Source organism: Embiotoca jacksoni, unplaced genomic scaffold, assembly GCF_022577435.1.
Source record: "Embiotoca jacksoni isolate LCO1_2020_lvr unplaced genomic scaffold, fEmbJac1.0.p SCAF_47, whole genome shotgun sequence".
In the NCBI taxonomy this organism is placed as follows: Eukaryota; Metazoa; Chordata; class Actinopteri; family Embiotocidae; genus Embiotoca; species Embiotoca jacksoni.
Window position 1 is genome coordinate 1,170,072 of NW_027185400.1, and position 252,429 is coordinate 1,422,500.

Below are 252,429 nucleotides of genomic sequence, written 5' to 3' on the forward strand. Positions count from 1 at the left end.
AGACCTCAGGTTAATTGTGAAGCAATCGGAGCAGCCTTTGTATGCGCACCATATGCACTGAGGCTCAACCAGCGCTGCAACTACATTTAAAAAGAAACTTCAACGTCATCGCCCTTCACCTACAACACTGGTCGCTGCGTGGTCCTCCATTCAGAGTGGCTGTGCGAACAGGGTTTCCAGACTGCAATCACCGCAAAGAAAACGGAAGCTCTGATCAATAGTTTAGCGGCGCCAGGTCAGACTCGATGATCAAGAGTTCTCAACCGCACGTGGCCATATTCCGTTTTTAAGCCCATGAAAGGACGTCTTCATGTCATACTGTCATTTGGCTGGTGGATCGATTATAAATGGCCTTTAATCTTCCAAACCAAATGTTCACTTTAAACTTTGTAAATAGAAGGGGACAATCAAGGCTTACAGAAAAAAAATAGAATCAAATGTTCGATGAGAAAAAAAAGCCAATGAAGGTAGATTCAATCCTGTGTTTTCAAAGCTGCCATTTTAGCATTAGTTTACTCTTCTCATTCTTATACAAGTAAAACAAGTTTGTCAAGTATGGAAAAAACAAAAAACATGGGTGTTACATAATATGGCATGTTTTGGGAAAAATATACTTGCGAATGTATGTAGAAAAAAAAAAAAAAAAAAAAAAAAAAAATATATATATATATATATAAATAAAAACAAAAATGTTGACCACATGCTGGTGCTAGAGGAAAACTCAGAGGATCATTAAAGTTTGAAGGATGTATCCTTTGGGCAACATGAATGGCTGTACCAAATTTTATGGCAATTCATAAAATATGGTGGAATGACTCACCAACCCACAATTATAGACAAACCGTCTTTAAAATCATAAAAAATAAAAATAAAAAAAATGCATTACTCAAATTATGTTAGGTAATTAAAATATACTGTATATGGTAATACACAAGTCTCACTCCAATGAATGCATTTAAATACAAGAAAGATACATTTTAAAATTTATTTTGCATGCATGTACTCCTTTAAGGTACACTGGGAAATCCCACTCCATAATCTCTAAAAAGACCAAATTTAAATCTGGAATATTTAAGGATGTACATAGATACGTTAAAAATGTCGAACTGGAGATGACAGAATAAGTTTATGTAAATCATTTAAATAGAAACTCTTCATGTAATCTTCTTCTGGCAAGTCTTTGGATCCCAGCCTGCCTCTGAGAAAGCGCTGTCACGTGACTATGAACTCTGACCCCACTTCATTTCTTTCCATAGTGTTCATTTCCATAGAGTGTCGAGTGAATTTGTGTGAGCTGGAACATCTCTGATTGCCTGTATGATCCGACGTCCCTTCGAACCATCGCTCCCACGACACCCTCACATCCACATCTTGCAGTATTTGACTAGAAGAAAGCTAATTTTTTTCAATTCCATTTAAATGTATAGGTTTGTACATAATGAATTAATAATTAGGTCATTTTCTGATTTCCTGACCTCCATTTCAGGCCTGTCAAAGGAACAGACGCTGCTCAACAATCTATTCATGCAAAGCAGATTAACTTGGGCACTTTGCAAATCACCGGGTTTATCCATGAGTGAAAAATCTCCACAATCAATAAACAAGAGCAGCTGTTATTGCTTTGATTGTGATGTATTAAAATGATGTGGCCACTTTGAGTGTTAGGTTTTTTTATTTTTTAGGAACGTATCTGTCCTTCTCCCCGTTTCCTTTAGACAATGTTTACATTCACACATCCAAGAACACTCCTCTCGTAACAAAACCCAAAAGACACCCACTATATAACTGAATAAAAATCCTGCAGTGCTGGTTTAGGAGGACTCAAACGTAATCCTGCCATTAGGCCAGACAGAATACCAATCAGAACTCGACAACAACCCGTTTCCTCGCTATTCCACTCTTTCATTCACAAAACACGGGACTAAGAGGTGACAGGCAACCTCCTACCCTCCATATGGGATCAGTGAAAAAACACCCGGTGTCAGTGACACCATCAAGTTACCAGCAGTTCAAATGCCGAGAAAAACACTCTTAATATTTGTGGAATAAAGTACATTGAAGAGAAATAGCCTATAAACTCGATGTATCCGCTGAGAATGTGGGCAATATTTTTCTTACCCTGCACACTTAAACCATTTTATTTTGATTTAGAATGACCTCTTTTAAACCTAAAATGCAGGCTGAGTTTTCCCATTAATTTTTTTTGTTTTGTTAGGAAAGGTCTGGAAACATCTCAAATGGGACTGTGGGAGAGAAATGAAAACATCTTTTTTCAATTGTATTTTTCATATTGTTATATGGAAAACAAAGTATGCAGAGAGTGATCAGTGGAGTATAAGAATATGTTTTACAAACTGTTAACATTTAACCTTTCTCATTTTGTATCCTCCATGACAGAAGAAGTTACAGGTGCTCATTTAAGTATGAAGTTTGTTTATAATATGACCTTTATTGAACTGGAATCATAACTTTGCATAATTTCCGACACCACGTTTATTCTCAGTGTGCTGTTGATGCAGTCTCGATGCTAAACCCAGCATCTCTCTCATCTGAAAAGACTATCAGCCAGATTTTTGAAGCCAAACTTGAATATTAAAGAATTCAAGCCAGATTCAAACAGACTTTTATACAACATGTACAAATCTCCTCCTCCTCCTCCTCCTCCTCCTCCTCCTCCTCCTCCCGCTACTTCCACCAGAGTGTGAATCCTCCACCACAACAAGCATCAGCCAAGACACTGTAGTTATATTTGGTCACATGGAGGGTGAGATGCAATTCAGCTATGCTTGCACTACCTTTGTGCCAACCCAAAGCCTAGGTGAGGACTGCAAAGTTATTTATGGATATTTTTGGCACCAACAACTGCAGCACTTTTCATCGCTTACCAATTAGCGGGTTTGTTTGTGCTCCCACTGTGACCTTTGGTGAATAATTGATCTGAACCCACATTTTTGTTCCTTTAAGCGGGTGAGACCGGAGGCTGTTATGATTACAGGCTTGAACACACAACACGGCACGGAGCACAAAGGCGGCTTTTCCATATTGTGTATTTTTGGACACATTTTTATGTTTGGACACATCCACAGAAACTCCCGCTGTGAGGAAAGACTCAAGTCATGTTAAGCTGTTGTGGAAATATGTCAAATATCCATCTTCGCTCAATCTGCTAGTCTTGTTAGCGTTATGAGCACTCACCAGCGTTGTAAACAACACTTGAAAAGACTGGTATCATGCATGCTGGCTTACTGTCACGGCTTTCTGGACACCTAATTAGAAAGGGGCCATTATTAATGTCATTAGGAACGGCTTTGACAAGTCAAAACATCTGAGCACGTCCTCTGCCAGACCCCCGATGTGCTCGGTGTTGTCGGGACTTTCTTTCTCATTTAATTATGACTATATTCTCTTATTATTGACTTTTTCTATAAATGACTTTTCTCTTCGAATTACTTCATTTTATTCATGCTTTTGTGAAGAATATTACCTTTGTACATTGTACTCGGATCCCAGAAGAACGATTTCCTCTTTCCCTGCAATTTTCAACTCATTCACCATCCACCTCTCATGACAGGAATTCCTGTGTGTCCTCACGCACAGCTTCAAATAGATGCATTAGATTATGCGATCGATCTTGTGTTCAACACATGCTGAGATGGCCCTGGCACTGAAAACTGCACCTGATGCTGCCGTGGAGAAGCCCAAACAAGTCCTTGGCATTCATACTGCTGCATATTTCAGAAATAGAAGAGTCTGTAAAACTGCAGCGATGTGGTCGCATTACATGGAAGCTTTAGCTGCACGGTGTCCATGACATCAGGGCTAATTGGCCCTCGTCCTTTGTTGTGTTTTTTCTAAATTTGTATGCCTAGCGAGCCAGTTGAAGCCTTTTTGTGCGAGTGTGAAGGCTAACTCCAACCTCCATTTCCTCCTTAGATCACACTTTGCCAAGATGTTATCCAAAGCGGACAGGCTGCCATCTTTCTTCTGCCTCGTATCCTTAGGATCACAAAAAAAAAAGGATAACGTGCGTGTGACGGGGCTTGAAGTGAAACTCGACTTGTTCATAACCTGAGGAATTGGCACACTAACTTAAACACAACAAAAGGAGTGTGTGTGTGTGTGTGTGTGTGTGTGTGTGTGTGTGTGTGTGTGTGTGTGTGTGTGTGTGTGTGTGTGTGTGTGTGTGTGTGTGTGTGTGTGTGAGAGGCAACCACCAGGAAAGGTAGCATGAATAATGTAGAATGTAGTTTCTCTCCACGATTTAAACTGTCAGGCTGCCAAGTGTCGGGACGGCAGTAAAGACAACGTATCTGCTAATGTGGAAAGAACAGACACCGCTGCCATGTCTGTCTTCAACCGCTTTTCTTTAACTAGCAGCAGAAGACAAACTGGAGTTCAATTTTTAGACCTTGTCATGTTAGTACTTCAATTCAAATGTATCCACAAAGTACCAAATCACAACAGGGCAATTTGCATAGTAAGGTCAAAACGTTACAGTATTTTAAAGAAGAAACCAAATATGTCCTCCTTGTGTGAACACTTATCCTCTTCAGGAAGCCTCAACAACATGGTGAAAATACTTGTGTTGTATTTTGCATTATTTATGTGCAAAATGGCAGCAGAAATAAGGCTGCTTTAACGTGTCATATCCAATAAGGACCAAGTCTTGCATCCTGGAAAAGCAGCCACACGATAACACTGTATTGTGTGCAGAGTGCCCGCAGCATGGAGAGACATGTTTATTAAAATTAAAAAATTAAAAATTAAAAAAGGATGATTAATTAGGAGCAGCACACACATACAACAGGGAGAACGTGACAGTGGCGGTTCAAACAAATGATCCCTAATATATAGAAATCTGTGTCTTCGCAACCCTTGTTATGTTCAGCAAACGTATCTCGTCACATACTTCAAGATTTCAGAGAAGCAATCTTGTGGAAACGGACACTCTGATGTTTGTTAAAAACAAAAACAGCTTGTGAAGCTGGAGAAGTGGAAGGAACAGTCGCCACGGTAATAACAGCAGCGCTGTAGCACTTTGGTTTAACATGCTTCGTGGAGGCATGACGGCAGCATGGTCATAACCCATCATCAAATTAATCTAAGGATGATAGGTAGCCTGCTAACGCTGTGTTCTCGTCTCTTGGGATTAATATGATGTCAGGGCAGGAAATATGAACCTCCATCCGGTGATAATTAGTTATGTCAGCTGCTTCCTAAAGTGTGACAAAGAAAGAAAAGTGTGGAGACTGTCGGTGTCTAAATCTCCTGTCAAACTTAAGACATTAAATATCAACAGACAACCAAGTAATACGCAGTAGCGCACTATTAAATATCAACAAACAACCAAGTAATACGCAGTAGCGCACTATTAAATATCAACAAACAACCAAGTAATACGCAGTAGCGCACTATTAAATATCAACAAACAACCAAGTAATACGCAGTAACACACTATTTTTTGTTTTAGCTAAAAAAAGGTGCTACATCTGAAAATGACACGAATAAGAGCACATGTCGGCCTTAAAGCCAAAACAATTAGATGAAAGATGTTCAAATGCCCTGTAGAGCTGTAATCCTTTCATATTATTGAATTTTTTTTTAAATTTATTGGTGTAACAAATCCTATTGGTTAGGAGTCATATGAGAAAACCTCGAACACCTTTTAGTCATTCCAGCAGGTAGATTCATGTGTGTCGCTCACTGTGGTGCAATTAAAGCAGTCTCATGTGATTTACAGTTGACGTCTCCATCATGGCTTTGAATGCAGGAGAAATAAAACATTAGTGGTTTAGTGAGCGCTAGTAAGTAAGCTGTTTAAAATTGCGACATGCCGTATATCATATATATATATATATATATATATATATATATATTTTTATATATCAATGTATTTCTGCAAACATCTCCGCCACATGTTTGTCTTCTTGGCGTGACGGATGTGGCGACAGAAACCTTCAACATTGGCCAGTTTGAGAGGAAAACCCTTTTCTTCCTGCTTGGAAATTATTTCTGTGTGTGTGTGTGTGTGTGTGTGTGTGTGTGTGTGTGTGTGTGTGTGTGTGTGTGTGTGTGTGTGTGTGTGTGAACAGGTAAGCTGTAGCATTTTACCAATAAACAGAAGAAAGAAAAAGAGGTCCGGAGAGGAAAAAGATCACGCTTGACATCTCTCATCATTTTTCATCCAGCGGTGAAACTGCCGCCTGAGTTTAGATAATGTCAGCTAAACCACAGCTGTAATGAAATCTGTTGACAGAAATAACGAAGGGAAACTGGGCACTAATGTTTTATGTGCTTAAATTTAAAACCTCCATCATTACAGCTGTCATAATTATAAGTGTTCCAGATGGATGGCTAGATATGGGGGTGATGGTGATGGTGTGTGAAAGAGATCATCTTGGTTGCTTATGAGACTGCTGAAAGACGCAATCAAATATTATGAATTCAACTCACGGATCCCCCCCTTCCTCCCCCCCTCACACACAGACACTGCTATGATCGATGTGATCATGTGTTCTGCCTCATAATTACCTTCTACCCATCAGTAAATATTCCCGCCGCCGTCTCCGCTCCGCCGGTTGAAGAGCCTGAAGAGATGAAGTTTCTGAATAATACCGAGTGTCAAAGGTCGCGATAACAGGACTCGCAAGTGGATATCGTTTCCTGCTGCGGGCATCCGAACACCTTCACACCAAATAAATTCAAATTCTAAGTGGAAAAGAAAAAAATGATTACATGAATCAGTTGCATCCCATAACTTTAGCTACCGTCCTGTACGTTTCTGAGAACGCACATTAATTAAAGTCAAGTCTCGGGCTTCTAGGAAACTGTTTGACATGATGTATATCATTTATTGTTCTTGGAAATGTACCACCTTCATCTAGTCCCGGGGTCTTCAACCGTCTTTCCTTTTGAAAGCTACTTTCACAAAATGAAAGTATCCGAGTCCTACTCATGTTTAGTAATATATATTAACATCTATTCACAATAAACTTCTTTTACGGGAGCAACAATGAATTGATACTCGACGCACACGTTTTGTATCACAACAGTTTAAATTCAACAGCGTGAGCAGTACACAGAGAGAAATGATGGCTGGAGGGGGAAAGACGGAGATTAAAAAAAGAGAGTATGAAAGAGAATGTGCTTTGATGTAGCTGCACTTCAAAGATATTCCCGCCTCTCGGGTGCATGTCCCTCCACTGTACCTTGGCTCGCGCTCAAGAATGACAGGAAGTCATCTCCTCTTCATTTTGATTTTATTCTTCATAACTGCCTGCTCTCTTCTGCCTTTTTACCTCGACAAAGCTTTGACAAATTGTCCTTATTCACAGTGTGTGTGTGTGTGTGTGTGTGTAGCGTACAGCAGCTTCAGCAGGAATGAAAGAAATGCGAGTGAAGTATGTCGGAGAGGATTGGGCTCTGATCCCCGGCCCTCCCCTGCTGATCCCGGCTGGTTCTGTTCCATCGGATTTCGTCGGTCCCGTCCCGTCCTGTAATTCACACAACGTTTTCTCTGGGTTGGACACAAAAACCTCAGTGATGGGGAGGGTGTTTTAGTGGATATTAAGTTATGACCCTCTTTGTTATGTAACGTGAGTAACAAGTCGCATTGAAACCGTTTTCTTTTCCTTCGTATTTGTGCGTTGACGAGGATATTTTGTGTTGGAATTTGGGGCGCTGGTGAGCAAATTGCTCCGCCGTTCTCCCCTCGGCGGCTGGAAAAGTGACTCACAAATTGGAAATCTCTTGATTAATAATCGAGCTGCCTGCATGTAGTGATGATGATGTGTGAATGTGTGTGTGGGGCAGAATAATGCATGGCATCCTGTGATTATAAATGATCAAAAGCCTTTTTTATTTTTATTTTTTTATTTCTCATGAGGGATTCGGTGACAAGTTTCCTTCCTGGAACGCTAAAAATTCCCTAAAGGGAAGGCGTGAGGGCTTTGATCGGTTACGCCGCCCTCCAAGAACTGTTAAATAATGGAGGTGTACATCCACAGAGCTCATAAAACTAATATTTCCCTGCACTTTAATGCCTTTTTTTTTTCCCTTCTTCTTTTCCCTCGGTGCCGTCTGAATGACAGGTAATCACTCAAAAGGAAGCGTTTGTGTCCGCTCCACCACGTGAGCGCACATTAACTTGAAATATTTAGAAACCCGGTGGCCTCTTTAAACAAACTACATGATAAAAAAAAAATAACAGCACATCATATACCAGGCAACCTGAGGCGAGGGTTGATTTCCACAGAGGTTGCATAGTCATTACTTGTCATTAAGGCAGCGCCGTCTCAATACCTCACACAGTAGACATCTCAGTTAAAAAGCCTCTAATTAAAGTCCATCTATCAGCATCTGCAGGTGGGTCTGATTCATTGCTGTCAAAGAGCACGACTAAGAGAAGGCAGAGCATCGTTTCCGCTGAGGAGCGGCGGCTTTCACCTCTATTACCGGGACTCCTCGACTTGTTGGCTCACCTGTCTTTGGCGGTCCAAGGCGGGCGGGGACGCACGCATCCTACTGGCTGTCAGACGGAGTGAAGAAGCAGATGGTGCACAAAAACTACAGCAAAAGAAAGGAGGAAACCGTGAAGCCTGGGAAAATGTTTTCTTTTTCTCTTTGAGCTGCCATTAAAGTGGAAGGAGAGCGGGAACGAGAGAAAGTTGAGTGAAGTAGCTTCACTCGGGGGAGAATCTCTTTGGTGGAGAACCAGGGTTTTTTTTTAATTTTTTTTTTTTAAAAGGGCCGTTTGGCTCATTGATGGGCGCTCGTGGGCTGAGTTTAAAATGATGCATCTGAAAAGTGAGGCGTGGAAAGCACTTGGAAGAGTTTGAGAGTGAAGCGATTGGAGCGTCACGGTGAACAGGGAGGACAGAGAGGCGCCGGACGGACGGAGGGGAAAAAAAAAAAGGATAGAAAGAGAGAAGAATGGTCAGGGGAGTGATCGGTGGGAGGCGGCACGGCGAGGGAGCGCTTGTTTCTGTCTTTGTGCTCCCGTTCATTCGAAGCAGGACCACCGGGGCAGAATGCTAAGCTAATGAGCTCCCGCAGGACAGCGCCGGTTCGGCACACTGACAGATTACTCTCGATCAACTCTCTTATTACCCGGCGGCTTAGTGCGGCCCAGTCGAGATTCATCTTTAGCTTAGCTTTCCAAATACCCCGGCAGAGCACAGGCCTTCTAAACTGTTCGTCAACCCCAGTGTTTCTTCTTTGCGATGTAAGAATGACATTGCTCTCATTTAATTTGTTTTAAGTTCAGTTAAACATGTGAACATGAACATGATGATCATGTTTTGCATCCTACGCCAACACTTTATTCAAGTAGCAGGAGGTTTAGCCACGAAAAATCACGAGCGACGCACAAAAATGACCTGGTTAGGTTTTAGTTTTAGTTGTTCAGGTCATTTTTTTTTTCATAATAACAGCAAATTGCCAGTCGTGAGAGTAGAAAGATATGATCACAATTATATCAAATGATAGTATGTAATCAAATATTTTAGGGAAAAGGTTATGGTTTGCATTTACTTTGAAATAAGTAATTCCGCGTACGTTTAATCGTGCATATGTCACATAAGTTTCTTAACACCAAGTTACATATTAAACGCTATGTATAAAACGTACTTACTTTAAAATATCTCCACCACTTTCTCACGAACGGGAACTTTTGTTCTCCCTGAGTGAAGGTCCCGGGTTCGATTCATTCCTTGCCGACTTTATCCCTCATGCTTCGTCACATGACGTCACTTCACTTTGACTCCGGACGTAATGTGAATGTTTGTGATCATCCAGTGTTAAAATGAACTCACTTTAACTCTTGCTTTTGAAGATTTAGTCATACAAAAGGATTTGTTGTTTAATATGCGGGTAATTAATTGAGAGGAAGCGCGTCCTTGCCGTCGGTTCGGGGAAATGTTGCTGCTCCGTTTAGACGGCGGAGGAGACCGAGCGGGGAGCATCTGGAGACAGAAGGACGAGTTATGGAGGAGAATCTCAGGGCTGCTCTGAAACACAGCAAATAAAGACAGATTCCACAGAGACGTGTGTGTGTGTGTGTGTGTGTGTGTGTGTTCACCGCCTTTAAAACACATTTGTGTAAATCAAGAGGATTGAGGTGGTGTCGTACGGCAGGTGGAGAAGTCGGCCGCTGTTTTGACTGACTGAGTCATTTGGGTAGAATTCAGAAGAAGGCCATTGGCGGCTGCTTCAGCCGGTTACCGTGACGACGTATCTTCGGTGGAGAAAGGCATGGTGCCGCAGGTATTCCTCCTAAAAGAAGCCATTGTATATATATATATATATATATATATATATATGTGTGTGTGTGTGTGTGTGTATAGGATTGTGTTTTATGTGTCACTTTTTTCTGTTAGTGATCACTAAGTGTGCACATGTAATTCATACAAGTCCCCCCCCCCCCCCGCACCAGCATACGTATGTCTCCAGCTGATTAGCTTTTTAAATGTTTTCCTAACATCTGGGCCCGCCACTCAAAGCATCTCCTGGGCTTAGGTAACATCTGCGCACGCCACAAGCCACCCCATTGGCTGAACGAACATCTGTCCGTTGTAATGTGCTGCCTGATTGACAGGTGGTGTGAGGGGAGGTCACAGCTTGCATTTGCTTTTTAAATGGCTGCAGCAGAAGCTTTAAAGGTCAGAGGAGCTTGCGACGGGGATGTTGCTCATTCGGCTAGCGGAGAATAATGCGTATGAAAAGCCGCGTGGGAGGAAGCGAAGAAGCATTTACGTGTCATAAATGTGCCCTTGAGCAACGCAAAGGCGGCCGCTCTCACATCGAAGCATGAGACCGCCGGTGAGTATGGAGTGGGAATGTTTGAGGTGAGCTGTATTCATCCTGACCTTGGAGAACAATGGTTCGAGAGAAAAAAAGAAGGCATTCTTCGTTCCTGAAGCGACAGATAATCGCAAACAAAAGGTCGAACTAACCCGTGTCCTCGCTGCCACGTTCAGATCGAAAGTATAACTTTTGAGTGTCTGTGTGCGGTATTATCAAACTTTTCTACCGCTGTGAAGAGTGTCTTTAAAAGACAAGCTGATGGACCGAGAGGAGAAAAAGTCAGATGATCCTCGAGGAGCCAAACAGTCGATTTAAGACCGACAAGTCTGGTTTTTTTTGTCAAATGTCTGATTTGTGCAGATGCATCTCGGTCCGAACACTCTGGTGGCTCAGATCAGATTTCAGACAATGACCGCGTCAAGTTCCTTTCAAGATCGAGAAGCATTTCGTGGGGTAACTGTCAGGTTTAAAAAATACAAATAATAATAAAAAATACCCTGTTACATACCGTTTAAATAGCTTAGCAGCTGAAATTGTTTTTTTCTTTACTTCATGTCTTTTACGTGGTCATTAACTGTTACAGATATACTCCAATATAGATATGGGATTGGATATATTCCATGTTTAAGACATGTTTACAGGGCAGGCTACTTGTTCCGAAATGTTTCAGCTGGAAACGTCCAAAAACTTGAAATATATGACGTATTTAATCCACCTGGGAACTAACGTTCCCTTCATCAGTTAGCGAGCATCTGCTCTGAACGGCGGTAATTTCGGACAGCAAAAATTGAGCGTCGTCATTCATAAACACGAGAGACTGCTTTTCCTTGATTCTTTATGAAATGAAGAACCCTAAATGGTTTAAAAAAAAAAAATGACACCAATCCATTTTCATATTGTAAATTATTTGCCATGCTGCGCACAACAAGCTTTTGTGAGGAAAGCAATTATTTCAGATTTCTTTAATGGGCACTTAGAATTTAAGATTGTTCCTGGTCACATGTAAATCATTTCACCGACGTGTGTGTGCACGTAGCCATCCAACACTAACACACTCTCTCCCCGTCTCCTGGCGCCGTTCCTCTTCATTTTCTTTTTTCTTTTTTTTCATGCTCCGGTAACTTCTGGAGTGTCCTCAAATTAATCAGCGCTTTAATGGAAGCTGGTTAAATATTCAAATTCGATAGCGCGTTGCCCAACATATCTCCAGCTGGCCTCTCTCCTCTGGGCTCAGAGCTCTGCAACACAGCAGCATCCTACTAAACATTTTACAATGCATTAAGGTGGAACAGCTTTTAAATGGTAGATTCATCTAACGAAGAAGTATTTACTAGCTTTAGGTTTCAACTTGAATTAAGTAATTAAATGCTTTAATATAGGATGCTTCTGTATATAAACAACCAAATAAGCCTCATTACTGTGACTCAACCCTATAAAGGAGACTGCTTTAGGTCATGCTTTCTGTATTGTGCAATGCAGTACCAGTTACACATATCTTTTCTTTGCGTCTCATTATATCGGCAGTAGTCATGAAAACATTTGAACAAGGTCAACACGGACGTTTGGACACGATTCACTTCATATTTTCTCTCGAGCTTAAAAAAAAAAACATAAAAAAAAAAAAAAAAAAAAAATCAGCATTTTAATAACTAATATAAAGCTGTTCAGGCATTTCCTGTTTCTAAACGCGGTCCTGAAGAGTTGTCGCAAACTGTCGCACCTGACCAGCTGTTTTGATTGACTTTGGTTATATTAAAGGAGGTTTGTGTCCAAGGGAATCCTTAATTAGTTTGTGCTGTGGGAACAAGCTCAAACATATCTTACAAATGTGCCTGAAAAAGGCCAACGCTTTTGACAAGGATGAATATTGACTGGTGAGAAACACCGAGTTTTTGAACAACAAACTACTGTAACGGGTACCTTTAAGCAACCTTAAGTCTGAACAGTAAGAACTTCCTTTTCCATTTATAGGTGAGAATACTGGATCTCAGCAAATGCAAGTCAACCTCAAAAAGAATTGTTATTCCTCCCCTTCTCCGTCCCCCCCACGACCCATCTGACAACACGCTGTATTATATTTGACGCCACCCGCTGTGGCAGAACAACACAAACCGGATAAAAAACAGCATTTCCTGCACAAATCAGCGAGCGCACCTCTTCGACAACACGTGACCCACCGATCGCCGGCTCCGGCCGACCCTGCCGCTGTCTGAAATCTCCTGAAATGGCAAGCGTTGGCGTCGGCGCCGCGCTGTTTGTTTGATATCTGCAGCCGTCATTCCAGGCACTCAGTCGTTTGACGGGGTGGGGGGTGGGGGTGGGGGTGGGGTTGTTGAGGGGAGCGCCTGTCGAATAAACCACGACCGCTGCAACCTGTCACTGGCCCTCTCCGCTTTTCCCGTTCAACGTTGTGCTGTGTTGAGGAACCCTGTCACTCTCAGACACCTCCACACACACAGTGGAGGGAAAGTACGGCCTCATTTTACAGCACTCTCTCCTTTCTGATTGACGGGGCAATCAGAAAAAGTGTGGCGGTTACAGCGCGGCCCCGCACGAATGTTAGCACGACGATGTACGAGTAATAATAACATATGAATAATAGGTTTTTTTTTGTTTGTTTTAAAGACGCATTTGTGCTCATGCCATCAATACGGCTTTGTAAACAAGCTGAGATTACTAAGTGATCCTTCTCGTGTTACCAGAATGACGCATCGTCGTTACTAATATGGGCTTAGAAATCGTCTCTGTAAAAAAAATTGGCTCCTCCGTGAGACTGGTGAGCTCATGGCTGACTCTAAATGAAGATCTGTAGGGACCTAAAAATAGCTTTGCGATAAATCAAGAGTGTGTGCAGTGAGGTTTCCAGTATCTGATAAAAGATATTACACAAAGCCAAAGACGTGACAACAGGATCTGCGAAGGGAACAAAATGCTCGCGCATGTGACGTTGTTCGTACGTCTTTGATTTTGTGCGTATTTTTTTAATTTGTAAATTTGGTTGCTTGAAGAATCCAAGTTATTTTTAGACTAGCTGTCACAGGAAAAAAAACAGCCTGAAATTGAAGCAGTTAAGACTGCACAATAAAAATGGTCAATACAAACAAATGAGTACAGGTTTTTTTGGTAGTTTTTTGGAATGATGAGGATTATTATGGCTCAAATACTTGACAAACGTAACAATACATTGTAGAGTAATTACAAGTAAAAGTATCTTGAGCCCAAAACACAAAGTACAGCGGAGTATGAAGGCCCTTCATTCTGCAGGTATTTGGTCAAATGTCAAATTTTATGAATAATTTCAAACGTGTAAAATTGCTACAAAATAAGTGATTTTATTTTTTTAAATAAAATTAAAAACAAATTCTCTCTCAGTTGTTTGATATGCAAACAACAGCAACAACTAAGGAACATAGGATACGTCCCATTGTTACGTAATGACGTCTTTAGCGTAATGAAAACTATACGTGAGTTCCAGTCGATCTACGTCCTGAACTTTCACCAACAGTCATGAGCTTTGGGAAGTGACCCGCTGAATTGTGTTTTCTTAGCAGGGTAGCTGGGCTCAGCCTTGGAGATGGGGGAAGGGGTTTGAAGAGGGGGTGGGGTGGGGGGGGGGGGCTTGGACCTCAGCCACTGCTGCTTTGCATTGAAATGAGCCAGTTGGTCCAAGCGCCTGATTAGGATGTGTCCTACTGGACACCTTCCATTGGAGGTTTTCCAAGCACGTCCCAACTGGCAGGAGAAACCGGCGACAGAGCCAGAATACAGTGGAGGGTTTATATATCTCATTTAGGTGAGGAATGCCTTCGGATCTCCCAGGAGGAGGTGAGGAAACGTTGCTAAGGAAGATGGACGCCTGGGCCAACCGGCTCAACCTCCCGACCTTGGATAAGCAGCAGAATATGGGTGGATGGATGGAAAGCGAAACTGATATTATTGTGAACAATACGATGTGGTGTAGCCCCGCTGTCGCTGCTGTTAGTGCGTCTCGTAAAACAACGTCACACGATCATCCAGATGTGACAACATGCATCATTTTCCCAGGACAGTAACTTTTATTTCGGCAGTGCTGCGATTATTGCCTTTTCAGTTTAAAAATTGTGTGCTTTCATAATGGCCCCCCCCCCCCACTCCACCCACCATTGGACCAATTCCTAATCCACCCCAAACGAGAGGTGAACAAATGAGATTTTTACGTTACGAGTAACTTCTCCCTCTCGTCACAGCTAAAACTGAACCGACGTGAACTCACAGTTCAATAAGAATTGAATGAAAAAGAGTGTAAAAAGTGAAGTGACTGCGAAATTGTGGCCAACGCTGCAATCAGCTGTCCAAAAAGCATCCAGTCCTGCTGGGACCAACTAGAGTGCTTTGAGTGCAGACTGGAAGGCTCCAGGATTTAAGGATAATCACGGGCGCAATACATTTTGCATGAAAAGTGCTTACACACATTCACATACGTATGATTCCTCTGTATTTTATGGATAATATTTGGAGGTGTGCCCTCTACTTCCCAGAGGTATTTTCCTGCAGTTTGTCTTCATAACTGGCAACACCCGAGGCACTTAAGCCATTTCCTCCCATTGCCTTTCAGAGAAGTGGGGAGGTGGGGGGGAGGGGGGGGTGTTAAAAAGCTGGGCTCAGGGTGACCGTGTATTGTCTTGGGATAAAGTGTGAAAAATGAAAACAGTCTGTGTATGTTTGCAGAAGGGTTTCGTGTCCATTTTTGGATATTCGGCGGTTACTCCAATGATGGCTACGTTAGTAAAATGCACTGATGTACCTCTCTTTCTTGGTGGGGGTGGGGGTGGGGGGGGACCCTTGTGTTAACCTACCGACTGTGAAAGCATGACAAATGAACAGGCGTATAATATCCATTGTTGTGAGACAAAAAAATGAAAGCGGTATCATTAGAAAACCCTCAGAAAATACCGATTTCTTTTTTTTCCTTTTTATATTGACCTTGGGGGCTATTAACGGCATATCTTTTTTTTTTGTCCTACCCCATTGTGCCACAACTTCTTGTTTTCTAATGATAGCTAAGTCTATTACAAATAGCGCCAAGCTGTCCTGATACTATTATCACTCCCATCAGCTGTCGGGGCTATCGATGTTTCTGTGTTATGGATTGCGCTGAGCCATTGTGCCCGTCTGTATGCGAGTGAAAGAGTGAGATTGACCGGCGTGCACTCCTGCGAGTCGTCTCCGTCCCTGACAAGTGTTTGGAAAGCGTAAACTGGTATTGTTGGTGCTTTCCTTGCTGAAAGAGAGGGTCAGTGAGAAGGCGGGTGTGCGGTCACGATGACTCCCAAATGCGACAGACGGCATCCTTCGGTATTGTGAGATTCCCCTTATTATTCCTCATCGGAGCGCAGAAGCAATTTTCCTCCCTCTTATTAAACAAACTGGTGTTTTATCTAATTGCTTGCATTATAATATTGATGAAGAATCAACTGACGCTGATAATGTGATTTTGCACAGCTCTTTAATTCACAATAATAATGATATCAGAAGGACAGAATTGCTGAAGGGGAAACAAACCTTGCCAGTTATGGCTATTACATGATACAAACCAAGCTGAACATTAATGGGAGGCAAAAGTTTGGCAATGGGCCTAACAACATCCGTGACAATAAAAAGCCTAATAATCCATGCTCTCTCAATGATCATTACATAATTACACGCTACGAGATGGAATTTCGTGCCGATTTCATTCCCAATTTGTCCAGACGAACGGAAACGGCGCAGCAGGAAGCTGCAACTCACCGACACCACTTTTCAGTCCAGACAGCGATATTCTCGATCTCATATAAAATTTAACCAGAGCTGCATTAGGACTTTTTTCCTCTCACTTCTAATGTCAGTGGATTTTCCAGCTGCACTAAGACTGACTCATTTTCAATGTCTTGACGCTGACAGCTCTGACCTTTGGAGGGCATGAAAATCAACCTGCAGCACAACAGTTCCTCTAATGCGAGCAGTAGGGAAGGTGGAGACATTCTTCCTTTTAGTGCTGGCATTAGTATCAATATCATTTTTATTATAGTTTTATTTCTCCCCTTTGATTTCAACCATAACCATAACCACACATAATTGACTGAATCTAGATTTCATTCTACTAAAAGACAAAGGCAATTTTATATCTGCTATCGCTGGCCAGACAATGAAATGAGTTTTTTTTTACTTTAAAACTTGTAATCACTTTCAAATGGTCTTTATGAATGATAACATATGTTTTGTTGACGTTGAAAATCCAAAAAGCACCCGCATTATTTGTTTTAGTCAAATACAAGATTTCAGGCTTTTCTGATGAACAAACATATTCTTAAAAACTTTGCATATTTTTGTTGTTGTTGTTGTTGAGTTTATTTGTACACATTAAACATGATGCGACACATTCATTATCAGACTTATAGTTGCTGGTATGAAGATTTTTTTTAGACTTTCGACAGAGTCAGGCTGGCTGTTTTACGTCATTATGCAAATCTGCCCCTAATTCGTTCACATTAGGGGTGTGTCATACCGTATAGTGAAGGATAACAATGAAATGTATTATTATTATTATAATGTATAATAAATGTATTGGCAATATTCGGACTAGTAATGAATGAATGAAGTAATGATGTCATAGTATTGCAAACAGCAACAACTAGGAGGAGTTCGGTTGTGACTTCAGTGGAGTGATGTGGTTGCAAGAGATCAGATGTACAACAAGTCTTGGTAATATGTTAGTAATATGTTTTTACTTCTTCTTTGGAGGCCGAAAGGTATGGTTGTGCTCACATATAAAACTATTAAAATTTTATCGCTATTATGTATTCTGGAAATATATTTTCTCAAAATTTTTTTGGAACCATACTGCCCACGGCTAATTCGCAGATATATATAATGACGCGTATAGAGACTCGCTGCACAAGAGAACTAAAGGTGGATGTGCTCAAAATTTATGTGTGTGTGTGTGTGTGTGTGTGTGTGTGTGTGTGTGTGTGTGTGTGTGTGTGTCTGGCCCCAGACTCAATTTAAGTCGAGGGAACCCTTCTTAGATCAATGATCAATGATAAAAATCTCTATCTGTCCCTCTCCAGGCCAGAACTTATACACCAAATCCAACACAAAGATGGTCCCCCCGTTTTCCCAAAAACAGACACGTTCACAAACAGACAAAAAATGCATAGAAACCCCCTCAAACGCACACACACACACACACACACACACACACACACACACACACACACACACACACACACACCGACATGCTCGCGCTCTGTCAGCAGTGGGCAGGAGTCCAGCTGCGAGGCGTCCAGCAAATTGCAAGTGATTACAGCGGTTTTACAAAATTCAGTGGAGGGGAAAGAGAGGAAAAAAAGAAAGAGGGCGAAACAGTAAAGGGAGGCAATCAATAAATTCTGAGCGCCGCGTCAAAGAAACCGACTTTGCAATCCATTTCTGTTCATCCGTCTGTGGTTGGTGTTTTGATTAGGCAGGGCTGCGCTGTGCACGGACAGAATCAAAGGTATTTGTTGCTGGATGAAATTTCTGAGACGCCTTTCGGACTGAGAATATCCCAGAAAGGAAGGATAAAGGGGCAATCCGATCAATAATCAATTAAGCATCCATTTGTTACCTCACAAAAAAAAAAAAAAAAATGGAACCTGAATGGAAAGATCAGTTTCAGTTTATAAATCAAATGTTAGATGAGGAAGGTTAAATCTGGACGGTTTAGTTTCGCTGTAAAAGATCGGAAGCGGCTTTTAAAATGGTGAAGCTGCAACATTTGGGTCATGTGACGAGCATCGCCAGCTCGATCGGCAGGAAGGTGTCGGAGACGGCTCATCGCTCGACTGTGAATGCAGTAAAAAGCTGTTTCCTTTGGATCCACTTTGATTCAACGGTGTTATGTGTAGTTATTATTATTTAATGCAGTTTGAAAATTCGAGGGAAGTTTGAGAGCAATATCTGAACCGCAACTACTCAAAATTAAATATAGATTAAGAAATAAACAAAATTGTGGCAAATAGATTTACAATCTTCACGGTATTTTCTGATTTTCCAAAGAGGCACTTTTGACCGACTCTCCTTGAAGTACGAGACAAGTATCAGTTTGAAGCTGCAGCCGGGAGGCCGATAGCTTCCTGGAATTTAACACTACGTTCGACCAAGATACGTTAGAATTGCTGGTCAGGTTGTTGTTTTTTTTAAACCAGTTTGGCCGGTTGTTTCCAGTCTTTAAGTTCAGCTGACGTGACCACCTACCGGCTCTGACTTCAGGACTTCTGGTAACACCTCGCGAGAAACTCTCCTTTTAACCAAAAACGCCTCAACGAAAAGAAAAACGAGGCTTTTTAAAGTTCTCTGCAGGAAACACTCCGAGCGGGACGAAGTCAAAGACAATGTGAAATGCTGAAGTTTTTAATCAAAGTGGAATCACATTTTCATTTCAATTTACACCTCACCAAGACGAGTGGAGCGCGGCGGACGCCCGGAGGGAACCCTCCCTCCCACCTCCCCCCACCCCCCCTCACACCTCTTGATCTCGAGCTAACTTCACACCTTCAGACGGCGACTAATAAAAGAGACTCGTAAAAGTGCACAAACGGAGGAGAGGGAAAGTGCTACGGGGCACGAGGAACTCCGACAGCAAGTAGAAGCTCACCTCCGCGCGCTGTCACAGCGTGAGGGGGGATTTGGCAAATCACAGCTTTTATGACACATTGTCATTTATGCTAAGGCAGGAGAAAGGAGTAAAAAAAAAAAAAAAAAAAAAAAAAAATCAAAGGCCATCAATTCACATTTTTTGCTTGGTCTTTATTTTTCTCCACAGTCTGCGTTTTTTTTTTTTTTTTTTTCTCTTTCTCTCCTGCTTTCTCGGTCTCTTTGTCCTTGTCGCATTCCTTATCTATCATTTCTAATCTCTCGCTCACTGCTTCCCCCCCTCCCCCCCACCGCCTTGTGTACACGGTCACATGACTTAACCAGTTTCTCTCCGGGCGTGCTGTCCGCTGCCTCCCCACCTCATCCCATCCTTGCTTTCTTTCTGTTTTAGCTGTTTGTGCCAGAAGCGAAGATAGACTCATACGCTGTGGTTAAAAGCTGCGAATCTGTCAGACCTGTGTGTTTTCCTCTTTCTTGTGTGTGTGTGTGTGTGTGTGTGTGTGTGTGTGTGTGTGTGTGTTGTGTGTCTTCCTTCCCTGGAGCCCAGGCCCTGAGGCAGGGCGGGGCTGTACTGTCTGTAACTGGGTATTGATCTGACACACACACACACACACACACACACACACACACACACACACTACGAGCAATGGATTGCCGTGGGGAGGCCGGCTGACCTGAGATCAGATCAGACACTGATTCAGCCTCCTTCAGAGATGAACAGAGACGATTTTCTGGGCTCTGTGTGTGTGTGTGTGTGTGTGTGTGTGTGTGTGTGTGTGTGTGTGTGTGTGTGTGTGTGTGTGTGTGTGTGTGTGCGCGCTTACACGCAAACAGGATGCACACCATGGACGAATATCAATCCACTGACCTTTCTGCACTAAACACAGTAACCTATAGCAACATTGGACAAAACCAGTAGCCAATCCAGCGATGGACAACGAGGTCGATAAACTGCAGCCTACATTCACATAGTCACTGTTAATTAGAGAATTCGAGCGATGGGAGGAAACCCAATAACGGTCCGTTCATTCAATATGACATTTGGTAATTTGTGCACAAACAGAGATGGAAAAACAGTTCCATGAAATTTAATCTTCATTTTCACTCAAGGTTTTCATTTTCTCAGATATGCTTCCAGAAAAATCTGCATAAAACGCCTCGTCAATGCAACTAAAACACGAGCTGTTCTTTATGTGGGACCTGATAGTTTTTAAAATGGGTCTCGGTTTTGGCACAATGACCCATCCGTCCACCCCGTCCTCCTCCGTGTTGAAGTTTAGTTGTTTTACAACATCTAGACCTCCAGAGGCAAAATCAAAGCTGCAATAAAACATTCATCAAAATCTAAACTTTTTGATTGTGTACTGTCATAACGGCCTTTCCATAACGACTCGGGACCTTTTGCTCAGTTTGAGCTGTAATTATGCGACTTAGCACACATATCAGCATTTTATAAAAGACCGGAGAGGATAATTGCTGGTTTGTTTCCCTCTGATGTCATACACGGACATGATCTTGATCTCAACATGAGCTGTTTTCGTAATGACATTTCTGTGATCACAAGCATAAATGCATTTATATTAAATATCTTTTAAATATTCATTCTCTGCCTTATTATGATGACAAATTAGCTGTTTGCCAACAATTACAAAATAGTCTCTGAGGGATTTTGAAGAAAAACAAGGTCTTTAATGCCAAGTGGTGAACATTTCCCCTCCCCGTGTGATCTCTGGGATCTAATGACAGTGTTTTTATCAGCTAATTATGTCGACTTGACCATCTGTAAAAGGCTGAATGTATCTGCAGCAGCGGCTCCTCTGGGTCTTCTCCCTCCCTCTTTCCTTCCCTGTCTTAACCTTGGACCGCACTTCCCCGCCACTCGCTTTCCACTCCACCAGCAAAGCCATCATAAACAATCCTCAACTGCTAATTATGCGCTGACAACAGTGCGGCATAAATCAGCGGCCGGCTAATGAATTCCCACAGATTCAGTGTGTGTGAGTGAAAGAGAAGCTAGAAATGGAGAAAGGCGCTCTTGTTTTTGCTTAAGACTCTTCTGATTTTTCTTTCCATTTATTGTGCTCGCCCCCACATTCAGACCGGCGGGGAGCAACTGAGCGGTTACTGCACGGACCGTATACAGGGATTAGTGTCTGGAAACGAGAGAACGAGCAAGCAGCATGAACACAGGGTGATATAGGGCATGAAATAGAGATCATTACGCAATCAGAGAGGATTATCTGGATCGCCACACTTTGAGGATCATGTTTAATATTTAATGTTCAACAGCATCGTTTAAATGTGATAATGAACATCTCAGCGATGATTTGCTTTAAATTGAAACAACAGGACTCCTGATTGACTCCGAGTGTAGAAATAGTCGAACGAGAGCAAATTAGAGCCTGTTAAGTGCTAATATGCCGATGCTAAGCAGGATGCTAAAGAGTTTTTAATGGTTTATAAATGAGATTATTATGTAAAGTTAGTGTTCGTGTAACATCAGTCATTAGTTTTACACATTGATTGTATAAAATGGCTGAATGGTCCGCCCCTTTAGAGTGGCTGAGCAAACCGTCACGCGAACAGGGTTTCCAGACTATCATCACAATGAAGATCAAAATGTCAAGCAACAGGTGGGCGGGGCGCGGCCAAAGACGAGCACCTTAACATGCACCTCCTCACCACTTCTGGCATCATCAGATCCAACATGGCGCCGTTCCATCTCGCATGTTCACGGCTCCTTCCGTTGGAGTATTGTCTTGTAATGAAGGGGTGGTCGGGCGGGTGTTGAGCTGATGGCAGAGAGACTATAAAAATAGAGATGTTAAAGTGCAATGAGTTCTTCAGATTCGATACAGCCGCATATTCAGCGGCTTGCAGGACTTTCCTGTCTTTCTCCCAATGTCAGATATGAGATTTCGCCGTATGCCTTTTGTTTTCCACCGACGTGCAGAGATGAGCTTGAGGACAGCAGTCATCGAATCCTCGCTGGAGCCCCGTTGCTGTGTTGTGTAAATGAACGATTCTCAGAAAGGGCATGTCGCTACCTTCAGTGGTCTGACCACAACGACTGAGTAGCTTCCAGGTTGCACGTCTCTCTCTCTTTTTTTTTCTGTTTTTTTCCCCCCATGAAGGAGCCGCTGACATTTTCAGCAAATGTCATCGACTAGTCGTAACACCGTTTTGTCAGAGGAACGCCGATATTTTTGGCAAAACACCCGTCATTTACATCTTAAAAGCTCCGAACAATCCTCATTTAATGCAACTATTCAAACATCGCTGCCCAAGCAGACGCTCCCGTGCTCTCTTTGTCTCCTTCTTCTGTTCTCCGAGGCCTTTTTGTCTTTTTGTCTTTCTTACTTCTGAGCCGTCTCCCTCTCGCGCTGTTGCTCTATTTTGCTCGAACTGCTTTTTCTTTTCTTAATTTGCCATCTCTTTTTTTGTTTTTTTTGTTTCACTCCCTGACCAACAACCTTGCCTCCATCTCTCTTTCTCCCTCTCTGTTCTTTCCTCTGCTATCGCTGCAGCTCTTGACATGAGTGAAGAGGCCCGCTGAGATAAAGCACAATGTCAGAGCATGCCTCAGCTCTCTCCGCTGAGTGGGAAAATTGACTGGGATTGTCTGTGGCAGTCCCCACTCGCAGCAGTCTGTGGTCCGTGATGCTTAAAGTGCTGTGCTAATTAGTTTTCTCTGTCGCCCCCCTCCTCCCCTCTCGTCCCCCCCAACCCCCTTCCCTCCATCTCAACACACATATACTCTCTCTCTCTCTCACACACAACAGTCTTCCTCCTCCTTTTGTGCTGCGTTGCTTCTTTGCCGTAGCCTATCTGTTATGTAACGGTGTGTGGAAAGTGCGGGCGCACCTTCTCTGGTTGTTTTTTTTCTCCGTGGCTTTTTGCATGTCACACGAGTAATGTCTCTTTCTATATTTGCCTGAGCAGCAGTGGGGGCAGAATGACACAACCAGTTAGCATATGAGGCCTCCCAGATAAAAAAAAAACGTGGATTCACCTGCTACTGGACTCTTATTTTTGGTTCTCGTGTTCAGCGGCTCACTTGCTGCAAAATGGAGCCAAAATGTTCATAATTCATCATAAGGACATATCGTATGGTTTAGTGGTTGCACAAATTAATTCATAATAATAAACCTGTCTCCCGCTGACTCTTGTAAAACCTTTTTTTTTTTTTTTTTTTTAAACATAAAACGTCAGGTAGCTCTCGGGCAAAGTGTTGGCATTGATAAGGTGCTTATAGATTCTCCTTAGAGGAAAAAGTCACAAAGTGGATGTTATCAAGGTCGAAGCGTTGTTGTCACCGTGCGGCTGACCTGATCACTGGAGGAAAAGCAGAAGTACAGAGAGAAATAAATAATCACACTGTTTGCAAAACAGCTCGTAAACACAACCAACTTATGAATGTTACATTGAATCGACGCTGTGCCAAATCCAGTCGTGGCGCGCTTTAAATATTAACAGTAATAGCTACAATTTAACATGGCTGATGCAGTACCTAATACACTTGGTGGTCAAACACATTAATATGCAAGTGTAGTGTTTTGGATCAGTATAAGAAGTTTATAGTACAAATATGTACTCGGTGAACTGTTTTGACCGTTGTACTGCCTTTAAATGGAGTCATATTTACTGTGTTTCCAAAAAGAGTCCATACGAACGCCCGAATCCGAAGGAATTTCACGAATTTCGGAGTTTATTTTCATTTTCATTGGACGATAAACTATAATTTTTAGTCATTTGTTAGTTATTTAGAGCCAGCTATCAAACCGACGACACGCAGCTATGAGCCTTCCAATGACTAGCCGTTACCGTTAGCAACAGATGATTCGAATAATTATCAAATCAGTGTATTCATGAATTTATGTATGCCCACTTGTAACGTACCAGAAGCCAACAATCCTCAATTCCACCGCGTAAATAAACGGTCAAATTCGATGAACAGTGAGCAAACACGGCCAGCGATCACTGCAGTTACTCACCGTTAACCCCTCGTACCCCACGCTTGCTCTGTCCTCTGAAAGCACTTTCCTCCTATAATCACACCCAAACCTCTGAGGAGCAAGCTGACACATTTTCCTAACACTTCCCCCCCTTTTTTCTCATTTGCCGCACACACACACACACACACACACACACACACACACACACACACACACACACACACTTGCCGCTGCGTCAAAGCACTCTGCGTGAACAGGCAGATTGCTGCGAGAGCTAATGAATTGTGCTGTCAGGGAAGTAACAGATTTATTTACATCTAGAAATGGATATCTCTTCCAGCCAATCCTGGAGAGGCTGAGCCGGTGGAAGCTTTACGCTACAGCGCTGCTAATGGATCAGGCAAAAAAAAAAAAAGTAATGAGAGGGAAAAAAAATCCAGGAAGCAGCATGGGGGCCGGAGAGCTCGCTGTTACACTGCAACACTGGAAATTGGGAGAGAAAATAAAATAGCCGGAGGATGTGGGAGAAGTAAGTTGAAGGGTATTAGTTGGAAATCCACTTTAAGAGGTGACGTGCCAGAGACACACATTTATGCACACACACTGGAGCGGGCCTCGGAGGCAGGTAGACACAGCAGGAGGTGGGGGGGGGGGGGGGGAGGGGAGGGAGAGAGGGAGGGAGGGGAGGAAGGTGCTATCGAAAGGAGGGAATATCGCATGAAAACACACAAACTTGTTTAGTGTATCAACTGCATTTCCAAAGTAACGTACAGCACCTGCTTGGAAGAGGGAAGACCGGCAGATAACGGTGGACAAAGAAGGAATCTACTGTGCAGGCGGAGATAGTCTGTAACGCAACACACACACACACACACACACACACACACACACACACACACACACACACACAAAGCCGAGAAAAAAGAGAACAGGTTAAAAAAGAAGAAATGAAACAGCAAGTCAGACGAGAGATAATCTGTTTTTCATCTTCCCTTCTGGAAATCTCAGCCCACCTTTTGATCTGCATCTCACATCCCCGTCTCTCTGCTTTCTCCCCCTCCGTCTCTGTCTCCTGGAGTTTGGCTGTGTGTGTGTGTGTGTGTGTGTGTGTGTGTGTGTGTGTGTGTGTGTGTGTGTGTGTGACACGGTGCAGTGTATTTCAGGCTATTTGTTGTGTGTGACGTGTTGCCGGGTTATTTTGAAGAACCTTCTGCACCGGCTCGCTGCTGGAACCGACAGCCAACGCACTTTTCTTTTCTTCGTTTTGTTCTTTTAATCGGAGGAAGGTGCAGCTCACTGCTAATCAGGGTGCAACGTAGCGTGGTGTAAAATTAAACCCTTCCAACACTGAGAGGACCGTGTTGGAGAGGGCAGGGAAGGACAAGCCTCTGGCGGTGTGTGTGTGTGTGTGTGTGTGAGTGTGAGTGTGTGTGTGTGACTGTGTGTGACTGTGTGTGTGTGTGTTCTTGGATGTTATCAGTCATGTCGGCTGCTGGCCACAGATGAGGTCATTAAGCCCTTTTGCAAGGCAGATTTCTTCCTTCCTGTCTGCTTCTGTTAATACATCTCCTCAGACGCTTGCATGTCGCGGTCGGTCGTCTGCGACTTTGCTGTTTGTATGCGTCGCATTTTTAAATGTCTGCGTGTGTTTTGTGTGTCGGAGCGTGCACGTCCTTAACTGTGCGTCTGGGGAATCCCTCTCTTTGTGTTTCCTGAGTGTGTTTTCACTGTGTGTGTGTGTGTGTGTGTGTGTGTGTGTGTGTGTGTGTGAGGCGACGACGACGACTTTGTCTGGTTGCATTTTAGTGAAGGGCCCGGGGATTCAGTGGAGCCAATCCTGTCTCGCCATGGTGCTTTGTGTGTTTGTTTGTGTGTGTGTGTGTGTGTGTGTGTGTGTGTGTGCGTGCGTGCGTGTGTGTGTGCGTGTGTGTGTGTGCGTGTGTGTCAACCAGCACGGAGTCTTGCATTGTTTGTAAATGGCATAAAACACTTAGTCGGCATCTATGGAGAGAGCAAATTAGCATAGATTATTTACTGCTAACTGCGGCGTTCGCATTCATAATTTGTTGTTTTTGCAACAATTTATTGTGTTTTGTTTTTAAAACCATTTTGAATGTGGTCCTGTGAGCTCGTTTGTGTGCTGACACGTTCATAATATATCTACTGACGGTAAGAAATATTCCACTTTGTACATTTGATGCACGTAACTGTTAAACAAAATCCTGCATTGTGATTACATTACAGCTCCAACATGAATTCCTTGTACTATCAAAAGTGCTCGTTTAATGCCATGTTTCCAGACCACGGTAACGCCTTCCTTTTCTCTGAGTTTTTTTTGTGGTTTTTTTTCCTGCATCAGCCCAGGGTTCCCCGCGTTGAAGGGGGAGAGACCGCCACCGCGTCCCGGGTTGGATGAGTCAACGATGACCGCCGGCGGGATGCAAACTGCATTTGTCTGCTCGTGAGGTCAGTTCAGACCGAAGATTAAGATTCGCAACGAGACAAAAGTGTTATTTAGCAGGGTGACGTTGCAGCAGGGTGACGTGGCCCGTTTCAGCTCCACTCTTAGATTAATATTCATCAAATATTTGGTGTAGATTATTTTATATATTTGGATTATATTTAGTGGAGCTCTTATACATTTTTAGAATTACTCTTAATTACCAGAAGAGAGAAAAAAAAAACACGCCTAATTTAAACCTGCAGCGCAGATTTTTGTCGACCCAAAAAAAATCTGCACTGCCGGTTTAAGTTCGGCGTGTTTCTTTTCTTATCGACGGCTCCGCCAGCGATTTCGGGCTTTGGAGCCAGAAGTCGTGGTGTGCGGGTGAGTTGGGAAGCGAGCGGTGAATCTTTCTACACTCTGAACCTGCGTCCACTTTTATATCCAGTCTCTGGTCTTGTATCGTATATCTTCGACTCCGCCGCTGTCGCTGCAGCGTTGCTGGGTTACCGTTTCAACAGTGACCATTCAGCACTTTGCATTATGGGACACTACTAGGTGGACCGGGTCCCATATATTTTCTTCACTTTTTTCCGGACCCTCCGGTTATTTCTGCCATACTGCAGATTTTTTTTGGTTTTTTTTTGCATACTACATGCAACATTTAGGTCAAATCAGCACATATACTGCTGGCATTGTATAATCGGGGCTTTTTCCAATAGCCATTGTGATTTTATGTGCAGTTATTACTCATCTTGGTAGAAACTCTACTTATCTGCGGTTGTATTGTGCCGACACTGAGACACGTCTAACTTGCCGTGGGAGTTGGGAGAATTAAAGATGAATTAACTCCTCAATAAGGACTAAGTGTTGTATCTACCACCGCTGTCTGGCTTTAAATGCACACCAATGACGAGGCAGCAACACGGGCACCGGGGAGGGAGGAAAAAGAAAGGCGGGGGGGGGGGGGGGGGGGGGGGGGAGGGGGGGTGCTGATAACAGAAAGAATGAGATGAGGAGAAGAGGGAAGCGAGTGTATCGAGAGTGACGGCAAACAGCGTAAAATTCATCCTAAAAGTGGAGCTACGCTCTTTGGCTCCTTGTTAATATGTCACCTCGTGTCTTTTCTCTCCAACTCTCACACTCCGGCTTTCATCTTTCGCACCTTTCACGCCTCTCTCCCACCCTCCCACCTCTCTCCCACCACCCTCCCACCACCCTCCCACCTCTCTCCCATCCTCCCACCACCCTCCCACCTCTCTCCCACCTTCCCCTCCCTATCCTCTCGGCTCATTGTTCCCATCAGCACTTCGCTTTGCTCTCATTTCCTCTCTACTACTTGTTTTCAGAGGGCAGCCGTGTGTGTGTGTGTGTGTGTGTGTGTGTGTGTGTGTGTGTGTGTGTGTGTGTGTGTGTGTGTGTGTGTGTGTGTGTGTTGCTAAAATAACATATGAGGGCGGGCATACGATGGCGTGTTACCCGGGCGTTTTGCTCCGCTCCATTCTCACGATTTCGCCGGCACCTTTAGGACCAAAACGCTCCATTTCTTTGAAAGAGCGGGCAAGAATAGTCAAGACATCAAAGAGTCATAACTGAGGGTGTAAAAGAGGGAACGTAGAGGGGAGGGAAGAGATTAGTGCTTTCAAGTTGACAGGGAGGAAAGGAGACCTGATATTTCTTGGAATATTTGCAACAACAAAAAAAGAACCACAAATACTGTAATTGCACTGATGTGCGATTCACGTGAGCCTGATGTCTTATTTAGACTAGTCTCAAGAATCATTTATTCATAAACTGACATTCATTTTGAAATGATCCCGATGCTGTGTCTGAAGTAGAAGTGAGTTTTCTCACTGCAGCGGGAGGAATGCTTCACGTGTTATGAGCAGGAATAATATCTGCTTAAGATGAACATTTTATTGCAGCGTGGCTTTCGACGGTCGATTCCCTGACAGCGGCACGCAAGGAAAACGCTAACTCCAAATGAGACTGTAATCCTTTGACGCGAAGAGCGGGCGAGCGAGAAATACATTAGTGCTCGGAGACAAGGAAGAGAAGCAGCGACGAACTGTGGCTGGTGGCACGGTGGCTCATTAACCGAGTGCACTGTGTGTGTGTGTGTGTGTGTGTGTGTGTGTGTGTGTGTGTGTGTGTGTGTGTGCGCGCGCTCGTGCACGAGTAAGACTTCTCCCGGATCGCACTTTTTTAATTGGATTTAAAGTAATGTACGAAGCAGCATGCGTGCTCATGTTTAAAACAACATTTGCACACATTTAAATGCGCGGAGGGTATGTTTTCTGCGCGTGAAATGCCGCGTGTCATGTCACTCCGTCTAATGAGCTGCAGGCCGAGTGTGTGTGTGTGTGTGTGTGTGTGTGTGTGTGTGTGTGTGTGTGTGTGTTTCCGGAGGAGGATGCAGACAGGTGATGTCCCTCTGAGTGGCTAAGCGTAACCCCGTTAAGACAAGGAGAACAGGGCTGGTCAGCGCGGAAATTCATTCCACTCGAACGTGCTCCGCTCTCCGACTTTCACTTGCTCCACATGTGCAGCGTTGCTCGGGCTCGCTCGCCGCTCGGCATTAATCTGTTGTCGGGGTTGTCAGCTGTTTACGGGCAGATGCTGACGAGGGCGCGGCTTCGGCAGGAAGGAAGCTAACTCGCAGTTGCTCTGGTTTTTCCAATCAGCCAGCGTGTGGTTTGTTTTGAGGATGAGAGTCTTGAAGAGCTTTGAAGAGCTGTAAATGAGGAGTTATTTGTGTTGATAAAATGTTTATTCATTTATTTTTTGGTAAAATCTTACATTGTGCTGTAAAGACCTTTTTGCAAGCTCATGCAAATTGTGCGGAGATAGCTTGAATTTGAATTGAACCCCTGGAGGGAACGATAATTAAAGGTTAGTGTTGTTAAAAAATAAAATAATCGGTTCATACGAGTTTGAGAAGAATCCATCTCACCCTGAAGGTTTGGTTTCACCACTCACACCTTGAAGCAAACCAGAAGAACCTGACAACAAAAACTCGTATTTATTGTGCTACACAATCCAATTTGATGTAATCCGTCTTTATATATGCAAAAAAAAAAAAAAGACCAGCATGCGGAAGACAATTATATGTTTGCTTTAAATACAAACAACAAACACAGTTATCAAAGATGCTTCACAAAGGCAACACGCACCGCCTACTGCAGGAAGATGGAAGATTGGTTGTCTTCATGCTGTACAACAGTTGAGTCTGAGAAGGTGTTCACTGTGTCAGATCATAGAGTCATATATATATATATATATATATATATATATATGTATATATATATACAGAGTCTTACAACCGGAGCGGTCATCGGGAAGCAGGTCGGTCGGGCCAGGTACCGGAAATGTAAAGAACGGAAAGAAACTGTGGCGTTAATGATCCCGAAAAATAAAAACAACAACGGACCGGAGCATGTATGGGTTTCTATTCTTTGGCCTCTCTTTGTCTTGGCCAAGGCGAGCATTTAAATGTGTTTGGTTTCCTATTGGTCAGCGTGACAGACACTTTGTGGAAGTTTTCACATGAAGACAAAATTCTGGACTTGCTGGTCTTTTTTTTTCCTTTTCTTTCCGTCCGGATGTCTTGAGGCGCGGTCAAACATCCAGTTATCATAACATCTCATCTGAACTGGGCTTTAAATGGTCACTTCGTACTTCAAACACGAGGAAACTTCACTTGAAAAGACACTCGGCGCTCTCGATGAGTTTTTGTCTCGAAGACAATGCCATGAGTACTGCGGAGGAAGTCTGGGATTTCATCATCGCCTCTAATGACCCACACCTGCTAATCAACATTTGTCTTAGGAGCCCTCAAAAAAATACAAAGAAGAGTAGAAGGACGGGCAAAGGTGAGCATCTGTGAAGCCTGCTGCACCTCACACACATATTTCTCTGCAGAATTGTCCCTGGAGGACATTTAAAGACCACCAAGGTGACTGCACCGCCAGCACAACGTCTGGCTCCTGATCTGGAGCTCTCCACCTCCAGGGCACCGTTAGCATGTTTACCCACCTTTTGTTTGCATGCTGTCAATGTGACCAAACCTGTATTATTGTTTGCACCTCCTCCATACGTTACCCTGCCAGGGTGCACCTATGCCGCAGTGAGATGAAAAGTATTGATTGTGATCCTCACTTTTTGAATGGAGTAAAAACGCAGATTAACGACGCCCCCCCGCCCCCTTCACCTCCCCTCAGACAGAAACAGAAAGCAGCTTTTGTTCTTGACCTGCACATCACGCCAGATGGATAAACTCTTCAGAAACTACTGACATGCTCCAAAATGTAAATCGTGACGTCCCATCTCGCTCTAAGTAAGCAGTTTCTCCAAAACCCTTATCTGTCCATCACGTTGTTATTGATGAAGACCTCGTGATGCAGATCTCCTCGTGATTAGACGAAGCAGGTTTGATCATATCAAATAATGACTCATAGACTTCTTACACTGTGCTGATTCCATACTGCAGAGCAAAGTAATAGCACTCAGTATGCACTGCTTAATAATTGTGATTGTTTACTGTTTTTGATTAATAATGATTATTAATACACTACTTTTTCATAGAATGTGATAGATTAAAGTACAAACTGCACTCTGTACAAAAGGTTTTCAATCCAAGAGTCAATCAGATGAAACATGTGAAAATATAAATAATTAGAAAGCAAAAAAAAAAAAATCATTTTTCTTTTCATAAACAGCTCCCCACTCATCATAAGATATCTATACAAAGAAGCCAGTGAATCGCTGACAATCATTTCCTTTCATGTTTGTTGTGCTTTTTTACGAGTGCCTGACTTTCCATTGAAACCGAAATGCAAGGCACACAAACAAAGCCTCGGATTAGATTTATAGTACACACCTAACAAGATAAATGGAAACAATGATTCATGCTGCACAAAGGGAGCACCGTGACCCTCCCTCCACTTTCTTTATTTAGCCACACCGCTGCTTCCTGAATCACAAACAGTCTGCGTGAAACAGACATTCAAACTTTAATGTGGCTCGTATAACAAACTTTCACTCATTGAACCAGAACAGAATATAGAGTGCAGACTCCAAGATTTTGGACAGTGATGGATTTTCTATTGATTTGGCTTTGTCCTCAAGAACAGTTGAATTAAAAAAAAAAAAGATGAAACACTGAGTGTGGTTAAACTACTGAATAAGGCTTTAAATGAATATGGATCTGGTCTATAGCCCATATTTGTAACTACATGGCAGGTCTGTGAAGTTTTGGATCACTCCACATCTGAAAGGGGTTCATATAGGATATCTAACAGGAGCAACAACCAGCAGTTAAAAGTGTTGTTCCTTTCCAGTACGAAAAACACCAGCAGAAGCGTAAGGAATCAATGAAGTAGCGTGTTTGTTTGCACTTATGCCAACTTAAAAATAGTATTTCCAGCTAACACGCTCACTCTTACTTTATTCCTGGAGGGGCCATTGGCTACCTTCATATTTTGTGGGGTGACAAATTCTGAGAAATTGGAGCTCAAATGCAAATGTATGCTGACGGTTAGCGTGTCCAGGAAGGCAGTCGATCTGAGAGAGAAGGCGTTTGGTTTGGGAATATTTGGGGTTCAGAGCCGATCATACAGGTGAGCTGCTGTCTGCTCCACGAAAGGTGTGTGGTGTCGTAGCATCTGAATATATGTCACAATACCTTGGAATACATGATGTGATCGGGTGATGCTTTCACGACAAAACAAAACGTCGCTAACTAGCCGTGCAATATTAATGTTCTGTGTGAAAGTACTAAAAATATACTCGCATGCAAATTAATCGCACGGAAGAATAATAAACATGTATGTAAAGACCTTTAGTCTCAATCTTTCCACTTTATATCCTAAATCCACAAACATGGTTAAAGACGAGCCTCCTTTTACTCGTCCTAATGTTTTAAAAAAAATACAAATGTACATGGATAACTTCAAGAAACAAGCTTAAGTTGTTGGAACCCTTTTTGCACATTTTTTTGAGCAAGTCAGCACTTTAACTGCAAAGTAACTGTAAAATCTAATATCGCTGAGTACTTAAAGGCAACACTGAAAGCCGAAACAGTTCAATCAGTTTCATGAATCATAACCGGTTATATGTCTCCCAACTGGATGCTTAAAAGTGTGAAAAAAACCCACATCACCCCATTGATTTCTGCGCGTAAAGGTTTCACGAGTCTTTTACACCCAGCGAGAAGCATTAGCGGTCACCAAATCGTCCCTCGTGAGATTGATTTGATATCGCGGCGTGTCCATGTTGTCTGCGGCTGGCGCAGACAAAAACATGTCATCCTCAAATCCCCGTTTCGCTGACGGACTTCTCTGGACTGTTCGAGAGGCTCTTGTCAAGATTATTTCCAATCATGGCGGAGCATTTATTATCGGCAACCTCTCATCCCTCCTTCCCCGTCGGGGGACGACGGCCCTGGAGAGACGACGGGTGACCTTCATCTCAACCCTCCACTGGGGGAGAGTCTGACAACTGTCAAGTGCGAGTTCACGGCTTTTCATGGTTGCGCCGTCCGTGATGGACGTCGGTTGTAATGTGCAGGAAATGACAGTGTTTCCCTTTCTGCTTCATTAACTCTTTTCTTTCTCTTGTTTTTTTTTTTTGTGTGACAGTTTCTCAGAGTCAAAGCTTTAGATTATCTCCTATTCATCAACAAATCCAATATTTTCAAGCTGCTTGGATTCCGGTTATTTTTCTCCAGCAGACAGAACTCATGCATTCATTTAATTCCCTCGTGTAGGAAATAATATCCTGCCTAGCGCAGCCGAGCCGTTAATGCTTGTTTTGCTGTGGCATGATAAGTGGATGTATAAGGAACAATGATTAAATGATCTCAGCAGCCTTCCTCCCACTCTCTCATTAAGGAGTTCCCCTCCTCCGTTCCACTAAAATCACACCGAGGACGTTTTGACCACGTCGTAAGTTTGGGATTTTCTATCGATTGTTTTGAAGAGTTAAAAGCTTTTTTCGAACAGCAGTTAAGAATTGACTAAATCAACGGGGCATCCCTGCTGTTTGAAATTGGCCAATAAAACCTTTTGTTCCCCGTCTTCCACTTTACATTTAAAAGCAACGCTGCAACAAGGCAAAAGCAAAGAATATCACATGGGTGGAAATGTTCCGCTGCACGTATTGGATTTTTCACACGGATGGTGGCAGCTGTATTTAACTTGATGTACCACATAAGAACAAATACATCTATATAAACCAGAAAAAAAATCATCTACAAATCAACAATTGGAAAAACAGCCGGAGGTCTAATTTCTATTTCCGTCCCAGTGAGATAGAAGAAGTTCTGTTGGTGCAAATCTGGTCTAAATCGAGTAGGTGGAAAAGATGCCTTGATTGTAAATTGTTCATCAGTTTCCTTTTGTTATTGAAGGACTATTTTTTTTATTGCTGATGATTATTGAGATCGTCCGTTTGCCTCATCCCACTTGTCGTCTCCCTAAAACAGTTGCTAGCACCGGAGGGCTGGTTGGTCTACAAGTCTCTGAATTGCAAAATGTTCTATCAGAGGACACGCTGTGCAGTTTTTAGTCTTCTACCTCTGAAACACTCATTTGTGAAATGGAGTTGGCGTGAACATGGCACCACGTTTTCTATTACAGCCCCCACTGATGCAGGTTTTTTCTCTTTTGTGTTTTTGTCCTTTAATTTGCAGTCAGCAGAGGAGAGACCGATAAAAACCGCATGAGGCCAGAGAGAGAGACACGGGAACACCGGTCATCTGACGGTGACTTGCTGCAACCGCGGACCACCGCGGTGATGCGGCATGTAACCGTTATGCTGGACTTTTAAGGCTGATGCCAATATTGTTGTGTGTATTTCTTTAAATTGTTATTGTATATTCTTTGGCTCTCGGAGAGTTTTCTGACAACCCACCCGCCGTCCTGGAGGCAGTTCTAGCCCACTTTGAGGGAAATTGGCTGACATTGGAAGGTCGTCGGTGAAAGCAGCTCACCTGGACCTTCCGGGCTATAAAAACAGGTCCATGTGTTCCACTGTGGCGTCGCGTACTTTCCTTAGCCTGTAGTACATTTCCCTGTTTGTACTTTACTTGTGTCGTACCTAAGTTTCCGTCTCAATTCATCCGCGCCGTTCTGCACTTACCGTAAATAACCGTAACATTTGAACGCATCGCCCACATATCTGCCGGGTTTGATTATTTTACCTCGAACTTGTTTTCATTTCTTCTGTTTGACACGCAGAATAAACACAATAATGTCTTTTCTCCAGCCGCAGCATGGTGGTAGTTAGTGAAAAATCAAGCTTTCGCTACAGCGGCGGCTTCCCGGGCTGCTGCAGTTGGAAAATACTTGAGGTCAGCGGTCCCTCCTTTTCCGCTTCGTAGCCATAATGGCGACCGTCGAGTGTGAAAAGTGTCCAGCGTTTCACACTCGGTGTGTGGAATAAGTGCACCGGCCTTATAGTGAACTGCCTGTTTCCATACATGACCGTTTGAACGCACCTACGCGAAACAGAAAGTTGAAGTATGTAAGTACGCGACTGGGAACCCGCCTCTCTTTAATCCATCTGGAAACAACTTCTTTTATTGAATGCACCTTCAACAACTCAACACGATTTCCACAATCCATTCTTGGTTTGTGTTATTTTATTTGAAAGAAATTGAATTAGTAAAACTCTTGCATTGACTCCCTACTTGTCACTTCATCTGAGCCAGTTTGTGACGGTTTCATAAAGATATTTGATGGTCAATTTTTTTTTTTCACATCAAATTGTTTTGATCTTTGTTGATGAAAATCCCTTAAGGAGTAAACAGCCCCTGAAAATGTGTCAGCTGGTTATGGTCCTTGACATGTTAAACCAGAGACAGCAGTCGAACGCTGCTTCTCATCCGGGTGCTAAGTTTAAACTCACGTCACATTAATCAGGCTACTGCAGAGTTGAAAATGAAACTTGTCGGGGGATTCCTGACGGACAAACTACATAATGGAGCCATGGTCTCCCTCAGACATGTCTGGATTTCAATTTCTTGTTACTTACTAACTGGCATATGAACCTTCGCTAGACCAATATCGGTCCCTTAATGATGGGATACGGCTTCCAGCGAGAAGCTCTCCATGTCCCAAAGTCCCTCTGCTTCTTTGGTTTTGTTATTAACCTTTAGCACAATTAAAACGTTCAATCTTACAGGGCTAGAGGCGAAGCAAAGCCCGGGACGAGATACGTTTCTCTCGGAGATGCCGATCCACTCCGAACCCTCGAATCAGGCGCTTTGGAGCTCCCATTGATTTTTAAGGAGCCGTTTATTCCACCGACTCGCAGAATAATTTACATTATCTCCTCAATTAGCAAATGAGAATGAAATCTGCTGCATTTTCCTCGTCGCCCATCCTGTCCTGACATCTCTCCCTTGAGTTCGCATTTATGCAGCACTCTAGCACTGTGTGTGTGTGTGTGTGTGTGTGTGCATGTTTTTTCCCCCTCTTCCCCTCCAGTTTTATTCATTTTGTTTTTAATCACTTTCGATTAGATTCTTGCCTATTAGCTTGGGTTTAGATTCAGAGGAATTTCCCTCAATGAGATGCTCATACATCAGTGTCAGACCGGCAGCCATTTTATCTCGTTTCTCTGTGGAAAACATATAACGAGTGGAGGCCCTTCCTGGCTGTCCGCTCTTGACGTCTCGGTACGTCTCGTAGAAAGTAAAATTCCCCCCAAAACTAGAACCACAGGATATGTTGTCGAATAAACTTTCTTCTACAATTATTTTGATCTAATTGAAGAATAAAAAAAAAATAAAAAATTGAAAACGGCTGTAAACGAGTAAATAAACCTAAAAAAAACCAAAAAACAACTCAGACAAAGCCGGACTGTTTTTTCGCTCATCATAGGTCATGGAAGTTTAACTTTTTACTGTGGAAGTCAGGGAAACCCTGCAAAAGTCAAACCCTCGTCTCGCCTAATCTGGTGTGAGCTGTTAACCTATAAACCAGGTCATTTGTGTTTTTGGGCTCGACGGCGCTCTCGCACATGGCTGGATAACCGCCATCGAAGTGATGCGAGCTGACGGATGCAGAGAATATGCTTGAGAAAAAGCAGGTGTGAGGAAGCAGTGGGAGGACTAATCATTTTGGCCGTCATCAAACCAACCTTTTTTTTTTGTTCTCGTTTTTGTTGCAAAACTCAAATGAAGCTTCTCTTAAGGAGCACTTCGCTCACAGAGAGATCAGCTTCCAAAGCGTAAAAAGAAATACCAGAACACAACTGAAGCACAAGGAAATAATTAGATAGTTAGCGGCGTGTTTTTGTGAAATATTCACGTCTTTCAGTGGCTCCCACCTGCCTGACGGGTTGAGAACTGTCGGGAATTATGCGCCGCTAAGGTGAGGTTAGACATCTCTGACTTGACAGGAAGGATAACTGGACCTGTTCGCTAATGAGCAGCTGGACCCAGCCAGCTATATCTGTCTCCTCCGCCGGCTGACTGCATGTCTTCACTCGCTCCGCAGCTCCGGCCTCCGATTATGCTCAGGTATTTATAAGAATAGCCCAGAAAGCACAAAGAGAAGTCGAGCTCGGGGTCTGGAGAACATTGGATACCTTATTAGCGCTCTGAAAGTCAGCCAGGCAGAATTCAACAAGAAATCGAAGGTGGCACAGTTGGATAATAACTACAAAGCACGTGACTGTCCGTCAACCTCGTCTTACGTTTTTTTTATGTGCGCGACCACAAATGGCTTCATTATTTGTTGTTAGAGATGCCAGCGGAAAATTGACTTTTAAGCATTCACATAGATACGTATTGGCTTTTGTGTTTGGGTTTGGCAGAAGGTTAGAATTGATTATGGTAATGTTAAGAGTCGTAGCAGGTGGTAGCCATGTTTCCTATGAGATGAATGCACCTGCAAGACTTCAGTGTGTCTGAGGCGTTTATATCGATCTGTCGGTCACCTCTTCATTGCTGTCAGAGACATTTACTGCGTTTGCATGATTTCACATTTTCCGATGCTATTCACAGAGGGAAAAAAAGGCACGAGCACTGAAGCACAGACGGCATGGAGACACGAGAACATATATATTTTCAAGCCACATCACATCAGTCTCTTGATCGATTTGACATTTTTGGTCCACAGAAATATCTATGATTGCCTTTAAACTTTATACAGACATTCATGGTCATCCTTTTGACTTGTTCTCTCTCATGTCACCGTGAGGTTTGTATTCTGAGTGAAATGTTTCAACGACTTTTGGATTTGGATTCATGTTCCCCTGACTTTTCATCTATTGCAGTCAAGGCAAAATTCAGAGGCAAGGATGCTCCCATCAGCTTCACCTGTACATTGATTGTAGTGCTAATTATAAATGGTTCTATTGTGTTCGAGACTGCACCACAGGACTGTCAAATCAAGCTGACACGCCCCCCAAGAACAGATTTTTGAGGCGAAATTCTGATTAATGACGCTATTATATTCTGATGGACCGCCAGAAAACGAACCAGAAGGAGGGACTTAAGCTGACAACACCGTCATAACGTCAGCATTTTTTAAAATTTACTTTGTGTTTCATGAGAAAAGTTTAATGGGAGTCTATGGAGCCGGAAGCTTTTTGGAGCCGACCAGGCACTTTTGCACTGGTCTCACTTTTCGGGCCCGGAAGCTCCGCCCACTTTCATATAGAGTCTATGCATGAGCCTATAAACCTAAAAATGTTAGCATTGGTGTTGTAAAGCTGTGAGTATGCTGACATTAGCAGTTAACACAAAGCCTCGAAGAGCTGTTAGCGTGGCTCCAGACTATCCAAGTATTAGTTTCACGATTTGTTTTCTGACAGGGAGTCGGATGATCATCTCGAAAGCTCACAGTTACCGCCGTGGCGCCGTATGCGCTCCTCCAGGTGCAGCCATGTTACCGTAGCAGGTGGTTGAGCGCGCCTGTTTCCACTTTGCTCATCAGTATATGGACCGGGAGCGGAGATGCAGCCCGTGTCAGTGGGCCTTTCGGCAGCTTCCAGGGTGTGTGTGTGTGTGTGTGTGTGTGTGTGTGTGTGTGTGTGTGTGTGTGTGTGTGTGTGTGTGTGTGTGTGTGTGTGTGTGTGTGTGTGTGTGTGTGTGTGTGTGTGTGTGTGTGTGCTGCTGCTGCTGTCAGCTCGAGTTAAATTAGTAGTCTTGTTCCCGTTCGGAGGGAGAGTGGTTCTTGTTTGTTTTCCTAACAAGTATGCTGCCCTGCCATACACTGTAACTTGTTTAAAACCCGACATATATCGGCGTTTTTTTTTTTTTCTTTTCTTTTTTGAAGAAGCTGACGTTATGTCTTCTTTAGATGTTCTGTTGTCTTTTAACCTGGGTGGATTGTTGTCAACCTAGCGTCCTCTCGGCCCCGCTGTCGTTCAACGATCCTCGAGACGGAAACCGATACCGTGACTTTGATACCGGTTCCTGAACCTGAAGTCAGTGGAGCAAAATGTATGCGTTTTCAACCCAAAATGATTTATATTAGTGCGGTTGTAGCCCCAGTGATTGAAATCTGGTACTTGATGGCCTTTTTCAACAATATTTAAGTAATTCAATCTGCACTGTTAAGGTATCTCAGTTTGGTGCTCAGGTCTTTTCCTTTCCATCTCATTGACTTCAAGGGACATAACACTCACTAATTGTCTGTTCAAAAATTTTAGTGCAGTTGACTGATATATGATATCATCAGTAGCTCAGTAATCCACAGCAAAACTCAAACATGCAGAAATGTGCAGTCCAGAAGCCGGCTGCCACCAGTGAAGAAGCTGGTGTGAGTTAGAATCAATGATTACTTTGATTAAACCGATTCAAGACAGATTCCTCAATATAACATGTCTGTTTCAATGACCTTCGAAAACAGAAAATTGAGAAGAAACATGATTTATACATCACACAAAAAGTCATCTTAACTTTCATTTAATAAGATGCACACTTTTATACAGTTCCCAACTTCCACAAACTCAAGGACTTTACAAGATTTAAAGCACAATTACCATCAGTCAACTCAAGCAAAGCCAAATAAAATAATCTGCTAATCTTTCACAAAAATAAATCTGGTCACGAGCTGAAGAACTTCTTAGCCGGGACCAGTTACCAGGCAACCGGCAGACATGTTGTGTCCCAGATATATTTCACGCTGTAATTGTGAGAAGGTTTTCAATTTGTAGTTTGTACACACTGTAAAAAAATAAATAAAAAGGAAGTAAACCCCGGGCGGTCAGTGCGCTGTGCTGTTTAACGGGTCTTTGTTGGGTTCAGTCGCACTGTTCTCGTCTTGCATTATTCAGTCGGGACCGTATAATAAAACCATAAATCACCACGCACAAACAGCATGAAGTACTGCGATGCAGCTTTTTGTCCCGTTTAAACGATCGCTTTGGATTCATGCGAAACACTGTTCAAGCAGGTAGAAGCGTTATTTGTTCGCGCCGTCATCACTCACGTCTGCTGCTGACCATGTCTGGCAGGGATGACGAAGACCATTCAACTCTCTTTGTGGATGTCACACAGACACACTTTGGAGCTACGAGGAAAGCCCGATGACATCAAGCGGCTCCTGACTCCTGACAGGAGGATATATATATCAACTTTATTTCATTTCATGTTTCTATTTTTAGATCTCCGCCTTGAATCTGCTGAGCATATTAGAAAGGAAAGGGAAATTGGAATACAGGAAAGAAAAAGAAAAAGGTGGGTGCAAAAAATTCCTAATACGAGCGATGATTAAAAATGCATTTAACTCCATCCAATCGTCGGTCGGCTGCTTCCTAATAACACAATATGAATAGGGCGCTCATGAACCCTTGTAAAGAAGTTCTTATCTGTTCTGTTCCTCCGAGTCGTGTGCGCGAGAAAGTAGCATCATGTTTATAGCGGGAGGATCCTAATTGTGTTTCAACAAGATTGATTGTGTTTGTCCTTTTAGTTCATGACATCACATTTAAATGGAACATTTAACCTCCTCGTCTTAACGCTCCCTCTCATTGGAGCGCACAAACAGGCACACAACCCCCCTCCCCCTCCCCCCCCCCCCCTCCTCCCCCGAGAGCAGCAGCTGGATCTCGCTAATTGCGAGCGCTAAATTCAAAAGCCGCCGTTATCTTAGTTGGCGGGGGCATAAATATTAATACATCATAAAGAGCCATAAAAAGCTCGCCTAGCCTCATTTGGATCCATATATATGCAGCGCTTAGTGTCTATCGGACAGAAAGGGGGCATCATTCATTGAAGGAGGGGGGGGTGGGGGTGGGGGTTGGCACACAAACAAAAAATAGGAGCCCCAGCAAAGACAACAGGAAGTGACTTTCTCTCCAAACACGAGATTGACGGGGGGGGTGTGTGTGTGTGGGGTGGGGTGGGTGGGGTGGGTGGGGTGGGTGGGGGGGGGATGCTGGAAACGGAGCTGATGTCGTCGTCCAGAGGCCCGAAGACATCAAAACGTCTGATTCCGACTGAAGTGTCGCTTCATCCTCTCCGTCTGTAGAGGACACACACACACACACACACACACACACACACACACACACACACACACACACACACACACACACTCTTGACCTGTCCTTGGCACTCAGCTGTCCCGGCCGCACCAGACGGCAGAAGTGCCGTTGCGCTGCACTGCTGTGCTCGCTGTTCCTGTCTCCGCCCGTCCCGTCCCGTCCCGGCCCGTCCCGTCCCGTCCCACCTGCCTGCGACCTGCTGAGAGCAGAGCAGAGATGGCAGGTGTTAACCGAGTTCCACCTGAAGGGATCTTAGCGCTCTCGAACGCTGCCGCTCCCCAGCTGCTTAATCAACGCAGACGTCACAAAGCAAAGAGAAAGATAGCCTTGTAAGGTAAGAACAACAGCTTGTGTGTGTGTGTGTGTGTGTGTGTGTGTGTGTGTGTGTGTGTGTGTGTGTGTGTGTGTTGGGGAGGAAATGGAGGAGTGTTTTGATGAAAGACAGCAAAATAAACACAAATGTAATTAGCCATCAGTCGGCTCATTAGCTGTAACAGAGACTGTAAACAACACGTCGGGCAAATTCACCAACAAACAAACAACGACGACGGAAAGAGAAGAGTTCTGCTAACTTCTGAAGAAGAAGTGAATTCCCCGACACTCGGTCGTGGTTAACTCGCAGTGCCGTTTGCCACGAAAGCTAATTAGCCTAGCAGCAGCCACTTGCTGAGTTGATTGGCGGCGGTGCGTGTCAGACAGCTTTCTCTGACATGTGAACAGGCTGCGTGAAATGGAGACAAATTATTGCGGCGTTTATTGATCGACTGACCGGATGAGGTGGAAAAGGCAGACGGGGAGAAAAAGAGCCGAGTCGGGAGGGAGTCGCAGGTAAAAGAAAAAAAAAAAAGCACAGACGACCTTCGAGTAAAATAAATGCTCATACTTCTTCGTAAGTGTCGTATGTGCTGAATGAGTGTTTGCATCTTAAGAAAATGTCCCATCTTAAGTATGTGATCCAAATGTAAACAAAAAAGTGGACTCGACCGACATTTCGGGTGCCGCTAGGGGTCCGCAGCGTTTTTTTCCTGAGCGTAGCGTATTTAAAAAACAAAAGAGTTAATGCTATATCGTTTTTTTTATGTCTACACATAAATATTTGCATATAAAAGAAGGATCATACCACACCAAGACTGAAGTGTGAAGAATTTAGCCACGTTGCATTTTTGATCAATTCCAACTCCTCGTTTGTGTCGTGTCCTCCTTGTAACACCGTCTCAATCCTAAGTGGCCATAATCAATATTTGATGTCATCAATGGATTATCTAACTACTTAAAAGGGTTCACTCGTACCGTTCAACGTCTCTCTCAGTCCTGCAGGGCTTTTTAGTGTCTTTCAGTTTTGCATGTCATCTGATTAAAACCGAACAAAGAGACACAAGGTAAGTAGTTCATGAAGAAAGTGGAACATCTGGCGGTATTGAGATTGGTATTTCCCTCCGGGGATGTTGTAAAGAAAAGATTCTTTGTTGTCCCATAAACAGTAACCGCTGATGGCTGCAAACAAGGAGCCAATCTGATGTGGTCAGAGATCCACGTAGAGAGGAGGTTGTGGTGGATGACTTGGACAAGGAGGTATTGGACTTTCACACAAAGCCATAGAATATTTATTTTAATCATAACCGTTCTACAACCTCAACCACATGTTTATTTTTTGTAGCCATGACAACACAGGTCCTCTATTTTAACCATTGACACTCCATAAAAGTGGACGTATCTTCCAGGTCTGAAAAATGAGGCAAATGGCGGAAGTGCCTTCAAGTTCAATACCAGCGAGTGGCCACCAGGGGTCGGCTCCAAAAAGCCTCCGGCTCCGTAGACTCCCATTCAACTCCTCTAATTAGCTGGCCTGGTGTCGTAAGGTTTTCCAATCAGATCGAGTCTGAATGCCTGGCGAGCTAGCCGGATGGCGAAGGCCAAAATCACAACGCGAGGCTTCAAAACAGAAGTTCATGAACCACTGGGTGACGTCACTGTCAGTAGCTTCTTGATTTTAAACCAAGCCCCAATATTTTTCTAAACCAAACCAAATTTTTGTGCTTAAATGGAACCAAACAGTGGAAAAAAAAAAAAAGAGGTTATTTTAAGCTCCTGTGGATTGTTAACTTGTCGTTTCCGTAGGTATTTCTGATCATGATCGTACAAGGAAAGGCAGATTGTTCCTCTGTGTGTCAGCCTCCATATCAACGACGCATGTATTTACACGTATGACACACGGGAGCCTGTTTACTGTGTAGCTTTACTTTAAAAGCCACCTTTAATGTGCACAACACGTTACTCTAATTGATTTCTTTGGCACGCGGAGCAGCGTCGCTCCTCGCAGCGAGACTTCTTCATCTTCTTCTCCGGCTTCTCTTTTCTCCTCACCATGGTGATTTATCCGTCCCTGGGTGAGACGCGTCGCTGCCTTCAGAGTCGTATACACTCCCAATCAGTCGCAGAGAGGTCCAAGGCTCTCGGCCGTGTGCCAGGCTTTCTCTTAAGAAAGACCTTGTGTGGGCGTGCATGTGTAAACGAGAGACGCAGAAAAAGTTTAATTAGAAGTATAGAAAACGTGTGTGTGTGTGTGTGTGTGTGTGTGTGTGTGTGTGTGTGTGTGTGTGTGTGTGTGTGTGTGTGTGTGTGTGAGAGAGCAGTAATACATACAGTAGATCCTCAGTTTATCATTGAAGCTGTTTTCCTCTTCTTCCCTGCGCGGGCAGCTTGTTACGACTAATGCGTTTATCTCTCAGCGCCCGCCGCCAGAGAAAACCTTACATCACACAGTCCAAATGCATGCTGGGACGCGGACCACGGAGGAACTGCATGACAGCTAATTCCAAACACTGGCATGGCACACGCTGGCACTCACACGTGGTGATTTTACATTACAGGGGGAAAAAAACAAAAAACTCATTAACATGGCATTTATATCTTAATTAGGTTTCTGAGCGTGTGTGTGTGTGTGTGTGTGTGTGTGTGTGTGCGCGCCCACTACCCGTGCCAGCAACTCAAAAGGAATGAGCAATGAAAGAGGTGGCGAGGGATTTTCTCACTGACAAGCTGTCTAATCCATCCTGTCTCCATGTACATGCACACCGCCGTCATCACCGACACGTACAGTGAATATGCAAAAACTAATTTCTCTCGTCAGAATATTGCTGCAATTCTGTTATTCTGGCTATAGAGAGCCTAATGAGTGAGGCCCTGTCATTGCTGGGCTCCAGCTTCTTTGTCCCCCCCCCACTTCTTTTTTTATGCATAGAGTAGCATTCAGACATAATGACACACACACACACACACACACCCATATAAATGGGAGCCAATAATCTGGTTGCAGCGGAAACAGCGGGCTCATTCTGTTTGAGGTGTTTTGAAGCGCAGGAGACAGAGAAAATAGGGCTAATTTAAATTGCCAGATGTGATTGAGTTCTATTGTGTGGTCCGGGTTGGCTAATGGGTGGTAGTCAAAGGGAAAAGGCAGCCAGGAAGGATGAGAGGGAGGGAGGGGAGGGGAGGACGGGGGGGGGGGGCCTTGATGTGCAGAGCTTATTAGGGGCAGAGCTGCTGAATTGGACTCGATCGCCGGGGATTCTTCCGTAAATCCAATATATCAGCAGACGCTCATGCTGAAATACCATAATGTGACTTTCCGCCATAAACACAAACACACATACATTTACAGAAAGGCATAGATCCTCTCCTGAGTTTATATATATATATATATATATATATATATATATATATATATATACATATATATATATATATATATATAAAAACTAGCTCAGATAATGCTTTTCAAAGGAAGCTCAAAACATATCTCTTTACTTTAGCCTTTAACTAGTTTCTCTTGAACTTGAACTACCGCGCCTTTAAAATGCAAATTGTTTATTTCATATTCTACCTCTATTCATGTTTAATTTTTATGCATTTCGTCTGCATCTCATTTCTTTTCTATATTTTTAGATATTCCTTTATATCTGTTTTTATGTGAAACACTGCATGTCATGTTCTTGCTGTGAAGCACTTTGAGCTGCATTTCTTGTATGAAAGGTGCTATACAAATAAAGTTTATTATTATTATTATTATTATTATTATTATTATTATAATATCTATATATATCCAGCACATTTTAAACAGACAATCACACCACATCCACTCGGTTTCCGCCTGAACTCAGGGCAGAGAGATGATCATCCGAGGGACACTGACTCTAATTTATCCCAGCAGAGCTCTGTCCTCAGCTTACTGAACAGAGACAGAGTACACTGTATGTGCAGCTCTCATATGTCACACCAACTGACATCCAATTAAATTTTGCTGTCTCCGTCTGTTTTGTTTTGATGACCTCGAAAGCTTCTCTGTCAGTTTTTTTTTTTAACACCGTTTCCATTTACAGGAAATGTTGCAAAGACTTGGTGTGTTTGTAAGTGAGTGAAGGCACAAGGAGTCATGTGCGTACTTTAAGGACTTCGCATACACACTACAGCACCAGTTTAACTAAAAGGCTACTTCGAGGGTGATGGAACTCAACGTCCTTCAACAAAAACTGATGTAAACCATGTTCTTGGCTTACGGTGTAATTTCTGTGCTGCATGTTATACAAATTAGCACCACATGAAAATATAGCTGAAGGCTGACGCAGGTCACCAACAGAATTACTGGAAAAATGTTGATATTGAGCTGATTGTGGCCCTAAAGGGCACCAAAATTTGTGACAATACTTTTAACAGCTGTCGAGACGAACGTCAACCTCGTTGTGAGCGTAGCGTGAACTTGAGGATAATGTCAGAAGTTGCTGGGATGCATCATGTTACAGTATTTCCATTCAAAATTCTGTTCATCGCCCATGTAGATGTTGATTTGCTGGGAAATGTTGAAGTCATTCGTTTACATCCGCCACGATTGTCTGTACAGACTTTTACAGCCACCTCCGGGTGTCTGGATAATTTAAGTCGAGCCTCGTATTGCCGTTCGTAACTTTCCATCGTCGGTTATTTCCAGGCGAAGACCTCAAATTCGTTATGACATGATTGGAGCAACCAAATCGTTTTTGACCACCACAAACATTAACCTGCAGAGATCCTCGTCGGTAACCGACCATCGCAGACTTTTTCACAAAAAATGGAGGCATTGCTTTTGCTATGGCTTCAGTTCCTGGATATTTTGCTGGCATTGCTTCGTATCGCTCCATCTCCTGTAGCTCCGCCGCCGTCGGAAATACATTTAGACAAAAAAAAACGATTGACTTTAACGTCACCGCCTTCCGGTTCCTGATCGGTCCTCCTGTCAGTCTGCGACTAATACGGCATCGGTCCTCGCAGCCACATTAACATGACGGATACACATGCAGCCGCCTTCCAAAGATAAAGAAGCAAACAAGGAAGCGAACAAAGCCTTTTGTACCGCAGCGGACACGAACAACTGTTTGATGGTGTTATTTTAACACCCATTAGCTGAACCACCTTGATGTCTAATGAATCAATCAGCATTTAGCTGACAGCCGAGCTTCAAACACCAAATCCAGGCAGCCCGCCGTCCAAATTAGGGACGCTCTGAAGACAGCGTGTTGTTGATGAGCAGGACGTAAGGAGAGGATCTCTTCCTCATTCCCTCCCCACTCACTCGCTCTCCCTTTTATGTGTCCAACAAAGCGTCCTTTAATCACTTTGACTTTGAACACAAGCCCCTAATGGCTCCGAGGGGTTGGTTACGGCAGCCATCTTGACGAATTCCTTCTGTCCGGAAAAGGAGTGATAGAATTTTAATAGGAAATCCTGTTGCTCATATCTCACGTGCGGTGATGGAAGAGTGATGAAAAGCTGCATTGTGGGAAACAATTATGAGGATGAGACTCTTACAGACCGAACATGACGCCCAAGCATAGTTGCAGCACTTTTTTTTCATATAAACCTTGACAAAGGTTCGGCCGGCCATATCTACTAGCTTAGTTATGAGCACAGTACTTGAAATCTATCCTTAAAGGTCCCATGTTGTATAAATTCAGATTTAAAAATAAATTATGAATCAGGTGTAGGTGCTTTATAAATACTGACAGTGTCACTAACGCTCAGTCGATGGAGAATGAACACAGTCCGTATGCAGTAACTCGACTGTTTCGACGAGATGTTGGGACTTCCACGAGTTTGTGATGTCACAAACTTGCGCTCGTGTCATACGTCCGCCAAAATGATTTTGGACAGCTAGATCCATATCGACCAACATGGATGAACACAGACTTTATCTCTGTGCATTAAAAATCAAATTGATGATTTCTGGAAATAGAAAATTGAAATTAGTGACTAATGCAGTAACTGTTTGAGATATCCCGTCAAAGCTGTGAATTAAAAACGTCTCCACATCCTGTGAAATCTCAGTAGGTGCTGTCATACTGTCTTTGGAGTTACTTCCCATCAGTGGAGCAGCTAAATGACATCATCGGTTTCTCAGCTGCTCACATCCATTAAAGGAAAACCAAGCTGTGCAAAATTAGAACCCAGATTAATGTGACCACTATATTATCATGGAAAGAGTTTATATTCTCTCCCTGAGCAAACTGTCAAATATAACAATGTACATAACAAATGCCAAAATGTTTTTTTCACCACTTTTTTTTTGTGTGCATTAATTATCTGCAAATTACACAAATGCCTCTTCTAAAGGAGAAACTAATTTTTTGATCACGTGTTGTAGTTCTAAGTTTTATAGGAGTAGGATCAAATCTGACGTGCAAATGTGCATGCAAATAGGCACAAATATTTACACATGCACACAGTATTTTCAACACACCCTCGCTCGGTCGGGGATTTTAGTCCCTCGCTAGCCGCCACTCGACGGGGTGCCGCCTCTGACGTGTGCCAATCTGACTTGTTTACACTTGTTAATTGCTTAAAGGAACTTCCTCTACATGTGGTGCCGCCGTCATGGCATCAGGACACTATGATTAGATGGTCCTTGTTTGCGCCGCTGGTAATTATACCAGTTTGAAGCACTGGACGTCTGCCCCTGAACCACAAGCATGCACGGTAAAGACATGTTACGTTCCTGGAAAGCAGCATGCGGTGATGTTTCCTCAGTGACAGCGTATACTCGGATGATCAAAAAATATTTTAAATTACAGTTTGGTTGCAGTAGAATACATAAATACACACATAAATCTGAATGATTTATCGATATATAAACTGGTATATTGCTGTCAGCAAGTATGTTGTCGGGTAAAAGTTATTTTTTAGAATAATGCCAAAAAGGATTATAAGCATAGACTGTATATAAAAATGGACATTGTCTTGGGATCTGAAAAGTGAAGCCAATGCAGAAGTGTCTTAAAGTGCAGTAACGCTCATGGCCACCAGGGGCTGCCTCCAAAAAAAACCTCTGACTCCCATTCAAAAGCATCAACCTCTATCATAAAACGACGTGACCTGGTAGCCGCTTGATTGTGAGTTATCTTTTAACAATACAAAATTAAATAAGTATTTTTTTCAGCAGATATTTTCACTTTTTTTTAACACTACATTAATTATTTTTTTTTTAACTCATCCTCTACATTGTTTTGACAGATTACCTTTAAACCCTATTACAAAATTTAATTATTATTGCACACTATGAATTTACTGTGTTTTTAAGCTTGAAATAGATCACTTGTGTATTATCATTTTAATGTTGTCACACATGCACGGCCCACTCGGATGTCTGTGCGTTCCTGCTTATGGTAAACAGACATGAAAAAAATGGCTCTGATGAATAACAATATTGTTTTTTCTATTTTGTCAGGCAGCGACATTATTTATTCATTCTATTTTTCCGGTTAATGAAAGGAATTATTTAGAGTGAGGATCTGATTTCAATATCAAATGAAGAGAACAATCACTTTGGTGCTGGCCTGGCTTGTTAAGGTTCCTGTTTGCTCGCGTCCTCTGGGGAAATATTTCCACTGTGAGCCTCGAGGCCCAGCTGTCATCACAAATAAAGTCTGAGAAGCCCCCATGGGCTTAGTTAAACTCACATTATTTTCCCCAAATGATGCTCAAGCGGTGTAAAATGTCATTCACAATCCAGTGGGGGAAAGGTACAAGTGCGTCAGAGCCTCAATGTTTTTAATGATTCACAAAAAGCTATTGGCAGAAATGCCAGCTAGTTTTTCTATGCTGTCCATGCAGCGTCAACAAAAAGGATTTCATCTGCCATGTATGAACCAGGATAATCATGTGGGGATGCTGGAGTGAAGGTCAACTCAGTTCCTTTGTCAGGCTGTAATATTTGACTGCACTGGCAGTTATTGAATGTCTGACAAGCTCAGTTTCAATTCAGCTAATTCAGAAATGAGTTGCTGCCCAGCAATGTGTTAATTACTTCTTGAACTGTTTTCCAACCAACTTAATGCTCCCAAGTCATGCAACAACACAGCACTTTGTTGTGGCTAATAGCGCAATGCCTCATTGACTGTTTGTTAATCTGCTCATGTAAGAAATCATTGGACAAGCAATTTGTTCAGTTGTAGGAATTAAGTCAGATATTAAACTCTGCAAATGTGAGGGAGCTTTTTTTTCTTCTCAAGGTTCAAACTGGGCTCTTGCATCCACAGTGTTAATTACCATCCCGTATTCATTCTCGTGGCTAAAAGCTAAATGAACCCAACATTGTGAAACAAAATATTTTTATGCTAAGGAGTTCTTTATAACCAATAACACCCCCGACAGACTCTTCACGTTCAGATTAAAGACAGATTATTGGTTCCAAAGTGGTCTGTTGCTTGTTCAAATTTGTCTGTAGCTGGATGTCTTACTAAAGTAAACCCACGTTTTCAGTGCTGAAATGTAGGTAAATTTAATGTGCACCCTATATAGCGAGGACTATAATGTGTATTAAGCTATTATTCTGGGTTTTTACATCAATGTTAATGAGCATCCTGGGCTATTCAGTGCCGGAAGCTAAATGAGCCCAGGAAGCAATTTCTAATGGGTTTTTCAGTATTTAAAAAAATAAAATAAAATCAGTAATATGCAACATCAAAACATTAAGTAGGGGGGATTGTTGATGTTGACAGGCAATTATTTTCACTAAATCAAAGAAGAACATGTCGACATAATGCTACAAAAGGTATGTCAGCCATCCACAGCATCAGTCTGGGCTATGTTTTCTATACAAATCAAATCAATGCTCAAAGAAAGTAATTTACAATTGAAAATAGTTCTGACAACTGTTTTCATTGTCTAATTAAAGAATAATGTGTTTTTAATGGCGCCGTGCTAATCTACTGTGTTTCGGTCATAGCGTAGTCATAGCTTAGTGTAAAATAAGCATGTTTTTTACTTAAGTTAACTTATCGACGTTAAGCCAACATTTTCCAACTACCCCGACCTCCTTACGTGAACTTTGACACTCTTCATATCGCTTTGACACATCCTCCTTCGCGCTCGCAATAATCACGGCCACGAGAGTTTTACATTAAATGTAACTTCCTGGCCGACTTGCAGGTGCAGTTTCCTCAGTCTGAACATTGGATCAATGAAATAACTGGGAGGTGACAACTTCCTGTTCCTACCGGCAGGTTTAGCTCCATATAAATGGGACAGATGTGTGATGATAACCGCCTCATCATTAATGTGATAACGGTCAAATAAGGTGATTCATTATAGGTTATTAATGAGTCATTTGGACGTAGCCCACTCCTTAATGTTAAGCAAACCCACATTTCCAGTGTTAAAACAGTTATTTCATGCGGGGGAGGACATTAAGTGTGTGCCTCGTCATCATAAAAAAAAATATATAGTTGCGCCTTAGGGTGTCATTAAAAATCCTAAATGATGTGCTAATCTGGGGGGGCACTGTGTGTGTTGGGATCGTCCGCATTGAGATGCAAAGCTGCAACGGAAAAGCGCCTATTTGCCTCGGCGGATGACGCTGGAACTTTCCTGTTTGACACAGGATTAATAACAACAATACAGAGATTTATTTGCCTGCGTAAAGCTTGCCGTCTCCCTCCTTCTCTCTCTCTCTCCCTCCTCATGCTCTCTTTACTGGTTTTAATATTTGACTAATTCTGGCACATCGTTCAGGGCTGAAGATGGGATGACGCTGCAGAGTGAGTGCATGGTGTAACCTTTTTTTTTTTTTTTTTTTTTTTGAAGTCATTCTTCGCCTCAAGGTCCTTTGATGTCGGGGTGTTGTGTGCAAAAACGGTCGTCATTTTGAACGTATAAAATAAACGTCTCTCTCCACCGGCGTATGAAACCTCATTGAGATGCATCCTTGTGGACTAATAAAACAACGCTCGGAGAAGCGGCGCCGGCTTTCTCAGAGCTTTTAACAGCAGGCCACCATCTTCTTCTGTTTTTGCCTGTGCAGAACTTAATCGAATTTATGCAAGAAAACAATACATGAAAGCTTGTCTGAGGCTTTTCCTATCTGTGTGTGTGTGTGTGTGTGTGTGTGTGTGTGTGTGTGTGTGTGTGTGTGTGTGTGTGTGGGCGTCGCTGTTTTTTTCCATGTGTGTGTGTGTGTGTGTGTGTGTGTGTGTGGGCGTCGCTGTTTTTTTCCGTGTGTGTGTGTGTGTGTGTGTGTGTGTGTGTGTGTGTGTGTGTGTGTGTGTGTGTGAGCGTGCATCCGTATCAATCCATCCAATCTCCTCGACGACCAGCCTCTTGAGAAGTGCTGTGGTAGCTCAATTAGTAAAGCAGCCAGCAAATTACGGCGTTTTTCTCTCCTTCCTTCTCACTTCCATTTGTTTGTTTTTTCCTCCTCTTACACGCATTGGTTTTCATAGCATTGACCCCTCCCCCCCCTCCCCCCCCACTACCCCACCCCTCCTAAAAAAAATAGTTGAATTAAACAAAAGAAAGTCACATTCACACGCACTTTCTTTCTCTCGTTGACACGCAGCCACACTCAGACCTACTCGCAGATATGAGCTGGCACAAAGGCGCAGAGCGCAGAGAGTACCAGATCACCTTTTGGCCCCGGCCATCCACACCGCTGTACTCCGTGTCTGCTCAGACTCAGTGGTCTGTGAAGGTGAAAGCCAAAGGAGCCAATTAGAGCACACCAAGCCATCCAGAGCCCTTTTCTTTTCTCCTCCACGGCTCTCCCGCTTCAACCACTCGGCAACCTCCCGAGTTCACATTCACAAGAACCTCTTCAAGATTATATTTTGTTTAATATTTGAACGCTGTTGCCAGGATTCTTTTTCTTTTGGACCAACTGTCTTTTGTTTATGAGCTGTTTGTTGGCTCCAGTCCGGCCAGCGGGCCAACGCTTTGACCCAGAAACACGAGACGCTTGGAGTGTCAGCGGTGGCTCACCGGTTCTGTGGAGACAATTTTCAGGTGTAATTACGAGGGCTCGCCGGGAGAGCGCGGGTGCAACGGGTGACACCTGGTCCGCAGTTATTGTGTAATGCAACCGCTGTACAGAACCATCGACAGGTGTCAAAGTTGACTTGGTCTTTGCAATTTCCTTTCAGGTTGTGGAAAGGTGGACATTTCTCGACGTTGCTGTTTTGAAGCCTCGAGTTTGGCGTTTTGGTCGTCACCATCTTGCTTCTTTTGGAGCCAGAAGTGACCATATTTGGACGAGCTGTGGGAGGAGCGATGGGCGGATCTGACTGAGATCTCTCGAGGACACTATGTCCCGCCCATCTATGGTGTCAACCTGACTGAACTCGAGGCATGTCAATCAAACTAGACGCCCCCCCCCCCAAAGATAGCTGTCTTTGAGGCCTAATATCTAATTAATTGGTGTATTTTTTTAGACTTTCCATCAGAAGGAGGGAATTTAGCCAATGACAACATATTGACACGTGAAAAAAATATATTGACTTTGTATTTTATGAGGGAAGTTGACACTTTGTAAATGGGAGTTTATTGGAGCCAAAGGATGTTTGGAACCAGCCCCTAGTGGACATCAGTGGTATTGCACTTTCAGGCTCTTCAGCAGCTGGTTCGATTAACCAACCAGCTTTGGTCTGTCTATCTCACTAACTGTGATTTACAGAGATTTATCATGGATACAGAGTCAATAAATAAGATGTAACCTCTTAATTTGCGAACTTTAATGCTGCTGCTGGTTGTTTCATTCTCAACCCATGCTAAGCTAACCGTCTCCTGACTTTGTATTTACGACAACAGACATGAGGGTATCGATCCTTTCATCCAACTCGAGGCAAGACGGGAAATAAGAGTGTTCCCAACACATCAAACTTTAAAAGAGACGTGAGAAATTGAGTTTCCCTGAAGCTCAGTGGTTGTTATCAGAAGAATCATGTTTCAGACGGGAAGATCTGAAATTACATCTTTCAAAAGAGATCATTAGCCTTTGAATTATTACCTGTAATATGTGGAAGCAATAATCTTCTTAACTTCCAGGCGCTGAAATGTATTGAGCCTCAAATTAAAAAAAAAAAAGCAACAGCTCTGTGGATTTTTCACAGTTATTCTGTTTTGACCCAGTTTGTCTCAACAGTCCAGAAGATAAAGAATACGCAAACAGGAGAATACATATTAATTTAGGCCAATATGTAAATCATTTCTTTTTGTCCTTGGGTTATTCCTTTTGTCTGTATAATGAGTGCGTGAATGTGAACTTGGGAGAGATCTGTCTCTTTTCCTTCCTTGTCTCGGTGAACAATAACAAAGCATGAAAACAAACCAAAAGGTCACGGTTAGTGCAAGAATATTCAGTCAAGTTCACCGCAGCTCCGGGTAACAACCTTCATTTTCATTTCGTTACTTAGTTCGGTGCAAATTTCTCCTATTTTTTGTCTTAGAATTAATCCGGCCGTGTTTCTTCAACCTTTTTTAGAAGTGGAAGTTGACATCTCTTCTCATTGACTTTCCATTTTTAGTGCATAGACCACTACTTTGTGCACATCGTTGCCGTATTCTCCCGAAAGCTGAAAACCATTTACACAGTTTTACGCAGCTTTTTCTCACTCCAGCATTTTGGTCATCAACTGACATGTAATTACATTTATATCCTTCGAATGAACGCGGTTATCAAAGCAATTTAAGGGTTTTGCGTGGCAATTCTTTCTTTTCGCTTTTATCTATTCATTTTTGTAAAAAGATGTATTACTAAAAATGGAAGTGAGTAGCAGAGGCAAAGCAAGAGGTAGCAGGGGAGGAAAGCCAGTTTGACATGGGTGTGATGGTGATGCCGGGCCTGTGTTCTTTCGGTCATTGCACTTTCTCGCTCCGGGTCAGCCTATCTCTTACATGTGCAGTCTGACGCCTGATAACACGAGCCTACAGGCGGCTGCAAGCTGTGCGTCTGTGCCGAGTTTGAAGTTGAGATGTGGGGCGCGTGATTTCTCCCCGTGATCCTTCCGAGGATTTGTTTCGGCTCACGGCGCTCCCACATCGTCGGACAGAACAAATACCCTCCTCCTCCTCCTCCTCTTCCTCCTCCTCCCCCTCCTCCTTCTCCTCCCCATCTCCCCGTTTCCCGCCCCCCGCCGCGGTAGGTCCGGCAATCAGCGCAGGAGTAAACCAGCCGCAATCACAAATGAGAGAAACCGCCCGGCATCCTCATGAGGCATCAGGTCAATCAGGCTCAGCGTGGGCGAGCCGTGCGAGGGCCCCCCGGGCGATGTGGATCGGATCTCAATAAGCGCCTGTTGGTCTCGGGGGCAGCTTAGTAAATGAAAGAGGATATTGGGGAGATTGTTTTGCTACTATCATCGTTCATCATCGTTCCTCGGCTGGAACGTCGACAATATGTTGCTTGGTTATTGCGTTCCCCGTGAGGAAGAGGAGCAGCTGCCATCGATAAAGACGTACGAGCGGATTGGAGGGTGCAGAAATTGGACATGGTAATGAAAGTGAATGGGACAGAGGAGGATTTGTGACAGAAGAGGAAGGGGACGGATCAATGAGAGGATGTGTGTTTGTGTTCTTGCTTCCAATCAGTTCGTTGCGGCTGTTCTTTGCTGGGGAGGCAGCGCTAAAAGGCACGTAGTGTAAACCGAAGGGCTGGTTCTGCCTGGACACCCCGGAGGCAGCAAGAGCAGCAGAGGAGAGGACGGGGATTAAACTGAACTCCATCTTTTTAACAGCACCACCCACCCTCTCTCTTTAGGAAGCTGACAAAGCAGAGCAGCCACTGCCTCATTCTTCAAAAGATGCAACCTCGTGGCATTACGCTGCACAAAGCCTTTTAGTTTCGTCAGCGCCAGTACAGTAAGCTGTTCATGGTCGAGAGGTAGAAACGTGAAAAAGCAGAAAACGAACCTCTTTTTTGTCGATTTTTCACATGCGGACGGTTTTGTTTACCAGTGAAGGGCGAGGAAAAAAACAGATTCAGGCCCATTTTGATTCAAGTCCATGATATCAATAAAATACATAACAAACTGATCCAAACAAACCGCGTCCTGTATAACTGTCTAAAATCCACGATTTAAGCATTTTTAGGGTGGATCAATGTTATTAATAGAACTATAAGTGTTCTGCAGATGAATATTTTACACTGTTCATTTGTTCGTTCATGTGTGTTTAAGCTACTCTCATCTAAAGTAATTATTTTTTAACAACAGTGAGTGACTGCTCTCACGCTAACGCTAATGCATCAGTGTTCTTTCAGCTCACTGTTTTGGTCTCATGTTTGACCGATACACGTTTTTCAGTCTCGTCAACTTTGTTTTCAGGCACCCATTTTTGTTTGTTTGTTGAATAAACAGAATCTGAGAAGTCCAATAAACGCAGCGCCAAACAGCACACGGACAGTTCTGGACAATGCTCATGATTCTAGTCCAGCTTGGGCAGCAATTACCACAATAAACACAAAACGGACACAAAAAAAAAATAAACATTTAACAACGTCGTCGACTTTTTTCTGATCGAAGCAAAAAAATGAAGGAAAAAAATTCGCAAATCAGGAAGTAAACCAAATGCTTTGCTTCTGGAACGTACCAATCGGTGGGGTTAAAGAGCCAGTCGTCTTTTTCAGAAGTTGGTAGAGACCAAAACGGAGCTAAAAGAAGCTTTATGATTGACCTACATTTGTTAAGTGGACACAAACACATGCATGTATCCAAATGATAATACACCCTTAAAACGGCATCAGAAAACATGAAGTTACTTGCTGTCGTCTTAGTCCTCGTGTTATTTGTGGGTTTCAATCTCGTGCTTTAAATTTTTGAAATTAAAAAAAAAAAAAAGAAATCAATGTTTTTCTTCCTCAGTGTTTTTAACTGACGTGTCTCTTTATCAGCTGACCTTCGGGCTGATTCTACATCAGTTTCCGTTTATTCTTCCTTCATTTGTTTTGTTTAGCAGAGCTTCAGAGCTGTAAGTCGGTCTGTTTTTCACCTTGGATGGAGCTCGACCAGCTTCTCCTTCCTTCCACAGTTTCCCCCTAAGCCAGATTAAACGTGACTCCAGCAAGTCATCAACTTCTCCTTATCTCCACTCCCTGAAAGAGTATTTCCCCCCCCAAAAAACGACTCCTTTAATAGATATAACGTGAACTCGAACTTGATGAGTTCAGTGAATCATGGACCTCTACACGTGTTTATAATGATGTGAAGCCGAAGCTGTGAAGGAAAAATGACATCACTGCTGGAGTGGCAGGAGAGCACCCCACGGTCAGTGACATCACCGCGTCCTGTGATGTCACCGGAGCGAGGGCACGTGGTCATCCTTTGCCGTGCTTTAAATAGTCCACTGTCTTCCTTATCTCTTTATTCCCCCCCTCCCCCTCTCCCCTCCCCTCTCTTACTCACCACCTCCTGTCATTCCCTCCTTCACCCATTTGTCCCCTTTGCCTTCTCTCCGCCACATTTCCTCCGCTCATTGAACAATACAGCAGCAGCTTATCTCCGTCTCCTTCTTTCTCCCCCTATTTCTCTCTCTCCCCCTCTCATCTCCCTCCCTCTCTTCCCGAGTCTTTTAGCAGGAGCGTGGATGGTGGAGCGGGGGCAGGATGGGAGGGGGGGTGGGGGTGGGGGTGGTGGTGGAGTTGTAAAGCAGGGGGTTCAGCGCGGCCACATCCCAGCCTCTTTGCTAGATTAATTTGCGGGGGCACTGGGCTGCACTGCGCTGCTTACTGTACGCAGTGAAAGTCACTCAGGGATTAACGGCAGGCAGGACGGCAGCGGCCCCCACCCACTTGCTGCCTCGGCAGAAAACGACCACCCCCCCCCCCCCCACCCCACCTCCTCTCCAAAAACCTAACCTCCAGCTCTCTTTCCTCTCTCACTCAAAAGCACTTTCTGTATCTCTCATACCTCTTTCTTTCTTTCTTTCTTTCTTTCTTTCTTTCTTTCTTTCTTTCTTTCTTTCTTTCTTTCTTTCTTTCTTTCTTTCTTTCTTTCTTTCCATCCCATCAACCCACTCTCTAGTTAATTACTGTAATGGGCTGGGTGTCCTTGGGGGGTAGTTGGAGGGCAGGGGGTGGGGTCCATAGGAGATGCTGTATGGTTCAGCTCTGTCATGCTTCTCGCCTCCAGCACACACACACACACACACACACACACACACACACACACACACACACACACACACACACACACACACACACACACACACACACACACACTCATAAGGCTGTATATTGTATGTATATATATAATATATCTAAAGATATATGTATGTTTATGGAGATAAACAAATCACAGTATCACAATACAAACCGCTTCACATGATAACGCGACTTGATTATTTTGGCTCCGTGTTCAAGTTGTAATCCTGATGATCTCAGTCTCGGTTGATTTGGCAACACCTGTGGTTACCGTGGTAACAGCCAGTGTGGTTCAATACGACAGGTACCCAGAAATCTGGAGGTCACAAAACACTCTGCGAGCGGCTAGTTTGTCGGAAACGCCACAGAAGAGCAACTGGTGTTGGTGTTTACAGCCAAACAAACTGAATATGTTTATTGAAACGTGTGTTTTGGGGCGCTTGCTGAATTGATTGAGCCTAAATACAACTCTGATATGAGGAGAGAATAAATAAGGACACTGATGTCAATGCGATAGAATGGTTGCAGAGGCGAAATCATTTATCTCACAACAACGGTAATGAGCTCGCAACCTAATGAGCTACATTTTCAATGTCGGTCAGTGACCACTAATGCTACCAAACATACACGTTGGTAAAAAGTAGCTCACTAATGTTATAGCTACCTGATATTCCACGACTTGGTCCAAAACATGATGGAATTCCCTGTCTGGAGAAGGTGTTTTAATATTCACTGATGTTATCTGACCAGTGGGAACCCGGGAAGACACTTTGCACTTATCTCCGAGACGCACCCGGACCGCCCACTCACAGAAGGACGTGGAACTCCAGATGCTAATTTTTGATCAAAGGAACGAAATTTGTAACGCCTCCTCACCGGGGTCCCACCGTCCTCCCGCTCCGTGCACGTCACGGTGCTGCGCATCGTTTGTGCGCAACAGGAGCAGTCTCTGAACCTATTTGTCCTCCCGCTCGTGTTCGACACCCCGGGGTTACAAGAACGGTTTGGAGGGAGTGAAGGTGGAGGAAGATGAAGTAGAAAGGACTGAGTGTGGAAAAAGAGGGTTGGTCAGACAGAGTAATGGACGGCAGGAAGGAGAGTGATGTGCTGCGATAGATGCAGCAATAAACCCAAAGTGTCTGTGGGGTGGGGAGGGAGGAGTGGGGGGGGGGATGTGGGGTTGTGGGGTTTCGTGTGGGAACTTATTGGCCCAGTTTAGGGATCAGTCAGATGAAACACTTTGGCTGAAGCTGACAGCTGTTTGAGAAATGCCAAATGGTGCTGGCAGAACTCGGGCACACTCACTCACATCCACGGAAACACACTTTTTTGCTCTCGATCCATCTCTCGTATGTACGCGGACCATCTCTGAAATACTCCACATCGCGCTCACAAATGTGGACAGACACATGCACGCACACACATAACAGTCTGTGTGATTACAAATGCAGTATTTGCAAGCGTACAGTTCAGTGCACATGAGCAAACATGCTGCACAGTAGGCACACACACACACACACACACACACACACACACACACACACACACACACACGCACACACACACACACACACACACACACACACACACACACACACACACATGATAGTTACCACTGCCAATTGCAGATGAGAGAGCATATGTCTGCGCTTACAGGAGACACTAAGCAGACATGACTTTTCTCAATCAAGCCAGTTAACTTGATCATCCGTCTGGCTGACTTCAGGAAGAAATCCTTTTAACTGTTTCAACGTCTAGACTCTTTTAAGGCTTCGCAGCTGTGAGATCGATTGTAGTTTTCATTCAATCACCCTCAGTTCTGCCTGTGCTTCGGTTTACTCCTTTTGTACAGTGCAAAAACACATAAGAGGGAAATGAAAGGAGAGGTTTTTTTGTTTTTTTTTGTTGGAGCTGCTCCATTAACAACTGAGAGACTTGGACGGAAAGAGAGTATTTAGTTGAGAGATTCTGGGGTTATCGAGTGCACTATCGAGCCATAATGGGGACATTTCTGAAGGGTGCTGGGTCCATTTTCTAGGAAAATCTCAGCCTTTTTATGCGTTCAGAACTATTAGTGATACAAAGCTGTGACGCTGAAGAACTATATATCTGGTTAGAGCTTCACGGAAGTGGTCTGTTTTGCTCTATTAGGGAAGTAAAGCTGCGGTAGAGAGGTTTGTACAGTAATCATTTAATGAAACTGAAACCTTTTGTCAAATAAGTGGTTAGTTTATTAACAGAAAAAACGAGAAGTAAAGTGTCTTCGGTTTTGGCACAAAAAACAATGTGGTTAGGGTTGAGAAAAATTCATCGTTTGGGTTAAAATAAGTCATTTTATGTCACATACATTATTACACATACAATACATAAGTAAAATACATTGTTATGTATGTAGTTTACTTATGTTACTTGTGAAAAAAAAACACCAGCCCAAAGACTTCAGACTTCCAGCCCAAATCGATTTTTTTTCTCTCATATCCAGATTGATTTTTCAAGACCAAACACATGAGAGGCAATTTTTTCAAATCAGATCTAAACCACACTTGGAGGGGGTTTGAAATGCAAAGCATCAGTCCGGACGATCTGGTGGCTCTGATGGGATTTCTCGCATCACTCACAGCACGACACACGGTGACGACATTTTTCAGAAAGAGAGCGTGAACAGAATCTGTGCGACCACCAGCGTAGCTCTGGAGGACAACAACTCGACAACAACTTCTCAAAGATGGAGAGATGATGGACCTCCATTTGTCATGCTTCCACCAGCGTACGTCGCTACCACAGCGACCTGTGCAGATAGATTAGTGACGTCAGGACACACCAAGTCCAATCTGCTCTCTTGAAAAACACCAGTGTTGGACAGTCAAGCCATACTTGGCAATATTTTCATGTAAAATCGAACCATGTAATCATCCTGAAAGCCGACCTGCAGCCGTGCTGAAGACCTTTATATCAAACTGTTGCTACTGAATGTTTGCTGGTGTATTGTTGTCGAATTACTGGTCACGTCACGTAATTTGGAAAACAAGAAGATCCAGAATAACGCATTCCTGCCAGCACACACATACAGTACAAAGACAAAAGGAGCTCAAGATTATGATAATGTGGTTTGACCTTGGATCTCAGCGAGCTTCATTTCCTTTCATGTTTACCTGTGATCATCGGCTCGATGCGTGTGGATGTGTGTTTGTGTTCCCATCTGCTTTTTTGGTATTTTCTAAATCATTTTTAAAGGCATGAACAACCATGTTGATACTCTTAAGAGAAGAGAAATGAAAATTCATTGATTTGCAGTATGGCGGAAAAAAAACAACCAAAAATTATAAAAAATATAAAGTGAGCCCTTACAGCACATTGTTGTGGTGCCATTGCTCATTAAGATGATTATGATGTGAATATTTACTGTTGTTCTGCTGCTACTAGTACTATACTCACTGCGTGATAGCCGGCAGCTATTAACATCTCAACGGTGCCATTTAGTCTCATAAAACACACGTTGCTTCACAAATTCTCACATAAACAAGTCAGTTCAGATGTACCACGCATGAGCACACACTGAGTAACAGAGTACATCGATTACAGTGCATATACCCCACGCAGCATTACAGCTCAGTACAAACACCATAACCATTACAGTATCATTTTCATTTCTTCTCGAATTACCACAGTGATTCCTCTTCAGGGTGTTTAGACTGCTGTAACAGAGCTGTTTAATTTAAAAATACATTAATATAAAACCTTGTTTAGTCTGGTCCATCTTATCACATTTCAAATTTGGCTAATTGAATAAAGTTGTATTCACTTTCTTGCCAAGAGTAAAATGAAACCACTCTGGCGTTTGTGTGATACATACAGAACGAGAGTGCTGAGGTAATTAGCTGAGCTTAGCTTTAAGACTGTTAGCCTTGCTGCGTCAAAAGTTTAAAAAGACGATATGAGAAAAAGGACTAGAATAATACAGACATTTTTGTTTCTTGGTATTTCAGTTTATGTTTATGTTTAGCTTTATGTTTTTATTTTATTTTTTGTATTTTTATGTTTATAAAACAATGAGTCTTTGCAACTAAAAATGTTATTTTGTCCAGAATTGACGTGCTTTTATTGGCGGTGTAACCGAGAGGAAAATAGTTCAATATTTAATTTAGTTTTGGAAAGTATTCTTCTTTTGGACTTTGCTGAGAAAATCAAACTCCGATCCTACACACTGGAGGTTGAAGCTCCGCAGTTCAGCTCCACAGACATTAAGGCAGACACACAGAAAGATTCTGTCAAATCAGCGCCGCGTATCGACCGTGCCACACTCGCTGTGAATATTTCCAGACTTGTTTCATCTCTATCTGCAGCCGCTGTGCTGAGCGCCGGTCAGAGGCCGGGGAGAGGTCAGCCAGCCAGCCAGCCTGTTGGCTTTCAGCGAGGCGACTAACAAGATGCTCATGTAATGTAAATGGCGACATGAAACCGGTGCCCTGAGCGGAGTAAACCCAGGATTTTAAATGCACTGCTGCAAGGTGCTAGAATATTATTATCCGCGTAACACTGCTCTGCGTCCCACAGAGTGTGGTATGAGGCTCACCAGGTACATAAATATTGATAATGCATTCAAACACCGTGGTCCCTTTTCGCAGTGCTTTGAGAATATGAGAATATACTGAACATTTATAGCCGTGGTCAAACATTGGTTGTTGTTCGGATATATTGCACTGTGACCAGGAAGCCGTGCTATTGCCTCGAGTCGTCTGAGGGAGAAAAAAAAATACAAAAAAGAAGGAAAAACTGTGAATCATTGTCTGCTGGGAGAAGTGTGTGCATTGTGATGGGGGTTCTCCTTTATCGTTGTCCTCTCTTTTCTCCCCTTGTGATAAGAGGACGTGCATCATAATGCCTTGCGAGCCTCAGGAGTCGGCTTCATAATAAACAGCAAACATACCGAGGAAGGCAGCAGCTTGTAGGACACACATAACTGATTCAGACGTGTGTCCGAACTGGACCTCCAACCCTCCAAAGCAATATCTGCACTGTATTTACAGGCGGCAAAAAAAAAAAAAAAAAATCGGAAATTATTTTTATCCATCTATTTTTACAATGAAACAGCATAATCCTCGAGAAAATATGGCTTTTGGAAATCCAATCTGCTCCCACCTCAGCCCCACTCGAGCGGCCGCATATTGGAGGAAATGGAACCACTTGACTGCGAGGTCATCTGCAGTGCAGCGTCTAACGAGGATTGGTGGAATTAGTAAGGAAAGCAGACAGCTGGTTGTTAAAGAGTGAGAGGGACTTGTGTGACGTCCACGCTGCAAAAAAACATCTGTCATCTAATTTAGCTCTGATGCTTTCAAATCGTATCTTTGGCCGGGAAACATTTCCTCTGAATCCGTTTTACTTTGATAGTTATTTTAAGTCATATTTTCCCTTCAACGAGATTTCAGGAAATTGTTTTCCCAGAAAATGAGAAAGACTATGCGGCTATGTGATTAGCTTGCCCCGGGTCACGGGATGTGACCGAGATATCAGTTCATGATAGACGGGTGAAAGTAGAGGAGACGCTGAGGCAGAGACATTAAGGCCATCAGACGGAGAGTGACATTCAGAGAAGTGTCTTCATTGTCCTGCCAAACTTCTCTCTTTCTCCTTCCTTTGCGCCTGTTGTTCCCCCAGAGACTTTTGTCTTTTTAAAAAGGACTTATGGTTCTTCTCCACACACAGGTTTTTTAAGCTGCTATCATTAATATATTTAGATTAAGAGTTGGTTTAAAAGACCCACAGATCTTTATAATTCCACTGCAGCTCTCCTCAAGTCTATGAAGCGTTTTTTTTTGGCGTCTTTCAGCTCACTGTTTTGGTTTTCAGCTCGCACCTTTAACATTTTGGTTGGCACTCAGAGCTCTCACTGTTTTAACAACAGCAGGTTTAGAGAAGCATGTAGAAAAACGTGTTAAAGGGTCAACTATTTCCCCCTCAGACTTGGTGAAGACCAAAACACAGCTAAAAGAAGAGTTTCTACTAAAACGATCAGGTAGAAACAACACAAGCACTGAAAATAATTTGTGCGTCAAACAGGGCTGAGTTTTCTGTCGCAGCCGGTCTTGAATAAATTTTCCTCACATGATTTTACTTACAGTGGAATGATTTACTTCAAATAAATTGGAGATATTTTTAAATCCTTTGCCAGACTCATCAGCATTCACAACCTTGGTTTCTAAATGCCGGCACTGATGATTGGCACCTAATTATACCAGATTATAATTTGATGGATTTGAAGATGTGATTAATGTAGGGGTGTACCGAATTTTTTTCCAAATGATTGATGTGTTTTTGTTTAATTACATTATAAAAAGGACAATAAGATGTCAATTGCATGTGTCATTGGAGGCTCTGTCACCCAAGAGTTTGATTGCATGATTATTGATTAAAAACATATACCCACTGGGTTGCATGCACTGTGAACGCTTGCAGGCATACAGTAGCTTTAGATTTATGCTTTTAAGGTGATGGGAGTGTTGTTTGTGTTTGGGTGGGTCGTCTCTACATGTTGAATCACGGAGGGCCGAGCAATGCTGCGTTTTTGACCTTCTCACTCGGAGGAGATCCTCTCAGACAAACCAGAAGTGTTTTGAGTGTCCGTGTGTGTGAAGAAGAAATCAAGCCGGGAGTCCGTGACTTTCCCTGTCTTGTGATCTCACACACACACACACACACACACACACACACACACACACACACACACACACACACACACACACACACACTCCCCCTCACATTTCACCAGCTCCCATCACGTCACACCTCCTTCGCTCCTCCATCACTCCTCTGACACCTCCTCACCCCTGCTGCTGCTCTCTCCTTTCCCCTCCTCATCATCCCGACCTTTTTTCACCTTTTTTTTTTCCTCCCAGCTCCGCATCACAACATTTCATCCAATTTTGGAGCATTTCCTCTGCAAACAATATGTATTTCCACCAGGAAATGGCCAACAGGGACAGACAGAGAGAGACACTGCTGGTGTTGCATTTGTTTTTGTGTGCCTTCTCCATCTGAATCGATGCAATAAGGACAAATTCAGCCTTTTTATGTGTTAGAAAAAGAGCACAACACAATACGAACTGCAGTATTGTATTTTTATATTATTAGCGCTGCTAGATTTTGCCAACTTCTTATCAAAAAGAAACTCGGCAGCAACCCAGTATAGAATTTGGCTTGAACGAAATGCCACGGCGGCCAATCAGAAACCCCAAATTTCCTTGAAAAATCCCTGGCTTATGTTTTAAAAACTGCATCCAACAAGCTTGGCATCGCACAAAATCCTCAACTATATTCTTTGTATCTGCGTTCCAAACTTGAATGCTCTGCCTGTTCAGTCTCTGTTGTGCCACTCTGCTGCATGAATACCTTTCAATTGGCCCTGATTTTGGGAAATGAACTGCTGTGCTGTTGATATGTGTCAATCCTCCCAGCTTTTGTGAGACTGGGAGGGGAGGGGGGGGATCTTCAGCAGTGTTTTTTAAATATCATTCCTTTTGCCAGCGTACTTCGCTCAAAGTGGCGAGCTTATAAGAAGTGAGCTTCAATTAGTGCCAGCTATCTGAACATGACCAAACTCTGAAGCACAGATGGAGCGGATAGAAAGCCTCAAAGATCTCCCGCAGCTTTGTGAAATTATTTTTAGGTGCCGGGTAGGTATCGTCTCTGATTGGTTTTTGAAGCTTTTTCAATGACGGGTGACCAAAACAACTAGCTGAAAGACTCTAAAATGAGTCTGATGATAAGTTATGTCACACTACCCACACATCCAGCCATTGTGCTCCGATGTTTATTACTGAAACAGGGATTATAGCCCTGCTGGGGTTGTGAGCTCTTCGGACGGGGACTCGAGTCACGGACACCTCGACCCAGCTGCCCTGTCTGACGCTGAAATGAGAGACAAATGAAGAGTTTGTCACGGACTAGTGAGCATTACACCTGAGAGGTCTCTCTGTCTGTCTATTACTCTCTGCCTCGCTCTCACACACACACACACACACACACACACACACACACACACACACACACACACACACACACACACACACACACACACACACACACACACACACTGTCTATATTCACACTGAGGGATGGAGGCTGTGAGTCAGAGAATCACCCCAGAGACTTGGTCCTTCCGTGTTTTTTTGTATGAGTGGGCAGCCACACTGGAGCTTTCTCCATTTTCCTCTCATCACAAGGTTCGGCTCGGCACGCTGACCCCCCGTCACCTCACTGCCCCTTAGGGTGCTCCAACACTAGTATTTTCCTGAGTACACGATGAAGCGTATGTCCAGACTTTTTTTTTTTTTTTTTTTTTTTTTTTTGTACCCTCTGGCATTTTTGCATTTTTTTAATCGCATTATATGATGTTTTCACGAAGTTAATTCTTTCAGACAGAAAATGGAACTTCACTCGATTTCACTGAGGTGAAAATGATTATTATGTAAATATGTAAAATAGGAAAAGCACCAATGTTTGGCGTATAAGCTTCATTACTTCTACCCAGATAGAAAGGTAGACTCGGGTCATGCAGGCAGGTGCTGATGTGGAGGTGGAGGTGGAGGTGGAGGTCTTTTGAAGTGCTGTCAGCAGCAGTATAGGCCTGTCACAATTATTACATAATTGCCTTACTGCTAATTAAGCAATCACTTTGCATAATCTATGGTTTCTATTCCAACTAGCAGAAATGTCATATTTCTGTCACTATTTCCAGATTTTGTTTTACCTATTTGAGGTTTGAAGCTCTTTTAAAAATGGTATCTCTCCTTCCATCATACCTAAAATGATGAACTTTGTCTTTAATTTCATTGAGTTTTACTTCCAGTGTTTAAAGGAATAAAGGAAGTTTAAGGAGTTCACTTAAAGCATTTGTTGAAGTCTTATTACATTTTCAGATTTAGGCTGAGCTGACCGTGTTGCTTAGAAACTGCAAGCAGGAACCCACAAATTTGATGGTTTTTTTTTTTTTTATTTCCAATATTTCCACATTTATTTTTCATGACGATTTGGTTCATAAAGAATAAATTGTGCTTGTTGTAATGAGTAAATATGAGCCTGTGTGATCAAACCAGCCTGAGAGCCTTCAAGTTTCTCTACTTGATGGCAAACTATTTCTTTGTGTGAGTCTGCGTTTCCTTCCAGATGTGAACGCTACGGTCCGATAACGCTCAGGACGAGCTGTGACAGTGCAGATGTTCATTCACAAACAGGCTGTTTTACCTTGACAGCTACAAAAATTAATAAATAAGGGTGAGAGTGGCAACTGATCAAGGCGGCGAGGATTCCTGGTAAAAAAAAAAAAAAAAGTCAGAGAGCTCCGAACGAAGAGAAGGATGATGAAATGAAATGATGAAACAGATGAGGTTTTTAATCAGAATCTCTTTATGCTGGCACTCCGTGGGAATTCTTCATCACCTCATCAGCCCTCTGTATCCCCCCTCCCTCCCTCCACCCACTCCCCACCCCACTGGATGGCAGGGCAACCTCCCAGAGTGCCTTGCTGCGTGGCCTTTTCAATAATGTAGAGGGGGAGAGAAGAGAGATAAAATGAGAGAGGAAACGATTTCTTGGCGCTGTGGGAGCCCCCTCTGTGACATTTACCTCTAGCGAGGCCCTCAATGGGTGTGTGTGTGTGTGTGTGTGTGTGTGTGTGTGTGTGTGTGTGTGTGTGTGTTTGATGGCCCTGTGCCAGACTAATGATGCCCCCCTCTGGCTCACACGGTCGAAGTGCCAAACTCCTGCTAGTGATGCCACATGTGTCCTTTCGAATCACACCGAAAGGGAGAGAAGGAAGAAGAGTGGCGAGATAACAGCCGAGGAAGGAGCGCGAGGAGTTTGAAAAGGAACCGAGAGAGCAAAAGTGAGGAGTTGAGGAACAATAGAAAAGGGCAGGAAGTAAAAGAGAGGAGAAAAAGGTTAATGAGGGGGAGGATGTGTTTTTTGGGTTGTTTTTTTTTTGTCAGAGCGCGACGGAGAAAGAGCGAGAGCAATCGTCCTGTTTAATTGATCAGCTCCACCTGTTACCGTTTCATACTTCATTAACCGTCCCCTCCTATTTGCAGCGCCGGGTGGTCCCCCTCCGTCTTCGCGGGGACTCCACTGCCCCCCACCTGGACACATGGCACCTATCATTACCTCCCTGCTGCAGCTCAGGGCCTGCAGAATGTCACACAGCTGGAGCATGAGGCTCTGAAGACGGATGAAACGGAAATACCCCCCCCCCCCCCCCGTGGACGTCTTTCAAAAGACGGAGAGCCACTGCTGCTGCCTGCCGTCTTAGTTATTAACAGATTCGTTACAGCGCTATAAAAAGCAACGGAATATAGTTGTTAAGAAAACTATCTCACCACAAGGTCCATCCAGCAGCTGTTTCATATCACACGATCATCAGATGTAATCGTCTTGGAGCTGGATGTTCATATTTTTCTATTTTCGGAGCCCTTGATAGAACGATCATCCATATTTTCTTTAAAACTTGGTGGTTTAAGTTCATTCTTATCATTGGAATCAGCAAGTTAATGAAAGAGTTTTGATCATATTAGATGATGGAAAATGGAAAATCTTTAGATGGTATATAAAAGTGGGCGTACCCTCCGGGTCTCAAAAGTGAGGCTAGTGCCTCAACGTGCAATACCACCGACAGCCACCAGGGGGCTGGCTCCAAAAAGACTCTGGCTCCACAGACTCCCATTCTACTTTTCTTCTGAAATACGAGTCGATAATTTTTTTTCCAAGTCATTATGGTGCAATTCCCTGGTCACTCCTTTTTTTGATTAGTTTTCTGGAGGTCCATCTGAAAATAATTCCATTGTCAATTCGATATTAGACCTCAAAAACTCGACTCTGTTTGATTGACAGGCCTGTGGTGCAGCCAGGTTTCTGCGAGAGGTGTGCGGATGTAGTGTCCTCAGAGATCGACATCTCATTAACTTCATTGCCGTATCTCGACCGAAGCTTTCTCCATGTCTCTGATTTACCGGTCCCACCAACCTACCCACTGTCTGTAGTTTGCTGTCTCTCTATGCTGCTCTTTTCTCTCTCTGCTCTCGGATGGCCGCCCACCTCGGAGCCTGGTTCCTTAGAAGGTTCATTTCTATTAAAAGGGAATTGTTCCTACCAGCTTTCACTGGAAATTGTTGAATTGTTGTTTTCCTCTCTGTAATGTCGTACAGTTTTGTTCTAAGGACTTTATTATGTTCAGTGTCTTGAGACTGAATTGGAAGTGTTTAGCACTTCATATTTTCTTTTTTAATGCTACTTTAATGCTATTAAAGAAATATTTTGTTTGGTAATCACCTGTGGTGACATTAGCTTCTGTAAACTTCCCCCAATCAGCAGAGGGAGGGCAGAGCTGCTTAAACCTTTAGCATCCTGAACAGAAAGGCTGACAAAGACACGATCCTTCAAGCTTGTTTACCAAGAGACCGTTGCTCACTGCATGCGGGAAGGAAATTCAAGTTTTCACACACCTGCCAAGGCATTTTATGAACCGATATTGTTCAAGGTTGAGATTTAGTGACCAGTCGATTCCACGATTACTGAGAAACCTTCATGTGGTGGTAAATAACAGAGCAGAGGAACTACTAAATGGATCACCAGGTGTTTTTGTCAGCCACTCGAACCCCCTGGATCATTTCAAGAATTTGCACACAGACGGGATTTTTTTATTTATGTCATCATTATTTAATGGCATACAGTACATATTCAAAGTAAACACAAATCTTCCAAGATTTTTGTTCCAACTCCGTATCTAAGACAGAAATATATCTGCTGTGCTGAGAAACGAGAACGTTCGTTATGCAATCAGCTATCGTCGACGTACGCCGTCACGTCTCAGAGATGACTGGGTGTCAGGGAGCTGAAAAGAGGTCACAGCTCGGTGTCAGTGTTTGTTTACACGGAGAGAAGAGACGGCTGACTGGTCGGCTGAATCACCCACCTGTCGGCGGAGACAAACTACGAAATGAAGTGACAGAGTGAAGGCTCTGTCAGACTTTAAGACAAATTGGAGACGACACTTACAGTACTAAACACACAAGAGAAAACTACAATATAACTAACTTGGTTTTAAAAATATATACATATATTATTACTACGATTATTTAAGTCTGCGTCAAATTGTCGTCGCAATTAATTCTCTGTGTTTGTTTCTCGTCGAGTTGTTGAGATTTTATTGCATCATAATCCATTATTTGAGGTATATATTTCCTAAATACTTTATTTTGATTGTCTGAATGTCTCACTCCATTGCTTTAATGCCAAACAGAAACATTACCGATATCACTGGTTGCCAACCTGGGGTTCTGGGCCCTCCAAGGGGTCACAACATTAATATATGGAGTCTGTGAGCAGAAAAAAATATATTTTATGAACAATATATATATATAAAAAAAAGATTCTAGATGTTTCCTCCAATTTTTTTATTGTGTTCTTATGGCTAGTTTATATTTCTCGTTTAGACCTTTAAAAATTAGTCTCATAACCACCTCTTTGATTGATTGATGATGGGTTGAGGGTATACTTTGAGTTTAATGGATTACAAGCAAAAATGTTGTGAACCACTGACCAACACTTGAGACCAGAAGACAGCACTGAATCTGGAGGTCTAATGCTGACCTCTAGTGGATGAAACAAAGCACTACCCGTGAACTCATTTGGCCCCTGATTTAAAGCAGCAGTGAAAAAGCCAGCGTGAATTCAACTTTGTGATCTCTCTTCTTTCAGCGAGCTTTGCCTGGTGGCCGCAGCCTGTCGCAGCAGCAGCTCCCTGGCCAGATCCGGCCGCCCGCTCTTGGCCAAGCAGTGAGCGAGCTGCGAGGCCTTGGGTTGGTGTGGGACGGCGGGCTGCCCCCTCCTCCACACGGCCAGGACGTGGAAGGCCCGGGAGGACAGGCTGTGCCCGGCCCGGAGCTTCACCAGCTGAGCGGTGCTGCGACAGAGACGCAGGGAGAGAACCAGCAGAGCGAGTTCCTCCTCCGACAGCTCCCCGGACAGCCAGAGAAGAAGAGAGTCTGCCAGGGGATCTGGAGGAGGAGGAGGAGGAGGAGGAAGAGGAAGGCTGCAGGTAAGAATTTTCCTTTACATTGAAAAATGATGCATTTATATCTTCAACAACAGATTGTTTAAAAATACTCGTTTTTTTTTTTTTAAAGTATCTGGAGCAAAAAAAACAAGTTTCAAACATTTTTTACTCAAGTATAATTACAGCTTACTTTGAATTATGATCTTGAATAAGCTTTATGAAGAATTTGTAATTGACAGATGAGGTGAATATGTGGTTAACTTTTACATAGAAATGAAATACACAAGAACAATGTAATACACCTTTAAGTCCACTAGAGTGTTAATCATTTTGCAGGGAATATGACACTCAAAACAATTTATCAACAATTTACAGCCAGAACAGCAGCAACAGAGTCGACTGCATTGGAACCTGTGAGCACATGACTACACTGTTTTCTGTAATTACACTCGGTGCCAGAAGGGGGAGCCAAAAGTTCCAAAGCTCTGACAGCTATAGTTTCTGGTTACTTCGTATGAAAAATGTGCAAAGTAACCAGAAACTATAGGCGTCAGAGGTTCAATATACAACTATGAAAAACATCCAAGATGTCAGTACAGTCAAATAAAGTTGGATTTTTAGGATGTCTCAGTGGAAACTGCAGTAATTTTGAGAGACAAGGTCGAATGCAGCAAGAAGGACGGGAAGAGACAGACAACAGAACCGAATGAATTAATGATAGATGAGAGACGCATCACCCACCTGTCTCCTCGCATAACTTCACCCTGGCTGTAAAGGGCCGAATAATGTTCCTCACTTTCTGAAATGAAACGAGTAAATCTGTAACGATGCGCAGTTCTTGTGGTGTCACGTATGATATTGAATTCTCTGTAAAAGCTTCGGCACCTTGGGTAAAGTCAGGGACAGCTTACAGACGGGATTTCCCAGGAGCTTCGTGTCCTTCGGGACGGCTTTGTCCCCTCGCCACTCCAGCTGACCTCTGGTGACCTTATAAAACAGGAGCGTGCCCTTGTAGTGAGGAGAGCTGTGGTTTCCGAAGGGGTCCACCTCAGTGAGACGCAGCAGGAGCTGATTCTTGCGCTGACCGTGAAAGGTGAGGCGCTCGTGCAAGGCTTCGTTTTCGTCGTCCTGAGCGCCGACTGCAAAACACCAAATATGACAACTGAGGAACTTAAATGACGCTGATTTCTTTTCTTATGTGATCGCTGAGCATATTTTCTAAAATTAGTTTTTTGTTTTAGTTTAAATGATTTTAAATGAGGTGTTTTTAAAAGGTTGCTTTTCTCATTTTAAAATGTAAAATAACATTAGAGCCTTTCTGCACGGTGTCAATAAAAAATTAAAAAATAGAGTGAAAGTACGATAGTCTGAACAAACATCAAGTGGGAATTACAACATCAGAGAAAACATGACAGTAATCACACAGCGCTGTAATACACCCATCAGTCCACTAGAGGATACCGTGTCATACGAAACCTACGTTAAATAACGTAACTTTATTTATGTAAAGTTACTTATTTGAACCAAAGCATGATTTTTTTTCCCCCTGAAACTTAAACGCGTAGTTTTGGTGCCTAAAACTGACCAAATTGCGATCATGTCGCCTTTAATTCAAACCGTAACTATGACGAAGAGTGTTACATGTACAAAAAGTGACCGAAAAGTGAACATGTTTGATCGTGGCAGTACTTCAAAAGGCATGAAATTGACGTTTTAAAGGCCATTAAAGAGGAATGTGTAGAGAGACGTTGAGATCCTCCGATTAGTCATTTTCTTTTACATTTTGTCACTTTTTGTTCATGCAGTTAATTTGTTTATTTATTTTTTAATCTGAAGAGCCTCGTGTCATCGTGTGGCCATTTTTCCTTTACCTTTCGTGCTCGCCCCGCCTGTGGAGGTGATGTTGCCAGTGAAACGTAGAAGAAGCTGATCTGCTTCACGCATGGAGATCTCTGAGGAGGTCTCCACGAGGCCGCCGCTGCCTTCGGCCTGCAGTCTGCTCAGCTCCCAGCCGAGGTCTCTGCTGGGCACGGCGGCCACCAGGACGCCGTGAGGCTCGCCGTGCCGGCGCTGGAGGACGACGGCGACCGTGTGGCGGCACACCGAGTCCTCCAGCTCCTCCGCCAGCGAGGTGAGATGACCGGGCTGCAGCGGGGAGAGCAGACGAACCACGAGCAGTCTGAGAGGGAGACGCACACAGAAAACTTAAGGAGTTTAGCTCGGGGGAAAGATTAGATCATTGCTGAACAGGGGCGAAGACTCTGTTATCGCAAGCCAGAATACAAAAGTAATATACTTAAAACAGAATTAGGAATTCACAAAACCTACTGCCCATGTATCATTCCCCAGACTAAGCAATTTTAGATAAGAGAGAAGAAGGAATTACAGCTCAGGAAGGAAATAAAAGGAATCCATCCTTATTACAGCTACATCTAATACTTATGATTTAATTTATTTTTTTAAAGCAGGTGACTGGAACAGAAAGGCAATGAGGTGCTTTCATTTTCTCCTTTCAGTTACCTCTCTGGTGGTTTCCAACACGTTTCCTGTGTTCTCATGACATAGATATGGAAAAGTCTGGAATGTAAAGCATTCATTCCCCCTTTATCCATGCTGCCTTTCTTAAACTTCTTATGTAAGAAGAAAAGCTTTGACCCCCCCCCCCCCCCCCGTAAACCTGCCGTTTAGTTGCCGTGGTGCGCAATTCCTTTTCTTTTTCATCCCGTTGCCTCTGAGAATGTCTCAATGAGAGGAAAAGGAAACTCCACAGCCAAAAAAAACCCCCAGAGGACGAACAACAGTCCCTTCAGCGGTGAGATCATTTCTTCTCTGTGTCTCCAGTTTAAACAAGGCGAGGACATCAAATTTGTTTTGCAATTTTTTTTAAGCATTTTGCAACATGTTGCTAATTGAGCCACATTAACTTCAGGAGTTTAGTTTACTTTTACTTTACATAGTGTGGGTGAACTCATTTCCTTCTTATCATTGTCATTATTAACTTTTACTTTTGAAATGTAACAGGTTACTGATTACTAGTTAGCTTGTTCGAAATGTTCGAAAACTATTTTAATTATTTCATCAAAAATAATAATAACTCATTACATTTGATTACTTTTTAATGATCTTTATTCAAGTTATTTAATACAACTTGAGTTACAGTTGGGATGTCTTGGTGTGGTCAGCAGTGTACTTTGATTTAATTGGCGGACGAGAGGCAAATTCAAACAAGAGAACCAATCACAAATACGGGTGAAAATGTAATCGCATTTTAGCTCAATGTTAGATTTGACATATATGCCTTTTACTGAAAAACATATTTGGATATAACTTCTTTGTAATCACCAACATTTTCAATAGTTACTGTAATATAATTACGTATATTTCACTGCAACGGTTTGTGATTACGTTTATTTCCATTTCCATTTTTACATGTAATTAGAGCTGCAAACACACAACCCTTCGAATCAGCAGCAGTGGTTGGTCAGCTTCAGCAGGAAGGTGCAGGCCCAGGGAGACGTGGTCTGAGACTATACATCGCAGCTCATTTGAAGAAGACTACTCTAAGTCTACGCTGAATACAATATGACATATGTTTTTCCGATTTTTCTGCTGCTGGTTGGACAAACTGGGCGAATCAGCGCTGGATCCGACACGGTCGACGCTACGAACGAGACGCGGCCGACACGTTTCACCCTGGGTTTGTCCGCGCTGTGCGTCGTCCCGCTGTGGGTGTTTCTGCCTCGCGGCACAGTTTGCGCTGTGATCTGTTTGGGTTGGACGACACAGCAACAAATCCGCTGAGTCATGCTGTTGTGGAGACACTTGAAATCAAGATTTTGAATCTTAACAGCAGCATAAAATGCATTATATGCTAATGATGTCTGTGTATTATTCATAACGGCCTTGGCTTTATTCCAGTTCTGAGATTTTCTGACCAAAAAAAACAGACTTTTAAATACTTTCAAATCTACCGAACTGTCTTAATATTTTGACCCATGTCTCTTTTTGCTGCCTGCAAATCACCTGAACGCTGCAGCAAGGCTTCGAACAGGACTGGAAAACTGTATTACATTTGCTCTTACCTCCCCCCAGTGGCTCTTTGTTCACTTGAGAACTGAATGTGCCTTTCAAACAATCGTCTACAAAGCACTGTGTGTTTTTTTTTGCCTTAAATACGTTCTGCATATCTGAGCTCGTGTGTCGCTGTAGGACTGCAGTAAAAACCCTGTCACACTCCAGCCAAGCTCCAAAACCAGTCTGTCCACTGTCTGTCTGACACACATTTACTAACTGGCTTCGAAGTGTCTTACTTTGAGAAAAGAAAAATCCTTTGTTTCCCGCTTTATCTTTTCAGACATGCGCATTTCATTTTGGCCCCCCCGTTCCCTTTCACAACCCGTCATTGTGTTGGACATTTCAAACAGAACCACTGAGAGCAGACATGTCCGAAAGACGTCCGTTTAACATCTTCGCTAACGTTTAGATGACAGCCAGAAAGGCTGCGGACGTCCAAACGGGGTCCGACTCAGACCTTCAGATGTTGAACCCACCTTGGACGTCCGCCTCTGATCCGTTATCATCTTCGCTCACAATTCTCTGCAACTATTTAAAATTGCAACCAGTCGTTACGTTAAAGACAGAGAATACCTGGCGTTACAAACCTGTCCCAGTTCTCCGTCAGCTCAAAGGACACCAGTCCGTTCTGCTGGTTCCTGACGGCCACTTGGTCCAGGACGCTCCACTGTTTGTCCCTCGAGCCCAGAAGAATCAGCGCCTCGTTGGACATCTCCTTGGACTTCACAGGGACACTCAGGATCCTGACACAGACAAAAAGAAACTCTCTAGCTCTTCTTTTAGGAAATGTTCCATTTTTGTATTCATTATATATATATTATAATGATAATGATATATATCATTATATATATATATATATATAGATCCACCTCACCTCACTCTGTTGGTGACTGAATGATCCCAAGCCGAAGAGGCGCTGACGGGCCCTGTTTGGAGGTCTTGGTTCTCGGGTTCCCCCCTCGTGCGCCTCTTTTTTTCCAGGTTTGGGGGACACGGCAGCGTGACCGTGAGCGGCCTCCTCAAGGGCTGCGAGGTCGGGTGGGTGAGGTCGAGCAGCGGGCTGGTGGACACCACCGAGTGATAGACGTCCTTTCTGGACTTGACGGCGGCCAGAAGGACGGCGTCGAGCGGTTGGATCTGAAGCGGACGAGCAAACGTCTGTTCTGCGTGATTCAGGCAGCGGTTTGGACAGAGATGCTGTGTGATGTGAAAATAGTTTTTCGTTTCGCCGACAGCTTCTTGTTTTTTATGAAAGAGGGCGGTGCAGAGGGGGAGTTTTTTTGTTTTTGTTTTTACGTAAGATCAAGCAACAGACTGCTGCGGTGAATTTAGTTCACAAATGATTGGGCTCAGAAGTAAATTCAAATATCGGCCGTAGCTGTTAATTTGTTTACCTCACAGCAAGACATCTGCAAAAACTTAACTCTGTAAATCAGAAGCGGTCTGTTTCTCCATCCTTTGCTGGTCTGTTCCAAACAATTTTCATGACCATGTCTGTGTTTTTATCTCTTTTTTTATTTCAATATTTTAATCAGGTTCTATTTCAAATGCTCAATCTCAAGGTGTGTTACACATCTCTCAACCCCAAACCGCCCTCAGCTTTGTAAACCTACGCTTGCAGCTGCATCAAACTAAGTGGGAGAAAGATAGGTAGAGATGGTCATCTCCATACCGTGCTTTGTGCCATTATAGGTGCAGTGAAGGATCCTGGCAGGTAGTTCAGACAGATTCGAGGGTCCATGGAGAGTTTTAGTGACAAACCCCTCCTGGGAACTGTGTAACTTTCTCTCTTTATACACGAAACCACTGCGAATAGACCCAAAGAGTAAACCTTCACCTCCGCAAATGAGCCCTGAAGACGACAGAAACAAAGAGTGAATTGTACATTTATAAACTAAGAAATATAACAGTTTCTAACACAAAGCAATATTCACCCTGATGTTCAATCAGGCTTAGATCGAAATAAAGGACAATTACAGCGATCTTCTTTCGTATTAATAGTGTTCTTTTTTTTCAATTAATAAGATTTAACATTGGCCAGCTGTTTTCATAACCTCATCTCCAACAGATTACGCTTTATAAAACTGAAATATAACAGCTAATGTGTTTTGTAGGAAACTTAACGGAGACCAGGTTATGTTTTCTATCATTGTGATGAAATTACATGAATTAACATATTTAGCTGGTTGCAAATACGTTGATATTGAAACGTACCCGTAATATATTCACTGACAACATCATAGCGAACTCACAAAAGGTGTACCACAAGGCTCTATGTTAGAACCTTTTCTGTTTTCATTCTGCCCATGAAAACACTTCTATGCAGACGATACAATTACCTACCAATATACTTTCTTCAGAATTTATTTCAACAATGTAGATGATATTACTATTTAGAAAGTACAAAGTATATACATACAGTACAAATGTCATGGAACATGGCTGAATGACAAAATAACTCATTAATAACCTTTTAGACAAATTCAACCTCTACATCTTTTAAAGACATTCATCATGAAATCACAGTCTTTCTCTCTAAAATGCTCCCTCTTTCAATCGGCTTGCAGACCCAACAAAATCTATAATTGTCAGTTTCCAGCATCTCTGAACTGAAACTTCATTTTCACCCTTGAGCTCGGAGAAAATTAGAAGAAAATAGAAGATCTTTATTTGGAAAAAGCTGCCTTCATTGGAGGCATACAAACACACATTCAAAGCCCATTTTATGAATAATAGAATTTTTAAAAGAGCTCCTCTGTGGCCAGATCTGTACTGGATATTAAATGATGTATCAGAAGAATTTCAACACAAATTAAACTACAAATATAATGAGTGAAATAAATTAATGATAGACATTATGGAAAGTTAGAGATTATTTCAAAGTAAGAGAACACCTTACCTTCTGCCCTCCGTACACGCCCTCTGTTGTTACAGGAGTGATGTAGCTCGCCCTCCTCTTCCCATCAACTACCTTCACAGCGACATCCCTGTAGCTGCCGCGATGCCGCGCACGGAAAGGCACAACCACAGTTACGGGGAAGTGAAAGGTGGTCCCGTCTTGAACTTTGACCCGGATCACTCTGCTGACCAGCTCCTCCGAGCCGGTGACCATCAGGCAGCTCAGGTCGTCGGCCACCTCACACCTCAGGCCGTCGGCTGCACCCGCGGGTGCTCTGATAAAACATGCGTCCGGTACATCGGCGTGGCGGTCCTCCTGCAGCTGACCTGTCAGCCTAAACGTCATTTCAAAAACACGCGTGTGTGCAAAATTTGAAAGTTTCAGCAGGAAATAAGAGAGAATGGAGACCACAACTCTTTTTCTAAATAAAGCTTCCTGCATCAATTATGCATGTTTATCTTTGCACTTAATATGAATAGTCACATTTTTTCTTTTTAAATATTATCATCTTCAACACATTTCGAGCAGCAAAGCAGCTATTGTAAGACTTCCTGAAATGCTGGAGCGCGCACATTTCCATATCAGCTCTTCGCAGACTTAAACCTCTCCCTCTGATCTGAATTTTCATGATTTGCTTAGCTTTTTGCACAAACGCAGGCGTTGACCGGACGGTGAACTGGATGAAATGGGCGGCTGTGTGGAGGTCAAGATGCCGAACAAGTGTGGAGTTTTTAGGTGGTCAGCAAGTCGTAGAAAGTATGAGCTAACTTTATCCGTGGTTAATTGAAGTGGAAAATAATGATCTTTCTCATCCTGTGCAGAAAATGTTTATGAATATAATGCTTGAGTAGCTATGAATACATAAAGATCAGTTCACTGATTGTAAACTTTATGAATCTTCAACAAAAACAGAGAAAGCGGATAGAGAATGTAAAATACTGGCAGACTGTGAATTAGGACAAAGATTTTAACTACCTCAGAGCTACTTAAAGGGAAACAAAAGGAGACATTGTGTGTTACGAAAGGATGACGTACCCAACTGTAATCCATTCACTCTTTATCTCCTCTTTGCCCTTGTCATGTGTCCTCTCCTGGTCCCTTTCTGTCTCCTCCATTAAATCAGTCGGACAGTGAATGAGTTTCTCACTCACTTGACCTTTGGCTTGTGATTCTTCTCCAGTCTCTTCCACATTTTTGCGATCAGAAGTGTTGAACTTGGCGTCTGGTGTTTGTTCTCTACGTCTTCGATCAGCTCCGTCCTCAACCTCCTCTTTGTACCCAGAGTCAGACTCGAGTCCAGCGTGGGAGTTCAGGTGGTTGTTCACGTCTTCAGGTTGCACCGAGGTCTCTCTTGGTTCCTGAAATGCTGCGCCCACAGTTGGAGCCTCATAATAATAAGATAATTGGAGATCTTCCGCGTCCAGCTTGGCCAAGATTGTGCTCAGTTTTTCCAGGATGTTCTCTATGTCGTCTCCAACGCTCAGAAAAGTGTCACTGAAGGAGTCTGAACAGGGCCGAACTTTACATCCTGTAACATCTGAAACAAAACAGACATTTAGAACATTTTACAACAATAAAACTACAAATTGTATGTGACAAGCAGCTTTTCTTTCCCTGAAGCAGTTTTATTTGACCTCACTCGTCAGCTGCTTTTAGGAGAGTCATTTTTTTTTATGCTCAAATGTCAACTATTTTTTATTCTTCAAACTTCCATAAACACTTGACATGCCTTTATTTCTTAAAGTGAACTGATTTAATAACTATTAAATAGTGCATACATTAATACCTTAACTGTTTAACTTTAACTGTTTCACCTGCATTTAAAAAAACCCAACACATTTCGCCTTTCCTGTTAATTTTTCTTTTTTTTAGGTTCTGAGGATCACATGCACCACTCAGATAAACCCACATGCCTGTTGTGGATGGATGCTGCTGATCACTGCCCTCTGGTGGAGACTTGTTGAGCATGAAGGCACATTTTCTGAGGGCTTCTCTCCAAGCTGCAAGTCTGCATGAATGAAAAACACTCAGCTCCCTCAGCACTTCCAGAGCTTTCTGCTTGCACTCTTTCTCCTCCTGCTCTTCATCGACTCTCCTTCCTCTTCTTTCATCCTCCTCCTCCTCTTCTGCTGGACTGAACATCGTTCCTTCACTCCTCCCAGCCTCTCTTTCACGATGATGATCTCTGCAGCATTTGACACCTTCGAGCTCCTGAACAGTTTCAGTCAACGTAATGAGGAGACTGTCCTCACTCCAAGGAGGCTTTATTTCATCCTTCTGTTTCTTCGGATGCACATTCGTATCCATGCTGAGCTGAAAAATGCATGAAAGATGAGATTCAGAAGAATCTAATCGGTCCTGTTTTCTGGCCCTCTTTCAGTCCATCTTGCACATAGCAAAAGCAATTTGTTCCTTTCACAAAATTTTGGTGAATGATATCAAACGTCGATAAAAAAAACAAAAACATTGCATTCCCTGTGTACCTCCTTTTAGATTTGAAGCCGAAGCCACCCCTAGTTCACTGTGTCCTTGGCATTGACTGTTTCTGTGTACTGCTATCCAAGTTTACAAGAGCCAATGCTGTATTTATAAGGCTGCCAGCAGTAAAACATGTTGCCAAGGCGACCTCTGGGGGCGTGGCAGAGCGGAACAAAAGAGGAGCCACTGAGCAGAAGATTCACAGGAAGAGGAAGCGCTGCCCTACGGACATCTTCTTTTCTTCTGTCACTCATTTTACTGCTTCTATGTCCAGACGGTAAAAGATGTCAGCTCTTCAACTTTACAAGCCTGTAAATCATCATAAAAAAAAAAAAAAAAAAAAAAAAAAAAAAATACAGCTTGGAGTCATTCAATGATGAAGATTGCATGGTATTTTTATTCTCGAAACACTGGGCATGTGCATGTTGAGGTAAATATAAACTTTGACACATTTTATTGAAACAGAGCGTGCAACAACACCAACATGGGTTGTGTGGAGCAGGTTTGTGGGTTTCCTGTGATATTTGTGTGAAAGTCCTCACACATCTGTGGTGAACGAAGCGTCCAGAACTAAAAGTAGAAATACTAAAGTCTAAAAATGTACAATTTTAAAAAAAAAGAAGAAAATGCTACATAACTACATTATTATGCAGGAAAAAAAAAAATCCTCTCATGGTGCTGTCTTATTAATACCTGTTGTATTATTGTATACTATTGAATAATGCAGTAATTTGTTGATTAATAGTCCATTTTAAGTGCTTTACACACTGCATTGCATTTCATAAACTAATCAAATAATTTCAATGTTCCGTATTAATCTGAAAAGTAATGGTTGGCGCTGACAAAGTTTTATTTAGTTTTATGAAGTCAGAAGTTTCCCTCTGAGATGTGAAGGAGTAGAACATTTAAAGTGACTATAAGAACCTCAAAATACTTCGGTGCAGTGTTTGTAGATGTACTTGTTGAATAATGGAAGTAATGCAGGTAAAAAGTGTCCCGTTAATGCTGTTCCACTCGGGTGTTCCCAGGAAGTCATGACAGTGTGTCAGTGAGTCAGCTTGCACAACAGCACTCCCCCCCTCCCCCCAGCAGCTTCATGGAAGTCAGCCATCCATCATTTTATTATTTAAACCAGTGCTTTTCCTATCTTTGTGAGTAGAGTCACAGTTCTGCAGCACTTTGTCTCCATCATGTGGCTGATTCTGCTCACTATCTCCAATTATGTTTTTAAAAAAAAAATTGTATTAAAGAACTATATAAACACTAACAATGTCCATCTGTTAGGCAAGAAGTACACAGTGGGGAAATACATTTTTAAAAATGTTGAAAAAAAAGTCGAATGAAGTTTTTATAGTATTGATAGCAGGGTAGAACTGCTGTAAAAACATTTTGATTTAGGCTATCGGATGTATTGTCCTGAAGATATTGTCTTATTTAACCTATATATATATATATATACGTATATATATATATTTCAAATATTTTTGAAATATTAACAAATAATCGACTGAAATCAGCAACAATATTATATAATTATTACAATCATGATTCGAGTTCCTATATTAAGAAACCTGCTATTTTAAATAGTCTTATTAAAAACAGAAAAAAAACATGTAAATATTTATGACAACAAAGTTAACAATGATATTATATAATTATAACAGTAATAATATAATATTATTCTTATAATTATTATTATAAATTGTGATAGTATTAAGAGGAGTTGTGTTAGGATTAGAAGTATCAATACTATTATTGTTATAGGCAGTATTTGTTGTTGTTCTATAGTATATCACCTGTCATAAAACAATATGCTTTGTATGTTTAGTGAAAACTAATCTTGAAAATGAATAATACTACAAAAGTGTTTTTTCAAACTGCTGCGCCAGCTGCATTCCTGCGTGCATTGGATGTGTGTCCCGGGGCTGCAGGATCAAGCTGGGACACGTTGAGTGTTCCCAGCAAAACATCCCAAACTGCCTCCTCCACTCTGCAGCTCAGCCACATGCACGCACACTTCGTTCATATTGTCTCAGCTCAGAGTGACTTCCCCGTCAGCACACTGTCAGTCAGTCAGTCAGTCAGTCTGTCTGTCCGGGTTCAGCCTCGCAGCCTTCACGGGCGCAGCGGATGGAGGGGAAGGTGACGGACCGCTGCCCGTCAGCTCGTGGAAGGGGGCGTGGACTTCGGCTCAACGACGGAGACAGCCGAGCGCGTTGAAAGGCGGCGAACAGAAAGTCAACGCGGCGCGAAGGGAACAGACAAGTGAGTGGTCACGGCGAGCGCGCGAAGGTGCGCGGATCATACCTGAGGTTCCCGACACTCTCTGACCTGCAGGTAAGCTTTTACAAACACCCCCCCCCCCCCTCCCTCCACACACCCCTGGACACGTCAACAACAAGTGTGGCGCCTGTGTGGCAACTAAAGTGGGCGCGAGACTGAAATAAACAAAGGTAAATAAGCTGTTTGTCAGAGCTGAACGTGCTTGTAGCGATTTATATCACGTGCCGGTAATTAAGTGCAACTGTGGCACACCAGTGCCGAACATGATGTCTGTCCCGGTGTTGGACCATGATGTCGGTCCCGGTGTTGGACCATGATGTCGGTCCCGGTGTTGGACCTTTCCTCAAAGTGGAAATGAGCATATCTGTCTCACGTGCTTGTGTTGCTCCTGTCAATGAAAACAAGAGTCCTGCTCGTGCAACTGAGGACGCGTTACACCAAACGAGTACTTCAGCAAACGCTTTGAAATGACTTTCTTCTGCAAATATGTTCCCGAATCGTCAAAAGACCGCCTAAAGTTGACAAGAGTTACAATACAAATTGTCAAAAATAAATACATGTTGTTTTCTTCTTCAAACCAGGAAGGGCAAATAATGTGGACTTTGTTCAAAGCTGAGGCATGTTCAGAAGTATGAGGTAGGTTTGTGTTGGGCGGGCATGTTCTGACTCACTGCCTCTCCTTTACAACCATCCTTTGCAGTGCTGGAAGAAGGTAGCGACACACCCACCCCCCCCCCCCCCCCACACACACACACACGCACACACAGTTTCATATGTCCCCATGCCCGTTGTAGCATGTGCAAGCTGTTTATCTATTGAAGTTCTCCTTTTGCTATCCGCTATTGATCTGCACACTCTGTGGGTTTCCACACCAGGCAGAAGCTGTGGATCAAAACTCCTATATACAGCCTTTAATAATGTTTGCCGTGTGCTTTAAAGTGTGCAGTTTGTGTGTGTGTGTGTGTGTGTGTGTGTGTGGGTGTGTGTGTGGGTGTGTGTGGGTGTGTTGAGAGTCAGAGATGTGCAGCAGGCCAGGTCAAATGTGGCTGGCAAGCTTTGGCGTGTGCCTGCGCTGGCCCGGAGCCAATACAGGTCCCTGCCTGTTAAAACTGCAAACCTCAGCTGGGGCTGCTCTGATAGGCCTGATAGACTTTTTCTATGATGACGACTTAATAGAGTCATGTGTGGTACAGGAAGGAGGAAGAGGAGGAAGAGGAGGAGGAGGAGGGGGTGGGGGGTAATTTTGTCCTGTGTTGCCAAGAATGCAAAAGCAGTGTGGTGGCTTAGGTGTGATGTGTTGGCAAGTTAATAAAAAAAAGAGAAAGTCTGTTATGAAATAAATAAAAAAAAAAATGGATGCAAATAAGTATCAGAGAGGAAGACATATCATATACGTTCCGTCGGGCTCATAAAAAAATCCGGGCTACAAGCGGGTTTCTATTCTGGTTAATTCTGTGAACTATATATTTGTGTAGGAACACATGCCAAAAGATTGCGTTTACTTGAAAGCAGAAGTAACACTTCAGGTCCCATACGTGCTGCCAGTTTGCTGCTAAACAGAGAAGTGGACAAGAAGTGGATGTTTATGTACCTTCCTGTGAGTTTCAAGTGTGTGTGTGTGTGTGTGTGTGTGTGTGTGTGTGTGTGTGTGTAAAAGAGAATGAGAAAAGCAGTTGAGGCCCACAGCTCATAAATGCTTGAAGATATGCTGGTGTAGAAGCATAAGGAAGTGAGGAGGTTATGATGTGTTGCTCGGCAGTAAGCTGCGATGTAAAGCTTGGATGTTTAAACTCCCCGGTGGTAAGTGCTGCTGCTGCTGCAAAAAGAAAAGGTTTGTCAGCTGGTCTTCCAGAAGAAATATATATATATTTATATTTATATATTTAAAAAATACTGTAAGGTCCCAAAAATGAGGCCAAACTGTGTCATGCTATTTCCTCATAACTATTGCTGTTTCCTGCTGTTTCACAGAAGTTTTGCAAAGTGAAGGTGTGTGATGAGATGTGTTGAAGTTAGAACTTGGCCAATGCTGGATGTTTGGGGTCGGTGCTGATGTCAGGGAATAAAAATATCTGATATCAATATATCGGACGATTTTCCTTTTATAAATATTCAATAATTTATATCTATGTATAAAAACTTTTGAAATGATCCGTCAAATGCGGTTATCAACCGCTTTTGATTCTAATGACAAAGATGCTTTAGAGTTTAGAGCACTAAAATAGTAAACTTCACTGTGAAGTCAATAATTATAAATAACTGTTAAAAAACAGAAAACGACAAATCCTAATTTACATCATGCATCTTTTTTGCGATATTTTGACAGGCCGATATCTGCCCAGAACGTTGGTGGATCTCTAGTTAAAGTGAGCTACGGAGGTTGAGTTCTGCCTGTTTTACAGCACTCTCCTCCTAGTTTTTGCTAAGCTGGGAGATTCATCTCCTACAGCTTCATTTTTACAATGCAGACACGAAAGTGGTTCACTCCGGCAAGAAAGTGAATAATAGCATTCCCCAAAATCGGTCCTGAAATTAAATCATGTTTCTGAAGCCGGAGTCGATTGATGCCATCAAACCGATTCAATTTACAGGTGAAGTTCAACCCTTAAATTTCAACCTGCAGAACTTCCTTCTCAGACAGAATCAATATTTGCTTTGGGTAATTTTTGGCTTGCGGAAAAGTCAAAGTAAAAAAATCTTGTGTGGTTCAATAGTGGCATTTGGATGTCAGGTAAAAGATTAAATTCTGTACGATAACTCATACGGCTCCTTTACAGGGTTTTGCTTCACACATCACTTATTTTTATCTCTTTTTTTTTGTGTGCCTGCAGTGAAAAGCGGGACTACTTCATCTTCTAAAAGTCTTCCTAATGTGGCAGTTGTGTGATTAGAGCACCATGTCGGAGGCTCCGGACCCCAGCCAAGAGGTAGCGGAGTGGCTGTCCACCCTCCGCCTGTCCCGGTACGTCTCTTGCTTCCAGCGGGGAGGCTATCGAACTCTGGGAGACTGCGAGGACCTCACGGATGAGCGTCTCCTGGAGCTTCAGGTGCTGCCGACGGGCCACCGCAGACGCATCCTCCGGAGTTTGGAAGCGCCGGGAGTGAAGCAGCCGGGCGCCGAAGAAGATCAAGATGAAGAGGAAGGTGCGGAGAGCACGAGGGGTCGCGGGGGGCCGGTGCCACACCCGAGACGCATCTTCCTGAAGGATAGAAAGAGGGCGACGTCGTGCCATCACCGCTCAAAGGAGAGGAGGGAGTGTGGTTGGGAGGGGAGTCAGACTTTGCCTCCAGGAGCAGGACTGGGAATAGAAGCTGAGCACCTTCCGGAGAGCAACCTGCCTCAACCGGCCCCACGTAACCCCCAGAACATCCAGACGTCTGCGACAGCGCAGACCTGCACGCCTCCTGCTGTGCACTTCAGCTTCAGCAGCAGTAACAACAACAGCAGCAGCAGCAGCGGCGGCGAGTCTGAAATACCCTCAGATTGGGACATTTCCCCTGAAGACCCTTTCATATCTGGTACCGACTCCATCCCCCACCTGACTGACGACCTCGGGGAGTTTCTTGGTGAAATGGTTGAAAACTCCATTTATGAGGCACAGCCGGGTTTTAAGAGTCCCGTTGGCCCGCGGCTTACTCGCTCCTACCGACTGAGGCACCGGCCTGTTCCTGAAATCCCGATTCAATCCATAGTGGCGCTTCAGGACAGGTACTGTAGTCATAAAAAAATGCCCAAATTGTTGAGCTATTCCTTTTAAGCAGAACATTTGACTTTGTAAAAGTTTATACTGGCAGTGTTTGAAAACAAGTAAGAATAGTAAATACATTACCATGCTGTCACTGCATGATTGAATATGCAACTTCATTTTTTTTCTCTCTTTACTTTCAGATTCGCACGCAGAACTTGAAGCCTGTAATTTTACATTCAATTCTGCAATTTGAACTGTTAAACACTCAGAGTTGCACATCTCTATTCTAGAGGCCTTTAGGGTTACCTATATTTCCCACGCGCTGAAAAAGTGGTTCTAATCCACAGATTTTTTTTTTTACCCCCCCCCCTCCCTTCCTCCTCCTCCTCCCCCCTACACCCCCTACTCTCCCCCTTCCTCCTCAGGAGTGCACCACCAGTGCAAACAAGCAGCCCTGAACACCTCACCGGCTCCGAAGGTCCCACCGGTGCAAACGGCATACAGAAAGGTACACACAAGTCTTTCAGCTGCATCTGCTTCATCTCCGCCATGAATATTTCATTCGGCGGTGCTGTTGTTTTTGCCCCGATGAAAGTAGGGAGAGGGAGATGAGTAGATGGTAGTGCGTGGGTGGGGGTGGTGGGTGGGGGGACTGGCGGTTGTGTCGGAGGCTTGTGTCGTGGGAAACGCTGGCACCCCTGTTTCAAGTGCTCATCTCACAGGGAATCTGCTCTCTCGCATCTTGTCCCTCAGCGAGACCCCGGTGAGTATTCCTGTCGCACCGCTCTCCAAAGTTTTTTTTTTTTTTTTTAAGAAGTTGTTTAACTTTGCTAACAACACACAGACTTGTAGTACAAATATGTTTTTGAATTCTTCCCCAGCTGTATTTATTGGGGTTCGTCAGCCGTCTGAGATAGACGCGATCTCCTAGGATTAGATGATGCCTTTTCCGTGTCAACAGTCTGTATGCATACGTGATAAACACCCGTGAACATGTCAAGTCTTTTTGGGACCATAATTCGACCACGTTGTGACTTTATCGCTTGCAGCGAGTCAACAGATTTCTGTCCATCATCACACTTAATCTCCCCTCACGCTCCTTTTTCTTTTTTACTTTTACTGCAGCAGTCTCTTGATAAGCCTTGTTTTTCTGAACTTTTTCTCTGTACGGAACAAGAACGGGGACCCGAGACTAGAGAGAAAGGCGCGACAGTGAAGTGGGTTGGAGGGAACGAGGTGGAGATGGATGCAAAACAGGCAGAGACGGAGGAAGGAGAGGGAGTCCCAGTGCAGGGAAATGGGGAGCTCGACAAGCAAGGCTAAAACTCCCTTTACAACGAGGTCTAGCAAGGCGTTATTTGACTTTCCATTTTACCCGAGCATATTTGAAGAGTTTATTCCAGAGATGAAATTCAGAACGTACAAAAAAGCGTGCGGTGTTGTCTCAATGAAACTTGCTACTGGAGGCCGAATTTTAATCACTCTTCCTCTCAAAGACACTTTTTGTTTTTACAAGTCAAATCTTATTGAGAAAACAGTTTCCTGTCTCGTGCTTCTTCAGCAGATTTGTTGGAGCACAACAGACAGTACAGATTTTTCAATAATTATAACATGATAAAAATGACAATTGTATTAATAGCCCAATAATATTTGTAGGTGTTGGTCTTTTGATAAAATGACACGAGTACAAGAATCCCACACACACACGGCTCAAGTTAAAGAAATTATTTTTTTTATCAACAATAAACCCCAAAATTGCTTATTTTTGGTGACACTGCTTTGCTGTCGGACAGCTATCACCTCGGTGCGCGCGCACACACACACACACACACACACACACACACACACACACACACACACACACACACACACACACACACACACACACACACACACACACACACACACATCACTGGAGAAATCCCAATAAACACCTTCTCCAGGACTTTGAGAGGAAATTCCCCAAAAACATTTTAGGGATCTCAATTTGTACGCCTGAATTCTTTTCAAGGTTTGATTGAGCCATTCTGTGGAAATCTGACATGCTTGAATAACAACAGCATATATAATGCAAAGTAATATCTTTTGGAAGGAGGAATACCTGCTGTCAACTGTGCAACTAAAGGCCCAAAGTGAGATGTAACATATGATTCAGAAACATATTTTTGCTTTAGATATGCCCTTAATAATATATGACTTGTTCAAACTCCAGTTTCTGTAATGTGAGAATTTTTCTCCGTATAAATAGAAAATGTCTTGTTTTTACAGACAAGCAGGCTCTATAGATTATAGATTAATCAATTATTAAAATGCTGGTGAGACTGTGATTCCGATATGAGGCGTTACCTGAGTGCGGCGGTGCTTTGAGCAAAACATCTGCTGACATAAAGAAACCTACTCACAATGACAAACAGAATATGCTGATATATTGCAGATATAATCATGCGAAGATCTGATAATAAGTTGAATGTTTGCTAAAAAAATGTCCCCTCGGGGATTAATAAAGTATATACCTACCCTACCTACCTACATACTTTCTCTTTTAGTTCTGCTTATTAGCACTAGCTAGCACTAAACACAAAAGTATAGTTGAGGCTGTTGCTTTAGTTACTTTTTATCTTAATATATAGTCAAATAATTGTTTTGATATTTTTATGATAAACAACAACAACAACAACACAAATCTAAACTCAAAGTATTCTCACTAGCACTCCTGAAGAAACCCCCCCCCCAAAAAACCAAAGAGCTATTGTCTCTTTTTTTTCTCGATTTACTCGCTGCTAAATTCAGGGAAGCAGTGACTCAAATAAGAAATAGTTTGGTCACTAATTTGAATTCCCATCATGGCAGTTTTGTTTCCTCCAGAGTGCCACAAACAAGCGAAATTAACAACCCGACCTGCAAGTCCCCCGACTTAAAAGACACGAGGCTACAATCGGAACAAAATCAATCTCCTGGCGAACTCTGAGCCGACGGCTTCGCGTCCAGGTCGCTTCCCAGACTGCGACTTGACGGAGAGACCGGTCAGGAGCAGATAAAGAAGTGACGGGAGAAAACAAAAAGGGGAAGGGGGGAGGGTGGAGGGAATCGGACAGGAATTGAGTACGGTGGCGTCTGGCGGCCCCTCGGAGAGAGTCATGAGTGGCCTGAAGGTCGGCTGATAGATGATGATTGATGGTCTGCCCACTGAGCCTGTCCGCGGAGAGGGAGGCTGAGTTGGAGTGGATTCTATCATCGCGTAAACCCCCCCCCCCTCCCCGCCCCCCCTCCATAAAGCCCACCGTCCTCCGCTCCTCTGTAACGGCCTGCGTCGCCTGGACGCGCGCGTCTGTAAAGCTTTAAAAAGTAGTACATTCGCATCCGTGCGAGAGTCTGCTTATTCGTCTGTCCGTCCTTTTACGTCTTCCAGGCGTCTTCGTGTCTTCTGAGGGGTTGTTTCGATCTTCGTATCTTGCTGCTGCTCCTCCGCCGGTGTCTACGTGGGCGTCTCGCCCCTGTGGCGGCATCTTCTGGCCATCACAATCCTCAGGAGAGGGCGGTGTCATTTTTCACAGTGACAGGCCGCGGCCCACGCAGGGTGGCCCGGGGTCTCCACACTAATAGAGTCTGCCCAGCCGTCTCTCTCTCTCTCTCTCTCTCTGCTCTGCTTCTTCATTTTCTTTTCTCTTCCACCGACCACCGGACCACAGTCCAGACACAGAAATGGTCTTGTCTATTTGAGACAGACTGAGGAGGATCATCCTCCATTTGGGACGTGAATGAAGGCAGAGAGATGGCCGCTAAAACGAAATGTAATCGGTTCATTGGATCAAATGTTGACGCCTTTTATTCAGATCAATAAGTCGGTTTAATCAAAGGGAAATATAACATCTGAGTAAATTTGAAGTTTGATTGGAACAATCCCGTTAACAAAAGCGCTATTGTGTTTGTCTCTTTTTTGTTTTTTTTTGTTTTGTAGCTCCTCTTCAAGGAACCTTGACGGCCATCGCTCCCTACAGAGAAACATTGCTGTACAACACCCTTGACAGTGCTCTGGTAAGACAGCGTACACTCCCACTAGTGGACAGGGAGGAGCAGCTTACCAAAGAGGAACAGACATTTCTCAGATCTTCAGCACTATCTCCCGCATTTCAGCCTGCACACACACAACTTCCCTTCTTAGTGTTAATGTTGTCACCACATAGCTGACTGGAAAATGTGCTTGTTTCAGTTTGCTCCCTGAGGTTAATAGAAATGTCACCTCGCCACTAAAGTTAACATAGTTTAGTGCCCCGACACGATAACGGTGTCTGACTGAAAGATGGACACTTTCTTTTCATCTGATGCTAATCTCCCCGGTGCTCTGTAGGACCGAGGCGCTAAAGAAGGGTTGCAGAAGTGTTTTAAGGACAAGATAAAGCAGAAGAAACAAAGGTATAGTATGTCGATATAAGACCGCTGTCTCACACTGAATATGGGAATAGAAATTCACATGTTCAGAATGAAAACTAGTGACCACCGATTCAGTTATTGTGGACTTCTCAGCATACATTATGGGATACACGGCTGAAAACGTGTGTGGTTGTCGCTGCAGAAAATGTGCGGATGGAAAAGAATTGTGATCACATCTCTAAAAAGTCAGTTCGCGTCACGATTATTTCCTCCTGTAATGAATTCAAATCTAAACTTGGATAACATTATTCGAATCCAAACAATCATTTTTGAAACCTAACAGAATAACAAACGTGTCACACTTCAACCAAACCTTTTCCAAAGTCTTTTCCAAAACATAACTACGTGCTTTTTGGTGCCAAAAGGCACCTTGTGCGTATCATGGCACGCCAGCGGACTGAGACAAAACAACAGTTTCTGACAACCTGAGATGAGAATTTGTCGGGAACCAGGATAGCAGAGCGCAAACACTGCATGGCTCTCTCCGAAAAATGACTTGGGTTGTCATCCGGAGGTCACTAACTGTTTCAAACTGAACAGAAGCCAGCGACAGTAAATCTTCTTGATGTTTGTGTTGTATTTGCTACATATTTTACATAAAAGGTCAATTCATTTGAACATTGTTTCATTCAATATCTATGAAGCTCCTTTAGGATGTCAGACACTAGTTTCTTGACCTTGGACAGAGCTCATAGCTTCAGTCTTCATGCTGAGCAAAGCAAACCATTTCCTCAATTCATATATTCCTCTAACCGAATTTCCGGCAAGAAAACTAAAAGGCCACAAAAAAGCGATCTAAATTCTCTCGTAAATAAGGCTAATTAAATTGTATTTTACATAAAAGCTGTGCTAATCGGAACGTTTCTTTCTTCATAAGTAAATCCTCTTTACGATGTGGGTCACGGGGGCAGAGTCAGTGTTCGAATTACAGGTTCTACGAAAGTGTTATTTCTCTCCGCGACTTACTTTTTTTTCCTTACTGGTAATGTTGCCGTCCTCCTGCAGAAAAAACAAACCGAAACCGAAAGAGTCGAAGGTAAAAGAGTGTCCACCAGCTCCGACCGTCCCACACCTGGAAGGAGACGAGTACTCGACGGTGGACGAGTGTGTCGGCTGTTTGGACCAGAGTTTTTCCGCGACCCCCGACACCGCTGCCGGTGCGCCGGCCTCGGGCCCCGAAGACGGGTCGTTGATCATGGTGGAGTGTGACCTCTACTCGGAGCCCGCGGACGCTCTGGGGGCCGTCACCAAAAACGAACTGCCCGATATTTCTCCCTACGCGTGCTTCTACGGAGCCCCCAAACGGCAGGTGCTCCGAGTGGGCTGGCTGGACAAGCTGTCACCTCAAGGGTAGGTCACGCTGCTTCGTTGTACGCGGCAGGTTTTCCTGCAGCTCAGGGAACGCTACAGATATTTATTTCCTCCCTAAGGGTTTTTTTTTTGCGCTGGTTTAGTTTGCAACCTTTCACCTCTAAAAACTCCAAAGAGTAACTGAGGAAACTCAGCACAACACTTAGTCAGACACTGCTGTCTGTCTTATTTTGTTTTTTTTTGGTCTTTTCTTTTTTTTGTGCAGTTTAATTTTACTCTCCTCTGCCTCCCTGCGTGTCTTCTATCTTTTATGCTGATTTAAAACTGATAAATGGTATTAGACACAGAAGCCCGAAGCAGATCTCTCCATAATGCATGGCGCTATTGAAAGGAAGAGGAAAGAAAGACGGGAGATAACCTTGTAGTATTGAGATGCACAACCTAACTGCTTTTACTTAGTTCAGGTTTTCCTGGCAAAACTACATTTTCGAATCTCTCGGTGCTACATGTTCCACCGGCGCCTCGAAGCAGCAGCTATCAATCATTTACTTCCTTTTTACATTCCCCTTCACCAGCTGATTTGCATAGGTTTGGCAAACTGCCCTCCGGCTGCTGAATATTCAAACTGGAAGTAGCCATTTGTTTTGATTATGCTAATTGACAGCTGTTGATACGACTCTGGCCATTAATGAATCAATGGCACTCTTGATGAAATATGAGTACCTGTGCAGAGCAGATTACTGGCTCAGTGTCTTGACAGTTTGCGATTTTGTTTGTATTTCTGACAGTAACGGTGGCTTAGCTCGGTTGCATCTGCCAGCGTAATAAATCCATTTTTCGCCTCACCGTTTTCAATGTTTCTTTGCAGAAACTGTGTTTTTCAAAGGAGGTGGGTGAGATTTGACGGCAAGAGTCTGGCCTACTACAGCAGTGACAAGGTAGGTGTGAGGCTGACACCCGCACTCGCACACTAATGGCTGCTGAAGCCCAAAAAACGACAGGCATGCACACGTCCAAACTTCCCTTCCATCCTCGGGTTTCCCGCCGACACACCCTCCCGCCTCCGCAATCACAAGTCTGTTAGAGAAATGTTGCACCACGAGCAGCCGAGCCGAGTTCACAAGTTCACGAGCGCCCCTTTCTTTCTCTCCTCCTTCTCACTGTCATCATGAGCTCGGCAGAGTAAAGAATGGGGGCAAGGACAGAGCGACATTACACCATGCATGACGGGCCAGCCATACAGTAAAGTACATTGATGTTGGCACCGGACCAGTTCTCTGGCAAAGAACAACTGAGGAGAAAAAAAAAAAAAAAAAGGGAAGGCAGAGAGAAGACTCTCGTCTCGTTTTGCCTCCCTCAGCATTTATCCGTCTCTGTACCTTTCTCCATTCTCCCTCCGTCTGACAGCCGAGTTTGAAATTTCGCTTAGCATCGCCTGCCTCATCATCAGAGGAAGAGAGCGATAGGTAGCTGTGGGATGTGAGTGTGGGAGCTAGAAACGAAACCGCACAGGATGCAGACACAGATGCCGGCAAGATGGCGGATTAGCCTCCCCCTGTTTAGTCTGGACAGCGTTGGGTTTTTCTTGGGTTACATTTTTCTTGTAATGCGTCGGGCCTCACTGCAAATTTGCATGGAGGTATGAGTTGTATAAGCCACTTGAAAAGTAAACTGGATCCTTAAAACTACAAAAACAATTGAATAGCGTTGAATTTCAACACAGCAGTACATCACAGTAGAGAGTAATTAAAACTGGAGTAAAGTACTGAAGGTAAGCCTGAGTTATGTAAGTTAGTAAAATGTGAGTCAGGTAAACTTGATTAATGTAAGATAAATATGAATGAAGTAGGTGGGATAAACTTGAGCTCAGTAACTAAGGTAAAGCCAAGTTAAGTAAAGTAAACTTGAGTTCAGTAAGATAAACTTGAGTTAAGTGGGAACCAAAGATTTTAATAGGTAAGACTGGTGGCCGAGACTGAAATAACAGCAAAACAAGTCAAGACCGTTCCTTCATGTGTTGATGCTGTGGACACATTTGGATTTTTGAATAATCTACTTCTCAAGCAATCTGCCATTAAATGCCGTTATCATGCAACAAGAAGAAAACATTTCAAATAATACAAATATAAACCCAAGAGATCCCGGAGTAGACGGCGAATACATGAAGAAATCTCCAACTGCGCTACATGCATCTGATAATGCTCACACGACCAGTAAATGAGGAAAGTAGCAAGCACTCACATTGTCCTTTAAAATCATTTTTTATGCTTTCTGTGTTCGCGAGTGAGTCTCAAGTCTGTCTGACAGAACGTGCTTTACCTTTATGTTCTCACTAATGACCGTGGGATGCGTTTTCGAGTAGGAACAAACACATCTCAGTGTGTGTGTGTGTGTGTGTGTGTGTGTGTGTGTGTGTGTGTGTGTGTGTGTGAGAGCAGTGACCTCGTACCCTCCTCCTCGGGCCAGCTTGTTTTCGCTGCAGCAGCACTGCACAACATCACAATCAATGATGTGGGACCTGTCTGATGCCTGCTCGTTAATCACTTACTAATTATAGCCCTCCGTGCTCCCTCGCTCCCTCTGTCTCCCTCTCTTTCCCCTCGTTTTCTCTTTCCATTGCATTTGTTGCTTTATTTATCACGACACGCTCCGTCGACAGCGGGGCGGGAATCGGCGGGGAGGCCAGCGAGTCAGCACTTTATACTCCGTGTCACTGTCGGCATTGGCACGCCAGTCTTTAGAAAGATGAAAGCTTGCTTTTATGCGTGTGTGTGTGTGTGTTTGTGTGTTTGTGAGGGAACGGGGATTGTTGTTTCGACTTTTTAAAGTCTAAAAAGACTCCTAAAGTCCTGCCAATGTGACTCTCCCCTCTGAGACAGCGGAGGGCTTCATCATGTTGCGGGTGAACGGAGAGGTTGAGTACAATCTCTCTGTCATCCCTGCTTTGTGTGACCAGCTGAGGCACTGCACCCAGTCTCCTCCCCCCGCCTCCCCCCCTACCACCTCCACAGGGTGAGCACGCGCAGGGGTGGGGTGGTTCGGGGGGAGGGGGGGATTACAAGGAAGTCTCTCTGCACTGCTTTATGCCAGAGATGGAAGACTATGAGTTGGTGGGATTTGCTTCTCTCAGTGCAGACGTCGATGTTTGTGAGTACAAAAACCCTTTTTGTGTCACGTACTGCGGTGTTGTTGACGTAGGGGTTCAGAACTGGATTATTTTAGACCAGAGCAAAATTACTGCGATATTCACCGAAAAACAGGCAAGCGCTCGCAGAGTGTGTCAGTACTGCGTCACTTCTTCACCAAAACATAAAATCTAATTTAAGTTTAAGATGCTGTGCGCTAATTTGCATGTTTATGACATCAATACCGGCTGATTAACGTCGGTTAGGAAGTAGCCCGTACACAAAAACAAAAATGCCCACTCACTGAAACATTCCCATGCTTGTTCTCTCTCTCTCTCTCTAACTTTCAACACCCCCCTCCCCCCAAAAAAACCCTCTTTTTGTAGTTTGAAATCCTACGGGATCTCTCAGCCTCAGACAGAACTAATCGCACTTAATCACAGTCGCAGCTTGAAGGTCTCTGGCCGCGGTGATGTCATCACAGGGGTAGCGGAGGTGGCGTGGGAGAGTAGTGAGAACCCCGGTCTCACTTCTCCCGCTCTGCTGCATTGTAGTCAATCTGTCTGATCAATCACGCCTTTCGCCTGATTTCGTCAACACCGGGATTGACTTGGGAGAACGCTTTGGGCCTGAGATGTAGTTTTCAGGGTCCTGATGTGGTGGCGTGTGTCTCTGTGTGTGTATGTGTGTGTGTGTGTGTGTGTGTGTGTGTGTGTGTTTGTGTGCGTGTGTGTTTGTGAAAACAGTCCAAAGCCTGGCTTTGGGGGTAGTGAGGGGAGGAAGTGAGGAGGATGGCTGCAAGGGATGAAGGGATGAGAGGATGGGTGGGGGGGGTTGACAGATGAGGCTGGGTAGGAGGCCAAAGGGGAGATGAGGTTTTAGGACCGGAGGATCAGTCTTTCAGTGCATCAGTCTGTCTGATTGTCTGTCTGTCTGTCTGTCTTGACGCTGAAAAGCTCTCCTGCCAAGCCTGAAAAGCTCCTCGTCTTACCTTCTCCGGTATCTTCCTTCACAGGTCGCTGATGCTCCCGTTTTATTTATTTATTTTTTCGTTCTCTTTTATTGATCAGCAGAACGCTGCTCAGGTGGGTGATGTTTGAGAGGATCTTTTCATGGCTTCGACGTACATTTTCACAAGCATGTTCATAAGTTCTGTCTTGTCATAATCGAACTTAAAAATTCTTCGTCATAAAGAGATATAATTGAGTTTTACCTGTCAGGAAGACTTACCACCTTAAATTCATGGTGCTTTCTAGAAAAATATGATTAAAAAAAATATTTACTTCTTCCTTAAAACTGCACTTATTCATATTTTTCAGCACCACACGTCAGACGAAGTTAGTGATCAGCTGGTGCTACTGGCTAACTTTTAGTGAAGCTTTTAGCAAATAAAGAGCAGCATATTTTGTAAAAATAACACGCCTATAAACACAAACCAACATGAATGCTATTGAATGAATGCTGTCATCACTGGAAGATGAGAAATGGTCAAAAGGACAAAGAATGATAATAATCTAAAACCTAAATCTCCAAAAATGAGGACTTAGACTTGGCTCAGACTTTGATTTGACTCTTCAGGGTTTTTTTTACACCTGAAAGTCCAGACCAAGGTTTATGGTTTTGTTACATCGTAAATATCCGATCCGGTTAGTTTTGGTTTCATATTGCAGTTTTCCAAATACACCGAACAACTTTACTGAACATACCTCCGTCCTGCCATCATCGCCTGCCTCCGCCGGACCAAACTACTCAAACTCCTTTTGTAGTCGTCTTCTTTTTCTTCTATTTCTTAATGTGTTACAGTAATCTTTCTCAACCTCCTGTAATTTGTCCAAAAGTGTTCTCACACTGTAAACAAAGCGATTATGCTATTATGGCTCCGACTAAAGTGAAAAGTCTGAAGGTCCGGACCAAACAAGGTGGACATGAAAACTTGACTTCAGACTTCAAAGTTCAATTTTTTTTGACTTTGTCTGATCCTGAAACAACAGAAGATAAATGAGACTGTGACGTGCTGACCTCGCATGATCTCACTCAATTAGACCTCGGATATGTGAAGAAAAAAAACCTGACCCAAGTAAGAAGTGAAAATTTTATTGGTCGACATTCACCTGAAAGAGTTGCTGCTTGACTTCCCCCAGAGAAACCTGCTCTGCCTGGAAGCACAATCTTTAAAACCACTTCAGGCATCCTACTTGATGAGATGCTGCTGGAGGACGCGTCCAGAAGCATTTTCTCTAAAGTGCAGTTTCCTGCAACAGCCAGCTGGTGTCCTCATACCTCCACTGATAAAGCTTCTGAGACACCAGAACCTTAACTCCATGCTGGTGGTAAAAACTCCTTCCACTCTTTTTTTTTTATTATTTTTTTTTTATACCCTCCTCCCTGTTTTCTCCACACAGTGCCTCCATTATTGTAGGCTTTAGCTCCATTGCTCTGCCTTAATTGTTACCAGGTTGTTTTTTGAAAAAGAAAAAGGAGTTCTCCATGCAGCAGTGTGTCGCTACACACACACACACACACACACACACACACACGCACACACACACACACACACACACACACACACACACACACACACACACACACACACACACACACACACACACACACACACACACAAGAAAGGAGGGACACCGCCCTGCAAAATGACACAGGTTGACGAATGTTGGGAGAGTAAAATCAGAGGAATGGCTCGGATGATGTTGGAGAGTCAAACGTTGTGTGTGTGTGTGTGTGTGTGTGTGTGTGTGTGTGTGTGTGTGTGGGAGGAGGTCAGAGCGAGGGGAAATGAGTGAGGAGGAGATCTTTGGCAGAGGGAGGCGAGTCAGGTGTGTCTGTTATTGGAGAAAGAGAGATAGTTAGGCCTCATTGCTTCCATGGCAGCCCGTCCTCTTGAGATTAGTCTATAAACATTACGTGGGCAGCTGCAGTGCGCCGGTGCCGGGTCTGAGTCCACCGTCTCCAACGCTGACCGCTTCCTTTATTTATTTATTTTTATTTCTTTCTTTCCGCACCACGTCTCTGCTGACTCTGCTGTCGGAGTATTTACTGATGCACAACTCGCAATTAAACAACTCCCTCCTGCATGACCCCAAAACTAGAATTAAAACAATTAATTACCGTTAACCCATACCGGGGTATAATTATCACCAGCGCACAGCCACCGGGCTAATTCATCCACACTTAGTTTCTCCTTTCACTCACCTTCCTCTAACTTCTATCTAAATTTAGAGAGAAAAGAGGGAGATATTGGTGTGAAACTCCCGGGGAGAGAAATGGACAAGGCTGGCTGTCGGTAATTAGGTTGAGCCACTTCTCGCCATTGTTAACATCCTGCTTTAATATGAGGAGGACCCCTTCCTGACCCTCTTAGGCATCTTCATTTCGACATGATGTCTCTATCTTTCCCACACGACTCCTTTTTTTATATATATATATTTTTTTTTTATATCCTCCCTCTTCTGCATCTCTTTCTGATTGTTTCCGTCTGTTCTTATCTTTCTTTCTTTCTTTTTTCTCCCATGTTGTATCTCTCTATAAGCTCTTTCCATTTTCTTTTTCTCTCAGTTCTCTCCTTGACCTTTCACACAAACCTAATTTCTCTCTCTTTTTTATTTTTTTTTTATTTCACAGCCCTCCCTCCCTCCCTCCCTCCCTCCCTCACGAACTCCTAACTCACTGTGTCGGCTGGTATATTTTTGGCCGTATGGTCTCTAGAAATAGGCTTTTTTGTGGATGGCAAGGTTACCGGCTTAATTAAGAATGGCAAGCGGGTGTCAGAAGTTCACTTCCTTTCCTCCTCTCCTTCTCTTCCATTCTTCGCTTCGTCATCTCTGCAGGATATTGACATGCAGCAAACCTTGCGGTAGCTGTGTGACACGTCATTGTGAACCATTACATAAAAAAAAAAAAGAATCCAAATTCAGGTCAAAAAACTGCTACAGAAAAAAAAAGAGAGGAAGAGAGAAAATAGGAGTCATGTCTGTATTTTCTCTTACTTTGCAATGATAACGATATTATCGACATGAATAATGCAACGTCTGCTACGACCCTTTTTTTTTGGTTATAACCCAGTGATTTGCACACTGCTGCCGCCCCCCTCCATCCCCCGTTCACTCTAATGCAAGAACATTACAATCTGAGATGATTTTCCGACTCCTTTAAAGGCATTTCTGTGTTATACTTTGCCACATCAGGTTTTGAATACTGATTCGATAGCGGTACCGTTCTGTCCTTGCTTCTTCAGTAGTGGTAATATGAGGGTTTGATTCAGTTTTTTTTTTCCTTTTTTTTTTTGCCCCCTTCTGTCTCTTTCACATTGACAATGACCCAGTACTTTAATTGCCATTGTCAGGGGAGACTGTAAAGAGGGTCATGAAGCCTCCAGTGCAACATCCTCCTTATTTGGATGCCTCCGCTGTCGCTGCTTGGGGAAAAACATAATGAAACAATCCACACACAACCAAATCCCCCTTTACCCGAGCACTTCCTGTTACTCTGCAGAAATTCCCAACGCGTCGTGCATGTCTCTTTTTAAATATTTGAGAAGTTTGTTTTCCGGCTTGTTTTCATGATGTCCCCGTAACACCCGAATGACAGCAGCTGTGTGTGTGTGTGTGTTATTCTTGGGTTTAATATAATGCAGTTCACTTTTTTTTTTGCACCTCTATTTCAAATCAAGTTTCGATTTTAAGCTCAAAGATAACATGGATGCAAATTTGGCTCGTGTAACTACACGCGGCTCATTTTCGAACATATTATGGTATGTTTGTATTCCTGCGGCGGCTGTTCTTTTTTTGTTTTCGTCTTTTTTTTTTTCAAACGCTCCTCGTCCAAGAGCTTTGTGCCATTTTTCAAAGTTATTGCTTGAAAGGGAAACAGTGATAGCTATTTCTGTGAATAAATGTGACTCCGTATTGATGGGATATGGCTCGAGTTTGATGAGGGTGTCTGTCTGTGCCGTCTCAAATTGAATGCCATCCTTCGCCGACTGTAATACAACTCTGAATTACAACATCTATTGATGCAAACAATGCGCTGGAAAATAGTAATTGTGAGCCCACAGATGCAGATAATAGGAATAAGCAAGGATTCAATAACATTATCAGCATGCATGAAGCCGTGCGTGTTTATTTACTTATTTGGAGCGTGTTTCTGGCGCCCTTCATCTGTGTGTTTACGTGCCCCCCCCCCTGTCTGCAGGAGATGTACTCCAAAGGCATGATCCTGGCCAGTGCCGTCAGACAGGTGCGAGGACTCGGCGACAACAAGTTCGAGGTGGTCACCTCCCTCCGGACCTTCGTATTCCGGGCCGAGAGAGAAGGTACCAGTGCATCTTTTCCCTCTTTGATCTGCATCCTGCATCTCTCTGTCTGTCACTGTGCCCGTCTGAGTCTCGCCTCGTTTCCCCACCTCTCTCTGTCCTCTCCAAACCTCCCCTCCACCCCCCCCCTCCCTCGACCCCCCTCTTTCTCCTCTTCTCTCACTCTCTTTAAAAGCCTCTGTGGCTTCTTCTTCTGTTTCACCTCTTTCTCATTTGTTTTCTCTCTCTCTCTCTCTCTCTCTCTCTCTCTCTCTCCTCACATGCAATTTATTTAATTTTTTTTCTCGTGCAATTTCTCCTCTTTTCAGTCTGATAGGAGGTTTTACATGACTCTGAATTGTTTTTGCAAAGTACCCCCCCCGTGTAAAGACGTGGTTCTATTTTGGGGGAAAAATACATTTATCTTCTATCTTTTCAAAGTGCACACATAAAAACGATCAATAGCTATTTCATGCTTGTGCGTTAAGCGCAGCGGTGTTTAGCTTAGCTTCGTATAAACACTGAAGATAGAGGGAAACCAGTTAGCATAGCGTCGCACAAAGGCTGGAAAAAGTATATGTTTATATAAGTATATATAAATATGTTTAATTAGTCATATACAGTAGAGAGATTAAACCAGCTGACCTGAAGTTAAAAAAAAAAATCCACCTCTTTGAATGAGTTATGTAGTTATGTGGTGAGCTAGACTAAGAAGTATCAACCAGGAAGTGTCCTTTAATAACCTCATCCCTCCCTCCATGTCTTCATCCCCCGTGTCAGACAAAGAGTTTGTCTCTGCTTATCGTCTTTCAGGTGGAAGCTCGGTCCGTGTCGGCCTTAATGAGAGGGGAAAGAGACACTTTCCCCTCCTTAGCTCCCGCCTGCTTCATGGCAGTCTATCAGGCGGCTCGGGTCGAACAGCTCATCCGCTAATCACGGGTCTGGTTCTGGGGTCAGATACCGGGCGCCGCTTTGATTCATTGGAACGAGTCAGATTGGAGAAATTGAGATTTGCACGGTTGTGGCAATCGGGAACCTCGGGGCTCATCGGGCAGATAGAGCTGGAAGATCACGATTGATTAAAAGCTCAGTGCAAGTTATTGACTATTGACATCTGTTGAGCAGAGGATGGAAAAGTCGATATTTGACTTGGTCATCGTTGGTATTGAGCATCAGTTTATTGGTCTTGATGAGCTTGACTGGACTTTTCATGCTCAGTGGTTAGCTGGGATGCTAAAGCTGTTTGATTAGACTTTGATGCATCAAATTGAACTCCTCTGTTGGTCTTATGGTTATTGAGCCAAGCTTGTGACCAGAAAAAAACAGTTATAGAAGTCTGAGTTGTTCTTCGTTGAAGCTCTTGACGGTCGAACGCTCTCGCTGCTCTTCTGGAGAAGCTTCAGCGACCAACATGATAGCACTGATTAAACTTGGTATAATTACTCACGAATGGCCATTCACATCTAGTCTTTCAAGGGATAAGGATTTTCGTAAAGGAGCATTCAAGTATCTCAAACTAGAATAGCAGCATGTAGAAATGTTTTAGAAAGCACAGTATTAATGTCAATTAATCAAAACTGAAAAAGTGACATGAAATCTCAGCAAATACATGAAAGCAGAAAAGTGAAGCAAAGTTGCTCTCCACTAACACACATACAAAGCTCTCGGGAGGAGGAGGTGGAGATAATCGTTGAAGGAGTCCATTGCTTTAGAAAATACGTGAAGCTGAAAGGAGGCTTAAACAATGTGAAACCTCGCGACTGTACTTGAGAAAAGTTCTGAGTTTATGAAATCTCACTTGTCAAAGCTGAATTAATCGATGTTTGTCAGTGAACAGTGGATTAAATGAATCATCACCTGATACTGCTGCTCTATTCAGGGCATTTTAGCATCTTTCGGCTATTTGTTTTGGTTTTACAATGTGCTTCTTTACTGTTCGGTTCAGTCTTACTGCTCACATTAACTATATTTCCAGGTGCAGCAGATATCTTTTTTTTTCTTTCTGAAAAAGTAAAAAAAACCTGATAAACATACTGTATGAAAGAAAGAGAGACAAAGTGGCAGGTGAGGATAGTGAAGCATTTAGCAGCTAAAAAAGGCAAATATATTTCTCAGAAGTTGTTAGACACCAAAGTACGTGACATATTTTACAGAAAGCTAACATTTTAAATCTAAAATACAATTTCAGAATAAATAAAAGGCTAATCTTTAAACTGTGTAGTTGTAATTTTATTATTATGCTGAATTTTCTTTTTCAAAAACATTCATTTCGCCAAGTTTTTCCAAAACCTTCTCTTGTCGGTGTGTCAATGCCTTCGATCTTTAATCTTGACTGGCAGCCCAAAGTCAGTGATGTAGGACACAGTAAGAGCAGGGGAGCGTGAGAACACCGTAATTCTTTGCAGATAAGACGTAGGCCAATGTCGTTTAAGAGGCTGGCTGTACATTCCCGTAAAACTCACAATATGTACGGCTCGTAGTCGCCACGGTTAGGATTTTACTGCACTTAAAACAAGGAGTGTAAACATCAGCTTGGACCATGGGCCCCTGCTGTTGATGAAGAGGACTTGGGGCATAAATATGTACAAAAAAAAGCTTAAAAAATGACACATAATACTTTTAGGAAGTAAAAAAAAATGAAATCTTTGAGGAATACACAATGAAGCAGGTGACTACTCTGCATGTGAAAGAGCGTTTTGTAGACGGCAAACTACAAGAAGGGCATTCGTGAATCTCCTTTTCATACATTTTTTGCATTTCTGGTTCATACAAAAAAAATAAAAGCAATATAAGTCGCCCTCCAAACTTATTTCATCTTTTTTTCACCACTCGGAGCAGATCCTGTCAATTCAGCTCATCATCATATCGATGACTGTCAGCTTTTTTTGTCCGTTTATGAGTCGCCGGTCCTCGGCCGCATCATTTATCACGCTGTCTGCCGGCTGATCGTCATACGTCACGCTCAGCCATCCTGACAAGAGCCGGGACGGGCGGAGGGCCTGTCTGATTTGGAGGTGGCCTCTGACTGTGGGAAGCCTCTCGCAGAGGTGGCGGCTGCCATCAGGAGAAGGAGCCGGGTGGAGAAATGGAGAGGGCAAAAGAGAAAGAGATAGAGAGAAGGAGGAGGAGGAGAAAACTTGGCCTCATCACCTCATGCATCTTTAAACAGGCCCACTCGCCTTGTGGCGGAGAGTCATCAATCTTTGGGGAAACACATGAGAAAGAGGGAGACATGAGGAGACCGAGGCAAAGAGAAGGAGTAGGTTAGTGAAGTGGAGTTAAGGAGCTGCTGGGCTGATGCGGTAGGGGTTGGGAGGGTGGAGAAAATGATGGAGTGATGATCGGAGGAGTGTGCGAGAGTGTTAAAAGGCATCCGAGAGGGGATTGGAGGAACAAGGGAAGGAAGGGATTAAGGGAGGGAATAATGGGAGTGGATAGAGCGAGAGAGGCAGACACGCAATCTCGGGGTGAAAAAGCAACACAGAGGTAAAGGCAGAGACGGCGGGGAGAGATGAAAAGGGCAGAGAGAAGATGGAGAGACAGGAAAAAGGAGGAGGGAGAAGTGAGTGAATAATTGAAGGCCACCGGAGAGAGTGTGCACACAGCTGTCGGCTGATTCCCCACTTGGTCCGCAGGTGGCCTCTTCCCTCAGGTACTGTCAGCTTGAGAGAGGAAAGATGGAAGGAGGAAGGAAAGGCAGGCAGGCAGGCAAACAGGCAGGCAGGCAGGGGGAGAAGAAGAAGAAGAAGAAGGAGGAGGGAGGGAGGAGGGAGGAGGGAGGAGGTGACGCGGAGAGCAGTGGCAGCGAGGGAGGGGGGAGAAGAAAGGCGAGAGTGAAGGAGAGTTTGGCAGGAAGAAGGTGATGGAAAACAGACAGGACAGAGAGGGGGAGTGTTGGAGAGGTGCTGCAGACAAACGCTCTGGAAGACAGAAGATGGGATTTATTGTGTTAAAAAAAAAGGTGATGATTTGTATTCTGATGCTTCGGCAATTGGCTTTTCACAAGCTTGCTAGTAACACATGTTGGTTTAGTTTGAGATGATAGGAAAGAGGGTGAGAGAGATGTAGAGAATAAGGAAGAGCAGCGAAATGACTGCCAGCAGGCCAGAGACAAAATAATGGCAGAAATATATATTTGTACATGTTTCACTTCAAATCATTGAATGTTTCAGTGGTCTGTTTTAGTCGTGCTCCTTTTCTGTACCTGTACACCTGCTGTTAGTTCAATATTCAGTCTGTTTACGAAAAGTGCGATAAATAGATGAACTTCCCTGTACTTATTATCACTTCTCTGATCCGTCTGAATATGCTTCTATAATTAATTACATATCAGGCCTCAAAGAGAGCTATGTTTATTGTTTAAAGTTAGCTTCTTGACGGGTAGATAATATATAGTTAGCATCTATTAGTGAGGCAATTAGGTCCATAATGCAAACTTACATAATTCAAAATGTGTAACATCCATTGTTCAGTAAGTTTCCCGTAAATATAAAATATAAAATCATTCTGACAATCAAGACATAAAACGGGTGAAAGACATGTGGCCTTTGTTTCATGTGATATGACAGTGAGTCTAAATTACCTCTAAGATGCGTTTTCTTTTTCTGTATCACAGTTTCTTGTTACCGTCGTGACATCCACATGCAGGTACCAGTAAATCTGCGCTAAACTAAGATTGGCTGATAAAATTGTTCGTGCTGACGCGACAGTAATCCGTTGCAAACATGTAGATTAAAAATGGACCCGTAAAAGTGAATGTTTTATTCAGTGTTGGTGTGTTTTGGGGCGAGGTGATTGAAATGAGAGAAAACAAAGAAAATGGCCGCAATCCTTCTGCTTTGTGTAATTTTTTTTTTTCAATTTTTTTTTTTATTTTGTATTGCCTGTTGATGGAGACTGTGTGGGCGGCTTCTAAGATCTCTGCTGAGCGCTGAGTGGACCTGGCTCTCATCTCATCCACTTTCAACGAGGATTATCTGCCTCTCTCCTCGTCTCTCTCCATGTAAAGTGTCTTCAAATAGACGGCCGCGCATCCATCCCTGAACAAGCTGCGTAGATGGCTGTTGGCTTTGAGTGGTCGAGGGTTCGTGTGCGTTCTCTTCGTGTGCGTGCGTGCGGAGGTGAGGTCATGTTTACGTGTTTGCGCGCCGGGTAAAAAATATTTTTGGCAAGCGTGCTCGGAGATTCGAGACTCAAATGAAAACATCCACTCAAACATATGCAAAATCCGTTCAGGAAGTCAGATGCACACATGCTAACATGGTATGGGCGATGCCGCTGTCGGTTCCTTTCAAGTTCCTCCTGGTCCTCCCACCTTCTTCCTCGCTGCCTCCTCCTTGCGCTCAGATTGACAGCCTGGGCGAAGGGGAGAGCGGAGGGAGGGAGGGAGGGAGGGAGGACGGTAGGAGGCCCTGAATTAATGAACAGGCAAATAAGTGAGAGCAGGGCAGGTAATGGAACTCAGAGAGCCGAGTGGGAACCGAACAGTAAAGGCTCGTGATGTAAAGAGTCGTCAATAATTGAGGAGGTCATTCATTATTGAAACCGGCTCTTTGTGAATTCATAAGAATCTAGGGGGGAGGTTATGGGGGGGGGCAGTCAGACCAGAGCTCAGTTTGGGTCCAAGGCAGCAGGTACAGTATTTTGGAGGTCATCGAGAGGGACGCCCAGAGACGGGGAACGTTTCTTCAGAGGTGGATGTGTTTGCACGCGAGGTCGAGGAAAGTTGGAAAAAAAAAAAAAAAGAAGGCTGCCGCAAAGTTTGTCACTGAAAACGGACGTGTGGAAAACCGACCTGGACTTCACATGCAAAACTTGAACTGTACTTTGTACAAAATGTCTAACGAATGTCTCGGGTGTATTTCCACTCTTTTACAACATTTTAAAAATCCGTTGTTTTCACTATTTTGAAACCAGCATTGTTGATGTTTATGCAGCTCTTCTTCTTCTTCTTCTTCTGCCTCTTCTTCTTCTTCGCTGTCTTTGCAGGTGGATTTGCTGCATTACGTGGCTCATTGCTGCCCCCTGCAGGAAACCCTTGATAGGAATACGTACTGAGTAGGACTCGTATCAACATAACTCAGTCCTATGATAAGTGGGCCTGCAAAGACGACTCAAGGACAGGGTTGAGCAGCTTCTGTCTTTTGAAGAATGCTTTTTATTTCTGTCCAGCAAACATATATGCATAATGTATGCAATAATTTCCCCAAAATTTTGATCTCTTTTAAATTAGATTCTTCTTTCTAGACTTTCCTTGCTTTTGTATTCAAAACTATTTAGCATAATTTCTCGCGCTTCATCCTGCTGACTCGGTTGTTTTCATCGAGCAAGTTATGAAAGTTAAAGAATTGCCCTTTGTACAGACATTTTTTTTTCTCCAGGATGTGAAGCTGATTTCCAACATTTTACTTGATTGCCATCCCACCATCAGCTATTTAGAAAACGAGCATAGTAGGAAGCAGTGGAAGGATGTCATGTTATTATGCAGGCACTCTAAGGCGGACATGTGATCAGCTATCGTGGAAGGAAGCATGCAAAATATGGCTTTTTTTCCCCCCGCTCCTCCTCCTCCTCCTCCTCCGGTCCAGCACACGGTGTTCTTTGAGGAAAACACCGAGTCCCGACCACCTCTAGGCCTTCTGTTGTTTTCATGAGCTGTGGGAAGAAAGTTAAAAGACACATTATTTTTCCATGGAGGAGATCAATAAATTCGCAAAAACAATTATTCTATCTTCTCCTAAATTGGCGCGCTTCAGCGCCATTATTTCTTAACCTCCTACAAACATTTCCCGCCTGCTTCCTTAACCCACGTCGCTAATCGTTCAATTAATTTTTGGTGACATGGTTTGTGTGTTGCCGGGGTTTTTTTTGTGCACAGAAGTAGCCCATAATAAGCGTGTTAATGGGTAGTAAAAGCAAACGACGGTAATTACGCAGCGTCTCCTCTGTACCCCCTGAACATTCTAATAAAATACATTAGAAGCACTTGGAAATGCAGACATCAAGTCCTGTGTTTGGAGATCACTCATAATGTCCTCCATGCTGTTATTTGCTCAAATTGCTTTATATCCAAAAATACATTTCCTGAAGAAACAAAAAAAAAGAAAAAAAAAGGGGTGTGTGATGCCCCTTTGGCGACCACACAAACGTTCATTGTTGTTCTGAGAGCTTCACTTTTTCAGAGAAGTGTCTGTCAGTCTGTCAGCTGAGGTTTTTGTTTTTGGATGATGAGTTTTATAGCCGTGTAGATTTTAAATTGAAGTGCATTTACTTTTCAAAAACGTTCCGCCTTTATATTTTCTATTTTATAAAAAAATATAAATAAAAGGTGCCTTGTTGCCTTTTCAAACATTTGCAGGTCCATCCTGACTGATAGTTTTTGTATCATCTTTTTTTGATTTCTTTCTCTGTGATGTGTGTGTGTGTGTGTGTGTGTGTATGTGTGTGTGTGTGTGTGTGTGTGTGTGTGTGTATGTGTGTGTGTGTGAGAGAGAGAGTGTGTGTTTACAATCCTTTGGTATTTCTTGTGTTTCCACTTTGCCAGCTTTGATAGCACTGTGTCTTGGGCGGTAGGGGAATGGGCTTTACAGCGTCGGCTTCGTGTCTCCTTTCATGTCCGTTTGAAAAGTTGTAGAGGAAGATATCTGAGGGGCCGTTTGAGTGTACATCGTTTGAATGTAAACTCTGGATGGGACATGATCCATCGCGCTACTTTTGAGCCATTTAGCTGTGCAGTAATCCTGGGGGAGGAGGAGAGGGGGGGATTCACAGTAAATTACAGATTCTGTGTCCTGCTCAAGGACAAATAGTTTTTGAAGACACCAAACATGTTGGATGGGACAATGGACTGTTTGCTAAACCCCTCCCTCGAACATTGATCGTCCAATCATAACTTTAGCAACAGTAACGAGGCACGTCAGGCCTGTTCCTCTTTGGGCTTATACTAAGAGATACTCTGTAGATATAAAGTTGGGATGATGGCGTCTTTCCAAGGCTAAAAACAGCTGAAGTTATTTATCTGCTCCAACAAAAGCTCCAATTCTTAGCATTCCTGACCTAGCGGTAGTAACGAGAAGCCTGCTTTGTCTGTCTGACGCAACGACCCACTGTTTTCCAAAAAAAATTTAATAATTCGGAAGTCTTGCAGACAACGTTCACACTGCATGTGCGAAAACGGAAAGCCTGACGGGCACGGCAGCAGCAGGAGATGAAGGGTCGGGGCGTGATAGCGAACAGTTCATGGCTCTAACCAGCAAACAAAGATGATAAAGGAAGTGATACTCCTTCAAAAACCAAGATAAATGCTTCTGTGAAATGTATTCACACCTTTGGGTGACCGAGCTCTGTTGTTTTTCCAGCTCCAGACAAATTAGTGGATTCGCAGAACTGTGGCTGCTCCTCATTAAAAGCTATATTTTTTTTTTAATTGTGTAATTTAATTAGGTGTTGTCTTGGACCGAAAAATGTACCGCCGCCAAAATCTGGCTTGAGGCGTGTGGATCTCAGAGAAGCAGATATCTATATCTTCACTGCTAGACTTTGCACTTTTCAGCGTCGCAGGATTTTCTGTTTCCAGGGGCAAAGTTAATTTTCATCAATTGCAGCTTCATCCTGTTTCATTTACTTCTCTCTTTTTTTTTTTTTTTTTTTTTTTTTTTCAATGGAATTTTCTGTATCAGTATGCGGTGGAGGTTTTTGCAACCAAAGAGCCGATGTAGCTCACTGAAGACATGCAAAAATGATGAATCAACACTATGATGCAAAGACTTTAGGATGCCCTGATCTCTCTTTGTCTAGTTCTCTTTCTTGATTTCCTTCCCTCTTGTATTCACTCACACACACTCACACACACACACACACACACACACACACGTGTGTGCACGCGCACACACACTTGTATCCACATGCACCATCTGCCTCTCTTTTCCTCTGTTTCTGTCTCTCACTCATGCACTTGTCCACAGGGGAGCGCCAGGAGTGGATGGAAACTCTTCAGACGGCCACGCGCCCCCCCGCCTGCGGCTCCCAGAAGCGCTCCGACAGCCTCTCCCGCCCCGGCTCCACAAACAAGCGAGGCTTGCTGGAGCTCCGCGGTTACAAAGGCAGAGTGCTGGTGTCCCTGGCGGGGAGTAAAGTCAGGCTCTGCAAAACAGAACAGGTACTTCCAACACCGCCGGGACTTCCTCTCTATAGAATGACAGCTTCCTGTTTAAAAAGAAGAAAAAAAAAGGGAAGATGATAAGCCAATTTGAAGCAGAGGTGGCAGAACTGGGGATGTTCATGAATGTCTAATGCGGAAAAGTAAATATATATGGGTGTAAAAATGCCCCAGGGTGCGCTGAGAGACGCTGTGCGTTGGGTAACAAGCACGTGCCGGCGCTCAGGGAGGGCTTGTTGTCGCCGAGTTGACCAGAATCACAGACGTGTTGGTCCAGATTGATGTGGAGGACAGGTACAAGAAGTATGTCGGGAATTTACAGTTAGAGGGAGCTTTACCTAGTAGCAGTTGGCATTTAGCCTGTTCTTTACAATAGCCAAACAAATCAGCTGCTTTTTGTGTCATTTTTTTTTCTATTAGATTTATTTAGGAATATAAAATGTGGGATTAACAGAGGTGATGAAATAGAGCTATTTCTTTTATTTACCTTGTTGTTTATTTTGAATTGATATTGTCAGATTTCAACCTTACATCAAACTCGCAATTTCTTGAAGGTGGGGGATATTCGGTGTCGACCAAATTTGACAACTTTGACACAATGAAAAGAAAGACGAGCTAAAATTCATAAAGTTAAGTATTGACCATCTGTCCGTACGCGGGTACTGATGGCTGTCAGCGCTCGGTTATTCTGAGGACGCGAGCTCCAACCCACACTTGTCTCGGAGCAACTGCAGTTTCATCTGACTGACTGTGAGCTGTCAGAAGCAGACAGGTGTCACAATGTTATTGGTTCAATGCCATTAGTATGCAAGGATCCTCCAGCTGCAGCGCCTCGGCCAATCGCATCTTTATGCAAATACTTAGTGCAGAGCAGCGAGACGGGGGAGGGAGAAGTTGAAGAAGTAAAAATCAGAGAGGTTGACACTATTGAAGAAGGACTCAAGATTGTCAAAGTTCAAAATACTGGCAGGACCAAAATATTTCCTGGTGTTTCTCTCAGTGAATTACTGGGAGCTCCAACAGGCTGTTTATGTGACCCTTTAAAAACTGCAGCATTTTCATTTGTTTCGAGTCATCATTACTGAATCTCAGGCCCTGAGAAAAATTAGCATCCAACCTGTTTGTGCTTTAATGAGTGAATACATTATAGGAAGGGAGAAGCAGCTGGATGTGGGAAGACTAAAATGTGCACTTCCCTTTTCAGTGTTTTTAAAAAGGAATTATTGTCTTGATTGAATTTTTGTATATTTTGCTCTGATAAAAAAAACAAAACTGCTCTAATTGAAGACAATAATTATGCATTCATAAAAATAATATTTGTTGAAATACCCCAACCAAAGGTGCACACAATAAGAACAAATTACAAATATATATATATATATATAAATATACAATAATAATAAGATAAAAATATTTTTTCTTAGACAAAGTAAGAACAATGAATAAATACACACACGCACACACACACACACACACACACACGCACACACAAATAAATACAAATAAATACATACAACTTGGGATGAATAAAAGTGTCAGCTGTTGTTTGCCAAGAAATAGTTAGCATGTAGCATGTAGCATGTAACTCCCTTCAAAACAAGCTCGTGCTTCGCTCTATCGACCCACGTCAAGTTCACGGAAAGTGGTTTAGTCCGACTTGTTTTGAAGGCAGCAGTAGTATTTAGGAGTTAAAGGTTCATGGGGAAATCCTTGGTTATGGTGTGCTCATACTTGTGGGGCATGTCAGGGATGATTTAAGAGGACCGTGTCGTGGAAACAAAGGGGCCCAAAATAAAGTTAACGGAGTCCCTGAATTACTTTGTTTATTACTCTTACAGTTTACGTCGCATTAATTGTCACACTGTTTGTGATCAAATGAGCTGACTCATAGTTTCTTTAGAGTCTTTCTTTTTTTGATGCGAGTCTAATTAAGCCCTAATGGTCCCCGCTTATACGCAGCTTCTCTGTTGTCTGCCTCAGCAGCGAGTCGCTATCTGAAATGAAAGGATACCTTATAGCGATGATACTATTTCTTAAGGCATGTATTCGCAGGCATATTTGATAATGCTACATGCATTCAGCTCATTTCCATCCCTCCTTGGCTCTCATTTCTTTTCGCTCGCTCTTGTAGTTTTGTTGTTTGCCTTTCATTATTTTCTTCATTAGCGTGAACAAACATCTTTGTTAGAATTCTCTTTTGGGTATCACTCCATGTCAGCACATTTCCACTTCCTTGATCTGAGACGGCGGGAGAAACGGAGGGAAAGAGAGAATCGGGGAGAGAACAAATTAATTGTATTATTTCAGCTTACAAGCTAAATCCCCGGCATAAATGCGGCGGCGGTGCATTTTGCAGAGAGGAAAGCGGGCGGCAAATGAAAGACAAGAGAGTTTAAGAGACAGAAACAAAGAGATAGAAGAAGTAGGAAGATGAAGTGAGCGGGATGGAGAGACCACTTTGGTACAGGGGGCTTGAGCGAGTGAGAAATTGAACGTTGGTGGTTTTGCAAGAAAAGGAGAGAGTGATGGGGAGCGAGAGCGCGGGGAGGGTGGCGGACCGTTGCCCCGTTCAAGTTCAGTGGAGTGGAGTATTTAATCTAACATGATGAACGAGCTATTGGAAACATCATCCACCCAGCCCCTCCTCCACCACCCCTACCCCGGCTCTCACGGACCGTAAGCCCTGTGATGGAGCCGTGTTTAAGGTCATTTAAACACCAAGGTAAAGAAAGTCAGACACTGCACAAGGTGTGTCACACACACACACACACACACACACACACACACACACACACACACACACACACACACACACACACACACACACGTTAACTCAGAAAATGATCTCCAGGACGTTGACTTCATAGGCAGATGGGTGCACGTCTTATCTTCTAATACATCAGCAGTGGTCTGTTTTCACTCCGGTAGCTGAAGGATTGATTGATCGTTGGATGACCGTATTTCTTGACGTCGTCTGTTTTACACAAAGCAGAATTCCTGCGAGTTGAGACGAGTTTTTACAGCGAAATATTGGTTGAAAGGAGAACGTAAAACACGCAGGAGAGCCTTCTCTGGTGGAGACGGTATTCACAAGGTCCGCTTTGTGACCATTAACATCATCCCAGGACTGCAAGGCCGTCTTGTAGAAATTTGTGATTCTAATTATTTTGCTCGCATCAAGGGCTCTCTTATTTCTTTGTGCTCATACCTGATAAAAATAAAAGCATATTTTGGTGTCGAACAACACGTGAGGCGTTTAGGGAACATTTTTAAGTTGTAAAAGCAGAGAGCACGTCAAAGTTTGCGTCAAAGTTTTGGGAGAACGGAGAAAAAGTCGCGAGGAGCCAAATCCAGTGGGGAGGGATGCTCCTGGGTTTCCGACGCGTTTCAAGATATTGACACAAAACACGGTCGTGTACTCTCGAGTCGATTGTGAATTCGCAATCGGGTCGATGTGCGATGGGTAACGCAACCCGACGACCTCGTTCCGTCGAACCGGCTCACGAGCACAAGTTGAAGCGGACTCACGTTTTTTTACAACCCTGGACGACACGCATCGTAAACCTTCATGAAACACCTTCAACGGAGGGAATTTGAGTGACTTCATTTAAATGAATGTGTCACTTGAAATATTTTCATGAAGGCATATTTGAGTTTTTTTTTTTTTTGAGTGCCTCTTTCAGTTTCTCTTTCTTGTGTCTTGTTCTGCGTCTGTTATACGTGTTTTGTCATCGTCCGTGACTGTTGGCTTCCTTGGCCTCGCTGTCTCCCCGCCTAATGTTTAAAATCATCAAAAGTCTTTTTGTCTCCATTGAGTGTGCGCTCTTTCAGACTCACCTACCCCTCCTCGTGAAACGGTCTTACCCAGCATGCTTTTACACCATCTTAAGTGGCTGAGTGGACATGGAACGACAGATAGAAGCAGAGGCCGCCTCTATTTGTGTGCCGTCTTTCAGAGCGGCTCGATACTGAGAAGTGACTGACTCCCACAATGCGCGGTTGAAAAGCTTTGAAGGGAATTATAATTGGATGTATGACTAGAATATTCAGAGTGGCCTTTGCTCAGAACTCATGAGGTTAAGTCTATTCATTTTAGGTGCGAGAGAAATCCTTTTTCTCTTAGACCTTGCAAGAATTTCCTATGTTTTCTTGATACGTGTTGATTATTAACATTTTTTTTCTGTTTGTTCTTTGGTTTTTGTCGTATGGTATGCGGGCAGAAAGTAGCCAAGTGAGTAAAGTCACGCATGCGCACGATTGCGTTCACCTTAGGGCCGTTTCCCCCTCGCCATTATTGCCACCTACCCCATGGCGATTGTAATTGGGTGAGTTATTTTTACCTCTAATGCCTCTCCTTCCTCTCTCCATCCCTCCCTCCCTTCGTCCTGGGTGAATTAATTGGAGAGGGCAGAAGGCCACGGCACATATTGGGTAGGTAACGAGTGGCGAGGGCTGGACGGCCGCTAACACCCGGCTCTCTAATTGGCTGCCTGAGAGGGATGAGGGTCATTAGGTATAGGTGACTGCTTTGCCCTCGCAGCACAGTCATGCACATACTTTCAGACTGGCGGGAACGATCATGCATGTATGTGTGCACCTGCGCTTCCTCCTCCTCCTCCTCCTCGCAGTCTTAAACTGAGCAATTTTTCCCGGCTTTTCGCGTAAAGCCTTTTCATCCCCGTGTGTTTGAGTGACAGTCGTGTGTGTGTGTGTGTGTGTGTGTGTGTGTGTGTGTTGCCTTGAGATCCTCGACTGAAATGACTGGTCAGCAACAATGAGCTTTGAATGAGTTTGCTTTTATACCCCCCCCCCCAACCCCCTCCACATTCTCATTATCGCGTCATACGGCTTCAAACCTTCGAAGAGCTTAAAAGAGCGATGACTGCACGTCGCTATAATTGATAGGATGGAGAGGGAAGTTTGCGCTGCCCCGGAGCCCTCAAATCGAAAGTTTTAGCTCAATTAGGACTTGGCCATACAGCGAATTCACGCTTCACACTCTCATATTATCTCTGTCTGTCTCTTATGTCATCCTTCTCAGAGATCAGAGTGTCTTAATTACTCATAATGCTTCATAGAATCTGAGTTCTGTTCATGAGTCTCTTTCGCCGTCCTCTGGAAACACCATTGTGCCAGGAAAAAGGAGAATAATTGTTTTTCACCACGGTCTCCTAAATTTGTTTGAAGTAGTTTAATTGGGCCTAATGATAGTGAAATGAGGACCTTGACAGCATTAGCCCCAATTGAACCAGCCCACACAATACCGAAAGATCGGACTGGAGATTCAGCAGCGTGCAAATATTTTAAATGATTTCCATCTTGCGTCGCAATCTGCAAAATTTGGCTGCTCTGAGAAGTTTGTCGCTAATTACTCTGCGAGAGATATGGCAGCTCCACGTACATAAACACACACACACACACACACACTTCTTTGCCAGGCCATGTATTTCCAAAAACATGCCTAATCAACAAAGATGGTGTTGATTGACTTTGCTCTGTGTTTGGTGTAATTAATGTAAATTGTTCTGCCGGTGAGGAACAGTTAGCGCATGAAAACACACGTGATTTATAGCTGGCACAGCGCGGCAGCATTCAGCGCTCCTCACTTAAGTGGTATTTTGTAATCCGCTGTTGAGGAGTGTTGGCGTAGATGCCGCTTCGTTCTGGCTTTTTCCCACACACACACACACACACACACACACACACACACACTTTCTGTCAACTGACCCCTCAACCGTCTCACCCACTCTCGGGGAGGATTACTAAAACCTTATTTCACTTATTCTGCCTCTCTCCTTCCTCTTCCTTTGAGTTCTTGCTCTCTTTGTGTTCCCCATCTTTTGAGTCACATTTGTTGGTTTGCCTCAGTGAGGAAGGAGTATGGTGTATATTCGTCTGTATTGTAATGGTTTTTTTTGTTTGTTTTTTTTTTGCTCTGTTTTTGATGTTGTGCTTATACGTGTGGGTGTAGGTGCACGTCTTCTGTCTCTGTCTGTTTTTCCGTCTCAGCTCGGCGCTCCGGGCTACAGAAAACAGTCTAAACTGCTGTGGAGGTGGGACAGGGGGTGGTGGGGGGGAAGGGAGGGAGGGTGCAATGCAGAGTTACAGTGGAACTTATGAAAACTGTGCCGCTGCATCTAACCCCTATTACTGAAATGGGCCTCAGAAAACATTGAAGCTGAAAGCTGGGGTTGGTTGTTGAATTCCCCAGGTGCACCTTTTGGCTTTCGTGGAGCTTTTGCTGCTGTTCACAGGTGTATTCGCACACGAAACACACACAAGCACACGCTGCAGCCTCTCTATCCCTTTTCTGTCTTTAACACGCACGTCACATACAGGCTCGCTTCGCGTGTCGCCGGTGAGGAGATGAAAAAAAACACACACAAAAAAAAGAAAGCCACTGACTTGTTGGCGTGCCGTCGGTCTGTCACAAACTGTTTTCAGCAGACACGTCTGGCTTTACGTCCGCTGCCATCTCCTAATTAAAAAACAAAACAACAAAAAAACAGCACACCAACAAAAACAAGAGATGCTGAGTGTCCCTGCTGCGACTGTGGGTCTTCCTTAATGTTTGTTAGTTGTCATTATACCAAAATGACATTCAAGCCCCGTCTGAGAAACAAGATGTGACTTTAATGAGACGACCTGTTGATCCCATCTTATTAGTTAGGGTGTCTTTAAATCAGCCAAAAAGGGCTCCAGGTGGTGTCTAATGAAGAGCTCTTCGGGGGAATAAAACTTTCCAACACTTTCTAGATTCATATAGAACTTCTGCATATTCATGCTTCAAAGACCCCCTCCGGTGAAATGTTCAGGAAGCGAAGTGAAGTTTTACCCTTGTTCATAGGCCCATATAGTGTTTTTTTGGGGGGATACTAGAAGACATATCATGCGTAAAATAAGAGGTCAACGCATTTCTGTTTTTGGAACGGCAGTGACAGTCTCAAAAATACAGATGCCGGAGATTTTTATGTCATAAACCCAAGGAACCAATCCCGTCGTCTCGCAGGTGGGTCTGTCCATATCATGAAAATGAAAATGAATATTTCGTCATACATCTCACAAAGAATAGTTGGATATTTTTTGGGGGAAAAAAGCCCAAATGCTTTCTTGTCAATCAGCGTGTGATATTTTGTCGAACATGTCACTCAGAATAGTTTGTTCTTTTGTGAGAAAAGTGTGTTTCTTTAGCGTTTAATGGAGGGTGTCAATATCAACTTTTCGGTGCATGAAGGCCTACTGCTAATCTCTCCAAGATTCAAAGCATTCCTGTTTGTGTGCTTGGCTTTGCTACATAAACATGTAAAACATAAAAGGGGCAATTTTGTGTTTTCATCAACAAATTGAATAAACGTATGTAGTATGGCAAACGATTCCTTTTCGACTTAAAAAAAATATATCACATTACATTTCACTTCTCTCTGATTGTGTTTTCCAGGACTATAAAGCCGGGCTGGCTATCGCTGAAGTGGAACTGACTGCTGCCAATATTCGGGACGTGGACCGCCGGGGATTTGAAATCAACACACCCTTCAAAAATTTCTGGTATGTCTGCTCTTCATTTGCTTTATTTTTTGCATATGTGTGTGTGTGTGTGTGTGCGCGCGCGTGTGTGTGTGTGTGTGTGTGTGTGTACAGTGTGTACCTTGGCATGCGTGCGTATCGCTGTCTGTTTCACCTTGCTCCCTTTTGTCATCACAAAAAGCTCTTCATTCGGTGATGTGCGTGATGTCTTCTTGTGTGTGTGTGTGTGTGTGTGTGTGTGTGTGTTAGAGAGACAAAAGTGCACTGTATCCGTTTGATCTCACAGCTCTTACCTTAACACACACACACACTGCTTCTTATTGCTTTTTCATCATCTCAAAGATGAATGTTAAGTGAAGGAACTTCTGCTTCACTACGGACCCCTTTAGAATAATGTTTTCAACAGGTTGACGCTGTACACCTTCACTTTTCTTTTTCTTTTTTTTTTTTTACATCTGACTGCAGGTAGCAGCTTGATTTCAAGACATTATTAATATTCCTTTTTAAAAAACGAAAATCCTCTTGGATTATCATCTGATTTCATACATATAGTTCAGGTAAAGGTCCTTCACATACACTCAGGCTTTTATTACATTGTGTTTTAATCTCATTCATCATATCTTACAAAGCTACAGCAATAGGTGAGGGCGATTTTTTTTCTTTTGTTTAATCGGCTCTTATACACGTAAGGTATTAAGAGTCTCATACTGCGATAAGAGTTTAGGGCACTTCTGGTAAAAGAACATTCACAGTACGATCAGATTGGCCTTTTTCTTCTTCATAACATTTTTTTTTTTTTTTATGCCTGGAGAGGTTCAGGATTCATTTGACTCGCTGCTATCTAAAGGCCTGAAAATAACTCCTAATGAGACGTAGCGCGTGGGAACTGTTGATGACTTGTTAATTGGTTTGTTACCTATAACTTTTGAGTTAACTTTTTTCTGCGCTTCATTCCTTTGAAATATGAAAATGTTAAAGCGTTACGGCCTTTCGTCTATTAAATCGAAAGTTTAGTTAAGCAGCAAGAGAGTAAATGATCAGCAGGATAAATCGTTCCTGTTTTGACGACGGTAGCCTGACATGTTGCGTATGACACAAACATGGTTGCTTATTTTAGGGTGTTGTGAAAGCTGTGTTATCTAGTTTGGACCAACCAACTGCTTCCGGTGTGACACTGGTGCAGTTTGTTTGGGGCGTGAATGCGAATCAGCCTGACCACAGGATTATGTGGTCACCAACGTGTTATTTCAAGCAGTTAAATGAATGTGAACTGTGAAGACAGACATCTGTCTTAGTTTGCGAGTTCATTTAGTAACTACGGTAATACACTGTAACATGAGTGAGCAATGTGCAGGGGAATTACATGGCTTAATCAGAAAGGGACAATTATTTAAAACAGAAGTGTTGGTGAGAAAGGGAGTGCCGTCCAGGAGGCGCAGCAATTATATTTCCAATTCCAAGTTAATGTTTATTTACACGTGAGGTTCACTTCCTGAACGGATAACTTAAGTACAAAGTCCCTGCTAACATTTTGAGAACATACTGTAAGGAGCAGTGAGAATGAATCTGCAACTATTCTGAGAACTGATGAATCATTTGAAGGTGTTAAGCCAGGGGTGTCAAACATACGGCCCGCGGGCCAAATCCGGCCCGCTAGGGGGTCCAGCTTGGCCCGCCTTTGCTAAGTGTGAAAATTACAGAAAGACATAAATTGCATTTCTATGAGAATATGGAGGTTTATGAGTACAACATTTTTGTACGTTTTTTTTTTTTAATCGATCCAGTAATTGCTTCAAAAACAGCGTAAATGCGACGTCTGCTCCGGAGGAAGAAGCGCTCGCTGCTCGCTTTGTGACGCGTTTGACGTCAAACGCGTCACAAAGCGAGGGAATCTGCAGAGGAGAGCCGGGGCAGAGAAACAGTGGGCTGATGTCTGAGTTTTTGGTCTTTATGTTTCCAGTTTATTGTAGGAAGACCTTAAAATAGGGTTTATCATCCAAAAACCTTCACCAATGATTTAAACATAGAGAAATATTGTCGTTATGTATGCGTTATTATGCTATGATTTTACTGGTCTGGCCCACCTGAGATGAAAGTGGGCAGTATGTGGCCCTTTAACTAAAATGAGTTTGACACCCCTGTGTTGAGCAAATAAATAAATAAATAATTCATGCTATCATCATCATGTTCTACCTATTTGCTTATTATTATAGCCCTCTGTGATACTTCATCAATATATTTTGGTTTTAGAGAGCTGATCAGAGAAAAAACAACAAATTGCAGATCTGCCCTTTGGGATATATCGATGAACATATTTTTATTTGAACATTTTATTGACCAAACATTTAGTCCATTAAAATGATGTAAACAAGTGGCAGGTGATTCGCTAATGACAAGAATCGTTAGTTACAGCCCGGGTAACACAGAAATAGATTGGTAGTAATGATCATGCAGGATTTGATCACCAAAACGTTCCAATGGATTCTGTAACTTTCCATCCAGATGATAGCATTTTTTTTTATCTCTTGTGGTTTGTTTGTGATGAATTTTGAATAAACCATCCGTTATCCATCCAGTATAGTTAACAATGTGAAAGTGACACGCATCGAAAACGTTCTTTAAACAGGAAGAAAGTTGAAACCGTTCACTGACGATCATTTCTGCAGTCAATCACTTCAATTTATGCACTTTTCCTTGTTATAACAGAAAATATAGTAAATGTTTTCCTTTGGGGTGCAACTTGTGAAATTAATGAGCAGACATGCCCCAAAGTTAAGACTCGGCTCTAATGAGACAAAAGAGAATCTAACCGTAAGTTCGCTTTGACTGCATTCAGTAGCTCTCCTGTCAAATCCGCTGCACCCGCCGACACACCGCGTGGACTTTATCGATCGCGGCGCTGCACACGCTACATGAGAACGGGGTCCTGTACAGAAACCGCTAATTATCGATCAGGGTGGCTTTCTTTTATGAAGTCTCCCCCCGGGAGCTTTGTGCAGGTATCTCCGCCTCTGCGGGGCACGAAGCCTTTCAGGCGACTCCGGTCCCTGAGGGCCGACGATCAATGAGGGCGCTGCTTGTTTGTGCCGTAATGGCCCATTTAGAATACAACCGTCACAGCCGCCTGGACAAAGCACGGCTCGTTTGTTTGTGTGCGCTTGTTCACTATTTTCTCTCCTTTCTTTTTGTTTTTCTTTATGCACCGTTTTCTTATTTTTTTGACCGTTGCCTCCCGTGAAGATTATTATTATTATTTTGACCGTCATTCCTCTACCTGTCTCTTGTATGTGCGATCGATCTGTTTGTGCCAGCTCCCTTAACGGTCCCATCGTTTGGCAGCTTCGTTAATACGCCGGGTGTAATGGAACAAAAAAAAACAAAAAAAAAGTGAAATTACAATGAGCTCAGGTCTCCCGAATTGTTTTGACGGGTTGATTGCTGAAAGGGGGTTTCATTGTGTATGTGAGTGTGTGTGGATCAAATCGATTGGCAGCCCTGGGAGCGTTCTCCTACCTGCTCAAGGTGGGGATTAGTGAGAAACGCATCTAATCACTTTAAGCTGTGGAGACTCACTTTGGCTTTTCCATTGTTTTGCTGCCGTTAAATGGACGGAGCGTTCAGTCCGCTGTGGTGGATACAATGGCAAACGTTTCTGAGTAGAGAGAATGACAATGAGGCACAGAGGAGAGGAGATGTTACCAGGCAAAGACGTTCAACTTGGGAAACAAGGAAAACTTTGTGCTGTTGATCAGAAAGCACTTATACGAAAGTAAAGCTGCACATAAATGCCTGTAGCTCAAGGGCGAATTGGAGTAAATCCATGTTCGTCTGGTTTGTTTGGTGTGTATTGAAATCTCTGGACAGTTTCGCAGTTTTTACCTTAGAAAGAAATATGTTTTGGCAGGAAAATAAATCTGAATGAAAACTCTTGACATGCAGGGTTTTGGATTATCTGGACCAGAGGGCATTGGACTTGGGTTTTAGTTTGCAAATAAAATGTTCCAAAGCTTTTAGCTGCACAGACTGCCTGGTTTCTTTCATCACCACTGTATCAAGTGGGCCGATGAAATATCGGAGGGAAATAGTTCAAATATATATAATATGACATTATTTCTGCGTATTTGTCGTCATTTTTCATCATCGTCAGCATTCACGTGTCTTTAAAATAGCTGAAATTATTTTTACAGAAATGTCAGATTTCCATCAACATTTCCTTCATTTCCAACATTTGAAGTTTGATTGATGCGCCCCCTTCTTCTGTTTCGGATTAAAGGCACGTGAATGGAGAATTAGCGCCACCAACTGTTTATCTCGAAGTACTTAGCTTCTAATATTTAACCAATGTACATTTCGACGAGCATCTTTTGACATGAATATTATGGATTCCGATGGGAGGCCAAATACCTCCGCCTATAAAATGACTCCTCTCCTTCATCAGCTGTATTATTCGACTACAATTCAGCTTATACTTTAATAGCAGTATAAAATGACCAGAAAAATAAATTTAATTGTTAATTGCAATTATTTGTATGACAATTAACTGTCAGCTGAATTGGTGGTGACCTCCTTGTGTGGTCGAGGTTGTTGTGGGTTTTATGCTTAGTATTTTCATATTGTCGGTGCTGCTATGCAATGTTTTTCCATCTGTAGTGATCTACTCTGACCTCATTCCATCGCCTAATATATATATGGCAAATATTGAAGACTGTTTAAAAAGAGAACTAATTTCCCCACCGCTTTCCAACACAAAGTGGTGCCCTTGCATTTGAACCACACGAATTTAAATCAACACTGGTCCGACTACACCAAAACCAACCGATGCCGTAAATTATTTGTATACTATTGGAAGCTGCCTTAAATCTGGGTCCAAGTTCAGTGTTGTATTTTCTGCCAGTAAATTGTGGAATGTAAACTTGTATTGTCTGTTTATTTTCTACTAACTACAACTCTCGGCGAAGGGGTAGCAACACCTTGATCTTGAAGGGGCACGGCGGCTTTTAAGTTTTGCATTTCCATGACTTAAGAGAGAATGACTGAAAAAAGCAGCGGTAGAAATAGAAAGAGGACCAGATGCACCTCCGGTTTTAGTCTCTAATAAAGGCCAAGCTATCAAAACATCAGATCATACATTTTCCAACATCTACCAGTAGCATTGTTTAGTTTGGCCCTCTGTGGCTGGTTCAATGTCCTGCGTAAACTGGAGTTCTTGTGTAAAAACAGTGTAATGTCCCTTTAAAGCAGACATAATGTAATTGTAATGCTGGAAAGGATTCCTGTTTGTTTTTTCTGCCGGTGTTTTTATTTTATCTTAACACTGCTTGTACATTTTGGACGTAGTTGTTGATGTAATTGGAAAAACTTTTTCATTTTGTGGCTGTGAAGCCAGAATTTATTTTGAGTTGTCAGTGACTGGCATTTAATTCGTTTTTAGATACATCGACTGCATGAAATTAGCTCTGACTTGTTCTGTGTTTTGTAAAGCAGGGCGCTGTTAGAAGTGCTCTGAAGTTTGTTGATTTCGTGTCAAGGTCAAAGAGGCCATATTGATTATCCACACATTAAAGCTCTTTATTCTCTCGGCACTAAATGCTGTTGTGAATGACTTTGTTTCCACGTCACCTGAACTTTTGAAAGAAATATTGAGCTGTAACTGATGAACTTTCAGTATTATGTCGAACAAAAACTTTTCGTAGTACAAACCGCAGCAACAGAGAAGAACGTCAAGCTTCTGCACATCGGAATTGGATTACAAAATGTAATTGTCATTTTACTTTTGATATAAAATACATTTTCATGAGTGGGGACTGATGCTAAATCCTCGTGTGAACGGGGATCCCTGAAGCTGACTTCAGAGAGAAGACCATGAAGGTCAGCTCGGCCGGTTAACACTGAATGTTCGAGACTTTTCAAACAGGACCGTTAGAGACATTTTGGGAAATTAACTTATTCGCTCTCTTTGTCGAGACAAATCTGTTCGTGGAATATGGAGCTAGAAGGAGGGCAAGAAACCAAGGTGTAAAACCATCAAGCAATGTGCACAGTAAGAGTCCAGGAAGTCACTGTCCCGGGCCAAGAAAGGGTTTTTGAGCCAGGCTTGTTTGCCAGTCTTTATGCTAAGCTAAGCTAAATGTCTCCTGACTTATATTTATTTAATGGACATACAGTGCCAGAGAGTGACATCAATCTGAAACAAGAAAGTAACTCAGTTGTGTGACTTTTGACTCTGACTCTGTATTTTTCATATCTCTGGAGTGTTCGCTGCACTCTTTGATTACTTTCAGCTTTGATAACTTTCCAGATAATGACATGGGAGCAGTGTGGAATAACTTGAGAGCTCTGTGATTGTAGTTTGTGGTGGAGTGGCAGATAATGGAAGCTTTGTAGCCGGTGGTTGTGAAAGCATATTTCAACAATATGAAATGACTTTTAAGTTGTAAAGTTATTGAAAAGGGTACTTGAAGGCAACTTAGCTAAAGCACATTTCACATATACAGCAAAGAGTACACTTTCATGGTTGTTGGCGACTTAACTTCCACAGCATTTTTTCATTGAGACTATTCGGTGTTTGTTTCTAATTTCCGTTCATAGTTCTTCAACACTTGTTGTCCTGCAAGGCTGCAGTTTATTTTGCGGTCTCGTGTGAGACCAGCCTTCACTTCATATCTAAAACTCTGCGTCACCTTCCTGTCCTCCCGTGCTGCCTCCCTCTCTGCTCCTTTGTGGTTTTTCTCTCTGTGTGTGTGTGTGTGTGTGTGTGTGTGTGTGTGTGTGTGTGTGTGTGTGTGTGTGTGTGTGTGTGTGTGTGTGTGTGTGTGTGTCGTAGTTCAGCAGACAGTGTGAGCAGCCGTCTCTTCAGATGGGCCCTGGGCAGAGACCGGTGGGCACAGAACGGCTGAACCCAATCAACCTATCGATCTCTGCTGGGTTACTTGGGCGAGGCTGGCCCCCGCCGTACATCCTCTGCTCCAGGCGAAAGCTCCTTCCAACACCTCCCCCTCCCACTCCTCCACCCCCCCCACCTTTACATCTTCCGTCTTACTTTACACCGGTTGCCAGGTTGCTATGGAGACCAGTGGTCCCATTTCTCCTTTCTAAGTGCTTCTTTCAGTCAAGCAAGGGTGCTCTCCGGCTCTCTTTCCTCTCAATTTTATATCTCCGTTGATCTCGGTCCTCCTCGCTCGCTTTGTCTTTTTTGTCTCTCGCTCGCTCCCACTCAGGCTCCCACAGATCAGCGCAGCAGGTACATTTAGCTAATCCTGAGATATTCATTACTTTCAGGCAACTTCTTCAAAATACATTTACACTTAAACGGCAGCTTCAAGAGAAACCGGCGCTGTCTGTCTCTGAATGTCACTCCGCCGTGTGTGTGCGTGTGTGTGTGTGTGTGTGTGTGTGTGTGCGTGTGCGTGTCCCAAAAAAAAAATCTCTTTCCTTTAGAAGAGACGTGGATGCACGACCAGCGAATGGGAGAAGTCTCATTATAGTAACCAGGTTACCACGCTGCATGTAAAGCTCAGTCTATTTTAATGACATATGCTTGCAAATTAAACTTGGGCTTTATCAAAATCAAAAAATTACCATCATGAGACATACTGTCTCTAGAAGAAGCCTCACCGATCACCCCCCTTTTTCCCCCTCATTTTCTCACTTTCCCATCAACAGATCTCTTGTTCCAAGTCCTGATGGAACAGAAGTGTTAAACAGGAGGTTTTCTTTTTAAAAGCTGTAAATGGGTTATGTTTACACAGTTGTTGTTTTTTCTCCCTCCATCACCGTTTCTCAACTGTCTCTGGCCCTAATGTAGAAATAATATCCCCCAAAAATATCCTGCATTAGAACTTTATAGATTTTAGTGGTGAGACAGATTGATTCACCCGCCCCCCCCCTTCCCCCACCCCTATCAATTTCACCAAATCTATTGCAATCACACATAGGCATACACGTTTAGCACCCCGCCCTCCCAAAACTACTTCAAACACTGCACACCCTCGTAACCCTGCCAAGCGATACTATGCTGTTTAATTGCTCTCTCAAATCAAATCAATAACAGTGAGGTATGTGTTGGGGTGCTGGGGGGGCCAAAAAAAAAAAAAAAAAAAAAAAAAAAAAAAAATCAATTGTTGCAGCTTCACGGCCGACTCAGAGCGGGAGAAGGAGGAGTGGATTGAAGCGGTCCAAGAATCGATCGCTGAGACGCTCTACGACTATGAAGTGGCGGAGAAGATCTGGTTCAACGAGGCCAACAGGAGCTGCGCCGACTGTCGCGCCCCGGAGCCGGAGTGGGTGTCCATCAATCTGGGCGTGGTCATCTGTAAGAAATGTGCAGGTAAGTAGGCACCCGCTCGCTCTGCTTTTACATCCGGTGCAGACACGCATGGACACACACACACACGCACGCACACGCACACACACACACACACACGTGCTGGACGCAGGTGTAAATGCTGATGAACAACATATAACACAAATAACCGCCTCAGGAAAACAATCCTCACATGTAAACATGCCTCCGACAGCTTTGTGCGACTAGAAGCGACCAACCTGTCAAAACACGCTTCATTAGGGGAAAAAAAACAACAGAAAAAAACCTAATCAGGAACTACTCTACACTACATGTAGGTCAGATTTATCTGATTTAATTCATGGTTTATTTGTAGTTGTTTGTTTCCAAGGCAATTAAAGTCAATTTGAAGAAACTCTACTCTCTCTATATGTTTCATTGCATATTTGCCTGTAAACGAATTTCACATGAATGTTGTGCTGACCCGTTGTGCACTGACTAAAGGAGTCCTGAGTACGGTGGCCTAAAGGGGCAAAACACAACCACAATTTACACAATGCAAAAACATTTCTTAAAAGGCAGCAAACTCCCAAAAAATTTCACTGAACACATTTTTTTTTTTTTGTGTGTGTGTAAATTCTAGCTTTGTTTTGACCCTCAGGGCCACCGTACTCAGAAATGCTGCTTTTCAGAAGCATCTTAGAAGTTTCTTTCTGATGAAAATACGCGTGTTGTCTATTTTCGAAGCTGTGTAAAGCTGCACAGAGCAAATTAGGCAGGCAGGAAGTCAGACACAGGAACCGAGTCAATTTTCAAAATAAAACACCCTGGGTTGACTCTTGAGCGTATATCAGTAGACTATATCAACGCTTTCCCTCCTCGTCTTTCAAGTAGGAGAAGAAACACGATCTCCTCGTGCCTACAAGCACCGTGTTTAAAATATAGATATAAAATAATTATGAGGATGAACACAGCAAAGCGTATTAACTTTGTCTGTGGGCTGCAGTACAACGATGCGGGAGACCGTTACAATAAACACAAACCTGACAACAACAAAACAAAAAAAAACCATTTAACAGCGTGATCGACTCTCACGCTGGAAGCACAAAAATCAAGAAAAACACGAGCAAGTAAGTCAAGAAAATCGAGCAGCATGTGATACTTCGCTCTCTAAAACGCTTCCAGTGGGGGGAATGAAGTCGTGCAGAGGACAAAACAAAACATCGTGCCCGGTGGAATCCACAAGTTTGACTCGAAAAGGTCACAAACCGCAAAGGAAACCATCTGGAAATGCCAACAGACATCATTCTCAAGCTCACGTCATGTTTGAAGATTATTTACTCGTCTCTCTCTGAAAAAAAAAAAAAAAAAATGAAACCCGTGCTGCATGTAAAAAGTTCTGACACGCTGAATTCAAAAGACATGCATGTTAGTCCCCCCCCACCCTCCCCCTCCCCTCCCCCGTGTGTGTGCGGTCCGATGTGTGTACCTGTGAGAGTATGTACTCCGACCCAGAGGCGCTTTTGGAATACGATCTCAGGTGATAAGCCACTTATGGGAGTCTTGGCGTCTGGCCTCTGGACTCCCTCTAATCTATTTGGCAATACTGGATGGCTCAGATGAAATGACAACAAAGATTAAGCCACAGGCGAGAACTTGGGGGATCCCGAACTGCTTCTTGACCCGCTAAACATGATTAGAGCGACGCAGCAGCTGTGCTCGGTGTGCAGGATACCTTGTTGGTGTGTACTTTTTTTTTTTCTTCTTCTTTCTCCCATACACTCTCTCTTCCACTTTTTAATGCGATTCTTCACTTCACCTTTGCGAAGCCGGTGTAATTGGTACACATCGGATATCCGACATCTCTTTTCAAACACCCTTAAATGATTTCATTTGCAGGGGTGTTTAATATTACATTTTGTCGACACGCTGGGAGCAAGAGGGTGAATATTTGCAACGTGGAAGCTGTCCTCACTGTGCTCCCCTTAAATTAGGCCGTGGTCCATTTTCAAATACCGATGACTGCTCACGCTTTCAATTAGCGCTCTTATGCTTTATTATTGTGGAAAATAAAGAGAAACGCTGTAGAAGAGGAAAGAAGTAATGAGAAGGAGTCCAGATTGCCTTTCCTCTTTTTGTGCCAAGGCAGAAAGAATATTAATTCTCTGGAACTTCACTCTTTGATATGGAACAGCTTCATACTGCAATATTTTCAAAGATGTAAAGGATTTTAAGTTTTTTATTTTTTATTTTCAGTTGGTTTTTAAAATAATCATGTGAATCTATTTGATGTTTTTTCAATATTACTTCAAAGATCCAATATTACAAAAATCTGAGTGACATTCTTTTTAGAAGAAAGTACTGTATACGTAGCACCGCAACTTCAGAAAATAACCAGGTGTGGTTTTCAAATTCCATTTTTGTTGACTTTTTATTACAAAGTAAGAAAACACAAAGAGAAAGTTTTATTACTGAAACATTATATTTTAAGCCGTTGTTGTCACAATTATACTGCAGTGTCTTCTGGCACCAGGAAACCCGACTGTCCTTCAAAAATTAATCTTATTATTGTTATTGGCCACCAGGGGGCATTTTCAACAAGAGACACAGTAAATGCAAAAGACATGTTGCATTATCTGACTGGAGCTTATTTCCGTTTTCATTAGTTTATTTAAACTATTTTCAGATTATATTTTCAATAGCAAGAAATCTAAATCAAGATGTGATGATGAAAGAAGTTGCAATAAATGCGAGTTCATTATTTACTCTCCTTTTAGTGTTATTTTGGTCTCCAACCTCTGTGGGCTCTGTTATGTTAGCTCATTGCAAACTTGGTCTACCAGGTGATGCTTTGCAGGAAACACACGGTGGGTTTATTACAGTTTATTTCCTGCTGTAGTGGCTGAGAGGTGCCACTGAATTAGCATGTTAAATAAACAGGTTTATAAAAACAGTCCAGATTGCTAAGGGAGAGAGGGTGACGATTCTTAGCAGGTTTGTCAATGTTCCACATTACGTGTAATCATTTGATCTATGGTCAATATAGAAATACTGAATGATTTAAATCTACACATTTTAGAGGGAACATTTTCCATTCTTGACTCATGGTGTTTTTCTGTAACTGTTCACCCGAGTTCTTCACACTTTTCTTGGCCCCATTATCAAACCAATATTTTTCTGTCATTTTTATTTTTTTTACTTCCGCAATAACATCAATCTGTCCCTCCATCTCCAGACTCCTTTTTTTAATTTTGTATTTTTTTTTATAGCCCTTCCTTTCACCTTCCACCACAACCACCAGAGGAAATGACATCTCTTCAAAGACATTAAGGCTGCTCTCCACACATGTAATTGCAATAAACTTCTTTCAACCAGGATGCCACTCGTAGACAGTCTGCTGGCAACAGTCGCCACGATAACACAAAAACACAGCGCTCATTGTCTCGCTCCGTTTCCGTCTGACTCGTCACAAATGCCACACAAGTACAGAAGGGTCGGAAACGTGCTCCATGAACTGTTGCTGGAGTCACCGGGAAGGTTTTTAATAGGGGCTGAAATCCAATTTTATTTAATTTTTTCCGATGGCGGCCATGATGGGAATGCCCTTTCGTGTGCCGTCTTTGCTACCACAGGAAAGATGAAGACATTTACAACAGGCTATTTATGTGGGAAGATCCCACCGTGCACCCGGTGGCACATGCACACTCTTTTCCGCTTCATTACCCTTACACAAGTGAAAATGGTCCTGTGGTGTTGTACGGCTCAGTGGATGGAGCACGGTTGTGGCACTGCAGCGAAATGTTTTCACACCCTCGCTGGCAAAACGTGACAGAATCTTGCTCTCTGGCCTCCATTTGTCGAGCTGGACATGTGATCTCAGAGGCAGTTATCGTCCCTGTCGTTTCAGTGACACAAACCAGATTCCAACAACGGTAAACCTAAAGCACTAAAAGCATCCATACTCGGCACTTTAATATGTACTTCACCAGAAACGTATTTAATCTAATCTTTAGGCAGAAGAAAATCCCTTTTATTTGTGCTCTCGAAGAGCTAAACTGGTTTGCTGTAAACAAAGATTTTGCTAATAACACCAGATTTGTCTTTCATTGAATCGATCGAAACAGATTACTCAACAGCTCAACTCGTCTTTGTTAATGTAAAGATTTTGCAAAATTCTTTATTAGAAATTGTCTAAATTTGATCGTAACAGCATCAAGAACGGCAATACAAGTGTAGTATTGGCCACACGAGTGAAAGCAAGTTAGAAATAACAATGATAAAAGAGAAAGTATGGTGCGCATTTCAACATAATAATTATTTTAATGTATATATTTTTCTTACTACGAAGCCACAGTTGTAGTTATTTGTCCCAATTAAAAATGACAACAACAGCCAAAACAAAACCCCGAAGGAAAACAAAAATAAAATAGAAATCATATTAGTTGCATGATGTATGTAATGCTGCCCGGGCTGAAAACAATCGTCTCGGTTCAGAGCTGTTGTGACGGGGAGGGTGGCGCTGTCCTTTGTGTTCACCGACTGAGCACATCAAGCCTGACCACAACGGGACGTGAGCCGGCATATCAGATTTAAAATCCAATCTGGGAGCAATTAGACCCGTCAGTGAATGCATCCTTGTGTCAGATTCACAAGGCACCACAAGTCCTGATGTTTGCAAATGCCTCAGTTTTAGATAAAAAAAAAACAACAACACATTTGGCATTGAACTTTTTCTAATACCTTCGTTTGGCAAATAGTTCCAAGATTATTCTTCTCGCCTCGGCGTTTTCAAGAACTGTGTCGAGACGGCCTTTCGCAGCTCGCAGCCCCTCGTTCTCACTCACAGCTGCTCTACTTGAGGATTAGAAGACGGTAATGAGATCATGCCCGACTCTAAATCTAAAATTATCCGCCGTTACACACAGGACAATCATTCACATTCGCGCATATACGCCGTGTTTCTGTCTAATGTATTATGCATGTATGCTCCGTCTTTGGCCACGAGCAACCCCAGAAGCCTCTCGTTCACCCAAATAAACAGGCCGACCAACAAACACAATGAATTACTCATGATTCATTAGCAATTAATGGTGCTCGTTCTCTTGCTTTCATTTCCAATTAGAAGAGCTGAGGGGACTAAATACGTCTGTTGAGTGAGCGAACGAGCTCGCTGTCACACTCCGCTTCTCCGTCTCCTAGCCGCGGATTTATTGTTTGTTCCGTCACCCGACGTTCGGCGTGCGTTTGAGCAGGGTTTTTTTCCCCGTGCGTACGTGCAACGTGGTGTAACTTTCTTCGGCCCGGCGGCCGTGCGTTTCATGAAACGTGAATCTTAACTGTGGATGCGTGTTTGTTATTTCTGTACGCTCATATCCACGACCTCCGTGTGTCTCCCAGGACAGCACCGCTCCCTCGGCCCGAGTATCTCCAAAGTGCGCAGCCTGAAGTTGGACAGCAGCATCTGGAGCAATGAACTGGTGGAGGTAATTGCAGATGTGTGCAACTCGGGTATCCCCCCCCCCCCACAGTCAGAGAAACAATATTATTTGCCAGAAGTAATAGCTAATAACTATATTTGACTTGTACTAACTATTTCTTCTCAGTGATAATGATACATTTCATGTTAAGGCAACACATATCTGTAATTTCCTCAGAAAAAAGAAGCACTGTGGTAACTTAGCTGTAGAAATCCAACCGCTTTACTTTGGTTTGGTTGCGAAGCTTGGGAGGTGCTAAACTATAAACCCGTAGCTGCAGAAGTCTCACCTGAACGTGTTTTCTCCTACATTTTATTTACATAACTCCGCAGCTCTTCCTGGAGGTGGGGAACAAGAACGCCAACGATTTCTGGGCCGCTCATCTTCCTCTGGAGGAGGATCTCCACAGCGGGGCTTCGGCGGAGCAGCGCGCCACCTTCCTCCGCAGGAAGTACCGGGAGAGGAAGTACCGACGGGTCCCGGAGGGCGTTCAGGACCCGGAGCAGCTCAACCGGGTGAGACCGAGGAACCGTCACAGGTCTCGTGTTCTGGGTTAGACAGTGGCCACTTGTTTAGGGGCTGTCGCTTTTACAAATTTGAATCAATTGAATGAAAGTTATCACTGTAAGTAAAAAGTAACAAATACTCAGTAGTCAGTAGTCGCTTCGGAGGAAAGAAAATACTTTGCATGTGATTTCTCCGACCACAGATTAGAAATTCTCACCACACGCTAACTTCTTTCAGGTACAGTAGATGTACAGCCGAGTCCCTCCCTGCTCCTCCGCATACGGAGATATCCTCGGCATTAAGGTTTTTTACCGTGGCGACCAGAACACACTAACTTCATCGAGTCGGTCGACTTGTGCCCGAAGCCGGTTTCATTTTAGAGGGCGGCGCTCCCTCGTCCGGCATTTGTTGTGCATTTTCAGCTCTGATGGTGATTTTCACCGGAGTTAGAAACGTTATATGCTGCTAGATGCACACTGTAAAGACAAGTCAGTAAAACATCAAGAAAATCCACAGGTTCTTTTTACATCCAGTTAGCAAATGAATTCTCAGTTGTGATGGAGCAAAGTTTAATGTACGTATACGTCCTACACAGTTAAGTGCTGCAGCTACAACAGCTTCACCACGCTACTCTCCCCTCGCTAAATCCACTGAACCTTAAAAAGCTAATATTTTCTTGCCCTTCTGACCATCAGAAAATCTGCACTTTAAGTCTAAAGATGCCAGTGGGAGAGTCGTATTGATCTCATGTGTTGGTGCTGGAAGGGCTCGACGGTTTTATTGCTGCAGCAAAAAAAAAAAAAAAAAAAAAAAAAAAAAGAAGGGGGGGAGGTGGAGGGGGTGGAGGGGGGCCCTGCTTCTTCTTCTTCTGGCCTCCTTTTTTAAAAAGAGGGTCTTAAAAGCTCAAAGCAGCGAAGAAGTTTTCCACCTGCATCAGCATTTACGCAGATCAGGCCCCCCGCCCCCCTCCGTATTGTTTTCCTGCGCGGAAAAGAGAGGAATGGAAATGGAGACGGAAAGAAGGGGAATGAGGCGAGAAACTAAGGAAGAGATATACCAGCTAGCTAAGTGGAAAAGTGGATTAGGATCCACAACAGAAACGCTTGGGTTGGTTTTATTGCGGCTTTGCCTGGCTTTTTGTGTGTGTGTGGGGGAGTGTGTACATGTGTGTGAACATGTGTGTTGCTCCACTTGAAGACGTGTGAATTTGCTGCTCTAGTGGGGGTATATATATATATATATACATATATATATATATATATATATATATATATATATGTATATATATACACACACACATATATTTTCTTTTTTTTCCCTTTTTTTGCAGGGTGATGTAGAAGGAGGAAGTGTGACACTATAAAGAGTGTGGCTGCCTTAAAATGGGTCTGGCCAGCAGAGGTGTGTGTGTGTGTGTGTGTGTGTGTGTGTGTGTGTGTGTGTGTGTGTGTGTGTGTGTGTGTGTGTGTGTGTGTAGTAGGGGAAGAGGGTGGTTGTGTGTGCTCTTTCGCTGTCTGCTCTTCCTTTATAAATGGGCTCAACAGATTTGATAGGGATCAATGTGTCATAAAGCTATTATACACAGCCGGGCTCCACATACGTGTGCGTATGTGCGCTAAACAATAAACCCTCTTTAAAACAGTTATCTCAACATAAAGTAATAAATCACAAGCAGCACATAAAGAAGTATTTTTACTGCAAACAAGGACACCGAGTCTAATCTCATTGGACACGTCGTTCCAGTTCTGCGTCACATTTACTAACTATAATGCGAGTATGAATATGAACTAATAGAAGCTATATAAAACCTATTCCTTCGGGAGTCCTCTCCGGAACAAAGACAATGATACTCGCAATTTCCTCATTGACATTCATGCGATTTAGAAATCACTCGATGGCATTTTAACAGGTTTTTTTAGGGGCTCAGGGGTCGTGAAACTCACTGGGCGCCGCGACTGCAAGAAATTGCCGTTTAAAGAGTAATTTCAAAGTAATGGGAAAAAAAAAAAAAAAAAAAAAAAATGAGGTCGTGAAGTGATTTATAGGCGACTGCGTCGACATATGTCCTTACATGATCTCCACCGATTGTGCTGATTGTGTTAAGATGCATCTTTTTTTCTTTTTTTTTTTTTCCTGTCTGCGATTCATCCGTCGCCGTTTCTTAGTCCCATGTTCCCCATTAGCAGCTCATATCCCAGTGACCTCCACCGCGGTCTCCGCAGACCACATGACCTAGAGAGGGGTTGAGGTGTCAAAGGACCTTCTTATATCATTACACACACACACACACACACACACACACACACACACACACACACACACACACACACACAAACTCTCTTGTGGCGACGGTAATTGCTATGACACGGAAGGTCATTTCCAGAGATGGTACAGAATAAGGCCAGGTTGCATGGGACTGTTTTGCCGTAATCTGACCCCGTCTCGAGTGTGCCAGACAAAGAAAAAAAAAAAGACTAAACTAATGACATCATTCTGCGTATTTATTTTTCTATTTTTTTTTTCTTACTGATGAAGATAAATCCTCACGGCGATGGGGGAAAAAAAAAAAAAAAAAAAAAAATCCCACATACTTAAGCATCTTTATCCCAGTGCAGGCCCTTTGTGTGGGCGGTCACGGTGCTATTGACAGGCACTTTGTGTGTATATGCACTAGGCTCGACGCGCCTCACTTTCAGACGGATATTGCTTGTTTGCGGCGGATCGATGCGGCCCTACTGACTCGCCCGATGAAAGCGGCGGTTGTTCGCTGAAAACTCCGCTATTTGCCACTCGACTCCTCTGTTGATCCACTTTGTTGCGGGTCGTTGTGCGCGATGGCACATCAATTGACTGGACTGATAGGAGGAGACAGACGGGAGAAAAGAAAATATTTTCCTCGGCTCAGACTGTACTCCTCCGGCTCCTTTATCTCGCTTCTCTTACCTGAATCGCTGTGTTGAACCAGGTAAATACTTCTTGCAAAGTCTGTCTGCATTGCTAGACGTCACAGACACACACACACACACACACACACACACACACACACACACACACACACACACACACACACACACACACACACTGTGGATGTGATTCATTTGCCGCTATTAAAGCACAAATTATAGACTGTAAAGAAGCGAAAATTTACCTTAACAGGTGCTCGTGCCGACCTGAAGCCGGAGCAGCGGCGTCTCACACGGCACTTCTTCTGATATCCTCTGGAAGCTCCTGCTGAAGAACATTCAGTCTGTGTTTGAATCAAGGTCAAAGCTCCTTTTTGAGAGGCTTTACCGAAGGAGACAGACAGAAGAAGTGAGACTCACAAGCGGTTAGCGTCAACTCTGTCTCTGTCTTCGTCTTATCTCTCGGTGGCAGTTTTTCTGAACTATATTCTTCCATTAAAGGCGTCTTCGAAGTTCATGAGAGTCTTTGAGATGTGCTTTGATTGACAGGTGTCTCGGCCTATCACGGTCTGCTGTTGCGGTTGTTGTTTTGCTCGTTCAACTTAACTGATCCCAGGCTCTCCCCCCCCCCCCCCCTCCTGTTAGAGATGGTAGTGAATATGAAAGCCTTGAGTCTCCGTTAAAGGACCAGTGTGTAGGATTTAGGGGGTGATCTACTGCCAGAAATGGATTCTAATATTTGGTTTAGTTTTCGTTTGTATATAATCAGCCGAAGCTAAGAAATGTTCCGTTTTCTTAACTTTGAAATGAGCCCCAAGTATCTACATAGTGAGCGTGTCCATGTTGAACCGCCATGTTTCTACAGTAGCCCTGAAGGGACAAACCAAACAATTCTAGAAAAGGGCCTTTTTGCACTTTTTTGCGGCCATCAGAATTTTTCCTCCACGCTTCGAAGGGTAGCGTGAGGCGAGGAGTATTTAGTCGGTTGCCATCTGCAGCCTCGCCACTAGATGCCAATAATTCCTGCAGACTGCTCATTTAGGGAGTTAAAAAATTACATTTCAATTTCATGTTTTAGTTTTGTTATACGTTTAAAACTGGATGCGACAAAGTTCCTTTAGCGAGTGTTATGATTAATGGTGACATACTGTCACCGTGTTTGCATATAAACATATGATGTGTAGATTATTATTATTATTATAGATACTGTAACATAGTTTTCACACATTCTGATATATATTTTTCACCTGGCAACTTCATACAGTTCAGCTCAATACATTTTGTATGTAATTATTCATTTACAAACTTCCATACTGCTTGAAAGCATGTAAAGCAAAAGTGTTTTTATACATGATATACACTCATATTCCAGACACATATTCTTAAACAAGCATCTTCCTTTAAACTATAATATTGTCGTACTTGTTAGTTTCATATTGTTGTGTATATCTTGTATATTTGGTGTGTTTTCAAACAGCATATTCACTGTAGTTGTCTTTGCTTGCTGCTGTTCTCTTGCTCACTTCAGTGTTTTTCATGTCTTTATTCCCACATTTCTCTTCCTGGAGATTGTTAGTTTCATTATATTTAATATGGCCCATTTGTCCTGTTCTTATTTGCTATATTGCCTTTTTTTTCACAGGGATTAGAGCTTTAATGATTCCCACAGGGAGCATTAAAGTTTGATCATATTTTAACTTCTCTTTGGAGATCAGCGAATGGAACTCAATTCTAAACTTTATATGGTTTTCCGACACCGCTTTATAGACTCTTTGTCCTCTATCAACCTGGCATTCGCACACATAGACGCGCATGTTAACGCCGGGCTGCTCCTCCTGCACCGGGGAAGTGAGCCGGTACTTGCTTTTTTTTTTGGGCTTTTCACTGCTTCATTGTCTGGGAAGTGAAATTTTTTTAGAGTTATAAATCCAGCCATAGAAAAGCTACTTAGAAATTCAATGAGCCGCTGCTCCACTTTCTCAATGTTTCATTAGGCTATCACAGCAGGAAATGTTAAGTGACAGGTCAGCTTTAATAAATAAGATTTGTGACCGATAAAAATCATCCTCAAGAATTTGATACACAGATAACAAATGAAATATCCTACGCATGCATTATCGAAGACTTTTGTGAATGGTGTCGAGGCCCCGAGGGACCCGTCGTAAACCGAGCACAACACAGACTCCTCACGGGCTCTTGTGTCTTCTTTTATATGTTCAGGCGCTGTGCGCAGCTGTGGTGTCGCCTGACATGCTGCAGACCATGGCGCTCGTGTTCAGCGGGGCGGACGTGATGTGTGCCACCGGGGATCCAACCTTCTCCACCCCGTACCTCTTGGCTCAACGGGCTGGACAGAAGCTCCAGATGGAGTTCCTCCACCAGAACAAACTATCCGGTAAGGAACTTTGTGTGTCCCCCCTCCCCCCTCCCTTCAGAGTGCCATATTATTAATTTCAATAATGATAGCAATAAGAGTTATAAATACAGGAAACGTTTCCATGCTCGATGTTCAACCTAGGCGAGCTGCTGCGTCACAAAGAGCAGCCATGAAAAATAATTACTCGTGTATTCTCCTGGCCATAGCTACAAAAAAAAAAAAAAAAAAAAGCTGACAGGCTCTCATAAATCTGTGAAAAGGGCCTTAAACTAGGTGTGCAAGTTGGACTTTTACCACTGTTGGCGCCACATATATTCTGCCCATTATCTTTATACTTTAACAAGCCAATCATGTTTAAAACTAGTACTCACCGCCGTGCAGCCACATTCATAAAAGCACAGTGGGAAGTTTTTTTTTCTTCCCTTTTGCCATGAATAGGAAATGATGGCATAAAAACCCACAAATTTGCAGCCAGCGAGTTTTAAGTTTAAAGTTCTGTCTCTCCGATTTTCTTTTTTTCTATTTCTGTCATACTTTCACCCATTTCTCCTTTGTATTACCCACCTCGTGTTCCTGGCATCGGAGGCAGAGCACAGATGTGCCGTGTCGTGCGGCTTCCTCGTGATGTGCGTGTTTTGTTGGTGCGCCTCCACACAGGGCTGATGACAAGAATGTATTAGATTAAAGGAGCGAGAGAGGCCGTCGGCTGGGGTCGGGAGGGGTGGACTTTCTCAGGGACTGTATTTTACATAATGTATGCGGCGCATCTGTGTACGCTCGCCGGCGCCGAGCCTGTTAGAGACTCACTAATTGCTAGTGTGGGTCACCTGGTCACCATGGTGATGGCCATTACTAGGAGGTGTTGCTGGAAGACACGCATGCAGACAGGCAGACAAAACACACACACACACACACACACACACACACACACACACACACACACACACACACACACACACACACACACACATTCACTGGTGTGGTACTGTCCATGTGAAATGTACATACAGGCATTGTCTGTATGCTCATTATGTGTTGTAGGAAGTTGTAGGGCCTCATCTTTAAAAAACACACAGAAAACCGGAGCAGACTTTTCCTGTTGAGATGGATGTCAAAATAAGCTGACCAACTGTTGTGGACAAGCAGGACCCGGGTCAGAGAGGTACCGAGGAGCCACATGTTACTCTGACAGATTGACTCTGTTCTGTGGCTGCAGTGGAGATTTTGCCGCAGGGACAACAAGTCAGTGCAGCACTTTTCTAGTTGGGACTAAATGACACCAGGAAGCTGCTCCTAACAGTGAGGTTAACTCGGGTTCAGACGCCACCTTAAGGATGGTGTCTTGTTTATGGTTAATTGCGGTCTTACATCCGATTCAAAGCCATGCCAAGACGGAGGTGTCTCAGCTAGTTTGAGACCATTTTTCAGTCCAGTGCTCCCACACTGTTTAAACACCAAATGTACTTGTGTCCATTAATGTGGCATCATAGTGGCGTCTCGGCCTTAAAACGAGGTGTGGCCAGGCTGCATGATTGACCAACAAAGACCTGGTCTTAAGTCAATGATGCAGTATTTTAGGGCTTTTTTAAGGGCACATTATAAAGAAGTATATATAATAATATGTGGTTACATAGGTGAGTACACAACACACATAGGTCACACTCACAGAGGGATGCACGGTAATAGACTGTATATAAAAGTGGACTTAGCTTCCAGGTCTGAAAAAAGTGCCTTAACGTGCAATACCACCAAGGGCCACTAGGGGTTGGCTCCAAAATGACTCTGGCCACATTAACTCCCAATTCAACTTCTCGCATGTAATACAAAGTCAATAAATAGTTTTCCACTATTCATTATGTTGTCATTCACTGAAGTCACAGTTTTTTTATTAGTTGTTTGGTGGTCCATCTGAAAACATTTCCGTTGTTAATTCGATTTTAGACCTCAAAAAGCGGTGTGTTTGAGGGCCTGTGGTGCAGTCAGGAGTCTGCTGTAGGTGGGCGGGCGTCGTGTCCTCAGAGATCGAGTCAGATTCATCGCTCGCTCCCGCCCAACTCGTCCAAATATGGTCACTTCATGCCATTCATGGTAGATTGCTGCTCGACGGCGGCACAAGATACCTATTAAAAAGATACCTATTGACTACATTATTATTGTGTACATCAATCTGCTCACAAACACATCTGTTTTGCCTCCAGAGAAGCGTTTTTGTTTCCTACTACGTGGCAAATCTGCCTTTATACTAGCAATCTGTTGAAGTACAAGCAAACATAGCTCTTATAGAAAACTGGAAATTACACTCTGATTGGTTTATTTCATGTCACGGCCAAAACACACCCATAATTAATTAAGAGCCCTTGAACCTTGTGCTAATTTGCATTCAATTTACCCACCGTTAAACTAGCAGAGGTTGGTTGGCACTTGCACCATGTGCTGTTGCTATTTTAGATTATTAAAATGTAGCCCTAAATATATTTTTATGTGTGAAACTTATAACGCGGAACCACAATCTTTTCTTAATATCCTGAAATACCAGCCCAGTATCCCCTGAAATGACATTTATATGTGACAGTTCTGCAGTCCCATGATTTATGTTCAATACCAGCATTAGGTACCAAAGCAGGAAGCTGTGTGCCTTTTTATTTAGCATGGCAGGAAGTTTGAGTGTGGAAGCTGTGGGGATTGTGTGGCGTGTTGCAGGCGGTCAAAGTGACATACTGTCCCAGTAAAACAGTGGATTTCGTTTAAAAAAAAAAATATATATATATAATCTCACGCTTTCCCACATTAACCAAGTTTAAGCTGCCAATCTTGGTAGAACCAGGATATCTATCCCTGAAGAGCCACAGCTTAACGAAACTATCGTTACCATGTGTGAATAAGGTTCATTATTCTGATGGCATATCCCATAAAAAGACCAAAAAACAATAATAAAACGATCGAATCAACAAGTCTTGCTGCTTTTAGTCCCCAACAAATGCGACATTTTCTTCTGTTTGTGTAACGAAAACTATAGTGACACGACAATATTATTATTATTATTATTTGATATTATTTGCTGATGGATTTTGGGGCTGAGTGCCCCACAGACAGGCTGGAACAAAAAGCACAGACAAGTGACAGACAAATTTATTGCAAATATTGGTCTTGTCAGGGGATTTGTTGAGAACAAAAATAAAGATGATCATAAGCCTTATCTTTTTAATATCTCAAAAAAACGTATCCACAACTCGGGCTTTAACATAACCTGGGAGAAAATCTACAGCCAAGTTCTAATGTGTGTTTTCATCACGACTGTACATAAGACACATGTAGTCAAGAATTAAAGATAAAAGGCAAAGAATCACACTGTGCTGCTGTTTTTATATTGTGGAATCTTTTCATGTTGTTAAAAGACAAAACAGCAGTGTGATGAAAAGATTAAATCTTTTCCAGATGCCTTTTTTTTGTTGTTGACATTTTCCTGCTGTTGGACACTTCGTCACATCACACAAAGCTGTAGAAAAGGGGTGTCTGCGTTGTTTTGGTGCATGCGGCCCCCCGAGGTTTTTGATTAAACAGGAGTTGGACTTTTTCCGTTGTTGTGTGCAGTGTTGTGTCTGGCAGAATCTGGGAACAACTCAATACCCATATGACACCATCCCATCTGTATGGCGTGGTGTTGACAGAAGGAAGAATAAAAGGGGGACACATAGCAGCCAATAGCGAGGACAAAACTAAGTTCAGAGTTGTTTGAAAGACCTCAGCCTGGAGTTACTGTCGAATAATAATGATTGCACTCACGCGCGAGGTGACATGAGGACAGATACACGAGGGTCAATCAACTTCCAAGACTGGAACTTTGGTCGCACATAAAGTTATGCGAATGGAGCACGTTTAAGCTGAGGAAATATTGGAAGCCATGTTGCGTGATCAACAGCAGCACCTGGCATGTGCGCACTTCACCGAGGACACGTCACATTTTGTGTCCAACTCGGGGAAACGGAGACTCTTGAAATGTTTCAGAAAGCCTCCAGTAATGAAGCAATGAGCTGGACGGGGAGTTTAAGACCAAAGTGGGAAGGAATTTTCATTCTTTTTGGGGTCTCCCCCGTCTGAAATAATCAAGCCTCTCTAATCTGCTTTCCCGACCTCATGAGGTCACGATGTCGTCCTGGACTCTGTAGACATTACTTCAGTTTCAAACATTCTGGGGGATAACATTAGCTGGACCGGGCCGGTACGAACTTACAGATGGATTGGCCAGATACTTTTACGCTTGTCACTACGTCTCTCTTCCATCGAGTTCTGTCAATAAACAATCGCTGTTTTCCCACCCGAGGGGGTCTCTTTTGACTTCTTCACGGCAACACCACAAAAAAGGCACATCACACATTCATGTATCTTGTAAAACAAGCAGCCACATTAAGTGGTTCACTCCAACCAGCATATAGTTCTGTAAAACAGACACTATATTGAATCACATGTTCTTTCCTAAATTCACTCTCCCCCTGTTGGGAGACTCGCGAAAAACAATCAGACACCCTGAAGAATTCTCCCCCCTAACAAACAACTAAAATCTAAATTGGACTCCTTCTCGGTGTGCAGAAGAGAACATCGTGGTTGTCTCTCCTCGCAGAGCGAATCGCGCTCCCAGTTTGTAAAAAATAAAACTAGGAAAAACCCTCCTTTTCCCCTGGATATAGAGAATGAAAACAAAGCTGACAGCCGGCTTCTCCCAGATCCCCTCCACAGTCCATTCCCTCCACAGCGGCTCATTTGTTGCTCCAGTGTTAGGACATCCACTGATAGCGGAGCATGGCCACTTCATTAGCTCACCTCCGTCTGCGTATATGTGAGTGCGCTCACGTGGGCCTCGACGGGCCTCGTTCTGTCGCCCACACCTGCTCGCCCCGAAGTACCCTAGGATACTGTAGGAGCGTGTTCATTTGCATATTTCCATGCCAGGTTATACATAACATTTTTTTTAAAAAAAAGCCAATGGCAGCTCTCAGCGGCGGTGTCTCCTCACATTTTAGGGACCCCCGAGGGCACCTTTAATAAAGGCTCTATCCCTTATAGTCAGAGGCTTCCGCCGCGGTGGTGTCTTGTATATTTTTAAGCTCCTTTATTATGTTTTATGTGTATGGCTGTATTCCCATATGCTACATTCAGGCGGCCACATGGACCAAATAAATAAAATTAACTGTCAAAAATTTATGTGGTGTGTTGATACAGCTTTTTAAAAAGCTCATCTACAGCAGCGCCAATTCCCCCAATAATTAGTGTCTCCACAAAACTTCCACTCTAAATAAGAAGTCCTTCTTGATAAACACATCATATGGGGTTGTTGTCATTGCAACATTATCTGCAAATGTGTTGGGAGAGTTGTGAAACTATCTCAGTCGATGTGTTTATAGGCAGATTTGCGAGTTTGTGCAGTACGTAGACTCATTTTGAAATATGCGTGTGAAGATTTACAGTTGTGTGAAGATCCGTAATATGTACACAAAACTGTCGATTCAAATCCGATGTTCAGTATGTGCACTCAGACATGGAGCTTCATGAAAGTTGCGACGATGCCAGCGAGCAAACGCTCCGGATTTGAAGCCGGAGTCGGGGAGGTCTGTTATCGTAAACTCGGCAGGCAACATACAGTGAATCTACAAGATTTCTAAGGTGAAAGCGTAAAAATAAAGTTGTGGGCACTGACCGAAAGAACACGTTCAGAGACTGAAAGGAAAACTGCAGAGTTGGGTGTGAGCAAAACATTTCACCTTAAACATTCATTTCACCAATTTGCGCATATAGACAATTGAAGTAGAGCAGCTGTGTGAATGATTCCATTCACTGGCCACAACTACAGATAGAGTGAAAACAGACTCGGCCATAAAGAGACACCATTTTTTTTTTCTCCACGACTGTTCAACTCCTCTGTGAACAAAAACTGCCAGAGAACAATGTTTGTGCGATGCTAAACTTCTACAAATAGTTTTAAGCCTTCAAATTTTGAGCTCAACAACTTTTGTCTTGTAGAAAGACGACGAACCCCTGCCAGCTGCCTCGCCGACAATACCCGGATCAAAGCATCAGCTGATGCCCTAAACTGTAAACAGAACAATATAAACATGTAAATTGTGTTTCACGGCGGCTCTTCGCTCCACCCAGGAGGCCGCTGCACTGTAAAACCCAAGCCATGCAGCAGCAATGCCTCTTACTGTTGACATCACTCCGCCTCTTCTTAAATGACACACTGCGGATTTGGAGGCAAAGAAGTTTTATTATTGCCACCCGAGCATCCCCGACGCCTCGAATCTTGCGTCACATTAAAAATTTATCCAGCAGGCTTTCTGTGTGGATAATAAAAAGATAGACACACACACACACACACACACACACACACACACTAAATCTAAAGGCCTGTCTCTTTTCCACCGTGTTGTTAGCGACATCGTAACACTTTGGCTGTTTTTTTAATGCGCTTGTTGACGTTGTTTACGTTTGTTACTACCTCACGACTGTACACAGGACCGTTAGATGGTCGGGAGGTCAAACGCAGATTTTTGTGTCTGTTTGCAGATGGTTTTAATTCAAAGACTGTTATTGGGAGAAAACTAAAAAGTGTGTGTGTGTGTGTGTGTGTGTGTGTGTCTGCTCTGGCACAATAGCTCAATAAATAAAAGTAGTTTCTTTTCTATAATCAGGAGAATGACTGTTTTTTTATATTTACACCTGGAAACTTCTGGCCTCTTTTATCTGCAGTGGTTATCTATTTTGTTCTTGCATATGTTCTGTGTGTGTGTGTGTGTGTGTGTGTGTGTGTGTGTGTGTGTGTGTGTGTGTCTGTGTGTCTGTGTGTGTGTGTGTGTGTGTGTCTGTCTGTCTGTGTGTGTGTGTGCGAGCGTGAGCGTGAGTAGGCAGACTCTTCTGATTATCCCACTGTCCACTGCTTGTCGGGGACCACTTTGTGACCGTTGCCGTGGGCGACCAGATGGCTAATTGAGCACTCTGTCATGTCACCTCCCTTCGCTGGGGACTGAGCCAATCAGCACAGGCCAGACTTCTCAACTGCCGCCCCCACAGACATCACACAGTCCCATCTTGACAGAGTCCAGCTTTAGGGGCCCAGAGGGATTGTTTAGAAGGCTCACAGAGAGAGAGCCTTGTTACAAGTGATACAGCATCAAACCACTGGCTTATTTACATTCTGTCAACCTGAGTGCTTGGAGGAGTGTGTGTGTGTGTGTGTGTGTGTTAGACACTTCTCTGCAGTTTAATGGTGAAAATCGATGTCAGGTTCCATATATTTACGACGCTGCTATTGGCAGACAACGTCCGCTGTGTTAGATTCACAGCTAGATTACAGATGTTGCTAACTAACTTGGCTCTGCATCCCTTGGCAGCACATCAAAAATATATTGCACTTGTTACAAATAGCCATAAGCACATAAAAAAATGCCTGCGTGGTGCCAGAAAGGTTGTTGTTTATTGGATTGCTGAATGCTACGAGCTAGATTGCGAATGGACAAAGAGTGATGGTGCATTTTTTTTAAGGGTTCATTTTACTTTAAAGGAGCAGTGTGTAGGATTTAGTGGCATCTGGTGGTGAGGTTGTAGATGGCAACCAAACTCGAATGGCCCTCTCTCGAAACAAGTGTTTGGTTTGTCCCATAAAAGTGGATGTAGCTTCCGGGTCTGAAATATGAGGCCAATGTAAAAGTGCCATGAAGTGCAACACCACCGAGGGCCACCAGGGGTTGGCTCCAAAAAGCCTTCGGCTCCATAAACTTCCATTGAACTTTGCTAATGCAATACAAAAATAAATAAAACATTTTTTATTGTTATTTTGGTGTTGTTAGCTAAAGTCACTCCTTTTCATTAGTTTTATTGCGCCCCATCTAAAAATAATACCGCCACTGATTATAAATTAGGCCTCAAAAAGTTGTATTTTGGGCGCCTGTCTGTTTGATTGACAGGCCTGTTGTCTCGTCAGGTTTCCGCTATCGGTGGGATGGACGCATTGTTGCTGGCTGAGTCAGATCGTCCACATGCCAAATATGGTCACTTCCTGCTCCAAACTTTTCTGAACTGGCAACAAGGCAGTTCACAAACTAGTGGTTGACGTCACTATTGGTGGCCGCTTGGTGATGTTTCTGGGAAACTTAATGAAACTAAGCCGTCATTAATACACCCATGCTGTCCCTGAAAAGACGAGTCAAAATGTCTGCCACGAAAGGAATCCAAAGATACAAAGGGTTCATTTAAAGGTAATGAAAACATGATTCTTCGTTAGAGGTGATTATACACTAATGAAAACATAATCATGATTATTATTTTCAACCTCTGCCAGTAGATCCCCTTTAATCCTGCACACTGGTCCTTTAATCCTTACAGTTCTCATTCATAATTAGTAAGTTGGCAGTTTTAGGCTAATTAAAAGTGGGGATGCTTTAAAAACTAATGCCAAGAAAAGTTTTAATTACTGAGAATCTAATGTTCTCAAGTGCCTGAAACTTGTGCACAGGATTGTACAACAGCACAATAAGAGAGTCATCACATGCAGGAAATTATATTAATTGAAGTATGTTTAGTAATATTATTAAAAATATGAGTAGAAATTGTTACAGCTTCGTACACATCAAATTCGTTAACGTTGATGCTGATTAATGTAATAGCAAAGAACTGTAGTATTTCTGTCTTCTCAACAGTTCATCACAGCTCTAAACCTAAAGATCTAATTTATAACTTGAGTAACTTGAAAAGTGGATCACATAAAACGTGGGATTCGAAAGTATTTGATAAGTATGGACTTGATGCATGAAATTCCTACCGAATTTGGATTCGAGGAAATACTATTTAACCCTCAAACCCAACAAATGAGCATAAAGCAGTCTGACTGCCAACTTGTAGTCTTTGACGTCAGCCTAAAACAGCTGCGATAATACAAAGATGTTCCAGGATTAAACATTGCGGGATGAAAGCTGTCTGGTGTGGTTGACGAATTTATACGATCCTGCAATATAAATTGTCCTAATTGGAGTTTTAAGTCAAAGTAATCGACTCTCAAGAATTTAAATTTATGGAGATGGATTTATAATTTCAACTGTACTTTTTAGATGGTTGTAAAAGTTCCCCATAATGGCCTTTAATTTCACGTTATCATCGTTTTAGAATATGAGGCTTTAAACCACATCCATTTGGTTCATTTTCCAGAATAATAGCGCCATTTATTAATTCTTTACTGTAAAGCAAAGATTATTATTGCACATGTGAACACTATTAATGAGTTTGACATAATGAGTCCACACATAGAGCAAAGACATATTCAGAATTAGCTGTCTTCGTAAATTAACTGATCCCCCCCCCCCCCCCCCCCCATTCTCCGTGGAGTGATACGTGGACCTGAGATGAGGCGTCAGCAAACGGTGGAAATGTCACTTCAATTAAAAGTGGTTTCAATTAAAGTTATTTTACCTTGCTTGATGATGGAGCTTGGAGGTAGTGAAGATAAAATCTTTAAGATATTGCGAAGACTCTGGCAGAAAATTGAACCCCTAGAATTGAAGCTAATTGAATTTGAGGATGATAAGGTTGAATGTGAGACCGAGAGGAGAGGAGGGAAATGAGCGAGGAGGACTTCTAATTTACATGGACAAAGATGAAGCAAGGACAGAGTGTAAAACCCAGTTTGGACAGATACGGTACATGCAGGCCTGAGCCTCTCAGAATACCTTATCTTTGACTTTGCCACCGAGTGACCATGTGACAAAGTCATGACTAAATAAACAGCAGCTTGTATAATCATACTGTTCTGCTTTATTGATGCCCACAGGAAAATACTCTCCACGAGGAGGTCAGAGCAGAGGTTCAAGAGCAGCAATCATGAAGCTGATGGGGCTTCAGTGTCTTGCTTAAGGGTACTTCAGTAGTTTGAAAGCGTACATAATGCAGGTCCAGGAATCCGTGTTTTCAGGCCGAAGGACAGTCTTTTCAGTCATGTGAATAACTGTGGAAGAAAAAGCTCAGATCACATCTGGCGTTCGTGCCATCTTAATCAAAAAACATTTTCACTTTTCAAATCCGAAAATCCAGCATTATGGGATGTCGGCTGGGGATTTGACACTCGATGGAAGCTGGACACCTTTAGGGATAAATTCTACATGCATATGGCAGTAATACAGATGAATGCAAACTTGATTCATTGATTTATTACCAATTATGTGCTGATTAAATAATCTCATTGCTATTCATCTTTATTGTATGAACGTAATTGATTGTTTGAATAAATCTGAGCATTTTAATATACATATAACGAGTTTTGCTTTTGTAATGTTGTAATAACAGTGAAATAGACTCAACATCTTTGGCCCATAGATTATTTTGAATCTGATTTTGCCTATTGTAATATGTTTTAATAGAGCATAACTGACACTGGATTTTCGGGGCCGATATGGAAATAAGGAAGTCCAAAATTAAACTACTAAATCTAAATGACCTAAAGCTTTTTTCTTTGCATTATGTTCTGTTAAAAAGAACATTTCAATATCAGTGCATATCGGACAACATACACGCTGATCGGACAATATTGGCTGATAAAATCAGTTAGGCTCTAATATTCATATTATACTTTAATACTTTGGCATGATTATGAAATAGATTGCATCCTCCATGGTGTCATAAAATGTGTTTATATTTGGCTTGGTGAACCACCGCAGAAACCCCCGAGATACCTGGTTTCCCGTGAATCCGGCTGGAATCCACTGAGGGTTAAAGATAGAAACGAATTATTTAAAGATATTACAGCTGCAGGTGAAAGTGAGATGGTGACGCTGCCACCATTACATTCTTTGGGAAAAACCCATTTCCTCGCTGATCTTCCTGTGTCTCCCTCCCTCCGGTAGATTTCCCTCGACTGGAGCCGTGGTCGGAGAGCGCCTCCCCGTCCGACGCTTCCCTCTTCATGGACGGATTCCTCTACATCTCTACATCTGGCCCTGCCAGGGCCACGTTGGATCGGCGCGGAAGAGACGGTGAGCGTAAATGCCGTTTTGCGAGCCCCCCTCCTCTCTCCCTCCCCCCTCCCTCCCGGGCAAGGCCAATCAATCCATCAATCCATTTGCAAGCAATTTAAACTGCGTGTTTGTCAGAGGTCCACTCCACTAAAGCGCTGATCGATCAATCAGTGTCAGTCTGTCAGCTGTCAAACTGCCAATCGTTTAATCCGTACAGCAAACAGTCCAGTCAAAACGATCAATGAAACTGTCTTTCAAATGTGTTCCGCGTCGGTCCTGCGGGACTTCTTGTCTGAGAGGAGTACGTTAGACGACCCAGCGGTGAACGCTCTGCGGAGGCACGAGGCTCACGGGGGTCAGTCGACAGAAAAAAAATTATCAAATGCAAGAACAACTCCTTTCTAAACATACTTTAGACGCCTCCTCCAAAACTTCTTCCTTTGTCTTCGAAGGCAGTTTGAAACTTTTAATCAGGCTTTATTTCCCACCCAAACTCCTCAGCTGCTGGTGCTGCTGCACCTCCTGCTCTGCAATGGTCCCACTCCTCCAAACAGCTGCAGCGTTCCTGGGGGCCCGCGGGTAATTAGGAGAAGGAGCCAGCTTTGGGGTACTGCCTCCGGGGGATGAGGGTTACTGGGATAATGGAGGAGTGAGTTGAGGGGGATGGCGGAGAAACGCTACCTGCCACCGGATTAAGTCTCCAACTCTGTTTCCATCACTCGGCTCACGCTCCGCTCTCATTGGCGGTCGTACGAACCGGCTCATGAGCACGACTGAAGTCTGGGAAATTGCCCCTTAAGAGGAGATGGGAGAAAAATTCATCTCGTGGAAATCTCATTTTCGGAACAAATGAAATTAATTTTCACTTCATTTGTTAAAGGATAATTCCAAATGTTTTGCGTGTATATCTCGGCTCTTCATTTGATCGTTTTTGGCCATTATTTACTGTATATTGGGTTTGATAAAATTGTACTCACTGGGAACATTGGGATCTCAACAGAATAACGATGGGTTAAGAAACCTGAAACAAGTTTGACATTTTCAAACACTAACCTCTCGCATAATGTCAAAAAAACCATAGAAACTGTTATTTGCAGTTCCTGGTAAATAGTCCCGTGAACTTTACGTCCCGTCGGTGCGCCGTGCTACAATCCTGTGAGACGGCTGATTGGACGGATCAGAAAGGCCCGGGAGCACACAAAGACGTTTTTGGTTACCTGGTAAGCGATTCACTATGTTTACCAGCTGTTTGTTCTTGTGCTAGCAGGTAGGAAACAGGGTTTGGTCAGAGTGTTTTTGCTGTAAACGGCCTGCTTTGCCTGAAAATGCTACGAGAGCCATGGGACTCAACCAAAACAGCGAAGTTTCAGAACCAAAACGCTTCGGAGAGTTGAGGGTATATTCCACGGTAATTTCAGCCAGTGTGATATAAATGATTCATTAGAGCAGCTTTAAGTAAGCATTCTTAGCTTCTAAAAGAAACAGACCTGTTTGTGTATAAACCCTGTCGGAGAGACAGCATGTGATTTGTTCCTCCTCCTACAGTAAATATTTGAAATGGCGTGATGCTTACAGGTGTCCATTTTGTTGAGGGCCATTCAAGTGAGCGTTGTGCATTTTGTACTGCTCACAGACACCACGCCCACCCGAGGCAGTCTCCCTTCACATAAGTGCTCGTAATATTTCGGCCGATAAATACCTTGTTATTTCATCTATTATGGAGAGCCGTACGAGTTTGGCTTTTGTGCTTTAATGGCGCTTTAACTGCAGCTGCAGCTGCTGAAAAATTCAGAGGGGTCGGGTTTAAAAACTCAATGTGCTCCAACTTCTTCAATCACAAGGAAGCGCTGTCAGGACTTTGTGAGCACGGAGGGATGAGGTATTTTTGAATGTACTCCAGGATGCCTTTCGCTTCCAGGCTAATGGTTTGATGGTCTATAGATGTGCCCAAGTTCTTAATAATTCATGGTTGTGCTGAGGGCTTAATAAAAGCACTCTGCCACAGTGTCTTAAACTTCACCTTTTTTTCTATTTTTTTTTTTTTTTACTTTGGTCTGGAGACGACATCCAATCGGCTTTTGTGCTTCATCTAACTAAATTCAGAGTATGACGTAAATTAATTTGGCAAGCAATTCTGGTAATGGCTTTGACAGAGGCGGCGGCATGGAGGATCGTTGTGCCGGTCCTTTGAAATGGAATAAAATATCATCCTATTTAGCATTTACGAGCAACGTGTTCGGTCTCGTAAGAACTGAATTAGAATGAGAAAACAAGTTGTCCTTGTTGCTAAAAATTTGTCAAGCTGTTTGTTGCTGCTGCACTTTATTTACTTGTTTCCTGTCGTGCGTTGTGCTCCTCTCCGTATCGGGTTTATACAGTTGATTCCCGCACAAATGAAGTCTGACTCATGCTTCTCCTACATGTACGAGTGTGTACTCTCTTTGTGTGTCTGTGTGTGTTGGTGCCGGTCTTGTGGAGGACAGTAGGCAGTCACTGTCTGGGATGGTGAGTGGCAGCGGGGAAATGGTCGCCCTAATTTCTGATTAGTTTTGTCTTTTCCTCATCAGCGGCCGCTCGGCTTTGGCCCGGCAACGTAACCGCCAGAGAGAGAGAGGAGGGAGGGAGGGAGGGAGGAGGGGGGAGGGTGTGGATGGACGAGAGAGAAAGAGAGAGAGAGAGAGAGAAGGAAGCAGAATAATGTTAACTCGTTTATTGAGGACACAAATCTGAGGCCATATGAACAATTCAATGAGTTGCAGTCAGGTTTTTGGACAATGAACCAAATCTTCTTCATGGTTTGTATTTAAAAAATGAGTTGTCAGCAAATGTTAAATTTTTCAAGTGGTCACATCTACGCTCTTCTGTTTTATAGTTTAAGAGGAGGACACAAAGCCTATAAAAACAATTTGACTTCATCTAATATTCGGCTTGGAGTGTTTTTGTTGATACTGTGCTCTTGCCTGCCTAAATGAATGAGTAGTGCTGCTGCTCCAGCCAGAAATACATGGCAGATAGTGGTTTTTTTATTTTTTTTACTTTATCTTATGCCATATCTGTCCATTCCTCCCTGTAATGAAGTGGGCTGTAATTCTGGCACAGACAGATCGTTCAGATCCCTTCAGTTTCTCGATTTCCATTTCTAGCCCCCCTGACAAGCTGTCCAGCAGATGTCTTCATCACAGATATTTTAGGCTGATGGCAAGATAGGCAGAAGATTGGTGGACGGGGTAGAGGTGGGAGAGTGAGCGAAGGGAAGAGGGTGATGCGGTGGAAAAGGGGCACAGCCTGCTATTTCGATGGATGCTGAAATGGGTGTCTGTGCGACGGCGATAAAAAAAAAAAAAGAAGAAGAAGTTTAGGGGGACATTGGGTGAATCTGGCGGAGTGCAGCTAGAAATAAAGCTTGATACACAATCAGAGTCAAAACTTTTTAAATAAACATGTTCTACAACTCGGTCCGTTCAGTCGATGCACAATACGACGGTGTAATTGCTCCATTGATGACTTGATCTGTCTCATCAACCTGCTCATCTTGCAAACTTGGAGCATTCAGCTCATTTTACCAATTGGTGAAAAGCAAAAGGAGTTGAGGGGAGAGAAAAACGGAACAAACAAAAAAACACAGCTGAAAAAGCGAGAGAGGAGGTTCCTCATTGTAGATTTGGAGGCTTTTCTGCAAATGGAAAAACAAGCCAGGCGGGGAGCTCTCGGTGTACAAGCTAATTGGCCCAATTTGAGCTGGTGGAGGAACGTACCGCGGTTGGCTTCCGCGAGCGTCGTCTCTGGCGGCTGGTTGGACTCCCGTGGAGAGCGGCTGGGCCACGGGGCCGTCGCTGTGTGTGGGGGAACAGCTGGCAATGGACGCAGCTGCTTGATTGTAAATCAAGCACCATTGTTCCCACTATTGCACTGGTGCTAGTGGTGTCCCACTCGCTAAGGAAACGCCGATCCCCAAACAAAGAAGCGAGAGAGGATGCTCGTGATTGGGTAATGTGCGGAGTTTTGATGAAACCAGTTTCCTGGTGGAATATCTTCGAGCCATCCAAAGGAGCGTTCACTGCTGCGTCAGGAAGCAACTTGTGCCACAGATTTCAACATAGCTGAAGAATTCAAGTGAATCAGACTCGTTGCAGCTCTTCCACATTCACACCAGCAGTAGATGTGGTAATGGAGGCGTCGCACCTGTTGTCTATTCGCTGTCTTGAGACATCGATCTTCCTTCCTGCTGCTGTCTTTTTCTTAATCTGCCAAAATCCCTGACATGTCCATTCACAATTGACAAAATCAGGAACTCCATTTGTCAAATATTTTGTCTCGCTGCACCTTTTGGCTTCTCGTCTTTTCCCTCCCCTCCGTCTTTTGAGGCAAATTACGGCCCGAGCATCTGTGCGTGGTTGTGGTGGTGCCGGCCATTATTAGGATAATTCTTCAAAAAACGGATTATACGAGAAGGGACCCCGTCCATGTGTCCACACTGTCTGGACCCACGGTCCCACAGCAATTTGCTTCCAGGATTCACAGTGGACCTTTTAGTGTCTTTGTCCTTGGAGTGGCACGGAGAGGAAATTAAAACCGCTTTCTCCGTGTGCTCGATGTGGATGGAAAAGTTCGTCGGACGTTGTCTGTTCAAGGAGACGAGATGGAGATGCCACGTAGGCCAACTTCAGAATAAGATCTAATCATATTTCTAATGTCCCTTCATTTACATATTTCTAGGTCTTCACCCATTGGGACTTGACGTGACGTAACCTCGACCGGAGGTTCACAGCCTTTATGGCCCTCGAGACAAACCGATGTCTTGTCACTGGGTGTCGGGCGTCCACTGGTTGATTGTTTCTTCATGATTATTGTTTTATTTGAATCATTTTTAGAGGCCTCATGAGCTAAGAGTACCTTTTGCTTTAATTGGCGCCACTTGGCAGCTACCTGCCAACTACGACTCCTCTTCATAATATAACATATATATATATATATATATATATATAGATGATATATATACAATTTGGGAACCGCTGCCGTACACGTTAGCTGTCTCCACAGTAGCACTTTACTTCAGCTCCCTAAAAACAACCCCAGGAAACCATTAGTTAGCGAAATACTGTGTCATAGTACATTTTAAATGATCAACGAAATTGCAGGTTTTTAGCAGCTCGTGATAGAAACTGACTTCGGTTAGAAAATCAAGTGTGCCTCTTCAGAAAATGATTGTGTGGAGGTTTCACACGGTACAACGGAGACTAATCGGTTATTACCCAATTTGAGGAAGGACAACAGCATTACTGAGAAATGGAGCACAAAACAAGAACTTAACTCTCCTTTGCTGTGCGAATGATGGACATGACATTTTCTGCAAAACCTCGTATTTGAAACAAAAAGTGCTTCACAATCTTTTCCATCACCAAGACGACACTGTGTCCAGTCAGAGACTGGATTGGTAATGGCTTTAAATACCAAAGTCTATCTCGGTCTATCCCACACATACGTGAAAAAACAACAACCTCGCTCAGTTTCAAACACAGGCGATGAATCTTCAGCTGCTCGAATGTTTTTTTGTTTTTTTTTCTTGAATTGAAGTGGGGTCAGAGGGACAGTATTTTTTTAAATGCCACAGTAAACATCATTTTTGCGGTTTTATGGCTGTTTGCCGAATCCCGTCTAAATTGTTTCTTTTAAAAAAAAACAGAAACGAACCAACAGAAAACACAAAGGAGAGTCAGATAGAACCATAAAGAGAGGCAGTGCAAGGGTGAAAAGAGCAAAACTGACATCCTCCTTTCCCATGCTTATCACATCTTTTTTCTTTTAACAGCCAGTTGTAGACACTTCCTTTTTATTGGAACTATATCTGTTCCTTCAGAAACATCACACAGTTGGCAGAGGAATGCAACATTAGCATATTCATGAGATGAATACAGTGGAAACTTTGGAGTCGCAAGCGACAGGGGGTGTTGGGTGGGATGCTGCTGTGTGTGTGTGTGTGTGTGTGTGTGTGTGCGTGTGCGCGCGTGCGTGTGTTTGTTGCGGAACAAAAAAAACAGATGGCACGGTGACTTTGAAAATCCAAAATTAGGTAGGTTTTCATGAACTTCATGCTCATTGGCTATGTAAATTGCACAGTCAGACAGTCATGAAAGACAATGTTGTGTGTTTTCCAGCTTTTCCACCGAGATCATGTTTGTTGATTGAAATCTGCTCGGTACTTGGAGTCTCTTAACAGTTTTAATTTTGTGTGTGTGTGTGTGTGTGTGTGTGTGTGTGTGTGTGTGTGTGTGTGTGTGTGTGTGTGCGCCCTCCCGTACTGTATATATTTACTGAAAAGTGACATCCCGTCGTCTCTTCACACGAGTTGGTCTGATTAGAATCGTAAAGTTTCCAGGCTGACTCGAATCTGTCGTTCAACAGATAAATGTTGTCCTCCCGCATGCCAAAACATCTTTAGATAATTTGGGAACGCTGCCAGTCCCACTTTGGACTCCACTTTCACTAATTAACCCACGGATGCTCTTTTTTTCTTTACGGTTTAATTTTGGGAGGATTTTGGCTTGAAATTCTGGCCTTCAGGTGCCGGTGTTGTCTTTACATCTGATTGGTTTGGCTTTGGATAAAAACAAAAAATTCGGTTTACGACTTCAGTGCGCTCTGAAGAAAAAGAAGAAAAGCTCACTCCTCAGTGTGAGAGAGACCTATGACACTGCCACATGTGTGAAAGTGTCTTATCTCTGAACTTTTAAACGATTTCTCGGTAGCGCTGTCTCAGCTCGCAGAAAGTCATTAGCTGTGTTAAATAGGGTTGGAGTCGGGCTAATTGTTCACAAACCAATCTCTCAAATTGCAGCCTCTAATTAATTGCTGTTTTCTGACTCTCCAAATAATAGCCAGTTTGTTCAATTTTATCAGCATGTACATGTGTGGTTCTGCTGAAGTAATCCAATAAAGGCACTCGACATATTGAGGGGCGCATCGGGAACAAGAGCGACGTCTTGTGTGAAGTTAGCGCGTTGGCGTTATTGGACAGAGGAGGCCGTCTCTTGTGTCCAACTACGTAATGCTTCAAGTGAGAGTCTGGAAATGTCTCCTTCAGCCTAATGTCAGCCAAAGTTAACAAACCGCGCGTTGCAATGACGTACGATGACGCAGCACAAAAATGGGTTCCCTCATATGTAGTCTAAGTGGGCCTCTTTACCATTTTAATTGTTAGGATCATTGGTAATAAAGTCTTTTAAATGCATTTAGGAAAGTTCAGCCCTTGTTTGTTTGTTTTTTTAACATATTGTATTAAGTTTTTCCAACACTATTTTCAATCTTTCTTAGGTTCACTACCTTTAACTGTCCTTTTCGTAGCCTAATCAGCTGGTCTTTGTTTGTCCTACCTATCGGGATGCCAGGTCGGCAAAAGTGTTTGTGATAAATGGCTGATTTTGTTGTTAAAGCTGTATGTCCGTTGAAGTGACTGTTCTCGGGACAGCGCGTTTCTAGCGTGTGGATGATTGTGTTCCAGACATGGCGCGCCGTTGGTGCACGTTGGAGGGCGGCTTCCTGAGTTACTACGACAGCGAGCGAAGCCCTTCAGCCATCGGCAGGGTGGACGTCTCCGAAGTGGTCAGCCTGGCCGTCAGCAACACGGAGACCATGACCGGAGTTGGGTACGAACGCACACACACAACCAGCAGTTAGGGAAAATGAGTTGTTTATTAAAAACACAAACTGTTGAAGCATCAGAAACAACTTTTTCGGAGCTTTTTAGGTGTCCAAGCACCAAGCAGTGCCGAGGCCCTGTCGTATTCATACGCTTCTTTATTCCTATTCATGCTCGTGTTCGTATTCGTGTCCGTTTTTGTATTCGCGTCCATGTTCTTATTCGTATTCGTGTTCGAGTCCATGTTCGTATTCGTTTTTGTGTTCGTATTTGTATTCGTTTTTGTGTCCACGTTCGTATTTGTATTCGTATTTGTGTCTGTATTCGTATTCATGTTCGTGTCTGTTTTTGTAATTGTGTTCTTATTCGTGTTCGAGTCCGTGTTTGTATTCGTTTTTGTGTCCGTGTTCGTATTTGTATTCGTTTTTGTGTCCACGTTCGTATTTGTATTCGTTTTTGTGTCCCTGTTCGTATTTGTATTCGTTTTTGTGTCCACGTTCGTATTTGTATTCATTTTTGTGTCCCTGTTCGTATTTGTATTCGTTTTTGTGTCCACGTTCGTATTTGTATTCGTTTTTGTGTCCGAGTTCGTATTTGTATTCGTTTTTGTGTCCACGTTCGTATTTGTATTCGTTTTTGTGTCCCCGTTCGTATTTGTATTCGTTTTTGTGTCCGTGTTCGTATTTGTATTCGTTTTTGTGTCCACGTTCGTATTTGTATTCGTTTTTGTGTCCACGTTCGTATTTGTATTCGTTTTTGTGTCCACGTTCGTATTTGTATTCGTATTTGTGTCCACGTTCGTATTTGTATTCGTATTTGTGTCCACGTTCGTATTTGTATTCGTATTTGTGTCTGTGTTCTTATTCGTGTTTGTATTCATATTCATATTCATATTTGTGTCCATGTTCTTATTCATATTAGTTTTTGTGTCCACGTTGGTATTTGTATTCGTATTTGTGTCTGTATTCGTATTCATGGTCGTGTTTGTGTCCATATTCTTATTCTTATTCGTGTTCAAGTCCGTGTTTGTATTCGCATTCATATTCGTGTCCATGTTCGTATTTGTATTAGTTTTGTGTCCACGTTCGTATTTGTATTAGTTTTGTGTCCACGTTCGTATTTGTATTAGTTTTTGTGTCCATGTTCGTATTTGTATTCGTATTTGTGTCTGTGTTCTTATTCGTGTTCGTATTCGTATTCGTGTTCGTGTTTGTATTCGTATTCATATTCATATTTGTGTCCATGTTCTTATTTGTATTAGTTTTTGTGTCCATGTTCTTATTTGTATTAGTTTTTGTGTCCACGTTCGTATTTGTATTAGTTTTTGTGTCCCTGTTCGTATTTGTATTAGTTTTTGTGTCCACGTTCGTATTTGTATTAGTTTTAGTGTCCGTGTTCGTATTTGTATTAGTTTTTGTGTCCATGTTAGTATTTGTATTCGTATTTGTGTCTGTATTCGTATTCATGGTCGTGTTTGTGTCCATATTCTTATTCATGTTCATGTTCGTGTCTGTTTTTGTAATTGTGTTCTTATTCGTGTTCGTATTCGTATTCGTGTTCGAGTCCGTGTTTGTATTAGTTTTTCGTATTCGTGTCTGTGTTTGTGTTCGTATTCATATTCGTGTCCATGTTCTTATTCGTATTCGTGTTCGAGTCCGTGTTTGTATTCGTGTTTGTATTCGTGTCCATGTTCTTGTTCGTGTCCGTGTTTGTATTATTCACTGGGGTCTCAACGGTCAGTGGTGCAAAGGTGAACTTTGAAAAGAAGCTGGTGACCCTGCCAAGTGTCTTGTAAAATGCAATGACACATGCCAACCATGAGGGGGCGCTGTAGTAAAGGCCAACACGTTTTGTCGAAAAGCTCCTAAACCCTAAACCGCTTGTCACACATTCAAGTGCTTTAGGCCACGCCCATTTCTTCCCATTATTGCTTTTTTGCGCTAAAACGTTTTCGAACTCGTATTTAGTTTTTCATTTGAGTTCATGGAACAGATTTTGAAACTACATTGTCCACCAAAAGATTTCAAGAATCAAATTCCTTACTATAGAAAATATAAAAATATTTCGAATCACTAAAATCAGATTTAATATGAGTTGAGCACACATAGAAAGTACATATAGAAAGTACACATAGATAGTACATATAGAAAGTACACATAGATAGCACATATAGAAAGTACACATAGATAGCACATATAGAAAGTACACACAGACAGTACATGTACAAAGTACACACAGACAGTACATATACAAAGTACACACAGACAGTACATGTACAAAGTACACCTACGCCATTAAAACCTGTTTGAAATGCTTCATTTGCATCTCCTCCACTAAATCATAGATGTTGTGATGTTGAAGCTGCTTTGAAGACACAAACACAAAAAACCTCTCATGATTTATTTTCTTTTATTGGCTGAAATTACAATTTACTGCACTTGTAATTCATATATTACAGAGCTTCAACCTGGCTTGACATAAACACACACACACACACACGTGCATGTAAACACAGGCTTCTCTGTTATTTCTTCTCCCTCGTCATATTGCTCATTAACATAACCTTAGCTTGAGCATTATTTAACAGAAGCATCAGGGCTTTATAGCTGCGATATTTCCTGTTTACTCCGGCGGAGATGCGGCCGAGCGCTGCAGCTTTAACTGCCGCTTCCTGTGTTGCCCCCCCCACCACCACCACCACCACCACCCACCCACCCCCACCCCCACCCCCTCCTGAATCACTTTTCCTCACTTTTCCTCCGTCAAGATTATGATTCAGTTAAAAAGTTGCTCCCTCTGACAACAAACTTTTTCTTTATTTTCTTCTGGAAGTGGTACAAACACACAAAGAAGAAGCAGATGTCTCCATCCTTTCCCTGCTCACGCATTTCACACTCCCACTGCATCGAGTGTGTGTGTGTGTGTGTGTGTGTGTGTGTGTGTGTGTGTGTGTGTGTGTGTGTGTGTGTGTGCGTGTCTGCGTGCACTACAGCTCCCGAGCAAGAAGTCTGATAATGGTTCATGATTAAAGCATAAGCCAAGTCCCTAATGATAGCAGCAGATGTTATGAAGAGCGAATAATGTTTTTATTTGTAAATGTTATTTATACAGCCATTAGAAACACATCTGGCCGACTGAAACTGTGAACTGTGACACACACGAGCAGCCGCGACGGGTCACGGCGACAATATTTCGCGCCCGCAAAAGCGACGACGTCTCAGTTACAGGTCGCGGCGTCGCCAACGGGAAACGCCATCACTCCTCCGTCGCCGGCGCGTCTCGCCAGACTGAACTCCGCCTCGCTCCCTCTCACTTCTGCAACTCCCGGCGTTCCCAGCGTGGCTGAGGACGTCTCACCTCTCCGCTGTCTGCCGCTCATGAATATTAACGTATGCAGATGACACGCTCCCACCAGCAGCCTATCGCCGCGCCGCAGGAGGCCAGAGGTGTCGTTTCCATTTAGAAAAAAAAATGCAATGAGAGAATGTTGGATGGTGATAAATTTAAGTTTTTTTTTTCTTTTCTTTTAAATATATATTTCCAAGTTAATTCTGACCTTCAAATTTCGCTTAAAGCCTCTGAAACAAACCACCGTTCTGCTCCTTTACCGGCTTTTCTTTTTTCCTCTTTTTGGCTGCAACATTTCAATCTTTTTTACCATCCTGTCCACACACACACACACACACACACACACACACACACACACACACACACACACACCAACAAAAATAGCTGTTTTTAAAGACTTTCAGAGGCACTTAGGTGCCAACTTTGTCAGTGATATATATATATATATATATGTAAGAAGACTGGGGAATTACGACTTTTCCAGAGCACTCAAAATCCTTAAGGAGAAAATAAAAAGCTCCAGAAATACATGGAGATAACTTTGCGCATGTTTAAACCACAGCTGAATCATGTGCGGCACACAAGGACACATGTCTGGAAACTGAAAATGACCATTATGCAAAGTTTACTCGGTAATAACAAATAAAAAAAAACAACCTACTTTTCCAACAGATATTGTATTTACCGTATTTATGTTAGCAACAGTTAAAGGAATATAAAGGATATTTACAAACTAAGTCTGACTGAAGTAACTTGGTTTTGCCAGCTTTAGTGCAGAAATCTGATGGAATATTTCTGAATATTACATCACAGTAGTTTTTTTTTTTTCCATCTCGGTACAGGTGAGCTGTGTGGTGACACTGTGGTAGACTGAAATGAAAGATTACTGCTCCTCTCTGATGCAAAGTAATTCAACTGAAACTCAAGTGAAACAAAAAAAAAGAAATGTTTTAAAGAAGTGATTTTTGATGGATCATTACAGATCTGTTACTGTCTTACTGTCACACGTGATTTGGCATTTATTTTATTAGCAGATGAATAGTATCCTGACTTTCTGTAAAGTCCATTTTGGATGAGTTAAAGATGACGCGTCGGTGTTTCTGCTGTTGTGCTGATTTGTCTTTGTGGGTTGTCCATTATGACCGTGTTTTTCATTTTAATTAAACGTATTAACACCTAACAATTGCAGTTCATCGACAAACTGCTGTGCGGCGTAATGCGAGTCATTTTATTCAACTCATCTGAAAGCTTCAGTCAGAATAGTTCTGGATTTTATGGTGTGCAGACATCAAATACTCCCTTTTTCGTCGGTCGGTTAAACGTAGCTGCGTCGTGTCATCGTTTTCTTAACCATGAAAAGACTCTGAACAAAAACGTATTATCGAGACATAAAAATCTCCGAGTGGGCAGCTGAAAGCTTCCAGGAAGAGCGTTCGACCTCCCACCCAAGTTCACGTTGCGCACACACGATGAATCACATCACCAGGGTCACTTCATAATGCTCTCCTCCACTCTGAGAGCAAATTATCATTAAGAGGTAAATTAATATACACAAATGGTTATGAATACATGATTAGCATATTAATAGTGATAAAGCATAAGCCCATTACTGAGTTAACTTTCACAGTCCTGACGGACTTTTGTTGTTTGTCAACCGAACTACGCCGGCCGAAATCCCAACTCGAGGCTTCGTAACGGCCGTTTGTGAACCGCCGGGTGGCGTTGCCGTCGGTAACTCAAATCTCCTTCCTCCGATCTCGTGCTCTCCTGCACGTCTTTTACTTCAACACCTCCCTCTCCTCTCCTCTCCTCTCCTCTCCTCTCCTCTCCTCTCCTCTCCTCTCCTCTCCTCTCCTCTCCTCTCCTCTCCTCTCGCCGAGCCACTTCCCTCCCTCTGGGACTCTCATGATGCAGCGCTCATCTCTCATACCTCCTTCCCTCTCCCTCTGGGACGCCCTCTAGCACACCTGCCGGCGTGGAGGAGGAAGAGGCGGAGGAGGAGGAGGAGGAGGAAGAAGAGGAGGAAGAAGAGGAGGAGGAGGAGTGATGGCGGGGTCATGCGAGGGCAAGCAAACACCCATGTCTCGCCTGTTCCCTGGACACGTGTGAGAAAGAGAGTGACTCAGCGCTGCCGTACCCCCCCCCCCCCCCATCAACCCATCTCCCCCCCCCTGACACGCCACCTTAAACACCCGTCGCTGCAGCATTTAGAGCCGCCCTCGCTGCGGCGCCCCGACAGAAAGGCAGCGTGTGCTCACCATTAAGGCAGCGACCCTCTAACCTGCGCAGCGACGCGGAGGCGGGAACGACCGGACGAGAGACACCTGCAAAGATTAATAGCTGCCTTCTTTTTTTTTTTTGCTTCCGACAGCGGTGTGGAAGTGCGTGCGTGCCCCTCTGTTTCTTTTGAAGGATTATGTATTTAGTGTGTACATAACTTCACGCGGACACATCTGAATGTCCCTTCACGATCGGCCGATACGCATCGGTGAAGGCATATTCTGAATATTATTACATATAATATAATACGTAAACGCCCGCCAACCTGACTGCACAACAGGACCTGTCAATCAAACAGACACGCCCCAAAATATAATGCTCTTTGAGGCCTAATACCTCAGACGGGGTTATTTTGGGACAAACCTTTAGTTTACGACACCAACAAAGTGGAGTCTATGAAACTTTTTTTTTTTTTTTTTTTTGGCACTCTTGTAGTTTATGGCCTTTCTGCATCGGTCTCACATGTCAGACCTGGAAGTTCTCTCCACTTTAACATACGATCTACGACAAAACCACCAACAAATAATGAATATTAACCTTCAATGATGGCTGCATTCTATCTAGATGATAAGATTATTATGCAGTATAAGTTTTTTCCTCTGTGAAAACGTAGATAGTTTCCTCTACATGTGTGTGAATATTTTCGTGTGTGTGTGTGTGTGTGTGTGTGTGTGTGTGTGTGTGTGTGTGGCAGGGCTGTGTTTACCGTGGAGCTGTACATGCAGACGGAGCGAGTGCTGATTGTCGGAGCTGAAACACAGGAAACGCAACACGATTGGATCCAGGCACTAACAAAGGTGACACACTTTGCACAACACACACACACACACACACACACACACACACACACACACACACACACTGTCCTCTGTTCGCCCCACGATGCTGCCTGTGCTTCTTCCAGGGAGTCGAGTGGTCCTGCTATCTCTTCCCCCACACGCTGACAGGATCTTGTAATAACACCCGACATGAATATGTCCCCTGTTCATCTCTTTTCTGTGTTTGGTCTCAGTCAGAGATCGTGGGAGGTACAGCAGCATTAGTCCATATGTCTCTCCATCTGCACCACGAAGCTCTTCCAGACTTACGTGTTTCAATTAGAAACACAGAACGGCGGGCCAAGAAGATTTATCCGTCTCGAAGAAGGCGGCACACGTTCTGTTCTTACTGACGTGCTTTCTTTTACACGACGTGGGAAAAAGAAGTTTCGCATTGTCAACTGTAAAAGTTCTCAATTCACGAGTTGTTCCTTTTTCCATTTTCCTCTCCGACTCGCAGTGCTTCGTCCCGTCTAAAGTCGAGGGTCTGGTGCGCCGAGACGGCGAACTGATTGGCAGACTGCAGTACAAAGAAGGCCACGACCTGTACCACTGGAGGACGGGCTGGTTCGTGCTGGCAGGATCCGCTCTGCACTTCAGCTCGGGAGACGAGGAGGAAGTCCTTCAGCTCAAACGGCTCCAGGAGCTCAGTAAGCTCGGCAACTTTATTTCCTGTTTATTTTTCGGCTCGTCGCTGGGCGTCGTCGTGCTGGGAGCTCAGCGACGTCGCAACTGCAGGCAGCTCTCAGATAATACGTTATTGGTGTTTTATTAGTGGTGGAATAACGAAGTAATATTTACTGTTGTGGCCCGGATATAAGATAAACTCACCTTTTACCGTGTGACATAAACACTTTATCAGAATCATCCTTTTGGGGAGCTTTGCTTTGTTTAATAGCCCCTCAAAGCTTTTATTTTGAAAGAGCAAATCATCAACACTTGTTTGGCTTCTTTCTCCAGCAACAAATATAACAAAATACATTTACAAAACTACTGTACTTACTCCTACTTTATAGATTCTGAAAACACAATAGTTAACAAAAGATTTTGTTCTATGTGAAAAATACCGGTTTTTTTTATATATTGTTGCAAACGGAGTTCAAATATGTTTTCAATATTTATTTTGTTCCTGTAAACTTACTGAGGCCAAATGCAGGTGGAAATCACACACTTGTCTTGCACATTTGAGTTTGTACATATTTGAAGTGCAATAACTGTCTTATTTATGAATAAGTAAGAAACACTCTGTCACTTAAAAAAAAAAAAAATCACGCCCGATCAAAAGATTCTGAAAAAAAACATTCAAATTCAGATTCAAAACACATTACGTGACCCTGCGGGTTCAGGCTTCCTCAACACTTTTATGGCACTAAAAGCACCATAAACGGATATGAATAAACATGCTTCGTTAACAACATGCAGCCCGCAACAAAATTCATATTACAACATTAAAAGTGAACGCATGCTGTTGTGAAGACGAGGGTCCGGTCGGTGCTCAGTCATTTCACTGCTTCCCGCTGAGCTCAAACTGAGCTGGGCCTTGATTCACTTCTTTCATTAAAATAAACATAAAAAAAAGTTCTTTAGTATACTTCAAGTCTAAACCGCCACAGTTTACATGAGCAAACGGCATTTTAAATAACTTCTCTTGAGCTTCAAATAGGCAATAAATCACTTTTTTTTTTTTTTTTTTTTTTTTAAATCTAAGAGCCTAAAACAAGCGTAGTGTCAGCGGTCAACCGCATTAACTTCCTAATGAATGTGCTGTGACTTGTAGCTTTTTAATATTCACTATATTTTCATATACTCTCAGTAACCCCCCCCCCCCCCCCCCCCCCAAAAAAAAAAAAAAAACTACCAATCCATAACAGTCTCTTACTGCCTGCATTTATAACTTCTTAATGATGTCAGAGGATGCGTGCAAGCGACCGGTGTCAGAAGACATTTGGGCTTCTCACACCATTACACATTTCAGCTGGATCTCTGCGCGAACCGGCGAGTTTACTCTTCCGTTATATAAAAGAAGAAAATCCTGCTTGCAGGGGACTCGACCAGAGCGAAGAAGTGTACGAGAAGATGAGGTCAGTGAAGGTCAAATATTACATCATGCATTGACGAGCTTCCCCAAAGCCGCTCACGAAATCTGGTCCGAAAACATTATTTGAGGAGGAGTCATGTGGTGTGCTTTGCTTTCGCCGTGATGCATAATAATCCCAGTGTGAGGGTGCCATGTTCCCACAGCCCGCTTACAGGAATTTTGCCAACATGTCCACATTTCTGGCAAACAGGCGTTACATAAAGGACAGCCAGTCGAGGGGAAGCTGCCAGCCGGGACGCAAGGCTCAAAAGTTCACACACACTTTGGCAGATAATAAAGATTTTGGAACATTTCAATTGATTGCGCCAAGTGTGATGTGCGAACAGAAGGAGGGGAGAATCAATGGATCTTTTTAATCCACTTACAGCTCGACATGGATCAAATCGCGCAAAGTGCCGCCCCATCTTCTCACCTGGGGCGGGATAAAGAACTGCAGCGGTGCTCATTTTTATTCCCGGCTTTCTCAAACCATATTTGTCACAGCCGGGGAGCCGCTAGCGCCAGAAGGGGACTGTGTTTTGTCAGGGGATGGAAGGTTCTGGAGCATTGAAAGGGATCCCTTTAGGATTCAGTCTGTGAGATGGGATTAACTGTTATTTTCTCCACAGTGACACCACCACATGAAAAGGTGCCCCTGTGTAGAGCCGAGGGATTAAATAAAATACACTTTTCAATTAAAATCACGACATGTTTCCAACATGCTTCACGTCAGACTGCGTCAGGAGTTCAGGGAGTCTGACATCATCTGTTCCTGTTTTTTTTATTCAGCCTCAGGCCGCCGCAGCTTTAATCATTTCAGTCACTTCTAAAACGTGCTCAATGCTGTAAAACACAAACACAAGGCTTTTCATTATTTTATTCTTAATTGCCTTTCTGTCATTTATTTTCTATTTGGCTAAACCGTATGACTGGTTTTTACTGTGTGTAGCTTATTGTCTAAAAAAGGATCATTGTCAGTTGTTTATTATTAATTTATCTGGCTATGAAGCAGTTTGTAACTTTTATTTTGAAAAGCAGTATATGAGGTGCGGTCAAAAGTTTCTGTTTTGCACAAACGCAGGGCAGCACAGTAAAGTGAACAGAGTAGGGAGACGTTTCATGGGTAAGTATTCTGCACCAGAAGCTGTGTTAGTAACGTTTTTGAGATTTCACAATGGATTTCAAACTTAAGCAGAGAGCGCACATGAAAGTTTTGTGTACATTTTTTGGGGGAACCTGAGAGAAGTCGCTGAGAGCCAATCGGGCTCCGCGTTGACATCCGGACCCTCGGGACAAATTCACAATGCACGATGCAGAGAATGTCAAAATAAAACCAAAATGTGCATACACTCATAGAACAGGAGTTATGTCCAGTAACCTCTATTTATTTCCTTCTACCCGATGGAGACGCTGCCCCCTGGTTGTGCTCCTGACCTGATACTCCCTCTTGGTCTGAAACATTGACGTCCTTCCCTTCTTGAAACGTGAATGCTACTCACGACACGTCGCCCGGTTTCATTGCTTCGTTGCTGTCGGTTTTCTGAGGAATTCTCTGTTCCCGGTTGTCCGAGTTTGACATCAAATTGCTGATGTTTCGACGTCATTTCTTGATTCTTCTGCTCATTGTACATTACTGTGCTGCACTACGTTCACCTTGTACATAACTACATAAATTAAAAGTAAAAAACGGAAATAATAATCCCATCTCCAAAGAAGGAGTGTGCAGTCCTTCTCCAAAGGGCTTCGGAGGAGCTCAGCTCTACACTCGAGAGGAGATTGATCTTTTTTGTAATGTCTTGTGTCAAGATATCTACTGCACAAATAACGAGCACCAAAGTAAAATGAGCGGAAAAATGACAGATAGAGCTGGATAAACATGAACCTGTCGCGTTGCACAAATCTGCCTTCCCACCCAGAACTTTCTGAAATGAAGGGCTTTCAAACCAGATAAGCATATTAACTTTAAACTCATACAGTGCAGTTTTATCACTGGGTTTCTCTGATGGCATTTGGCTGAAGAGAAAAAGAAAAAGTTAATCCCATTGCTCTGCTCAATCATCTAGAAATGAAGATAAGCATCAGTACAAGACTGCAGTCCAGCATATTTAGTGGTGAAATATCTGTCCACGCTCGGGTTCATTTAAAGGAAAGATCTGATTTTTTTAAAGCCATTTTAAAATTGTGTAGCAATCACTGTTAACATGTTCGATTAAATCGACCTCAAGGCTGCTCTGAAATACCCATTTAATACAGTATCACATGTTTACATGTCCGACCTGACCAGCAGGAGTTACTACCACAACCTCAAAGAAAAAAACAAAAAAACAACCTCATGATCCTCTTCCTCTTTGTTCGTTGAAAACGTCCGGACGAAGCCCTCAGGGTGATCAGTCTGGAGGCCCTGCAGAGGTAAACTATGATAACACTGTGAGGCAATCACTTAATACTTGGCACAAAAAACAACAACACTCAAAATCAGTCTAATTCTCAAGAAAAACATGATGAAGCTCAGTACGAATGATGGAATTATGAAAAAGGCCGCAGACTTAGTCGCTTATCACAAACATATTAAGTAATAAAAAACGTCCCACTGAGCTGTTAGATGGATAAAAGGGGATTGCTGTGTGTTTGTTCAAACGACTGACAAGTGTTGTGCGTTTACCTGATAACAGTTAACAAACCTCTCTCAAGTCAATATCAATCTCTAAGGTTCTTTCTTCTCCTTGTTTGGATCAGAATGAAATGCTGTGCCCTTGAAAATCCGCCAAAGAAAATTAAAAGCAAATTATTTGTTAAGAGAGACTTTTGGGGATTAATTGTTTTTGCCGTTTAGCTCAACATACAAACGATTTGTTCGCCAAAATAACACTGTGAAGTGGAATGTTTTTACCAATCGTCTTTCTTTCTTGTGCCAATCATCGGCATTTTTATCTTTTGACTCTTTTTTTTGGGGGGGGGGAGTGGGAGGGGGGAGTTAATGCTTTTATTTGACATTAACAGTGGAAATAGACAGGAAATGTGTGGGAAAAAAAAAAAAGAGCAGTGGAACGGCATGCAGCAAAGGAGATTAGCTGCTGAGGGCATTCACCCCCGTGTGAAATGGACCCGAACCACTTGGCTGTCAGGTTGCCCCGATCAAATTTACTCTCATGTCTGACTGGCCTGGATCGCCCTTTCACACAAAATATAGGATTTTGCCATGTTCTCCCACGGGATCACGTGTTTGACACGTCTACAACATGTCGCCACATATGATCACAAACGCATGAGAATGTTCCAGAACCACATGTTTACCATGAGGGTTTTTACACGTGAAATTCAAGTGTTGTTTTCCATCAGTGTTCGCGACTTGGTAGCGGAAATAAAAAAAATAAAATCATCGCATGATTGCGAAATTCTCCATCTAAGATCTACAGTTGAAAAGGGAAAAACGTTCTTATAGTTTTGCCTCTGATGTATACTGCCAGTTATTTGTTGGCAAATCTTTGGTAAGAGTTGAGGGTAATCCCGATTCACAGGCTGTCACATGACGTCATCTTAGCATAAAGTCTGGAAAAGAAAAGGGAAACAACTTGCCTGGCTCTGTTCAAACGTCCAGCTTACCTCCAGCTGGCTGTTGAATCAATTTATTATATTTAGTTTGTTCAAGCCAGACTAAAAACAAAACAAAAGATGCATCAGCAACAATTTACATTGAACCAAATATTCTGATTAAAAATGTTTTAAAAGCCCAAACAATAAAAATGCTCTGTATAAACACTTCAGTCTGAATAAACAGACTCAAGCAGTTGCAGAAGGTTCGTTTTAATCCTTTTCAGAAACCCATTAAAAGAAAGATTTGACCACATAAACAAGGACACTCGACGATTTGTTCTTTCATCTCGTGCCCTTTGTGTTGCTGAGTGGACATTGTGTTTCAAGCTGAACTGGACCACGGCTGAGTTTGGTTCTGATCCAAACTCTGAACTGTAATATATTCAGCAAACTGGTCGAGATCACAAAACAGTTAACCTGCAACCTTCAATGTGGACGATTTCAGAATGAAAAGAAATAAAAGTCTTTACGTAGCTGCTGCTAGTGTTTCGGCTCAGCTACCCACAAAACTCCTCTTCTGTCCTTCTCAGACAAAACTCGGAGTTGTTTAGTAATTGTACAGGTAGTTATTTAGGAAGCAATAAATCTTCAAAAAAAACAGCAACAGTTTGTTAAGGTGACGCCCTGCTTCTTTTGTCGACTTCTTTCTCTCCTTCTTTCCATTACTTGAGCACAGCCAGTGCTCCAGCATGATGAAAGCACCAGATGTTGTTGCTAGGAGATTTGTGCCGAGCCTCGTGTCCTTTTTTTTTTTTTTTTTTTTTTTTTTTGTACTCCCTCTGTTGTGCTGTGTGATTGTTGCCATGATCCAAGCAGCTGTTTGAAGCCCCAGAAGAGATGATGGGCAGAGCCTTTTTATTTTTGTATTTTTTTTATTTTGAGTCCCTTAGCCCAGTTTTCCCACTTTGTGCATTCAGAATTCAAAAGATTGATTGTGCAGATGAAGACTGTCGTTGTTTTGTTGTTGTTGTTGTTTTTTAACGTGGTGAATACGACTTGCAGCTTCTTTGGTTGCATTCAGACCAGCTCCGTGTAAAGCTTGATGACGAATGACGCCGGTGTTTACGCCCCACTTCTCTCTCTTGTTTAAACCGCCGCGAGTCGGACAGCAGCGCAAAACCTGAAGTCGTGTTTGTCATTACAAACAAGGAAACGCTATTAACTCCAGCGGAAAGCATTCTGCGTTTTCCCGCCGCCGTGCTGTTCTTCTCACTTTTCTTCTCACCGCCGTGCGTCCACATCTTCTGAAAGCCCTTCTCAGGATGGTCGAGACGGATTGTGCAGTGTTTCATGTCGTTTGACTCGAAGTGTAAATGAATACTTAAAGAGTAGGGAGAGCTTTTCACATTACTTGAATGTACACAAGCAGCTTTACATGTCGCTCTTTTCTCTCCCCCACTCCCTCCCTCCCCCCCTCCCCTCCACCCAACAGCTGTTTCCACACATACCGAGGGTGAAGACAAGATCCAAGTCCTGCTGATGGTTGAGTGCGGAAGGTACGTCTTTCGGCACCAATTTTTTTTTTTTTTAAAGTGTGCTAATTGGTGACGTATCTGTGATCCCAGCAGCATTATGTAATGCCGTTAGCTTTGACTTTTGTCTTGTTAGTCCGAACGCACTTCACCTACTGTAACCACCCGAGGTAATTAAAGCCCTGCTTGACTGCCCTCCGTTAGAGAGACGGAGCGAGATGGCTGCAGCCCTCGCACCGGCTCAAACACTTTTAGGCTCTCCCTTTTTTTTTTTTTTTTTTTATTTTGTATTTATTTTTTAGAACTAATGCAACACGACTTTGTGCTTACTCCATTAATTGCTGTTCGTTTGTGTGTTTTTTGATGAAACCTTGTGGGAAACCAGCGGTTGTTTACAGATGTGTGTTCTGTTGAATTTCCTTTAATCTTGCTGGTTGTTTATTTAATGACTTAGCGGGTGCCTTTTCCAAACATACCAACATTAAGCCTTCGAATACAAAGCACCGCATTGTTTCCTGAAAGTCATGTAATAGCATTCTGCATTAATAATGACCTTTTTTTGTTGCTTTTGTTTTTTCCCATCTCTTTTTAATAGAACTGTTTACATCCACGGCTTCAACAAGATGGACTTTACATTATGGCACTCTGCTATCACGCTGGCTGCTGGCACAGATGGCAAAGCGCTCAGTGACCAGCAGCTGACTAAAAATGGTGTTCCCATTATAGTCGACAGCTGTATTGCTTTTGTCACTCAGTATGGTGGGTTGCATTATTATATTTATCTGGCGGAAAAAGTTTTGTTTTCTTTTTAAAAAATAAAAAAAGCAAGTTCTGCGTGACTGTTATTATGAATTCCCCTTGAGGAGCTGATTCATCCACGAGAACGGCGTTGTGATGCGAATGTCATGCTTTCTATTGCTGTCTGGCATAATGCTGGGACATTAGCTCTCTTTTCACCATATTTTTAGAAAGGTAGAAAATGTAGTCCAACTTTTCACTGCTGCTGCTGCTGATGTGGAATTGCTCTTTCCAAAGTTATTTGCACAATATAAACATAAAGTCTTTACGACACAGCGTCTGTCGCCTTGGTAATGTATGATAAATACAAAAATGGAGACTTGTGCAATCTCATGGTAAGTAGTGTGCAGTGTAATGAGGGACTGGAGTGAGTTAACTCGGTAAAACGGCAGAGGAGGTTAATGTTCCTCGCACCGACAATTTTATTCTACCTGCAATTTAAATTGAAATGTGCTTATGTAACGTCGGTGAATTGCACAGTTCAAACGGCCCATAATGTCGGTTATTTGTCAGGTCATGTAGAAACCTTCATACGGTCGGTAGTACACAGATGTAATCTCTCATGTAATCCCAGGTTTGTGCCAGGAGGCGGTCTACCAGCGACCCGGCGACCCGGCTCGAGTGTCTCCGCTGCTCGAGGAGTTCACCCGCGACGCCCGTAACGTGAAGCTGAGGGAGAAGGAGCACCGACTCGAGGACGTCACCGACACCCTGAAGAGCTTCCTGTCCGAGGCGGAGGACGCGCTGCTGACCAAGGAGCTCTATCCCTACTGGGTGTCGGCTCTGGGTATGTGAGGTTGCCAAGTAATTAAAAAAAAAATGCCATAAAACCCACGTTTCATTTAGGATATATGTCGAGTTAGAGTTATCGTTAATCAATATCAGTTCATGGCAAAAAGACCACATCAACAAAAGTCCGTGACAAAGATCTGATCAGGTTTAGTCTCTGAACTTACTTTAATCAGCACTTGTACAGTAAATGTCATCAAATGAAGCCCGCTGTCAATATATTCGTGCAGTTTTTTTCTTCCCGTATCATATTATCACTGTCTGCGATCTTGATTATGTCTCTACGTAACTCTTCTGACATGGAAAGTTCTTCCACACAAAAAAAATAAATAATTACAAAAAAAAGGACCTATATTTATTTTCCTTTTTTTTCTTCTCGTCTGTTCGGTTGGATAGATGAAACGGAAGAGAAGCAGCGAGTGAAGAAGTACTCCACTTTCATCGAGAGCTTACCAAAGATAAACAGGTCAACCCTCGCTGCCCTGCTGCAACACCTGTTCAGGTACCGTATACCCACAGCAGCTCCCACAGGCTTCCTGCTGCAGGCGCGGGTTAGAGGTCAGAGGTCAGAGGTTAGAGGTTACTGGTGAGGCCGTTTCAAGGTCAAGGTCAGGAAATGTGTTAAAAACATGAAAATCAGGACGTAAAGATGCAAAAACATGTCTCAACAAATTGTAAAACACGAATCCTTTGTTGTAATATGTATCTTTAATTAGCTTTTTATCGGTTCGTAGCTTTAGTATAAAGTAATTTGGATTGATGAAGTACAAAACCACCCTGATCAGCGCTGCCTCTCACGATCCGGTTATTTCGTCCGGTTCACTTCTATCGCCGGATTAAATCTTTCTAGTTCTTTTGGAGTTGCGGACTCGGTTTGTGTCTCCGTGTTGTTGACCGAGCCTGTTGCTGGCAGAACAAGCGTTGCTCTGCAGACGTTGCATCAGAGACGTAACAAGCTCAGAGACTGAAAGGTCGTGCGCCACGAGGAGCCCTCGAGTTGCTATTTGTCACCTGCTGATTAGCCCGTCGCCCTCTTCTTTTCTCCTCGTGACCCACGCTGTTCTCTGTTGTGTGTAATGATTTTATTTTTTTGTCCTCCTGACCCCTCAGGTTGGATCCTTTCTCAGATTTAGTCATGAATACCGAAAGAGTTTGGAATAAATAATATGTCTTTCATTTTTTTATTTTTATTTTTATTTTTATAAATGCAAGCTTAATAGGAAAAGGCTGTTTGTGTTTGTCGCTGAAGCGATATGTGGCCTCGGGTTGAGAACGATGAATGAATTCTATATAATTTGTACCAATTTGCTGGCATTTTCCAAGCGAGACAGATTGCGCAGATCATTATTAACAAAAAACTGTGGCAATTAGCGAACGCGTAGTTGATGTCCGCAACGTAAGTGGTGCTATTTTTGTCTTCTGAAAATCATATACTTGGAAGTTGTTGAATTTTCGGTCCTTTAACCTTTGGACGCTGTGAACTGTCAAATTTACTAAAGGGGAGGAATTGCTGGTATTGAATGAATGGCTCTGTTAGGGATTGAAATGATAATACTCTGTTTGGACACAAACTCAAAACGCATCACAACTCGATTCCTTTCAGTGGGTCGCTGTGATTTCCGATTTTCTGGACTTGAAGGACTCGGAGCTGAATTCTGACCGAGGCCCGATATTTCTCTCTTTTGTGTTGGTGCCGCTGTGAACAGTGTGAGAGGCTGACTGATCCAGACATTTGAACCGCCGGCGTCGACGTGGTCGGCTGCTGCTGGAAACATTCTCTGCTTTTTCTAAAACGTGTTTCTCTCTCTCTGTCTGTGATTCAGGATTCAGCAGTGCTCCCACCTCAACCGCATGCCCAGTGAAAAGCTGGCCTCCGTCTTCTCCTCCTGTTTGTTCCAGACGCGAGGACAAACCCCGCAGGAAATCAATGTGGTCCACGACCTAATCAACAACTACATTACGCTCTTCAGTGTGAGTCAAAGATGTTCCATTCTTTTCTCTTTTTTTGGTTTTGATTCTTGTTCCTGTTGATAGTGGTGAGGAAGTGATTTGAGGAAGGTGACTAAAGGCTGGTTACTCGATATGGGTCTTCCTCCTGTTGGTTTATATAACATCCATTTTCTTATTGCATAAACACACATTGCATAAGTTGTTAAAAAAAAAAAAAAGAAAAAAAGTGCTGGTATATTTGGTGCTCTTCTGCTCAGGTTTTTGCTGCATTGTGTCGACTGTACTCTGCACACATGTCCAGAAGACAGATTTCTTTTTAAAACGGGTCAACCAGAAAAAAAAAAAAGAGTTGCATTCGAATTTTGTTCCGGACGTCTTTCAGGCTTATGACTCTGCTCTATGTGTGTGCAGCCATTTTGATATCAGAAATGTAGATGGAACTGGGAAAGAAAAGTCAGATTTTCACTCAGTAGTCTCATTTTCTTTGTTGGTTGTTCTTGCTGTTCGGTTGAAATAATTTTAACAGATTAAATACTCAAAACTGATTAAAGAACTCCCAAAAAAATAAAGTGATCCACTTTGAATGTTGAATGCAAAACAAGCCTCGTGTTAAAATGCCCGATGAATGTTTACAGCCTGCTACAAAAGCAGTTTTGTTTTCTTTAGCAAATTTTCCCTATTTTTGACAACTGCACTGGAGGTGAATTTTGGTTCGGTGTAGATTGTATTAAGTCTTCAAGTTGTGCATAATTAATGAGGTGGCTGCTTTAAGTGACAGTAGTTGGCAAAAAAAATGTACTTTCAGTCTGTTTTTTTTTTTTTTATGTAAACCTGGTTGACTTCCCCGTTTAAAGGCTATATTTTTGAACAAATCCTTAATATTTAAAGTGGTTACAAGTGATTGCCTGTGTTCCTGCTCAGTAATGTATATTGGCATGACAATAAAGGCATTTTATACACAGTAATGTATTAAAAATAGGGAATATAGAAAGTTTTATACAAACACTTGTTTACTGACACATTTACTAGTTTTGTGGCTGCGCATCACATCCTCACTGTCAGATCTGTTTATCATTTGTCCCAGTTAGCCAATGATAGAAACTGTGGCCCTTTTTGTAGTGCAGTCGGCCTTCTGTATTTAGAATCCCTCTGAACAACAATCAGTGGTGGAGAGAAGAAAATAAAAAAAGAAGAAGAAATATCCAGATATTACCATATTGCATATCTAAACCGAGCCACAGGCATGACTTTATTTACACTCTCTTACTTCCACCATCTGGGGAGCAGGACTGTCGTTGCCAAATCTCCACAACAGCCTTGACTTTGCTGATGTGCGGATGGGCGGGGGATGCGGGATCAATGTTACCCTTGGAGAGCCCGCCTGGCTTTACGGGATACGCGGCACCGAGCGGCTGCTAATTCCCCGCGGAACGCCCGGGTCCCTCTTGTTCCGACGTTAAAGGAGGAGCGTTCGCTCCAAATCGGTTCGGGACGCCATCATTCCCGTGACAAATAGCCATTAAGCTCAACCAATCATGAGCCCAATAGCGGTGAATACACTCGCTGTGACATAAAACGAGTGAGACGTTTTGCTAATTAAAGCGCCAGTTCTGCGCTGGATGCCGTCGACGGGTCCCATTATCAGGTCCAAACACACACACGATGAGTTTGTGAGGTTTTTTTTTTTGTTTTTTTTTTCCCAATCTTCTCTGCCATTCGTATAACTCCAAACAAAGCAAATTGTTCTCTGAAAATGATGATGATGTTTAAAAAAAGAAAAAAAAAGAAAAGAAGTTGGAATAAAAAAATGTCATTTCTCACACAGAGCTCCGTGAAAGAAAAGAAATATTCACTCGGTGCCGAGCTGTGTCAAACACTCAGCCAACATTCAAATTTAGTATCAAAAGTGTGAGCTGAACGACCCACTTCCACAGTTTTGCATGCGATTCCTTCTTTTTAGTTTTTTTTCTGCTTTAATCTGCTCGTCCAAGTATAATACTTAAATCCTCACGTTAATATGTCTGATAATAATGACTTTATGTTTCCATCCGTTGATGTGTCTCCAGCGAGGTTGACTTGATCTCAAACTTTCTCTCTGGCTGAGTTTCAACTGCCGTCCGTGTGTGTTTGTGATGTTTCCAACAGGTCAACGAAGATCAGGTGCAACAGATGGAGAGAGAGAATAGTTTCATCACACGCTGGAACGACAAGAAGGACACCACAGTGAGTCGATCACCGGAGGGTGGGGGGGGTGTGTGTGTGTGTGTGTGTGTGTGTGTGTGTGTGTGTGTGTGGATTTGCATGCATGCATCAGGGACTCTCAAATGTGGGATTCATTTTTTTTTTCTTTTCGGTCTGGCAGAACTTGGAGGAGGCGGGTGAGGAAAAAAAGGGCTTTGTTCCTGTTAACCTTTACGGCAGGTACTTCATGCCTGGATGCTTCGGCCGAGAAGAAAACATTTGGTTCAGATAACTGTGGGAAAAAAAACAAACAAAAAAACTGCATCTTGTACCGCTGCTGTTGTTGAAATCTGAAATAAGTTGTTTATGCCTCCTTTCTGCCCCCGCCTTCCTGTCGGCACCTCGTCCGCCGGGTCTCAGAACACGTCTGCTGCTGCCGGGCATGAATTCCTCCCTCAGCCGGCTAATACAAAAGCTGTGGGAGGTGAAAATTGGGATGACATTCTGGTTACGGATCCAATTTTTTTGTATTTTAAAATAGGAAAGTTATTCGACTTTGTTTGTTTTTCATTAAGAACAGTTATTACGAGTCAGTGTGGGGACGATTTCTCAGTTGAGGGTGATATGTGCGGTTCTTTTAGGGGTCGATTTTAAATTCGAGCAAAATTAAACATCGCTAAAAGTCGTTTAACGTTACGTTCGTCGTCTCATTTTCGCGATTCACTGTGTCTGCAGGGACCAGGGAACACAAGCTAAAGACCAGCTGTAGCCAGTCATGGCAACGGATTTAGAGGTTGAAGTTCAAAGCTGTAAACTGAAATGTCCACCATTCATCCATTTTATGCAGAGCCCTCAGCTTCTAGAAATATGAAAAACAGAAAAAGAAATTTCCCACCCACAGATTTCTAAAGGCTGCACCTGCAGTGGTTTTATGGATGCAGTTCATTTATAGTGCCTTAGGTTTATATCAGCTATCATGCAAAACAGTACTCCACTGGCATTTTTATTCAATGAGGTATTGGAAAATTGTGAATACAGCTTTTTAGGTCTGGTTTGTTAGAAATAGAGCAAAATTACATCAAATGTTCCTTTCAGCATTCATCCTGTTTTCTATAGCAGCCGGTTGGAAGGACGGTGTTGTGAAAACACGTCCTCAAACCATCAACGTTCATTCTGTCGATATGTGTATCTAAATTACTCAACGAACTCATCAGCTCATGTCAGAGCTATTTCTTCTGGTAACGGCGCTTCTTTCATCGCTGCAAATGTCAAGCAACCTTTTTTTTTTTTTTTTTTCAGTTTTAAAACCTGCGTACAACTGAACCTGATGGGGATGTCATTGTCAAACCAAAATACTGGGAGAGATATAACATTTTTGGCCTGATGATGGCGCTCATCAAAAGTTAGAGGCTCACAAACGTTAGTAGGGTTCATCCCGATGGGGACATGAAGGCCAGTTTCCATGGAAGTCCATCAAAACCACAAATATGAACGTCGTAGTAGTGACGGAGGAGGGACAGGTCTTGGATGGTGGTTCTCAACTGGTGGGTCGTGATCCCAAAAGCGGGTTGCGGGGACATTTCGATAGGGTCACGAATGTGTGCGTGCTAAATACTTGACGGAAAAAAATACCTCAGACTTTTATTTTGAAGTCAACAGAACTTCTACTGAGTCTAAGTTGTACCATGACGCAGCACATATGCAGTAACTGGCGGTCATGTTTGCCTTTTTTATTTATTTCAAGAAGAATCTCCTTCATTTCATGTTTCATACAGTTCAATATAGGTGCTTAAAACTTTGATGAGGGTCTCATCTGTTCCTTTTTGAGGCAGAGACTGGCGAGGAGGATAGGATGGCTAAACTTAGGGAGTGAGTAAATCAGTGATATAATGAGGTGGCGAGGCAATGTCATGCCTCTTAAGTTGGAAGTGGCACTTTAAAATCGATTCTTGCATTTACAGCGGGGGCGAGGAAGGCTGGAAAGATTAGTATTGCCTTAATTCTAATACTCGTAAAACACATTTAAAACTTCCCTTTGGTTTTCTCCATCAAACAGCTTTATTTCCTATTTTTCACAACAGAATTCGTAAAGTGTGTGTGTAAAGAAGGACCTTCTTCGAAGGGGGAAGGAGGAAAAGTGCACAGAGCGAAGCAACTTGGCCTTATGTCTGTGTGGCATTTTCACAATTACAGCTTTCGCTGCATTGGTTTGAATGACTGTAATTTCTGTAATTTTAGGGCTACGGCGGTCAAAAGTGGTTTGCTCCCTCTTATCATGCGATAGTTCTCCTAGCTCAAGCCAATAATGTACCTCAGTTCACCTGCACATTAAAATGACAAAGGAAAAGTAACGGTTATTTCCAGATAGCGGAGGGAAAAGAAACCCTTTTGTGCTCACTTAGTCGTTTCCATTCCTCTGCAGACTGCCAGCAACCCAGATTCTGTTTTAAAAGCGACCCGCTGTCTCTGAAAAGAAAAATAGGAGATACGTGTTTACGCTTTCACTTAAATTCTGTGATTTCACCCACACGCACAAAAAAAAAAAAAAAAAAAAAAAAAAAAAAAATCCTTTTTTTAATTTGATATAGAGAAGATTAAAGTCCCCACACATTGAGAAAGGTGCCGTGATTTCTACTGTCAAGAGCGTTATCACTGGGGACTTAAAGGTCTTGAATGTCAGGTTATATTCAGTTAAAGAAAATGTCTGTCATCTTCTGTTTATTGACCTGCTGGGGAAAAAAAAAATCAAATAGCATTAAAAAAAAGGAGGATTTTATACTTTTCATGACCGTGAATCCAACTTTCTTCTCAAATTCAGTTTATGCTTTAAGAATTTTTTTCTATTCATAATAGCCAGTGTAATTGCTTTTGTACGGCGCTAAATCACGTTTAGCTTCATTTAGATCAGCGTAAGGACTGGAAGGACGAGAAAAAGCCAGCCCGGTTCTGTTAAAATGGTTCGTGAATGGACAACTGGAAACCTGAATGGAAAGTAGGAGGTTTTTTGAAAGCTCTGAGACGTCAGCGTGACGTCACCGTACTGTATATCTTCCTGTAAGTTAGCTTTGATAGCTCCACGCTTTAAAAATGTCCGATTTTATTTCCAAGACAGCAACATTTTGTAAAGGTAGAACCATTAAGTAAACATATTTCCTTTTCTGTTGTGTGCTGTTAAATTCCTCTTACACTGAACCCCATATTTTGCTCTGGTTGCATCTCTGCTTGGTTCATTCTGGATCTAAACTTTTCTTGCTGTAATAACACGTTCAACGTGCATCTTCAAACATTTTTAAACTGTGAATTAACAACCTTTGGAAATAATTTCAATTCTGCTGTAGGTGAAACATTCACTTTGTGCTCCCACCTCACGTTTCGCACGTTCTCTTTATTTAGCCGGATTTTTGCATGCCATTAAACGCTGTTGGGATTTGTTTGCCGTCAGCGCCGAGAACGACCTCTGGTTCTCACAACCTTTCTCTCTCACGTTTTTCAATTTAGATTTACACCACACTGGGGCCGGAATTTAGAAGTACATTTTTCCAATTAATCCAGCTGCATTGGTTTTTTAAATTTTTTTATTTGACTGAGGTGTTTTTTTCTTCTTTTATTTGTGTCTCCCCAGTTCTCTCCAGCTGGGGACCTGATCTTCGAGGTGTACCTGGAAAAGAGAGAGCCAGAGAAATGCTGTTTAATCAAGGTGTGTGTGTGTGTGTGTGTGTGTGTGTGTGTGTGTGTGTGTGTGTGTGTGTGTACACGTACCCTGCTCTCCCACAGGGCCTGATGGCGAGGTGAAATACGAGCGAGGGAGGGGAGATGGAGTTTGGGATGAAGGCAGGTGAAGCAGGGCGGGTAGATTGAGAGGTGGAGAGGTTGATAAAATAGGGCCGAGACATTGGTGGTTTAACCTGATGGGATTAGCGCCACTGAAATAAATCAAAAGTGAACTAATCAAAGAAATGTCTGATTTAATTGTGTGAGTAATTGCATTTTACAAGGCACGTAGGCCACTGTAGGTTGCAGACTTTTTTGTCGCAGGTCGGCAGCAGTGGCAGAGCGGGGTTAAAGAGGAGCTCGGTCTGCCTTTAATTTCTCCGTTTTCCTCCCGGTGGAGGAAGGGAAACACGCGTGTGCTTCGTTCGGCCCCGTGCAGATACAACTCATAACTTCACAAAGAATGAGCCGTTTAATGCGGCGCGCTGCGAGTCGGATGTCTGCGCCATGAATGTTACATGTTAAATATGGTATGGCTCTTCAAAGGGGGAAATGGTTGAAGGCAGTTATATTGATCCAAAGAGCATATGATCTGAGCTTTTATATGCAGGGTGTCCTTGTGTTTGGTTTTGATTTTGATTGTGTGTGCGCCAGGTGTCTCCCAGCATGCGGCCCACGGAGCTCGCAGAAACTGCGCTGAGGATGAGGAACGTCACTGTTAACGCCGACGACTACTGGACCACCTTTGAAGTCATTGAAAATGGAGAGTTAGGTAAGCAGTGGCCTATAATACTAAAACCGCCACACTGCCTTCTCACAAAGTGATAAAAAGTTATTTGCACAAATCCCAATCCTGGTTAATAGAATCTTTAAGGCGAAGCAGAGCTTTGATAGAATTGGCAAATTATTTCCAAGAACTTGCAATAGAATAATGAAGACAGGAAACCAGGAAAAAAAAAAATCTTGCTGCTTCACAAATTATGTTTTTCTGACTTTCCTTTCGGTCCAAATCCACTTTCTTTATTTAGTTTAACGGAGGACAATCTGACCTCAAAGGGGTCACAGGGAGCTACTTTATGTTTTAATCACAGCATTGTTAAAGCTCTCGACATCATGTGAACTTTAAACTTCAGTTCCTTTTAGGCAGGTTTCTATCTGTTAGTGGCAAAGGTCTCTTTACTTATTGATAATTACGGGTATTTGCCTTTTGTTCGTGTAACTCTCCTCTTGTGTAACATGTTTGTGGCTTGACTCACTGCCAACTTGAAACGATCTGCCAAATGATTATTTGGAAAATGTGCACTTCATTTCTTTGCCCAACAGTCTCCGCTCATTGCCGCATAATTACTATTGCTTTTAATGTATTCAGTTCCTGCTGTGTGCAAAAACCTCCTCGGTCAACTTCAACTCAGAAGCTCCTCTCCACTGTCACAGGTTTTAATCAACATTGACTTTTTTTGCAAAATGGCAGCATGTTTGTCTTTGCCTCAGATAATTGAAGAACCACCTTCAGTAATTACCACCTCTTAGAATCCATTTGAACACAGCAAACGGGCATTTTATTTTAATCAAGTAGAAAAGCATCTTTCATAACAAATGCTTCATTCTTCCTTTTTAGTTTGTGTGAAGGGTCAGGAAGTTGTTTCTTCTTTAATTGAAGTGCTGCATTTACAAAAGCCTGACAAATGTTTCTATCCGCTGCTCTTTCTGAGGATGTTTACCATTTGACTCCGTAGTTTCTCATAGTATCTCCATGCTTATGTAAAGTGAATTCACACAGTGTCTTGCACATATTGTGGCTGTTATCATGTAGTTTCCTTCTTTTTTTTTTCCTTTGTTGAAATTAAGTTTTTCTTCCAGCTTCTTCTTTTCCTTCCCGCGTCTTATCATCTGTGACTGCGGTGGAAAATAGCCAGCGTTGTATTGCATGTGGAATACATACGCTGAATATATTTCCTCATCATTACACCTGTTGCATTACAACTAGATGACACAGTTTCGGGAGTAAAAAATACGAGCTTTATTTCACAAGTGAAATTAAAGGCTACCCGGCCGTGAACTCCCACATCTCACAGTCGTAAAAGAAACTTCTCCTCTGTCATCTACTGTATATCCAATTAGCGTCACATCGCCATTTATGTGGCTACTCTCTTTCAGGGCACGAGATCACACTTCCTCTCATCCAAGGGGCCACGTGATGAGAGCATTATGCTATCGCTCTAATGAACCAGTGTCTGTGAACGTGGCAGCACGCTGAGAAATTAGCCAAGCGTCCTCGGTTTGATAATATGCACATTAATTAATCATCTTTACCATCACATGTCACGGATTACCTTCATCTTTCTTGCATGATCGACCCAGAGAACTGAACCACCTCATGTCGCCATTAATATGCACTGACGGCACACTCGCGCCTCGCGCACCTGCATTTGATCGCACCGTGGAAAGCAAGCGGGAGTCGAACTTGAGCTTTTTGTCGCGAAGTTGCTTTGCTTGCGGCCCCCGTGCACTTTTCATCAGTTCACTGAGAGTTTACACCTCTCTCTTGTGTTTGTTTTTCTCCTCGCAAAGTTCTAGAGGACGCGCCGTCCCCTTCGAAAAAATGAAGGTGTGTTGAATACTGAATATATTTGCTGACGGTTCAGCATATTTTCCATGCCAAAAACAATATGTCTGTGGAGGAGTAAACAGTCAAGCTATTTTGAAGGCGTTAGCGTGACAGGTTTTGCTCGTAAAACCATAAAGAAGGAAGGGAACGTGCGTTAATTAGCCATTTTGGAGGATAGCTACAGATAAACAGTGTTATCGAGGACAATAGGCAGAAAAGGGGAGCTAATATTTGTTAGGAAATGAGGAACTAATTCCATGGCCTCGGTCTGCCGAGATTCCAGAGAGAAGATAAGCCCACTGCTATGAATAAGTTATGCCATTGTGGCTGTTTTTACCTCCTTCGGTTATGAAAAACAGGGGAGTGTAAAGATGGAGGCATCAGAGCAGGGGTGGTGGTACACAAATTATCTGCTTTTTTATTTATTTTTTAATTTCGGCTGATAGCATGTACCCTGTTCGCCAATTAGAAAGAGATAATAGGTCTATTTTGCACATGAGTGTGTTTCTATAATCAGGTCCTGATATGCTGTAGATAATTTAAACTGTTTTGTGATGAAAATGGGAAGAACAACAACAACATCATTTTGTAATTTGGTTAACTAGAATTTGTCATGGGCTTTATGATATGACTGAGGTTGTGGTTATGCGTCTACATTTAGAGTTCATGTCAGACCAAATGGCTTCGTTGTTGCTAGTTGACTTTTTCAGACCATTGCCATTTCCTTTTTTAATAATTTCCCTTTCTCTGACTTACAGCTTTTTTATGTTTCAACAGAGCGACCGTTGCACCACAGTGAGAAGATTCTCGAGCAGGTGTTGGAGTGGAGTACCTTGGGCTGCTCCAGCTCGGCTTTTCTTGTCATAAAGAGCTTTGCAGGGGCCAAAAGAGCAGCTATCGATGGTACAAAAATCTCAAAAGTGATTCCTGTTGCTGCCAAATGTTTTATACACGAAGCTATTTCACACATGTACTAGGTGTTGTTTTTCATTGGAGTGCTGGAACTGGTTTTTTTCACTCTGTGTTAATGTATTAATTGCATTTTATTATTACTTGTTTATTCTATACTACTAATACCAAACCAACGTCTACTCCTACTCTTCTACTATTTCTGAAATTGTTTACAAAAAGTAATTGATAAATGGTTCTCGCTAAAAGTAATGTGTAAACATTAGAGTTGCCATAAGATAAAAGTAGTGGATATATAGTTGGCTGAAAATAATGGAAAGTCTGTGTGGAGAAAGCTTCATGTATGAAAAGCTGTTAGCGAAAGGTAACTGCTAAATAATAGGTAAACAATAATTAGCTTATTTTTTAGCCGGAAGTAGTTGATAAATGCTGAAATGGTCGCGGTTGGCTAAAGATAATGAAGACGTAGTGAGAATTGATAGCTAAAGCTAAGCAGCTGAAATAGTTGAAGAAAAGTAATTGATTGATTGTTATAGCTAAAACTAATGTAGAAAGTATTAGTACTACCTAAAAGTAATGTACTGTATAAATGGTGAATTATCTTTTTTTAAACAATCATGAATTGAAAAAGTTGGGTAAAAGTCATTGATACATGGTCATAGCAAGAAGTAGTGGATGAACATTGTAGTGGCCAAAAGTAATACATATATTGTCAAATAGTTACTAGAAATAATGATTTACGGTAGAAATAGCTGTAAGAAAACTTGACCAAACCGACCGAAGCATCAGTTAAACAAATACATGTGTTTTTACAGAATTAATAGTGTTAAATAATAATTAGTATAATAGTTTCAAATCAATTCAGATCAACAATGCAACGTTTCAATGTCTCCCAACAGACCAAAGTCACTTCATAAAAGGCGACTATCTGAAGTTCAGCGACGGATCCTCCAAACTGCTGTCGGGGCACAAATTTCAGGACAAATATGTTGTACTCCGTGCAGAGAAGCTGCTGCTCTACAGAGACATCAAAGTGAGTACACGTTCAGTTTGGGATTAATCTACTGTCACGTTTACAGTAAACATTCTTTTGGCGTGCAAACACACAAAGTTGAGCGAACAGAGAGCTCCTTGTATCCCCGCGGGGATTTAAAAGGTTATAGGACTGCTTAAGAAAACCAAAGTGTGTGTTGGACTGGAGCCGACGTGACTGCGACCAAACAGACCGACCGAAAAGCTTCATCTCCCCGGCGACGTGTTGGTCTCGAGGTTCCAAATATTCAAATTAAGCAGGGAAATAAAACATAATGATGGCAGCAGACTTCCCACTCTTTTTCAAAAATAGGAAGACTAAAGCATGTGCTTCAGAGAGGACCAGCAGGACCCAGTTCCCTGGAGGGCTTTTCTTCTTAGCACATTTCTGCAGTTGAAACATGGGATTCGTAAAGGAGTGTGAAGAAGTGTTAATAATTGATGGAGGTGCAGTAATTCTGGCGGGAGGGGGAGGGAGGGGGGTGTAGGTGGGAGGGGAAGTGGATAAGGGTAGTGTTGTGTGTGTGTGCGTGTGTGTAGGGGAGAGGCACTTTCACAGAAAGCTTTTTTAAGTATCAGGTTGCACAAGAATGTGTCTAATTACTGCGTAAATGCAAGAGAAATTAGAAGTGTTGCTGGAATTTAATTGATATTCCTCAGCCTCTGCAATTATTGCCAACTCTGTATGTAGCGCAAATTATGTTGGATGAAACGGGGAACGGGTGGTGATTTGTGATGTGTAGGTGTCAGAAGCGGGCTGCAACTTTGATTTTGTTTGCTTTGTTCTCTTTCTACTTTGTTCTTTGTCGACTGGAAGAACAGGTTTCCTGGTAATGATTCAAATTGATCGGCTTATTGCGATTCTATGAAAATGGCGCGTAATTTGTTGGCTTTTTGTTTTGTTTCAGTTTATTTCGGCAACTTGAATGTTGTTGGGTTTTTTTTGCATATCCTTGCAGGTATTCATCCAAAACATTTAACTACTTTTCTTTATTTGTTTCCACAGAGCGCAAAAGCAGAGAAAGTAGTCCAACTGAAGTGTGTGAAATGTTACTTGGGCCTGAAGAAGAAGCTCAAACCTCCAACCAAGTATGCTGCACTCATATGCATATTAAAACTGTAGAGGGACTACACTTTCTGATGACAAGAGATAAAAAAAACAAAAAAACAACAACAATAAAAACAACCTAAATTGCAATCTTAAGTGTGGCGCATTGCTGCATCTTTTCACGTATATATTTAATTAAAAGTTACGCATCTGCAGTGGATTTATTTTTAAATCACTGCAATCGACACCCGATGCTCGAATGTTTAAAACACTCCTTTTTACCACACAAAGAAAAGCCCACAAGCAAGGAAAATGGTGGTAAATAATATACTTTCAGCTTAATATGAAGGTCACTGACTCGGTTCTAAAGGCCTCCTAAAATTATATATAGCCAGCGAGGGAGATTTGTAGTCTGTTCCATACGTTTGTGCCTCTTTTGACAAAATTACTGCTGTAAATGCATACATCTGACCTGAAGTTCAACGTGAAAGTAGCTTCAGTCAAAGAAAACCATCTGCTAGCAGCTTCACAGTTCCTGGGAAAAAAAAGAAATTAAATTACGCAGCTTGTGTCTGTGTATTTTGAGCTGCTGTAAAGTGCACTTCATAGTGTGCGTTCGTCCAGTTGCTGCATTATGCTTGGCTTCCATCACTCTAGTGTTTTCATTGCATTATAGATTTTGCGGAAATTTTGATAACAAAGGTTTCTCTCTCTTTTTGTGGTCATTTGAACAGCAGAGACTCAAAGGAGTCGTGAATATAGCCTTTTTTTTAGGGAATCTTTGGGATGCAAAGTTCCAGTGCGGCTTCATAATAATACATATGGTGGCTCATTAGCACAAAAACAGCTGCTGCACACATTCTTAGCAAATCAAGCCGTCTGTTATTGAAGATGAACTAATGATTATTTAGCTGTGCCATATCATCTCGAGGGAAGTCTTTAACAGTGTGCACGTGCGCAACTGTTTTTGTGTCTCAGCTTTTTGGCCCCCGAAGATGTATCACCCTTTCTCCCGCCTCGAAGTTTGGCGACCCCACGGGGGGCGGGCGGGGGAACCCAGGCCACTCCTGACCCCATGTTATTTTTCACCGTAATGAAATTGATTAAATGTAATTGCGTTTTAACAAATACAAATTATTAAGCTCCGTTTCTGCGGATACAAAACGCTGCTGCCGCTGTTTTATATTAATGATCTTCTATTATTATAATTTATGACACATGCCAAAACCGCCCGACTTCTTGTTGGTCAAACAAAGAAGAACATTTTTGAGAAGCCATACCCAATATTTCACATTACCGAATTATAATTCCTCATAATTTTCCCCCACGTCGGAATTTCGAGTCGGGGAAAGTGTGAAAAATGAGTCCGGCAAAGCGATTGTCTGCGTTACGCAGTCCTTTAGGGGGGGGGGAGAAAAAAACTGGATGAGAGAGAAAGAGAGAGAGAGTGGGAGATGAAGAGAGAAAAGAGAGCGAGGGAAAGAATGATGCAGCGTGGTATCAGAGATATACTGTTGAGTGGGCTGCGGTAGAAGTGATACGGCGAATAAAGAAATAAAGACAGAGTGCTGAGGAGAACGGAGGGAGTCATAGTGAGAGGGTTAGGAGAGCCAGCGCTCCAGTACCTCATTAGGCAGAGGTCTATCTGTGAGCGGCCGACTGCGGGGTTGGATCGGCTGCCTTAACTCACAGGAGTTGTGCTCCGGGCTGCGGGCTCTCCATCTCTGCCCCCTCTTTCGCTTTGTTCTTCCCCCCACTGCTCTGCTCCTTTTCAGCCTCGGCTGGAGAGGTTTTTCAGGGAAGGTGTATTCCCCAGGAAGGTGGTCTTTTCACCTTCTGCTGCCTGTATGCAGGTTAATTCGCACGAGATGCATTTTTGTACATGGTTACGAGCGTCCGGATATCTCGGCGTGTGGGAAGAGGGTCATTTCATTTAGCTTGCAGCGTCGTACAAATAAATCATATCATTTACTGTACCGTCAACAGGTTTGCAGCATGTTCTGAATTCTCTCTTTTGCGAGACAACTTTTTAGACATTGAGTATCTCTTGCATCGCTCCCAACACATTGCACTTGAAGGCTGATAGGTGAGCAGCATGTGCTCTGTGTGTTGCACACTTTGGCCCAGAGCATATTGATGTCTGCTCATGCATAAACATGTGGGCAGAAACTGCACTAATTAACTCGATTAATTCCACTGTATCACCAAGAATGTTTGGCGAATTATTTCGTGAAAAGGTTTTGACCTTCTGCTTGTCTTCACAGCACTCTCCAACATTTATGTTTTGAAGTTTGACACTGAAATATTTTACGTTTACTTTCACAAAAACATGTTTTTAACCACCGTCGTCAACTTAAAACTGGTACACAGGACGTTGCAAGTTTAGTTGTGTGGAAACAAACTTTTGAAATCATACCGATGTGTCTTTCTTGTTCTTCCAGCTGGGGCTTCACGGTCTACACTGATAAACAACAGTGGTGAGTACCACGTAGAAGTTCTTTGGTTCAATAATTCATGATTGTGACTTTTTACCCTTCACACTGAAATTTTCTCTGAAACGCAAAGAATCAAGTGGCAGCGAGTTAAAAAGTTGAATTTAAAGCACGTTGTAATGATCTAAGTGGGGGACTAATGGGAACAGTTAAACTATATGAAGTGATGGTCACAGGTTGAGAGGCTGCCGGCTGGTCGACTCACAGGAAGTGAAATTACATATACAAAGATTAGTTTCCTATTTTATTGAATCGGGATTCAGATCTTTCTCAAACTATTATCTGCTGTCACAAAAGAAGAACTGCTTCCCAACTTAACAATGCAATTCCTTAGCCGGATACTCTCGTACCATTTCTGCGTAAGCTGCTTTCATTATTTCAAAGCTTTTTTTTTTCTTTCTTTTTAAATAATAAGACCACTTCGAAGAGGACGGTTAGATTTGGACCTGTCGGAACAGCATCACTCAGCAGAAAGGGCATCTGAAGGGGTTTACAAGTATTAAAAAGATTCAAATGTATTTCACTAAATAATAGAGGATACTAAAAAGTCTTGAATTCCATTTGTAAACGATCTGAATGTTTTCTCGCCTGCTGTAGACAGAAATAAGATGCATTTTTTCATTTTTCCATGTGAGGTTTTAGCAGGTAGACTTAAAAAAAACAAAAAAAACATTTTCACCCGGTAACATGTCATCTTTATCTTATATCAATTAAGATGTTAAAACGTATTGATCTCTCACTCATCTATAACACAGCTATAAATTAAATGTTAAACGGGTACGACAGCAGATTGTGCTGCAGGAGGCTTTTTAATAATAGTTTTTTTGTGCAAGTATTTATTAGTAGTTATAATTATCACTGAAAAACATCATTCTTATTTTTAATCGGTTAATCTGCCCTTCGCTTTTCTACACTTTATCTGTCTCCAGGTTACTTTAATCAATTAATCATGTGACTAATATGAATTATTGTTTTGATAAGAGGATGCTGGGATTTATTTGCTAGCCATGCTGTCAACAAAGCTGCGGGGATCTCTACTGTAGTTGCTCTCTAGTCCACCAATTGGTCCGGGCTAAGATATCTATAACCATTAGGTGAAATGTGTGTTGAGGGATAGCAAATGTTAGCATGCTGACACTCTAAACTAAGATGGTAGACATTATACGTCCTCTTTTGTCCTCTGGAGTTTTGTTAGCTGGTATGCAGTCGCTGCGGGTTATTTTTCACAGTACGAACGAGAGCTTCCCGCTTGCTTGCAGGCCACCTTAAGTGTCGGTCACTCAGCGGGTGGGAAAGAGAAAGAGAGATCCATTCATGTTTTTTTGTGACACCACCACAAAACTCTGAATGCCATAACATAACAGCTAAAAATAAGACGGGATCTGCTGTTGTCAATGTTATTTCTGACTCAGGAGGTTACGAAAAACAATCAAAATCTTTAAAACAAAAAAAATATATAAGCACAGTGCATACGGGGTTACGGCTTGCTTATATTTTCTTGTGACCCATATGGCAGTTTTTATAAACTTCCAGCCATCCAGATGTAAAGAAAAGCATCATAGCTTTTATTGCTTGAGAAGTGCCTGCAGTGCAATTGAAGTCTATTTTATTCTCATTCTGTTGCCTTGACCGCGCCTTGAAGGCCTTTCATTACAGCCTTCCTAAAGTGCCGTGCAGTACATAACCACAACAACTGTCACCACAAATAGCTTGAAACCAGTTACTGTACAAAGCTGAATAGGTGACAGGTGTTACTTAAACCATCATCCTAGATTATTACTTGGAGCACGAATCACTGTGGCAAAGCAGCACTTTACTCATGCGGATTCATATAATCGTGGATAATGGCAGCGGGCTCACGCACAGTCAAGTCTGTTTAAAGTGATTATTGTAGTGTCCCTTCAGAAGACAACGTGTCCATCCGCCTGTTTAAAATGGGTGTGAAAATAGCGAGGTGTGAATCGGTGACCCGTGTGAATCCGAGCTTTTCCCCCTCCTCAGGCATTTCTGCTGCGGCGGGAGGGAGGCGCAGGTCGACTGGGTGACGGACATCATCGGGTTGAAGGTAAGATGACGCGTGGCGGAGATGTTCGAGCAGCGTGCCACGGATTCTCTCGTGCAAAGAGTTTGATGAAGCAAATGAAATGAGTGGACACTGAAGCGCACTGTGACTTTGGGAGTGCAGGAGAAGTAGATGTTTCCTCTTTCTAACCTTTTTTTTTTTTTACTGCAATAGAAATATCATCGAATGTGACATACACACCGCAGACGCATCCTTCCTTTTTTCCTTTCCTTGTTTGGATGAAAAATACACTCGATTACAAACTGAATAAATCATCTTTTGCAATCCATATCTCAGAACAAGGCGATATGATAAATCATATTTCCCCCTAATCATCCATTTCCATTGTGATGCTAGGCAGATGAAATACATAAACAGGGAAGAGAACTGTAAAGTTTTCGAGGTCACTCAGCAATAACATAAATCACTTTATGTGGAAAAGCTGTGAGAATAAGGTCAAGGCGACTGTAACAATCACATTGTGGTACTTAGCCCCCAGATAGAGCGAAGTGTTGTCGCTGTCAGTCGCTGACACAGCACATATGACATAAATAATGCAAGGCAAAGCAAACACAGTATGAGCAACCACGGATGTGTCATATTATTGTATTATCCGCCCCTCACCCCCTTCTCACGTTCATTTCTGCTTTACCTCTTTGGGAAATAGCATCTTGTTTCCTCATTAGACCAAATCCACGTGTCAGTTTTCTGCTCATTTTCAAGTAAATGACTCGAGTTGAACATCCCGTTCATCCCTAAACTGGAAGATCAAACCAAGATTTCCCAGCTCTGTATTGTATTCTCAGCACCTTTCGTCAGTATTAGCGCCCGGCTCGGCTTCCTATATGGGAACCCGGCTGCAGCACCGTGTTGTTTATCTCCGGTGCTTACTGTAAAAGCCTTTTAGTGCCTTAGTTTTGGGTTCGCGAGTAAAAAGGGCAACACTGTCAGGGCGAGATTGATCTAAAGGGGAAGGTAATTTCTATCTGTTGTTTCCAAGTGTTTCAGTGTGTTGTTGTTTTTTCCCCTCTGCTCTTTGGAGAAGCTCTCAGCTCTGCAACAACTAAATCTATAGCAGACTGGAGACGGCTAAAAAATATTAGGATTCTCCCTCCAAATCCGCTAAATATCAGGATTGTCAGCTTCCAGCGAGGAGGCTCGTGGGAAGGACGCGGGACTTTGTGGGAAGGGCAGAGAGAAAGTGTCGATCAGAAAGTACAGAGAGCACTTCAGTGTTCTTGATTTTTTTTTTTTTTTTTTCCTCCCTTCCCTTACCTGTTAGCGAGCATTGTGCTCCGACAGTTTCCATAGCAACCGCCGATGGAGAACCTCATTCTAAAGCAAGGTGGAATGGGTGGTGGTGGTGGTGTGTGCTGGAGAGCCGGGGGAGGGTGAAAAAGGTCCAAAGACAGGTCCAAGCAGTGATGAAATAAGGATTTGTTAAAGAAAGACAGTTCTGTAGGTCAGCGGGTCGCAGTGATTTAAAAGGAGACATTGTTAAAGAGAAAGTTTAGCCAGAGATCAGGAGACGGTCGGACTGCTGCGATGCAACGGAGAACAATCGCTCTCTGACCTTCCCTCAGTTTTAAAGATGCTTGTTTTAATCCAGCCAAAAAGAAAAAGAAAAAAATAGTGAGTGATGAGTGACTTTACACATGACGTGGTTTTTTTTACGTGTCCGAACTTTTACTTTCACGCCGTCCTGTTGCGTAAAGACCGTACGAAGGCCATAAATGACCGCCAACTAACCTCGTCGTCCACTCTGAATATAGTTTTTCTTTAAAATAAGTTTCTGCTGTCGGCTGTGTGTCTTCAGTACGGGTCCCACCTCGGTTCAAAGGCCGCTAACGCAAAAGAAACTGCAGTTCATAAATCCTCCAGAGGGGGAGCTGTGACTGAAGGCAGCAAGATTCCACCACAGAACTGCAACTCCAGCAAACAGGTGAGGAAACCAGCGGCGCTAAAAGCTTCCTTTTCTGTGCTATTTATGATTATTATTATTGATATCTATTTAAAAATAGAGCTGGGGATATGCCAACAGGATTTATTTATACTAAGACTGCAGTTAAAAATCTCTAAATTGCTGAACTAACAATGAAAAGCATCTTTTTCAATCCTTTGTCTTAACAATTCCTTCAAATGCTTCACTCTGAACAAAAGGATCCAAAATTATTCCGATTTGATTTCTTCTTTTTATCACTTCGACGTTGATGTGACACATTTCTACCGAGTTGACAGTATTAATTGAAAGTGTGATGATTTTAATCTGTTGTCATGACAGTAAGAACAAAGATAATACAGCTCAGGTTTGTTGAGCGGTTTGAAGTTGACTTCATCTGCCATGTTTGCCCACAGCTGACAGACAGGTGGGTTTCTCTCGGAGGTGGAGACCGGCGGACCTCCAAGGATCCCGGTCTCTACTTTAAGACCAACACCATAGCCAGCTACCCAAAGTCCGGTGATCTGTTTAAAGTCCCAGAGGTCCGACAAAGAAGAACCTCCTTGGACGTTTGCCTACCTCGACGGGTTCCTTCCCCGTCCGGACGCTCACCGCCCATGCCCGGTCCTCCTCAGAGCGGCGGTAAGATGGTCGGCAAAAGACCGATTCTGGGCGGGGAGGGCATTATGCCGCCTAATCTGCTGAACGAGCTGAACACGGTGCTCAACAAGACGGGTCGCAGCACCAAGAACAATGACTGACAGGAGGAGAAAGGTGAGTTCGAACAATAAGACAAAGAGAAAAAGATGAAAAGACTGAGATGGGGGGGGGGGGGGGGGGGTGCTTTCACGAGGGACGATCAGAGCCCAAACACTGCTTTCGACCTCGGATATATAAGAGATGCCGATTCACGAGGGGATGTGGAAAACAGGTGCGGGAGACAGCGGAGGTCACGGAGACCTCAGCTGGACATGGCGCTGACCCAAGCACTACAAAACCTGATTTATATGCCGCTCTTCAAAACCCAGAGAAAGTTACAAAAATATGTTCGGCTGTCAAACTCTGACGTCTCCAGAGAATATCGCTCGCTTTGTGCTTTGTGTTACTTAGAAAAGTCAGTTTTTACTACATCTGAAAAATATTATGATTATTTTTGAACATTTACTTTTTTTGTTTGTCTTTTTATTATAGGTGTATATATATTACATAATAAATTGTTATTGATGGGGTTATGCATTGCCACACAGCATATAAATACCAGCAGGTTTAGGGTCTTTTAACTATTAATCTTGGGTAATAGACTCTTGTTTTTATAGACATAAGATGAATATTAGCCAGTAATGGTGGACAAGATCAAGTATTATTATTTATTTTAAATTCTTTTTTTTGTGTGTGACAGTTTACATCGTAACCTATAACTGTACGTCTACTAGCGATGTTTTCTTAAACACATAATTCTGTGGCGTACTCCCTTTAAACGTCGCACTGGTGGCCACCAAATGTAATTTTAATGTACAGCATAAATGTATTAATAAACGTTGAAAAATGCTTTAACATGGTATTTCACTGATCAGTTTAATATTTAATGATAACTTGATTCCGTTTGGTCAACATTTTATAGTCTAATTAACTCGTCAGCTCCGTGGTAGCTTGTTTTCTGGTCAATTTAGAAGAAAAACACGCATTAAAATAGAAAATATTGCAAAGGCAGCTTTATTTAAACAGCAAATTTCAAACAGAGGCATTTGAAAGTGCTTAATATGCAAGGACAAACATGATAAACATTCAAAAATGAAACGGAATACCTGAAGATAAAATGTGGTTAAAATGAATGAGATGAAATGAAAAAAAAAAAGCAACATAAAGTAGACTAGAAATACCACTATATCACAGTTAGACTGCAGTAGTAGGTTGTAAGATCTCCGCATGCAACAAAGGAAATAAGAGAGTAGCAGAGAAACCAATCAATCAAAGGCACATGAGAACCGCGGAGGTTTTCATATTGATTCAAAGCTACAGGTAACATTATGCTGTATTGAAAATCACCAGGAAGTTCACATAGCTCTACCAGCTGACTGCCTCATAAAGATCCTATTTTTTTTAATATTCCTCAAAGAGATCAGAAATGTATTTTATTGAGCGACTTGTGAACGAGCAGCAGCTTTTGGAAATGTACATACTTCCAACAAGATGTGGGTTCAGCATCCCGCGTGGTGATGAAACCATCAGATACTTGAGATCAGTAATTCCATTTTAAATAACAGGTAGCGACATTCAATATACATTAGATACATTTCTATTTCTATCTACTGCTTTAGGATTAGAATAATTAAATCTTTTCTATATATTTATCTTACTATTTTTCTTCTCACATTTTTATATTTGTACTGTATATTGTGTCAATGACTGTTAACTGCTGCTTGCGAACCAAATTGTCTCTTGGGGACATAGAATATCTATAGAATAAAGATTCACTAAACTCTATTCTTAAACAGCAGTAATATGATTGGTTTGCCAGCTTCTTGTTAGAACAGTAGCTTTCTGAGGTCTAAAAGGTATTTTTGGGAAGACCTCAAAGTCTTGCAAACTATTAGACAAATTGATGGACTTATTCCCAAAGTGAGGCCACTAATCTGCCGATCCAAGTCAGTCAAGACACCAAAATTATTAACTTGGGTTTTCGTCTTTGGAATTCAGCTGAACAATAAGTTTGATCCTTTCCTCTTAGTGTTGTTCTTAGAGGAATAAAAGGGTGTCATCTGCATAGTGAAAAGCCACATTATTGTCATGCCTGATTTAACTTTGAAGGGAGCAGGTGCAGTTTGAATTGCAGTGGCCAAAGAATCGAACCCTGGGGAACTCCTGGGGAACTCCTGGGGAACCCTTTCATCATCAGTGGCAACGACATTGACTTTTTTAAGCGCTAAAATCAAGCTGCACCCAAACTGATGTTTTACCTGAATCTGAATTGAGACGAATATCATTTAACAACTTTATTAGCAAGATGGAAATATGTCCAAAAAGACCACTTACATTTGAAAAGTTGGAGCTCCCCAAAAAAGCTGAAGTGACCATGTTTGGACGAACTGGGGAGGAGCGAGCAGTGGGACTGAGTCTGACTGGAAACCTGAGGACACTCCTGCCCACCTATAGTGGGAACTTAACTTCACCACAGGTTTGCTGAAGGCTCTTTTTATCTGTGCTTTATTTCTATTTTAATTTTGCATCTGCTCTCTCCAGGTTTGTGTAATACGGTAACTTGGTTTTTTTTTTCACCTGGTAAATCTCCTCAGTATATCTAGGGATTTTATATTTCATTGAACAGATTTTCTTCTGTACACTCTGCTGTGTTCTATGACCAAATCTGCAAGATTGAGGCGATAGAGCCCTGGAAGCACATTGAGCAACTTAAGCCCCGCGGTGGATTTCAACGTCAAAAAAGACCCCATATTCCATCTTTGACTTATTTATATATAATTATATCATTACTTTATTCATAAATTACACCAAGTTCCTCTTTTTCTCGAGTGAAATGCAAGAATAAACTCCCCGTCTCGAGTCGCTGGCGCTCTTGTTGAATAATGTATCGCGGTCGGAAAATGCACACGTAGGCAATTGTCACAGGTTCCTCCATGAAAAATTCATATCAACATTTTATTTTCATTATACCTTATACACCAGCTGCTTGTCCTTTATTTTATGTCCTTATATTCTAATCATAGAGCTACCCTATTTATGCATTCATAGTTTGAGCATTTCTTATTAAGGCTTTGTGTGCGCTCTCGAAATGTTTGTTTTCGTCTCTCGACTATATTAATTATACGACTGCAGTCACCGCGTTACTGTAAATGAATACATTCAGGTGTAACTGGACTGCTGAGAGTTCTTTCATTTCAAGCAGGCCTGCTTCCACTGGCGGCAGACATGCAGTAAGTATAGCCTGATTGCAATAACCCGATGTGCTGTATGTGCCTCATTTGTTCAGCATTAACTGCCTGTGTCCATTTAATAATCACAGTATTACTCTTTAGAGGGTAGCGAAGATAAGATTTCTCCTAATACTCAGCACAAAAGTACCTTTTGTTTTACCAGATAGCATCTTTACGTCCTCTGTCTCCTTCCCTCCGACTGCCGTCTGGATGTATATTTACCTCTGCTGTCCTCTGCGTCCGTATAACCCAGCATTTTTGCCATCCCTTCGAGGCCTATAGTGCACGAAGGTCACCATATGGTGGAAGTGAGTTCAGAGAAAAAAGCCCTGCAGAGTCATGAGCATTATTGAATGTGCTGACTTTGACCGTATCATGTCGGGGTAACAGCTTGTGTGGCTGCAGTGATGGAAAATAGCAAAGTACGTATACTGAAGTGCTGCAGTTTGGTACAGTTTTGAGGTGCTGGTTTTCAGGTAATTAAACATTTAAATTTGATCTCGTGCATGAAATATTTTCGTCTTGACTGCATTTATTATTACCATCGTTCCTCGTGAGCAGAATTAGGTTTTACATGCGAGTCCTCCTGCACAGTATTGGGTAACCTCATACAACAGCTCTACGTTTTTACCTTGTGTTTGTTTTGAGGTTGTCTGATAGGTGCTGATTGAACAGTATGTTTATTACTGAAGTTACAGCTAAGTTGAAACTAATTTGCCATGAATTCTGGGTAAATTAAGCCATTTTTCAAACTGCAAGAATAATGACTGACTGAGCAACCATGTAAAACCACTCAGATCCCTTCGCCTCAGCAGAATATCTTTGCCTTCTGAAATAATTAAACTGTTACATGAGCATTTTAATGGGAAAAAGTCAGCAGTGCAAATGCGATCCAAGCACAGTGCAGGCGTGGATCGGGCGCTTAATGTGGTGGGATTCAGTACTTTGCTAACTTGTCACACTCTGGATTAGTTTTCTTTGACAAAACAAAACCAGTTGAGCGAGTGCTCTCTAAAAATGTCCTTCTCTTAGTTTGCTCCACAACATCAGGAGAAAAACACAAATTGTAATTGATGCCACTGGTTCGCAGTTGTAACTGTTACCATGGAAACGTGACTCTTAGTTCAGCAGGTAATGCTTTGTTCGGGATGAAACTAACGTCACTAACAAACACCAGTATTGTAATTAGAATACAACTCTCAGAAAGGGATGTTTTGACTTTTACCAACGGTTTTCCACTCTTTCACCCATTTACAACAAATCTTGTGCTTTACATCACAGCTAACGATTTAAATGTAGTTTTCATACCATCCACACAGTCGCTGGCTTTTTTTTTTTTTTCTTTCTTCATCTCTGTACAATGTGAAAATAAAGAAGCACTGTGGACTCCATCACGGAGAACATCAAGTCTCATTTTTGCATTGTTGTGTTGATGATCGAGGACTCTTCGACTCATTCAGCATTCCCATTGCTTTGCCGGTCAGCAGTAATTTAACTCTGACCAAGCTTAAAGCTTCGAGAGGCAGAGAACTGATTTGCGTACCGAGTAGGAGTAAATTGAAACCAATGGCCTCTTGGAGATTGTGGAATAATCCATCGCTCACAGCTTCAGGGTTCCTAACTGTGATTGTAGTCTGGATACGCTGCTCGTATTAACGTTGGCTTCGCCGCTCTGAAGGCCGGACCAATCAGCAACCGGTGTCAGTGGTTAAGTGCATTTGTCCCGCCCCTCCTTAAATACGATTGAACGCTTAAGTAAAATGCGACAGTGACAAACGCAGTGTTTCACCCAAAGATGAACATTTTTCAACAACCTGAAAGTTCAGCGCTCACTCGTTGACTCCTGCTGTTTAAAAAAATACGTTGCTGATTGGTTAGAATGAATTCCAGGTCTACACCTAGTAGGATAGAACCACTATGAACGATTCCCTTTGGACCCATATATTCACAGTGAATACATAGAAAAATACATCCAAAAATCTAAAGCTGGTACGGTATTTCAACTGGCTATGGGCCTTTCAACGCATATTCCGGAGTCACTTTTAAAATTTCTACATGCCGCAGGTTACTTTGACAGTATGGTGTTGCCTTTACTTACAGTAAGCCTTCTAAATGTTTCTTCCAGCAGGAGTCCCACTGTGCTTGCTTGCAGAGGTGAACAGTAGCAGAGGACCTGAGCTGGATGCAGTGTTCACACAGTCGTTGAAAGACAGCCAGAGAAAGAGAGAGGGCCAGAGAGGAGGGGGGGGATTATAGAAAGAAGGAGCGAGCTGGTGAAAGAAGAGAGAAAATGACAAGTTATTTCAAAAGCACAGACATGAGCCCTCTGATTCGACGTGAGATGCTTCTCAATTAAGCCTGAAGCCTGTGGTTTAAAAAAAACAAAAAAACAAGCCATGTTGGACTTAATCTGATGCAGTTTTGAAATGTGGAGGTTATTGATCAACCCTCGGCCTTGTGGAAGTGTCCGCCGAGGCCGCGAGCTGATCTCTCGCTCTCTCTCCATCTTTGGTGTTGGCTCGCTTTGTCTGTCAGTGAATAATATAAATATCAAGGGAAGAAATGAAAGGAAGCAGATGAGTGACAGGTCTCGACATGGCTCTCGTCCCACTTTAGACATTCAGATTCTTGTATGCCGAGAAGCACTGGCTCGTCCTCACGTCTCCTTCCTGAAGCAGCCGTTCAATTAAAAAAACAAAAATCTATCCTTTGCCGTCTCTTAGATGCTTCCTCGTTTTTAGAGGTAGAGTTAAAAATACACACCAGATGTCTGGGAGGGTAGTACACAAAAATGAAGCGATCTCCTTTTGCTTCATCCCCGGCTTGTGTAAATCAGAGAAGCAGTACTGTTAGCTCCGACACACTGCAGCTGTATAACATCCACGTCGAGCCGTGGCCCCGGTGATTTACATTTCCAGAAAGGGTAAGCCTTATATTAATGGGGCCGTCCATTTTAGCTGCTATAAATAGCTCACCGCATGAAGTCGTCCCACTGCTGGCTGCCTTTTTGCGCTGATCCACACATTCTGCCCTCAAATCTCAATTCTATTAATGTCTCGGGTGATATTTACGACACGTAGACCCGTTTAGCCTGACACGGCTGTAAAGTACACGTTCAAACCAGCCGAGCTTTATCTAATTAAAAGCCTCTGCAATTGCAATTCAACTGGGATTGAGTCTTTAAAACCTCAATCAGCCCCACCACTCCCTCCCACCCCCTCTCGGTGGAGGGAGGGAGCGAGTCACTGCAGAGCTAATGAAGAAGGGAATGTTAAACATTCCAATTAAACCTTGTGGGTGAATAAGACTGGAGATCATTTTCATATTTTCTTCCCGTTATTGGAATTGTAGGAATGTGGCCAGACGGAGGAGGTCACCTCGCTGGAACCCAGTATTTGTTTTGGTCGTTACCTTCGATAAAATATATTTTTCATAGCTTTATAATCAAACTGAATCATTCATTTCGTCACTTCATTCTTCTATCTGACCTTGCGTCGACGCGAGCCAACAAGACCGACATGTATTTAGTTTGCTCTCCATAACGAACATGTACAGCTTCGGTCATCTCACCCACGTTTTTTTGCCGTTTTGTGACGATCTTTCTGCCGCTTTTGTCTTCTGCTCTGCAACAGGAAGATTACGTCTCCACACCGAAACCTGCCGACAAAGCTCTGATTTGCTCCGTTGTTTTTTTTTTCCAGCTGCACAGAGGGCTTTTAATTACTACAACCACAGAGCTATTTGAGTCTCTGAAAAATGTTGAGATATGGAATGTGTCTGGAAGCAGGCTGCTGATTTTTCTCAATGCTGTACTTGTCGTTGAGAGCGCTACTCAGCCTGTGAAAACAGTTGTACATCTCTGGTGGCTCTTTGAGGTCTGAAAGGAAAACCTGCATTGCAGACTGGTGCCTGGTTTGAAAGACGTGCTGTTTACCAGCTATAGACAAGTTCCATTATCACAATTGTAGGATCCAGTGTGTTTCCAGCTTGACTCGGTCTCGGGGTAGGATATATCTGTGCCTCTGCTGCACACATTTTGACCATTCATTTTTAAAAATGTGTCTCTTGCAAGTAAGTCCACGAGTAAATCTCCAGAGTAATAAATCCTCAGGTCTAATCTCTGCATTGCTGTCTCTCCACTGTATGCTCTGCTGTAGAAGAGAATGATTTCTAATATTAATACACTTTCAGTCGGTGGATTAAAAAAAAATCAAAATGCGGGCAGGCTGGATGTGAGGGTCTTAGGGACTCGGTGAAGTCTCAGCACCTCGAGAAAGGGGTTCGACAGAGAGAGAAGGAGCTGTGAGCTGATCAGGCTGGACCTGCAAACCCTGCGGTCATTTCCATTTTAGTAATCCACTCCAGAGGTGGAATTGGAAGCAAAGCCAAGCCGACCTTTGCATACCGTCGTCCAATGGGCGGCCTCAATTCACGAACGAATACAGGAATGGGCAGGCATAAACAGGACAGGAACAAGGTAAAAAGGAAATGAGTGAGAAATAATGCAACTAATAGAAAACGGTACGATTGAATAGCCGAGCGGTCAGCACGGCACGGAGGAAAGTGCATTAGCGAGAGAAGGATAATGCCGGCCAATCTTGTGACCCCAGAATCCAGAGTCCTGGTATTGGCTTTCTGTTCATGTGCGGGACCTTGACCATCCTATTAAAGCCGGTCGACCAGCTCCCTGGAGTGACCAGCAGCACACCACACAAGACAGCAATTTCTTGTGCACCATCATGCCCCCCAGCTCTCCAAACCACATCATCCCAAGGACACAGATATAGATTGGACGCCATTGATTTGAATTGGAGAGACTAGCATAATTTGTTGCCTCATTCTGAGTCCATTATTTATTTATCCGCTGCTAATCTAGAATGCCAGTCCGTCCACAGTAACCTTCATCTCAGGATTGTTTGGTCTAAATTAAGTTATCAACACGGGAGGGGGAGGGAGCGGGAGGGGAGGGGAGGGGTTGTTACAAAAGACAGAATTGGCAAAGTGGAAGGGATCTAAACATCTGCTTGTTAAAGATGCATGGAGTGTCTATAGAGCGGCAGAGTACTTGTCCTCTGAAGTTGAGGCGTCCTTGGTTGGTGTTTGTTTGACGTACTGTCTGTATGCACACATCAGACCAACAATCAGGGAGCTCTCATGGTTATTGCATAAAAGTAATTGGATGGTATTAGTGAGTCAACATGAGCGCCACTCCTCCGGCAATAACGGCTGACACACAGATTGTACCCATTCAGTTTGTTTTCCGTTCGACTGCAGTATCTCTATTTTTATTTATGCACCATAACTCTGAGTCTTTGAGGATTCTTGGTTAGAAAACACAGGGAGGTTTGAGTATCGCTGAAATACCTTTGACGTCAGTACTGGCTGCGGGTAGACGAGCATGTTGTGCACGTAACTCAGATATGTTGACAAAAATGAGTTTGAAAAAAAAAAATAAAAAAAAAAATGCCATGTCATAATGTGATATTTACCGAAGTTGAAGCTGAGGGAGTTTATCTACGTGGGTGGGTTGAGGCTACGCTTGGCAAATGCTGTGTCCCACTGATAGTGAAGAAATTCAGTCCTGCGTAACCGCATTAAAACAAAAACAAAATGTTAGTGTAGATGAAGCCTATGTATCGAAACTGAAACATTCGTTTATGACCCTTTATTCAGCCTGTTGTTACACTAAATTTAATGTTAATTGTGAACCAGTTGCTATTAGCAAAAGAAGAAATGACTCATTGATTTTCTTAGTAATCAAAAGGTTTGCTTCAACCTTACTTCCTCTCTTTTTCCAATATTTGTTTGAATTCACATTTCATTCAGTTCTTTTTGTCTGTCGGAGGCCGTTGGATTATTATGATTTTTTGTTTTTGTTTGCATTTCTACCTGTCTTCATCTGTTTAACCCTTCGAACTGCACCATTCCCAGCATGTCTTTGTTCACACCGCAGCTCACCTTGAAGCTCTTTCAGAATAACATATCTGTAAGTCTGAAGGCACAATTAGCCGGCGGATGAAACGATCACAGGATCCCATCTCATAATTGATATTAAGCCTTTTCTATATGCAAATGATTGAAAAATATCCAATTTCCCCATTTTATTTGATAAGGCTGTGAACTCTATCATAGCACATATCACATAACACACATACACACACATCTCTGCATCTTCCCTGAGCCAGGCTGGTCTTTTCTTCTTTTCTTTCTTTTTTTCTCTTTTTTTTTTCTCCTGATGGCAAGATAATGACCCTCATTGGTGTGTGAGATTTCTGATTAGCAGAACAACAACAATGACTGCTAATTACCACCTGAAAGACAAAGCAGCGCTGATAGAAGTTTCTTTCAGCCCCTTGGTGCTGCAAAATGGTGTGTGTGTGTGTGTGTGTGTGTGTGTGTGTGTGTGTGTGTGTGTGTGTGTGTGTGTTTGTGTTTGTGTTTGTGTAGCTTTGTTTGCATGCATGCGGTTGATTTCCCACTAGAGGATATAAAAGAGATCGAGATAGAGCAAAGGTTGAGGGGCAAGTGCTCTTATGAGACGTAGTTAGAGCGGGAAAGAGACAGAAGGGACGGCTGAAAGGAAAGGCAGTGATGATAGAGTTGTTCCAGCTCGTAGACATCAACTGTTTTTCAACCCAACACGGACTCATTTGGCAGAAAGACGCTTTCCTTGACTGGTCTGAGCAGTGGACATCTGTATTACTGGTCTGGCCGAAGGAGAGGAAGCACACCGGTGTCGGAAACTGAGCAGAACAAAAAAAAAAAAAAAACTGAGTTTCTTGGAGAAAAACTTACATTACGTTTTTTTCCTTTTTTTTTTTTTTTTTTCTTTTATTCGTCAAACTTTTGAGGATACTTACAAAAAGCTTAAAACCGCAGTCATTTGCACTCCAGTGTAGCATGACAGCGAACACCTGCCCTCTGAGTTAACCAAGTCTGCAGCTCGTGCAGCACTCTCTTTGCCCTGACAGGGTTTACCGGCTTTGATGTGTCTCCTGTTGCTCTGACTGGGGCTCGCTCCGTGGCCTCCAGTGAAATGTGTCCCAATGAATATTTGATTCACCTTGATTACCTATTGGTTTGGTTCAATATGGCATGCATAATGAAGCACAATGCAGCCACATCAAAAATGCTGCCCGACGGCTCGCCGGAGGAGGGTGGCGTCACCTGTAGACGGTTCTTATCCAAGAACAGAGGCAGAATGGACTCTCTCCCCGGCACTATCTTTTCTCCATTTGTGCTCCCGCCGCCTCACCTTAAGCTCTACCTCACCTCTTTAATTGATCTTCCGTTTTCCTACCCAAGCTACAAGCAAGTATCTGATGGAGATGCCTCGGAGGGAATCGGATTAGACGGTGGAATAATGGTTTCAGACAGAGCTGTCGCCCCAGACGTCCCCATGCTCTGAGCTTCATGCCATTACGTATGCATGAGTGTGGTGCTTCTGGACCTTTTGGGCTTCCGTCTCCTTAAAGCTAAACATATACTTCCAAAGAAATGCAATATTTATCTATCTAAAAGACATCGGGGTTCGGCCTCTTTAGCCTGATTTGGTCTGGTGTGATGAATTGTTCATGGTGGTCAATACTAACCGGATTTGTTTGCAAATTTTATTTATCTTCTGTAATTAACAAAGGTGAAAAGATAAATACGCTGGTATCGATGGGATGATGGGAATCTTGGGAAATGAAGGCTAATTAAATGTAACATTATCCTCTAAATATCATAGACTGTATATAAACGTGGACGTAGTTTCTGGGTCTGAAAAATGAGGGTAATGTGGAAGTGCCTTTAAACTGCAATACCACCGATGGCCACTGGGTGTCGCCTCCAAAAAGCCTCTGGCTCCATAGACTCCCATTCAACTTCTTTCTCCACAAGTTGTTCCACAAATTATGATATTGTTCGCTAAAACTGCTCCTTATTCATTTCTTGGCAGTCAATCTGAAAATAATCCCTTCATTTAATTAGATATTAAGCCTCAAATAGCAGTATTTTGGGGGCGTGTCTCTTTGAGTGACAGGCCCGTAGTGCAGTCAGGTTTCCGTTATAGGTGGACGGGGCATAATGTCCTCTCGAGCTCACCCAAATATGGTCACTTCTGGCTCCGGACTAAATCCGACCTCGAGGCTTCAGAACGACAGTTCACAGATCAGTGGGTGACGTCACGGCTGGTTGCCACTTGATTAACAAAAGGATAAATTAATTTTTTGAGGGCTGATATGTTTAATGTTGTGTTGAAATAACATGATCTCATGTTATTAAGCATCCTCTGACTTCTCAGATTTGCCCCCCTGTATCCTGAGAGTCTTCTCTGACCAGACATACAGTAGTTAGCTGTTAATCCTTTTCCAAACTCGCCTTTTCCTCAAAGGATGAAAGTTCACCAGTGTCTTGGAACCTCCATCTCCAATCGAACGCTTCTGTCCGCACAAATCTCAGATCAATCCATTTTCTCTCTTCCTTTCTAACGAGCCTCTTTTCTGCTTAATTAACATTAGTCTGGGTTTGTTTGTGCAGATATGCTATTCAGGTCATGAATAAACTAGGGACTGGAACTGGTTTCTTTGCATTCTGAAGACTATTTAGTTCCTCCATATTCATCCTGGCTTATCGGATGCATTGTCTGCAGATTCGTGTGTGTGTGTGTGTGTGTGTGTGTGTGTGTGTGTGTGTGTGTGTGTGGGTCGGTGGGTGTGCATGTGGTTCCTAATGAATAGAGCAATGCTAATGGTGGTAAAACAGTGATTTCTCCAGCTGATTGGGTGTAATGGATGGTACTCAGAGCTCCTTCATAATTGATGAGGGCGTCTTGTGGATGTCCCACTGCTGTTGTGCATTGACGGTGGTGTGTGTCTGCGGAAGCGCAGCGCTTTGGGTGGGGCCCGAGACGGCGGCGGCGGAGTCGGCTGTTGTTATTTCTGCAGTAGCTCCTGTCAATTCCTATTAACAGAAGCACGCTCTGCCGTCTCCATAATGTATGACTGCGGATGGTGGGGAAGAATGGTGTCACATTCCCTCATCAAATTGAAAGAAAACAAAGCCATAATCTAATTGTTTGCAAAAGGAGAATGGGATGATTAAATCTCGTTGTTTTGCATTTCTATCAGTGCAAGGAGAAAGTGACGGGGGGGAGGGGGGGCGGGGGGGGGGCATCACAGCGCAGGAATCTTCACAAAAATTGTTTTCCATCGAAGTTTTTCAGAGATTGCAGGTGAAGTGGGTGTGACTGTGGGGCAAACGGAAACACCAGCAGTCAGTTCAAACAGCAGCGTCTGATGAGACAGTCGAAACTGCGTGAAGACAACCAGCCGAGGACATTCTGGCTGCCGCTCGTACAGTTCATATCGTTTATCTTAATGAGATGGTGTTCGCAGACCAAAGTTTACGGCGTCGCTGCAAAGATATTTCATCGATTTTGCTACCTAACGCAGCGAGAGAGAGAAACCTAATGTAAGGTGCAGAAAGGAAAATACAAAATTAAAGCTTTTGTTGCTTGTTTTATTGAAGTGAGTATGTGACATTTTGAGATGACAAGGTGAGGAGCTGACTGCAGGGTTACAGTCTGCTGCAGAACGTTATGCGTGTGTGTGTGTCTGTGCGTGTGCGTGTGCGTGTGCGTGTGTGTGTGCATGTGTGTGTGTGTGTGTGTGTGTGTGAAAAAAAACAACAATTGTGACATCTCTGCTGCAGCGCACCTGCAAGGTCCTGGAGAGCTGCTAGCGCGCAAACCTGCAGATTACCTCGGGGCCCCGCAGGGTCTCCCATCACTCCTACACAAACTCCTGCAGTTAAACACATCTTACTCACTCGCTCTTTTCTTCTCTGTCTGTTGTTATGCTTTCATTTTGCATCATCGGACTCCCCCGGCACCCTCACCGCTATCACATTTTTCACTCTGTCTTCTCTCTTCTCGCTCCATCTTTGTTGTACTTCCCTGTTTCCCCTCTCGCTGTTTCCAAGGCATCGCGCCAACCTGATGCTTCACTCCAGCTCTTGCCATCCGCGGCTCTCACAAGTTTGGAGCAGAAGGAATGCAGGCAGGTAAAAAAGAGAAGTTGAAAAGGATAGATGCCGGTTCGAAGTAGGAAGGATTAAAGGTCAGACTCAAATTCAAATGTGTTGTTGTTAAGAAATCAGTATGTATATTTTAGTTTTGGATCGTTTTATTTATTTATTTTTCAACAGCATTTTCAACCGTTCCAACATTCAGAAATCCCCCCTTCATGCTGTCATTGGCCAACCTGTGTGCAGGTTGAATTTGACACAACTATTTGTACCACTTTTCACGTGTACGACGGTTTGCATCAATGTCGTTTATAAGAAACTGTTTGACAATGGGCTCCATTATTCCCATATTTCAAGGAGCAGTCTTTAGGATTTAGTGGCATCTGCAGCAGGTGTGAGGTTGCACACTGCGAACACATGAACACCCTTTGCTCTACCCTCATTTTCCAAACGCTCAACAGAATCCGCAGTGGTCGCGAAACTTGCGAAAATCCAAAAAGGCCCTCTCCAGAGCCGGAGTTTTGAGTTGATCCGGCTGCTAGGGTACAGTATGACATCACAGGATTCAGCTCACGGCAATAGGTTTGCTCATTTGGGACAACTGTGCAATGAAAGTTCGACAATTATTGCCAATTAAGATCAAAACATGCTGCTGACGACCTCGGAAGTTCTAACAGTGACCACAAACATGAGTAATGGCTGATGGGAATCGAATCTTGCAAAGGTTTACTAGCTTTTAAGTGGAAGAAGGTTAAACCAGTTCAGTTGCTTTTAATAAATGGTTGTCATGAAGTCGTAACAAAAAGCTGCAGAAGAGAACAGACTGAACTTCCAGGTCTACGGAGGGACATAACTCTGCTCATTATAAGGGAAATCAAAAATGGTCGCGGAGCAAATATCAATGGAATAAAAGAACAAAAAGCATGTTTTTAAGAGCAGAAGGGGGGTCCGTGTTTCTTTTCATGGTCTGCAATTATGCCAGTGCATTTCCTGAATATGAATTATGCCCAGTAAGCCGCTCACATTGTTAAAACAAATCACGGGTCAAAGGTAGCTTCTTATTTATTAATTGTTGCCTTTTTAGCAAAATAACTTTGGCGGAAGCCGCACGGCCGAGCGAGACCAGCAATTATAGGACCACTGTGTAATAGCTGATTCTTCATTAATGGAGCAAAAGAAAGTGATGAGGCAAACACCAGGGTACAAAAAGAGAAAGTAACCTCTGAAGCCGAAGCTCGGGCAAACAGAATAAACAAAGAAATGAGCAAAGTTCCACCGGAAGATTCCAAGATTTCTCCTCACTTCTCGATGTGGGGGGAAAAAAAATCATCTCTTTGAAAACACTTGAGGGGGGAAATTCGATTGTGTTTTTACCGCAGGAAGATAATGCATCCACAGCAGTTATTATCAGCATGTGAGATGGACTTTGAACAGCGGCGTTCTGTTAACGACGACAAAAACCGAACCGACCTCTGTCGTTGTTATTCACTTTCATCCGCGCAGTGTTTGCAGCAATCTGCAGGGAGACATGTAATGAAATATCAAGACGGTATTGTAGAAGCTGTTGGCATGCCAAAAACCTGATCTTGTAAAAAGAGAAAATGTAATAAGATCCAAGTTTTACCTTTTCCTGAGTCATCTCCACTGGAAATCTACAGCGCTGTAAAAGATGTTTTAAGTTTAATTGGTCTGAGTTTCATAAGATGCAATTTAAGTAGATCCAGGAGGATTTCCTGGTAAGTGGCAAAAGGAAGGTATACAAGAAAAAGTCAGAGAAAGTGATAGGATCAGAAAAGTTTGAGCAATGATGTGAAATTGGAGTTGGGATGGCAAATAAAGCAACGTTTTACTTTTTCTGACAACATTGCCGTTCTGGGTTCTGACTTCCAGACGGATATCAAATTTGTTCCCGAATGGTGAAATGCCTTCATGATCCACTACCTCGCCTCAAATTGAATCTGGCCCGCTCCTTCCTCTGCTGATAATAAGGGGAGGAAAATGTCTCAGGTTTTAAATGCAACAGATAGAAATGTACACGTTTATACAGCCGGGGCACGCCGTTCGAACGGCAGACAAACACATCCGTGTTTCCTGAAACACTCGGATCATATCTGTGGAGAGGAACTCGTCCCTGTGCTCGCGTACAATCAGGTGGAATGGAGTGTGAATTCATATCTCCTTTAACAGTCAGCATCACCGTGTTTCCCTTGCATTGTAATGAACATCGTGGCGCCTCATTTACGCAAATATAATCTGACACAAATTTATGCTTTAAATTGTGATCTGTGAAAAATGCATCTCAAAGCTCGAATCCTTGAGCTACGCTGACTTTCTCTGATGAAGGAAAAAGCCGAGGGAGATCTGATTGTTATTTTTATTTCTTCTATTCTTTAAAATAATCATTTGAATTTTGTCATCTATTCTCCTTGATTGTAGGAGACATGCTTCATCTCTTAGGTTACAAATGCTTTGGAGACACGTTTTTCTCTCAAATTAATTGAGCTCATTTGCTGTGTTTCAAATCACCTCAACCAGCTCGTCGACTCGTTGCCGTAAACCTTCTGGGTCGATCTGTTGTCGAGCTCCCGAATTTGTCACGACATTTGACGTGCGCTCCGCTTCAAGTCTCAAGTCCATCGTGATATCGCAAACGTGCACACGAGTGGTCGAAAAGATTGGTGTAACTCGGATGCGAATGTTGCTCGTGCTGCGTAGCGTGGAGACCTTCCCCGTCGATGGTGTCGCTCCCTCGTGCTCCGTGCACGTCGCCGTGGGCTCCGTTCTCCAACAAAAGACGCAGTCGTGCGACTTTTTGATCGCATCTCGCGGAGTGACGGGATGTCGTCTGCAAATAGGTCAACTAATATGCAAATGACCAACGAGCCTCCCGGCGAAGGCTGAAGCGGGCCGAGACGAACCGCGAGCCGTACTTGCGCACGGCGCTCGGCCCGGTCGGAGCGCGACACCGTCGGACGGAGTGGAGCTCCAGACCCGTTTCCTTGTCTGCACACGCTGCGCTTGTATCTTGTTTGCTGTACAGTACTGCTGCGGGTGATCATGTGGAACCCAGACTGGAGCGCTGGCCGCGTTGTGTGTGCTGTCATCTCAGATGTGCACAGAACATTGAGGAGTCACAGATCACTGCCCCTCGGGGAGATGGAGTGTGTGTGTGTGTGTGTGTGTGTGTGTGTGTGTGTGTGTGCGTGTGTGTGTGTGTGTGTGAGAGAGAGAAAGTAACTGGTTGTTATTTTACTTCTCACGTACTCCTCAAGTACCTCCTTCAGTCTTGCTGTCACCGGCCTCGCTGGCTGGAGTCGCCGCCATCACCTGACCGACCGGAGCCACACGAGAGCTTCATCAAACCCGATCCACGGAGAGTCAGATGAGCACATTACGTGACCAACTGAAGCCAGTCGGAGGGACGCTGCCAACATGCACACGCTAACACACATTGTTGATCTTGCTCTGCACTCCTTGTGCCTCGTGAGGTTTTTTTTTGGCTTCCATTGTGACAATTTGTAGATTTCTGCCAATCATTTGCTGCCAATGTCGCGAGAGTGTTTTACTCTCACTGAAACTACTCATTGATGCAAGCTTAAGGTCAATATGCAAACGACCAACACTTGTCGACCGCGGTTTTAGTTATTGAAGAATTATGCCTTATAGGCCTTATTAACCTTGTATTTAGCCACAGCAGACACCTGCTTAGCTTTAACACTCTCACAAACCGGCTGCATGTTCCCTGTCCAGCATCGAATTATAGATAAGCAAAGGTATGACGAGCTGGCAGTTGAGCGAAAGACACATTTATTTCCCTCGTCAGTTAAAGAAAATATATATTTGACTTTCACACGTCAGCATGCAAAAACTGCTAATGTTTCTTTGTGTGTTTGTGAAGCTCCATTAGTGGCGCTGTGTTTGGGATTCATTTTAATTGTCTATATTTCTGTATAATTACAATCATCATCATCATCTTTAGATTTTCAGACAAGTCTTAAAGAGAACCAAATTAAACAAATGAGACAAATAAATTGTACATTTATTGACTGAGGAAAATAATCCAATATAAAAAAAAAGGTCTTTAATCTATTTTTAGGACTGATGGAGGATCAAAAAGATCAGAGACTGTTCCTGTTGCGCGGGAACGGTGTGAAGCACTGTGATGTGCACGGAGGAAGCTATTACCAGAAGGAGTTTGTGAGAGGTGGTCCGAGGCGTCTGCGGTTTCTCCAGAGACGTGACCGGAGGGCGCACATTCAAATTTGTGTGAAACTCCGAATATCAGCAATGGAGAGCCTTGAAATGCTTCAGGAAGCCTGCAGCGATGAGCCCGCAGAGGCGTTTTGAGTGACACTCACGTTTCTGAGGGGCAGAACGTCACTTTCCGAAACCAAAACACGTCCCAGGTGGGTCTTCTTCGACATTCGTGGAGTTTGTGCGCCGTGAATTCATCAAGCAACGAAGCTCGGAGTGTTTAGTCATGAAGGTTATTAAGGTGCTCACGAACTCAGAAACGTACGAAATTCAAAAAGACTCACAAACTCTGGAGCGCCACTGTAAGGCCATAAAGCATCTGTGCAGCTTTCACTTTTATTTTGGGCAGAAAATTAGTGCAGTAAAACAACTTTTATCCTTAATTTCATCTCATGACGGTAGCCATGTCGAGATATGCGCTTGCCTGAGTTTTAATCTTGGAAAGAGTCGTCAACTGCAGCATGAACACGTCTGTGAATGCATTTCCTGCAGGACTTTGTGTGTTAAACTGAGATTATGTTCTGCAGGTGTGATATCTGGACTTTGTGTCAGGTCGCCTCATGAAGCCGACGGCTGCAGCTTCTTTTTTTTTTTAATCACTTCTCTCTTTTTTTTTTTGACATCTTTCATTTGAGTTCCAGTCCGTCTCCATGAGACGACATGTCACTGCGCTTTCCAGCTCGCCTCCTGTCAGACGCGTTCCAGCCTGCTGAGCTCCGATGGTTGATTTTCCTTTACAATGGCAATCTATATTTGCAGCTCTGACTGTGGGTTTGTGTCTCTGCTCGGGGCCGGTGGCATCCGACAGGAAACCGCCGTCTCTGCAGTTCGATGATGCGTTCGGGGCGGCGGCTTGAAACAGCTAATTGATTATCGCTTTACCTCAATGTAATCTCAGATTTCTGGTTGCGAAGTTTAATCAGCCGTTCGTTGAAGCTTTTTAGGCATCAACAGGTCGGTCACCGTAAAGTAAACGCAGCGCACGGCGTGTTACATCTAAAACCGGTGGCTTGAAAAGGGATTTTTTTTTTTCCGTCCGTCTCCGGCTGTCCATCAGTATGTCGGGCACACAAACGGAGACACACACATCGACAATAAAGAGCAGGCAGTGATGGGTTTTTACATGGCTGCGAACACGAGATATGACTAATCACGATTATACGCGAGTAGTCTATTCCGGGCCGAGCGAGCCTATCGCTGCATAATCAGGGGGAGAAGGAGAGAGCGGGAAAAACTCCTGTCACCAGATATTCGGGTGGAACCTAATATTTGCATAACTGTGTGTCAGATAAGGGGGAAGGAGGGTGGCGGTGGGGGGGGGGACCATTATAGCGTGGCACAGCCATAACCGGCAGGCATTACAGACAGCGAGGCATTATGGGAGCTGATTGGGGATGGTGTGTGTGGCGATTCCATTAAAGATGGAGAGCCGATGCGGAGGATTGCGAAGTTGCGGCGGGAAAGTGTGCGAGGACTTTTCATGCAGAAACAAGCGAGAGTGTTTCTGCATCTGGATTTTTACATACAGCGAATAACGAGCAGTTTAGGACATCAGTTCTGCCACGGCTGGTGGAAATTGAACAAAGAAGACACAGTGGGGTTTGCACAGAGTTGATAATATTGTATTGAATACTCTGCAAGCCTTATAATCATAATCCCCTTAACTCGTTGCTGTTATGTTTGTTGAGTGTTTTATGCTGAAAAGCTGATCTTCACTTTAAATCCCTCTCTTCTCTCTCGCTCTCTCTTTTTTTTTAAAGTTCTGCAGCAGCTAACTTTTTAGGTCTTTGTCACAGCAAATGAGTGTCGCTGAGAATTATCAACACAGGCAGCTTTCAGCATGTCACCTCCTCTCTCAGTATGCAGGCACATGATTCTGTCTAGACAATAGGAGACAGGCAGCTGCCTTCGAGCGCACGCACACACACACACACACACACACACACACACACACACACACACACACACACACACACACACACACACACACACGGACTCTCTCTCCCCAAAAAGCATTCTGTCCCTTTCATCTTGAGCAGTTGTTTCGGAGGACCAAAACTAATAGATGAATGCGCCCGGCTTATCAATCAAGCAGGAGGAGCGGCGAGATCGATAAGCGCAGGCAAACATTTAAAGGAATCCGAGGCTTACACACATAATCTAAGCTGTGTGAATTTCCCTTTCATGGCCACGACGATGTCCCAGGGAGAGATGGCTCCACGCTGACCCAAATTTCCTCTGACAAGCGTTCACAGCTGCCACTTACACAGTCACCCCGTCACCCTCAACCTGTTAACCAGCAGGTTGCATTCGTAATATCCCTCTTTTTCTTCCTCTGTCTCTCTGTATATCTCTCTCCTGCCACACCTGGACGCTTCCCTCACTTTCTTCCTTTCCCTTTTTCGCTTTCCAAGTTTACATCCCCGCAGCCCACGTGAATGCACAAAGCAGCTCCTATTACGGGCTCCAAACATGGCATTTGAGACACATTCAGCACGAAGGCGGAGGGCAAACAATAATTAATGAGACAAAACTTTTAGCTGTTTTGTTGACAACAAAGCGAGCGCATAAAAGGGCGGTGAGGGAAACATCTGGAAAGTCTGATGAGGGCCTTTCAAGTGGGGGAGGACGACGACTCTTCTGCCTTCCAGGCATATTAACAAATGCTTTAAAAGGAAGAAAACCTTTTCAGGGAAAGGCATTTTTTATTGAGGAGGGGCCTCTTCCAGTGTGGCCCCCTTCGCTTTTCATCACCAAACAATCAAAGAGAATTTGTGAGCGGGGCTTCAGAACAGTCTGGGTCTATATTTATAGAAGGGAATGGATCCACAGGCACAGGCAGTAATCAGATAATTAGGAAAGCAAATTAAAATAGACAGATACAGTCTGCTTGCTGGAGGCCATGTTTGGATTCTGCCTTTTTTTAAATTTTTTTATTCCCACTTCTCCCTCCATTTCTTCTTCTTTTTACTCTGCTCCCTCTGTTCTCCTGTCCCTCTGCACCTCCTGCTACATCAGTGCAATCAATACCGAGTTTCGTTTTCACGGCACTTCTTCACTTTGGACAGATTAATGGATTCGTGTCTGCGTGGATTGTTTTTGGGGCCAAAATGGTGTAGTGTTTCCGTTATATTATACACGTCTCTGTCCGGCTGTTATGGCCCGTGGCGTTATTTGCTCCACAGTCCGTCAAAGTCACGGGGTCAAAACTCTTAAGTTTCTCGCCTCAGGCTGGATGTAAAGATTTGCTGTATGGCACACACACACACACACACACACACACACACACACACACACACACACACTCACACACACACACACACACACCCCACCCCCACCCCCGCCCTTGCAGCTGCAAACTCAATGGGGCAGTCATCATCACAACATGTCCACCATCAGGACTTTTATTTTTTCTCCTTTCCGTGACGACCTTTGCCATTACTGTCCAGCATTATTCATCAAGTCTTCGTGACTTCTTTGTTTCCCTTTCCTCGGGATCACCTCCACCTGCCGGGAGCTGAATCTCACCGGAGGGTCTTCTCCTTTTTCCATCCTCTACATTTCCTTTTTTTTTTTTTTTTGCTTCACCTAAATAGATTTATATATATATATATATATATATATATATATATATATATATATATATATATATATAAACACCTCTATTTCAACCCTTTTATATTCCCCACCCCTGATGATGCTTTCTTTTGGTCCATTGCTTGTTTGTTCTTCAGTGCAACACCGCTGCTCTTTGTATTCACGATGCCTGGAAACAACCGTTCCAGTCTTCAGGGTCATAAACTGGCAGATAAATTAGCATCTAAAACCTCCCTGCAAACACTGTTATCACAGACAAACAAACCCAGGAATGCTGGACTTTCATTTAAAAAAAAGAACCAAATTCTGTACAGCATGAAATATTAATGACTAAATGAGCAGCAATCAAAGTGAAATTATGAAACAAAACATCCTGAGTCATTACTTATTAAGAGGTTATTATGCTCGAGCTTATTATGTTTTGATTCGGTGTTGCTATTGTCTGATTAGTGCACAGAGATGCGTGAGGTCCCCTTTCTTCAACTCATCTAAACACAATAAACAAACACAAACACAAACATCTCGTGTGAAAGATTTGTTTCTGAAGGACCACATGGCTCATAGGAAGAACTTTTCTTTTTGCACCTGGTTGTAACGTCTTACCGAACCATTTCTGAACGTAGAGGAATACTATCGTAACTATGGTCATTAGTATTAGTGGAGCAGACCGGTATCATGTCAAACCCTGTGATACACCCGTCAGCTGAGGGTTTAGGTGTGAAAAGGACACGCACGTATGACCAAGGTCCTCAGACGAAGGACGAAATGGATAAACTCTTAAATTGGGATTTTCACCCAAGAGATGATGGTTTGAGTCTGAGAGAAACCTTTCTTTAAAGAAATCTTTTGTTCCTGCTGGTTTTTATCCTAATCCTAACCATGTGGCATTTGTTACTTTTCACACTGAAGCAAAGCAAAACTTCAGTAAAACCCACCACATTCATTACTTTCGGGTGACATCAAATCTTATATTGCACTTAAAGATTAACATTTTCCCTGACGGGGAACTGTGATTATGAACAACTTTTCAGCCTCTTAAAGTTGCAGCTACGGCTACCTGTCAATCTCAGCCGAAAATGAATGTCCAGCAGTGAGATTATTGAATCATTCCTGAGACCGTTCAAGAACAGAAAAACCCAAATACCTACCAGAGAGTGATAACGTCTGAGCAGAGAGAAGGTCGTTGGTTGGAACAAAAGATCTTTGGCAAAAGAAAACGTGACTTTATTTTAAGTTACGTATTTAACTTGCATAACGTAAATAAGTGTTATACGTAACATAACACGTAACATTACTTATTTTAAACCCAACCAGGATCTTTTATTCACCCTAACCAAGTAGTTTTGGTGCCTAAACCTGAGGCACCTTCCTTTTCACGCCTACCTGGGGCAAAACGTGACACTGACACGGTATCTGGACCGACGGGTGTCTTACACACTTTGACTAATATAACTCGACTATTACCTTGTTACCTTCCTACTTTTGTGAACTTACAAACTTGTGGTGTGTACATACTAAATATTGATTCAATTTGAAGAAGAACATTCATGTCAAGAGCAATGCAGATAAGATGGAAAATAAAACCGCGTCCTTCAGTTTGAAACTCCTTTACTTCACAGACTTTCCACACACAGGGCGCGCATCATAAAAGTGTACTCTATTTACCGTTCCTATGTTGACATTTGAGAGTTGACCTTTGAAACCAAACGGTCGTGCATGCAGGGACCAGGGATGGCATTAATGAGGGAATTTGGCGCACAGTGTCGATTTAAAAGTCCATTAACTTTGCAGAGCTCTCTGCATACCAACTCTGCTCTGTGTTTTCCCCAATCTACTGCAGCTAATTGCCATTCTGGATAGGGAAGGCTATAAAAGTACCCGTTTAGCCATGCGCTGAGGTTCCTAGGTGCACCTTGTGGTGTTTGAGACAATACAAGCTTTTCTCCAAATAAATAAGATAAAGGGGGGAAACGGGCCTTCGGGGGCAACTGATTCTACACGCTGAGAGGAATAGTTCATAACAGATGCTATCGAGAAGTATATTCCTGATCCCCTCTGTGCCATTTCCATGTTTTGTCTCCTGAAATCGCAGGAAATCATCTGCAGACGGGGTGGTGACAGAGAGAAATACATCCACAGACAGAAATAATGATGGAGGCGATAAAGTACATTTTATGTGGGTGAAAGTTGAGATAATTTACTTTGAACTTTTTTGCTTTGAGGGTATGAGATAAGAGGGTCAACAACCAGTGGTTTGGTGTTGTCTGTGCTTTCTTTACAAATGCAACTCTAGCCAAACAAATGCAAAGTAGTTAACTTAGATTGAAATCACTCCATTTAAATGTGTTTTCCCACTTTGTTACCTGCGAGGGTTAGGATCTTCTTTTTCATCTGCTTTACTCGTTAACAGTGGAATTTTGTGGCAATCGGAAATTGACTAAGATGTATAAATACTCTGTAAATTAAAATGTTCAATTGATAACTTGGTCACTGCAAGAAAGAGGAGTTCCAGACACATTTCTTTCACAGTTAAGTAAGGAAAATATTTAGTACCCATTATTGTAGCCTAATTAAATCAGATATGTTTGTGTTATTGTGATAATCAGGTGTAATATGTTTGTTTTGTTTTTTGAGATGGCCTCCAGATAAAAAGAAACAAAACAATAAAAACTGTTGATAAATCAGATACTATTGAGGTCACAGACAGTTATCCTTAAAGTGAGAGAAAGGGCGAGATCGTTTGAGGTGAAGGTCCTCCTTGGAGACGGGGACAGACGCTATGTGCTGGACATGTATTCAGGGGAGGCTGCTGTCCGTGGTGCTGAAGAGGCCAGACCATCATTTCCTCAAGTGCTTGTTGTTTACATGTGTGCCTGTGTGTTTATGCTCATCTAAGACGCTCCCAGATCCTCCTGTCTTTGTGTTTGCCCTGAGGGCTCCCCTTCATTTCCCCTTCACTGAGGGGAAGCCATGTGTAAAGATGCAGCTCACCCCCATTCCCACAACAAGATACACAACACAAAGAGCAAACACTGGCTTCCACTGCCATGCACTCAGCTCTATTACACGTCAAACCTTGCCGCAGTCATGAAAGCCTGCAAACACTCCTCGATGAAGATATGACATATCATTTCTAGGAATTCACCGTAGGAACCTTGTAAGTCTGATTTAGTTTTTTACTCATGCAGAATGTCCTGAGGGAAGCTACAGTAGCATTCTGCTGTGAAAGAGCCTCATAAACACCTGTATAATTTGAAAAACAATAAAATTGTTTTCATTTCTGAGAATCAAGCCGTTTCGCTTGGAGTCAATATCGTAACTGACAGCAGGAAATTGCTCACAACAGGTAACTTTTCCTCCGTTTCTGTCAAGGTTTTGGGTATCTTTTCCATCAGCAGCAGATGTTTGTGAATCCACATGGCGTCTGAATGGTGTATCCCGCTCACATATTTTGTCACAAAAAACCCCCCCAAAAAACCCAGCCCAATTGAATCAACCACTTTCAAACATTCTTGCAATACCCAGTATGTGTTTTGAAACTGATAGGATTTGCGAGGGATAATAGACCTACAGGGGACTTTTGCGACAGAGAGGATGTAAGACATAAAGAAAAGAACACACAAAAGGAGGACTGAGCTGATCCACACAGGCCCACCATTAAGGCTGAGGATGTTGCATAGTGTGCAGCGTCTATGACTCTGAGCCAAGTCTGTAGCAGCAAAATGGCTGTTTTTGGGTCCCCTCCCTCCTCCCCCCGAAATGAAGTTTGGTTTTGCCATGTTAAAGCCTCTTCCTCCATTTCCCTCCATGTAAAACACTAAGGGTGACAAAAGTAATTAGGCCGTTGCTCGGGATTTTTTGATACTGGTGCCTCTTCCTTCCGAGCCCATCTGCTACCATGAGCATAGGTTTCTTTCAGATGAATGAGCCTTTTGAAGGAAAGTGAGTCGTGAATAGACTCTGACGAAGTCCTTCTTTGTAAAAAGATACAGCAGGAACTCTTAGAACTGTTACACTGACAAAAAAAAACAACTTTCAAATGGAATAATGTACCGCACCTGATGGTGTGTCTATTCAGTCACTGTGGAAATCATGTCAGTCATTGAAAGATTCCCCAACAAGGGTATTTGGACCAGAAGGCGTGCAGTTTGAAAGATTATGGAGGAGCTCAGCTGAATTAAGGAATATAAACTATGATTTGATTAAAAATGTACCCACGTATTTGTGTTAACCGATGTGATTCTTACCTTTAGTTATTTTATTGTCACAGTGACCAGTTACCTGCAAGCTACTATGGTTATAATGCACATCTCCCACCAACCAGAAACAGATGTTCAGAGCCAGTTAGCATCGGGCCATACAAGTTGAGAAAGCTGCCCAAAATGAATCAATAAACATTGGATGCAAATAGCACCAAAAAAAAAAATGATTTAAATATTTGAAAAAACGGATGCAATATTTCACTAAAGTAATGGACAAACACTTGAAATAATTAGATAAAAGTAAGCAGTAAAACAATTAGATTGCTAGAATTAAAAGTGATGGACAAATGATTAAAACAGATAGCTAAATCTAATGGATAAAGCATTGCCATAGTTAGCTGATGGTAACGAATAAAATGTTATTATAGTTAGTAAAGAGTTAAAAGCGTGCTAAATGGACGTTTTAACGAGTGAAAATAACATTAACAAGTTTTTAACACTTCACCAGAATTATGGATAAAGAGATCAAATAGTTAAACGTAATGGAACTGAGATAGTTAGCCAACAGTAAAGAGTTTAAAAAGTTAGGCAACTGGATAATAGTTGAAATAGTAGAAATACCTACATTTGTGCTTAAATTGGATAAATTGTTGAACAGTTGAAGTGAGCTGAAAGTTGTGGCGAGACAGTTGAAACAGCTGAACGTAATGGATTTGCAACTAAAATAAATAGTAATGGGTAAAGAGTTGAGTTAACAGATGGGCCTACATAGTTGAAATAGCTCAAATGCTAAATGAAGGAAATACTTTGCTGAAGGTTTGGATAAATGGTTTCATTTGATGAAAAGTAAATTCCATTAAAACTGTAAAAGTAAAAAATAGCTCAAATAGTGAGCTAAAAAAAAACAAAAAACAGCTCCACAGTTGAAATAGCTCAAAAGAACTGGATGAATAGTTCAATCAGATATCTCAAAGTAATAGTTGTTGTACTAGTTGTAACTTTCAGCTTCTGCTACTTCAGACATCCTTATCCGCTTTTACATGTTAACATCCATCCTCTTAAAAATCAAGTCAATACATTGGGAACATGAGGGAGGGCACGAGAGCCCAGCTAATCTGATCGGGACGAGTATGTCAGATAAAAAGAGTGAAACCGCTGCTCTCGTACTGTATATTTCCCCCCCGACTCTGCTCAACATCATATTCGGTTATCAAATATTGAAGATGCTCATTTAGTCCATTTATGCAGTTGACTTACTGCACCAGGCTGTGTACTTTCATTGGCCTCCATTACATTCTTTAATTTGGACATCATGCTGCCTGGAGTATTGGATTCAAAGAGTGAAGGGGGAGGAGGGGAGGGGGGGGAGGATTGATGTGTGGGGGATCAGACAGAAATGGTAAGAGGTTTAGGAATAAATTGCAGCTACATGGAGAAGGAGGGGGGGGGGAAAGTGAGGGGAAAGAGACGTAGAGAAAGAGACTGAGTAATGGGGGAAACCTGCCGATAACTGGTAGAAACACGGTGAGGCCTCCGCTGTCATCGAGAGCCAATTTAAACCCCACACATCCATTAATCCCATTGCTGTGATAACCGAACCATAGCCCCCTCCCTCTTTCTCTCCACCAGTTGTGTCTCCCCCACTTCTTCCCCCGTTTCCCCATTGACGGATGGGATGCAGTGAGCCAGGAGGGCCCTGATAACGGGGCTCTCATATCAAGTTGCTCCATTATTGAGATGCAGAGAGGTATCAAGATCGCTGACTTTCTTGTCGGAGTCTGTCACCGTCTCCGATTCACGATTCACGATGCCGAGAGGAGGGCGACGCTGGCATGAAGGAAGGGGAAGGGGAGGATGGACACTTAAGAGAAAACAAAGCAACTCGAGGGGTGCTGAGACAACATTTTGGGGGCTGAAGAGATGATCCGGGAGTGGTGAGGGGAGTTGTTTTTTCTTTACAAAGTCCTGTTTGAGATGCAGGTGAAGAGACGTACAGCGTTTTGTGTGGGTGGCAAGACGGAGGGAAAAAAAGGATAAATATCGTATTCAGATGTAAAATGAAAAATCTGTGTCTTGAATTATTTATTGATGGAGGAACAGTAAGAGAGACATACAGAGTGCAGAGATGGGGAGCGTGAGGAGTGAAAGGAGCGGGGGTGGGGGGTGGGGGGATCTCTTGACAGTAACGCGGGGAAACGGACTCCATTTGTCATGTGTTGCGATGGAAATGATTTTTACTTGCAAGGGAATGCGCCTGACCTTTGTTTTACACGTCCCCTAAGTCGGCGTCAGAACATTTATCAATGTGAACCTGAGTTCTGTTCCGGGCTAAAAACGGAGACGTTGGAGCGCGGCGCTCTCTGGAGATCCTTCACATTTGCGAGCATTTAGAGAAAACCAAGGTGGTACCAAGCGGTCGCCATTAACCCGGTGTGAGATTCTCCAAAAAATAAAAAACGTCCTTTGAGGTAACTTTTCCGCCACCTCGCTTCGCTTTGATGATGCATCGTGAGAGGGGGAAACAAAAAAAACAAAAAAGCGCAGCTCATCCGGAAATGCATTGTGCATGTAATGGTGGCTTTGTTCTGCGAGAAGGCACATTTAAAAGGGATAAGTTGTGTGCAGACAGGATCCCCCTCCTACAAGCCTTTGATGCCTAATGATGGGCGGGCGTTTGGATTGATCTGGCACTGTGTGGGCCAGATGAAAGGGGAGTTTGAGACAGGGATCTGCTGCTTTCCTCTGGAGGTCTCTCCTCTCTCCTCCACCCATCCATCCACGTCTCCGCTGTGGATCTACCTTTCACTCTTGATGTATAAACGGTGTGCTGCATCCGCTCCCAGGCTCCTCTCCTCGTTGCTTCGCCTCATCCCTCATCCATCAAACTGGCCGTTCATTCAAAAAGAAGAAGAAGAAGACACCTCTCTTGAACTCCTGATTTTCTTTTATACTCATTTGTTAAACGCTAATTTCGCCGGCTGTCTCCCGCTTATTGCTCGTTTCCCCCTTCCAAATCCTCGGCTCGCTCTTCTCTTCATCTCCCCCTTTCCCTTTTTCTGCTCTTCCTCATTTGTTCCTCCAGCCTCATTTAAATAAAATATCACAGGAATCTCCCGATTCAATTAACCGTTCGGGTCATGTTCAAGCTCTCGCTCCCTGAGCTTACTCCAGCTCCTCTCGCTCTCCACCGTTCTCTTGATCATCCTCTCTCTGCGGGGAATTATATGCTTCTAATCCATCAATTAATATCAGTGCATCGCTTCTCTGCCCCATTAGAGGCTGTGTCATCCTATGACTAAGTATATAACCCTTCCACTCGCCCGAGCTCAAACTAATATCAAATCCAATCTGCTGCTCTTGCTCCGTCTTCAGCTTCACAACCTTCCAACCAATGTGAGGATGTCTGCGTGTCAAAGTTCAACTATTTTTCTTTTTCAGAACTAGTTTTCCCAAAACATTTCTTTTCTGATTTGAGGTGGATTGAAGAAGTGCACGAGATCCTTTCTGAGTAATTAAACCGCATCCTTTGTACCTCTTCCTCAAACTCCACAGAAGCGCTATGACTTGTCATGTAGATGAATGAACACCCAGCTTGACTCAGTTGTCAGTGAGGAGCCGAAATGAATCACTCGATGTGGAAATTAATCCCCCCCAAAAAAAAGCAGACGAGGAGGGCACTTCGTCCTTTTCTCACTAAAAATCAAGATGAAAGTTTGTGTAAAAGTGTTCTGGTTTATCACTCAGATGTTAAAGGATGTTCGTTTGTTGAACACATGAGCGAGTGCAATTACCAGTGCAGATGTCTGTTCTACATCCCTGATGATTGCAGGATCACACAGTTGAAAATAATGAGGTCTTGTTTACCAGCGATTACAGGCGAAAGGCTTTGATTCCTGCCTAAGTTGCCCTCTTTGAGTTTACATGCCACAGCCAAAGGTGAAATACTGTAGACGGGTTTGTCGAACACTGCAGATAATAACCAAGCATCACTCCGGCTGAAGAGGAAAGACAGAGAGACATTCATCTGATCGAACAAAGAACTATTTGTTGTGTTATGCTCGTGAAAGATTAATGTGCTGCTGAGTTAGAATGGAGGAGTGTTTCCTGAGACGGTTTTTTTTTTTAAATTATTATTGAATTTAGTGCGATCCACTCCTAGCGCGTCACTGCACGCCCACTCGGATCACACAAACAAATCACCCACTCAGCTGCCCCCCACCCCCCCAAATAAAATAAATACAAATAAAATCTAAAACACATAAACTTACCCAGGGGAACGGAGCACAAAGTGTTCCGTTCAATGCGGAGAAGGGGTCATCAATATTTCACGGCCTCAGCCCAGCCTTTAGGTGAGCACGCCAGCCTGGCAGACTGTGTGATAATTGAAAGGGAAAGGGGTACACTGATTGTGAGAGGCCGTTCCTTTGAAGTGGGCCTCCTCCATTTTAAATGTTTAAGTAGCGCCTGTCTGGGTCCTTCCGGCTCCGAAGCCGATGCCGCCTCAGAAACACCTAGCTTAGCTCAGTCAGACCGGGGTGGGGGAGGTGGGGGAGGTGGGGCCGGTGGGGGGGCCGGTGGGGGCCTGCTTTATGGCATCAGCAGAATGAAACAACTTAATTCACGGCTTTCTATTCAGAAAGGCAGGCAAGACGAATTAAATAAATAATTCATAACGCATGTTGTTGGAGCGTACCACCTATAGGGACAGATTAAGTTAATGACACGTAGGCAACGGGCGATTGTGAGACGGGGAAAGAGGGGGAGGGGAGGTGTTGCACTTCCTTTCCGGCAGCTGGTGCGTAGCGGTACGGCACCTCTGGGTAAAATCCACAGAATTAGAATTAGCACAAAGAATCAAATAATAGAAGTCAGAGGAAAAAAGAAAAATAACACAGAGGGAACGTGGCTGAGAAAGATGGGATGTCTGGTGTCGACCGGGGCTTCCCACGTGAGCAGTAAATATGTGCAGCATGGGAAGATCTCAGCAGGGACCATTTGCTTAAATGATATCATTCAGTTTATGATTGCATAGCGTCATTATACAACACTTAACACGGTACTCTTCATGGAGAGATGTTTGTTATTTATCTTTTTCACATGTCAAGTACAATGTTGTTGCGTGTATCACAGAGGCTGCTGCATTTAGTTTTTTTTGGAAGTATCTCCACCCTCATGCTCGGTACTCTTCCCTGACTTCCTGGTCACCTGATCTCCCGACACCCACCAGCACACCTGCTTCTCTATTCCCCCTGAGAGTGTGTGTTTGCCGGCCCTCTGTTTGGTCATGAATGATACCAGTGTTGACATTAAGTTTCCAGCTCCCTGTACCTGCTTGGACTTCTCCCGGTAAGGCCTTTTAAAAAAAATGTTTATTCTCTTTAGTTTTTTGGAAATCCCAACTTGTTTCTGTGTTTTTGTTTTGTTTTTTTTTTTTTGCTCCTGTCAGTTTTACTCTTTGTCCATTCATTGTTCACTGCAGCCGAAGGTCCTGCACCGCTTTGGTAACGGCACAATCATGGTTAGAAGTAAGGAGGACTCCGAACTGTCTACGGTGCAGTCTAATAGTTTTAATATAATAAATGATGAACAGAAGTTTCATTTAATTTTTCAAAGTTAAAAGAAGATGAAATCTGTATCTGCAAAATTCTTCCCAGTGACAAGTGGTACCAATACTGGATACAAAATAAAGGTGAAATCTCAAGGCTATAAATATTGAACTATTTCTGTTTTTAAAACCTGCCGTTCAGTGAACACTTTGCAGAACTTTTGTCACGTTCAAGGCTTCGCAGTTTCACCGAGGAGCGCAGAAGTTTTGTTTTTTAACTACTTTCCTGACAAAAGTGTTGGACGCACATGATTAGAACAAGTTTCCAGCTTTGATAAAAAAAAAACTAAAAAAAAACATGTCTTTATTCATTTTGTTTCTACGGAAAAGTCTCAACAAGTTTCTGTGTGTTGAGTTCCTGGACTTCATCTTGTGTGTCTTTCTTTTAGTATTCAATCCTGTTGCTGTGTTCGAGGTTTACAGAGTATTACAACATCCTCTGAATGAACTGAACACCAGTTTCTCCGCTTTTCTTCATGTGCCTGTACGTACAATAACATCAAGCCTCGGTACACGAGTGCACTTTTTCTTTCTGGTGTTGGAACATTTCAGTCTTTCCCTCGGTTCATGTAGTCTCGGATGAGTTTGCATCGTTCAACCTCCACTTGCATCTTTTCACTCCATGTTCTACGCTAATAGCACAGTTTGCGGTTCAATCTCGGACTCTTCCCGAAGTATCCTTGGGTAAGACGTTGAACATTGAATCCCTATTCAAGTGTAGTCGATTTAACTTTTACTCAACGCTGAAATTCATTGGCAGGTATTCGTGAAATAGTTGGTGTTGGTGATGTTGTGAATACTCGTAGGACGAACTGGTGACTCACTCGGTCTGCTAGCAAGCCGATGAATAACGCAATATGAACCGGTATATGCGTAACTGTCAGTTATCAAGTCACTAAGTTTATTCAACAGATGCATTTGTACCATTGACACTTGTTGGTGTTGCAATTGAACTAATGATGTGATAGTTCCCACCAATACGGGTGTCAATGCTCACGAGAGGATCAAGAACCCCAATGTCTGAGTCGAACACGTTGAACATTTGCACCGAGTCTTTTTTTCACCCCACGAGTGATTTAATTCGTCAGTGATTCTGCTGAAATGAAAAAGTTTTGTCACAACGTTTTGCCACATTAGCTGCAAAGTAAGAGTTTAAGCTATTGAAGTTACATGGGAGGATCGATGTTTGCTGGAACTGCTTGCAACCTTCAGATACATAAACTTTAATGAGGTATCATTAGTAGACTTAAAGGCATTGCAAGCCCAAACAATTGGGAACCCCTACTGTTGAGGTTCTGGAGGTGCTTTGAACGTTAAGGTGAATTTTTCTTTCTTAATCTTGTGTCCATTTTTTTTTTCATTGTAAAGCTTCGGATGTGAGTTGGTACGGAATTTATATGGCCAATTATTTACCCACCCACACGAATGCCACGTATTTTGTACATGCAAACACACACCACCCTGAGGGAGGTTGCAAATCTGTAATCAGCGAGAACCGAATAGTTGCTGCTGCTCCATCTTTTGCTCTGCTGATGTTCCTCCGAAGATCTGCTGACAATGTGCCGGCTACCCCTCGGAGACCGAGCGTACAACCGGGAGCTCTCTGTACTCCTTCTCTTTCCCTCCTTCTCTCGCTTTTAGTCTTTGACTTTTTCTGCTATCCTTCGGTTTTCAATTGTCCACCGCACCCTCCGTCCTATTATTTCATTACTCATTTCAGTTTTCATTCCTCTCCCCGTCGTCCCCGCCGTCCCCGCCGTCCCCGCCGAGCAGAGATGGGCGGCGATAAGGACGGAGACGGGAGAAAAGGGAGCATTTGTTGCGAGGGGAGTTTTTAGCAGTTGAGCCGAGGAACATTTAGTGCTGATAAAGAAGGAGCAGGTTGAGTGAAGTAAATATGTGAGAAGAGGAGAAGCAGACAGGTGAGAGGAGGTGTGTGCTGCTGCTGCAGCGGTAGCTGGCTGAGTTGCCAGAACCGTAGAGAGTGTCGTCTTTAGAGGCTCTTTTTGAAGTTGAGCCCGGGGATTACCATGGTTGCTTCCTCAGCAGTGGCAAACCTGTGTCTGATTCCTGAGACGGGCGGGTGGGGGGGGGGGGGGGGGTGAGAGAACAGGGGAGGAACACAGTTAAAGCCCTCGGGAATGGGTGATCACATGCATCCGAAAGCAGCCAGTGTGCGGCGACAAAAGCAGGAGAAGAGAAGGTGGAGGTTTGCATGTGCTGATGAATGCTCAGGAGGTTCCTGCAAAGACAAGATTCACGAGTCGCTAATTTGTCACCTGCTTGTTCATTATTTAACACCATTCAGCAGCGACTCCAGGTGAGCATGTTTCTATCCGGGTCTCCTTTATACTCGTCACGTCTTCTTAACGCCACGACCTTTTCAACACGTCAGATGAGAGTCACAAAGAAGAAGAAAGACGTGGCTCTGACAGGACACTGAATCTTCTCCCGCCTACTTATATCACGAGACCTCCATTGTCCAGATAACCACGGGCCGCTGCTTGTTCCAGAAAGCCTTCCTGTTGAGTCATATCTCCGAGGTGTTATCGGGTCTCAGTGCTGGTCGGCAGACCTGTCGGCAAACACGGTGTGTGCCAGGTCAAGGACAGGGATGCTAGTTTTTTTTTCTTTACCAAAGAAAGAGTCTGAATTTGTTTAAGTGCTTACATAAGATTCAACATTTATTTGGAAATCCTTTCTGGATGAATAGAAAATAAGCTGTTGACAGGTGAAAATATCTGCAGAATCAGAAGGAGATCCCATCAGCCTGCATTCTGATCACATCTCAGGAAGATGTCCTCGGCATCACTTCCCTTTCACTGGGGTGCTCCATGTTGGTTGATCTGCCAGCCCTGACCTCCTATTTTGTATGTTAAAATCCAATTACAGAGACAATTGGACTAAGAAAAGTGCAATACTTATTAATATGAGGTGTGTACATGCCTGTCGTTATCCAGATACAGTATGCACTGTAGATCACCTGGTGTGAAAGGTGTACTGGATAACTGATCACACCACAGGCCAGACTCCTTCAATATGTTTTTCTTTGTCCGAGTCATCCAGATACTGAGTACGCGTTAATAGAAGGTGTAACAAACACCTTTACACCCATCAGCACCAGTTCACTGGCACAGGTGGAGAATCAATAGGTGGAGAATAGGAGGCTGAGGGGGAAATAGAGGTAAAATATATATAAAAAAGAAAGAAGAGAGGACTTGTGTGTGTGTCTGACAGCAAGATGGAGGGAAGGGTGGAGGGAGTACCGGCGTTCCTGAGATGGATTGAAATCACCCCGCCGTCCACGGGCATGACACAAAACAAAGCATAATGGGTTGGAGGTGGCCATGTGTGACAGAGAAGCCAAGGGGAAGGGGGTGACGGAGGGACGGTGGCGGGTGGAGAGAATAGCTGTGGCTCAGGCGGAGACAAGGAGGGCATGTGGAAAAAGGGAAGCCGGAGTTTGTTTGTATTATTGTCCTCTCCGATTGCATCGGTTGATTTTTACCAGGCGACGTCCGTTAATATCTGTTCTGTCACCTTAATTTACATTCCCCTCTGCATCGGCAACATGGCAGCCGAGCAAATGAATTCAACTGCGAATGAAAGAGTGAGAGGCCGTGAGGAACGAGGGAGGGAAAGAGAGAGAGAGTCATCCTGTGAGAGGAGCATATCGCATACCGAAGCAACTCCTCCAGCCGCTGACTTGGAAATGAGTCACAGTCCTCTGCTCGACTAATAAAATCTACAGCAAGTGTTATACTGTTTCTCCTTGTTTAACACCAAGGCAGAATGTGTTGGGTCATAACAATGAGGTGGTAAAGATGTTTTAAATATACTTTCCCTTGTGGAGCTCACAGTTTGTTTCCTTTGCATGCCAGCAGAGGGGGGTAATGATACATTAAAGAAGGCAGAGGCTGCTTTACAGCTGTCTGAAAGACCTGAGAGAGAAACCTTTTTTGGCATCGAGTGAAAAATAAATATGCACCTTTTGTGTTCTTCAAGCTTTTGCACTTGTGACTTTAAAGGTTGCATTTAGTGGTGTTTATTAGACTTGTTTGTTTCGCTTGTGTCGGCTGCTCCTTTGACTTTGAGCAGCCAACAAGAGGGTTTATTCGTCATTAAGCCAGCGAGATATCAAGGGAAGGAGGAGCTTAAAGCTTTTCAGAGGTGAGGTGGAGTCGGGATTATCCAGTGGAAAACACGGCTCCTACACGGGCTACAGCGAGGCCCTCATTCTGACTTTCTCCCTCGGTGGTGTGCAGCGTGCCGGTGTGAAAAGGTGTGTGTGTGCGTGTGTGTGTGTGTGTGTGTGTGTGTGTGTGTGTGTGTGTGTGTGCGTGCGCGCTGAGGGGTTCTTAGTGTATTTGCAGAGCGACTGGAGTGCATAACACCGACAACAGACAGCTTCAAGCAAAGCAGTGCTGACATGCAGGATTATGTACTGCTCAAGCTCACGCTGCAACCATAAACAAATCAACACTGAATTGGGGACAGTTCAGCAGCAGCATCTGCTCAACATTACAAATACTCTAACTGGATTTTTAAATGCTACTCAACAAATGTACCCATTCACATAACATTAGAATTAGATTTACGTGCTATTTTCAAAAAGTATATTTTGCAGACAGCCTTCCTGCATTTGTCTGCATGTTGGTTGTTTTGATGGGATCTTTGTGATGAAGCAGGCTCAACAGAGCCACAATGAAAGAAAATGACCCAAGCGCAGGACTTTAGTGGCCAAAACTTTTAATTTAAAAAAATGGCCAAGTGGCAAAGCATTATGACGTCACCCATTTGATTTGTGAACTGCTGTTGTGAATTCTAAAGTCTGGCATTTTGGCGGTGGCCATCTTTTTTTTTTTTTTTTAGAACAACAAATAACCATATTTGGACAAGTAGTTGGAGCTGGGAAGTAGAAAGGGGGCGGATCTGACTCAGAACCTAAGGACACTATGCCCCGCCCACTTATACCAGCAACCTGACTGCAGCCCAAGCATGTCAATCAAACCAGAAACGCCCCCAAACATACCTCTTTTGATATCTAATTAGTTACGGAAATATCAGAACACTAAGTGAATTTAGCCAATTACTTTTCACTGACTTAGTACTTTTATGAGAGAGCTTTTGGTGCCAGCCCCTGGTGGCCTTCAGTGGTATTTCACTAAAGCACTTCTGCATTGTTCCTGTACTAACACATCCCAATTTCTTTGGTGTCATCTCTGAAAAAGGCAGAGTAGCTTCCTAAAACAGCTGGGCACCATAGTTTTTTTTAGTAAACAGCAATTGAACAGGTTGTAATTGGTGTAATAATGATTTTATTTTCAGCTGTGGAAGTATACAGATTTGGTGCTCGTAAGTGTTTATGCCTTCTAAACAGTGTATGTGGGATTGACTCAAAATAAACTACAATGGTCAAGTTTATGCTGGTGAAGTACTCTCATCTGCTTCAACTGTGCCACTCATTGATGGGTTTTTAATAGTTTGTGGAAAACATTGAAGGTTTTTGACACAATGAGATTTATTATTTCAGGCTCTGGATTGGTATTTTGTTAGTTTCAAATTTACAATATCATCTGGCTTTATCCTTGAAAACTCAGCTTTGTGTTGTGAGAATACAATATAAAACCATAAAAAAAATTATATAACACAATATAAGACACAAAGGTAAAACAAAAATTCAAATTAAAAACTTCTTCTCATTCTTTTCTGCTTGCTTAGGAGGACACTTTTTTATTCAAAATTGCTGAGCCTCAGACCTGAAAAGAATTGTCATTATATTCCATTGCGCTGTGGAAAAATAAAACTAGCAATTCAATTTTTATTTGTAAGCCTTTGTATCCCTAAAATAACCATTCAGTCTTCCAAGAAATCATTTTTGCAATACCAATTGGAGCTTCAGCGCGGAAAACATAAAATTTCTTCATAACGACAATGATACAAAGGACATGAAAGGGACATTTGTGCAGGACACACTCATGAAGAAATATGGGAACAAAACAGTCTATTTCTGCTGCGAGTGCATTTGCTCTGTGTGGCAATGTGAAAGGTAGACAGAAGTGGCACTATACAGAAAATATAGGAGGCAGCTCGCCACAATATCTTATATAACAGTGATACTTTGTGCTGCATGAAGCAGAGCAGAATAAAACAGGATTCAATTATCTCATGAAATACACAGGGCCCTGCATGTATATCCACTTTTATTGTGGTAAAGCAACAACACAACACATGTCCTTTCATCTATTGAGCATGTGGGGACAACAAACAGCGGTGAACATGCTGTGACACATACTAACCGGTCGATCCATGATATGTTGTTGTTTTTCATGATAACACTTTGTCATGGAATAGCTGTTACTTGTTCCACTTTCCCATTGTACCTCTGTCAAGTCGAGCTAATGAGTCATTAGGACAAATTATATTTCCTGTTGTTCCTATATTTGCCATGAATGACTGTGGCTTTATGAGTCATACTAACTTTGTGCTCGGTTACTATTTTTTTTATTTTTTTAATAATTTTGGCGTACACTGGTTGTAGAAATATATAAAAGGAGGTTGGTGCTTTTTCTTTTTTTATTGCTGGTGGGGAAACACTAATTAGGATCCTCACCTAGTGTTTTCCATGTTACAGGGCTACAGTCATCTACCGTGAGCTTAGCCTAGCTCCAATCAAAAGAAAAAAAAAAATAATAAGCCGACCACCTCTAAAGAACACAAAATCTTTTTGGTTTCAGATGTGCAAAAAAAAAATAATCTAATTTTAAATCAATCATTTGCTGTTTTCAGCGCTTTATACGGTAGAGTATATTGGACTGTTTCAAGGATGGTAGCAGGAATCTCCACCTGGTGCTTGGCTGCTGCTCAACAACAGTTCAGCATCTGTAAAACAGCAAATTCTTCTTTTTGCACACGTCTGCCTGCACCATACATACCTTATTTTACATGCCTCCTTGTTCCCTGAATCTCTACACGGAAGCACCAGATGCACAGTTAGCACAACCCAAGGGTGCACAATAGCCAAACGTTTATGGGAAATAAACCAGAATTATCCTTTAAATCCTTCTGTGAAATAAAGTATTCCTTTGACGTCTGCTTCAAAAGTAGTGGTAACATTTGATGGTTGTGTGATTAGTATACCGGGTGCATGTTGCATGATAAAGATAATAGTGGTGAGTTAATTGGCTTTAGCATATAGTACATCTTGATCATGCAGGAGTGTTGTTTTCATTCCTCCTGTATGGAGCTGAGGAAGCTGGTGTGTAGCCGTAAGACATGAGGTAATTAACTTATCTAACAGAGACATGTTCTTAAGGCGCCTCTTCCACAGAAAATTGGCTTAGACATTCTTTTTATGCCCCATATAGGCAACTGCAGTTTGAAATAATACCACTGTAATGGGGACAAAATAAGAGTGTACGACCAAAATAGATATTCATTAACTTGTGGTATCTCTGCTAGGATATATGCTACGGGAGGGAAATGGGGTGGGCAGCTCTCTGAAAATACAACATTATAAAATGTGCCGGGTATTTGTTCATTAATTAAACCCTTATTTGCATTTTCTCCAAAATAAAACATTGTTCAGAGGCAAAAAAGCCAAAAATAGTGACACCACAAATTACAAAAGGCATTTAAGTTAATATGCTCGCTATGCTACAGTGGCTGCAATTCTGCATCAAATTCACATCAGTGCACTCCACAACTACTGTGGGAGGTTGTAAACAGTGAACCCGGTCCGTGGGGGGTGGGGGGGGTACCGGAGTATGATGAATGTATTGGCACAGCCGACTCTGTGTTGCTCTTGTTCTCTCCAGTCATTCGTAACATCAAGCGCTCGCCGGTGTTCCTTATGACTTTGCTCCAGTGGATGTAGGTGTACGCCACCGGCAAATTACAGCCACCGAAGGAATTCCCAACGGAAGAGGCAAGGCTGTGGCGGCTCAGATTCCCTTAAGGTTCGTCTTCTCCTGGCTTTTCATGCCCCTTAATGAATGCTAGAAGACAAAGATTTGTTACGCTAAAAAATATACCAATTATTTTGGCCTGCTGTCCGTGGACGCCCACGCAAATCTCACGGATTTAATACCTGCGAAAGGATTTTGTTTCCTTTGAACAAAACAGTCAACCTGAATAAATACTTTTGATGGCAGGTTAGTACACACTGACCAAGTACATTTACTCAAATGTAGTTTTGAGATATTTGTACTTTGCTGAAGTGATTTGATTGATTTCCATTTACATTAAGGACAACTGTTTCCTTGAAAATTATGATTTTATACACAAAACCCAATGCGGGAGCACACTAAAATATGATAATCTGTCATAGAATAAATTGCCAATTTTAAATAAATAACAGCTAACCACTCCTTATATGTTAAAGGTATAACATGGGAAATTTAGGAAACGATAATCTTCAGGCAAAAAGTTAGACCATTTAACATCAACGCGTAAACTTTAGATAGGCCTCATGTTATATGCCGTAAATATCTCAGATACGAATGCAGAGAGTTGCAGTGAAGAAGTCATCACACTGAGCAGGTAACGCAGTTACAGAAGTGTTGTGAATGATCACAAATAGCTCATGTAATCTGCAAAGCTAAAGGCATCGCAGGTTCCTTTTGTGACATGTTTCATAGTCCCAGTTCACTAATTTATGTGTCTTTCTAGTGATGACCTTACAGAGCTGAAGTGTCCCGAGGCAGAAAGAAAGGCGTGGTGTAAGATTGGGGAGAGTCAACCCCTTAAGTGTAGTTCACTATCACCATCGCTTCTTCGAAAATATTGAGAGCTTAAAAAGCCTGTTAGTCGCAGTGTCGTCCCTCCCGCCAGGCGGACCCCAGGTAACCGGGGTCCTTCACCAAAAACAAAACAAAAAAAGTTAAGGCAGCATTGATAGCCGCAGCTGTGCGTGCCTACCTGTACCCAGCTGTCATCTATAATCAGACTCCGCCGTGTTGTTATAATGGACCTGATATGCCGGTGCCCTTACAGTGTTTGGCAGCTCGTCTCATGTTGCAGACAGGCAGTGGAGGAGGCGGACGGACACCCATGCTGCTTTGCAATCTGACCAGGATTTCCACGTGACCGCCCACGTTAACCCCGGATTACTCGACGTCTTCTCGGTCATGTTCAGATTTTCAAGACACACCGCGCCACTGTTGCCTCGCTTTTGAAGAGAAGCGAGGCAGAATAATCCATATTGCTGCGGTAAAGTAAGGACAAACTTGTGAACGGAGCTGCTTTGCAATCGGCTTCAACCGGGATTTGAATGATTGTATACTTGTCATTTCCGCACTGTGTTTGCTGTGTATATTTGTTGTAGACTGTGCAAGACATCAAATAGTTGCAAAAAGAGTTTGGCAGTATGGTCTAGTGTTTCATTTGCAGATACACGACTACTTGTTTACTGAAATATGGATATTATTTAAAATGCTCAGGCAGAAGAAATTGCAAGGGGTACAGTGACTGGCACAACTAGGCCTGTATAGTGTGTGTGTGTGTGTGTGTGTGTGTGTGTGTGTACAGAGACGTTATTTGAGTTTGAAATTTGGAAATGCCAACAGGCTGTTTCATGTTATTTGTCTGCCTAAAGCTACAGCAAACAGTTAGACGTCATTTTTTTTTTTTTCTGGTTTATTTAACATAAAACACAGTGCATCTGCCAATTCACAGCTCATTTGGAAAAATTTAATACAGAGTTTCACAAAATACCAAGGACGGAGCTGCATCCCACACTAAAATGATCTTGAATTTAAGCCTTGCATATGAATATTCTATTACTTTATAAAGTGCGTGAGATTTTTTAGCAAAAAAATTGGTGTATTTTGAAAATTGACATATTCTACCGTCAAGTGAAACCAAATATTTCATCCCTTAGAACATTTGATCCAATAATTCCATCAGCAACCTCAGTCTCTATTCAAACTAGCTAATTAACAAACTTCTCAGTCACTAAAAGTAATACCAGTGGGAAAGTAATATGAGGTATAATTAAAAAGTTCAGTGACTGCTCATGTTGAACGCGAATAGAGAAATACACCATGACGACGTGCACAGAGCTTTAAGCTTTGTGAGTATGAGCGGAGGGCGCACGTCACATTTTGTGTGCGACTCGAGGAAATCAGCAACGGAGGCCCTTGAAATGCTTCGGAAAATGTACGGCAATGAAGCAATAAACCTGGAGAGGTGTTTTGAAATTACGTTTCTGATGGGCGGAACGTTGCTGACCTGGAGACAAAAAACAGGTCAGGACATCAAGATTCCCGCCGTGAATTTTTGCTGCTGTGTAATGGAATAGGAGTGACTTTGTCGCCCCCATTGGTGGCTTCAAAGAAGACATTGTGGCCGACTGTCTGTAATTATCCTTTGGGTGTTTAACAATCTCAAGGATGCATCCTCAGTAGGCTAGATCCCTCCAAGTTGAGTACTTTTCGAGGCAGGGCAGGACTTCCCGGCATTCAGAGGACACACGATGGAACAGTCTGACGAGTGTGCAGGTGTTGCATCATTCTTCTACTTCTTTTGAATGAAGAAAATGCAACCAGGCAGAGCTCATCGCCACCTACTGCTTCGTATAAGACTCCTCACATTCAATAGTTGTGCATTGTTGGAAAGGGTCCATCCTTGTCTGTGCACATAGGATCGCGGGTGCCTTAAGCACGCCGAGCATACACCTAATGCACCTTTGAGAAATCTCTGAATGAAAGACTCGGTCCTCAAAAGACTTTCAAAGGATCCGAGACGTCGGAACGGTTTCTAACGGGGTTTGAAGACGTAGAATCCTAGAAATGCATTCGACCAGAGACACATTCCTGATATTGAGAAAAACAGCCCGTGTCTGCCCACACTTGTCATGGATCCAATCAATGAGCTGTGAGATGAACGGGCTGAAAGCAACATATAGAATGCAGCACTCTCCGTCGGGGTTGTCTCATTTTGATGCACACAAAAGTATCTTTCCATAATGATGCGAGTATGCTAGGCACATAAACGTTAGTAATTTCATTGCAATGTGTCAACATTTAAAACTCTTTTATGCTTGGTATTTTACAGTATGAGCGCTGAATGTGCCCTAAACCATCAGCAAAAAGATTGGGTATCTATCCAGGACTTTGCCTGTGCCTGCTTATTTTCTTGGTTCCCTGAACGTCTAAAAAAACGTTAATATTCTTGCCATTTTGCCGATCCTTTTGGCCTCTCCTTGGGGCTTACATCACCATCATCTGTGGCTGCCAAATTAGATAGCACCTGAAGTGGGACATGGCATCAATATTCTTGCTGTTTTTCCTGGGCGATATTTAAAAACATGGTTTCGACTTGGTAGCGGCCCAACACTCTGTTGCTGTGTCTATTTAAGATTTGCAGTAGCAAAGTCTTATTATCTGTGGAAACAGTTTTCTTTGCATCCCCAGAGGTAGTCTTTAAGTTCCAACATGAAGGCGCAATAGTTCTTATCGTTCTGCTCATTTGGGTTCATTTCTCATCTGCTGTTACTCGTTCTTGGCCACCCCTCACACACCAACCCTCCAGACTAACATCAGTATACTGAAGTTTTACAAAAGTTCTCGTGGCAATGCTAAGGATATTGAAATTTGAACATTTCACAAAGCACACAGTGTGACTAAACTCTGCTGTTTACAAGCTTTCCTTATTATTTTTCTGGCTCTCAAAAAACCATCTTCCTATAATCCTATGTCATAGATGTGGACCGGTCCATCCTCCGGCCACAGTCTCCATGCTTGGTCATTCCATCCACTTGCGTGACAGTAGCAAGGCTTCTGGGTAAAAGAAGGCAGGCTTTTGTCGATGCTGGAGGTAATCCTGTCAAAATCAAACTGGAGGCAGAAAGGGTGTCCGTGATCATCCCCGCACGGATGGAGCCAGGTCGTCAGTAGCTGGTCTGCTCAGAAGCTGGGCAAGGGTGGCCAGTTGTCTGTTTACCCCTTTTAATCCCTCCTGCAAGCCTGGCTCCAGCACTGTAGCCAACTTTATTAGATCTGTGCGTGTGTGGCCTTTCCTTTGGGACAAAGTCAACAGGGGGTGCAGCGGCAACTTGGCAAATAAGGTACTCGAAGTCATCACTCTGTCCTTTTCTTTCCAGCTCCCTGGCCTACTTTTCTCACTATTAAAGGTCAGAGAAAGGTCGGGGATTCTACACACTTGCTTCTGCAGCTCTTTTTCTTCAAAGTGGATTGCACTGAAGTAATCTGGTCTCTCAAGACAGTCTCCAAGACAGTCATGCTTGACTTATCGCCATCTCAGGATTCTCTGATACCAAAACAGTGTCTAATAAAATCTCTTGTATGTCCTGAGTAATAGTGAAAAAAAATAATCTGATCAGCCATGTCCTCCAGCTTTTCTCACGAAATAAACCTATGAAATCAAATAAACAAAGCTCTGAAAATTTCCAAAACCCTCTGCTTCTCTGTGGGAATTTGATTTGGTTCTAGATTCAGGTCCTGTCAGGGCAAGCCAAAGATGTCACAAAATCATTTATTATTATCATTTATTTATTCATAGGAAACTAAAGGCCTTTCAGACATATACCTCCTTATTTAAATTTTACAACAATTTACTGTCATTTTCATGTGAAAATCACCTACTAATATTTCTGTAACACTTCAAACACAGCATGTGTGAATTCAATGTCAACAATAAAAAAATAATAATACATACATGATTTAATATCACTTCATACATGAAAAATGCGCAAAAACTTGTTCCCTTAAGGAAGAAAGCATTTTTCACAAAACACATTTACTATGCCATCCAATAACACAAAATGCAGACACTAAAGATAATTTATGAAGATATTTGCTAGAAAGAGCATCGCTCACACTCACCATGAGCAATAATAGGGGTTTCAACAGCAAAATTAATTTCAATCCGTCAGAGATTGAGAGAGAGAACAGTTTGTAACTTTTTGATGGAGTAACTGTGAACAAATGACCAAAACTAAACAAGTTTTTAAGATAAAGGTCTTAGTATCAGAATATCACGATGCAGCTAATATTTAATAACATTTTTAGAGAAATATCATAATGAGAGTACTTTAAATGTTGAAATAAAATTCAAAAATTGCAGTTGTTTCATATTAATTGTGCTCCTCTGTGTTGCCCCAAGGAGCTTCTTAATTAGCAAAAAACAAAAAAAAGAAGGTAATTATTACTTTATTTAACTTGTTAATTGGGGTTTCTCTGAAAGGGGAATGTGAAACGCCGAGGAAATGAGAGATTAAAGCATTATAGAGCTATTAATTTATTGACAAATATGTCAGGGAGTTCAGACTCAGAAATTTGCAATGTTTCTTTACACATAAATAGAATTTTATCATCTGAGGCTGACAAAAGAAGTGATCTTGCTGCCCCTGGAACAAATAAACATGTCAAATAATTTTCACCCTAAATGACATGGAGACACTTCATTAAGTCTTTTATAAATTCTGATTAAATTTCTGTGTAACGTTAAATTAATGAAGCACACATCCAAAGATAATTGGAAGCTATGCAGATCAAACTAATATACATGTAAGTAATTAGACGAAGGAAATTAATTAACTATCATTACTAATGACATATTCATGCTTTGGTTTATCTTAAAATATAAATACATCAGAATGCATCTCCATAACAGCATGTAGTAAATACACGAATATGAAAAATACTCCCAGAATAAGCTTGTAATGCTTCAGATGACGATGTATTTGCTAATTTAAGGCACAAATCGTACAAACAGACGCGGTACAAAATGTGTGATAAACCTTCGGAGACGTAGTTCACTCGAAGCGTAATGTCACTGCAGTGGGGATATTTCTTCCACCGTCTAACCTTTTCCACCAGCTGAGCAGTCTTAAAGGTTCAGTGCAGATCTGCCTAATTTGAATGAACTTCTGAAGGAGGAAGTAGTGCAACCATCAAGAATCGCCGCTCTCACACAGCAAGTGGAATTGGAAATGTGTTTTACTGATGAGTGGACAAACAGCAGGTGGTTGAGCAGTGGGAGTAAAGTTAAAGAACTGCATGTTTGAAGTTAGTCATTAAACTGAGTTGCAGGTGGATATTTTTTGTCCCACCTGAACAATACTGAACTCTAGAAACAGATTTGAGGTGTTCTGAAAATGAAAATTGAACATATAAAGGTGTTTACATTTTTTGGAGTAAACTGAGAGGTTTTAATTTAAGAATATTTTCTGGCAAATCCTGCAAGCTACGTTAAAGGTATGCAGTTTGTCTTCAAGCACTGTCGAGCCAGCTTCAATAATTGAAGGTGACCTCCAGTAACAACCCAGCAGGTCCAGGCCTTACTGGGAAATTTGTTGAGTACCAACTTGAATATTAGGATTTAATTTTAAAGCTGCACTCGTGAGTGTTTTTATATTACCGGCTATTCGAAATATGACATGTAATGTGAATAAGGATTCTTGTCGCAATGAAGTCACAGGTAATAATTACCATCTACTGAAGTTAAGCTAAAATGAATGTAGGATTGAATGAGTTTGGACATCCCAGAGGAAGAGCTCATATTTCTCCTACACCCGTGGTCCTCAGGTGTGTGGTGTTTATCACATCAATATATTTCCCTGTAGGTCTGTGTGTCATTGTTGTTTTTGTCAGTGATTATAGTTATTGGTTCGTCAAACTGAACCCTCAGAAACATCAGTTTCGGCATTTGTTTGGTGACATTTACTCATGCCAATTATGGGAATTTAACATTGCTTTACCTCAAGCAATTCGTCTTACTTTTATTTAGTGAACCGATCAGGCGCAACATGTTAAAATCTTAATATCTCATTTTGGATGCAAACTCAGTCAATTCCAGCCTCCACTGCCAGTTTTTACTTGGAAACAATCAGTCTTCCGGCATAAGCATTGCGATCACTAATTCAGACTCCAACGCATGACTGTATTTTCTGCAACTGGGCCGTTTGTCCCCTCAGCTGCTGTCCAAATTATTAAAAATGCATACATCATCTGCTCTGGCCTTTTATTCTGGCATTGTTGAACCTGGCAGATGAACCTGGGGTGATAGTAGCCACAGTCTCTTAATAAGCATTCAGCATTGCTGTAATAATACCGTAGGACATGATGAATCTTTGCGCCTGTTATTTTTCCGTCCACCGTCTGAGTTATGAATCTAATTAATTTCATTGTTTTCAAGGAAAATTGAGTCTGAAGTGGAATTTCAGCTTCGGCATCTCGAATGACAGATTCGTTTACTCCCTCGCTTCTCCGAGTCGCGGTCGACTCTGAGCAACGGCAACTCTTTCATGGTAAGCACGGTTTTGTGAATAAAAGGTGCGCGCCACCTTTCATCTCACACAATACAACCCTTACTGCACCCCCACTCCCACTTTTCTCTCCCATGTCAATGCCTAATGGCTTTGCAATTGGCTTTTAAAAGCTGCCATGTTTTGGCCTTTACCCCCCCCCCCCCCCCCCCCCCCTTCCAAACACTTTTTTGTGCGTCCTCCTTCCACAACACTGTATTTCTCTGTACTCTTTCTGTCACAGCACTTTGCTCAGAGAACACAATTAAACTTGTTTGACTGGACCGGTAAATAGTGGAAGGGCCCACTCAAATCTAAAAAGCGCACCACGCTCGCATGCTGGAGTGGTCTAAAGATAGAACGTGAACTTAGCTACATGGGTTGTTTGTGGTTGCTCTGCTCTCTGAGAAGGCCATTAGCTGCTCTGACCTGTGCAGTTAAGAGGTGTCAACTATGATTTGCTTTTGTACATCTCTGGTCTCTATGGTTCGGTGCTGATGGTCTTTAAAAGCCCCACTGGGGAGCTCTCGATTATCATCTACTTAAGGACCATCATTGTCCGTGGCTCGCTGTCATTCACTTCACCTACATTAGTTCTTTAGATATAAGGTCAACCGTGACATCAGGGCTTTTATTTCTGAGTTTATGCAGACTTGACTTGGAGCTCGGCGCCAGATATGAAGCAGTTCTCCAGCCGATACGGAACGACAGACGGCCTACAGACAGTTTCTGATTGCAGTTTTTTTTTTTCAGTTTCCTGCAGGGGATTATCTGGAATTGGTGGTTGCATGTGTCAGGGGGGTCATGAATGAGAGGAGTTGCTGCCGACCTCAGAAGGTTTTCACACCTCAGAGTCTGAATCTGTTTTTCATATTGCAATTTCGCGAGCGCACTATAAAATACTTAAAAATTAATGAAAAGATGAATATAACGCTATACTTTTATCATTGCATTACCAACAGCGAGTTGGCTTTTGATTTCTTCATTGTACCAAATTACAGTGAAATACTTTGTCTCTTCTCCTTCCCATGTTATAGCCTGGCTAATTTTTTTCCTCTTCTGGATCTTTGTTATAAATTTGTGACGATACCCGTAAATAACTTCTTTTAATTGGTCCAGCCCAGCCGTCATGATGTTTATAAGTAGCGTTGGCTCGATTACGACACCACGAGTCTGTCGTTTCCACTTTTTCCTCTCACCTCTAACTGTCCCTTCACGTCACATCTTCTTATCAAGTGAAGTGACTTTTGCAGAAAGACGTATTTTCTTTCAGGCCGTTTTTTATGGTGGCGTCATGTAGTGAAATCCAACAAACTCAATTCATCGGCTGTCTTTTGGATTTGTCACTACATGCCTAATTTACTGGCAGCTGGCAATTTCTTTGAATGCTACATGTTAATTTGACCACATCTGACTGACCTGCCTCCGCGTTGTCATCGTTATCCTGGAATAATATGAACTGTATAATCATCTGCCATTTCTTACAACCGCTTTTCAGACTTCCTCTTAAGCAAATGATGAAAAATGATCTCTCGTAGATAATTTTTTTCCCAGGAGAAGTGTTCTGTCAAAGACCCCTTGTCTCTGTGTCTAAGGGCATGAGACAGTTGGAATTACCCTGGCCAACATGGTGATGATTATGCTGTCTTCTGGCCTTTGTGCCATGGCAATTAGACTTCCTGAGGCACTGAGTTGCTGCTCCCGACAATAGCAAATTCCTGAGTCAATTCATCAGAAAAAATACCTTGTCATTAAAATTGCACACTTTTCTTGAGCCTGTGAGTAGGAATTAGGGTTGTCAGGGCATCAAGGCGCCCAGTTCGGACATTGTTGCTCACTAGTCCTTTTTAGATTGCAAATATAGACAAAAGGGGAGTTTTTCCGTAACAGCCTTACCGCTTCAGCTGTTTACGTGCGTTTACTTATAATTTGTGTTCAGAATTACTTAATTTTGCTGTCAATCAGACCTTTACAGTTTTTCAAAATATGTTTTTTTTCTCGATACCACAAAATCCTGTCAACTGTTTGAAATGATGTTTACGTGGATTCAAACAAAGTCTTTACCTTTTACTTTTCCCTGCGTTCTGTGTTTACCTCGGCTTCGCTGATAGAAGTATGGAGCATCTGCGCTGTAGGGAGAGCTTCATCCGAGGCGGTTGAGGGCAACGCCGGAGTAAATGTGAGTGGGTGAGTGAGAGGTGAGATGCACGCGGAATTGCTCGCGGCCTTCCCTCGTACCCTCTGAACTATTTACCCCAACCATCCGCTGTTCCCCCCCAATAAATAACACATCGTTGAAACTGTGCCAAGCTGACATGCTGCAACCCTTCACTACCCACCCTCCGGTGTCTGAAAAAAGAATGACAGGCGGAAAAAACTAAACTCTTTGACGACTGCCAAACTACATTTTATTTTCTTACGGCTCGAGAAAAACGGATTTGAAAGGATCCATAACCTGCTGTAACTCTGAACTTCAAAATGTGTCATTGCAGTGTGCATAAATACCATTCCCCTCCACCACCACTCTGTTTTTTTTTTTTTGGGATCACTTCTTCGTCCAGATTTCCTTTCCTGTCTCTCTTACTCTGTCATTGTTCCCCCATTGGCTAAAAATGCTAATTCTTTCAAAGGAGTCCTGGGATTTTGCTTGCCTCAGTAACTTTCCTCTCCAGATCCCACATTGGATGTATTCCATGATGTGTTTTTTTTCGTCCGTGATGGAGTGTAAATTACATCCCGTATAAAATGAATCGAGTGCATACATAGATCACAGTGGGAGTTTATTTGTGAAGCGCACACACACACACACACACACACACACACACACACACACACAGGTGTCTCTTCTTCCCCTCTGTTCTCTTTGCTCCTTTTTCTCCACCACTAATGGGGATGCATGCCCAGCCATCTGTGAAGGACAAGGGAACCTTTTGGCCGAGACAAATCGCTTTGGAGCAGGGCTGCAGCCTCCCACCGCCCCCCTACCCCCTCTTTTTTTTTTTTTTTGCTCTCCGCGCACATACACACAACTGAACACGTGTACACACATGCTGTCCCTCTCCTCCAGGGTAACAAGGGAAGCGTCTGCGTTGGTTCCATAGTGTTCCATCAGGAGTCAGCCAACTGAGCCACCAGTCTAATCCCTACCAGCAGCCCACATGGCCGCACTGCCAAGTTCCAATTAGACCCATAAAAAAAAAAAAAAAAAAAAAAAAAGTCCTCCAGTTTTTCCTGAGTAGGGACCTTTATGAGGGGTGTGCCCAGCCCTCCATGACCCACCGTCCACCCGATGTAACAATTCGGCTATAAAAGCCAGGCAAGATGGGGCAACAGGCCAGAACTATAAGACAAGCCCCTCCTCCCCCAAGGGGTGACACTTGTAAGGCACAAACAAAGCCCTCTCCTCCCAGTGGGAAACAAAGTAGTAACTGTCTGCTCAGCGAGCTGCAGTGACTCAAAGAGATAAAATTCAACCTCAGAGACTCTGAGACCTGTAAACAAGTTGCAAGGAGTCGGTGAGCGACTGGCAGGTTTATCAAAGCGTGGGCACTGAAGTACACAGGACTGCCATTTTCAAAATTACAGGGACTGGTGCATTGCAAGAGATAGGCCAATTATTTGGTGGTAATACTTCACTGCAAGTAATGTGCCATTTCGAGTGAACTGATTGGTTTTACAGTGGGTCAGAGAAGCCAATGCATACGTCTGTGTGAACCATTATAGATGATGTTTCTCAAGCCGGTCAGGGTAGCAGTTTAAAGTTTAAAAAATTTCACAGCTCTGTGTTCCACAATCGGTGGTTTTACTGTTTAACCAAGCTGTCTGATGAAGCTGTCAGGTGGCAGAAAAGTACCACTGATCTGAAATTGTGAGTACAGAGCTTTTCCTCTAAGTTAAAGGCTGACAAAAAGCCATAACAATGGATTTATAACTCCTATCTTCTATAAACAGGACCAATATACTGTAAATGGAGACAGGCCCTTAATAGTGATAGCTCTTCAGAGGTAAAGAGTTCTGCTGACAACAATGTCATCGATATTGTCTGTGTGAATGAGTGTGTGTGTGTGTGTGTGTGTGTGTGGTGGGGGGAGCTGCTGCATCATCCCTGTTCAAACCTACTAATGTCCTGAGTGACCTTGCTAAATAAAGACCAGTAGATTGAGTCATCCGCTCTCCCTGTCCATTGCTGGAGCACTGAGGCTTGAAGTATACATTTGCGCGCCGCATTACACCCTCTAATAGGCAGTCAGTCAAAATAACACGCTGCCTGAAATGTCAGCGTTTACCTTTTGTAATGACCAAGCTTCCACTGAAATTAATAGATCCTCAAGCTCATCTCTGTAGCTCCAGTGTCTTCACACTGTCAGAGGCAGACACCCTGAAACCACCAACCCACACGGATGGACACACACACACACACACACACACACACACACACACACACACACACACACACACACACACACACACACACACACACACACACACACACACACGTCTCGACCAAACACGGTGTGCTCTCTAACTCACCGTGAGTTCCCATCACTGGGAGTTTATGAAACGTAGTGCGATCGGATGGATTCATTCGGTTTGATTTGATGGACTCGTGTAAATCATGTTGGAAGATGCGTCCTCGCTGTAGGACCTGTGCATTACTGAGAGCTTTGTGTGGTCAGTGCCAATATACATACCTAACATGTTCTACTGATGTAAAAGTTATATAATCTCTGCCTGATTATTGATTTTGTTTGACACCCCTAATCAACATAGCATGTCATATCGGGGGAAAAAAAAAAAAAAGGCCAAATCCTGCATGACAAAGCAAAAAACAAATAATCTGTCTTTTCATTTTGTTGAGCCTGTAACAATTTGATTGACACCCTCAAGCTTGCGACCATTATACTCAATTAATCACACCTTTGGGTGCCATTTCACCCTCAGCGCTAATGCCCTTACACACTCACTCACTTTCTGTCAGCTGGGGAAGTAAAAGATAAGGTCCCCTTTGACCTCAGAGTGACCATGAAAAGGCTCAATTACATTTATAAAACTGTCAAAGCAGGTATTTGACTCTTTGACATCTGATGGCCCAATCAGACGCAGTGATCAGCATGACATCATCCAGTCAGATCCATTCAAACTGGAACAAAATATCCTGCTAATTTGTCATTCGTAAAGCTTGTGAGACCCACACTGTGTTCCAAATGACAAACTTCCCTTAGTACACAAGCAAACAGTGCTTTTACATGTTAGGACTCTCACTTGTGCAGCGTGTGTTGTTTTCAAATGGCTCCACCGACCGGGAATAACCTCAGCATGTGAACACATCACCCGCCAACATATCTGCAGCTCTAATTGTTTTACCCAGAAATGAACGTGTTTTTGTGCCCTCTGTTTAACTCGCACAACAAACACATCAATGGCTTTCAGTCCAACGGCGGTAGTGAAAATGAAGCGCTTTTGTGTGGCGTTACAGGAAAAGCTGCCGCTTCCTCTGCGTTGCCAAGATGGCGACTGTTTTGGGTGGAAAGTGTCATTTTTTGGACCGTTTTGAGTGCGTCATCTTGGTACTTGTAGTGCCGCGCATTGTTTCTGTACTTGACACATGCACTCAAAACAGTGAGTGTTAGTTCACAAGTTTGCCATCTGGAACGCGGCACTGATTTTATACCTGGGTAAACTTTTTCTGGAAAATTCACATGTTCACATGTTTATAAGCAGAAATACAGCCACACCATAATGTCGGCATCCACTTGCTCTACCTGTCACTATGTTGTCACCTCTTTCTGAAACTTAGCCAATGGTTAAAGATCCCGCACGGCTATGCTCACTGATCATATGCATAAACAGGAGCCGCTATTAACGTGCCACCAGAGTGCATTCATGTATATTCACGGGTCAATGGGAAAATGCAGCATCTGGCCTCACCTCCTCCACTGTTGCTCCCGTATACACAATAAAATGAAATGTTAATGGATGCTAATGAAATGGCTAATTGTGGATTCGGTGCAACCATGCGAAGCTCACTCTCTAGGCTTTGCTGTTCGTCGTTTATCACACAAACACCTCTTGAGAGTTCGAGGGGGTAGGGAAAGAAGAAAAAAAAACAGAAAAATTATAATAATAATAATAAACATTAAAAAACAATGAAATGACAATTATTATGCATGCAGACCCGGTGCCGCGTTAACCTGCTGTGCAGCATGCGTCATGCCAGCTCAGAGGTGACATTCCTTTGTGCATGTTCCACCGACTGTGCTGGAACTTTTGGGATGGTGAGATGGAAAGGTAACTCACAGTGGGCTGGCCGGCGGCGCTTTTTCACCTCAGCAACAGTCTTGCTTGTCAGTCCCGACAGAGACAGCCGCCGAGGCCTGCTAAAGCTGAGTAAAGCTCGCGGCTGTCTTTATCTCTCGGCCTGTGAGCCCAGAGTGGTTTCAGGCAGTGATTAGTGAGCCGGATCCCACGTGGGTCACCCTTTTTTGCTGGAGGAGATCAGTGCTGGAGATTTGAGGCATCTGGGCACCTTTGTAGTAAGAGTATGTGAGTGACAAGGAGAGGAGAGGGGAGGTGGACGGAATGGAAACTGGAAAGAAAGGGAGACAGGCAGATGGAGAAGAGGTCTGGGTAGTAGCAGGAGGAGATGAAGGCTGTATGATTAGTTTGCTCAGGGAATAGAAGTGTTTGGTATTTTAGATGGGGAGGAAAACAGCCTGCTACGTTTCATAAGAGCTGCGTCATGCTACTGTAGGCTATTTCAGAACACCTGAATATAATGAGCCAACGTTGACACGTATGTCCATAAAAGATATTGCACTGAGAGGATCGTTGTTATGTTATGAAGCTGTTGTTGGAAAATGTCATCCTGCATTCTGGCCAGTATTTCTGTCTCCATCGCTGTGATTAATTGATGGTGTTATAAGAATAGTTTGACTACTTGGGTAATGCCTTCTGGCTGGGAGTTATATTTATGTGTCTCTTGAATCTGAAGCTCCAGCCACGATTTGCTGAGTTTAGTGGCTGAACACAAGAGGGGTCATCAAGCTATCAGAATCTTTCAAATTAACACTCATCATTTTTTCACCACAATTTTTGTATGGGTTAATATGAGATACAATACATATTTTTGCTATTTTGAGACCGCTGGGCTGTTATCCCTTGTTTAAAGTCTTTATAGCCTTTTGTGATAATCTAACAGGCAGATTGCTACGGCTAAATAGCCGCAAAAATGTTTATTGCTAATTAACAAATGTTTGCGCTGATATGTTGAACTAAGAAGGCATGAAAACTAAAAGAACTGCTGACTCTTTGTTTTCAACTGTTAGATAAATGCTAACATTCTCTTAAAAAAGAAATAAAGCCAACGTGCTCATTGCCAGTAGAGTCTCAAAAGCTGCCAGCACGACTTGAAACGTGTTGTTTTGGAGAGAGAAACTGTCAATCAATATCAGTAAATAATCTCACAGCTGAGCATGTTTCCTTTTAAAACCTGGTTTCCTGGGCCACATGCGGCACACGTGTGTCCTTCCTGCAGTCCAAATAGTGCTGTCAGTCCCAGCAATGTCAAACCCATGTTAAACCAACAGCATGCTGCTTGAATAAGACGCAGAGGGGACAAAGTGGAATTACTTTTGAGCAGCAGAGATCTTTGTTTACTTTGACGGCCGATTATAGATACATATTTGACTCTTATCATCCTGGATAACTGCTTCCACTATCTGCTTTAAATGGCAGCGAAAAACTAACGGCCCGCAGGAGATAGCCCATGACTTTTAAATGAGCAAAATGTCCTTATTGCAAGAACCAAAGAAGAGAGATGGTATCTGAGAACGTGTTAAAGGTGGTGGGAAGAACCTTCGCGGGACACGGACAGATGAGCTCTCATCACGCTTCCTTTCAGAGCGAGTGGCGGCAGGCATTTCTTTTTACGCCTCATGATAATTACCGTTCCGAACGGGCTGAATAACCTTTTTTTTTTTTTTTTTTTTTTTTTTTTTTTTTTAAGGATGTCGATAATTTTCGATGATGGAAATTGAATTTTAGCAGGTTGTCCACCTTAAAAATTCGACACTTTATACTCACACTTCCACTGTTGCTTGTGCGGTTTTTATGGTCTTTTTGTATGCGAGCGTGAGCGAGCAGCAAAGCGACTTGACCTCTTATTGTTTTACTGAAATGGTGCATTTTCAAGTGTCTAAATCAGAGTCCATTCAACATAGGAAATTACTAAACCTACAAAAATCCCAGACTACAAAATTAAGGACACTAAACCCCACTGAAAAGGTTTACAGGAACATGTAATAGGAATATCCTTCAAGGAGTAATTTACGACATTGAAATCAGCATTCATTTCCATATTCTCATGGCTCTCGCCTCGACTTTATAGTGCTAATTATGCCCATTACAGTGTCATTGATCCCCCCACCACATGTCTTCACTGGAGACATAGAAAACCCTGCCATTTGCTTAGTAATGAAGAAAGTTGTTCCATTTCAGTGGACTAACCTCCCATTGGCCTTTATGCTGTAAAATGAAACTGATTTGCCTTTAAGACAATGCGTCTTAAGTCTGAAAGAGAGAGAGAGGGAAGTGGGTGAAGAGAATCATAAGGGGGCACTTATGCATATGTTTGATAAAGATAAGTGACGTCCCATCTATTGGTCGTTAATGAGATCTTTTGCAACAGGAAGATGTATGTGGCTGTGGTGTGGTGCGCACTAGTGGGAAATGACTGCTGAAGGGGGCTGCGAAGGGAGGCACTTCATCAAGTATAATTGCTGCCTTGTACACACTGGGTCCCCGAAGGCTCTGGCTTCTCTGCCGACACCCAAGACCTTCCTCCTTGTTTCAAATTCCCTCCTGCTCTCCTTCCTCACTCACTCTCCGTCTCTCCGCCTCATTCTATCTTTTCCCCTCCTGACCCGTGCGCCCCCTTCTTCCCCGACTACATTATTTCCTATTAAACAATGCTAATAGAACAATGTCTTAGCGGTTACAGAATCTGAATACGGGCTCGATTAATCAGGCAAAAACACAATGACTTCCTCTTTGCCAAAAGTCCCCAGTGTTCCCTTTGGTTTCGTGTCTAGTAAGTTTTTTGTCAATGCTGTGCATTTATTTCTGGGAAGCAAAGTTAGTAAATCAGGCAGGAATAGCAGCTCTTTTATCTTGCTTAAGTTATAACATTTTGCTGTACAGTTAAATTTTTTAACAAGAAATCTTTCAAATGCGACACCATGCCCGGAACAATTGCTCTATTTTTAACATACATGAAAGGAAACAAATACATCTGATATGCTGTATGGCTCAAGTGGGACTCATAGATGAGTGTATATTTACAGACGCTGTGATTTCTCAATACCGCATAATTGCAAATAGGAGATTTTCATAAGGTAAAACCTCAGCAGCCTTGCTAATCAGCGATATTGTGTCAAAATCCCCCTTTTGGTAGCATTCCCTGTGTCTTCACCAATTAGCAAATAAAGGGGATTTTGCACATTCAGACAATTATGGCATAATGATGAGTGTCTGAATGCTGAAATATTCCGAACAATCTTAGAAATGGCACAAGATCGAGCGTTATTGTGAGCCTTTCATGGGATTTTGATTGACGAGTCTCTCGCTGCTGTCTGTCCATCTGCCCGTGCTCTATCCTATAGTACGTAACATGTAGTTGCAAATCTCATTCGCTTGCAGCGCGCGTCAGCCTCAACAATAGATCGACTAATGGGCGTATTCCAAAGTGGCACCAGCAATTTTGGCACAATACCCTCACGCCCATTCAGGGGATGGTGGGAACACTGGCACGCAACTAAAGCAGTTTCAGTCGGGGCTGTTCATGTTGGCAACCAGGCGTGGAACTAAGTGCAACCATCAGCCAGTCCACGCAGATTGCATGGCACATCAGCGCAGCGCAGCCCCTTCCAGGAATGGAAAGAGTTTGTTTCCTGCCAGAGCTGTGGAGCAGCCATGTTCATAGCAGGTTAGCCCCTGTGCTGGGTACATCAGGTGGGCTTTGGCGAATGAGAGGGATGGAAATAAAGGAGTGCATGACTGGATCAGCAGATGGGGGATATTCTGTACTTGGTGCCATGCAGCTGCGACTGCAGATAACATATGCCAGGGAAAGGGGGCAGACAGAGGCTCTGTAAACCATGATAATCCAAACAATGTTTTCTAAAGGAGGGCCAATACTAAGCCTAATGGTACTTCAGTTGAACATTATCAAAGGTATTGGACACATTACAATGCAAATGTGTTTGTTTTGTAGCGTTTACATGCCAAAATAATTTTTATGATTGCATGAATTGACAGTTTGTCAAAATGATTCTCCAGTCATCATCATCCCGGGAGAGTTTTCAATTCTTTTTTTTTTTCTCAGAAAACATTGTTTGTTGACTTGTCAAATTAAATTTGCCATAAAAAAAAAAAGAAAGAGTCATAAGTTGGCCGCATCGCATCATATCACAATTAAAGCTGAATTTTAAGATTAAATTTGCCTGCCAAGATGGAGATGAGGCAACGATGCACGCTGCTGTCTAAAAGCAGCTGTGGATGACAACAGGAGGAACAGAAGGACGAATCACCCAAGTGATTTTAAATTCAATTTTGTCATGTGCTCGTTCAGCATAGAAATTGTGAAAGCCAAAAAAAAAGAATTTGTAGCCTATATAACTAAAATTTATTCCACCTTCATATAAGTGGGCCGATTTTTGGTTTTGACTAACAATGTCAGTGTGGTCTTATCAAGTATCTGTACTTTTGAGCATTAGAAATAGTCAGTGCTGATGTTGCTCTGATGATCAGTTGCCGTAACCAAACTCGGATCCCCGAAAAAGAGACTGCTAAAGCTAATTAGACCCCAATCCTTTTTAAAGTTGTACAAGCACATAATTGATTGATTGCAGGAACTACCATGTGTTCAAATTATATTTAAAAAAAAAAAAAAGTAACATCTGTAGGGAAACACTACTAATCATAATGTAAGCTCGCTGCCTTTGACTTTTTGAGTGCGGGCTAGTTTGTTAGCTTCAGAGCTAACCACCAGCTCTTGGCACCGCCAGCTTTTCCCGTGTTCTCCACATGAAATGCGCGTGGCTTGTCTGTGAGGGCTGATACAGAAAACACACATCCAGAGTTAGAAGATCAGATACTAGTATTTCATGAATATGTAAAAAAAAAAGAAAACAATTTGCATGATAGCTAATATTCCCTCACACACGCAAAAAGGTACATTTATTTTTCAATTTGAGTTTGAAGTCAGCAAAACAAATTCTTTATGCCGATTATAAAACTCCACAGTTGTACAGCAGATGGATGTCGAGCAATTTCACAGGCTGAACTCTTGGTGTTGCCGTGCAGGCTGACACATAACCATCACCTTTGTGTAATTATAATTTTTGATCCTGCACATAAATGTTTGACACACAAGATATATATATATATATATATATATATATATATATATATATATATATATATACTGTACATATATACATGTAGTTTGATGAAACTACATTTTTGCATGAAGACTTTTCCCAGCTTTAACTTTATTCATCTCCGCTTTACACGTCGTTGTTGTCATGTCCACATTAATGGCTTGTCATTTTGCCACAGACACAAATGCTGTTAGCCGACTGAAATGAGAAGCTGAGCGAGGGTCCAAATCATGTCTGCAGCATGTCCAAACACACGGAGCAAGAACTGTTGGCCAACTCTTCAACAATGGGTCTGCCTATCTCCTGCAATGGGTACCTAGCTCTTGCAGCAGCTGCCAAAGCCACTTCAAATGGCCCCCACTTCAGACAGGATCCTTTAGAATAGGTTTGAGCACCATCATGAGACTGAGGCTAAGCCGTGAGAGGGACTAGCTTGTATAATTCTCACGAATATGCAAAGCCTTTGAACTCGACTGTGGGCTGAAAATCATGCCTTGTTGCAGTTTACAATGTGACTAAAGATGATGGGGAATTATTTTATTGATTTATGAATGGGGGAGAGGGCCCTCTGAAAGAGATTGATGGTTTGATGTCTTGGCGTGTCATCTCAGTGCTTATGCTTTCTTCTCTCTGGCAGCTAAGTCCATCTGGTGTGCAATATTAATAATATGCATAACTCACCAAAGCGTGTATGGATGTAGCTTTACAGTAATCCAACAGATCTCATGAGTAAAAATGTGAAAAAAATAGTAAATATTGTAAGAGTAAAAATGTACTGAACATGCGTTACTGCACTGATGGAGCAGTGCCCTTCCCCTCAGGAGTTGTTGGTTTCCTTCTTGAACTTCCCTCAGAATGGACCCTTAAAAAAGGAAGAAAATATGGCACTCAACAATAGGCTGCTGTACGTGTGGGTGTGAGCGAGTAGGAGGATAATACACAGGCTGCACTGCATGAGTGGGCCTTTGTGCAATAGCCAAACTGAAATGGGCATCTTCTCAACATACAGCACACCATAGATTTACCAATACGTGTAAGATACAGCGCCGTGTCCCTTTTGTTGAAACGGCAGACAGAGATCATTCGGGCATTAAATCCTCAAACAGTAAATTCCAAATTGTTGAATAAGCGAGGGAAGAAAATTCTCAGAGGGTAAATGCTGGTTTTGCTTGGAATATTCATAGAAATGGTAAATCGAGCTGCAATTACATTGCAGGGGGTTTTTTTTAGTTGGTTTTTTTTAGCATACATATCTCTTATAAATCACCTGTCCTCTATTCTCCTGTAAAAAAACAAAAAACAAAAGGGAGATATTTGCATTTTATATTTATGGATTTATGATGATGCCTGCAATTTTTGCATTTTCTTCATTGTAAAGGCTTTGACATACTTGGATTTAAAACAGCAAAATTATGCGGTGACATCAGTTCATTTTAGTGGAATTACTCTGATCAGAAAATCCACTTAAGGCGGCAAATGTTCAGCGTAGAATTCAACTTCAGTGAACTTTGAAATACGAATTCTTCAGCCTCGGTGTGAAAGTGCACACACGTTGGACCGGAGTCAAAACAGGTCATGTGATAAAGATCCTTTAATGACATACAAAAGTCTGTAGCAGGTAGTTTGGGGGTAGTTGGACAATTCATGGGACTTTGTGAGGAAGCAATCTGGATCTCTTTCAAGAAATCTACTTCTTACCAAGTAGTTTGATGCCAAACCTGAACCACGTGATTTTTCATGCCAAGGTGAGGCACAACGTAACGGTCGCACAGCATGCTGTAGTGGACTGATGCCGAGGCGTGATACTGGTTTCTATTGTTTAATACTCCGTCAGAGTAGTCACCGCTCCACAAAAGAGAAATGGTTTGAGACAGGATTCAGTTGTACAAAGTCGCCTCTTGTGCGAAATTGTCCCGTTAGCCACCGAGATAACTTACTGAGGTAACCGTCAAGAACTGACCATTAGCAAGTTTGTTAGTTTTAATTTTCCTCTTCAGTAACTTTAAATTGGTTTGCAATAATGAACAAAATGCAAAGTTGAAGTAAACAGAACTGCACAGCGCTTTTAATGTCTCCATGCTACGAGCCCCACTTACATTGTGTGGATGAGCGAAGCCACTTTGTGGCGGCTAGTCCTCCTTCTTCGTAAATTTAGATTTTGTTTCTGAACAGCCAATCAAATTGTTTGATTTGAAACTGCATTTGCATCGGCACTCTGGCTGGCTGGAAGCTGCTGTCAAACACAGACACCAACATGTCCCACCAACAGCTGAAAGGAAAATAACTATGATCCATTTGTCTGTTAATCATGAAAAATGTACAAAAAATACCAACAACTTTTTGACTTCAAAAAGAGACGATAGAAGTTGGAATATAACTAGAATTTTATCCACGAGATGAGGTGCAGCCGCAAAAAACTAAACTTGATGAACTCCAAGAAGAAATGTGTGTTTATTCAACGAAGAATAATTTAACAGAAACCTTTGACCAGACCAGCTGGGAATATTTACATTGAGGACCAGAGTTAAGTAATGTGAATTGTCCTGAAATATTCATTTAGATACAATTATGTTTTACAGTTAATCATCTGTGCACAAAGTGTACTTCAGCCATTTGCCTCATACAGGAAGAGGCTAGTCTGATTAACAATCTATGAACCTGCACATTGTGGGAACCCGCTCATAGGAATTAATTTGCTCTGCATATTGGAAGGCTCCTAATTATCAATTGTGCGTCATGTATTACAGTAACCCGTCTGACCTCCAATTACAATAGCACTAATCAGAGTGGGGTTAATTCCAAGCGACGATCAATTTGGCCCAATCATTTTGCTCCACTCCCCTGGGTGACTGAGTCACTTTGAAGCAAGGAAATGTATTTCCAGCCAGCCCACATCAACATATTACCTTGTTTTTTTTTTTTGTCTCTGTTAATAGAACACATTCATCAACACCACTTTGCATATTGCTGTGCTTCTAAATGCTGTGTTAATGATACTGTGCTCGATGCATTCTCAAGCACGGCATCGTTCTCGCTGAGAGTAATACAAATGAACTATGACTGCTACTTTATTGTGCTGTTTGTTGACATTTTTTTTTTGTTTACCATTGTGACTGTTTATCCTTGGTTGGGCTCAATTAAAATGTCGTCTCCTGCTGCATGTTAACTCCTGTAAATGTGCCTCTGACTCATTGTCTAATTGATTGATATTTTGCGTTTAAATATTTACAGAAAAAGTTGAGAAAATTTGAACCAAAACAGAGATACTCGATACTTCTCAGCACCAAAGGTCATCAGGCAATATGTGAACATCGAATCTTATTTCTTCGCTGTATAAAATGTTCAGGAAAAGTATGTATTAAGCGCTGCCCGAGGAAAAGAGCATTGACATTACCATTTGTACGTGTGCATCCTACAAGAGCACACTTAAAAGGAAGGCCACAAGTTGTCTCCAGAGTACATTTTCTGCTGAACAGCCAATAGCAATTGTCTTTGACGGCAAAGTACAATGGACAGGGAAACAAAAGCTTTGCTCCACTGTAAACCAGGAATAAGTAGGTAGGCCTAAACAATGACAGCATGTCCTTGAGTTATAAATATATAATATCCCTCAGGTGGCACTGGGAGACAGCAGCTTCTGATTGGCTTTGGTTATAAATCATTCATTACAGTTCACATCAATAATTAATATTCCAACCAAGCCTGAATCCTTTATGTAAATACTGTCACACGTTGGAAGG

The 252,429-nt window shown here is 42.8% G+C and overlaps 2 protein-coding genes across 4 annotated transcripts; one reads left to right on the top strand and one right to left on the bottom strand.

Moving 5' to 3' along the window:
- Positions 1–69,494: 69,494 nt before the first annotated feature.
- On the bottom strand, positions 69,495–80,112 carry dthd1 (death domain containing 1). Its single transcript, XM_069169960.1, has 10 exons — positions 79,719–80,112; positions 78,841–79,342; positions 77,806–78,139; positions 76,579–76,758; positions 75,781–76,043; positions 75,494–75,649; positions 72,704–73,011; positions 71,718–71,971; positions 71,574–71,631; positions 69,495–70,833 (listed from the first exon to the last, which is right to left on the bottom strand). Exons 1-10 carry the CDS (start codon positions 80,110–80,112, stop codon positions 70,508–70,510), a joined length of 2,775 nt encoding a protein of 924 aa, XP_069026061.1. The 3' UTR covers positions 69,495–70,507.
- On the top strand, positions 70,812–191,220 carry arap2 (ArfGAP with RhoGAP domain, ankyrin repeat and PH domain 2). 3 transcript variants are annotated; one of them, XM_069169958.1, is made up of 35 exons: positions 70,812–70,874; positions 80,399–80,713; positions 82,388–82,620; positions 85,398–86,275; positions 86,681–86,763; positions 90,214–90,290; positions 90,604–90,668; positions 91,692–92,036; positions 92,866–92,935; positions 100,328–100,448; positions 109,391–109,584; positions 117,023–117,129; positions 125,235–125,434; positions 130,787–130,872; positions 131,199–131,381; positions 136,497–136,671; positions 147,534–147,662; positions 155,143–155,287; positions 161,603–161,705; positions 162,187–162,376; positions 168,830–168,893; positions 169,465–169,628; positions 170,242–170,454; positions 170,853–170,958; positions 172,280–172,427; positions 174,552–174,629; positions 178,210–178,284; positions 178,953–179,070; positions 181,684–181,809; positions 182,715–182,848; positions 183,854–183,936; positions 186,337–186,372; positions 188,389–188,452; positions 190,266–190,391; positions 190,805–191,220. In XM_069169958.1, the coding sequence occupies exons 4-35, from the start codon at positions 85,464–85,466 to the stop codon at positions 191,147–191,149; spliced, it is 4,965 nt and encodes a 1,654-aa protein (XP_069026059.1). In that variant the 5' UTR covers positions 70,812–70,874; positions 80,399–80,713; positions 82,388–82,620; positions 85,398–85,463; the 3' UTR covers positions 191,150–191,220. The 3 variants fall into 3 exon arrangements, with proteins under 3 accessions (XP_069026059.1, XP_069026058.1, XP_069026060.1); XM_069169957.1 differs by lacking the exons at positions 70,812–70,874; positions 82,388–82,620 and having other exon boundaries at positions 80,363–80,713; XM_069169959.1 differs by lacking the exons at positions 70,812–70,874; positions 80,399–80,713 and having other exon boundaries at positions 82,194–82,620.
- The last annotated feature ends 61,209 nt before the right edge of the window (positions 191,221–252,429 follow it).

Coding starts and splice junctions, on each gene's coding strand:
- dthd1 (XM_069169960.1), bottom strand. CDS start 80,112: ATGGATACGAATGTGCATCCGAAGAAACAGAAGGATGAAATAAAGCCT. Junction 79,343..79,718: donor GCAGCATCCATCCACAACAG/GCATGTGGGTTT, acceptor GTTTTGTTTCAG/ATGTTACAGGATGTAAAGTT. Junction 70,834..71,573: donor GAAGTTATGCGAGGAGACAG/GTGGGTGATGCG, acceptor CTCCTCCTCCAG/ATCCCCTGGCAGACTCTCTT.
- arap2 (XM_069169958.1), top strand. CDS start 85,464: ATGTCGGAGGCTCCGGACCCCAGCCAAGAGGTAGCGGAGTGGCTGTCC. Junction 155,288..161,602: donor GAGACCATGACCGGAGTTGG/GTACGAACGCAC, acceptor TGTGTGTGGCAG/GGCTGTGTTTACCGTGGAGC. Junction 182,849..183,853: donor TGCTCTACAGAGACATCAAA/GTGAGTACACGT, acceptor TTGTTTCCACAG/AGCGCAAAAGCAGAGAAAGT.